Source organism: Diprion similis, chromosome 10, assembly GCF_021155765.1.
Source record: "Diprion similis isolate iyDipSimi1 chromosome 10, iyDipSimi1.1, whole genome shotgun sequence".
NCBI lineage: Eukaryota > Metazoa > Arthropoda > Insecta > Hymenoptera > Diprionidae > Diprion > Diprion similis.
In genome coordinates this window covers 11,994,401-12,223,336 of record NC_060114.1, presented here as the reverse complement: position 1 = coordinate 12,223,336, position 228,936 = coordinate 11,994,401, and the positions used below count along the sequence as shown (strand labels likewise).

Genomic DNA, 228,936 nt, shown 5'->3' with positions numbered 1-228,936 from the left:
TTTTTGGCAAAAATTTCGATGACTTTGAAAAGTGCTGCAATTAATTCGTGAGGACCCTATTCCGACGTAATTTTGCGAGAGAAATCGATTGAGCGCAGTCCCAATAGGCTCCGAGCAACGGATCAAAAGTTACAGCCGAAAAACTGCAGATTTTCATCGTCATTTCTCCGCTGTTGGTCCTACGCTTTTTTTAATGTGTTTTTCGAGTTCCTGGGGTCCCAATTAGCCTAGAAACGGTCATACAAACCACTTCGGAGACCAGAAATTTTCAGCTCCAAAAATCGCAAAAACAGTAAGGCTAACCCCTTCGGATTTTTGGCAAAAATTTCGATGACTTTGAAAAGTGCTGCAATTAATTTGTGAGGGCCCTATTCCGACGTAATTTTGCGAGAGAAATCGATTGAGCGCAGTCCCAATAGGCTCCGAGCAACGGATCAACAGTTACAGCCTAAAAACTGCAGATTTTCATCGTCATTTCTCCGCTGTTGGTCCTACGCTTTTTTTAATGTGTTTTTCGAGTTCCTGGGGTCCCAATGAGCCTAGAAACGGTCATACAAACCAATTCGGAGACCAGAAATTTTCAGCTCCAAAAATCGCAAAAAAAGTAAGGCTAACCCCTTTGGATTTTTGGCAAAAATTTCGATGACTTTGAAAAGTGCTGCAAATAATTCGTTAGGACCCTATTCCGACGTAATTTTGCGAGAGAAATCGATTGAGCGCAGTCCCAATAGGCTCCGAGCAACGGATCAAAAGTTACAGCCGAAAAACTGCAGATTTTCATCGTCATTTCTCCGCTGTTGGTCCTACGCTTTTTTTAATGTGTTTTTCGAGTTCCTGGGGTCCCAATTAGCCTAGAAACGGTCATACAAACCAGTTCGGAGACCAGAAATTTTCGGCTCCAAAAATCGCAAAAAAAGTAAGGCTAACCCCTTCGGATTTTTGGCAGAAATTTCGATGACTTTGAAAAGTGCTGCAATTATTTCGTTGGGGCCCTATTCCGACGTAATTTTGCGAGAGAAATCGATTGAGCGCAGTCCCAATAGGCTTCGAGCAACGGATCGAAAGTTACAGCGAAAAAACTGCAGATTTTCATCGTCATTTCTCCGCTGTTGGTCCTACGCTCTTTCAAATGTGTTTTTCGAGTTCCTGGGGTCCCAATTAGCCTAGGAACGGTCATACAAACCAATTCGGAGACCAGAAATTTTCAGCTCCAAAAATCGCAAAAACAGTAAGGCTAACCCCTTTGGATTTTTGGCAAAAATTTCGATGACTTTGAAAAGTGCTGCAATTAATTCGTGAGGACCCTATTCCGACGTAATTTTGCGAGAGAAATCGATTGAGCGCAGTCCCAATAGGCTCCGAGCAACGGATCAAAAGTTACAGCCAAAAAACTGCAGATTTTCATCGTCATTTCTCCGCTGTTGGTCCTACGCTTTTTTTAATGTGTTTTTCGAGTTCCTGGGGTCCCATTTAGCCTAGAAACGGTCATACAAACCACTTCGGAAACCAGAAATTTTCAGCTCCAAAAATCGCAAAAACAGTAAGGCTAACCCCTTCGGATTTTTGGCAAAAATTTCGATGACTTCGAAAAGTGCTGCAATTAATTTGTGAGGGCCCTATTCCGACGTAATTTTGCGAGAGAAATCGATTGAGCGCAGTCCCAATAGGCTCCGAGCAACGGATCAAAAGTTACAGCCTAAAAACTGCAGATTTTCATCGTCATTTCTCCGCTGTTGGTCCTACGCTTTTTTTAATGTGTTTTTCGAGTTCCTGGGGTCCCAATTAGCCTAGAAACGGTCATACAAACCAATTCGGAGACCAGAAATTTTCAGCTCCAAAAATCGCAAAAAAAGGAAGGCTAACCCCTTTGGATTTTTTGCAAAAATTTCGATTACTTTGGAAAGTGCTGCAAATAATTCGTTAGGACCCTATTCCGACGTAATTTTGCGAGAGAAATCGATTGAGCGCAGTCCCAATAGGCTCCGAGCAACGGATCAAAAGTTACAGCCGAAAAACTGCAGATTTTCATCGTCATTTCTCCGCTGTTGGTCCTACGCTTTTTTCAATGTGTTTTTCGAGTTCCTGGGGTCCCAATTAGCCTAGAAACGGTCATACAAACCAGTTCGGGGACCAGAAATTTTCGGCTTCAAAAATCGCAAAAAAAGTAAGGCTAACCCCTTTGGATTTTTGGCAGAAATTTCGATGACTTTGAAAAGTGCTGCAATTATTTCGTTGGGGCCCTATTCCGACGTAATTTTGCGAGAGAAATCGATCGAGCGCAGTCCCAATAGGCTTCGAGCAACGGATCAAAAGTTACAGCGAAAAAACTGCAGATTTTCATCGTCATTTCTCCGCTGTTGGTCCTACGCTTTTTGTAATGTGTTTTTCGAGTTCCTGGGGTCCCAATTAGCCTAGGAACGGTCATACAAACCACTTCGGAGACCAGAAATTTTCAGCTCCAAAAATCGCAAAAACAGTAAGGCTAACCCCTTTGGATTTTTGGCAAAAATTTCGATGACTTTGAAAAGTGCTGCAATAAATTCGTGAGGACCCTATTCCGACGTAATTTTGCGAGAGAAATCGATTGAGCGCAGTCCCAATAGGCTCCGAGCAACGGATCAAAAGTTACAGCCTAAAAACTGCAGATTTTCATCGTCATTTCTCCGCTGTTGGTCCTACGCTTTTTTTAATGTGTTTTTCGAGTTCCTGGGGTCCCAATTAGCCTAGGAACGGTCATACAAACCACTTCGGAGACCAGAAATTTTCAGCTCCAAAAATCGCAAAAACAGTAAGGCTAACCCCTTTGGATTTTTGGCAAAAATTTCGATGACTTTGAAAAGTGCTGCAATTAATTCGTTAGGGCCCTATTTCGACGTAATTTTGCGAGAGAAATCGATTGAGCGCAGTCCCAATAGGCTCCGAGCAACGGATCAAAAGTTACAGCCAAAAAACTGCAGATTTTCATCGTCATTTCTCCGCTGTTGGTCCTACGCTTTTTTTGATCTTTTTTTCGAGTTCCTGGGGTCCCAATTAGCCTAGAAACGGTCATACAAACCAATTCGGAGACCAGAAATTTTCGGCTCCAAAAATCGCAAAAAAAGTAAGGCTAACCCCTTTGGATTTTTGGCAAAAATTTCGATGACTTTGAAAAGTGCTGCAATTAATTTGTTAGGGCTCTATTCCGACGTAATTTTGCGAAAGAAATCGATTGAGCGCAGTCCCAATAGGCATCGAGCAACGGATCAACAGTTACAGCCAAAAAACTGCAGATTTTCATCGTCATTTCTCCGCTGTTGGTCCTACGCTTTTTTTAATGTGTTTTTCGAGTTCCTGGGGTCCCAATTAGCCAAGAAACGGTCATACAAACCAGTTCGGAGACCAGAAATTTTCGGCTCCAAAAATCGCAAAAAAAGTAAGGCTAACCCCTTCGGATTTTTGGCAGAAATTTCGATGACTTTGAAAAGTGCTGCAATTATTTCGTTGGGGCCCTATTCCGACGTAATTTTGCGAGAGAAATCGATTGAGCGCAGTCCCAATAGGCTCCGAGCAACGGATCAAAAGTTACAGCCGAAAAACTGCAGATTTTCATCGTCATTTCTCCGCTGTTGGTCCTACGCTTTTTTTAATGTGTTTTTCGAGTTCCTGGGGTCCCAATTAGCCTAGAAACGGTCATACAAACCAGTTCGGAGACCAGAAATTTTCGGCTCCAAAAATCGCAAAAAAAGTAAGGCTAACCCCTTCGGATTTTTGGCAGAAATTTCGATGACTTTGAAAAGTGCTGCAATTATTTCGTTGGGGCCCTATTCCGACGTAATTTTGCGAGAGAAATCGATTGAGCGCAGTCCCAATAGGCTTCGAGCAACGGATCGAAAGTTACAGCGAAAAAACTGCAGATTTTCATCGTCATTTCTCCGCTGTTGGTCCTACGCTCTTTCAAATGTGTTTTTCGAGTTCCTGGGGTCCCAATTAGCCTAGGAACGGTCATACAAACCAATTCGGAGACCAGAAATTTTCAGCTCCAAAAATCGCAAAAACAGTAAGGCTAACCCCTTTGGATTTTTGGCAAAAATTTCGATGACTTTGAAAAGTGCTGCAATTAATTCGTGAGGACCCTATTCCGACGTAATTTTGCGAGAGAAATCGATTGAGCGCAGTCCCAATAGGCTCCGAGCAACGGATCAAAAGTTACAGCCAAAAAACTGCAGATTTTCATCGTCATTTCTCCGCTGTTGGTCCTACGCTTTTTTTAATGTGTTTTTCGAGTTCCTGGGGTCCCATTTAGCCTAGAAACGGTCATACAAACCACTTCGGAAACCAGAAATTTTCAGCTCCAAAAATCGCAAAAACAGTAAGGCTAACCCCTTCGGATTTTTGGCAAAAATTTCGATGACTTCGAAAAGTGCTGCAATTAATTTGTGAGGGCCCTATTCCGACGTAATTTTGCGAGAGAAATCGATTGAGCGCAGTCCCAATAGGCTCCGAGCAACGGATCAAAAGTTACAGCCTAAAAACTGCAGATTTTCATCGTCATTTCTCCGCTGTTGGTCCTACGCTTTTTTTAATGTGTTTTTCGAGTTCCTGGGGTCCCAATTAGCCTAGAAACGGTCATACAAACCAATTCGGAGACCAGAAATTTTCAGCTCCAAAAATCGCAAAAAAAGGAAGGCTAACCCCTTTGGATTTTTTGCAAAAATTTCGATTACTTTGGAAAGTGCTGCAATTAATTCGTTAGGACCCTATTCCGACGTAATTTTGCGAGAGAAATCGATTGAGCGCAGTCCCAATAGGCTCCGAGCAACGGATCAAAAGTTACAGCCGAAAAACTGCAGATTTTCATCGTCATTTCTCCGCTGTTGGTCCTACGCTTTTTTTAATGTGTTTTTCGAGTTCCTGGGGTCCCAATTAGCCTAGAAACGGTCATACAAACCAGTTCGGGGACCAGAAATTTTCGGCTTCAAAAATCGCAAAAAAAGTAAGGCTAACCCCTTTGGATTTTTGGCAGAAATTTCGATGACTTTGAAAAGTGCTGCAATTATTTCGTTGGGGCCCTATTCCGACGTAATTTTGCGAGAGAAATCGATCGAGCGCAGTCCCAATAGGCTTCGAGCAACGGATCAAAAGTTACAGCGAAAAAACTGCAGATTTTCATCGTCATTTCTCCGCTGTTGGTCCTACGCTTTTTGTAATGTGTTTTTCGAGTTCCTGGGGTCCCAATTAGCCTAGGAACGGTCATACAAACCACTTCGGAGACCAGAAATTTTCAGCTCCAAAAATCGCAAAAACAGTAAGGCTAACCCCTTTGGATTTTTGGCAAAAATTTCGATGACTTTGAAAAGTGCTGCAATTAATTCGTGAGGACCCTATTCCGACGTAATTTTGCGAGAGAAATCGATTGAGCGCAGTCCCAATAGGCTCCGAGCAACGGATCAAAAGTTACAGCCTAAAAACTGCAGATTTTCATCGTCATTTCTCCGCTGTTGGTCCTACGCTTTTTTTAATGTGTTTTTCGAGTTCCTGGGGTCCCAATTAGCCTAGAAACGGTCATACAAACCACTTCGGAGACCAGAAATTTTCAGCTCCAAAAATCGCAAAAACAGTAAGGCTAACCCCTTCGGATTTTTGGCAAAAATTTCGATGACTTTGAAAAGTGCCGCAATTAATTTGTGAGGGCCCTATTCCGACGTAATTTTGCGAGAGAAATCGATTGAGCGCAGTCCCAATAGGCATCGAGCAACGGATCAAAAGTTACAGCCAAAAAACTGCAGATTTTCATCGTCATTTCTCCGCTGTTGGTCTTACGCTTTTTTTAATGTGTTTTCCGAGTTCCTGGGGTCCCAATTAGCCTAGAAACGGTCATACAAACCAATTCGGAGACCAGAAATTTTCGGCTCCAAAAATCGCAAAAAAAGTAAGGCTAACCCCTTTGGATTTTTGGCAAAAATTTCGATGACTTTGAAAAGTGCTGCAATTGATTCGTTAGGGCCCTATTCCGACGTAATTTTGCGAGAGAAATCGATTAAGCGCAGTCCCAATAGGCTCCGCGCAACGGATCAAAAGTTACAGCCAAAAAACTGCAGATTTTCATCGTCATTTCTCCGCTGTTGGTCCTACGCTTTTTTTAATGTGTTTTTCGAGTTCCTGGGGTCCCAATTAGCCTAGAAACGGTCATACAAACCAATTCGGAGACCAGAAATTTTCGGCTCCAAAAATCGCAACAAAAGTAAGGCTAACCCCTTTGGATTTTTGGCAAAAATTTCGATGACTTTGAAAAGTGCTGCAATTGATTCGTTAGGGCCCTATTCCGACGTAATTTTGCGAGAGAAATCGATTAAGCGCGGTCCCAACAGGCTCCGCGCAACGGATCAAAAGTTACAGCCAAAAAACTGCAGATTTTCATCGTCATTTCTCCGCTGTTGGTCCTACGCTTTTTTTAATGTGTTTTTCGAGTTCCTGGGGTCCCAATTAGCCTAGAAACGGTCATACAAACCAATTCGGAGACCAGAAATTTTCGGCTCCAAAAATCGCAAAAAAAGTAAGGCTAACCCCTTTGGATTTTTGGCAAAAATTTCGATTACTTTGAAAAGTGCTGCAATTAATTCGTTAGGGCCCTATTCCGACGTAATTTTGCGAGAGAAATCGATTGAGCGCAGTCCCAATAGGCTCCGAGCAACGGATCAGAAGTTACAGCCGAAAAACTGCAGATTTTCATCGTCATTTCTCCGCTGTTGGTCCTACGCTTTTTTTAATGTGTTTTCCGAGTTCCTGGGGTCCCAATCAGCCTAGAAACGGTCATACAAACCAGTTCGGAGACCAGAAATTTTCGGCTCCAAAAATCGCAAAAAAAGTAAGGCTAACCCCTTTGGATTTTTGGCAGAAATTTCGATGACTTTGAAAAGTGCTGCAATTATTTCGTTGGGGCCCTATTCCGACGTAATTTTGCGAGAGAAATCGATTGAGCGCAGTCCCAATAGGCTTCGAGCAACGGATCGAAAGTTACAGCGAAAAAACTGCAGATTTTCATCGTCATTTCTCCGCTGTTGGTCCTACGCTCTTTCAAATGTGTTTTTCGAGTTCCTGGGGTCCCAATTAGCCTAGGAACGGTCATACAAACCAATTCGGAGACCAGAAATTTTCAGCTCCAAAAATCGCAAAAACAGTAAGGCTAACCCCTTTGGATTTTTGGCAAAAATTTCGATGACTTTGAAAAGTGCTGCAATTAATTCGTGAGGACCCTATTCCGACGTAATTTTGCGAGAGAAATCGATTGAGCGCAGTCCCAATAGGCTCCGAGCAACGGATCAAAAGTTACAGCCGAAAAACTGCAGATTTTCATCGTCATTTCTCCGCTGTTGGTCCTACGCTTTTTTTAATGTGTTTTTCGAGTTCCTGGGGTCCCAATTAGCCTAGAAACGGTCATACAAACCAGTTCGGAGACCAGAAATTTTCGGCTTCAAAAATCGCAAAAAAAGTAAGGCTAACCCCTTTGGATTTTTGGCAGAAATTTCGATGACTTTGAAAAGTGCTGCAATTATTTCGTTGGGGCCCTATTCCGACGTAATTTTGCGAGAGAAATCGATTGAGCGCAGTCCCAATAGGCTTCGAGCAACGGATCAAAAGTTACAGCGAAAAAACTGCAGATTTTCATCGTCATTTCTCCGCTGTTGGTCCTACGCTTTTTTTAATGTGTTTTTCGAGTTCCTGGGGTCCCAATTAGCCTAGGAACGGTCATACAAACCAATTCGGAGACCAGAAATTTTCGGCTCCAAAAATCGCAAAAAAGTAAGGCTAACCCCTTTGGATTTTTGGCAGAAATTTCGATGACTTTGAAAAGTGCTGCAATTAATTCGTTAGGGCCCTATTCCGACAAAATTTTGCGAGAGAAATCGATTAAGCGCAGTCCCAATAGGCTCCGAGCAACGGATCAAAAGTTACAGCGAAAAAACTGCAGATTTTCATCGTCATTTCTCCGCTGTTGGTCCTACGCTTTTTTTAATGTGTTTTTCGAGTTCCTGAGGTCCCAATTAGCCTAGAAACGGTCATACAAACCATTCCGGAGACCAGAAATTTTCGGCTCCAAAAATCGCAAAAAAAGTAAGGCTAACCCCTTTGGATTTTTGGCAAAAATTTCGATGACTTTGAAAAGTGCTGCAATTAATTCGTTAGGGCCCTATTCCGACGTAATTTTGCGAGAGAAATCGATTGAGCGCAGTCCCAATAGGCTCCGAGCAACGGATCAAAAGTTACAGCCAAAAAACTGCAGATTTTCATCGTCATTCCTCCGCTGTTGGTCCTACGCTTTTTTTAATGTGTTTTTCGAGTTCCGGGGGTCCCAATTAGCCTAGAAACGGTCATACAAACCAATTTTGAGACCAGAAATTTTCGGCTCCAAAAATCGCAAAAAAAGTAAGGCTAACCCCTTTGGATTTTTGGCAAAAATTTCGATGACTTTGGAAAGTGCTGCAATTAATTCGTTAGGGCCCTATTCCGACGTAATTTTGCGAGAGAAATCGATTAAGCGCAGTCCCAATAGGCTCCGAGCAACGGATCAAAAGTTACAGCCTAAAAACTGCAGATTTTCATCGTCATTTCTCCGCTGTTGGTCCTACGCTTTTTTTAATGTGTTTTTCGAGTTCCTGGGGTCCCAATTAGCCTAGAAACGGTCATACAAACCTATTCGGAGACCAGAAATTTTTCGGCTCCAAAAATCGCAAAAACAGTAAGGCTAACCCCTTTGGATTTTTGGCAAAAATTTCGATGACTTCGAAAAGTGCTGCAATTAATTTGTGAGGGCCCTATTTCGACGGAATTTTGCGAGAGAAATCGATTGAGCGCAGTCCCAATAGGCTCCGAGCAACGGATCGAAAGTTACAGCTAAAAAACTGCAGATTTCCATCGCCGTTTCTCTGTTGATGGTCCTACGCTTTTTTTAATGTGTTTTTCGAGTTCCTGGGGTCCCAATTGGCCTAGAAACGGTCATACAAACCAATTCGGAGACCAGAAATTTTCCGCTCTAAAAATCGCAAAAAAAGTAAGGCTAACCCCTTTGGATGTTTGGCAAAAATTTCGATGACTTTGAAAAGTGCCGCAATTAATTCGTTACGGCCCTATTCCGACGTAATTTTGCGAGAGAAACTGATTGAGCGCAGTCCCGATAGGCTCCGAGAAACGGATCAAAAGTTATAGCCAATAAACTGCAGATTTTTATCGCAATTCCACTGCTGTTGGTCCTACGCTTTTTTTAATGTGTTTTTCGAGTCCCTGGGGTCCCAATTAGCCAAGAAACGGTCATACAAATCAATTCGGAGACTAGAAATTTTCGGCTCCAAAAATCGCAAAAAAAGTAATGCTAACCCCTTTGGATTTTTGGCAAAAATTTCGATGACTTTGAAAAGTGCTGCAATCAATTCGTTAGGGCCTTATTCCGACGTAATTTTGCGAGAGAAATCGATTGAGCGCAGTCCCAATAGGCTCCGAGCAACGGATCAAAAGTTACAGCCAAAAAACTGCAGATTTTCATCGTCATTCCTCCGCTGTTGGTCCTACGCTTTTTTTAATGTGTTTTTCGAGTTCCGGGGGTCCCAATTAGCCTAGAAACGGTCATACAAACCAATTTTGAGACCAGAAATTTTCGGCTCCAAAAATCGCAAAAAAAGTAAGGCTAACCCCTTTGGATTTTTGGCAAAAATTTCGATGACTTTGGAAAGTGCTGCAATTAATTCGTTAGGGCCCTATTCCGACGTAATTTTGCGAGAGAAATCGATTAAGCGCAGTCCCAATAGGCTCCGAGCAACGGATCAAAAGTTACAGCCTAAAAACTGCAGATTTTCATCGTCATTTCTCCGCTGTTGGTCCTACGCTTTTTTTAATGTGTTTTTCGAGTTCCTGGGGTCCCAATTAGCCTAGAAACGGTCATACAAACCTATTCGGAGACCAGAAATTTTTCGGCTCCAAAAATCGCAAAAACAGTAAGGCTAACCCCTTTGGATTTTTGGCAAAAATTTCGATGACTTTGAAAAGTGCTGCAATTAATTTGTGAGGGCCCTATTTCGACGGAATTTTGCGAGAGAAATCGATTGAGCGCAGTCCCAATAGGCTCCGAGCAACGGATCGAAAGTTACAGCTAAAAAACTGCAGATTTCCATCGCCGTTTCTCTGTTGATGGTCCTACGCTTTTTTTAATGTGTTTTTCGAGTTCCTGGGGTCCCAATTGGCCTAGAAACGGTCATACAAACCAATTCGGAGACCAGAAATTTTCCGCTCTAAAAATCGCAAAAAAAGTAAGGCTAACCCCTTTGGATGTTTGGCAAAAATTTCGATGACTTTGAAAAGTGCCGCAATTAATTCGTTACGGCCCTATTCCGACGTAATTTTGCGAGAGAAACTGATTGAGCGCAGTCCCGATAGGCTCCGAGAAACGGATCAAAAGTTATAGCCAATAAACTGCAGATTTTTATCGCAATTCCACTGCTGTTGGTCCTACGCTTTTTTTAATGTGTTTTTCGAGTCCCTGGGGTCCCAATTAGCCAAGAAACGGTCATACAAATCAATTCGGAGACTAGAAATTTTCGGCTCCAAAAATCGCAAAAAAAGTAATGCTAACCCCTTTGGATTTTTGGCAAAAATTTCGATGACTTTGAAAAGTGCTGCAATCAATTCGTTAGGGCCTTATTCCGACGTAATTTTGCGAGAGAAATCGATTGAGCGCAGTCCCAATAGGCCCCGAGCAACGGATCAAAAGTTATAGCCAAAAAACTGCAGATTTTCATCGCTATTTCTCTGCTGTTGGTCCTACGCATTTTTCAACGTGTTTTTTGATTTCTTGCGGTTCCAAGTAGCCAAGAAACGGTCATACAAATCAATTCGGAGAACATAAATTTTCGGCTTCAAAAATCGCAAAAAAACGTAAGGCTAACCCCTTTGGATTTTATGCGAAAATTTCGACTACTCTGAAAAGTGCTGCAAATAATTCTTGAAGGCACCACTCCTACGTAATTTTGCGAGAGAAATCAATTGAGCGCAGGCAGAATACGCTGCGAATAACGGATCAAAAGTGCATTATTCCGACGTAGTATTCCGAGAGGAATTGAATATGGATTGAGCAACTGATAAGAAGTAGGATGCAAAAAACCAAAAATTTCCTCCGCATATATCCAGCTATTGTTACAACGCTGTTCTTGATGATTATACTGCATTCTTTAGGGTCTATCTAGTCTAATCAGACTCGTTCGAATCCACTCTGAGAGGAAGATCCCGTGGTACGAAAAATCGTAGAAAGAGCACGGCCAGTCCCTTCGGATTTTCATTGTTTCATCTTTTCCGATTACCGACAACGCTTCAAGAAACTTTATCGGACAATCATTTCTTTTTAATTTCGAGATAGAAATAGATCGCACGCAGCCTAGAGTCGCTGCGATTCAAGCCTCAGAAGGCAGAACCGAAAAAGTAAAGAAAGCGAGGATATCTTGCTGGATTTTTATAGTTGTTTATTCCACGAAATATTGGATGGTTTTACTGCATTCTTTAGGGTGCAATGAGTCGAAAAAGGTTCCCATCTCATCACGAGATGAAGCGTTTCCGTGTAATTATCATTTGCATATGCATGATGTACGAATTCAGATATAGGTATGTAATCAATGAATAAGTAATGTGCAAAAATCAATAACGTTTTATTGGCTGAATATACATTTATGTTGCAGTTTCAGTACACCATGTTCTGTGGTACTTTCCATATTTCCAGATTCCCCTTACTTACGCCTATAGCTACTAAGTCTCTGCAATAGAAAACTCTAACATTACCCAAAGTTGTAAAACTTCCTCGATCAAAAGATTCCTCATTTATTTTACGCAATAGTACACCGTGGCTATTTTCTAGTCAAAATATTTATGGTATACCTTTTAGTGTTGAATTGCAGACAATTCGTCTCGCTGCCGTTCGTTTTCAATAACATTTCGGGCATGTTTTTCCCATTTTCCAAGTTGTAAAACATTATTATTTGACCAGCTCCATACGCTGCAAAAATATTCGAGTTCCCAACCACCCATGATAGACCTATCGCGGTATCTTCCACACCTATTACGTGCAGGGAATTGAACTGGAAGAATAGTGAAAGTCAATCAGGCATAGATCAATGATCTAGACTTTATTCTCTGACGACCAGTTTCAAATCTCATGTTATATTACTCATCAACTTCCTTCTCGAAATAATAATGTAAAGAAACGAATGGTAATTTTTTTAATATGCACCTGTGATAATCGATAAATACGTATTTCCTTATCGGTACCACTTGTCACAAAAGTATCGCAAGTTTTCGACGAAATTATGGATGTTATGCTACCTTCGTGTCTTTCAAACTGATCCACTACTGGGTCCATGGTATCTCTGCTACCTGTATAAAAATAATTAATCAGTCACTCTATTCGCCACGATCATTTTGTAAAGTCATGGGGTCTCAATTTGAATGTACACCAGAGTGTAAACATAAACCAAATATTTTGAGAACCTACTATACACTGTACCTTCTACTGGGGTACCGTGATCAATATTACACCTGTATAAGCCCCCACATAAAGTTCCAAGAACAAAGATAGTTTGATCAATTGTAGAGAAATTGAGAGCTGTTATACATAATCCAGGTTCTACTGCTCTTTCTTTTCTACCACTGGCGCTACGTGGCCTTGTTTTTTCTGAAGGATTATGTTCTTTACTGATCTTAAATCTGGAAAAGGGATGACGAAAGTCTCATAAACTTATCATAAATGCAACTTTGAGTATAACTTAATAAAAAATTCTATATTAAAATCTCTGTATATTATACAGCTTCGAATCTGAGTTTCTTTACCTCTTGTATAAATCAACATTGGTAAAATTGGCAGTCAGTTTGTGGACGAGTAAATATCCATCTCTACCGGCTGTGACCAGGGGAAATACACCATTAACTAATGTGGGTCGCCATTGAACCACAGACAAGGAGTCTCCGTGAGCAGATAACTGAAGCGGGGCTGAAGACTTATCATCTCTCAAATTCCAGACTAAGACATCTCCTGTGTGTTTACATTTTCGCCATACAATTGATTTTGTCAATACTACTTATCAATTAGTATTTCTTTGCACAACTCAACGATATTTACCATTAAATAAACCTGCTGCTAGAATGGAGGGTTCCACAGGGTGATATGATAATGCAGTGACACACGAGTTTACTTCCAAGCTTCTGTTTGGTGTTGATGGAAACTGATCTTCTTTCGTAAAATTGAAAATTCTGATACTTGATGTATGGTTACACCACGTGTCATGACATACTGCACTGTATGACAAAGCCAAAGTTCCACCACCGGCACTCCAAGTAACACAGCTTATTTTGGTCTGAAAACAAAATAAAAAGTATCAAGTTTTTTCAGAAGTTGTAAGACTTTCATATTGTTAATTCATCCCAGTTTCTGAATCATAGGCTTGATGATTGGTGTATATATATACAAAATTGCCGACCGAGATAAGTGATACAGAATAATTGAATAATTACAAGGAGCTGTGTAGTTTCTGAGAAATGAATTCTTATAATACACAAAGGAAACGGCACTGTACCTCGGCATCCGCTTCATTGAGGGTATTAAACTTTGTGAGCAACTTAATGCTGCTAGATGGTTCTCCACCAGTCGCAACATCATACCCATCAAAAGCAGTGCTGCCATAAATCTCGTCGAGTTCATCCAATACCGAAGGTGTGACGCGTTTCAGAAATGCTGACAGTTTCTGGTAATCGACATGTGGCGCATTCTTGTCTTGACGAACAGTTTGGGTCTGTTGATTATTCCAAGAAAATGATTACATTCGATAACTAGATATAGAAAATGAGAGAAAGTAAATTAATGACCAGAATAAATACTTGTACAATAAATCATTCCATAATTACCTAAGCTAGTTCACATGGTTGTATGAAGTTGCATATTTACCTCGACATCCTTCGACTCGAGAACTTGATTCTCGCGCTCCTGGAAACGAATTTCCTCTGTCTGAATATTGGCGGTACTTTGTGATCTGGGATAATAAAATTGCCCAGTTAGTGAGTCTGTTTAGTTGATCGTCGCACAGAAGACTCATGGTCATTCACAATTTCCAATGAGTGTTAACTGCAGATACAAGTCGCATTTTGGTGAAATACAGTATATCATACAAGGGAAGATGGTATACACTTTTTCTTTACAAGAGAATACCGTTCATGGAGATGTAATATTTGTGTACCTAACCTCAAACATAACTGTCATAAAACTCACTTATCAAGTGATGCTTGCGAGGAAAATCCAACTGGTGGAAATGACTGATCATTAAACATGGTTTTGTCGTTTCTAACGAATCTGACAGTTCTGGTTACAGGACCAATTTTAATTCCGTAGTATATATGCACAGCAGTAGCGTCAAACACCGAGCTGTCAAACTTAACACAAATTAGCAAGTTTGACACTGCCAAATAGAGAAAACGCCTGACCGCAGGCAATTCATTGGACTAGATGCAGTTTCAAAAAGCATCAATTAGGAGCACAAATGGTTCAATTGTGCCAGCGTTTGTGCGCATTTAAAATGGAAAACAGTGATGAATTTCACGGGATACATTGGCAATATATTGATCAATGTTTATAGGACAATGTGTTTGCAAAAAAAAATTATCAAAACAGAAAAATCTGGGATGGTGAATAAAACCGTGATTTGAAATCTGTGAACATGATTTCTTTCAAATGTTCGCCAACCCAATATCGGATGCAGGCAATTGGCACGAAAATAGCGCTGTCTAGTGAGCATGCCCTCAACTTGACTGCGGCGCACATTGATGTTATTTCATTTTTCAAGTATCAGTAGGCGGTCTTGATAAGTATTCTATATTCAGTGGAGTAGGGTCGACGTAACACGTGTTAGGTCGAGCCAGTGCGTTTATTTAAAGCCAGTAGTGAGGTACTGATTTCATCTAAAACCAGAGGGTCTCCGTCAGTTAACCGTAAGCCATATTACTAGAACCTCATTTAGCTTGTAATCGCGTTGCCGGGTTAAAAAAGGGCCGAAATTTCGAAGAAAATAGAAGAGAATCTAGGTAAATACGCAGTGTGTACTTTTCCATCCCATCCATTTAACGTCGAGCTCGCATAAAGAATCGAGCAAGGCACATCCTGGTACACATGTATTTCTACATACGCGTCTACTTGCGAGCTTTCTACGTAGTCATATGTATGTACAAGAATGAGCTGGCACAAATTCCACCGTCTCATTAGTTTTACAGATTTATAATCATCTTGACGAAATTCGATCCAATATTAAAAACAGCCGTTATCTCGGGTCATTTTATTGCGCGTATGTTATGCAAATACCGCGAGCTGCCTACGTGCAAATTACCTAACCTATGCCAATATGCCTACCATAACCTAATTACCATTGATTGATATAGAAAAAAAAGGTGCAAAAAAAGTTGGAATAAACAACAGCATATTGTTGTGCGTTACCACTTTACTGTAACTGTTAGGCACATCTTATATATAGAAATGATAATTTAGTCAATTATATTCACCAAATGTCATTCTGCATTTTGATAAATCAACAAATTTTATAGCTAAATATTAAATATGTTTTCAAACCATTGTTCAAGCGTCGTAATAATATCGCATTCACCTTATGGTAAACGGTAGTTCTCGCAATATTTCACAGATAATAACATACTCGACAATACTATTTAATAAAAAATTCTGATTGAAATCTTTCTATGACTACTCAGGAATACTTAACGAACCTGAATGAAATTGCTCATTGGTTTTCCGTCGAATCTTCAACTCCTATTTGTTTTTGTATGCTATCTTTTCCACTAAATTGACAAACAAAATCCAAATGAATGTACATTCGAAGGCTGCAGCAGCAAGTTTGCTTCTTTGTTCAGGCATAGATTAATTTGGAATATGTTGCATGATTGATCGATTTCACCTATTGCACCTGGACAGTGCGGCAGCCGTAGTTCTAGGAATGGCGCATCCGTATTATATTATATAGAAATACATATTTTGCACTGACTACTTCTTAGTGATATTTAGATGCTTTGACTTAAGAAGTAGACCAGCTGCTAGTGTTTTCATTTGACATATAAGTTTAGCAGGCTCTTCTATTTAAGGCAATTTTTTAAATGTTATTGTCAAGTTTTCTTCTGTTGCTTGTGTTCCGAACAGCATTGCCATTTGAACATTCAAACAAACAATCAACTGATGATTATGTGAAGTGTTCATGTGGAACTGATAATTAGAGATAACGCATGACTGATATGATTGCAACACTCAATTGTTGATTTCTCTATATCATGTTATCTGCTTGTATCCGGCGATCTTGAAAATTATGAATTTTCCAAGTTTTTTGTTGCTCATTTTTCTCGTTGAACGTTTCATTTTCCAAGTATTCTTTGTCAATAATATTTTCTATTTTCAATTATTTTAAAGACACCTTAAAATGCGAGATGAAAACAATCTATACTAAAATAATCTTCGGTTCATTGACCGAGCACCGTTCTATGGTTTTTTTTGTTTTTTAATTTTGATTTCATGAAAAATCACTAACTGTACTCATGGAGTTATTTCGACGTCAGTTTTTTTTTATGTAGCCCTGAAATTAAAGTCTGCATGGGAAATGATGATATCAATGTTTCAGCCTTTCTTCAAACGAAGCACATCCGTGATCAAAAAATAGCGAATTGATTCTGCGAGACATCATTACAACGATCGATTACTCTTGCGCAACGAACACCAAGAAACTAACATCAAAATCTGCTGATAAGGTGGAGGAGGAGAGCTCTATGTGCACCACATTGTCTTTTTCGAGCAACAATACACCTATTTTCGGAGATACTCTTGTTGGATACTCTAAGAGTTCCTTGTTTACGAGTTCCAGCTTGATTAGATACGTAAACAACGCACGATATGCACAACGAGATCACAGCGGCAGTTTTGTTCTTAGTAAAGCTGATAGAAAAAAGCGAAAAATTTAGTCCTGATCAGCTGAAATGCTTTCAAAGACGTCTGGTCGAGCTTCTGATAGAACGATTCAAGAACCATTGGTTTCCTGACAAGCCGTTCAAGGGTCAGGGCTACCGCTGCATCCGGGTCAATGGTCATAGTCGGAGGGACAAAACCCTCGAGAGTGCAGCTCGAGCTGCAGGTGTTAAGTATGAGGATTTGTCCCTGCCTGTTGAACTAACGCTTTGGGTTGATCCGAACGAAGTATGCTGTCGCTTTGGGGAAAGCAAAGGTTCCTATTGCACCCTCGCCTCTTTCGACGACAAGGAAAATGCTGTTCCTATGCTTCAGCTTGGTGGCCATAACGCGGAAAAGGAACCCAGGCACATCGAAGAGTCTACAAAAACACAGGTCATCATCAGCACATCTGGACAGAAATTGCTAACGGTAGTTTTTAAGGCGACTCTACATATTTGAATTGTACGAATGAAGAGTTCAGTGCCACAATAGCCTAACCCACATTGTCGATAAGGTTCATTTTACAATCCTAAGCAATTTAAAATTGCCCTATCGACAATGTGGTTTAGGCTACTCTGGCACTGAACCCTTCGAATAAAAGTCGTCAGGCGCTCTTCACCCCCTTTGAATACAAAGAAAAAAGAATATTTATCAGAAATTTACCTATCACAAAACAGCTAGGCTTTTTATGCAACTTTCTGTAGTATTCAAATCATTCAAATTACCATAAATTTATCATTGAATTCCTTTTGTAGAAGATTCTATGGCCTACAGTCACGTTACCAAACTCTAAGTTTTCATTTATTTTCAGAAGTCTCATGCGGTCCAAAGCGTCAGCGAACACCATAGCAAGTCAAAGCCTCTGAGCGCCGTAAATCAAAATCAGCAACATTCTAGCAGTAGTGCAGGTAGGAGACGTAATTTGCATAGCCCAAGGCCTCACGTCAATAGAAATCGTTCATGGTTCAACCACTCCTTCAGCATGGGTTATGGTCCGCACCCAATGAACCAGCCATGGTACAATGTGATGCCTCCACCCCCATTTATGGGGGGCCCATCCCCCCCACCCTTCATGGGTCACAGGGGCAACAAATGGGCGCATCCTTCCTCATATCCTGCCGGTCCTGCCAGATTCCATCACTGGTCTCCCAAAGCTGCCCTTAAAGTCTAAATTCCAACGATCATACGATACCCAGAACAGTTGAATCCGCTGCATACTTTGACAATATTTTTTTTCAGAGCACCATGTTGTCGCCGATTAATATAAACTAAACAATTTTATATGCAGCTCCTACTATTGATGCTTTTCTACTATTACATTGCATACTAATGCATAATAATTGACAAGCATGATTTAATTAATTTTAGTTTAAAACCTGATACTTATCTCCATTTTTCTTTAATTGTTTGCTCAATCAGATATTGCATAATATTTCTGTAATTAGTTACACTACCTTAATTCCAATTTTCAAAGCATAAAACAAACAATAATTTTCTGATGACTGCAAAATTTAAAAATAAACTATATAATTTAAAACAATAACAATATTGCAATTGGTAAAGTGAGTTTTCTTTCTTCTTATGTAACGCAGGATTACGTTTCCGCCGTTAATATCAAGTTATTATCAGTATGGGAAAAAGAATACTAAAAGTCTGCAACGGATTTCTCCTGTATATCCCTCTAGAAAATGACCAAACGCGCTATCAATATTTACCCTGTATAAACGAAACCCTCTCGAACTTCGATTAAGGTTAACGATTTTCAATAATGAGCTATATTATATGTGTATTATATGTTGCATTGTAGTATTCTATTTATGAAGATTAGATTTGCCTGACCAAATTAAGTCTCATCAACCTATTTATGCTAAAGGCAACTGTACAATACATTTAGTTTCGAGTTTCATTAATTAAGTTCATAACACTATTGCATAGAATGCCTTATTTTCTAAACAAGGTTTCGTATATTGCCATTCTGGGAAAAGATTAAAAATAGACGAAAGAAGAAATCAATAATGATGTAATCGAATTTTGAGCCACTTTCTACATCTGCCACATTTTAAGTAATTAACAAATGCTATTTTGGTTTGCTGGATCTATTCTTCATGGGTGTAATATTGCGAATGAATATTAGACGAAATTGAATATAATATAATAATACTTAGATGTGTTATTATTACTAATGATAATAACTTGAGCTGAAATGCAATGTTTCTTTGACGATTATACGACATCATAATATGTCGAAATCCGGGATTAGCGGTAGTCAAAGTAGAATAGTATCGGGCTACAAGATTCGTAAAATTGTAAAAGTATCACAAATGTAATAATACCACATGTGTATTTCAATTTAACTCTAACGTACTAGAACTGGATAATAGAGTCTGATAATAGATTGTTATAATAGACAAGTTTCGTCGATTTTTCATATATTGTATCTTTAGATCAATTTAGTATTATTATTTTTTCTACAGTAAACGATGTGTCTGCATTTTTTATTTTTTACCTCCTAAGAATACAATCGCGTGGTGCAATTATAGATCGACCAGTATACTTTTGTCGTAGGTAGATAATTTAATTGAATCTATTCTGTTGCCCTGTACCTACCGAGAATTCCTTCATTTTCCTTTCATTTTTTTTTCCTCCCTTTCTACTACACATCCTTACCTGAATACTTTGCATAATACTTAAACGTGCAATTGACCATTAATGACTGTTACCAATATCATGATTAGTTATAAATATTTATAATTTTTTATACACACATCTTTGTTCGAAGTGTTATATGTTGTGAATGGTCCTACGTTTGAAACGTTGCGAGTAATTTTTTTTCTGAACAATGTGCTTCGGTGAAAATGCAGCTGCACGAAAGTACACGATAAATACCAGAATGATAATGCTGATGATGATGATGATAATAATAATAATATAGACAATAGTAATGTTCATAATAATAATGACGAAGACAACAACGAGTATGATAATTAAAATTAATGATAATTAAGTTTAAATAAATTTTTTCTTTCTTTTTACATTTCTTGGTGGATAACAGCTCGCAACGTTCTAAACTGTGTCATTATTTTGGTGTGTATATATCGACGTGTATATACATAATATTATATACACGTAATTCTGTAGTCTGTTTTCAGTCAGATATGTTATTACAAAAGAGAAAAAGAAAATAATTGAACGAATGTAAAAAAAGATAACTTCTCATACATGAGGTTGCATTTTTAAAGCAAAGTAAGCAATATGTTTTGTTTTCTGTTTATCGTCGTAGTCGTGTTTTGGATATGATAAAAAAAATCATATCCGTAAATTGTAATTATAATATTATGTTACTTGTATAGATATAATCTTGCCAAAGAAGCATTGCAATCGAGCATGAAATAATGTTATAAATATATCTCTATTTTTTACTAACCGAAGAAAGACGTCATTATTTGGCAGAAAATAAGAAATATTTGCATACTTTATACAATCATTATGTATAACGTGTGCGTAAACAATCACTGAAGGGTTACAGAATAATTTAATTATGCATTTTTTACACAAAAGAAAAAAGAAAAAGGAAAAAATATCATATGTTTATCTATCAGAAGTTTTCTATTATCCAGATATATTAATTTATTATTATAATGGACAACAGTCAAGAACTGAAATCAATATAGGAGAGAAACGTATCTGTACATACATTTACGGAGAAATTATATAGTTCCCGGTTCATAATTGAATAAATTATTCACCTCAAGGACAAAAAGTAGAACAATTAGAAATCATAATAACTAAACGACATTGATTTGTCACGGATATTAGATGACACCGGGTAATTTTGGTAAAAAACGAAAAACATGTCGTAAAATATTTGAGGTATATATATTTATATGGAAAAAAAAAAAAAAAAAAAAAAATTGAAAAGACATACGTTCGAAAGACCGTTAATGATAAAATTGAAGAAATAAAGAAGTCAAGAAACGTAATTGTTATTACACATATATATATATGTATATATATATATATATATGTAATAGCAAAGACCATGAGCTTTTATAGTTAAGAACGGAAATACAAATAAATTTCTTTTATATAATTTTCCCGTGCAGTGTCTCTAAATAGGATATTATCCTGAGAGCTCAATGATGGAATAATAAAATGTTATACGTCTGTAATTTAAAAATAATATATTGAAAATGTTTGATACGTATTGAATTAGGGTTATTGTGGTAATGCAACGGATACGAAGCCAATTGTTTTTTCTTTTTCTTTAATATATGTATATGATATTTTTAGATATTCTGCTTCACCGGCGTTGGAAATGCTTTTGTCCTTTCAGTACGTTTTGTAACGTATCAGAAAGAAAAAATGAATAGTAAAATTCATCGTTATAATGATTACGTTTTGTTTCATGTACAGTTATAATAACAATAATAATCGAGGTAGTGCTAATAGAATTTTTTAATAACGTTACGAATACTGATAAATATTAATAATTGATAGAGGGGCACACGATGACTATTAATTAAATAAATGGATAAATTAATGATGAAATATTTGTATTACATAAGTATGTGAGGTGTGTACGTAAGTGGGTGAAGTACAAACTTACATATTTTATATTATACGCCGAAAAATTACGACGAAAAGTACGAAAAAAAACGGAAAAATATGAATAAATTACTGAACAATGAGACTTATCATTTTAATCACCAAGTTAGCTGATAACAGTTGTATACATTTATGCATATAATATATTGGAAAAGAAAAGAATTTATGCACTGTGTTACTGCCGATTATACCATGCGTGTACCTCTTGTTACTATCGCTCCTGTTATGATTATTGTTTCCCAAATAGAAACGAAAGTGAAAAATATTATGATTGTATGTTAGTTATTAATATTTTAATCATCAGTTGTATACCTATAATTTGTTCTGTATTCAATGTGTTAATCGTCATTAATGCGTTACTCTCAGATCAACCCCAGATCTGTGGTATTTATGATTATTTCTAATTGGAAATACATCATTCGTTAGAGGAATTGTACATTGCATTATTATACACTATGTAGTATGCATAATTACATTGATGACGAGAAACGAAAGTTCATTACTATTATTATATTATATTATGTTATATTAATATTAATATTAAATGAATCGCTGAATAATAATGAGACGAGAACGAATAGTGGAAAAAATCAAATAAATAGTTTTGCAAATTGAAAAAATAATCACATTTTTGTTGTAATTGAGACCGACTACCTACCTGTCCTCATCCAAATATGTGTTATACGTGCCAGTTTTTGTATATTCGACTTTCACACGTGTTTTTCCATTCATTGAGATTGCATTCGTTCTTCAAGTCCAAAGCTTTCAATTCTTCACGTAAATTTTGACATCGCTATAGCACTTTCGTATTGAAGTGATTTTATGCGATGTCTGATGATAATTTGTAGCTAGCTAGCTTTTTGTCTATGAAAAGATTCTACCGTGTCTGAGCAAATTTCATGGTGAGACTGCGATCATGTCGTAATAATAACTGTAAAACTAAAATGTCAAATTAATGAGTTGATTTTTTAACGAAACGCGGGAGTTAAAAATCACGTGTTATAATCAATTTTAATAATTATTATAGAAAAACAATTTACACAGGGTTCGTTATAATATTATATGTATAATTATATTGCTAGTCGACGAAATATAGGTAATATATATATACATGTATATGTCTGTATAATTGCATATATACATATACATATATCCTATAGAAAAAATGCAAACGTTGCGCAATGAAGAACATATTTTGTTTTCAAACACAAAAAATTTATACAAGGAGTGCTTATCTTAATAATATTTACCTATATATCTGTATAATGGTTAGTTTCTTTATTTACTACAATTATTGAATCATTTAATATCGTCATTAAATCTGGATAAACCATTTCGAGTGTCTTACACTCTATCAATATGAAAATTCTTAAACTTCCAGTAATTCTTCATTATTCTTTCACCATTCTTCCGTTTTTTCATTGTTGTTTGTGGTTTTTTTCTCGTTTTTTATTTTTTCCCCTTCATACTTTGGCTTTAAATTAAGGACTAGTATGTCGAGCTTCACCCTGTCGCCCTGCTTATCATCGCAATATTATTATTATTATTATTATTATTATTATTATTATCATTAATACATTAATATTTTATTTTTATTACTATCATCATCATAACGAGAACTATTACATAGGTTTCCTGATTTTTCATAAAAAACAGAATTCTTCATACCAATGCTTACAAAAGGCCTTATAAGTAAACAATTAACTCTATACATATGGTAATTGTACCAGTTATTGATACGTTTAGACCCAATTATTGAATCTCATATTGTCCAAAATTATAAATTGACGGCACAAATTGTGCATTTATGAATGACTAAAACCAATTGCTAGAGGGTTCGATGCTATAAATTTATTTTTTGTTAATTTGAAAACTAAGGATGAAACAGTTACAACCAAGGTCAGTAATTGGGACAGTGTCAATAACCGGGACACTCACCTTATATGCGTAATACGTTATACGTTCGCACAAAAATACTATGCGTTGTCTACATTTTCACACATCAACATATATCGAAAGTTGTAACGATCGTTCAATTTCGATGGGATAAGACGCAACTAGATGTGAGCCTCTTCGCTCTTTAGTTAAAATTGAAGTTACACAATCCAAGAATAAAAATGATGAATTACGATCAGTATTATGGGCAGTGTACGAATGTCAAAGAAAGAGGAAATTAAATTATGACGCGTTTATGTGAAGTTCACATCGTTTATACAAGACTGTATTTTTTCACTTGAAGTACTATGCAGATCATAACAATATTGGAAAGTCGCAATAGTAACAACGGTAAGTACACCTAATTACATATTCATTGAAAAATGAATTAGAGACTGGTGAGATTTAATTGTACATTTTTTTTTTTATATAATGATGCATGGTGACAGGGGAAGCGAGAACATGATGTACCATTCAGAATTGGAAATATAATTTAGAATGAGAATGTAAAAATACTATATGTTATTTACAATCATTAATTTAATATATGTCTACATCGCAATAGATATTTAATTATATTGCGCAGTTATTTATAGTCAAAGAGCTTTTTTTTAACAAAACTTTGTTTTCACAACTATTTACGTTATCGTAATATGTTATGTGTGTATTTACATGTATTCTTATACGAATAAGGTACCGCATCGACCACACTTCACATTCAACATATTATATTCATTTACTTATTAATTTATTTATATATTACCATCAATGTCTGCTCGCATGTACAACTTTACAATTTTGTCTAAATTCTGCATTCGTCGTTCGTTGGCAACAGTAATAATATTACTAGAAGATATCCAATAATTACTGATCAAAATTCAAAATCTCTAGTCTTTTAGAGTGACACAAGTAACGTGATTCATTTTCTTACCGGTTCGCAAAAAGTTGAAAGCAGCTGTAAGCACAACAGTAAACGCAGTTTACTTCGATTAGATTTGAAAATACGTGTCCCATTTCCATAATTTTATTCTACCAACTGCCCTCGGTCAAAGAAGTAATCTAACTTGATTTCAGGGCAGTATTGCAATGGTGAAAGTAGTGAGCTGGTGGATGCTTTAAAAACTTTCTCGACATAGATGTTCAGAAGTTTTCGAAGAGTGAACAAATAATTACGAATCGCAGTCGAACAACATGTGGAGATGTTGAAGGAATTTTTGATACAAGGTTTAAGAGATCTTGAGTACGATATGTGAACTAAAAATCCTCTTCAGCGCATGTGTCCGAAGGAAGATCTTTTGAATGTGCAAAACACATTTTAAAGGGTGTTTAACTGTAATACAAGTTCCAAAAAAGGTATTGCAATCACGTTGTGTATGGAAAATACGTTGTGAAATTACCATATTTCTAAACACAATTCCAGGTACAAAATTTACAGTGTCTATAATGTAACAGTATTAACAACGGAATACGTTTGAAAGAGATTTTGAACCAGACACGTGCGTGTTCTGTGAAAATCATTAATTTCATTCGATCAGCATGGAAAATCTTGTAGCTCTATTTTAAGTATTCAGTCAAGTTTTGGATTCTGGTACCTTCAGCGACAACGTAAAAAAGCAGTGCAATTAAAATGTGATCGATGTCAAAAGCTCTTGATCTTATTAATTCTGCGGTAGCATGGTATATTTCAATGTGTAATTTTTCTTTTGAGTGTATGCATTTATGTGCGCGTGTGTGTTCCTTTCTCGTGAATTTTAATATCTATCTAGATAATATTTACATTATGTACATTAAAAGTAATTAACTTATGACCGTACCTTAGTGATTGTATAATTAGGATTGACTATGATCTTATGATAATCAACGGAATAATGGATTATTAATATCATTATGAACTAGTACTATTAGCATTATTATTATGAATATTAGTATGATGGTTATTATTATCATTATTGTTATTTTCATCATCATTATTCATAATATTTATTATTATTCATAATATATATTATTATTATCATTATTATTAGTATTAGTAGTATTATTATTAAGTAAAATATGAAATATAGCGCAGACGGCTGTATGTCCATCTCCAAGGTACTATATTGGACGAATATCGGTCCGTTCTAATTTACTTAGCACTTGGATGAGCAAATACTTTGGAGATTACATAGTTTAATTATTTCAGGTAATATTATATTCAAGTATTATAGATGATTTTGTGGTTTATCCAGTTCGTTATTTTTTTGATTTTTTTTTTTTTTCTTTTTTTTTAAATACAAATATAAAACATGTATATATGTAAATAGAACTCTTAATTATGCGTGAACGGGTTTTCCTCTAATTGAGCATACGTGAATTTTTTTATCATCAGTCTAAGTTGACCTCTGCGGTTTTCATATATATTCATACAACGACGGTCAACGATAAAAGATTTAAGCCTGTTAGATACTAGCTGTATAAACGATCAATCGACACGATAATGAAACAACAATAGTGTACGCTAATTAAACATTATTCATAAAATCCAAACTTTCAATCATAATCCCTATAGCAGCTGTGACACATAAGAACAATTTCATTATTTTAAATTATCAAAAAAGTTGATTAGCTTTCCCAAGCTTTCACCGAAGTAGATCCAATATTTGCACAGTCAGATACGATGTTGTAATCCAGAGGGGAGAGAATTTCCCTCACAATTCAGTTGTCTATTAATTTACACACAAACTTCAGTAAAACTTATTGCGATAATGCATATACTCAGAAGTGACTGAATGCTTGAGTTTGAACTGCAGTTTACAGGTAGCAGCAGTACTTGTTTTGCACAATAATATTCGATCACGTGTACATTGTTTATTCTAGCTTAGCTCAATCAAAAATTTGAACGTTTCTTATTTTTGTTAGCGAGATAACTACCACAGGCTGAACATATACACTGTGTCACAATACCATATCTGTTTCAAAAGAGTATCTATTCCACGTGTAAACTATTTTTTTTTTTTCAGGTTTATTATTTTTCGAGAAAAAAGTGAATTTCAATAGATTGAAACGCATACTATATCTTTCTGTGCTGTATCGTTGGTGAAGTAAAATATAGTGCAATTTAGAGCTCAACTTTCTGTACGTTTCACATGCATCAACAGTATTAGCTGACAATAGGCCAATTAATTAATCAATTTATGATGAAATTCGTTCAAAAATATATATTATCAACTACTAATTAGGCTTTGACAAACATAAACGCGTCCTCTCATTTAACAACACGATTAATTTTCAAATATACATATAGCCTTAGTTATAGGTATGTATTTACTAAAGTAGCATGTTTATACTATGTATACTATACGTCATTGCATAGTATATCCTAAGTATAGTGAGACCCTCATGTAATCCATTTCAATTATTCGTGGAGCGTGAGAAACATTAAGACTTATTATTTACAATGATAATAACAATAATAACAATAATATATCAATAATAATATATGTACAATACTGAAACGTCTATATATGTATATCGATATCAATTCATAATTCATTTAAGTAAATGCAAGAAAAAAAACTATCGATAAAAACGAATATTAACTATAGTTATTATTTATGATCATTATCATTATTGTTATTCCTATTAATGTTATTTTATATCTTATAGAGTTGGCTCATTTCTACTTGTTTGTTTACTTATTTGTGTTTTTGTTCGCTTCTTCTTCTTCTTTTTGAAACTTTTATCTCAAGTGTAGCACCTAACTCAGATGTGTATATACGTATATATATATATTAGATAATATATATGTACATAAACACAGAGTCGATTAAAAAAAGAAAAGAAGAAAGAAAATAAACTAATTAATCGTGATAATTCAATTATAATCAAACTTACGTACTATTGTCTTTTCATTAAAATATCACTACCCCAAAGAAGCTCACTTTTATGCCATTTAGTTTTTACGCAGTCGATTATTCGCATACATTGTAGTTATTAGTTTTCATGACCACGAGCGTGCAGCAACCAAATTACATCAATTTTCATACAGTGAAAGTTCGTATTCACGCTTAACGTCAAGTTAATTGTCATTAATTAACCATGCACAGTGATCGACACATTTCGCAATTCCTTAACAGCAATGCTCGTTTACGAATTAGAGAAAAACAAAAAAATTTATAAACCAAATTACAAGAAGACCTACAAAATATAGAAATAAACAATTGCGAATGAGAAACAGAGAAGTTCTTTTTCGCAAATTATATCCTGAAATTTTTCTCTATACGATGTATTTGTGAAGAATACGAACTTGGGTGCGAAAACTATGTTCAATGTTGTTTTTTTTTTTCTTTTCGAGGCTTCGGAGGGGCGATTTATCGCGGATGTGCATGAAAGTGCAACACGTGACTTGCTACGTATTATAGAGTGGATGGTACAGACGTTTTTCATTCAGCAAGTTTTAGAAAATGTCCAACTTCCGATTTTGGCAAACTATTAAATACTGTCGACTAAGATCTATTTCACCTGAAACCTGAGTATCGCCCGCACAATGAAGAAACCTAGATATATCGTCCATCTGTAAGTTTCCTTCCCAATTCACCCCAACGTTGCATCGCTGGCCACTATCAAAACAGCAGGCTCGGTTAGAGGCGGGTACTCTCTTCGGAGTCTTCTTGATCATCCTCGTCGTCCAGGTATTGAATTTGGCGTATCGCGGCGGGACTCGAGGGTACTGCTAGGATTCCCATGGGGGTTGATTCTCAGACAAGATGTCCGTCAATGTCCGAATAGACTGGGGTTGAGGTGAAAGTAGACAGTGGGTGCCCGTGGGAATGTGCGGGGACGGGGGCCGCACGTGCAAACGTAGCTGGCGGGGGGGGGTACCGAGGGGGGTACTGGGGACTTTGCGCCTGCAGTCATAACAGTGACGTCTGGGGGGGGGACTGGGCGAGGGAGCGTCCTGTTCCGGGTCAGCGTTCCTCCCCCCGCCATGTGCGAAGGTGCATGATGCCCCATTGTTGCCATTGTAGGATAATAGCCGCTCAGGCCCGGGTCCCCGATAACTGGGGCCGGGCTGGGATTCCCTTCATACCCCAAATATCGGCCATTGTCCATCTCCACACTGTAGAAGCTCGCATCGGCCGGTGGGGCTGGACTCGGATTCCCGATGTAACTCGATTTTGAGACTGAAAATGTCAAAAGATATTTCGTACTTTTCCCCTTTTTTCGTTCCCTTTTCCTTTCATCTATTCCTCATAGGTATAATATAAAAATACAGATTTATTGTGCTGTACGTATATGATAATGACGGCAATAAATTGTTCAATTGTTTTAAATCATCCCACATTGCTATTATAATTGTATTTTTAGGCTGTGTATTTAGCCATAATTTTCAAGTCTGGATTAGATCTAGCAACGTTTATCGAAATTTTATCTGCAAACAAAAAAATTCATAAAAGTTTGTCACGAAAGTCTGAATTTCTAATTGAGATTTGAATATTCCTCTCGCAACGAAATTGTATAACGGTTAAATTTTTTCATGTAGATAATATCCCTAATGAAAATGTTTATTTGAAAAATTTTGAAAAGTGTTTGATTTTTCACAAATTTCTCGTCAAACTTACTACACTTTTGAAAGTTCTTAATACACTTTGAAAAAATTCGAATCAGCGGATAAATTTTGTCCCACAATGGTAGAATTAGCCGTTGACTTACGATTTTTTTTTAACTGATGTGAAAATCGCAAAATTTTGTGAGAGATTAAATCTAATGTTTGTAGAAGTTCATATGAAAAAGGAAAAGCTTTGCGATAAATATTTTGCATGAATATTTCCATCAGAGTAGTTCCCGTTGTGAAATACGATTTGCAGACAGGATTCAATCGATAATCGTTAACGGGACTTAAATGTCAGCATTGATTGCAGGTGAGCTTAAAACAATTACAAGAACATGCACAATCCTCGCAAGCATGAGAGCTCTCTGCAGCCATCTCGTTTACATCTATTTCTACGCCATGACTTTTACGATTGTATAATAATGTATAAGTATATTGAAAAAAGCAAGCTGCTTGATTGGTTTAAGCCAATATGTAATTGGATATAAGTGATTAAGTATAAGACGTGTGTTGATGTGCTTGTGTAGGTACGGTGTGTTGTAATGAGATTGCTTAAAAATCTTTGAAACATTAATCGACAATGCATTCGGGAGGGGGAACGGCGCAAAGAACTGGCCAGACTAGAATATATTGTAATAAAAAAGCCGATTCAAGTTATCACTGATCATGCAGCAAAAATAATGTGTATATCATACGCGTGTTAATATTCATGTATATACGCACAGGTATAATGTGTAAGTGTAATATAACTGAATGTGAATGTACAAAGCATGCGTTGCGAATGATCATATGCACTGAAAATTTATAACACGCAGTTTTGTCAAATGTATAGATATATAAGAAGGATTCTTCTCTTCATAAAACATCGGCATGTGTATATACATTGCAGAATATTGTGTACTCTATTATTCTTCTTCCAAATATGATTATTACCGACATGTTTTAATATTGATAACGGATATCCCAATCACACCGGTTAAATAGTGAAAGAAAGGACGAAAATGTGTCGAAAAGTTTTCTGTCGTTAATAAATTTCTTATGAATTGACGATGAGCGTGAGATGATGTAGTGAGTTGATAGTAGGTGAATAATTTACAGAGGTGATTAACGCAAGTTTCATGATGTTAGAATTCGTTTGAAAATTTTACACTTTTACCGCTAAGAATGTTTTTATATAAATGATTTTTTAGTCGACTTTTTGGCAAGTTTTGCTCCGTTTTGACATGTTAAACAAAAGTGTTCAGTGTAATTGACTGTGCTTTACTGATTATGAGTTCAATTGACTTGAGTCTGGCCAGTAAAACGAGAAGACACCAAGAGCGACAAACTTCAGAGGTATCGGCACCTATTGAGAGCCTCGAGTCGAGTAGCTGTTGAAGATGACGCACCCGAGAGAGTCCCACTAGCCGTTGTGCGCTGAGGAGGAGAGTCCATATCCAGCATGCCGCTGTGAGCGTGCAGATTGCTTCGCCTACCCAGAGTCCCTTGATTATGGTGATGCACCTGCATTTCCAGGCTGTTTTTCCCAAAGTCTTGTATAGTTTGATCTATTAGGTACGTACTCGCCGCCGTCTTTCGCCCCTCGTCCTGCTTTATCGCATTGTAATGCACAAACGTTATAAGTTCAATTTTTTTTGTGACTATATTACTTTATTTAGTTTTTTTCTCAATCTTTTGGGAAAATTAGATTAAAGTTTCACAGCCGTGATCTAAGCAATAAAAGTGTTTGCAGTTGATGATTGAAACGTATCTAAAAGATAAGTTAAATGCAATAATAATAACCCTGTACAACAAGTTGAAAGAAATATTTTTCCCAGCAACTTGCGTTCAGAATATTAGTCTCAACTTGCTACACAGATACATGATCACTGTCACTGTTAAAAAGTAATGCAAGAGGGCATGGATATTTACACGCTATACAGCGTTTAAAGTTTTCAACATACATCTTCAAACGGCAGAAAATGCAGTTTTCAAGTTTTATTAATACTAGCTCCAATTACTTTTTAATTCGACATACGTATAAGCAGGTAAGGAAGAAAACGTAAGGAGTTTCAAGAATTAAAGCACCCCACAACCTACCTGTTCGGCTTTTAAATCTTGAACAGAATTACTTTTTCCAAGAGAGAGTATAACCCAAGAGGTGAAAAATCAATAATAACTTTGATGTGTTTACAAGAAAAAAGGAATAAAGGTAGACTTGATTGATGTTATTGATAATAATGTAATTACGAATTATAATAAATATTGGACGGTTCGATTCAAAGGCAATGAATTGCTTTGAAAACTGAGATCACGTTAAGTGTAAAAAAAATTTGAGCTATCTAACGTGAGAACAGAATAGAAATAAATCGAATGTTAGGTAGACTAAAATTAGTTACGTTCATAATCGAAAGTATACAATAAAAGTAAAAGTGAAAAAAAAGTAAGTGGTTGAAGTATCCAGATCGTGCAAGCATACGTATGGAAAGAAAAATGTAGAAAGAAAAAGGGTTAAAAGAACTCAAACCTACCCTCTGCAATTACTTGTTACTAAGAACATACTGACTGATCGCACTGACCACGTAATCGTTTGCATCGAAGTTAACGTCACTCTTCTCATCCGAAACTGAACTCAACTCGCCAGTCATCGTGTCTCCATTGACAGTAGATGGGGCGTACATATCCGCAGTTTGAGATTTGTTTATGCCTGCACAAATGACAATACAAGTAAGTATTAATAAATGAATTTCAATCCTGTTCTTGGAATCAGTCATATTTCTTCGCCCATTATGTTCCTTGTAAATACTATCGATATTTAGTAGTGACTAGAATCTTGAAGAACAAACAAAATAGTCTCAATTCTTCGTAGCGATAATTGTCACTAACGACGAATAATTGACCATTGAGGCAAACGTGGTCTTGAATAGTAACTATAAAGTGAAAAATCAGGAAGTTGTATTCTTGAATTAACTGGTATCATGTAACCATTTTTTCCTCCGCTTTTGGATAATACCCACCCAAAAAAATATTCTCACGGTTTAAACGAGCCCTAAATTACATTCGATCTCACATGGAGTAAATTTATAAACTTACGATCCTTGTTTCGCTTTCGCACAATGTACCACAACATGATGAATAGATTAATAAGAAAAAAGACGACGAGTGTGGCTGCGATGGCATAGATATAATTCATCGGGATGTCTCCTTGCACCACAAGAACGTCTGGGAGACTCTCCACATTATTCGGTCCTACAGGAGAAAAAAAATTGAAGGATAACGTGAATAGTAATATTTACCAGAGCGATTCGCCTTCTTTTTTGATGCTAACGTAGCATAGACTATTGGCGTGACAATGAGTAGACAAGCACAGGCGGATACAGCGATGATAATGACGATGATGTAGGAAGAGCTAGACTCGCTCGCCGTCAACTCGGTTGGAGGTGCTTCCCCTGCAACCCAACCCATCCCCCGTCACCCAGACGTTACACATGCACAGCCTTACAATTACCCTACTAATTGTTAGTCTCTGATATTTCTGCAGCAATAGTCATTCTTTTCGTTCTTCAATTCGCGTCTTTGCATTTTATTTTTTATCGTATATTTTTATTACTTCCAACGGTACACTGATCAGGAGTTGACGTGCGGAGTATCAGTATTACACCGCTGGAGCAGAAATGTGTCTTTTCTTCTTTCGAATATTTTCACAATGAACAGAATTTAAAGGTTGCAGACAAGAGGTGGTTTTTCTAACTCTGTTTTAAGACGAAATGAGAAACTTATGGGTATGGATATTCGATGAAACTTCTATCAGTATCTACTTCTTGCAAAGGCTTTCTGTGCGGTATCACACTGTTACTCTGTGCACACTATCTAGTCTACTGACTCAGGTATACGTTCGAATTGTTCATTGAGCGGCACTATTTGATAGCGACAGACATAAATAGATACATTACACGAACGGATTGCAATTTGATATCATGCTACAGAGATGTTAGGACATAAAAGATCATGCATTCCGCAGGAGAATTTTGATACGATTAATGTTAAGTTTTCAGTTGGAACAAGTTTGATACTGTTGGTTATCCACATAAGCGTTTACGAAAGTATGTAATGATTTTTACTCATTTTGAAAATAGGTATAATATAATTTGGAAGCAGCGTTAAATATCATTTCTACATTATCACCAAGAGCCCTGGATGAGAATTCACGTGTACTAGTTCTTAGTGTAAAACTCAATGTCATTCTACGGAATGTTACTGTAATCTCTACTGGTATCTAGATACCTTTAACTAGAATTAGACAAAAGGAGAATTGTCCATCGAGTTGATGTGTTTTAATATTATTGTCAATTTTGTGACAAGTATGATGTGACTTACGCAACGTTTGCACTTTGACCAGGTCTGGGAGGAAGGCACTCTGCCCCTTGGCATTGATCGCCTTTATACTGAATACGTAGTAAGTGCCCAGGTTCAGCCCAGTTATTACGACGTGGTCCTGCCCAGGTGAAGCATCAATGTATTGATATCTGTCTTCGTAATCCAATGCTTGTCTCCACCTGACTTGGTGCGAAGTTGTAAGACCTCCGTCGAATCCCCTCCTCCATACAAGAACCACTGTATCGTGGGTAACGTTGTAGACTCGGAGATCCGAGGGTGGTTCTGGCGGTGATGTTACGTCCAAAAACACCTCCTCAATCACACTCCCTACCTTGTTACGTGCCTTGCACTCGTATTTACCATAGTCGCCCGAAGACACCTGGTATATTGTCATCACTGATTGAGCGGACAACTGAGTGAGCTGAAATATAGTGAAGTTTTACAGAAACCTTAAGAATTTTACTAAAACTCAATGGTTTTCTGAATATCTCTAGATGCTCAATAGATACAATTGTTCTGAAATAGTTTATGTTTACTCTGAAACTTGCTTTGCTACGTTCCAAATGTGAAAAGCAAAACCCAGTCAAAAAATTCTCTTTGAAACTTGACCAAAATTTTTGAAATCTGGTTTAAATTCTTATTAAATTTTGCAATCTACTTCGGAAAATAAATATTTCATTTATAATTTCAGAGCTTGGTTATGCTTCAAACAGCACTATCTCTGAAAAACTTACGTAGAGTCTGCGAACTGGGATTCAGTCTTACTAACCGAAAGTATGTGTTGCTTCTAACTCACCTCAGTTTGAACGATGTCATATTTATTATCAGTCCTATTGGGCATTAGTTGTCTCCCACTGAAGGTCCACGTGAATTTTGGCAGCGGTGAACCTCTTGCCTTGCAGGTCAATTGAACTTTGGCTCCCTTGTTGGCTGCAGCTTTCCTGGTCAATGGTGAGCTTTCTATTTCAGGTTTGACTGTAAAGACGAATCAGAATAAGTAAATGTATTGCAAAATTCCAAATCTATGAGACAGTATAAAGATACTCGTGCAACTCACAATTTGTGACGAACAGAATTGGTCTCGATGTCACATTGCTGATTCCGTTGTTTACGTTACACTGATATTCACCGATGTCTTCGCGACTTGGCTCCATGATGTGAAGGTACGAAGTTTTGTTTGTAAAAGAAGTGAGGAATCTTCTGCTGAGATCGGCGTTCGACCCGACTTTATACCATGTAATGTAGCTGTCACCAATTGGACTGCCGTCAACCTCGCACCATAGCTTTGCCTCAGAATCGGGAGGATACACGACCCCAGATTTAGAAGTTCGTATAATTTTGGCTGGAACTAAAGAGATATTCGGGGTTGATAGACGTCGAACGAGAATTTATATTCAAGAATAATCAGAGCCAAGGAGAAAGAAATATAATGATAAACGCTTTGGTTTGTCAGAGAGAAAGGTTAATTCTTACATTGTACAGTCAGATTTAGGTCGTATGTAGATGATCCCTCTGAGTTTATTGCCTCGCATCTGTAAGTTCCAGCATCGCGACGTTCCAGTTTAGTTATATTCAGAGTCGAACCACGAGCCGTAAATCTCTTGTTGCTTGTACTCAATGGCGAACCAGATCTGGTCCATGTGTAAGTTATCGCTGTAGGATTTCCAGTTGCTAACACAGATATGACAAAGGGTTCACCCTCCATTCCGACGAGTTCGTTCGGGTCCAGCGGTGAAAAGATTGGTTTATCTGTACGAGAAATAGGTGAATATATAATAATCTTGCAATCGAATGGAATAAAACTTCCAAGGTCAAACATGAAAACTGTGATTGTGAGCTGTGACATTGAAGTTCGAATAACACCCAGGAGAAGATATATCTTCTATACTTTACTCAACTTACATGCGATTGTAAGTGTCGTGGCATCGTGTACAGCTCTCTGCAGGGCAGCGTTCCTCGCCTGACAAGTGTATACCTCACCGTTCATTTTTTCGTTCAACTGCAGCGACAGTTCGACCGAGGAAAGGTATCCGCCGTGCAGTCCAGGTTTTGTATCGTTATGAGTTTCAGGAACAGGAATGCCCTGTTTCCACCATGACATTTCAGCGGGTGGATTACTGCTGCTCGACTCGCAAATAAGCTGCCCTAATTCACCGGCCCGAAATTCGTTTGGTACTCGAGTGATCTTGACTTGATCCGGAGGAACTGCACGAAGAGGTAAAAAAGAAAAATCGTAATTGCTGGTACATAAAAGAAAGTTTATTCTCCCCTTAAACATATTATTTAGAAATCTAAACGTGAACAAACAAATTTTTGCGAATTATTCACAAAAATTCATGATAAATTTACTGGAAAATTGAGTAAGTACAGAATTTTTTTGGAAAATCATCTATGAACATTTAAAAATTTTATAGATACCCAGGATTATTCTGTCTGCAGCTTATTTAAAAATGTCCTGTTTAAATTTTGGAACAGAATTGAAACTGTACCCGAAAAGGGGCAATATTATCCAAGGAAAGGTTGACCAGTTTAACGATGGACTGATGAAGTACATTGGGTGTATAAGTACAAAATTAAAGACTATTTTTGAAACTCACAGTTGACTTTGAGCTGTAACAGTCCAATAAGCGGTATTTCGACAGCTGAATTTGTGGCCTCGCATCTGATCCTCGCATTGTTATCGGAAGCGTTAACAAGCATTGTCAGCTCGCTGGAAACTGCGTGGTCGCGTGTCCGCATGTTCCCATTGACCTGAAAACGTGTTAGACGAAGGGATAAAGTCGATGGATCGCAAAAATTGTTGGTATGACATCAATACATACAAAAATGTATTTATTTGGTATCGAACATCGTTATTGGACAGACGCCAATCGAAGAAAGTCGTACTAATTATTGTTAAAATTGATTTCTTATCGTGTCTTTGGGTGTATATCAATTTAACGCGACCAAGTAAAAGCTCAACAACTTGCGTGAAATTTCTTTGCAACTTAATTTAATACACGTATAATTTAACCGTAAAAGATTAGCTGATTATAATCTACGAATCCCTAAGGCATCATGTTAATTGTAAGTCATTCTTCATCGATATAAGATTTTATCTGTGTCGAACCAGGGAAGTGAGCAAAAAAAATAAAAAGTCGTTTTTATAACATCTTTTCTTTACCTTTTTGTCATTCTTGTACCACGTTAAGGTAGCCGGAGGATTTCCGGCCGTTGCTGTGCATGACAGTTTCAGAACTGTGCCAGCATCGATACTCTCGCCGTCCTCGTAACCAGTGACGACGATATCGGAAGGAGGATCTGTTTCGTAATGGGTAAAAAGAAAAGAAAAAGTGAAACACCACTTGCGAGAGGAACTTTTGATTACGATCGATAAGAAATTCAATTATTGTTTTGATCACGTTTTCGCTAAAATATCACGTAACTGGAATTGAATACCTATGACTGGCTTGTACATTTATGAGACATATTTTTGTACTACTCGAAAAATTGGATGAGACGATTATGAAATTGCTGACGTTGATGAGTATCATTTTACAAGTTCCTTACAAATGACGTTGATGGTGTGCGTGCCAACGACATTTTCGGCCAATTTGTTGTTTAGCGCGTGACAAAGTACGACGATACTTCGAACTTCCGGGTTTATGTTGAACGTTATGTCCGACGTAGTTATCCAACCACCCTGGCTCGCAAGATTCGTTCTTGAAGTACTGTTGCGAAAGTTTCTGCCAGCCACGACCCACTTTATATCAGCTGGAGGATTTGAATTTTCCGTCGTACAAGTTATTTGCACCCTTTCACCTGCCTTCGCCTCCGTTGGGCCCGTGATTATCGCCCCGGTTGGAGCAACTGGTAACCATAAAGAAAGGAAACATTATCATCAAAAATTAGAGATACAGAGGGAAATGTAAAATAATGAACCCAAAGAGGAAAATTTTTTATCAGCGTAAACTAATGAGTCCTTCGAGTTTTTGGAGAATCACTTCGGCCTGTTAATTTTCGAAAAACGTCGTCACTACGGCTTTAAAATACTTTCACAGCGCCCTTCTCATAAGCTTTAATCAGCATCGTATCCAACTTTTCCGTCTCGAAGCTCTGCAGAGTGTTATTAATTAATTTCGCGTTTGAATTGTGCTGGACGTTTGAACCAGGGTATTTTTTTTTCACTTCCTTTCGGGTATAATTTATGATTATTATTATTTTTTATATTTGCAGTTCAATTTCCCTCTCTCTCTTCTTCGGTGAGAAATATCTCAGCTGAAATTCTAAAATTGCCAGGGAGAAAAATGTACATATAGACAAGGGAAAGGCGCGTGATACTCACAAAGAACAGCCAAGTCGACGTGGACTTTGAGCGGTGTGACGCTCATGATGTTTGATACTTCGCACGTGAATCGCGCCTTGTTATCTGTCGCCTTTGCCTCGAAAGAAAGAACGTTTTCGGAAAAGGAAGCCTCGGTACGGTAGGCCGTTGTAATTTGCTCGTCGTTTTTGAACCAAACAACCTGCGCCGGGGGATTTCCGCCTCGTGATCTGCAGACCAGATCAACCTGCTGTCCTCGTCTCACTGTTTCACCCTCCGTGTAGCCCTCGATGTAAGGCTGACCAGGAGGATCTGAGGATCGTCAAAAGGAGAAAAAGCATTCAGTGATTTTTTCCGCTCTCTTTACTTTACGTTTCTCCCATTGCAATTGTATTTCACCATCACTTTCAATCGCTGTCGACAAACCCTTGTTTACACTCCGAAGATAACGACTATTGTATACGTTTCTTCTTGTGTTCGCGTTTGCAAGTGTACCAATTATACTCCGTGATAAATATGCAAGTCGGGTTCTTTTTTCAATACTGTAATAGACATTATATATACCGTGTGTCCATGAGGAAAGTGCGCACTTTCCACATGGACACACGGTACATTGACTTGACGATTTCAATTAATTTATTTCATAGAAAAAGAAAAAAACAAATATGGAATTTCTTCATTGTTACGATGTACCGATACGAAGAGTCCATGATTTTACATTAACTCATGCTACAATCGTCAATGGAGAAAAAGTATTCTCAACTACGAAGAGAATTCAAGCTATGTAATCAGAGTACTGGGGAAAACACCTGTCATTAAGAATTATCGAAGGAAAGAACGTTTAAACCAGTTTGTACACGCTCTTCTTGGATACTGGGTGAAGAAAAATCCTCATCTCACTGCCTCTGTTGTACATCGCGTGAATACAGGATGTTTATTTACCAGGTATTAAAGGTGACAGGTCCTTTCGGAGTGTGAAAAAGGAGAGTGTATCGGCATGTTTCTTTATTTTGAAAAGACCTGGTATAATTCTCTCGTATTTGATTGAAATATAGGGTCTTTTGAAAAAGGAGACTCATTTTCAGGCTGTTAAACACGTTTTTTTTTTCTTCTTCTTCTACCCCACAACGTGGTATTTCTCGACTCGACCCCTTGTTACACGTATTTCCCAATTGGTTTTCATATTCAAGCATCCGGAATGATGAATGGGGTTAAATAAAAACGAGAGCAGAAATCTTTCGTGAATTTTTGACGGCAAAAAGTGCTAATTTGACACGCGACCTCGAGTTGCACGATTTGAAAAGGTTCTTCTCGTATTGTTTCGAACACACCAATATACTGCGGAGTATTGTTCGCTATTCGTAGTTAGCAACGTCAGCTGAGTCGGTGTCCGGGACTCGGAGCACCTAATGGGTTTGACACAACGTACTGTTTCCTATTATCATTGACACCATACAAAGGAAAGGAAAGCAGACAATACTCACAAAGGACAGACAGTTTTATTGTCGCTCGCATAGGCATGTCGACCGGGATGGCCGGGTGTCTGGCTTCGCAGGTGTAGTCGGTTTCATCGTCGTCGGCGGTCGGGACAATTGTAATTGAGCCGTGGGTGTCGTACTTCAACAGTTTCTTCCTCGATTCACCTGCCTTCGGCATTTCTTTGTCTGAAAAAGGTTGCCTCGTTTCATATCCGTCAGCAATATAAAATTGGCGAAACTGATGCATCGGAAGTAAGTAGTATGCCGGTGTCAGCTGAATACAGTCGTGTGTCAGCCACACTAACTGATACTCTCTGCTTCCAGGCATGATGGGAAAATCAGAAGCCCTTACAGTATACTTGGGGGAAAAAAAAAATTATCACGGTCTGATAATTGCGCGTGGTTTCATCTCGTTTAAGCGATTAAATAGCGGTTTACGCGCTCGTTTATCAATTAGGATTTCGGAATTACCACCCGAGAGAAGATAATCAGAGTCTTCCATAATTCCGGGGTCTTTGCTGGAAGCACGGGGTCGGTATGGTTGTATCACTCTTAGGGGCGGAAGTGTTCCTTCTTCCCTCTCCTGAGCTCCGTGTGCGTATGGTAATTGAGAATCAATGTTATTCCTTCCACTTCGACAGGGACTTAATACTTACCTGATACTTGCCAAGATCTACTCGAGAAGTAGTAGAGTAAGCGGCATGAGTGTCAGACTCGAGAAGGGGAGGAAAAAAAATTCATAATCCCAATCCCAGTGAAAATTTATCAAATAATCCCATCGTGCTTTCGATGTGTACCGTTACTACCTTCCGAAAAAAACCTGTCCATCGAATATACTCCAATATTAAAGTGACAAAGTCATACACGCGGGAGGTAATCAAGATCGATTTATTCTGCGTTTATACGAACGCGTGTAATCGACGTGTGACAGCGGTGAGGCGTGGAGATATTAAATTCAGAGTTAAGCGAATTTGCATGTTGGAAACGAATAATTTTCCCTCGTTTTTATGGAATTGAAATATATTTAAAAATATTACACACACTACAGTATCCGGAATTGTCAGTCTCCCGGCGATCCCTGCATAATTGCAAAATTTCCCTAATGATCCAACAATCTGTTTAATGACAAAAGATACAATAAAAATAAGGGGGTACACCGTAATTGAGTTCCGGGCAATTTTCTCACTCAATTTGTAGTCCGACGTCTAGTCTTAAGCAATCCAACTAGCATAGAACAAGACTTGCGGAAAGATAATTTTCCGGAATTTACAATTCCCAACGTTACCGTGATAACCAAGCGCGTTCAACACGATCTCTGAATACCTTGTCACATAGAATAATCACATTCCAGTCTAATTGCTAAACTAAAATGCGAAGAGAGAAAATTGAAATGAATCGTGAACATTGAGAGGACTTGTCACGTCGTCTCCGAGTTCTTCCCGGTTGCGAGAAATTCGCCTTAATATTTCCCGTCGCAAAATAAAGACGGTCATCGGTATGTATTCCACTCTTTTAAAAGCACTCACTCTTCACTCTTCGTCACTCGCAGATGGACATGAAAAGAGTGATCGTAATTATTGATGATACAGTACTGCAGGGGTGAGAGAGAGATAGCTGGCGACCCTTGACTCGAGAAGAATTAAAAGGTCAAAAAGTCGAAAGGCCAAGAGGCGAAGATCAGGGACTCTGACGGAACTCACCATCCTCGGTTGGTATCGACTCGATGTCGGACGCCCCGCCCTTGACTTCAACGTTTCCTCGGTACCAAACTATCGTTGCGGCAGGTTTAGCCAACCTCACGGAACAATGGAGCTGGTAGGACTGGCCAACCTTCGCCTCGATTTTTGCGTGTTCCTGGTAGTTGCTGATCTCGACCTTTATCGGCGGTGCTGAAACAATGACAAGAAAATATTGGTGCGAATGTATCGTTATGAAATTATCACTAGAGTTATTCGTACAGATCGAGTACCGCAGACTCCTGAATCACCACCGCGTATGGTATAAACATCAACAACTAAGTACGCTTGGAAACAATTTGCAAGGCAATTGGAGTTGTTGATATTTGTTGGGACATGCTTTGGCAACTATTGGACGGCTTATCAACGCCTCTATAGGTGGCCTCTATTCTATACCATAGCGTGTAGGGTATAACCGAACCAAACACCGGTGTGCTCGTAGAATAATGATGTTTTCGCTCGCGGTGGTAGTTTGCGCAACGAAATTGGATTCAATCTTCCTTCCCGGTGCGGTTAGGATCTGCCCCGGCGAAATATATTTCACTAAATTATTGAGTGTAATTATTAGTCAAGCTTCCGTTCATTGTGATACCGTATTTACTCCTTTTTCATCCCCTTCAATAACGAAACTATAACTATATAGGTACTGAAATTTAGGTTACACAATATCATAATACGATGCTGCTGACAATAAACCGTTATAGGTACTTCGAAGCAGACTTTACCCAGACACCTTAATTAGTCTCGAGCCCATGAGTTAAGGATTATGTAGACATCTTTCAGATGACTTTGGGAATTCTCATTCACCCGAGATGCCTCCGTATCCGGGGCACATAATCGCAAAACAAAGACAAGAAAAGACGAGGCGAGATGTGGGTAAATAATTAGACAGCGTAGGTAAAACAATAGTTGAGTGAAATTTTACGGGCGGAAATATCGGTTTGCGGAGGGTAGCGCAGCCCTTGTTTGTCCTGCAGGGTGCTGGCGTCTGAGACGAAGGATAAGAAAGGTAGGCACTGCATCTTTGATGAAACTTTTTAAACTCTTAACGACACTTTGCTGCTAATTTTCTTAATTAATCAACGCCAACATCTGGCCCAGCGCTGTATTAAGATGACAGCAAAGAATTCTGTTGCGAAAAACTCTCAACAATTTTTTTCCTACGCATACATATTATAATACAGAGCTAATTGAAATTTTCAGACTTTTTCTCTTCTAGTTGTTGAATTTCTTGTATATTTATCTTTATCGCTTGCAGCATCTCGTTAGTGGATTGAAAGACGTGGGCGCGGCTGAGCAATATGGCACCGAACACGGCAATCAGCTGATCGTTTTGCGTATATAATGCGAATATCAAAGGTGCCGGAAAGTTTATAAAACTTTTCTGAAGAGTTTTATTTCGTTGCAATGAGTTGATTTATATTAAAAAATATAAGACGAAAAAAACTTTTATAATTAGATACGGTTTTGTTTGAGTATTCATTAATTAGATTCACAGCCGCCAGATGGCGTATCCCCGATATGATGGATACTAATTTAAAAATCATCCTGTTATAATTTTCATACTTTTCTCAAGAATACGGTTTCAATTTATTATGAAAGGCTTAATTAATATACGTATTGGCTACGGGCCGTTTGACGAGCTTGTAAGCTAAAGGAACCGGAGAAAACGCGGAGGGTTTTAAGCTGATAAAATAATTTTACCCGCGTCGGTTTACAAAGTACCTCGGCTAATTAGTCCCCAATTTTTAAGCCCTCTAAATTAATCTTTGAGCGAATCAACAGAGACCGCAATGCGTCGACATTCGGTCAGAGTATTAGTTCATCCGTTTTTCAATCGATTATAATTATTTTGAGCAATCCTACAGGAGGCAGATATCAGGGCAAAAGTAACTCGAGTGATATGAATGGTGGTAGGTATGTACAATGTACATATAACGTTTCGAAGTCAAGCGCGTTATTTGATCGGGGCAAATAGCTCGAGGCGTGTATGGCGAGTACCAACGACATGTGATAATAGATGAACCTACTCGATATGCGTGTCGTTCAGCCACTAAGTGAGAGGGTTAATTAATCGAAGACCTTTTGATACCTAACGAGCTGAATCCACACTGTAGAGAAATACTTCCGGATTTTCCAACCGGCAAACGTCGATTATAGGTATAGACATTTAAGCGGGAGGACGATGAAGAGAGAAGGTAAGCAAAAGAGGAAGAGAAAAGGAGTGAAAAGTTTGCTCGTGCCACGGGGCTCCTTTGGGACTCAATGCATATTTGAAAACGGAGAAATGACACTGTTGGACTACGATTAAATATGCCGCGAATTAAAAGAATCCGGGAGAAGTAGAGGAGAGAAAAAAAGGAGAGAAAACGAAAAAGGAAGGACTGAACGACAGAGGCATTGGACATACACACACCATTAGGGCAGTTTGCTCAGCCTAATTATTCAGCCTGTAAAGTTAGGCGAACTATACATGGTATACCTACACATATATGGTGTACGAACAAATCCAATACTCGAGTTTGAAATTTCACTCTCTGGTTAACTGACAAAGAGTCAATATTACAACCCTGTCTAGAATCAAGTGAAAAAGAATTTCTTTCCGGGTAAAAAATTGGAATTACAATTTTTGATTACTCGTTTTACGCTACGGAAGAAACTGTCGTAAACATGTTTCGCCAGTTGATACATTTCCACTTCAGGATTGCGAAAGTTTCCAAAAATTCTCGTACTCTTTCGAAGTCTTGAGTATTACGGTTCGTATGACGAGCAAAAAAGACAAGGTAGATGGATCTTCACTTACTCTCCATTATATTATAACATATCAATAAACGATTTAACTTTGCCGAAAGTATATTTGTGAATAAAATATTTTTCAAAATGAAAAGAAAAAAAAAAAAACAAATTCTAAACAACACATACCTCAGTATATCTGTATAGCGTGCGTCATTCCCTGCGTTGGAGTTCAACGTGCAGAACTTTCAAGGATATAGCCATGCAGGTGGCTAATATTGAGTTCGAATCAAATTTTTGCTGGTGAGTTGAGTATAAGTACCTACCGTAAACCGTATAGAGGGTTGGAAAAGGAGCGGAGAAAGGGGCGTAGGATGAGGGGGGATGCGGAGCGGTGCGATGCGATGCGAGATTCGGATTAATTTAAAAATTCCCGACATCAAGCTGCGAGTTACACCCGAGAGAGGGGAACTTTTTAACCAGTCAGCGAAAATCCTGACGTCTGGTCGTATACCGCTTTTCATTTTTTTTTTTTTATCTTTTTATTTAGCGACTTTATTTTTTTCCCTTTTCTTTAGTTTTCTTGTCTGTTTTATTCGACCATGGCGGAGCAAAATGTAGATGCGAGGGCTTGTAGAGAAGGCGAGGAGCGCAGGCAAGGGCTTTCTGTCCATTTTCATCCCCGCAGACGGTATCGGACCAAAAAGAGAACGAAAGTAGCTCAATAAATATTCCTCAGGGGTGTAAGGCCGGGTGTCGGAGCTGAGAAGAAGAGAGGAGAGGAGAGAAGTCTAGTCTTTCTTCTACACTTATCGACGAACTGAAGTGGTATTCAGACGCTGACGAGGTCGGGAATTAATGCTGGACGGATTTCAAAAGTTTATAAGTCATAGGGATGGAGAATGGAGTGGGGGAAGGAGAGTACCAACTGCGGATATTAATTTAAAATTTAAACCGTCAATCGTGCGTCTGAATTCTTTTGATATATGTATATAAACTGTTTAGCAGTAAGTTTGATAAATTTTTGCCCATTTTTTTAAATTTTCATCACCTTTGGTGATATACGAAAAATCTTGCTTTCGTTCGAAAAACAGGTTTTTAGAAAAATATCGGTCTGTCGGTTTGTCGATCTGTTCGACAAACTCCCGCGATGATTGTGGAAACGGCTCGATAAAAAAGTGTGAAACTTACAAGATTTTTCAATGAAATGATGGGAACGATAAAAAACTGGCATGTCACGTTTAATTTGAACTTCAGGGTTTCACCGGAAATGAATCGATTCTCAAGTTTAACTGAAAACTTGTACTTTGTCTTCTTTATTATTTTTTCTAAATGAAGAATTGTGTTTCACTATTTTTAAGAAAACGTATAAATTTTTTAATTTTCAGAAATTGTTTTTTTCTAATTTTTCTTTCAAAACTTTTTCATATGGCTACTAAGTTCTGTTATGTCTTCCAGACCTTTACAGAATTAGCAGCCAAACGTTCTAACGATCATTCGAATAAGGTTGTGAAGTCCAAAAATCAAAATTTTGTGAAACAACTTAAACTCCCAATACTTTTATAGAATCATGAGAATAATACTAAACTGCATTTTTCTAATTCAAAAAAGTTAAAAAAGTTTAAAAAGTTTCGCTGCTAATTTTGACAGCTAACTTCAGTTTCATTTATTTTAGTAGTTTAGGGAAGAATAATTTTGTCTTTTTTTTTTATTGAAGCAGGAAGAGAGTAAAATTCTGTTGCATAATATACAATACCTGTGACAGTTATAGTTTGTGAAATAAATAAAAAGAATGCGACAAGATTGTTTGAAAATATATCCTACTATTTACGCGCGTATGAAAAATCTGAATTTGTTCCCCACTAAAATGGTTGATTTCTGTTTTTCGGTTCTCTCTAAAAAATTCCAAATTTCGAACAATCAAAAGCGAAGAAAGGCAACGCACCTAGCCACGATCTTTCGTAGAGTTTTGTGAAATGAAATAGAAATCTGAGAAGCGATTCCGCGTTGCGTATGGACGGCCATATAACCCGCGTAAGCATAAGAGGAATAGACGCCAGGGAGTAAAAGCGGGGGTTTGAAACCAAGAAGGAAATCCTCAACCTCCGTCTCTCTATCCGTCGTTCTATGAGTTAGGGGTAGGCAACTTCCTTGGCAATATTCACGGACCAACGACCGCGGGGCGACGAGCGCACTCATCCTTACGATAAATATCTCCTCCTCTCCTGGGCTGGAGGATGTGGGTATCCTGGCAAAGGCGCGGAAAGCGAAGCTTTCAGTCTAAAAAGCTCAAATTTCCTGACGGCAGCTACCGCTACTGCTTTTCGGAATTAGTTTTCGGGATAAAAAGAGCCGTGTGTGTACCTGAGTGGCGAGCCTGGTCTCTCTACTTTCACACTTTATACCTACGTAGAGGTTACAACGAATCTCACCTTAACTCACACTGCGCCGCCTTACTCTCAGGAAAAACAAAAAATGGCTGACATCGGTTGAAAAAAAACTAGCCCCTCTTCGGCGATTTTTTCCTTGGAAAGATTTAAAAACAATAAGAAAAATTGAAAAAAAAAAAAAAAAAAAGAAAAGTAGACGCATGAATAAATAAATTCACTATGGGTATCTAGGGTACGAAAATTTAAGCGAACGTCTCTGAAAGTTTTGTAAAAAAGCTTGCGGCAATTTTCTCCACCACGTTATAAATTTTCTACTACACACAAAATCTTGGAAAGAAGTTTCTTTATTTCAACGGGTTTTTCATTTCCCAGAAGGATCGTTCTAAAATTCATGCTCATTCAACACACGCGTTATATTACGATCGTAATATAAACGTCGAGTAACGAAATACGCCTCCACAAGAAAAAAATACCGCTACAAATCCAACGTACCCTGTGTTTGTCCGACGAGTTGTATCAACGTATCGATGGTGTATTGAAAAAAAATTAATCTTATTTAGATATAAGAATTAAAATTTCAAGTGAGAATTTAGGCGGAATTGTAATCGGAAAGGGTGCTGAAGACATTTATTACTTTCGATGAAGCAATTCGACGGCAGAAATTATTCTAACTAAAATGATTTCTAACTTTGTTTCTCTCGCGAGACTGGCTAGTATTCAGTGACATCTGGTGTCCACTCGTAGTTCAAGTCCGTGCTGTTTACACACTCATGAATCGCTTTCACCTGATATTCGAATTTCCCTAAGGTTAACCGTTTACCTAACGCTAAGCGCGTTAATTAAACATCGCGAAGAATCGTTAGTAGAGTAAAATTGCAAAATTAACTTCAATAGCTTGAATAACTTTGCTGCCGTACAGATCGTGGAGTCGAAATCCTTTTCGCGGAACGCCCTGTATTATACGTATACACTTAAATCGGGATTTCAGGATTTTACTTTCACTCACTCGAATGGGGCATTTCATCCCCATTTCCGTCCTACCTTTTCCACCCTGTTTTTTTCTCCTTCCATATACACCTACATATATACGCACATACAAACATTACATATAGGATATACATAGGTATGTATATGCCTGTATATATCGCGGAGAACAGTTACGCCTTAGCTAATTCCCGCACCCGGTGGCTGTAGTCTCGAAAACTTTTAATTATACTCGAGTAATTACACACAGGGTGCGGAAAAATAACAGGGAAACGACAACGACGACAAAACTAATAATGGCGCTCATATGCTCATATGGTGAGGATAACAGTGACATTGGCGATGATGATGATGATGATGATGATTAAAGAAACAACACATGGTAAGTTCCGAAAACAAAGGACGACCATGGCTGTGCTTGTTGTGATGGTAAACGGATCAAGGGTTAAACAACATTTACGACATTCTTAACAGCTATATTTCATCGTAGTCTTGTTTCCGTTCGGCATCGTTGATGATTAGCCCACACTGAGAGGGTTTTCTTTCCCCCTCGGTCATTACGAGTCACTTGACTACACTTATTATACAGAGTGCGGAGGTAACAATAGAAATCAGTGCTAGCTAACGGTCGAATGTTCTAAAGTACAAGGGCTAAATTTCTAGAGCAAATGCAGTCGTTATTGTCAGGTTGACCAACCGTCGTTAGGTCAGACGACAGTTCGCCGCGTTTATCTAACCTTAAAAATGTTGGTTGTCCGGACCTAGAATTTTAGCGCATGGGCTACTCACTCTGTATATATAGGGTGTCCCAGCTCTAACTGACCAAAATGATAGGGGTTATAGAGGAGGTCGAACTGAGTAAATTAACTCCTAGAACATGTGGTCTCCGAAGTTGTGTTCAAAAGATATGACCGGTTAAAAAGTGCTGCTAAGCGCCGGCATGTAGGCAACCGAGTACACGGTTCAACGTGGATAAATGATAAGGCTATTTCCATCAGACGTCCTCTATATTGGGTTTGGCGAAAATTAAATGTCGAGAATGTATTAGTTTCAAATTCGTGAATTTGGAAGAATTAATTTCGCATCAGTGGTCAAGCGCGCATCAACAAGACCGCTAATCGCTGCCTGCTGTCTGTCCGGTTGCCTACGTGCCGGCGTTTAGTGTGCTCAGTTGCCTATATGCTGGCGCTTAGTGTGCTCGATCTTTTCCCAAAAAAATTGAAAATTGCATTTTTTTCGAGGTTTTTAAACAAAAGAGCATTATTTATTGGCATTGTTTAAAAACTTATTTTCCAATAAAAAATGACTTCAAACAATAATATTACATCAAACTAAGGTTTGTACAGTGAAATACATGTCCTCGAAAGTAAATATGAAACCCAATTGATTTCAGATAAAAACTGTGGCCTCCAGAATGGACACAGTCTAATGATGACCTCCGATGGGTGGCGGTTGATATCTTCTATATTTTCCGAGGAAATGTTACAAATAAAATTACAATATTTATTTGAATACATGTATAAAATGTTCTCGAACTTTCGAGAAAAATTACATAAATTTCTTTCTTGACAAAAAAAATTCATCAAAATCCCTAAAAAGAAACGTAGTCCTAAAGATGTTTCCCCCCTTAAGTTGCCCGTGATCGTATTACCCAAGGAATATACCATATACTGCACACGTATCACTCCACTCGGCACGAAAGCCTGACCATCAGATAATGCCGAGGTAACCGTTGTGCCTACTTCACGTTGTACATATACGCGATACATGGAATACTCTTGAAACTGATAACTTCATCCCTTGCATACCTTACACTGACAGCTGAATGACACGAGGTCCATTATTATTATTGTTGTTGTTACCGTGATTATCGGTAACGCGCCAGGGATGTCGCAAATTTTCAGTCTTCAGTTTCGGACGGTGAGTCAGACCTAAGCTTGTTGTATTTGGAAAGCAAATTAATGACATCGAGTTTTCAGTAAAATAAGAAAAATCCTCTGATTTTCTTCAGTTTTACCGATCAAGTATTGCAACAACTATGTGACATAGATAAAAAAAAAAAAAAAAAAAAAAAATGCATTTCATCTTTGGTACAGATTTTTCGTTACCATGATTGCAGATATTTCTTATCTTTTTAATGTACTAAGAAAATAAAGGAGGGTATAAGTTACAGAAATATATATGTTAAGCTCGAAGACTTGATCCGGAGATTCTTGATTGCCAGTTATCTATTCTTTCGGCAAAACGGTCGGAAGAACAAAACGAATAAAGAAAAGAGCGAATCGAAAAGAACTGACGATGAATACACGCACGTAAGAGTGTGCATAATAAGTACATACATATTGCGTAAGCGAGAAGGGAAAATTCATAACTTTGGAAGGGAGGAAAAAAAGCGAGATAAAGAAAAAAAAAAAGATCGGTACTATACACCCACGTATTTCTTTTTCGAGAGGAATTTGAAAAGATCTCTGTACGACGCAGTGGTAGCTGTAATAAATATGCGCGTGGGGCAAGAACATATTGCGATTTTCCTCGGGGTTGTATTTGCTATGAGAAGGCCAAGGGGTTTATGTGTGTGTTTAGGTTGTTTCTCGGCATTCTTGGTTCGACTTTTTTTCCCCTCGTTTCCTTTTTTTTTTTTTACAATTACCACAGTGTATGAAATGTAAATTTCTTTATTTCGGTCTACTTTTTACCTGCGCGGGTTCGTGGATACGACTTTATCCTGCGACTACCGCTGCTACAAAACTACCCGTCGTTCTCATCGTCGACGAGGATGATACGCAACCAGAAAAGAATACGAGCCTTGGCTACTTGAAATTTGTGCGTTATGCCGCGCTAAGGAATCCTGGGATTTCGTTGAACCTAATCTCAACGTTTCGCAAACTGTTTCCACTTTTCATGGGAATTAATTGTCACCCTGTTCATTTTTTTCGTACCCACATTTTTTCGAGTTACTCCGGATGTTTTAGCTTTATTCATTTTTTCATTATTTTGTCCCTGTTACTTCTAACAAGCTGAATTTGATCGCATTGAAAAATCTTATCACGAGTCCTGTTAAGGTTTTATCAGGCGGAGAGTCTGGTGAATAAATCAATTGACGCGATTAAAAAGAATAATGTTACGTACAAAGGAGCTCGTATTATTATATAAAATAGAAATCGCTGAGGCTGTTGAAACGTCTGTCTCGTATGTGTGGAGAGTAAAAAAAAAAAAAAAATTCTTTTCAAGTACCTAGCAGTAGCAGCAGCCACGGTAGCAACGTAGGCGTTGATTGTGAGCTGAGTTGCAGCGAGTAAAAAGCTTTTGGCTAGAGAAAAAGTTGAAAAAAAAATATATATATATATATACGCATACAAAGAGAAATGTATCCTTTATCCCTGCACGTTTCTACGTAACACTTAAAGTATACGTACGTTATACTTTTATAGGTGCGGTTTTCCAGCAGGTTGTTGGAAAAGCAAGGCTCGAAATTTAAAACACTGTAATACACAGAGGAGAATTTTTTATATTTCTTTTTTTATTTTTTCATATAAGGTGTACGTATATCTATGCAAATTACGGAGAACTTTACACCCAGGGAATGTCGCATTGATGTGAAAACACATTTACTCAAGGATTTCATTAGGAAAATGGTTCGTCGACGAGTGTGCAGCGCATGCAGGGAAAATGACAAACGTATTTTGTTACACGAAAAGACGACGCCGTATATCTGAACGTATGTACCTTATGCCAGTGCAGCAGATGATTCTGCTCGAGGAATATGGTTCAGAGTATTACAGTTTGAAATCGTGGATGCAGTAGAGTTTTAAAAACAAACTGTCGTCAACTGTACTACATCCGCGAGTTTTACAATATGTATCACAAACCACTGCGTTCGTCACTTTTCTACTTTCACTTTTCACATTTTAACACGAAAGCCTGATATTTATCAGACTAGCGACAATTTTGCTGAAACAAAATTCCCCGACTATTCCCGTAAAAAAAATTCCAGAACACCCTAATCTTTTTCCACAAAACTTAGGTAACGTTAGGTGGCTTCCATGACGAAAGGTTCCATAAATTGTGCACCTTCGATGTATAAATTTGGATTCAAAAACACATAGTATTGTTTCGTTTCGCACGAATAATTGGAAATTGAACAATGCCATTTCCAAAAGTTAGCTTAACTGAATTTACGAAGCATAGTTGGAGTTTGAAAACAATTTATAAAAAAAAAGACGTTCTCTCCGTGGTCCATCATAATTACTTGACTTCTCCTCGACTTCCCTCGACAGACGAAATTCCCTGACTATTCTCGCTTTCCCCGGTCTGTTGCCAACCTGCTTATGTACCTGACGAAAACAGCTTCGACGAATATATTTGGCGAATCCAATTTAAAATCTATATCAGAGACGTTAATTTGGATAAATTACGGAATGAAGAAAACGAGTTGCTCAAAGAACGTATTTCAGTAGAACGTTTCTCACAGAAGACATTTCAAGACGAAGATAAATTTTCGACGCTCCCCCCCCCCCCCCCCCCCCCCACCACTCTGCCGGTGAAAAAAAATTATCCAACCTTTTTCTCTTCATTTAATATACTTTTCAGTATTTTCGGTTATATATATATATATATATATATATATATATATATATATATATATTATATATAAAACATATCAGCGAAGATAATCAATTTTCCCCAGGTTCAGAGCAGGTATATACATACATACACGCAATATCTTTCCGCATGAGGTATAAGAAATAAAAAGAAAGAAGAAAGAAGAAAGGAGAAAGAAGAAGGCTCGGCTCGGCTCGGTTTGGCTGAGAAAAGACGAGAAGAAAAGAGAAATAGGGGGGCACATACATATATTAATTAGGTTAGGCAAGGCTTGCCCCGTAACGATGCAGGATCGCTCGTGCGCGATATATTGGCGACTTGGGTGAGTTAGTATTGTGCGTGTTTCCCGCATGAGTGTTGCAGGCTGCCCCCAGGAGATTGGCAAGTAACAAAGCACATTCTAGCCAGCCACGCGAGCGTGCCCTGAGCTAAATTGAAAACACTGTTTTTATTTGATCCGCAAGGTATTACTATGGCTGAACCGTCGGTTAGGTAGGAGGTCTACATACCGGCCGAGCTGCAGAGGCTGCGCGCGTTCATCCCTTAAAATAGTGCCTCTGTGCGAACGTTGCGTTTGTTCTGCGTTATTACGTTTCTCTTTTCTTTCGCCTCTTTTTTCCTTTCTCTATTTTTCGCGTCTTTTTCGACACGCCCGACGTATATCTACGGTATATTCCCTCTGCGCGGTTGAAATCTGTATACCCAGCACGAATATCGTGTGATACCTACGTGGAGAATGAAGGGGGTAGAAAAAAAGAAAAACAAAAAAAGAAAAAGGGAAAAGGGAAAGAGAAAAAACATATACCGGACGACGGAGAAATCTGTAGGAAATATTCAGGCTCTTTGCGTCAACATTTTTTACACTTTCATATAGCAGAGATGCCTAGAATAGTTAGATCGTATTTTTCTTTTTTAATCGTCAATTGAAACAAAATTGCAGCTAACATGCCCGATTGAAAACCGCACTTGCCGATCAGGTTTATCCGTACGTTAAAAAATCAATTGAACTCAATTGCGTTTAGCATTCGTAATCATCTTTTTTTTTTTTTTTTTTACGGCATAACTGAGATACAATCTGATTAATTAAATCAGATTTCTCGACTTTATTATATCTAAACGTATAAAACTACAAAATCTGAAACTATAATTAGCAAAATTTCTTCAAACTCGGATTTCAAGTGATTTCTTTATAAAACCGAATAAAATTTAGTATTCAATCAGTGAGAACGAGAAGTGAAATTCATACTTGAATTTTCAACAAGAAGTACAAAGTTTTAGAAAGATTTTCAATTTGACGTAGACAAAAAAAAAAAAAAAAATAACTGAGGTACAATGTTGCGTGTTGAAAGAAGTTCATTTTCAAGAAGATCAAGAGAGCCAAACTGTTTCGGGTGGTCAAATATATTTCGTATAGATTTATTTCCACATTTGTGATCGAGTTAAGAGAGTGTATAATTCATCATTTTCTTCGCGTACGCAGCTCATCTAACAATTTTTAGTTATACATATACACAGACACATAGTTGCAAACGGCATAATGTACATACGTCACACCGAGCACCAGCGCAGCAATAATAATAATAATAATAATAATAATAATAATAATTCGAGACCGAAATTGAGGAGTTGTTTACTGACTAGTCAAATTGTGTTTGAAAAATTCGCGTCAATAAACAAGAACCGCGAGAAGGTTGTTGGTTTTGGAAACCGTTGGTCATACACACAGTGTAATTCATATGGCAGAACCTATAGAGAGAGAGAGAGAGAGATATCTAGAAACGCGAGTGCGGAGTCGTGATTCGCGAGTGGACAAGTGAGTATTGTATTATGCCAATGGTACACACAATGTGGGCATGTAGAACGTATGTCATGTATGTACATTGGCTCGGAGCCGGTGCAGGAGGGATCGAAATTTTCGTCGTCATCAACAATAATGTTGCGAGGAAAGTTGGTACTCGGTATGTCCGCGTGTTTGTCTGTAACTGTATAACACATGACGCAGGACTGGATGATGGTTAACAGCCTGAAATAGTCCCCGGCGTCGAATGGTTCGAGTGACACAATTGAAGGGTACAGTTAGGTGCACTTCCAATTCAACATCAGCGAGATTTTCCGTCAGAATCGTTCGTACCGGGTCACTACTACTACTACTACTATTGCTGCTGCTACTGTTGATGCTGATGCTGCGAGTGGTATTAGAGACAAAAGCTCCCGCACGTTTGTGTGTGACGAAGTGCTCGAAAAATTATACCCGTGTATGCAGGTCGCTGCATTCACCCGGCACGAGATATCATTCATCATTTCCATCTGTCACGGGAAAAATAAACAAGGATGAAAAAGAGTCGGTCAATGAATGAACAAACAGTGTGATACTTATCGCTAGCGTAACAGGTAAATTGTTTGGCAAGCAAATTTATTCGTCAATATGAATCGGTGATAATGAAACCCTGTACTTGAGAGTCCGTAGAGGGAAATGCGAGCTTCCAAACGTCACTGCAAGCTGACGCATATCAAAAAGTTTTCAATTACAGGTATACTGGTTTCTAGAGGTGTGGAAAGTGAGAAATTTTTTTAAGATTATACGCTTAGTTTTTCGTGGTTCGTTTCTTTTTCATCAAACCAGGCAATTACATAGGATCGGGAGATAAAGTATCACTTGTTATACGTTTCCATGAACTTGACTACACAAAGGCGTGCAGATCTCGTCGTTCACGCTCTCGAATAATTCAGTTTTTGATTATAGACGAGCCATTTCTTTAGCTTTGATCATTATTCATCGTTCGGATTCAACGATACGTGTGAAATGCCGGAGGTGAAACTGAAACGATGTCTGATGGACAATTTTCGTAGTGCATAACATCGTGGATAGAGATGGTGGTTTTAATATCGAAACGGAATGAGCGAAACGTGTCTCTGAGTACAACGAAGATGGCGTAAGAAGTGTTTGCGATTTCACGATTTCGCGACATGCACGATCGTCGAGTAGAGTAGTGCGACACTTCATCGAAGCGACACTTGCCCAATCAAAAGCCTTTGCGGGTGAAGCAAATTTCTCAATTACGGCTGCGGGAAGTTCTGCCTGCCTCCTTCGACGTTCACCACCAGAGTAGAAAGTACCTCATCCCGTAAGCTCAACGACCAGGAGGATGAGAGGGATCCTGAAGCAGGACTTGTTTGTGCTTCCCCTGACCTTCCCGGCAATATATACCAGCAGCAACGGCGTACAAACCAGCCAGGGTATCCTTTACTTGGCAAGTATCCCCCGCTCGCAAGGGTAAATAGTCTGTGAAGCAGACCGCGTTTGAAACCCAAGCCATGCCACGGCGCGGTGTCTTATGTACACACGAAACACCCAGCCGCCAATTCCGCGCGGTTCGCGTCCGCGAAATACCACCTCCATCTCCACCTCCACCACCATCTTCGTTTCCACCATCGTACCTAGAACTGGCTGCCCTGGCATTTCAACTACGGGGTATCTCGGCGAAAGAAGAGTTGAAGATGGCTCATGATATTTCCCGAGCAAGGCACGAGGCTTTATTGCCGCGGGACCTTTATTGCAGGCACGCGCCTCTTTCGTTTCAGAAATATCATGGATGTCAGGCTGCTTCGTTGTTGGCTTTCACCTTTTTTAGCACATTTTCCTTATCCCCAATTAAGAGTATTTATATACCACGATCCTTATCGAAGGCTGCTGCTTTTCATTTTAGGGTATACTTTTATATAATAAAATAAGAATTATATGAGCTGATATAATTCAAAGTATTCTCCCGGTGATGAAGAGGGAATATTAAAAAGCTGATGGAATAAGTTTTTCGGAATTACAGAAATGAGCCGTTGGGGAAAATAAACCTCGGACTCGAATATCGATCGGAACCAGCATTAGTTTAAAACTAGAAAACTTTGATTAGGCAATTCTAAGTATAAGCTTGTACATATACGATATATATATACCTATATGTATATATACGTCAAGGGTCCGGCAAGTCACTAAAAAAGCTTGAGTGTCGAGGCAGACAAGAAAAGAAAAAGAAAAAAAAAATGCCTAAATTTGATACGAGGATTCGCGTCACTGTCTGTATATTTGGATCCTCGTAGCAGATTTGATTATGTTCTTTCTTTACCCTTCTTTTCACCCTGCATCAAGAGTTGAGGAAAAAGAAAACTTGTTTTGCCGAAGGCAACCGACGCGCGAAGGAAGCTCGTATCGGGAAGTTCTTTCGATACACTGCGTACGAAATGCGACATCGTTCCGAGAAATTATGGGAAACAGTTTTGCGAGGGACTATTCACCATAAGGAAGTGATCCGAAGTCATTGAAAGTCACTGGAAGTTATTGAAAGTTACCGAAACTCTAAGAACTTCCTCAGAAATTAGTGGGTAGAAATGTCTCAAGGGTAGTTTCAACACGGAGGAAATTATTATGATATTCTACCAAGTTTGGGAGACGAGAATCAGGATTCAGAGGAAGTCGGTTGAGCCTATACAGATCGCCTAAGTGATTTGAAACCATTATAAACCTGTACAACAATTTTACTCCATCAGCTGTATATTCCAACTGTTAACGACTTGAAACTAACGTCCTGAATTATTACGCAATCCAATCCCTTCATGGATCATGTACGAATTGGAAGCAGTCAGTCAAAGTCGTTTTCAAAGTCAGAGGAATCACTTACTTGCTCTCCAAACAGATGTAAGCAGCTCTCCTCTCCAGTCAAGTGGAATCGTGCGGTGGTTGAAGACGTCTACTACGTCCGTTAGAAAGAATCCAATAACCCGTCGACTGCCGGAATACGAACTTTAAATTACACTCCACCGATCGATATGACGATGAAATCATTTCTCAATCAAAAGCACTGAACGTCACTTCACCCGACACTGAAAATTCTCTTAAACTGTGTCTAATGACGTAGGAAGTTGCCAACTGTTGTTAACGGGTTCGAATTCAGACAGCGACTAGATCTTATCGTGGTATCTCGGAGTATCCATTACACTGTTAGGTACATTCCCCTCCTCGTTAAAGAGCGACTCGCGATTCGGTCAGGGTAAACATAATGGCAGCAGAAAAGAGGGAAAGAGGGAGAGGAGCCCATCTAAAAGGGTCGATTGGGAGGGAAGAAGAAAAAAGAAAGAAGGAAGAAGAAAAAAAAACAAACAAATGGGCGAAGAGACGGGCAAACAAACAAATAGAGAAACTCGCACACGTTCGGTAGTTCTCGCGAGTTTATCGACACTATCTACGGTACACTTTGCCCATCCATTCTTTGGCGCGGAGAGGTTTGTACGCGCTAGTATGCCGCGTGTGTGTCTTTCCCTGTTGTTCCACCGGTCGATCCGAGGCTCAAATCCTGCTCTTTCGACCACTTTCGAATAAAGGGAAACACAAAAGAGGCCAAAAAGAGCGCGTAACTCGGACCCGTCCGGACCGAAATAAAAATTGGTGGAAAAATAAACAAGACTGTCAAATGTCCGTCTGACTTCTATACTTTTCGCCGACACAAAGATGTGTCCCTGCAGACGTATGGATGGATCCTTTATAGAGACACGTGTACATATTCAACTATTTATGGAAGTGGAAGAGCCCGGAGGAGAGTTGGACAGTTTTCAAGTGGCCTATATAACTTCCGAATCCCCGAGTGGATCGATGGATGGACTGACCGTTATCCGCCTCGTCTTGAAACCGAAGTTTTCACCGTCTTTCGAATACCGCTCGTCCCAAATCCGGAGAATTGTTGATTGGCGATAAACGTAATAAAACAACTGGTAATAAGGTGACCGAATCCGGTACATCTAACCTACAGTCTTCAAAAAGCATCCACGACCTTCCCAATGAGTACTTCTGACCACTCGGAATCACAGATACTTTAGAACATTATCATGTTTACAAAATGTATGAATTAGGTCGAAAAAATGAAAGGAATGAAGTATTCTTCAGTGAATCGTTGCTTGAGGAGGAAAGTTACACAGAGCATAAATTCAGTGCTGGTATAGCCAGCTTGAGAATTACTTCGACAGCTTCGATGAAGTTAGAGTCGTTAATATCATTCGAAGAGAATAGAACCGGAGAGAGATCGATTAGAATCACGTTTGAAACTGATAGATTTCCGTCTAACCACCGCAAGCCATCTGTCTATATCAGGTAAGTTATAAGACCACTTAAAAAGCGTCCAACTTTGTTTGCTCAGCTCGAAAAGTCCTCCTTGTGTGTACACTCTTAAATCTTTGAATCGTTTTCCCTTTCCCTTTCCCTTTCCATTTTCCTAACCCTCCTCCTCCTCCTCGTCCTTCTCCTTTACCCATGTTGGAGCAGTCAGTCACAGGACTTGCGTCTTTTCAGAGTCTCAATTTTCAGCACAGACACATACCCGCCAGCGTTTCGGTAAATGCTCAACACACGTATATCTACACGGCACGGAGGGTTGAAGGAGAAAAGCGACTTTGGCCTGTCCTTTATAGAGGAGGCAAGGCGAGGGTCACGTCGGGCACGGTACGCGATTCGCATGGTAACGCGCGGCTTCTCGGCCCCGTCGGTTAGCTTGACAACTTACTTAGGTACAATTCCTTGTTCCTCGAGGTGTCGGACCATTTTTTATCCCCGCCCAGGGTCAATTTCTCAAACGCGAATCCCCCACACGCGTTGCACCTATATATTTGTGCACATATATATGTCCATACATATGTACGAAACATCGGGCACATACCCGTCGTTGTGGGGTTCGCAACACGCTCGATAGGAAATTGAATTATGCCATTTCGCCCTTAAACGTACTTGAAACCTGCTCAATTCCTGCCAAAATATAGTGAATCAAGAATCCAGCCATTGCATAATCGAATTATAAACCAAAAGAATAATCAGAGACACAGAAAAGAGTTGTCCATTAACGCGCACACCCCACCCCACCCCACTGTCAGCACGTATCACTTTATTATTCACTCGATTTACCCGAGGTCCGCGTAACTCGGCATCCGTGATCAAACTGCTCGCTACGGCCCTGGCAAAATTTGGCCATAGGCCGCCCCCCTCCCCCCCCCCCCCTCGCCTCTGCTTCATGCATCATTCATCCGTGTTATAATCCGGTGTTGATCAACAGTGCTCACCGGTTTGGCAAACACTAGAGCCGTTGACGTACTATTACTTCCACACCCTTTGTCGTTTTCACCGTATGGGGGTAAAAAATTAATTAATCTCATATAACAGTTGATACTTCAACCGGGTTTATAGCTTCCGGTTAGGGCTTGTGTTCATACCGTAAACGTGCCTACCGTGTGTTCATGTATACACATATTATATGTTATGTAGCTCCGGCAATATTATAATGGCTCCAGGCTATCGATTCACACTGGATTTAATAATATCGGATGGATGGTTCCAATGCAGCGTTCTCCGTATTCTTCACATTATTACGTATATACATGAGTATGTCCAGGTGACTATGTACATAGAGAGATACATAATACGACAAGGTGCATTTTGTGGAAGTCTTATACTTCTCAAGCAGTCCTCCGAAGTGTTCGTTCTGCACGAGCTAGGCAGCTGTATCTCAGGGGCGTACATCACTGCAGCATAAAGAACGAGCCATTTTCGACATTGATGAAAATTTCAGCAGAAAAGGAAGGAACAAATAACGTATAAAACCAGAATTGAATAAAAGTGTTAGACCCTGTATCGTTAGCTCAAAGAATAAAATAAATCAAAACTTTAAATGAACTGTCTAGCAGTGATTTATCCTGATTATACCTGTTCACGTTCAGGGGTTTAAAATATATCATCAAACAGACCGTGCCAGGTGAAAATCCCATGAAGCAGCGTCCGCGAAACTGGATTGGGGTTGGGCTGTGTTTGGTATAAATTTTGTCCCTCCTATCAGATTTTGAATATACATATATACGCCTGTAGCATAAAGTATGAAGTTTCCTAATCATCGTAGTAGGTATATACGTTTACAAATTGTTAATAACATCGAGGGCCGTGAGGGGCTGGAGGAGGAGGGGGGGGGGGGGCTGATTGTGAGTTTGCGTCAGAGAAATTATGGTTAAAGTTATATGTTAGTACGGTACTGAACCCGAGGCATATTATACTCACTGAACAGAAGATAGGAAGAGTCTGGAACCATTAAGCAAACCGCTATCCTTCCTCGGAGGCTGGGAGGGTGATGCGCGGGGTATTCGCTCCACCGTGAAGATGTCGATACTGCACGAATTCTTTTCCAGCTTCTATATGCTCCTCTTTTTATACTCTCTACTTCTTTATCTTTCTATATTTCTACACGTATACATATATGGGCATTTCTTTCGTCGTTTCCTTACTCGTTTCTTCTTTATATACTATAGTATTATATACACGATGGTTCTTCCTCGAAAACATACCGGAGTATTCATCTATGTGGATCAGCCCTGGTAGGGGGCAGGCAGAGAATCGATTCAGCAGAGTGATAAAGTGACTTGAAAATCACTAATCTAAAGGAAGAAGCTTGGCTCTTTGGAGTGAAGACGGCAGTGAATTAATCTGGTTGACACAGTCCGAGTACAAGTAAATGTCATTTGCTAGCGCATTTTATGGCTGAATAAATGATTTCAATTCTCTACAGCCTATAGAAATGGAATGAAAAGTATTTCGAAGAAAGCCGTTCGTTCCTTCCGCCTTCTCTGCTCCGGCAGTGTGTTATTATTATCTTTCTATTCTACTTGTTTTGCGATATTTTCCATGGAGAATACCTTATACGTGCATATGTAAATTGCAACTTGCATAGCAGCAACGAGACTCTATAGGTGAGCAGAGAAAAAGAATGAGAGAGAAACCGGCTTTTGCTTAATTTCTCGCAAGGTTTGCAGTTTCCGAAACATAAATGATAAAAAATCCGCAAATAAACGATGAAATCTGGTATTAGAGAGCGAAATTTTAAAAATTCGCGGACGATATACCAGCATCACCGTCATCTTCACGTCGACCTCGAAATTCGTATCTACCATAAATCAACCCTAGCGCTTACGCCGTAATTCCCTGCAAGGAGGGCAAAGACGAGGAATCTGCACACGCACAAGAGAGCGGTAGGTGAGGAGGGATATCGGTGATCCGCCGACATTATATCATCCACGGTAGATCAATCAAGAGTGTGGTTATCGAAAATTCCGGAAGTTAATACCGGGGAGCAGTTAACGACGTCGCTAATAGTCGCTCGATTCGAGGGTAGACGACGACGTGCATGTACCTATAGGAGAGAATTTTCCAACGAGGCGTGAACGACGCTCTGCACATCAGCTCCCTTCGCCACCGCTCAGGAGGGCGTTGATAACCGAGCTTCGCTTTGTGTACCTCAACAAGTCCCTAAACGATTTGAGATTAAAATCGAACGGCGAATATGCCTCTCGTGACGACGTAACACCCTCGAAAGTGTAATGTGATACAAAAATTGGTTCGATCAGATACGAGGCGGCAATTATTGGCTCAACTATCAGACGGGGTGCGATAGGAAAGAGGAAATCCGTCATTTCGATGCGCAAACATGGCGTCGTCGCTGCCGAGACGAGATAAATTCCTTCGGATATAACGGTTGAGTGATTTGTTCAAAATCGACGGTAAACATTGTTCTCGATCATGCCACTATTGGGAAGCATAAAAATGCTTGAATCTTTGAAAATTTACATCCTGGTCAATGGGGCAAGTGCGTCAAAGTTGTGAGGTGGAGACCTCGGATAGAACTAAGGCGGCCATTACGTGACATTCGGTTTTCCGCTACGACCTGCGTGCTTGATTCATATCACTGTTTCTGTTACTTATTCGTCGATAACATGAATTGCGACGAGGAAGAATAGATAAATTGGAAAGATGCAGTATTATATATACACGGAACAGTTTATAAAGCGTTATCTCCAGCATCGTTGAGAAAATGCGATACAGAAAGGCACCGACGCGAATGAAATTGCGGAGTTGGTGACGCGTGGAAAATCCAGAAAGCCGTTGCATGTTGTGCTTATATAGACATATGTACATACACATTTATCAACGGCGGAAGATAATTGTTCGTTTTCGATTATCCCCGGTCGGACGATAGCGAGGGTATACGGAAGGGATTGGCGGGCGGTAATCCGGCTTAGGAATTGCGTAAAATATCATATAGCGGATATTCTGAAGGCACACATGTGCGTTTTGCGGTGAACAAGGATTTCCGCATGAATCAATAACGTCCGACTGGCCAATTCTTCGTTTCAAAACCGCGTGATCACGTGACAATAAACGGTCAGGGGTTGTTGCGGGTTGTTGTCCCTGTAGAGGCTTGCTGCTTTTCCTTCTCTTTCTAGCCAACAAATCCCACGTCGGTTTCATCTGGGTTTTGTTTATTTTTCGCGTGGCGATTGGGAGATAACAGAAATCTCTCCATCCGCTGCGCTTTGTACAGGTCCCGACGAGGATTGCGAGCATCCCCAAGGGTTACACCGTTCTGAGAATGGGAGTTTAAGTAATTGAAAGACCTGCAGCGGCGCGTAGTAGACCATCAAATTCTATGGTCTAAAACTGTAGCAGTTTAGGCTTAAGGAGGGTCGTTTTATTGAGCAGCTTCTCGAATTGATTCGGATGTAGGTTGGTCGATTGAAATCACTTCGGTTTGCCATTTTACCTGGAGATATCTCCAAGCTGCTTCGCGTCGTATCGATGCAGGAGCCGAAATAAGGAAAAACACTCCGAATCAAATAAGTGTGTATAATGGGATAAAAAGAATGGGGTTATAAACATTTACTCTGGCTTTACAAGACATTTCGTCTGCTACACAAGTCTTCGGATGTGCACAATATCCGCGAAAAATACTCGGAGTGTTTTTTTTTTTCAATCTTTAGAAGAAGTCTCCGGACTTTTTCAGAAAAGCCACGAATCTGACTCGTTATTTCATAAGTGAAAGAGAAGGAAATCTTTGTTCTTAGAATAACACTTGTCTGCGAGGAAGTTATCACTGCTTATTCAGGAAACATTTTAATTTATAACTACGTAGACGTTGTACACATATTTGCAAACGTACAATATTTGTGGTATAATTAGTTAATTACAATCGCAGTTGGACTTATTTCACTAATTACTATACGTATAAGGGGGATGAGAGAGCCTGAGCAAACGCTAACTTTCGAGGAAGAATAGGTATATACGTTTGCTTCGGTCGTATTGATGTTTGTCACTGCATTTCGTGTGGCTTCCTTCTTTTCTTTTTAAATATTTTTTTCTTCCAAGCATTTTGCAAAACTAACAACGAGAGACACTGAATAAGTAACGGAACACAAAACCTCCATTTTCAGTAATCACTAGGGGTTCATCTAAAAAGTGAGGTCATACTTATAAGACATTTAATTAATATTTCAGTTTAAACGTTTTATGTAGGTTGAAAAAAAGGAGGGGTTCATCAGAGCTTAATTGTCGAAACCTTTGCCATTATAGAAACTTATTGTTTTGTTTGAGAAAACGTAACCAATTTCCGATCAAAAGTTTGTGTCGTCTTCGGAGTACCTAATAACGTAATAATTTACGAAATGGATGATTATGTAACGGATGACTGTGTTACAGCACCAAGGAATAGGTACAGATCAATAACCCATACTTCGTCAAATACATGGAAACAATCCCAGACGCTGAGGTTTCCAAGGTAGACGAACATTCTGAGTGCCAATGAAAATATATATAGTAATTTGAATCACTGACGAGAACCAGCTGGAGGTTTATTTCGGAGGTCGGTGTGAGAACGAAGGGGACAAAATGAGTAGCAATTTTTATCATGGAAGCGGGCTGATACCCCTTCTGGTATCTGGTGGTCGTTCGTCCCTATATAGGGTCCGAGAAGAGAGCCGGAGTGCTTTTCATTGTTTACGAGATGCGCGGTTGGCGCAGGGTGATGAGGAGTAGAGGGAAGGAAGGGAAAGGAAGGGAAAGGAAGGGATGAAAAGGGAAGGGAAGGAAGGTGCGGCCAGGGCGAGCACCGAATTATCCAAAAGTCAAGTCTGCTCGTATTTCCAAGAGCTGGGCATTTGGCGTCGATCACACCGCAGCCCATGGTCTATTTATACGATCATGAGGCCATGACGGTATCAATGACGCGGTTATACGTATACAACCCGCAGCCCGAGTAACACTTAAGCCGTATAGAATTTCGGGTCCCCGAGCATAATGGCTTTATCGAATTTTCATACATCACGTGGAGGCCTCCTCGCTTTCTGTTTGCCTCCTTGGACCTCTCGAACTTGATGGATAACACGCGCCACTCCGAACTTGAGTATAAGGAAGGAAAGTCTCAAGGAGCTGCATGCAGCCACACTCTTCTCTCTCCTCTTTAAAAACTTTTTCAACACCTGCTTTCCCCCGGATACATACCTTGGCTTATAGTACTTTCATACACTGAATACATAGTGCTCTGCACAGCTGCGTGAGCAAATGGACGTCTGGGATGCCGTAACATACCGTTGGGAATAATAGCTTCGATGCTGCGCGATGTCGGGGTGACATTTTGAAAATGTTCTTCTTTTTTTCTTTTTTGTTCCCTCACCCATGGTGGGACTTTTTATTTGCCCAAACTTTTTACATCTCAGCCGATAACCAAGTCGAGATGTTAACTCGACGGAAATTTCCAAATAATCGAACATGAGTTTCGAGTGTTAGGCCGACACAAATTGGCCCAGTTTCCGAACAGCTTTACATCTAATTTGCGAAGCCAAGTAGGTGGGTATGAGGTGGGTGTGAGGTGGGTGTGGTATAACCGTTACGAAACGTCTCGGTCTCCTTCGAAAGGGAGAAACTGTCTGTGATTAAACGCTAATTAGTTTTATTTAATCAACCCCCGGTGGCACTTGTTCCTACAATGATTGTCGAAACACACTCTCGAAAAAGTTTCGAACTCTAACGTGCCTGCTGGGGGTTGAATTGTTTCGTAAATAAACGTCAACTTGTCGTTTACCTATAATGTAACCGATTTCTGTTGAATTTGATTTTCCATGTAGCGATTCAATACACAGGGGTGTTTTTTCCGTTTCATTTTTTTCTTCTCTTCACTTCTAAACAAAAAAGTAAATTAACCGAAACGAACAGCTTATGACATTTTTTGTTCATGATTTTTCCCCCCTTGTCTGATATTGGACACGTGCGCTTTCAGAGTGGAAAAACGTTTCCAATGAACTTCGAGTGTCAGGTGGTAAAAGTGGACGGACAATTCCAACGAAGAACCGAACACGAAATCTCAAAATATTCCGTTTTCTTTCTTTTCATCCCTTGTTTTTTCTTGTTACTTTTTTCCTCTCTCATCTTCAATACCTGATACATACATACATACATATCCACATCTCCCGTTTTCACCTCTCTCTCTCTTTCTCTCCCTCTGTTTTTACCCGCGAGATATTAGCATTAACCCAACAACCAACCGGTTGGCCGAGGAAATCTGAATCGTGGCAAAATGCGGGAGAGCGCAGCACATCGGGAGCAGCAGGAGTAGCAGGTGTGCGAAATAGGTTCGCGAACGAAGTTTGCCCCGAATAAATTCTAGCGCGTTCTCTTCTCCCCCGAAATTTTCCTCGACCCCTTTACTTTCCTCTCATCCCTTCACCTTCATCCTCTCGCCGCGTCACGTATCTTCTATAATTCTTCCGTTGATGATCCGTGGAGAATGCTGTACACAGGCTGCATGGTGTCGAAATAACGGTGGGCGCGTGCAAACCTTGTAAGGGTTTTCCTTTCGATCATGGTTCCACGTTGTCCTGCCGCTGCCGGTCGGTTCTCCTTCTACGTGGGATGATTTAACCTCCGGGATACATCCGGAATTCGAGGAGGTTCTTTGGCCAAAAATCCGTACCTTTCTATTCATTCTATAACGAGTCTGGTTCGTGTATATCTATGTTGAGTATTTGCCAAATTATTGTATAAAAAAGTTGTCGTTAGAAATTATGAAAGGTTATAGGACTGGAAAAAAAGTCATCGTAAAATGAAATTTTTGTATTTTTAAACAGATTTTCGCAGCTTTCGATTGTGATGGTTTAATAAATAGCAAATGCACTCAAATTTCTCGGAACAGAATTAATAAAAACCGTCCAATTTTGGTCAAACAGCATCCTTAATGTTAAACGCTGTGTATCGAAAAATTTGTTGGCCGATTTTCGAGAAAAAAAAAACGCAACAAACGGAATATGGAACTTTTTCATGCACAATGTGAAGTGTCGTGAATTTCATATTTTTTCGAAATTTGTCGGAACGCATGAACCAACATCTTTCTACAAAAAAACTGTTGGATAATAGAAGCCCGAAAACGGAGATTCGATGGAATCAAAAAAACATAATTTTCAACTAAATCCAATACATTCCTTGGAAAACGATGTATTTTTCGCATTCTGTAGATGGCTGAAACGTTGGCAGTCGTTTTCACCGTTATCTTCAGCCTTCGTGCGTTACGTCGACGATATTTAGAGATGACGATGATGAGGATAATGACAATAATGATAGGACGATCTTTTCAGGATAAGAATGTAATGCACTCACTTGTGCAAGTGTTTGAAAACTGTGTTTTCCCTGAGACAAACCGCATCCGCATCAGAGTGCATTTCAGGAGTGAAATTATACCCTCGACGTGTTTTCAAAATAAAAATTTACACTCTTGGAAAAATCCAGGCCAATCTGATCCAAACAGAAAGGCAATTGCCCAACTTTATACCAGAATGCTAAATTTCAAGCTAAAATGGTTCGCGTTTACCTCGAGTGGCTTTTCATTATTATACATACTGTCAAAATTAGATCCATTTAGAGAAAATCACCGTGTATATTATGCCTCCAACATTACAAATGCACTAAACCATAGCCACACGCGAAATTCCTCCGCATTGTTTGTGGATATTATATAAACTTTGCTTTTGACAGTTGCAATTTTCCTACCCAAATGACAAACACCCACCAATACTAACGCTGATCATTATTAAACAAGCAAATCCTGCGGTCTCCGACGGTTCACCCTTTGACCATTGACATCCATTCGACATACGTCCGTGTGTGCAGACTATAGTGCATGCAGATACCGGTACAAACGGAGGCGTGTTCACGGGGGCAGATATCGGCTCGCGATTAATTCACGACCCAGAATTATTGATCCCTGTGTATCTGGCTCGCCGCGTGCAAATTGAGCCGCTATTTTATTTTGTTTTATTTTCACATTTTTTATTCCTACAACTGCCGCGTGGATTTTTCACCGATTGCCTCATATCGGTTCAGAGTTTACGTTATATATATATATATATACCAATCTACGTACCTTGTACGTATTTCGTATATGATATCCCATTTTCTCGCTTTCCAAGAAAATTATTCATATTCGATGTATATAATTATTGATATTATTACTATTATTATTATCGATAGTATTATCATCACTATTTATTACGCTTTATATGAGACGAGCAAACTCTATCAAATTTAATGCTTTTCGTCTGTACGACCTGCTGTTTCTTTTCTTTTCTTTTCTTTCTCAAACGCGTCTTACAAAAGTAACTGCAATCCTCATATTAATGTGGAAAATATTTTTTTAATAATTTGTAATAACTAGAAAAAAAAAATTCAAGGAATTCAAGTCGACAATAAGGCCCCGATTTACTTTTACAAAGAATTACTCTCTAATTTGAAATCAGTTAAATTTCACTGATTCACTACGAATATAAAATACTACAATAATGAAGAATATAATATTTGACGGCGGTGATCCGGTGAAGAAGAAAAGAAAAACGAAATTAAAAATCAACGTTGAAAAAGTAATGACGAAAAAGAAAAGGAAAACAAAAAAAGCGAAGCCACTCTTCATGAACTGGTTTTATTCGGCCCCGGTTTTTCAGTCGGTGGGTGTATTCGGTGGAAATGAACTCGACTCGAGATTCGACTCAACGAAAAGTTTGGAGAGAGTCGGGTGGCTGTAGATGTCAGCTAATTAAACCCGTTCGGTCTGTATACCGCCGCTTTCCTCCCACACATCCGGAATATCTGCAGCTTACATGCCGATACGAGGATAGACGCGTGAAGGTATTAATACCTTTCTTTTTATACACCGCAGTTTACTTTTTATTCTAATTTGCGAGTTTCTGTCTATCGATTTTCTCAAGCAGAAAATAACGAAAAGCTGATCATTTTCAAAGAACTCGGACGTAAAGCTGTGAGAATTGAACTTTCGGAAAAAAATAAATAGATTGAAAAAAAAATTTACAGACTAATCTACTCGTGGCACAGAAGCATAAAAAAATAAATTTGAAAAAATATGTACGAATAAATATACACCACAAACGAAATTATTTATTGTGTCCTGAAACACGTGCCGCATTCATGAAGAAAAAAAAAAAAAAAAAAAAAAAAAAAAAAAAACTATACCTATTGTAATGAAATTTTAATATTAAGTGACTATACAGTGACAAAGGAAGAATAAAAAAAAAAAAAAAAAAAAAACGTCGGGAGTTTTACGACCTGTACAAACATTCGACTCTGTTATCTGTCGCACGTGTGTACGAGAGGAGGAAAAAAAATAAAAAATAATAATTATTTTCATACCGCCAATTTTCTGCACGAGCAACAAGTCGTATATTACATGTATAATATACATACACGTTAATAAATTGTGAAAAATTGTGGGATTTCACAAGAAAATTGATAAATTTTCAAGAAACATTTAAAAGTTTGGAGAAATAACTATTTTTTTTTCTTTTCTTTTTCTTCCCCGCGAGAAGATGCGAAGAATTTGAAAAAGAATTCTTAAGACTTTGAAAAGACGCGTGAAAAATTTTTGAAACTCGATTAAAAACTATGGTCGGAAGTATAGGTACATGCATATTATAATAATAATAATAATAATAATAATAATCTTGCAATAACAAAGTTTAGAAGCGGGCGAGGAAGCCTTCGGAGTATTTTGCAGACACTCGTGTATGTCTGGGCAAACAATTTCGTGGTGAATTTGACGATGAGCCGCGAGTTCTCTCTCTTCTCTTCGAATCTCATTGTCAACCTGCCGACTTATCTCCTTGGTTATCTTGAGAGAGAACCCGAACAGAACTGTTCAGCTGTCATGCCTCAAGCAATGCGAGGCGTAAATCCTTCACTGCTATGGACGAGTGACTTGTTCCCGACCGGGGCGAGTCAGGCGCTTTCGTACTTGCGGCCACCGAGTTTGAGGACGATAAGCTCATTCTAATTACGAGACGACGGTCCATCATCGCGTCGAGGAAGCAAACCGGAGCAACTTGCGTGTAGAAATAGTGGATTGTGCAACTAGTGCGCAAAATAGGTAATTTCCGCACGACTGTTGCGCGTAATATTTTCCCTTATTGAGTGCGTAAAATTCGATTTTGCGTATCCAAATTAGTGGGCACAGTGGTACATTCTCGCACTAGTGCGGAAATAGAATCGAAACATCTTTATTAGTGGACTAGCTGGATATTTCGATTTCATTGAATATGCAGAACGTTACTTTACAAGAAAAGATGTTTTGATTCAGTTTTTGGTCTAATGCGAGAATGTACTATTTTGCGCACTCAGAAAAAATTTATTACATTTTATAAATGTAACATTTGGCAACTTACGTTATTTAGGGGAAAACGAGAGCGGAATTTTTCCGTTAGTCTCTTTTTTTTTTAACATTCTCCGCTTCTCTTCAAAGCTTGCGGCTTGTTTTCGAAATTACGTTATAGTCTCTTCGACGGAATTCTCAATTCTTCGAAAGTTTTCCCTCTTGACAGAAAACTTTGCAACTACCCGACGTGTACGTGTTACTGAAACACATAAGTGTATGTGAAATACTCATTCTCTCTCACTCAATCTCTCTCTCTCTCTCTCATTCCCTAGGTAATATTGACTAGGTAACAGCTTACGTAGGCAGTTTGCAAGAGAGCAAGTAGCGAAAGCCACTTTCAACTTCTACGGAGAATTACATACTCCCGAGGGAGAATGGCCTCAAGTGGGAGATGCGGAATCAATTTCTTCACAATATTTTGCAGAAGCGAGAATACAAACTACGACAACAAACAGGAGAATCGGTTTGAAACGGAAATTTTACATTTATTAGGTATAAATAAGTACGGAAAGTACCAAAATATAACAGAAAAAAAAAAAAATTATAATCTCAGGCTTATTGTTAGGTTAGAGCCTTGCAATTGCATATCTCGAATTTGATTTTACACCGGCTCGAATCTGCAAAAAGGTGAAGTAAACAGATATATAAATATTTTTGGAAAATATGATAAACTAGCACGTTTATAATTTGAACTTACGACGATTATATCCTGGCAAATATTTACTTTCTTCTCTACTTTTCTCTTCCATATTCTTTGCTGGAGAGTAGAAAAAAAATTTTTCATTATCAGCACCGTAATTTAGGTTTATATTCGTACGCGTCGTATACAGAGAAATAATGTATACACGCACAAACTAAATAAGGTGAGCCCTTAACAAGCATTTAAAATTTATCACCACTGTGCCTGCAAACCATATATATATATATACATATAAACGTACGTGTAAGAGAGGTCGTGGATAATTAATGCGAGAGACAAAGTCGCGCAGAAAAGAGGTGGAAATAAGGATAAAAGCTTATCTCAGCTTAGCAAATGTACATCGAAATACACACGTGCATGGTGAACTGTACCTGTTTTTACTGTACGGTTTTTACTTTAGTCTCTTTATCTCTCCACTGGAAAAGTATGGGGGATATAAAATGCAGTTTGATGTGAAACTTTGTACGTTTGTATAGAGCGTTTGATTATAAATTAAAGTTCTTGTACTTCAAAGCCATATTGAATCTGTTTAATTAGTTTACTAACATCGATTTACTGTAACGACAATTTAAAATTATGGCAATAGTTGGGGGAAAACATACTGTACAAGTGGCCATGATAAAAATAAAAAATAACTAGATTTTTCGAGGAGCTTCTCACTCCAAGTTTAGGGTACAAGTGACTGCCATCTTCCAAAGACTTTCCAAGATATCAAAAGACTTCCGAAAATCTATGACGACTTCCAAAAATTTCCAAAGACTTCGCGTACCAACGTACAGAGATTCTCATGAAAAAAGTTAAGGACTGTACATACACGGTAACCTGCACCACTAAAAATTTCTCTTTCTGTGCAAATTGCAGTTCGCCCGTGTCCAGCCGATAGACAAAAAAAGGAAAAACCGATTCAGGCTCCGCGGAACGACCTGTATTTGGATATAAATAAGAAGTGGTTTGTGTTTCGGTGGTGTGACGTGACCGCGGTCCTTAATTTGTTACCTTTGACCTCTTCAGACCGGTCAATTCCCTGCCACGGTTATACGTGTCACACGCCACACACATGGATTCGTGGATGTATTCGTGCCTGCGCTGATGTCCCGAATCGCATGTTCGTCTATCCCTCGTCTATCCGTTCGTCCGTCGATCCGTCTGTCCAGCATCCGTCTCATCTTTGCCAGCCTCGGGAATAATAAAACAAGGCTTTTTGTGGCGGAGGCTTCCTTGCCGGATTGGTGGGATTTCAGTACGAAATGACACTCGACCAGAGGAGGAAAAACGTGACGCCCGAACCGATTCGAGTCTCGTCTATATATGTATGTACGCGCGTATATATATATATGTATCTATAATACCTATACGTACGTATGTGTACTATATCGATATGGCACATAACTCGGCGGGTCCATATACGCCGATGACGACTCATCTTACAGAAGATCCTCTCTTCGTGCAGACTGGAACACAACTGTACCAGAGCTACTGCGGAAATAATATATATATACATATATATATATATATATATGTATGTATGTGTATATACAACGTCATCGGGTCCTTTTACCGGATAAATAAAAAGACATATATAATAAATATAGATACGTCGATGGATACATTCTTTGGCTATTTTTTATTTTCTTTTTTTTTACTTTTTTCTCCTGCTTTTACGTCAACTCCACAAATAGGGCGCCTTGCTCGCGTTATTAAATCTGTTATGTAACCTTGTGGATAACTTTTGAATCATTAGTTTTGGATCTCTCATAGGGGAAAATATTTTTTCATCATGTTCCAAATTCGTAGTGTCTTATTATTGTTGTTCATTTTTCATCTCTTTCAGGTACTTCTCACTTTAATAATATAGTTCCGGTTATTCGACATTGCGTGCGATTGATAGAAGGGGAAGAAAAATCATATTAAATAAAACATAAACCGTCATTTCAAAGATTTGGCAATCATCAGAGATAACGAAAAACGTGAATAATTAATCACGACTGTAGGAATTCTCGAGATAAAGGAGCAGAAATAAAATAAAATTCCTAATCGATACATCGTACGGTTTTTCAATGATCACTTTTTTAACACAGAGTATTAACGAATTAAGATCATCAGTAAATGAATGAGCAATATCGAATGCCTGCCAAAACTAACCCACTGTCATAAAAATATAAATAAATAAAGAGTCAACATAATAATGCACAAATCCATAAATAAGGGGAAGAACCGTCAACAAAATTTTCTGCAGACCCTTTGAACACTGACGAATCGAGACACGTAGAAAACGTTACGCTCCGATTGGGTGTCTTGTGGTCTGTCACGCACGGATTATGCTTTTTTTTGTCACTTTTGGTTCGACAGTTTAAAACATGATGGTATCAGAATTCACGGATATCGCAGTGATAAAAAATATTGTTGCATTGACCAGTTTTGGGGTGTGACGCGTTTTTGTGGTTGACCTCACCATGATTTTTATTACAGCAAATTCTCCGAGTGACATGAAATTGGACCGTCGATTTAGTAACTTGAAGCAGTTCCTCGTTTCACACGCGTCGTAGTAAAGTAAACCAGAAACATTTAGTATACTGTAAAGAAATTTTAACTGTCAATTCAAATATTCCACGTGAGATAGTGATGGATTGATAAGAGATAGCGTTGAATTGACATCGCAAAGTGTCTGATTCACACGAGAATAAGAGGTTATAATGGAAGTCCATCCTCGTCGAACTTTTCTCAACCCAATGCAGAAAGTGAATCTGAATTTTGTTGAGTAATTGACATTGAATGCAAATATTGGCATCCAGTGAAAGAAGGCAATCTTTCGTGTAACGTTCATCTATTACGATGCAGCAGATGATGTCAATGACCTAGTGATAAATTATTGTGCAGGACGACAACTCGAGTAGTATTGTCAAAGCTTGCGTGTACATACAATGTAGGTACAGGGTGTATACATATAATTATAATAAACGAAGGGTGGGAATTAGCAATGTGAATATCGGAACTTGGTAGTCGGTGAAGAGGAGTAATTTTTTAATGAGAAAGACACTGGTAGTCTCTCCACTTCGCTCGTCAACTGTTTATACGTCGTTAGGGGTTTAACACTAACAACGAATGCACGACGCTGAGGGAAGTTGTAGAAGGGTTGTTGAGAGTGACACAAAGCAAACAGACCCTCGAGTTTCGAGTTCCGGAACAATGGAGGTAAGTGATCGCGTGTGCCTGGCAATTATTGTATACCTACACAAGTCCGCATGGCACATAACTCTTATACCGAGGAGGTTTTGATATGTATACGTACTGCCTGCTCAATCGGAACCTCGGATAACCGAGTGTGAGTGTGTGTGTGTGTGTGTGTGCGTGTGTGTTGGTATGAATTTCCAGCTATAGCTGTAGCTGTAGCTGTAACTGTAGGGCAAACGTGTTGCTTCGCGGCTTGTCTGATTTAGGCGTTACTCCGCCTCCTTTCCCGCAAGTTTCCGCTTTCAGTTATCGTGCATTATGGGTTTGTTTTGTTGCACGTCATTTTAAATCGTTGGGGAATTTATAGTGCGATGTAATTCTGACTAATGGGGGGGTGACGTTATACGGGCTCTGTTACCCTGCTGTATAATTACTATTTGTCAAGTAACGTAGCTTGCTTTTGTACGAAATATCGGCCGGAATTTATATGTATGTATACCCTGCATATAATACAGCATGACGTGGACCCTGGTAAAGGGTCATTGATAGTTGCAAAAATTGATGAACAGCGTTATGTATGACACACAGGTTTAGTACAACCGTGTATCTGATACTTTAACTCGCAGTATACACTCGGCGATGAGTGATTTGAAACCACTCTCGAAATCAGCTTTTTTTATTCAATGAGATTTTTAAACCCAAGCCAAGTATCGTGGGGTTATTCGATGTCAGTTGAATTTACTCAAAAATTCACTCGAGTTGTATGTGAAGTGAGGTTAACGGAAGTCACAGAATCGCTTCAATTCACGCCACGTTTCGAGGTCGGTAGGTTGAAGCCAAACCACAGAATGGTCAACCCCTTGATTCGAGGTGTGCGCAAAATTGTATCTTCACCCCAAACACGTGAAAGATAACGAATTGCCTTTGATCTGGTTTTAGGGTAGCTGCATGGTGCCGATGTGTATCTGTAGATAGACTTTGTAAACTAGATACATATATATGTAGATGTACAGCTACTATAGTAGCAGAGGTAGTAGCGAAATTTCCAAAAATCTATGTGTGCGTAAGTGCGGTATATATAATATGAACCCTGTGCCGATACGCAGGGTGAAAATTGTTTCGGATTATCTGATCCCGATTCTCAAGCCACCCCAGTTTCCGATACAAATTTCCGCCGCAGCCGCGTGGAGCAAGTCTGAAGTCGAGTTTACATTTATAAAATTGAAAGCCGAAGCCTGAAAGAGCTTCTTACAAAAGCAAGCATTCCCTAATCCGATGGTCGTGGCGGCGTAGAGAGATAGTGAAGAAATACGGTACGGAAATCGAAAATTATAAAAACAAGAAGAAGAAAAAAAAAAATAAAGAAGAAAAAGTTATAACGCTCAGCAAACTTTGTATCAAGATTTTGAATGACAAGGTGATATAGGTATAGTCAAGTTTTTTCGAAACACATTAAAATAATTATCTTAACGCTTCCCACAAAAAAATTTTCATCCCTATGGAATGTTATTACATTCTGCAGGGGGCTTGCTTTATGATTTGAATTTTAGGGTTTGGGGAATCCCGGGGTTGAAATAAATTTAATAATGTATGTATGTGTACGAGAGAAAGAGAGAGAGAGAGAGAGAGGAGAGAAAGATAAAGAGAGTAAGAAACAGAGTGGGAGGCAAGGGGGTATTATCGCGATTGCGATAAATCCGAAGTTAATAATTTGATCCCCGAAAAGATGGTGGGAGAGAGAGAAGAGAGAGAGAGAGAGAGAGATCGGGCGAGACAGTTACCTGGTTAACCCGTAGCGACTAAAAAGGAGCTCGTAAAATTCCCGGCTCGTAAAGTGATACGAAAAGTACTACTGTATACGTAGGAATGGCTGATAAGTACGACGCGGGTCACCGCGGAATAATAACGGCCTAGTAGCGGGTGCCCGAACCTGAACCCAAACCCAAGTTTCGAGCCTGCCACACGCCGCCCGGCAAAGGTAGCCGTGGTATGAGACAAAAACATACGCGACGGGACGATATTGCACCCACGGGAAACTCGCCGGACATTTTCCCCTGAAATATTAAAGAGCAGACGGACACGTTTCCGCCAATATATACACACACGCATACATACACATATGTATACACATGGAGATATGTCCCTGTACCTGTCGAGGTGTATAACTTTATCCGAAAAACGGACTTCTGGGAGTTTACACTTCGATACACTATTAAACGAGGATACGAGGTGGTAACAAGTGAATATATACGACTACGACTGACCCGGGAAAAAATTTACACTACAGCTACGCCATTGGGGAAAAGATTTGATTCGCATTTTACGGCTCTGTTGATACTTCGAGACCGAAAGTGTGGACGGATTTTTATCGTGCCAACGACGGGGAATATGTAAAAATTTGGTAAAATTCCGATCTCGATATTAGACGGTAGATTAGGGCCGACAAAGTCGCGAGGTGGACGCGGCGAAGCGGCCACATTGTTTTCGGTCTCCAGCTGTACCTCCGATATTCGTAACGTTGCGATAGACAAACCAACGCACTCTTCGCTGCGTTTGTCTTTTTTTTTCGTTGCTCTAGATGAATACGTTTCTGGCACTTGCTACGGTGCAAGTCTCTCTTCCGTATAATTCCACCACCTCCCGGTAGTGATTTTATTTCCACGTTCATACGTATGTATGCCACTGTGTATAGGCATACTGTCGCGCAGATCATAAATTACGAATATATAACATGCATGCATACTATACACGTATACGTGTGTTCAGAAATGTTGGGTGAAAAAACTCACATATAACGTTGAGATGGGCGTTGGCTCGGATCGCTTTTACGGTTCGCATGAAGGGGCCAACTTGGCACTGATATTCGCCATCGTCGGTTAGCGAGGCGTCGGTGATTCTCAGGTTATAAACACCCGCGTTCTGGTCCCCGACCATTCGGAATCGTGGATACCCAACGATCTGCCCATCTAGAGTTGTGAAAGTAAAAAAAATAAAATAAAAAATTATACATACATATATACATATAAAAAGCAATTTCTGAACTATCTCTGCACTCGTTTATGGAATATAAAAAGTCAGGGCCAATACGGGAACTTCGCAATATCGTCAAGATTTTTTTTGTTTTTATTCACGTTTTTTGTTATCTTTGTTTTTCAAAACATCTTATGCTCACTGTAATTCGAATGGAAAATGAATGAAAAAGAAAGCAATGTTTTCACCTCTAGACATACTTGTATCCCTGAGCGTAAAAAATATACATTCATTTTCCATTCGAATTACAGTGAGCATAAGATGTTTTGAAAACTTTGTGTTTGCATGTGCTTAAAATTTGAACGCAAGATATTAGGAGGTTTTTTAATCGAAATACATGGTGTACTTACCGGCCAAAATGACGTAGGCGAAGCCATCCTTGACCCATTGAACAATTCCGACTCTGTTTCCAACCTCGCAGGGTATAGTGACTTCGCCACCCTCGAGTACCGAACTGTTTCTTGGTGCGACCCTGAAGTACTGCTGTGCTTCTCCTGTAACAATTGAAGTAAGTCAAATTAAAAACTGGCGGATTTTTATTGTATATTAATATTTTCTTTTTCCTTTTCAAGCACTTTTTTACCTCTGGAAAAAAAATTCACAGCGAGTGGCAACCGCTGTGATAAATACTATAAATATTACAAAACGCAAGTTTAATTGTGTGTGCATGATTCGAAACAAGCACAAAATTCAGGCATACATCGCAAAATGTATACCACAGGTATAATAGTTAGGTACATGGTATAAATTATTTTCCGTGCGTACAGGCGATTAATTTTCAAAACTGAATTATTGTTGTATAAACAGGCGTATAGCGACAGGGGCGATTTATGAAATGTACTCTCTACTTATTAAGGGGGATATTATGGTGAAAACAGATGTTACAGTAATTGATTGTGTTTTTTTTTTTTTGATTGAGAATTTTTTGAAAAAAGCTGGACATTTCGATAATAAGACCGATTGAAAAAATGGCAACACCTTAACTTCGGCATCATAACACTGATAATCGACGGATCAAATGAACTATAACTGAAAAAATAGCATGAGAATTAACGTAGGTAGCCATGTTAGATATCATAAATTTTTGGATATATATAAATATATATATATATAATATATATGTGTATGTAGATACTTTGTACTTTTTTTTTATTCCCGTGACAGGCAAACTGTGAATAAAATTGACGAGAATCAGAGTCGGAGTTTCTGTCGCGATATGCGAAAACAACAACAGCAACAACAACATCGGGGGGTGAAGAACGAAGCCTGGGGATTTGTCCCATGGAAACACAAGGCTCGTTCCGTCATCGTGCTGCAATAATACGGGGTCGCTGCGGTTTGAAACAAGGGGAAATAACGCGATTCGAGATAGCGGGTGAAAGCACGCGTGTACAACGAGGGAGGAAGGGAGGGAAGGAGGGAGAAACTCTCGACCTTTTTCGACCCTCTTTCAACCCAGCCACACAAACTGTACCTTCTACATACTCCCATGACCCATCCGTTAATTATTATTTTGACGCAACGACACAAAACGCGTTGTTATCAACCTACGCCGAACGTTACGTATATATATATATATAAATGTGTGTGTGTATGTGTGCGGAAAAGTGAATAGTCGACATTTGATTAGCGAATATGTATCGCGTGCATAGTGTTTCTCGCTATTCAATTAAGGGGTTATTCTGGTCTAGAAATTTGAAAAAATCGTTTTTTTTTTTCTTCCATATTTTCAAAGTTTAGACCTTTAAGAATAAGACTCTATAAGGATTTTTGGAAATTTAACTTATTTTCGGAGTTACGGTTATTTTTGTGACGCGCTAACTGAACCGGTCCGACTGGAACGAATCTTTAAATGCGATTTTTTCGAAACTACTTTTTTCGATACGGTTGACATGATATCTCAAGTTCTGACGGATCGATTAACCTGAAGTTTGGTGGAAATGTTCTTGGAAGCACGAAATGAAAAAAAAAAAATTGTTATTATTTTTTAAAAATTCGGAAAGGTCAAAAAACAGGGGCAGAAGAAAAAAATTTTTTTTTTTTTAAATCGTCTACATTTCGTGGACAAATTTTTTTTTCTCTTTTCGTGCTCCGGACTATTGAGACATTTTTACTAATAAAGAACTTCTTTGGATTTTCTGTTTCAGAATACTACAGGAGTCAAAAACATGTCGACCAGGACGCGCCTTTTTTTCTGTACTCCCCACCTTACAACTCTGTAACTTTTTTTCGTTTCTGACGAATTTTTCTTGTATTCTTGAAACATCAATAAAGAACTTGTAAAAAGATGGATGGTAAAAATATGTTTTTTATTTCTTTTTTATCTCACTTAGAAAAATACCTAAAATTTAAACCTCAAGACCAGATTACCCCCTTAATCTGGGGTTACGGGGCGTAGCGGTGGAGGAGACAAACTTTTAAAAACTGAGAAAAATATGACCGGAATTTAAGCGAAGCCTATTTCCTTTTCCTTTCTTTTTCAGTGTGTATGTGTGTGTGTGTGTGTGTCTGTGTCTGTTTTTCCCTCTCTACTTTCGCGAGTAAAAAGGCGAAAACTGTTTCGCACCGAAGGCTGGAATTGGCATCTCCGAATCGTAAGCCCCCCCAGGGATTTGGAGTTGGTAGGTATAGCTTGCGTGGTACAAAGTGGAGTCGTCGCATCGTTCGTCGCTTTCTACAAGAGAAAAGCACGTCTCCTCCTCTCCGGGGTAACAACGTTTCCCGCGAATCGGGATCATCGCTTTTTGAACTTGATTTTCGGCGTTACAGTGACGATTTTGCAAACGTGATTTGAACGCGAAATATATGCTCTCCGATTCAGCAAGGGTTTTACACATATCGCCGTATGAGTTCAATTATTATCAACCGCATTCCACGTATCGCGGCATTCGCGATACGAGATGGGTTTCCTGCTCCACCACCACCCTTGCAGCGCATTTCATCGGCTTTTGATTCAATTATTATTATTAAAGAACGCAGCTTGAAAGCAACTTGAAAATTAAAATTGTGGCAAGGGAAATTAGAATAAGTTTGAACGAATGTATAACAGCATCCTTGCGATCGGAGTAAATTCGATATCAATTAACAATTCATTCTGTTCATCGTCAAGTTTATAACCGCAGATGATTGCAGGATACGTTTTAGATAAGATAAGATTATGAAAAATTGGAAAACAAGTCTGCGCCACTGATCGAAGGAGGTGAAAAAAAATCAAAGCATTGTAACGGGGGGGGGTAAAAATTTTTTCCAACGCTTGAAAATTTGATAAGTTTTAGCGGATAAAGAGTGAAATTAATATTTTTATCGACAACGTTGTCGTCGTGGTTGTTACTTAAGGCATCTAATTTTATTATTACTGGTAATTTTTTTCTTTAAAATAACAAAACCAGAGATAAAGAAGAATAAAAATATAGCCGTGTAATATCTTCACGGCAATGTAACAATTATATTACGCAGATATTTTGACACGTGTGGATACCTGTCACGAATCTGTCGAGGTTTTGTTCGCTGCGGGATGAAATTTTCTGCAGACGTGTGCGCAACTGAGTATGATTCACGATGGAATATATTACAGTCTCGTTCTGAACAATAGATTTTGGTAACAGAGAGTTTTGGACCGAGTTCAGCGACGCGGGAAGCTGGACGCGGGATGGCGAAAGAGAGAGAGAAAGAGAGAGAGAGAAAGAGAGAGAGTGAGGAGAGGAGAGGGATCGTTTAAAGCCTTGACGGTTTTAAAAAGCTTAAAATTTATCGCCATAACGCCACGGTGAACGCCGTATAATAAATTGCAATGAAACTTAGGTACAGCTTTACCGCGAGTTCTTTCTTTTATCACGTCCGTCTTTTGCTGATGCTGGTGTTGGTGTTGCGTACCCGGCATCGCCAGTACAGGGGCAGGAGGAATTCAGAGAAAGAATGCCGGAGGGATGAAGGAGAAGAAGACGTGACGGGGAGGAAATAAACGGGAAGACCAAAGAGATAAAGTGACCTGTAAGAAATCCTGATAGCGAAAAAGAAGAGAGGAAATGGAACAAAAATTAAACATTTAGATAACAAAATCCCAACGGTTCACCATTTATCCATTTTCACTGTAATACGTGTATTAATTGTTTATATATCTAACTTATATATATTTTATACGTTGCTCGAAATGTGGCGTCATTTAAACGTTAAAAGTATTTTTTTATTCTTTTTGTTCTCTTCTCATTGATTTCGCTCAAGATTGTATAATTGTTGAGAAATAAAATTGCAAAAAGTATTCAAGAAATTGTATCGGGACTGCAAATTTAATAACGATTTAAACTTTGACAGTAGATATATTTGTCGATCACTCGAAAGAATCGCTTCATTTATATTTTTTTTATAGAATAGTCGTTTATGTCCGTTATGACCGAAACACAATTTTCTCCTCCAACATTTTCGTCACACATGAAATGTGTGTCCTATACACAATACATATAATACATGCATATCTATAGAATATTCTGTATAATAATTTTTTACTCCGAACCTTTGGGTGAACGTTGAAAAAAAAAAAAAATTATATTCCGTTTTTTCTGTGGTATTGATCTTTTTCAGGTTTAGGTGTATTTCGCTGTCGCCTGTGTTTTGTATTACTTATTAAGAAGGGTCGTCGGATGGTTCGGGTGTATATTTTCCAAGTCGCTTAACATTTCTCGTCAAAATATTCCCGGTACTTTTCTCTCGACCGCGGTCTGCAAATATGCATCCATCCATCATATGGATTGCATAAATGCCTTAACCCATTACGACTAACTTGTTTTCGGTCCGAAATAAAAATTCGAGTTTAATTCTATACGAAATATGTAACAATGACCGGCGATGCATCCTGACGAGAGAAAATAGGATGCATACCTTAATTCGTATGGAATCGAAGTAACATTTTCTTTCGGACCGAAAACAAGTTAGCCGTAAGGTTAAGGCGCATTTATACATTTTACCGTAGACATACGGAAATTGCTTCAGCGACAGTTAATTTTTCTCCCTAGCAAGTTACGTTGGCAATGAATTGCAACTGCGATATTTTAGCCTGTAGTGCGTCGCCCGAACGGAAAGCGGCGAATCAATTTCCGTATGTTTACACATAATACAACCCGAGTGCAGGTAGTTTTTTTTTACCGACGGAGGTAAAGATACTACAGAAAAAAACTCTTCTCGATGCATTCGTGGCTTATAGAGAGCGGGTTTTAAATATCTTCCTTGAATGTACACATATATGTATAATATATATATATATATATATATGTAAATAAACATATTATAATAATCGCGCAGCGATTCTCCGGCCATTAAATCGGATTTCAGGATCCACCCTCAAAGCTCCGCGGAATCAAGAATAAGGTTGGAGCGAAGGAGACCAGGAGACGAATAAAAAAAAATAAAAAAGCAGAAAAGAAAAGGAGGAGATAAAAAACAACGATAAGAGGAAGAAGAGAAGAAAATGCCTCTCAGCCCGTGGACTGTGAGCCAATTCGTCTTTTTCTTCGGAAGCCCGCGTGAGCAGCTCGGAGTTGGAAGAAGGCTGAGCTTTTCCTTGCCACGAAGTAGATTAAGTAGGTATAGGCGGTTAGGTACACGGCCGTTTATACCGTTTAACGCGCATGTGGATATATAGACGTATGTATCATATATACGTATATATAATACATGATCCTTAATCCGGAATCCTCTTATCGCTTCGTTCATTCGGTTTTTATCCGTTTATCCCTGCGTATCGAAGTCTCGCTGTATATCTCCATTCAATTCACTTTTCGCGTCACCGTTTTGTCCGCAAGTTGAATTAGTACGTTAGACTGTTCTGAAGATTGAAAAAATAATATACACAAAATTTTTTAATTTTTTTTTGTCTTTGAATTAATTACTGTTTATAAAAATCAGTACCTACTTCGGTTTTTCCGAACTGAAAATCATTCTCTCAAGCTCTGGATTCTATTATATTTAAATAAAGTGTGAACAAATTATATTCGTTTTAGTTTATTTCCAGAATAATGAAAAAATTTCTATTTTGTAGAGCAAAGACTAATGTTTAGACATTGTTTTGTCGAAAGAAAGAAAAAAAGAGTACAAACAGAACCAACTCGGAGTTACGAAGAAGCTCGGCTTTTTTTCCACACGATTATACATCAGCGGTGATTTTTCAATTCTGAAATATTCATACAAGAACGTTTCGGATTTTAGAAGCAAGCAGGTTTCAGAAGTCACTTCGAATTTTTCAGACAGTGAATTTCGGAAAAATTCACGAGGACGGCGGTGGCGTAAATTGATGTGAAAAAGTTGCCTTCCAAATTCCGCGAAGTCTCATCGCGAATCGTTGAGATCATCAATTTTTCAGGAGTCTAAGTGGCCGCCATTTTGTTTCTAGAAATCGGATGGAAGCTCGTAAGTTTTTATCGAATAAATGTATCTCTTTTTTTCTCAAATCGGTGGAAAAATTTCATTTCGATTATTCGAATCGTTTTACACACGTCGAAATATTATTCATTGCTTTTATAGAGCGAAAGATGATTTCTTTATATTCGTAGTAATATTTTGAATGAAATTATTTCACAATACTAAACTCCAACCGTTTTCTATAATTTAATTAAATTTATTATAAGCACTTTCACGAGATAGAGCGAATAAAAATAATAATGATAATCGTTGAAACAGACGATCACGGTTTAATTAATATTTTATGTATATACAACTAATGTGCATTTGTATATGTATATATAATAAACCGAAAAAAAATTGAATAATTATAAACCCGTAAAAATAATTGATACGGGTAGGCGAATTTCAATTTCGGATCATTGTTCATCGACGTGTAACAGCAATAATCAGGAGGACAATAATAATGATAAACGACAGAGGGAAAAAATTCAGGCCGACAATACAAAACCGCGAGAGCGGTGCTCGGCTCGATCTGCAGGGAAATCAATCAACGACCATTACAAAAAGTGATTTAACGCACGAAATGAATTATACGTATAATATTGGCCTCTAAACAACGCGCAGCAATCGCATACACATTGGACCACCGATTATTAATTTGATGTGGAAAATTAATTTGATACAATGCGATGTTTCTTTCTTTCATTCTCTGATTTTTTTTTTTTTTTTTTTCTTTACCTTTATAAATTAAAATTTTCAAAGGTTGAAAGAGTTTGAAAAGAAGTTCAAACCTGCATCGAGTTGATCTCTATTATTTAAGTTTTATTCATATGAAATTTCAATTTTCATTTCAATTAATGCATCGGAATTGTACTACGTATAACGAAAAAGGATTATTTTCAATGAATTTCTTTATTTCCACTTTTCATTCCAACCGTTCTTTCCAATATTCAATTTTCAAATTTAGACGCTTTGAAATTGGAGCTAGCGTGGTAGTTTACTTTTCGCGGTATTCTATATCCCTATACATATACAAGCATGATATACGTACAAGCCAGATGTAATATTTCATGCAGACGCAGAAAAAAACCCGAGGATAGAACCTTCTGTACGTCAATCTCGAGGATTGATGACGAAGACATTGTGCAAAAAGAGGTGATCGATAAAATTTACGAAATATTCCACTGGCATCAACGTCCAGTTACAGCCATACTGTAATTTCAAATATAGCTACCTAAACAGTGAAAGAAAAGAAAAAGATCCGGTTTCTTTCCATCCTTTCTCTCTCGTTATTACATGTATTTCAATTCAATTTTTTATCTCTTCTATCGAAGTTATGCAGCGATAATGAAAATCGTATTTTTGAATAGATGTCGTTTTTTTTTTTTTTTTTTTTTTTTTTATAAAATACAGCTATTGAATAAAGGAAAATAAAATTCGTCTGGATAAGATTAGACGAAAAGAAAAACGATTCTCGTTTCAATTTTCCTTTCAAATTTGTTTTTTTTTCTTCTCCGTTTGTCTAAATTTATCTTCGCAACAAAATCAATAAACATGTGTATCAAATATGCGAAAAAAAAAGATAAGTTTTGTCAATTCAAATCAAATACATGGTTTCACTTGCTAACGAAAATAATTGTTTCAACCCCATTTTCGATTAATCAAATGCCACTTTTATTCAACTAAAAAATCAAAACAACACTTCTATCGCCATATCTGATAAACTCAACAAACACTTTCACCGTGTAAATAATAACACAAGTTTGTCCAATTAAAAGACAACGAAATTTCGATCAACAAAACCTACACGTAACATATCGCATTACGACCTATAATAATAATAATTAAAGTTTTGCTGCTGCAGCAGCAGCAGCAGGTTGCGCATAAAATAATTCTACAAAACTAAACTCTCAACGTGCTCAAGTCATCGCTGCTGTATAATTCATGTAGTGCACATACCTACGCCTTCCAGAGTAGGGTACTTACAATTAACTACTGCTGAGGGTTGCCTGTGGATGAAGGTACCCATAGGGTACCTAGTAGGTAATTAACAACTGCTCTGAAACGTTACAAACACGTCCTTGCATCGACGCCCGTGGGTGAGGAGGTAAAAGGAATAAAAAAAAAAAAAAAAAAAAAAAAAAAAAAAAAAAAAAAAAAAAAAAAACAGCAGCGACAACAACAAAAAAAAAATATAAAATAAAAAGAAACAACCTTATCCCCGAAAAAAGTGGCTTCTAACAACCCGGCGGACTTTATACTCCCTGAACATCCGAGAAAAGTAAGGACACGGTGATCAAGTGCACCACTAACGACATCCATTATACCTGATAGGTACGCCATGCCTGCATCATAAACTCCAGACACACATACATTACATATAGAAAGACCGGATGCAGTCCCGTTTTCATTCACGAGTTGACGAGATGCAATTCTATTCTCTTAATTACTTTGTTCGTTTTATCGACAGTTGTATTATTGACACAGAGTGTGGAAAGAAAACAGCGTGTCTTCAAAATTTGATCAAATGTATTTCGAGAACGATACGATTCACACTCTCATTGCTCTTCCAGTACACCTGTCGAGGGGTTTTCGGAGTCGTTTTAAGGATGCGAAAGACACCCGGTATTATGAGTCTTCCATCACGGTTTCATTTGTATCCATCCTCAGTGTAACACGAAAGCCACATCCGGTGTATCAATGGCAGAGCGGTAAGTTCGTTGAGAAGTGTTGAGGAGTTAGTACGAAGCCGCGTTAGTACGTCGGCATAACCGGTCACACAACTTTTTACTCTCATGCTTCTCTATAATGTGCTCTATACGTGAACATCCGTACATATATATATATATACCTATATATGTGTATATATAAAATATATAGTAGTCACGTACAGGTCCGTACGATTTCTTTGATAGTAATTTATAATTATAGGATTATAATTATACCTCGAATAAATTATAAATGAATAATGCACGCGGAGTCGAGGCGTGGAAACGCTTGTGTATAACTGGGATATTGTAGATACGCATACGTGAAGGACTGAGGTGAAAAATCATACGAGTAACGTGTATTTACGTACATTTCATCCCACCTCCGGCTCCTGTTTGCTGCTCCTATTACCTTCTGCGTCCCCAAAGCTTTGTGTATAGGTAAAACTGATTTTATAAGTATACGTGTGTATTTTATTATACAAATCAATAGCCAATTTTTTTTTTATTTTTATCTAAGTATGATAAATAAAAGAAACAATATGCAAGGAAATTGACTAGAATCGAATTTTGTATTTGGGTCGAAAATTTTTTTTTTTTTTTTTTTTTTTTTCCGGTTTGTTTTCTCTGTTCCTAATTTTTCCCGTCAATTGTTTCATTTGTATTGTTTGTTTCGTTGTTGCACGGAATTTCACCGTTTTTCTTCATCCTTTTTGTCAATCCCTCCGCGTTTATTCTTCCAAACATTTGTGCAATTTAACAAACACCGCAGGAAACTTTTCCAACCTTTAGTTAACAACGATTATTTTTCATTTTTACCTGTGATTTTTCATTGTTTATCTCGTTGGCAGTTGTTTACATTTCATTAATTTCAATATTTACGTGCATACAGATACGTGTTGTTCATTTCACCGCGATAAAAGTAAGGGATGAAACATTAAATACACCTTTTCCCGCTTCAATGATCATTGCTTGTAACATTTCTAATATCGATCATCAACAAATACATCGACATTATCGTATAGAATGTATAGACACAGTTAATCAGTATCGTTAATTTCGATCAAAGATCCTAATCTCGTATACTTCTACTCTCACCTTTAATTTTTCCGCTTCACCCGGCTTCGGGTTAGTTTCTTTTTTTTCTACTTTTCATTCATTTTACTAATCTTATTATTATTCAATCGACAACGTTTTTTTTTCTTCTGTTTTTCGTTTTTTACTATCGTATTCAGGTTTATTTTTTCCTCTTCCAACAGAGCTCCTCCCAAATCGTAAAGATCTAATGAAAGCGATAACCCCGGAGAACACGAGGTGCATTAGACATGGGCATAGACGGTGGCGTGTAAATCTACGTCCGCGCCTACATACACAAGCGCATGCCTATGCCGATCGGTAAATGTGTAACGAAGGTGAATACCTGGATTTACGCTTGTTAATGCCGGCGTTGTGGTGCAGGTCTTGTTGCTTTCACGGCCATCGCATCTCCTCTTCTCGGTCGTTTGGTAACTGGTAAGTTGCGGGACTAGTTTCTCTTCATTCATCTCGCAGGCTGCACATGCCTCGGATACTCTTCTAGGTACTAACCACGTGTACCATGGTTCAAGGTACTCATGATTCCCCCCCCCCCCCTCGCTCCTCTTATTTCTACACAGTTTTTTTTTTTTTTTTTTAACTCTTTTCACCGACGCCCGCAGGCGTGTCGCCGCGGACACGCGAGTCTCGATTTCACCGAGATTGATTGGCGGAATAAAAAGATGCTTGATTTAAGGTTAGTTTGGATTACCAGCGGATGGGTTGTTACGGTTGTACCAACGTAAAGACGCGCGGTTATGAAACTGTAATGGCTTTGTGCGTCCTACGTGGTAACGTCGTCATCTTTCATCTTTCATTTCATTCATCAATTTCAGTTGTGTTTTTTTTTTCCTGGCATTAAGTTGGTATTACCGTCTCACGTGATAAGGCTAGTCTTCTAGCGGTAGCAAAGGTGGTACTGAACGAAATCATGATAGGTATATGTTCTTGCGAATCGGATAGCTAATTCGGAACAATCGAAACGACGTTTGGTCCACTTGAATCACGGTGGAAATTTTTATCACAACGGAAGATTTTTCAAATTCAAATTTTTTTACCAGGGGGATGAAACTGCTAGAGGAATCAGTTGTTGAAATTCTCTCAACTAGATTAAATTATATACTCGTTTATAATTACAGCACAAGTGTTGTTTTATGCAATAGATATTATACGGTTGTAGCAGACACGTAATTGAATCTATTTATGAAAAATATTTCCCTTTTTACACCCGATGCCTGCATACCTCTCATATTTCCGTAATTGAAAACCAGTTGCGACTACTTTACTATCCATACATACATACAATTCGGATAAAAACAAAACTTGATCTGTGCCCAGCTTCACCATTCATTTAATCTCCAGGAAGTTATCTTCATTTCTAGTTACTTGAATGCTGCGATTCTATTCAAGCTGAATTCTGAAAAAGCGGTTCAAACTGTTTTCACGATCGTCACCATCAGCATATACAATGTACCTGCGGTACCGATATTTTCACAAAAAATCAAGTGTAAACAAGTTTATTCGATCCCATGTGTAAGGAAAAATGACAAGATAACCAAAATCGGGCACAGTGTCTACGTATTAATTTATGTTAGACAATAGACGGAAGAAAATGTTAGCAATAATAACTGTATCTATAATCTCTGAGAATGAAATTGCATTCTGTACATTTTATAGTAGCAACAATAAACAGCTTCATTTTTCTCTCTATTTCTTTTCTTTTCTTTCCACTTCCCTCTCCCTCTTCCCTCACTTCCACTCGTCTACATCGGAAGTTTTCCATGAAACTCGTCGTTCAGCGGCAGAAGATAGAAAATCTGTGCTAAACGTGTAGTCTCCATGCTAAGCGATCAGTTCAATACTGACATTTCTAAATTCATACAACGATTGACGGAGTTTGCATCAGCCGAAAATTGTCAAATATTTTTGGAAATGACAGTACAGACCTATAACCACGTGACACGTAGCTTCGGTTGCATATCTGCTGGCGGTGAACGGTGAGTTTCACGAAAAACTCCAGATATACGTGCAATTGTGATGAAATGACTGGGTCAAGAGTGTCAAGACCAAGCGTACAGGCATATTGAACCACCCGGTGAACAAATCGTACCCCAAAGAGAGTAATCTATCATCCCCGAAGCGCGTAAGGCGAACAGGCAGGCAGAGCTGTAAGTAGTTAGCCGACAATGCAGAGTCGCTCTACATCCGCCACTCCTCACATAACCTTGTTAACTTAGGAGTGAAACGACGTGACAATGTCATCGTGATAACGCCAGGCGCCCAGCTGCAGTCGAGTTGTGATCGCTGTACACGGCCATTATGCCCGTTATTAGGCAGGACGTGTGTGTGTGCAGCAGACGACATGTGTTTTACGCAGGCGCACACGCAACCGATAAACGACGGTAGGCCGGCGTAATATGCGGCGCTATCGCTATAAGTCGCGGGGCTAAATTCAGTCATTAGTCTATTGTCACGGCGGCGGGTGAAGAAGAAGAAGAAGAAGAAGAAGAAGAAGGTGGAGGAGGTGGAGGAGGTGGAGAAGAAGGAAACGCGGAGGTGGCGACGCGCGGCGGTTGTCGCCCGAAAGTTTCGCGATGAGGAGGAGGAAGTAAAGTTTGACGAATAGCCGTGGCTTCTTGGTCGAGCACGGCGACGCGGTTATACGTTATAACTTGTAACTCGCAATAAACGCCCCCCTTGGTTCGCCCTTTCCTCTATATATCAACGCCAAGTTTCGGAGGACTGGCTCAGGAATCAAGTTCTTGACTGGCTACTGTCCCTCGCTTAAATCGTCCCACTTAACTACCCCATGAATTATACCACCGTATTAACCATCGCCCCACTTCCCAGAGTTTCTTGATCAAACTGTACTTCTACCTATGAGGCTACGATGTCTACATACATATGCATACGAATGTATGTGTTTGCGCATTTAGGGTGCACTTGAGTCACTACGTGAATGCCTAAACCTTACGGCTAACTTGTTCTCGGTCTGTATCAAAATGCGAGTTCGATTCTATACGAATTATGTGACAATGACCGGCGATGCACCTGACGCGCGAAAATGGGATGCATCGTCATGTAATTCGAAGCAAATTGAAGTTCGTTTTGAAGTTTTCTCAAAAATGATAATATAGTCGTAAAATAATCTCGTTTAAGGGAATTACCACGTGAGATAGAAAGAAAAGTCGGACTTATTGAGGGATAAATGAAGAAATGTGAGTTGATTGAAACTGAAGTTAGAGTGGACTGGTGAATAATTGTGATTGTTCAGCGAAATGTTATACGTTTGAATGAAATTTCGAGAGATACTTGACGCTTTTCCGGCTGCATTCATTCAGCGAAACGAACAAATCCTTTCTCATTTTAAGTAGAAGTTGAATTTCGGGAGCACTTAACGAACGTACGTTGTAATACATTTACCTTTTATCATACGCCTACCTAACAATGTAAGTTCGTTCCGCGTATTATACCAATATAGATATATACGTCTCGATTCGCGATTGGATAAAATGTCTGTCGAGTGGTTGCGAACACGGATGATTATCTCTTCATTGAATAAAATGGAGGGAAGAAGAATTATTACCTATCTCTTCATTGAGTTAAAAGTTCTTCAGCGACAATGGTCGGCTTGGTGTAATTAAATCATCCCCCGTATTTTTCCCCCACCGCATATTTTTTTCTCCTCCTTTCTCTTTTCGTCCCTTCTTTTCATCGTCAAGGTACCGTAAAAATATCCGACGTGCCGTTATAAACGTATCGCTAATTGCCAATTCTGAATAGAATCCACTCCTTCGTATAGCAGGGAGTGATTAACCAATGGAATCAATCATGATACGATCAGATTTCTTTCGTTTTCAGGCTCGCTTTGAAAGAGGAGGGGAAAAAGCTGCGCCTAAGCTTCATTACGAGGTTTACAAAAATACTTCAATTATCCTGATACCTCCTCGATCAAAGCATTTATACGTTGAAAATACCGGATTTCGAATGAGAGAAAAATGCATAATAGCAGTGGCATTAAACCTTGACGATACCTTTGTACGTTTTAATTGCGTAGTTGTTATAACACAAACTACGTAGAGTGAAGCTTGAACATGTAAAAAGTCTCGTAACAATGTATACACACAATGTACTTGCAAGTGGATCTACGATCTGGACATAAAGAGACGGCAGGAGATGCGATGGTGTCGAGATTGCGGTGAATGCGTAGCAATAACTGGGCATGGACGTTGTGGTCAGTGGGCAGCTAAGTAGCATGAAATACGTCGTTACACCACGATCCACCTACCTATGATCGTTAGACACGCCACGCGTAATTACTCTAATCCATTTTTACACTGCGCATACTTTGCAAGGATTGGAGGAATCCCTGTACGAATCTGGACACGTTATGCACTTTACACACGCCAGTCACACGCGAATGAACCGAAAGTTTTTTTTTATTTTTTCTCTCTTTTTTGCGCCTTCACCGGTGAAAGCAGCACCTCGGTTGGTTCAACATGGTGTCCCATCCTACTGCGCTGTTGGAAAATTAAATTTTATCGATTCAAAAAATTTGCATTATCATACCTTCGCGAAGCTTATCGTTTTTTCTCTATCTTATATAATACTCCGCGTGCAGGTGGGAAAATTTAATAAAATTCTTCAATTTCGACATTCTCGGTAATGGCTTGAACCACCTATTATATACGTAGAGAAAAAATTCAATTCCTATCACACGACTGTGAGAAAGAAAAAAAAAAAAAAAATTAATTGGAAAGTGAATCATACAGTTTATCGGTTTTCTTTCTTTTTTTTTCTCCATTTCTTCACTTTCTACGATACTAGTCACGGGCCGTTTTCACTCGAAGAACAAATTATGTGCGAAAAGTTGTTTTTTGGAACACCATAATTTTTTTTTCGAACTCATTAAGCTTCCATTATCTGTTTTGAAAAATAATTTTTTCTATTTTCTGCATTTCATATAATTCGGGGTTAATGATAAACAGTTGATCTAAAAATTGTTATGAAACAACATATTCTTCGGTTGCTATTATATGCAACAACTTTCAAGCTGGATTAACCCGCAAACGATCTTTGCGAAATTCGTAAGTTTCCAACAAAAACTATCATTTAAAAATTTTGTAATAATTTCCATGAAAGGGGAAGGAGGCTAAGTCTAAATTATTAACTGAGGATGCTTAATGAATAACGACGAAAACATGGTTCTGAAAGAGTTGAATTAGTCATAGTTAGCAACACAATTGTAACGCGCAACATCACTTTACCAATCAAGAAGGATCTTACATTTGTCGAATCATAAAAGTTCGTGAAAAATATGAGATTGAAATTCGGTTCACAAGAGAAAAGAAGTCTTCTGAAGTTTATAAAAACAGTAGCAAATAACGAAGCTCCTCAGACTAAAATTAGTTGACTCAGCGTTATAACAAGCCTCGTCTTTATCGTCTCCAAATAGGATTCTCGCAATATTCAAATTTCAATTTTCTCCACGTCCAAAGATATCTATACATAATCGCAGTCATGCATAACCATGATGGCCACAAATTTTTGGAAAAAACATTTCACGACATGTCCAGATTTTTCCAGAACCTAAAACCTAGTCTTCCCTGACATTTACCCAGTTCTAGTAAGTTACTAAAACCTAAATTGTTCAGCTTACTTAACTCTATACTCGCTTAAAATTCAATTCAAATTGAAGAAAAATATAACATAAAAAAATCAGTTTAAACCAATTTCTTTTCTCGATAAAAAAAAGTAAACTTATTCCATGAAAAAATCATTTCTAATTCCCATAATAGAAAAGTAACATTATCAGTTTTTCCCATGACCAAATTAAAAATTCCCTGACATCTTCAATTTTTCCAGATTCACCAGGTGTGTGGCCACCCTGATAACGCACCGTGCGTACATGCCCAGACAGCAATGAGAAGGAGGAGGAGGAGGAAGGAGAAGCACCGCGCGTGGCACGGGCCGTTTTGAATTTCGATGAAATAAATTAAAGCGATCGTATACAAAGTTTTGAAAAGTTAAAGCCCCTCTCGCCACGACTAGATCGCAGGGGGGGGGGGGCACCCCCGTTCATCTTCAGGGTGCGACCCTCGTCTGATTGTTTGCTGTGAACGACGGGTACACGCCTCGCGCAAGAGCAACTTTAAACTTATAAGTCAACTTCGCGAGTACCGACACACACACACACACATACACGCATGTATTTTCGTATCCATGTATACGCAACATTGATACATATGTATGGGAAGAGGGATTTGCATAGAGTTGAAATTAAGGGAGGGGGTGGAGGAAAAAACTGCGCAGGAGACTCCCGCCGCAGTTGCTGCTCCTGATGCTTCCATGCGGTGTGGCAAAAAGACAGGAAAGGGGAGGGGGAGGGGGGCGGCAAAAACGTTATTAGAAACCCGCCAAGGCGGAGGCTTATTAGGAGTTAGAAGTTGGCTGACTCCTTCTTTTTCATTCCACCCTTCCTCCAACTCCTATGCACGACCTGTTTTCATCTATTTTATTTACTCCGTGACACACAAGCACAAACGCGACCGGATACCCAGTGGACGAAAGGAGCTGTCAGTTATTTTGGATTATTGATCTGAAACTGCTTATAAGCGTGTAAATGAAGTTGAACAGGTGCTTATATTCATATATATGTATTTATATATGATAACTACTAAACGAAACAGGAAGTCTCACGGTTATTTATATTATGGTATACTCAAGTGTTATACATATATGTATATATTATGCACACTCACGTGTGAGCGCGCATTTATAATATACATATATAATGTAAATCCGTAAGTAGCAAGACGGGTTTAAGTGTGGTATTATTATTATTATTATTATTATTATTATTATTATTATTATTATTATTATTATTATTATTATTATCAGGTAATCCAACGTAGCAGGACGCCACGTTGTCGAAAAATTTTTGGTCTTCCCTTTTTTTTTCCCCTTCATTTAAATCCTACTGATGAAATCTTCTTTGTTGAAACATTATTCAACAGTCATTAATAATTTGGATAAATTTTATAACACAACGTGTCAATTTTTTTTTTTTACTGTAATTTGATTCAATTTCCAATTTTGTGGTTATTATAAAATTCTTGACTACAATTTCCATTTTTTTTTTTTTTCACCCTGTTTGTTTCGTCTTATATATCGTATAACAGTATAAACACAATTTACTTACTCCGTATAGTGAAATGCGCACTGCTTACTCCCAAACAACTGTACATTCGTTGGTGTGTTAAAATTTAACGCGCACAAGTTTCAATTCAAGAGTGCAGGCTGTTCGTCAGGAGGATCAACCGTAATAAACGTAAGGTGAAAAATTTTGACAGTCGTAGCTGGCAGTTGTGATGAACTACGAAAGCTGCAGAACTAGCGCGTGAGGCGGAATACCGAAAGTTGTAAAAATTTTTGAGGTTAGATACATCGCGGTGAGTGTCGCGTCGTCTAAATTTATGACGGTTGTTCGCCCCGGCATGGCAAACAGCCGTTCTCGGATTATTGCGCGTGCGCATTAAATTCTAGCAGACGACGTACCATGCAGTAATTAAGAATTCATTCTAAATAATTGTCCAGTAACTCTAATAAATGAAATTCCTTTCCGTATGCAAATAATGCAAAAAATAAATCCGTATAAAAATAAAATGGTAAATTGGCAAGAGGCCGAGCCGTGATTTTCCACTTTCCTCCACTCTTCGACTCGAGAGTCTCTTTGTTCGTAGGTCGCACGGTAAATACACGTAGAGGAAGAAGTTGGGAAACTGTAAATGAAAGCAAGAAGGCGCGGGTTATTCGGTCCACGGTGCCGCTGAGCCCTGAGGATCAAGTCGTGCGGGGCCAACAGGAAGATTAACTTCTCAATTCGCGGAACCGCGCTCTCACTCATCAGTCAGCGGTGGTGGTAGGTACAGGCGCCACCACCACCACCATCTTCACCTCCACCTTCACCTCCACCTCCTTCGTCCTGTGACTAGACTATATGTATAACTTTGGCTTAACTTGACCCAGAATTCCGTAATAAACACTAGCCAGCTTTCCACTTTAATTTGAATCTCTTTTCCGCCTCACCTCCTTGTTTTTGTCTTCCTTGTACTTTTGCCAGCCTTAGCAGGATCGAGGAGGACAAGTGCGCCAGCTAAATATTAGTCGCGAAGTTTATACTCTCGACAATTACTCTTTTTCTTTTTCACCTTGGAAACCCGTGGAGATGGTGAAAGTAGACGAATTTACCAGAGAATCTGTACTCTCGGAATGTTTTAACGTTTTACAATAATGAACATATGACCGGGACATTATACAAGGTAGAAAATCTCCCGTCGGAACAGGATAGCAAAAAACTTCAGACATCCTGTCGATCGGGTATGAGAAAAAGTGTTGCGAGGTCTTCCAAAGGAGGTAGTTAGCTTCAACGAACCCTAATTACCATCAATAAAAGTCATGTGTGGCCAGACTCTGTGGAGTATCAATTAGCCAAAAAAAAAAAAAAATGCAGAAGAAATCATGCCAAGAATGATAAAATGATATGCTAGTAACGATAAAAAAAAATGAAGGTGTAATAATGTTTAATAAATTCACGTTATAACTCTGGATGACGTTTGTTATGGATGTAAATATGAAAATTACGAAGTAACATTGAATAAATTCGACCGAGAAATTATGGGAAAAGTTGTGCAGGAAATTAATAATAAACTCGCACGCAGGAATTGTGCTGTGAAAAAAAAAAGATTCCCACATAAATTCACATCTTATCGTGAAATTGGTAATAATCCAAGACTCGAAAGTATAAGAGAAGAAGAAAAAAAATAAAAAGAAGAAGGAAGTCAAATTGGCGAGAGTAAATACCTCTTCGTAAAATTTATTTGTATTAAGAGAGCAAAAGAGAAGGATAAAGGGGGCGAAAAGGGGATATCGAGGATAATTACAAATACGTAAGGAACGTGACGAGAGGGAGCAGGTGGATAAGGAAGGTGGCGTAGGTTCCAAGATACTGCAGAGAGCGTGTCAATTAGGTTAATTACAAACCACGGCAAATCCGCAGGGCATCTATAACTATATACACACGTACATACATACATACATACATACATACATACATACATACATACATACATGTAATCCCAGAGTGTATACTATAGGTAATTATTGTTTCTACATCAATGCGAGGGTACACATCGTGCATAGGAATTACAGAACCGCTCAGATTAGAGGAACACTCAGAACTAATTACGCCCAAATACACCGACATGCATAATACGTATTTGTCAGATTTGATCTTATCCTTGATATACGTTACGCTGCATGTATATTGTATAATCATAACGCTTGTGTACTATAGATCTGCACTTTGGAGGCGTAAATCACAATATATCAAAGCGTAAAGATGATGGCTAGCTAAGAATTTGAGATTCTAATTTACCCGCCGTTTGAGAATCGAGCGATCCAATGACTTCGGATGACGTCACGGATCTCTGACTAATCGGTGAACCCGAACAGCGTTCCGAACCTTTTATATTCTTTATAATCTCGGCGAGATATGTTACCAGATCGAACAACGGTTTTCAGGTTAGGTTAGAATTATGAGACCAAAGCGAGAAACGTCTCGAGGAGGGTGGAAATGGAGAAGTTCGATCCGATGTTGTAAGTCGAGAAAAATACAATTTCATTATTCAAATCTTTCGACCCCATTAATCCCGGTGCGGTTCCCGTGGGTAAAAAAAGAATGGGAATATGAGAATCTACCCCTCGGCATTATTCAAAATCGAAATTTTAGTCGACCGCAGTTATAGTATAAGGCTTGAATTTAAGGCGAGCGCGCGTCAAGAAGGAGGGAATAAATATATATATAATACGAAGTGACTTTATGCTTTCAACCTACCGCGCCACGCACGCATCTGGGCCAAAGAGACGAAACTCCAAGAGACCGCGAGGCGTCGTCGTCTAAGCGACTAGAGGAGTCGTCTAGACCCCAAAGTTGTTACACCTGTATAATATACTTCCGGCCTTGCAGCCGGAGTCTTTTAACTTTTCTAAAAGGGGAACAGTAGGGTGTTCCGGTGCCTGCCCAGTGTGGGATATTCCCACGGGATTCCCTCCCTCTCAAAAACCTGCAACCTCCTCTGCTCCCTCACCCTGCAGCAACTCCTTCGTCTCCCAAGGCGCACGACGACGCACACCATCTATTGTGCAACACAGGCTCACCCTATCTTTACGTCCATCAACAGCCTGCCAGCAACGCGGTCTTATTACGCGTTAATTTCTCCAACCGCTTCTAATTAGCAACGGACACTTACGACGTACAGACACTGCCAGAGATGATGGTGTACGGCGAGTCTAAATACAGATGTACAAATGATGATTTTTGCATATCGCATATGCTTACATTTCACACTAACGACGATGATACGCTCAAGAGGTACCCAAGCACCATTAGCAAACTGTATTTCACGGTTTCTTTATGTAAGAAACTAAAGCTGCTGGAGTTACCGTTCAAGGTATCAAGATATCAGTGATTACAACCATGAATTGGAGGTAAACTGAACGTCCTTTGAAGAGGAACTTTGTACTGTTAATTTTCGTAGTTTAAACCGACCTTGTTCCATCAATTGCATATGTTTACATTTCACACTGGCGACGATGATACGCTTAAGACGTACCCAAGCACTATTAGCAAACTGTACTTCACGGCTTCTTTATATAAAAAACTAAAGCTGCTGGAGTCACCGTTCAAGGTATCAAGATATGAATAATCACAACCACGAATTGGAGGTAAACTGAACGTCCTTTGAAGAGGAACTTTGTACTGTTAATTTTCGTAGTTTAAACCGACCTTGTTCCATCAATTGCATACACAAATGAAATGTATCTTTCATTTCCATTGTTCATCCAATGAATGAACGGACATTGATTCAAGTAACCATTGTACGCGTACTTCATTAACATGAATATTCTTAAATGGTTACAATTTCCCGTGAAACAATTCCACGGTATTTACATACATCGTTCAACTAAACAAGGTAGTAGCAAAATAGTTGCATCCTGTACTGTAGCACGAACGACCTTTTCTCTGGAGATGTATTTTCTCACTTTCTGCTTTTCTCTGTCTTTGATATGCAGAGTAAAACGGAGGTCTGGGTAGATGAGAGACGCTGTGCTGGTTGGTATGGGCGAGTCATTTATCACATAACGACACACGCCCTAGAGGGAGGGTGAACCGGGAACAGCAGCCCCATGTTTCGTTTGATTTATTAAAAATTCAATAACGTCGCACACTCTGGCGTATATCAATAGATACGAACAGATTTTTAAACGAAAGTGACGCGTTATCGAACCCCAGCTATACGCACACATATCAATACATAACAATAATTTGACCAGCGTGACAGGGACGAGAGGCAGGCAATGCGTAAAATTCTAATTCGATATCGCTCGTCGACTCGTCGACAGTCATAGCATACAGAATTCTGCACTCGTAGTGCATAGTAAACAAAACAACATTGTGTGAATACAGAACCGGTGATGATTTACTTTGGGGAAGATAAAAGGCGTCGAATGTCGAGCTTTCGTTAGCTTTTACGTTTTGATATACCTGCATCATGGGTCTGAGTAACGCAGTTAGGTGAGTAAATATCGAAAATAGAAAACCACTGACTCGCAAACTTGAAATGACTTTGAAGGTGGTTACTTTCCAGAATATTACTACGTTTTTTTACTACGATTTATTCAATCTCCGACAATCCCAAAGTTGCGGAATTACGATTTTTTCTAAAAATGAATCCTGACACCTACGTTACGAATTTCAAGCTCACGTTTTGTAAGGATTCAAAAAAAGCATCATTTTACTCGATGAACGAATCTTTTTTGCCAAAACTGATACTTTCGTCTTTAGATGATAACGAATCCTTACATTTTCACCCTCAAAGCCCAACCCATTGCCATTATGAGTAAAAATAGGCGTCTAAAACATTTTCGTCTGTTCAACGAGTACGCAAATTAGTTCGAAGAAAATCGTTGATTCCCCAAGTGCGATTTTCTGATTATTAGAACTCGGGGCGACGATGCAAAGAGAATGAAGCAACGAGGGTAGGTTTCGGGCCCGATAATTTCATCCTCGTATCGACAAAGAAGGAATGCCAATTTCGGGACGACGGCGTCGTCGCTCCGAGGTCCGTGAAAATCCAGGCCGTTGGGGTTGGCGCTGGTTCGTCGTCGTCAAAGGGTGGAATGGATTTGAATATCAATAATTATTTCCCCCTTTGACGACAAACGCTAATGGCCTTTGTTATCCACGATCCGAAGTTGAGCCCCTACTCGGTGGCAGCGGTGAATAGAAGGTATTAAGACGACGACGACGAGGGCGCTGCGGAGTCTGCAGAGGAAGGGAGAACCAAGCGACCGCACGCGGACAGAACTCTACTTCGGCAAAGACAAACTCCGGATAATGCCGCACGAGTTCCGGCTAATTAGCACCACCTACGTATACTTGGTCTTTCAATACCGCGCCGGGACCTCATTCAACAATTTTCCCGCCCCCCAAACTCACGACATTTGACGCTAGGGGTTAGTTTCGCCGGGGGTGCTAATGCGCGTTCCCGAAGAATGTCATCGCGCGTCTGCCTGCCTGTAGTCCTCGTCTTTCGAGAATTGTTCGCAACACCAGCTTATTCTGCAAAATTAACGACACGATTGTCGTTTGGCGAAGAAAAAAGTTTCTCCAAGGGTGCACAGCCCGTGGCGGGCTGGATATAATATATATTATATTGTATCATATATATATATATATATATATATATATATATATATATATGTATAGGTATACAGGGGAAAAGATGGTACCGAGACTTTGGCAGGCGGAATTCCGCCCTTTTATTTTCGTCCTGCACGTCCTGAATACGAATTCCTTCAGTCGTCGACCTCTATTGTCAACGTAACGAAACAGAACTCATTGAATTTTAAATCTTTGGTATAGACATAGTGTGTATAACCTCGTGGCCGGCAACGATGGAAGCTGCCCCGAGAGGAGAGAAAAAAAAGAAAAGAAAAGAAAAGAAAAGAGGAAAAAAAGACGGCGAAGCGGGAGGAAAAACTTAGTTATCTCCTGGGATTCCCCGGTCAGTATGGCGTGACGAAAAAATAAAGTAAGCACAGTCCGAGTATACAGGCGTATGCCTGTACGTGTATGTATCACATATGTACGTACCTGGGACTTTGTAAGATGGCGGAAGTGAAATAAAGTTTATAAATCTGTAAAAACCAATTATGATCCACATGTGTGTACATAATTACATATACATCCATATATATATATATATGTATGTATATATGTATATACAGATGTGTAAGTCATTACTGCGGTTCTACCAGACGAACAAGACGGGAGGGAGAAAAAAAGGAAAAACTAATTTAAATTTAATTAAACACCCAAAATTTACTGCCTTTATACGGTAGACGAAGAGGGAACCCTCTTTTCGAAAATCCTGTCAGTCTCCGGAAAGTAATATAGGAATAATTTAATGAAAACTTTTCCTTATGAAATGGGTTGACGATACAAAGAGGAGAGAAAGAGAGAGAGAGAGAGAGAAGTGAAAGAATGAAGAAAAAAGAAGAAATATTTAATAATAACAAAAGTGAAACATGGGATTCTTCGCAGTCAGTTTGTCTACTGGAAGTGGGGAAAAGAGAGAGAGGGAGAGAGAGAGAGAGAGAGAGAAGTGATTCTTAATTTTCATTTCAACGTTTGGAAAATGGCCAAGTTTTCCCACCCTGAAAGATTAAACCGTGCGTGGCGTTTGGGGTTTGATAAATAATTCCCCCAAGTCTTGCAGTGGCGACTGGAAAAGAAAAGAGAGAGAGCGAGAGAGAGGAAAGGAGAGAAAACAGAAGAAAAGAATTTACAAAGAAAGAAAGAAAAACACCATAATGCAACCTGATACATAGTAACGGTATTTTCAAATTTTGTCCCTTTCTCATCTTTCAACTCCCGACAAATAGGGATGAGAAATTTATTCCCTCTCGCATTTTCACCACCACGCCACGTTTTTTCACTATATAATATTTATCACGCGAGCATCTCGGCCCCAAGTAAGAAGAAGATATAGACGTGCGAATAAAAGTTTGGATATGAAATTTTCAACTTTTTATCTATCTTTCTTTTCTTCTCCTTTCTATTTTTTCCCCCCTTCTTTTTTCAAAGTGTAATTTCAACAAGACGAATCACAGCACAGCGGTAACTCGATCACAGTGAAAATTTGTTTACATTATTCATAATTTTGTTGAATAAACAATTTTTTTTTTTTTTGCAAAAACTAGTACAGCATTATAATCTTGTATGGGATAAATTTGAATCGGAAACAAGTGACTGTGCTAGATTGTCTAAGAGTAGGGATTCAAATATTCCGGGCAAAGATCTCTCCGTGCAGTGGGAATAAGGGAGGATATAGGTAGGGTCGTATTTCCGTTAAACAATTCGCGGAGTTCGTAATTAAAGATTTCTTTAGCAGAGAGCCGGTGAAGAGAGGCAGAAATGAGGGTAGCTACAGGGTGGAGGGGGAGACGGGACGCGGATTCTACCCAGTAATACTGAGCGAGTGGGGGAGAATACGGAGAGTGAAGGATCCTCGAATTAAATTTGCAAAGATATACAGAGATCCGCGTTAAAGAACCAACAGCTCGTAGGATTAGATTAATAACACAGCGTCTGCAAAACGCGCGCGACTTATGGCTGAAGGGACGAACGAGGTGGCAGGGGGAGGGTGTTTTGGTGTGAGAAAGAGGGGCGGAGGGGAGATTTTGAAGAGATATATTCACGCCAAAAGCGCGAGGAATTTCTCTGGATATTTGCCGAAGTGGAGAAGGATTTGCATTATTTTTTATCTCATTCTTTCTTCCTTCTCTCTCTCTCTCTCACACAAAGTTTTGGATTAGCATTTCTCTTGCTCGAGAAATCGATGGGTGTCGTCGTTTGACGGATCGACGGAATTTTTTTTTTCTTTATTTTTTACCCCCGCCATTTCTATTTGGCTCTAGTTTTTGCTCCCCCCCCCCCCTCCCCCCCTCCTCGCAAGCGTACTTTTTTCCGCTCGTGATCATGCTTGCGATAATTTATGGCTTACCTCGAACTGAAAGTTGAGAGTTTAACTTTTTTTTTTTTTTTTTTTCTTATTTTGCGCGCCGCTAATTACCTGCAACGTGGAAAAAAATTGGGTCACGTCAGTTTGATCAAACGCATCAATTTTATCGAACCTTTGCATCCCCGCGCATTCGCGAAATCAGGGCAACCGTGTCGATGGTGAAATGTGAAACGCAAAATGTGCACACGTGGTCGTTTGACATATAAATATTTTGTAGAAAAATGTAGAAGGTTGACGAGATTGTCAGGCAGTTTCAACAGGTGGTCATCGAGAGATGGGCGTGTAGAAAAAATTGTTCCCTTTCTCTTTGACAATTTGTGGAAAATTTTTTGCTCAACAAAACGCAACGAGAATCGAATTTTTCATTCAATTTCATCGGGCATATCGCGCAGCGGAGATTTTCACCGCCCGTTCCATAGGTAACAGAGCGTGAGTTTCTTCTGTTCGGCGAGCAGGAAATCCGTCAATTTTTAACGCTCGAATCACGATATCCTCTTTTCTCCCCCTCATTCGTTAAACCCGATCGATTGCTAAGGTGACACGATCCTCAGCGATACGGTTCGAATGCATCGAGAAAAGTTCAAAGATAGTTTGATGCATGGATTGGTCTTCAGGAAGAGCGACGATTATTTTTCGGATTCACGGTCATTTGTACAGGAGTTTCACTCCTTGATTTAATACCCACTGAGACGGTGAAGAAATCGTAAACAATCGAAAAGAAACAACACGTGAAAGAATTGTAGAATTCACGCAAGCATAAAACACTTTCCAAGTATTACCTTTCTCACCAATTAAAGCATATATATATACATAACAATATTCTCGAACAATATCCATAAGGTTGCAAATGTTTTCCATTCAATTACGTCTACCTTTTATTCTCTTTTTCATATCATCCCCGTATAATTATATCCAACCTGCAGCAAGCAACCATATTCTCAAAGTACACGGTATACGGATGCCTAGAATTTCATTCCACATATCTCGCGGCATTCCGATTTCCCCCCCTTTCTCCAGACAATGGAATAATGGCGTGGAATAGGAGAATAGTTAAACAGGTTAATCATATCATGCGTGCACATTTCACAGTCTTTAAGAAGATCGCGACGTCGTCTAGAGTTTTCTCAACGGTGTTGATGATGTCGGACAAAATCTGTCTATGTTAACGTGTGTATGTGTGTGAGTATGCATCGAATCTTAGCCTCGTCATTTCCTCGAAAGAACAATTGAAGAGGCTCCTCCTCCTCCTCCCAAGACGAGGATGTCGGAGTGGATCCATCCGTCCATCCATCCGCCATACTATGCACAGGTAATATCAAGTCGGAGGTAGAGTGGCTCACATCCTGCGATTCAACGCACTTCTCTCTGCCTTCCCCCCCCCCCCCCCCCCCCAGCCTACTCTGTCGTTCCATCCTCCTCTTTTTTCAGTTCTCTTCGTCTGGTTCCACAACCGTTCATCACCCTCTGCTGCCGCAGGTTTAATTGCTTTCATGCATGATGAGAAAGAGGAAAATATGATCATTGCACAGGCAGCCGCAATAAAGCAGAAATTGCCGGCGAAACAAGCTCCTCGAATTCACTGGCAACTTCACTACTCGGAAATCGTGAAGGTATAAAAACGGCGTTGCATTGCGAGTTTAGCCTCTGCGTTCGGATCACCTCCATCGATGAATGAATCGAGTATAATTTTCGTCCCAACTGCCGGTCTGGCGGTGAACGAGAAGGAGTTAATCACTGTTGTAATCTGGTTTACGCAGGTTACTGTAACCTCACTACTTTCGATTTTTGTAATTTTTTGTAATACCTGCAATCTCTGTAATCATTTGTGATATTTTTTAATCTCACAGCAATCCTTGTAATCTTTCCGTAATCTTTCTGTAATCTTTTGTAACATTTGCATTTTTTGTAATACTTGCAATATCTGTAATTATTTGTAATATTTTTTAATTTTTCTGCAATTCTTGTAATCCTCCCGTAATCTTTTGTAATAATTGAAATTTTTGTAATTTTTTATAATCCTTGCAATCTCTGTAATCGTTTACAATATTTCTGCAATCATTGTAATAAATTCTTAATCTTAACTATTGTAATCAGTGTACGTCATTTTTCGCACAGTGATTACCCGCTCGGCGGCTTATTCGAAATTAAAAATTTAAGAAAAGGGAAGAATCTCACCCCTGATATGGTTTTATCGGCAATATTGCTGAGCGCCGGTATTACATATAGTATACATATACAATTGAGTTATACGCAGTGCACGGTGCACAATCATTATATAATACCAAGGATGGCCGCCGCTGTATTCCCACACTTTGCCTGCTTTACCCCTTAGATATGTCGGCCGTAGCTGCAAAATCGCTTAGATTCATGGGGGATGATGCTGCAGTCGCAATATTACGCTAGACCGCTAGGTATAAACTTTCGTACTGCACGATCCAACGTACACCTAAGTGAATGAGTCTAGTAAATGTTCATGTAACTTCCTTCCACGTCCTTCGTATTTCATGGATTTTACTACCTCGTGTATTTCTCTCTACACACACACACACACACACACACACGGATGACATCGAGAAATTGGGGCAAACAGTGTGGATTTTGCATTACGTTTCCTAAACTCCCAGTTACCCTATCCTCCAGCTAAGCATCTTATCAAACATTAGCGCGCATTTATACCTGTTTCTTGTTTCTAGTCTACTATATTTATCATTATTTTTTTGAATTCGGATCACACGATTATGTAATGTACAGTCTACATCACTGGTGTCAAAGAATTTTGACTTCATTTTCTCTTTATTCGTCAGTTTTAGTCCGTTTCATGAACCAAATACATAGACGTTTCTGTTCTAGTTAGAAACATGATGTATACATGTTATACATGTTAAATATATCGTGCCGTTGTAAAGTGAATTTCGGTAAGCTCTTCAATTTGCCGTACCGAAAGAACACGTCGATAAAATCTACATATTCAATGTAGATACCGAGTTTTCGTATTTCAGTCAGGAAATGAAAATGATAAAAATAACGCGTCACAGAGTGAGAAATATTGCATGTAAAATAAATCTCAACAAGTACCGCAACCTCGTGATTCGTGGTTGATTCCGTGAGACACGAGGTGTTGGAACAGAAAGGTAATACAGAGTAGAATGAAAAGCAAAGGAGAGTGAAGAATAAAGACAGAATGAGAGAGGGGGGGGGGGGGGGGGGGAGGACGTCAGAGAGGAAATAAGGTCCCCAGGGTGTGCAGCCGCCGTTCTGACGTTAGTAGGTCTTGTCGACACGTCGAGAAAAGGAGCAGAGCAAGCAAAAAGGAAAAATTGCAGAAGGCAGCAAAAAGGCAAAGAGCGTAAGGCGAGGTAAAAGAGGAAAGAAGGAAGGAAGGAAGTAAGGAAGGAAGGATGGATGGATGTAGAGGAAATATAGTGGGGCAAGGAATGGAAATATCAAAAAATTAGATGATAAAAAACGAAAAAAGAAAAAAGAAAACGGGACAAAGGGTGGAACCCGACGGAAGAAGTGGAAGAAAATCTTGGCACGTATCTGTTATTTCACCCACATTCGTTCCCAGTCAGTCCAGTCCAATTTCCATATGTCACTGCACACGTCTTCCCATTTCTTCCCGCATGCGTAAACGACGACGCTGATGGATCTCATTACCCAGTATTCGTTTCGACCTCTTTTCCCAGATAAATCTTCGCATATATGATAAGCATTTATGAATAGGGTTTCAAAGTAAAACCAAAAAAATAAAATATGTTGTCAATTGCTTTTCACTGATATATCAGAGTTGTAAGTATGAAAGATGATTAACGCACAAGGTATTACGACGATTCGTTTCAGTAAAGTTTGGAAAGATCGACCTCGGTAGTCAAGAAATGACTATATAAGTACGTTCCATCGCTTTCCATCCGTGTTACTAGCTTCCTCTAACCGCTGCAGGTTTCCATAACCCGGAGAAGTTGTACGTTCAAGTTACATTTAGTAGGCCATAAGGGGTTCCGTAGATCGAAATGACGAAGAGCGGCAAAGGGGGTGGAGGGTGCAGTGGGGCGATATTTTGTGGGGCGATAAAGCGGAGCGGGTAAGGCAGGGCGACACGGTCATTGTGAATTATTAACGGACATGCAGCGTTAGAGGTAGAAACCTCTTAAGCTTTCTTGTTGCTTCGGTTCCTGTACAGAGAGAGAGCCCGAGCCCGAGTCGCACAGCAGATGGCTCGTATAAGGCCCGTGGCAATTTTAATGGCTTCCTCTTGAAACTTAAATGAAAGGATTATATTAAACAACGATTTGGCCGAGCCCTTTTAATCTCGCTTAAATAGCGGCTGTTGGACCGCTGCACACACGTATGCATCCATGGAAAAGGAACTTCGTTGCATCACCTCTCAGAGTTTTCTAGCCCCGGTGAACAATGCGCTTCTCGTTTGAACACAACACGCGACACATTATCGTCAGGTTAAAAGTGTTTCCGTACCCTTTGTGCCAGGATAACAAAAAAAAAAAAAAAAAAAAAAAAAAACACGAGTGAAATTAATGAAGAAACAAATTTAGGGTTCCATTAAACGATCCCTCGCTTCCTCACTGCAGCGCTGGTCAAGGTATTATCCCGAAAACCAATAGCTGCTGCAGCCCGATTAGAACTCAAAGGATAAAGTGAAGCTGCGACATATGCGACCCGGGCAGCAATTCTGCCTGTGGGATTTATTTATCGATACGATTTGCGCCGCCGGCGTCCTTTCACCTTTCGCCCACCCTTCGAAGACCCGGTTCGTTTCCGAAGACCCTCCGAGATCCGGTCCTAGGCGACAACTTCCGCTTCGACGTGAATCGGTTACCCCGAAACGAGAAATGCGAAGCAAAGCAGGGATATCAGACCGAAGAGACGAGAAGTACCTCCGTGTCAACAGCCATGGCTACACTAATATTTCACCATTCCTCCGTCTCGACTACGAACGAATTTTATTAGGTACACTCTTTGAATTGAACAAAACGGGAAGTCGGGTTTCGAGTGAACAAAATAAAACGAAGCGTTGGAATTTAAGCCGGAGATCATCTTCTTACTTTGTCTCGTTTTATCAATGGAAAACCAGAGAGAGAGAGAGAGAGAGAGAAATTGGTACAATTTCGAATCTCTGGTGAAGAATTTCTTTCGCTGCGGAAAAGTCAGACATTTATCTGCCCGAGCTGTTTGCTGTGCTGTATATCTGATATACGCTCGTATCTCTGTTTCGTAGAATATGAAAATATACATAAGATTCCTTGAAATTCAAATCGAAGCTGTGAAGCAGTTTCAATGAATTTCTTCATCCACTTGCGTCATAAGAAGCCATTGAATCTACGTTGAAAACAGTCAATCAATAACCGTGAACAAATACGATCAAACAGAGTTTCAGAAACTTCATCATCATCATCAACATCATCGATTCCAAAATCGTTGTTCATCAAAAGTATGACAAGTAAGCCTGAAATCTGTTTCTTTAAAGAAGCTAATGCTGATCTTCTTGGTGAATTTTTTCGGTCATAAGAAATTAAACCGCGAAGGTGGGGGGAGTAAAAAAGAAAATGACGGTGGTTAACAAAGCCCCAGAAGAAATCAGGGTGTACTTCCAAGCTGTGAAATGGTTTTCTGTCGAAACGTTGGAGGCGAGTTTTTTCAAGTTTGTTGGGTGCTCCCTGAACGAGACGTACCTACTGTAGGCACCAACCTACGTCAGCCCGACCTTCTTCCGTTCCTTTTAGCGGAGCTGGAAAGGAGGGAAATTGGTTTCGGTTGATCGACTAGCCGTGCGCGCTGCTGTACTTGATCGCTTTACTCTTTCAAGTCTCTGCAGTGGCCGAGCATACACCTCTGTGCCGGAAACACTGTCCAATCCAACACAAGAGTTCCCGGTTTTCTCCCTGTCGAACAATCTTCCCGACGGCGGGCACTTGAACCAACGGCTTCACTACTTCCTCCAGTCAAATTTTACCCGCTGGATTTCCTACTACGAAAATGCTCGAACGTCCAAAAGTCGAGTCTCGTCTACGCTGCAGTTTCCAAGGATCATGATGAGGACGGTCCATTTCGTGTAATGGAAACAGTTTTATCGACGATTGAAAAGAGAAGGAAGAAGGAGGAAAAAAAAAGAACACACCTGATATCCGTATTCCTTCTACCGGACGGTATTTGGCTTCTTTTGTTGTTACGTGATTGTCTCGATGACAATCAGGATGAAAAATTCTCTGAATGAAGCAAAGGCGATAATTCCTTTCGGTTGTAAAAATATCCGAGAAATGTTTTATTAGTATTAAAGAGACTTTTACGGCTACTTGAATCTTGTCCGAGAAATTCCTGCCGTTATTAACTCCCCTTCGAACGGTATTACAGTTTTTCCTCTCTTCTGTTCGCCCTCCACCTTCCTTCTCGACGGAAAGAAGGAAGACCGTGATTTAAACGGAAGTGCGGCGGTCTAGACTGCTTACGGAAATTCACTCACCTCTGTATATACATCCGGCTACCTAAGTAAAAATCGATCGAGACGCTGTCGCACCCTTCGACCTTCCGAGAGTTCAGTATATATACAGTGTATGTATATCGGTACCTGACCAGAGACTTTCTTTTTCCTTTTTCTTCTCTCTCTCTCTCTGTTTTCCCGATCTCTCTCGTACTCTCGTAACGCGATTCCTGCTTCAAAAGAGCTTCTGCCACGTCGCAGAAGCATAAAGGAACAATGTCACAGTCTTGACATGTACCTTGTACGTAGGACATATAGAAGGACACACATCCTCCGGCTCTGCGAATAATTATTTATCAACAAATTTACGGTATACATAGCGTCTCCTTTATAAAGCGAATGCACCCCTGAATATACATAATATATATATATATATATATCCATGAACGACAGCTGCCGGGCGAGTAAATGAGTTAATTAATCAATTAATAAGTAGCTCTCGACCTAGTTTCCCCGATTCTGCAAACAGCGTTATGCTGCACTGCGAAAATACGTGCAAAGAGGGTGTGCGTGTGTGTGTATATATTATACATAGTATACATATATGTATACATAAAGAAACCCCGATTAAGGGCGAGAGAAGTTGGAAGAAAAAAAAAAAAAAAAAATACTCACGTCTATGATAAACGGGATTTCAATGTGTGAGGTGAAGGTATAATAATAATAATAATAATAATAATAAGGGTTAGACATTTAAGCGGAAGAATAAACACAGCGACCCCAACTCAATTCATATTTAAAAATTGTCCGGATGTGCCTTGACACATCTTACAGCCTGTGTACTCCGCATTCTTACGTTCAAGATATCTGGATAAAGTGGGTAATTAAAGAGATTAAGATATCTGGGAGGTATAGTTTTCTTGCTCATCCCTCGCGCGTTTCCCGTTTCCACCGTCGTTGAACTTTGCCACCACCGAAGTTCCGTATCCCAGTGGAAGTTAGAGCAATTAGGAGAAAAGGTACTTGGTGGATTAGGCCAGACACAGAGATGATGATGGCGAGGTAAGAGAGAAAGAGAGAGAGAGAGAGAGAGAGGGTGGAGAATAGAAAGAGGGGGTTGGAAGGGGTAGAAAACGACAGGGAACTCAAGATCTAGTGTAGTTATAACCCTTATACTGGGCAGACGCCGGGGAGGATTTCAGCTATCGTCAGCATTCTAAATCACTCTTGAAAGGTTAGACTGGATTTACACATACATATATACATAACATACTTAGGTATATAGAAACTTTCATGGGTATACATACATACATATATGTAGAATACGTGAACCTATACGTAAATCTGGTATTGGCTGGCACTAAGAATAAGGATTCCCTTGCGAAGAAGAAAGAGCGCTTCATTTTTGTCTCCGCAACAATCAACTTCGTGACTATACCATCTCCATTATGGGTATGCTTACGCGTGTGTGTGTGTGTGTATGCATATATACATGTATACATATACGTAAATCGAACCAACTGCTCCTATACACTGACGTAACTAACGCGGGGGATTCGACGGACGCGTTGGCCACGGTAATTTATCGCTCATGGGATCGGCAATTTGCCTTGTTGTGTAGAAAAACCAGGCAAACAAAAGAGATGATGAAAAAAGAGGGAATGAAAAAAAAAAGGCGAACAAAAACCGATCACCGATTCTCGGGATAACATGCAATCTGGCAATCACCCTAATAGATGTTGAAAAAAAGAAACAAAAAAACGATCGATTCCGAGCGTCCGTTTGGATGTGCATAATTAGGCAGGTATGTATGTACAAGTTATTTGTAGTACCTGTGTAGCCAAAAAGGAGAGAGAGAAAAAAAAAAATTTGCTGCTTGAATTAGAAATAATGAAATCGGGGAGACAGAGAGAAGTGAATAAATGATTTCCAATTCATCCGGAGGCGGTCCCGCGGGCTGCCAAATAAATATTAGCTCGTTTTGACAACGAAACGGTGTGTATAAAGTGAGTTGAAATTATGAACGAAGAAATTGGAAATGTAATGAATGCATATCGCCTGTTCGCGTGTATGGATGATACAAATTCATCTGTATATTGAGAGACGATGCTAGTCTGAGCGTTGATTTTTTTACCTCATTTTCTAAAAAAATTTTCATAAAATCTACAAGGAATTTTCGGATTTGAGTATTTGTAGTCAATAGCATAGAATTTGGATTATCTTTCGAAAATTTTTTATTTGACAATATCGCAAAAAATGGTGGCGTAGGCGATTGATAGCGTAAGAAGTGTATTTTTTTTCTTTTTCTTTTTGCTGTTTGACGTGGTTTTAGAAGTTCCAATTGTCGCAAGGAAAAAATTCAAACAGATTGGAAAAATATATGAATATCTCTATCGTACGAATTATATTGATGCTAATATTTGCAAATGATGGTAGTTCGGAAAATTGCCGTAAACTTATATTTTAATAGTCATTTTGAGTTTTCAAAAAAGGAAGAAAAAAAAAAAAAAAAAACATCACGTTGAACCCTGCAAAAAAACACACTTTTTACCCTACTATGCCTACAGTTGCCATTTTTCAATATCTCGCAATGTAAAAATTTCGACATATATAGTTCGAATTCTATATCATTGACCACAAAAACCCGAATCCCAAAGTTCTTTACAGATTATCAGAAAGAAAAATCTGAAAAATGAGGTGCAAAAACAAGCGTCCACACTGTATAAGTCACCCCCTTAAAACCACCGTCGTTCTGTATAATCAATTTCACATTGTATCGAAATGTTGAAAAAAGTTTCTTTCTTCAGTTTCTAAAATCGTGTTTACCCCCCAAAGATGTGAAAACAACGAATATTCCGAATGTTTTCAAAATTCAGGGTTACGTTCAAGCTACGAGAAGCTCGGTTATGGCGAGTGAGAGAGACAGAGAGACGTGCTCATCACGGTTGGCGGCCATTTCTAGCTGCTCTGCGGGCTTTCGTCAAACAGCCCAACTCCAAATCCCCATTTGACTCCTAGGCTCGCGGGTAATTCGCGGCCCAGAGAGTTCACCCTCTGCTCTATGTGTATACAGGACGCTAGTTACCATAATGAGGCGATTGAAATTTGTCAAGCCTGTATACATTCAGAACGAGAGACCGTCTCGTCTGGTGGCCATTTTCAACCCCGCTGAACGCCGTCGGTCTTGATATGAACGCTGATCATTCCGGCTGAACGAAGATTATTTGTTCAGGTATACCGAAACAGGGCCAATTGTTTAACTTCAGAATCGATGCCCGGTATCCAGATGAACTGATGCAGATGGATGGATCAATCTGATTGAAACCTCTCGAATTTACTGAATTCGATCCTGGTTCTAATTGAAAGTATACGTATATATCTGATTTCAATTCGATTTATATCGAATTTATTCATTTGTGTTCATTTTTTATGAGACTTCGATAATTCTTTTTTTTTTCTGTCTAGACGCCTGCGTATCCGGTCAATTCAATAACAGAGATCCTATTTCCGGAAGGGTAAATCTCGTTTGTACGTACATCTACGTTATACATGTATTATAAACATTGAAAAGACAAGGCAAAATCCATCAGTTCTTCTGTCTCTTCAACTTCTCTACGTACCTGTATTTAAAAAAATAAAACAAGGCAATTGAGCGAAGGTTAAAATGAATCGTTTTCCTCGGTACATCCTTGTGGCGTTCATCAACCCCCGGAGATGAAGATAAGGATTATGAAAGAGTAACCGACAGCTCGTCGCAACTGAAAGCCGCGTAATTGGTTCGAGATTAACCTTACATAAACAAGTTTATTATATAGTGTTTAAACGGGCGGTTGTTCGGGCAAGTGGCAACGAGACACCGACTTAACGTATTCAGCGTGACGTAAGGGGGCGGGGAAGAAGGAGGAGGAGGGTCAATGCAAATGAAAATGTTTCACTTCAGAGCATTGAAAATTTATTTGCAAGCGGATTTGTTCGCATCTCGACGAGCACCCGATCGCCTGGGAGGCAAACGGTGAGGAAGGAAAGAGAAAAAGAGAGAGGTAAGAGGGTGCAGATGATGCCTCCAGTCTCAAGACGAACCTGTAAAATCCCTCCATATTCGTGGCTTTCAACGGTAGAAAATTTTCGCCCTCTCGCTTTTTCTCCTTTCCACCCCGCACTCTTTAGACCTGATTGCGAATTCCGTCTTTGCAACGCACTGGTGCAAAACTCACTCCCGTCGTCATCGTCGTGGCAACATCTACCGGGATAAGCTCTTTCCCCGAATTTCTATTTCCCCGATTTCCATCCCGCATGCCCATTCCGTTTTGCTAAACGCAAAAGTGCAAAATGCTCGAGATTCGGAGAAGTCCGATGGTAAAAGAGGAACGCCAGGACCATTATGCGAAATGTTGTTTTTCTTTTTTTCTTCTTCTTCCTCTTCTTCCATTTTCACTCCATTTCAGGATTCCTCCTCGCGGAGTATCGCAAGTAAAACAGTCCATCCATATAAGTGCGCGACAGAGAACAATGGAGGATCGAAAACGTTTGAAGGGTACCGTTTCAGGAGCACTCTTACTCACATCCTGTGCACGCGTCAAGATATAGAATCGCGTCGCGTCGCGTGATAAATTGTTCCCCGTAATGGCGGCGGTTGCGGTTTTCCGTACAGTACACACACCCATAGGAACGTGTTCGAAAGTCTGAATATTTCATTCTCATTCCGGGAATACCGTGATGCGCGCGAAAAAAGAAGTTGAATAAAAAATGATACGAGTGGCTGGTGTACGTCGTAATAAGGTCTCAAGTGGGTGTATATACGTTATACATACGCACCACGTGACGTGGATAGAGGGCGCTGGAGAAGCCCCGCCCCCGAATCCTGCTAGGTTCGTCGTACGGACGGTAAATTTTCACGACGACCCAATTTCAACCGTCAATTCCCCGAATTGCCGAGTGAAATACGTTACAATGTCAAGTAAACTGAAGCGACATCGGGACGTGGCTCGATAGACGGGAATCTACCCCCGCTCGAGTATTATAGGTATAGAAAGTGAGAGGACGAATAGTGGGAAGAATTCCTCCAGCTTCGCCCCCTTTTTTTCTTCTTCTTCTTCTTCTGCTTATTCTTATTCGTCTCATTCTTCCTACCCGGCTGGTATATATACAATATATATATATACACGCGAGGTTGGTATAGTAATTCATTCGCGCGTCGGTCTGCGAGAGAGAGAAAGAGAGAGAGAGAGAGAGAGAGAGAGCGGCGAGAAGTCTTAATATTTATACTTTGACTTAGAATCAGCGAATCGGAATATTCATCGCAATGCAAAGATTGTCCTGGCGAGAAATGGCATTACACCTTCCGTCCCTTCGGCCCGTTGGCGCATTGGAAGGTAGAAATTAAATATCCATGGATAATGCGTGGGGTGCGTCAGGTCTGGGTAAATGAAAAACGGGGGAGGGTAGAGGACAGCTTTATGGACAGGGAGGGAACGCGAGACGGTAGGGAACGGCGGTGATTAAGGCTAATCCCGAATCACAATCAAAAGTTATTTACGCAAATTGTAGCCCCGCAAACTATGGGGGCTGTGTATAGGGCCGCCAATGAAAGGGGAATTAGGGGATGGCGCGAGAGAGCCAAGGAGTTTGAGGGGCAGGAAATTCGGCAAAGGTCAGCCTCGCGAACAATATAATATATCCCACCCTGGGAGAGCCGGGATCTACCTACGCTTTGCCTCGTTTTGCTCCGCTTTTGTGTCAAACCATAAGTTACTCCAGTAGGGAGGAGTAGGGTGGTGGGGGGGAAGAAGGCTGGAGGTCCGTAATCCTAATTTTGTTCAACGAATTATCGGGTCAACGGACACTGGGCCGATGTTGACCACGGGCTGAACCCCCTTCCAAACTTTTGACGTGCCAAACAAAGGAAACAACCCTCTATCGCTCGCCTGTTATAGCCAAGGTATTTCCGAAAGCATAGCTTTCAAAACAGCTTTGCGTCTGGTCATTAAAGTTCAGAGGTGAGAGATGACAGGTTTTTTCCACGATTCCACCGTTTAAACAATCATGCAAGAGACCCGGGTAGGAGAATCGGCGAGATTAGAAGAGAAGGGGATGAAGAGCAGGGGTTAAATTTTGCGGACATAGTTTAGGCCGTAAAGCGAGCGGATGTACACAAGTGGTATTTTGGCTGACCCGAGGACTGGCGCACTGTTTCAAAGATAACAGACCACCGCCGGTTGTCACATTTGGAGTGTCGAAAAAGCTGCGGTTAAAATCCCCCGCGAGATTCTTGATAAACCACGCGTTTTAATCCGAATAACAAAGTTACGAAAGTTGCAAGGCTTAATCCATCACCCCGTCGCCCACATCTGTTTCACAACGCTTTCACACACATACATGTTTATGCTTTGTACTTTGTTAGTATTTTGTACAATTTATCCATAGAAACGCGAGCACGCTCGGAGTGCCTGACATTTCTTGTCAGAATACCAGGAGCTGCAAGCGTTTTTTTTTTTTTTTATTATTTCACCATCCATACGACCAGACGGATATAGGTACGTACCTGCGTCAGGTGTAGTTCAACCGAGATGGAAGAAGAAAAACGTGCATTCGAGATTGCTTTTTCATATGTACAACGACGCGTTTACACACGTGGGTACGTCACAGTTCAGTTTTCTCCTTTTGTGAAACTGATTTTTCCTCGTAGTCTTGAACCACGTTCTGCATCTTGTAGATATCAACTTCAAAGCCTCTCCAATCCGTACACACACAATGCTGGTCAACGAACTGCGATGTTCAAGAAGATAAAAAAAAAAAAAAAAATAAGAATTTTTAAAAATCGAACAATCTTCATTGTATCAAAATCATTGAATCAGTTTTAGAATCTTGAACATCCGAACGCGTCAAGTGAAACAAATAACTTTTTCAACGTGATTCGTCATCATCTCTCAGGGTGTGACAAGGTGCAAGCTTTCAATTCCCCAGCCGTATAATATCAGATCCATCGTATTCGCGCCGATACTTTCCCTGTCGTGACTCGGGTTCCATTTCGTTGTATAAACCACATAATGGTACGTATTTTTCGAAGACGGTGTCTAATCCCTTCTCAATATTCACCAGAGAGGGTAGAGTATGTGTTCTTATCATTTCATTCCTCCTCTTCCACCCCCTTACCTGATACTCCGCAGATGAAATTCTAATGTTTTGCAAGACCGTTCCGAGAGCAGGACTTGTTTCCTGGATACCTCGCGAGATCTTGTTTATCCATAGGAAAAATACACCCATACGTGTATGCGTACACAAATATCTACTCGAAGACACGAATTCGAATACATATATATAGAAGAGCAGGCTGGCTCTTCGTTGGATACGTTCAACGGTGTCACCAGTCACATCGGCGAGGATACATCAAGTATGCCGGGTTGTGTCGCGGAAATCCCTCGCCATCCTCTCCCCCTTTCTTCTCTTTCTCTCCCTTGTTGGCTTTTCGCATGTCTATCCGGCGGCCCGTCTATCCGTCTGGCTGTCTATCCGGTCCCGCCGCCTATCACTTCGGGGATGCGAGTGCGGCTTGAGAAGCTCTCGAGCGTTGAATACGTATATATGTGTAGCTGTATCTACGTGGAAACATGTGGATACGTAGGTATCTGGTATATAATACGGTGCGGATGTGGCGGCGTAAGGAGCGCCATAGAAGGATGGAAAAATAAGGCTACGGAGCATGCCTGCGGGAGAAAGACTCATCCTAATCCTCGACCCCTCGACATTTTGACGTGTGCAGCAGCATCAGCTGCGTCAGCGTGTGTGTGTGTGTGTGTGTGTGTGTGCGCGTGCGTGTCAATCTATATATATGTTCTTGCCCGCGTTATAAATCTTTCCGCGAAATCAAGATAGATAAAGAAAACTCCATCTGCACTCGAAGGAAACTTGTCGAAAACTTACTTCCACGCTCCGTACATCAGGGGTATTTCGTTCCGCAATCTCTCTATAAATAGGAGCCAAGCTTTGATTGACTTTGGGTAACGGCTATACCTATACGTAATCCATATAAGACAACCAAGCCGAGGTTGAACGGAATTCAAGCACCTTTCAGAGGATATTACGAACGAAAAAGATTAACGTTGAACGGTGCTTGAAAAGTCAATAAATAACCGCAAAAGACACGTTATAGACACGATCGAGTGTCGATCCAGGATTTTTTCTCTCTCTATCTTCGCTGTCTCTAATGTAATCCACGATTTAAAGATCTTTGGTCAACTGTCTCGAGGTGCCCTAACTCCAAATGAAGGTTTTGGTTTTTGGTCTTTTCTTTTTCTTCTTTCTCTTTTGGACTAACACTCAATTCTGACGTATGAACAATACGTGACACCGATCAAGGGACGTCATTTGTCGACCGAGGGTAACCGTGACCGTAACCCGACAACGCACTTTAGCAGATGAGGACATTGAATGGTCCGTGGATAACGACGGGCTAGTGGCTTTGGGAGTCGGACGGTGTCATTCGCAGGTGGGTGCATTATAACGGCGATGTTTGTTTACCTGTTTATTGTATCCAGAGCCGGGTCCTAATTCCATTAGCCTCGTCAGGACGCATAGAGGGAGAGAACTGAGGTGACAGGGTCACGTTGTAGGCGCAAAGGTTTAGTAAAGCAAACAAACGAAAAGAGAGCTAAAGAGAGTAAACGAAACAGCACATAACCCACCGGCCTATATACCTATACCTATACATCTAAACTGTGTCGGGTTGGAGGAAAAACAGAAGCATAAGAAGAAAAAGGGGCGACGTTTAGTCGAGGGTGGTTATTAGGACCAGAACGAAAGAGTCGAGGACCTCTACCGGTATTCCCAGGTTGGTATTTAAGGGATGATTCTGTTTCCCTTCAAACGAATTAGCTCGTATTAAACAAGACGAAACGTGAGTCGTCGGCGGTGGGAGGCAGTCGCGACGTTTCATTCCCTTCCGTTCCATTTCATCCCGTCCCGTTTCATTTCGTCTCATTTCATTTCATCCCATTCCTCGGGTCGCGCTTCACCAGCTGAAGTGGCTGCCCGTAGCTGTCCCGGCTTATTTCGTAGTTTCAACACGAGGCGACTGTAGGCCCGACGAAGAAGAGCTCGACGACACTCCGCACTGGCGTGTTTGAAAAATTGCCCGAGAGAATAGCGCCGTCCTACCCCGACGATTTAGTAGTTGTCAGTTCGGGAACGGACAGCGCCTAGACGGAAGTGAAGAAGTCCTTGGGGCTCCGACTTTACTTGCGGTGATGCGGCGGAGCCGCTGAGCAATATCACGGGACAAATACTGACGAGATCAGAAAGCCCCAAAGCCCCTTTTCTTATTTAACTTTACTACCAGGCGGTGTCTGTTACATTATATTAAAATATCGGCTTGCCTCTCGCCCCGACGACACATTCTACGACGCTAACGCAGCCATCTTCCTTCTCGTCTTCACTGTTTCATAGTGTGCAACCCCCCCTCCGATATTATGCAAATTATTCAGAAGATGAGATGTTGTAAGTGCATGGAAACAAAAACCATTTACTTGTTCATGACACAAATTTATGTGCATGTTTCAAATCGACAATATCCGTAAGATTTTTGTTCAGGACTACGAATCATCGGCTGATAGACAGTTGTGTTGATTTTTAATGTGAACAAATTTCAACAAAAAACGCGGAACAGGTTGTTATTTTTGTAAAAATTCTTTCCACCCCTCTTCAACGAGGCATAAAGGAATTTTTTGTAATTGAGTTGGAATTCAAATTGAATTCAAGGTTGACCAATGCGTTCCCACTTCTCCTGTGACAGGTCTGTGAAAATGTGAGAGGGTTGAACCTTCTTCGAACTGTACGTAACGTACGCGCGTGTTTATTAGAGGCGAAATTTCACGAATTCAAAATTACGCATGCCAAAATTCCTGTCTTTTCCCAGCATCCAGGTTACGGTATGCGTTTCATTGCGGCACCGAGAGAACAAATAGCGAGTTCCTTCCGCTATAAGCTTTAGGTATGTACCTACGTCGAATATCAAGGGACATATTTCGCCTCCTACTTTCACTAAACCATATCAGAGAGACGTTAATTAATGCCGGATTTGAACAACCGCAAAAAGCAAGTATATTACTCGCCATTTTATTGCTGTCACTTAATCAACGATTATAATCACTTCCAAAAGGATACGTCAAACGAGCAGCTGATGGTGGTATTCCGAATGGGAATATTTCCACTTTGTACGACGAATGACTGACGATTGTGCCTTGATATTCGAACCATTCTGCACGTTTGAATATAACGGTGTACACGCGATTCATTCACGTATACCTACTTGCTCGCGGGTAGCGTAAATTCAAAGGTGAAACTTAAAAGGTACCAAGTGATTTGATTCCAGTACTTCACTCTGATATCACTTTGCGCGCTCGATGCGCACTGCACTTTCATCTCCTTTATTTTTCCTCCTTGCTCTCTTTCCACTCCCTACTTTTCCTCAACCGACGCTTTGTGCGATAGAGTTCACAGTGCGGTTTACGAGATAGAAAAATCGTTGGCGAGAAATAGAAAAATTGAATTAATTGTGACCGCGCTTATTCGCGAATAATACGAACACATCCGTTACACACGTTGTAACAAACTTTACGATTTGAATTATTACAGTAACGAAGAGGAAAAAGATAAAAATAAAATGTCGACGGATACCTACTCAGGCTCGTGTTCATCGTTACATCAACTAGGAAAAAAATAAAAAAAAAAAAAAAAAAAAACCTCCGCTACTCCATTCTCGAAACGTGTGACGAGAGTAAGAATTTTTTGTCAAAGTGTCTGGTAGAAATTGTCTGGATGCTGAAGGATTTGGAATATTTTCGTTGGCCGAGGGCTTTTGGCGCGAGATGAAACGGAATGAAATTTTGCGAGGAGGTGTAGGTACACAGGCGTGAGTGGGAATGAGATAACGGTATAGTAGGACACAGGCCGCCTTGGATCCTTCGACAATAACCTAGCCACTCTACCTCCCCGAGATTGGTGAATTTGAAAGCCAGGCATCTCCGCTCTGCCGGAACATATCGTTTCGCTGATCGATCCAGAACGACGTAGGTCCTCCTCCTCCTCCTCGGGTTCAAAGGTCCAAGGACACCCGGGCGCGAGGGACTCGAGATAGGTACAATTCGAGAGCATCGCAGGACACTTACCTTAAACATAAAAGGAGAACGGCGTTAGTTTCTCATCTGAATACGTATATTATACGCGTATACATGAAGGCATAATAATACATGCGTAGGAGCAGAGTCCTTCGGATGGTTATGCCTGGAGGGATTAGACCCTACATCTCCGCGAATAGTGTAGTAATAATACGTATAGGTATGGATAATGGTGTCGTCGTATCTCCCTCGTCCTCCCCCTCTCCCTCCCCCTTCCCCTTCTTCCCTCTCTACTCGTTGATGTTGGTATAGGAAAAACTCTTTTCAGGATATCCAATATCAAACTGCCCAGTGAAGAAAATGGCGCCGACGTGACTCCAAACTTCCTTACTTACTTACTTCCCTTTGTCTCTTTTTCGCCGATCGATTCCGCGAGCTTATGAAAAACTCCAAGGAAATTTCACCGGAATGAAGAAGCGAAACGTCGTCGTGGGTATCGTGTAATGATCTGCAGATAACCGGCGTATGAATGCAGGCGTGGGTATTCGAAAAACAGGAAACGAAATTGGGGAAATGGAAGAAGACGAGTTCTAAGTCACGAAAAGTAAAAGGGGATGTACGTGTGTACGGGGAATTCCATGCGATTTCGCTCAACTTCCGACAGTCGCAATTCCCAAATACAGCTATCCGTTATTATTTTTTTATTTTTTTTTTTTGGTTCTCAATGTCAATCACAGTTCGATAGTTAAAAACCGTCTACCTCAAGTCAGAATTTACGGGAAATTTTGCAAGTCTGACGAAAAATCACCGAAAATTCACGGTGAAAATTACGAAAATTTCAAGACTTTGAAGAAACTGGTATTTTCATTGGTTTCGAAGTTGTGAATTATTCACTACCGTTAGGACTCTGCTAATTATTGCTTTAAATTTTCCGGGGCACTCCGAAAAGTGAGAAGCAAAATTACTGCAGGAACTTCTGCGAGAAAATTATAAAAAATTTTAAAACGATTTTAAACCACTTTTGGTAGGATCTTGAAATCTCTGTAATTTGTCCGACATTTATTAAACGGTTTCTAATTTTGGAACGGTCAGTCATATCGAGAAAGTACAAGATGAGGAGTGGTTGTAGCTGATATAACAACCATATACTAAAGTTACAACAAAATTACGAATGGTCATGGTCCTACATCGTGATGTAAAACCGTACATGGAATTTACCATACATTGCATGTATATATACATTAGGATGGCGCAAAAAACCGTCCATTTTTTTTTTTAAGTCTCGTGTGACAAAATGTTAGTTTTTGATGTTTCAAGAGCCCACCCCAAAGGACAGCTCAAAGAAAAAATCTTAAGCGGTCGCTCCAAATTTTTAAAAATGTCAAAAATAGTCAGAAAATTAAATTAAAAAAATTATATTTTCAGTATTTTGTTTGATTTTTAATTCATGTCGTGGCGTATTGTTATCGATTCTTTCTTACTAAATTAAAGAAAAAAAATTTATGAAATTTTAATATGAATATCAAAAGGTCGCTCGAAAAGATCTAAAGAAATGCAGCAAAAAATTGGAAAAAAATTATGAGCGACCTTTGAAAATAAAAATTTTGAACTGAAATTTTCGGAAACTAATTTTTCTTTTGCCTATAAAATTTTTTTTAGAACTGTCCTTTGAAGTGGGCTCTTAAAACATTAAAAACAAACATTTTGTCACACGAGACTCGCAAAAAAAAATAGTCAGTTTTTTGCGCCACCCTAATGTATATATACATATATATCGTAGGATAATCGTATACCGAGCTCATTTATACCTGTCGCCTTATTGAATGGGAAGTTTGAATGATGATTGATAAAAAGTTTGTCAAAGGGGATTTCAGGATCAGTATGGGTCACATGGTGAGGGGGAGAGAGGGTGTGTGGAGAATGCGGTGGTGGAGGGCGATATTTTTTGCGGTCGAACGACGATGAGTCGATAGCGTTTGTTTTATCCGCGACGTCGTCGACGCCCGGCGTCGTTTATCAACGTCCAATCAGCGTCGTGAACCGGCGAAGACGGAGGGGGGATAGGAGAGGGGCGAGAAATAGAGGAATGAAAAAAGAAAAACCGAAGGAGACGCACGCCGGGCTTTTTCCAGAGTTGCTGCTTTAAAGGATAGGTTTTTGCACGCGGTGGCCCCAATTTGTCTTGGGGCGATAGCGAGGCCGCAGGGGCGGAATGCTAATGTCTCGATGACGACGCGCCTAGGCGCACCACCTCCTCAGCCCAGCTGACGTTCTGCAACCACCCGAAAATCTCATCCTAATCCAACCCGTTTCCTTTATTTGTCACTATAAAATCACCCATCCACCCTCCTCCCCCTCACCATCTCCCCCTCTCCCTTCTTCTTCTTATTCTCCTTATCGTCGTCTTGTCCCCGGATTCCTTTGCGTGCAGCACTTGAAAATTCCTTACCAAGTATAAAAGGTATAATATAGATATAATATGCGACGAATATATATATATATATATAAAGAATTCGTTCCAAATTGCCTCGTATTTTAATATCCCTCCCTTCCGATTCGAATTAAACTTCTTATTGAGACTAATGTCTTCCATAAATTTCAACATTTATTCCATTTCACAAATTTCCTCGGGGTTAGAATTTCATCGGGACAAATATAGACGGTATACAAATTCCACGGAGAACTTCGGAAAACCTTTGATTACTAAAATTCCGTCCCGTTTATAGCGATACATATATATCCCTAAATTTTCATTGATTTTGAAACATGGTGGTACAAATTCTTACCCAATCTAAACAAATATCAATATCTAAGCTTTCTAATTTCATTAATACTCCGTTAATGAGAATACCTATAATGATTTTTTTTAGGATAAAAAACCTTTCAATAAGAAAAATCCTCCTTCTGCAGTTGCAAGATTTGCAAAGAGAAGACTTTCTCATCACTTGTTAATCCGATCAGATTATCTCTGACCTCCGAGCTAAACACGCTGGCTGGCATCGCACTCCCGTTGACGATCATAAACAGGCAATATTAGCGATAAATTTTATCACTCGGAAGCAGCCGTTTCGCCGTATTTTAAAACACTTAATTATATGATATCAGCGGGGACAGTGAGTGTGCGTTTAATTTATGGAGATTACCGTTCCGCCCGATCCGAGACACAACGGAACGGAGACGTCAGGCTGAACAAAAGAGACAAACAAAGGTCCCGCGGGACAATCCGATCCGTATAACCAGCCCAGCTAGCTCCCAGCTCCCAGGGTGTTCGGACGTCTCGACGCGATCAGAGAGTCACCGTTGGCAGTAGATGTACCCTTCCGCATCCGCCCTTCGAATGAGGGAAAGCGGACGGGAAACTCGTCCTTTATTTTACATTTACAGAGAAAATAATACGCCGGCCTAAACCCCCGGGATGGGTTTAAGCTTGCAATTAAATAAATTGGAATCGTCGAGTTTCGCTCTGTGCGGGTCTCCCGAGGGTAGAAATGTAGATTCTTCGGTCTTCGTTTCTTCCTTGTTATTATTATCATTGTCATTACCGTCATGACTGTCATTATGATCATAATAATTATCATTTATTTATATACCACTATATTTCACTAACTAACAGAACCAATTTTTTATAAAATTTTTACCCCTCCTCTTCTCATCCCCAAAAACTGGGATAAAATAAGGGTTTTTTTTTTTTTTTTTTTTTTTTTTATATATAGCTGGACGGAATTCCAAGTAAAATCGAGCAGCAGCATCTCTCGCAATATTTTACTCCTTCCGGCTTCTTTAACGTATTATAAGTCAGAGACGGCCTCCTTAGCAGTAGCAGCAGCAGCAGCAGCAGCAGCAGCCAATAAACTTATCCGAATCACGTCCCGTAGAGAACAAATAAAGAATACCGTCTCTCCTTAGCTCCCCCTTTCTAGGCCGAGGATCCATCCAATCTATTACATCGTATTAATTATTCATTAATCATTTTCACCCCCTTCCTGAAGTTGGAACGTGATTTTTAGCCGAGCCACGTTGCAGTTAAAAAAGAAAAAAACAAATTCAACAAAGCAACTATAGAAAGAAAGAAAACAGAATTTCGCCGAGTAACGAAGTTCGGAAAGGGGCAACCACCTATAATAAGCCTGTTAATTCTCAAAGGTGAGATGAAATTACTTGAATTAATTATTTAAAAAATTTGCAACAATTTTTTTTTTTTTCTCTTTCTTTCACAGGACAAATATTTTCGCAGTTATATTATTATAACTATGACAGATAGGTATAGACAGCAGAAAACTTTTGACAGGTAATGTCGCATTCTGTCATATCAGTATACTTATATAACCACCGTCATTATTATTATTAAATAACAACGACGTTGGTTATACAAGTATATTGATATGACATACTCGTGAAACTAGAAGTCTTTCGAAAACATTATTCACCGTGTGCCAAGAAATGAGATATTTCCCCGATGACGTTGACGGTGTACGACAAAACACAATAATGATAGTAATTGATCAGTAAAGGGGTCCTCGAATATTGGAATGTCGTCAAGGAACATCGACGCGATCTGGGAAATGCACGACAGTAACCTGCAGGCACGTATAATTCCGTATAACCGTAGGGTGGGTGGACGATCGGGGGTAGGTAAGCGGGGGTGGTTAATAAGCGAGGACGAGAAGGAAAATAACGGGGTAGAGTAGCACGGTCAAGTTGGCATATTGAAATTCAGTTGGTGGTAGTTGGCGGCGGTGGTAGATTCTAACCAATTGGTCATTCCTTCGTCGGCTTTGTACTCGATGGCCTATTCACCGGCGGCAACGTAGAAGCCCGCGGAAGGGTGGAGGCTGGAGGCTGAACGTTGGGGTGGAGGAAAGTGGATGAAAGAGGGAACTGGCAAGGAAGGGCTCCCTCCGCTCGCTCCCTTTTCGGGAACCAGGGGATAGATAGCCGGCCAGATAGCATTGTGAATTTGCTCGAACGTCGGTCAGGCCGTTTTCGCTGCCGCTGCTCCAGGAGGCGACTCTCTCTCTCTCTCTCTCTCTCTCTCTCTCTCTCGTTTCATCCTCCGGTAGAGTAAACCGTGCGGCTGTACATACACAGGGAGGTATAGGAATAGAGAGAAAGAGAGAGAGACAGAGAGAGAGAGAGAGAGGTCCTGGGGTGGCGTAAGAGCGGCGGCAGGTTTCGGTCTCTGTGGTAGGTAACCGGTGGTGGTTGGCCTCTCTGTGAGAGTGTATTGATCGAGCTCTGGAAAGCGGGTGGGGCTCTGGCTCGCAGTTGTTCGTTCGTTCGCTCTTCCAAAGCTCTCACTCTGGCGGCATGGCAGCCAGAAGAGTTTCATGGGGTCTCTGTCACCCCGTCGCAGCAGCATCTTCTTCGTGTTCGCCGTTTACCGGTCTGTCACCTCGTTTGGTCACCGCTTAACGCCCACTGCGAGAGAGAGCCAAAGGTGTCAACTCCCATTATCGCCATAAGCAGAGAGAGAGAATGAGGGAAATTGAGAGACGGAGTTACTGAACGCATTACGCTTCGATAAATAATTAGAACGACAGACACCCGTCCAAAGCGGGGACATACTATGCCTGCCGAGTCAAGTATCTCGCTGTCGTTTAAAAGGAGGAAACACAATGACACGTTAAAACCAAGGGGAAGAATTGGACGACGAAGAGAAAATTAAAGGGGAAAATCGTGTATCATTTTTTATACGTATAAATAAGGCCGCTTAAAATTAGTACGTTATTCTTCGTCGTTTGGCCAAAGAAAGTGAACCGAGACACACGACATACGTGTTTATTCACGAGAAGATGGAATAGCTTGTGTAACACGTATGGTAATATGCCCAGTGTCCAGGCTAAGAAACTTTGGTCGACTCTCACTGATTTCGAGAAAAATTCAAATTAATCTTGGTTGGTCTCTGGACTGATACTGGGTTCTCATTCAACGATGGTATGTTTTCACGTTAATCGTTAATGCGACAACAATGGTATCGCTAACTCGTTTCCCATAAAAAAAAAACTTGAACTCAAAGTAAAATATTTTGCTGCTTTCAAGATATTACTGCGAAACTCTGCAATAAATTGCACAAGATGTTCTATGCAAGTCTTCTAGGATAATAGCGATGATTCGATTCATCGTTCCAGACAACAAGGATCATGACGGTCTGAATTTCGACCGATTACGACAAATGTACAACCCCGATAGCGGTTTATTCGGCGAACGAGTTAATCCAGAGTTCAGTTAACCTGGTTGAGTGCGGCAAGAGATTCCGGCAACTCGAATCAACCCACGGCTACGTGTAATTGAAAGGTGTCTGGAGTTTGTTTCCTAATTTCCTTCTTGCGTTAGACGTGCATTTCTAAAAGACTCGCAGACTCGTTCACAATTCTTTGCATCCCCCATTCCGCACCCTAATTAACAATCAGGCCTTGGTGTTCCTACGCTTAATGCGTAGTTCATATTATTATCCCAACGGCAGAACCACAAAGTGCCTGCCCACACTTGCAGGAACACTTTCGTCGACGATTCACTGATGTGGGCAGTCCATTTTCGTACTTTGATGTTCAATTTTGCAAGTAGAAATTTCGTTTAGATGGATAAAGAAGAGAATTGATGCTTCAGAGAGGAGAGAAAAAGAGGCAGAGACTTCAGCGGCTTGATTTTATTTTGTCCTATCCTGGATGGTGATCATAAACCTAAACCACCAGGGTCTCGCATCGCATGTGCGTTACCGGTCACGTTGAAAATTTTATTGAGTCCCTTCGAGCTTATAGAAAGCTTTGATACCTATTCGATTTCTGTTCCTGAGTTGCGGGGGGCGGATCAACCAGCCGCGAAATTTCAGTTCCTCCATTATATATATATACACAAAGAGGTAAGAAAGATACCATAAAACGGAGGGGCGAGGGAGGCAGGTTTCTCACTCGGGACTATCGAGAGTCGTTCCAAGTATGAAATGGGAAATCCGGAAGTGATATTATCCTTGAGCAATTTCCGACGTTCTAATTTAAAAAAATGCGTTTATCTTCTTCAGCCGACATGGAAAACTTTTTTGGCACAGTTTCGTTGGGTGGATTTTGATCAGGCAACATAATAATAATCTCACACAGCTTAGCACTCCAGTTTCATAATTAATTAAATGTTTGCTCGAAGCACTGACGAAGTTGTTGCCAACGGTAACTGAAATTTCGTAAAACCGCCTCGGCCAGAGCTTCTCATCACTTTAAACCCCCCCAGTGTGCCGTATACATATATCGTTTTATTTTTTAATTCTTTTTATTTGTTCACCGCGGCCCGATATCAAGCCTCTGTATTTTTGTACAACCGGCGTTGAAAAATTCAAAGAAAAACCTCGTACTATCGACTAACCGAACTCGACGATTCACTACGCGCCGGTCTTAAAAGATGCTCTCCGAGTTGTTTCACAGATGAGAATATCATCTCACCGTATATATCTAAATACTAATATATCTTGAGAACGATCATCGTCGTGATTTGGTTCAAACTACTCTCGGCTCATAGGTACAATCCATGCAGCAGCGTGTTAGACGTGAATGAAGCAGCGACAAATCACCTCAGCAAGTCTGCACGAACCTCTCTTCAGCACACACACACATACACACACACACACGCACGATATGCTGCAATAATTATCACGCGGATATCGTGCAACAAGGCGTACCTCTCGCGCTATACAAGCTCTTCTCTACCTCTCGGGTAAAATGCGATAATTTTGAATAATTCACGCTGCTTCAACCAAGGCGAAACGAAGCGAAGCAACGCGGTGCGGATCATGCTCGGAGATAGACAGACGGACAGACAGACAGAGAAACAGAGAGACGTAGAGACGGTGAAAGAGGAAGTTGTAGAGAGCGGAATAAAGACAGAGATGGAAGATGTAAGCGGTGTAGGTGTTGAGCGCAGATGCCGCAAATCATTGGGACAAAACAGCCCTATCGTTGTACTTCGCGAAGTTTACCATCACCGAGTCCTTATACCACTGGTGCTCGTGTACCTGGGCCGTTTATACACAGGTTCTTCCGTAAGTGTTGGTCTGCGTATGACATTCCTCGCGTGCTGCATTTTCTCTTCTCGTTCATGCCGCACTGTGTTCTACGTCTGGCTTTTCGCCTATATGTATACCACCAGCTCTCTCTCCTGTGTGATGTTTAGTCGTCTGTTTAGCTATCAACTACACTACTGCCTGGATAGCCCCGGGAGCACTGGCTTTACGTTGTTATACCTGCTGCACTGCACTGCCCCATAGATTAGCACTACTGTCAACAACTCGCAAATCGGACTTGTTGGATATCAAGGAAACAAAAAGAAAAAAAACAACAACGTTCTGTTGTCACGGTGTTCACGACGACGGCTGTAAGATTGAGCACCGAAATGTATTCCCCTTTACAAAGCGAAAAATCCCGACGTTTCGGTAATAGTGTCGGAATGATGGACACTTCTCAAAGAAATAACGTTAGAAAACAACCCGAAGCGACCCTTTTCACTTATACCTTGAGTATAAGGCTCGATGGTGAAGATTCGTAAAAGCAATCGATGTAGGTCAGAACAAAGTTCAATGCAATGAAGACTGAATTATTATTTTCTTACCTTCTTCCTTTTTTTTTTTCTTTTTTTTTTTTTTTTTTATAACAAAGTTACAGCCCGATACACTTTGTTTGTATCTTCATCCTGAGGGTATTTTTATTTTGTCTATATTTGAGCCAAAAAATACGCGACACGAAGGACAAATCTTTGGCCTTCCCTCGGTTTCCTCGAGATAGATGTTACGACGTGTAGAGAAGGGCATGAATGAAACGAGAGGGAGGCAGGGAGGCATGGGCGACAGGGTAGAGAAGGGACGGTTTTAGCGGTGAAGCGAACGAGAATTGAGAAGAGGGCAAACAGGGGGTGGGTGGCCGCTATGGGGAAAAGCGATTTGATGAGACGAGGGTATATTAAGTGTTACCCAAACTAACAGGGAAAATAGAGACAACCTCTATTCGCCTTACACTTACCGCGCCGCCGTGAGGGTGAGAACAAACAAATTACACACCGCAGGAATAACGGCATACATACGTGTACACTTGCAACAGCTACGCAATCATACGTCTAATTGTCGCCTCTAGAATCCTTCGTGATTTTTTACCGATTGCAAAATCTCGGAGGAAAACATCGTCTGGACGAGAACGGTGTGTATACGTGCACCTACGACATAACGAGCTTTCGAAAATGTTTGTCTTTCAAAAAATTTCCTTGCGCTCAAAAGCCAAGGATCATAAATGAATATATCTTAATCACAACAGTAAAGAACGGAATGAAACGTGACAGAGTAACGCGCGTGTTCGAAAACGATTCCGCGATCGAATCGTTTTTGTTTTTTTGTTTATTCTTTCACTTTAATTCTTCTCTTGACTCATAAAAATTGCAGACGTCGAGTGTCTGGTACGTGATGGTGTTAGACAAAAAAAACCATGCCCAGTACCTCTGATATCCAATTTAGTAATTGGTATTTTCTCAACCTGCTCGAAGTAGTCGTGCGAGTGACACAGGTTGGCGGATTGGGGATGGGAGGTTTTCTCGTCCTCCCTCCTCCCCCCCTGTCGTTTTTTTTTTTTTTTATTATCCACCTTTTTTGCGGCTCCTTCCTACCTGCAGTGTGAGAGAAGTATTAGTTACAGAAGAGTGGTCTTGATTGGGTAGCAATCAGCGTCTGTGGGGTAAAATATTGTTTGTTATAGATTTTGGGTATCGGGGAAGGGCTGCGGCGTCGGAGCGACGGAGCGTCGAGGCGTCGGGGCAACGTAGCTCGGCTCTAGATCTTTGCTACTTGCTGTGCTCGACAGGGAATGTCGTGATTCGATTACCTCCGCCGAGACGGCGAAACAAGGCCGCGTCTGTCTCCCTCTTTTTCTTCTTCCTTCTTTCTTTCTTCTTCTCGCCATATTTTTTCCTCTACCTTACCGGTCCCCTTCCGTCGATGATTCTTATTTCGATAGTTTTACACACGCAGGTTACTATTCGTCCACACGTCGTTTTAACACTCTTGAATTACCCTCGTTTACGTATTCCATTTACCCTAAACGTCGAAGGTTGGCGTTCCGAAATTGTCGAAGGGATCCCTCTTCTGGTTTCCATCGCCTTTTTCTCACCCGTCCAGACTGTTCAAAATTCTGAATCTCATGTCCTTGCAGTTTAAAAGGTTGTACGTGAAACTGCGCGAGACGATGTCGATCTTAAAGAAAGTTTGAAACCCTGAACCGAGACTATTGCCTTGGGTATATTCTCTGAATCATGTCATCGAGACACCCTTGACTTTTTACAACTCAAAGTCTCGTTGGGAACAACTTTAATCGTGTAAGGTTTCTCCTACGATTCAATCAGTCATTCAGGCCACATCACCTCTCGTACATGCATACCGTCGCTTACCGTTTACATACCGGGACCATCTCTAGAAACTAAACAGGAACTGCGCATGCGCGAATTTAAATCCGCCGTCCGTGCAGTCTGGCCACCCCGAGACCCTGCTGTCAAACTCTGTTTCTGTCGGCGATGTAGTTCACATGCATTTTTGAGGTTAGAATCTCAAGTCATTCAGATAGTCACTCGGAAAGGCTTGGGAAGCATTTGTTATTGAAAATTGATTGTTCAAAGAACTGTCGGAATTTAATGCTGATGCTCTCTGTTCAAATGTTGGGTGCTTGGAAGAACCGAAGCAGGTAGGTGGGGACAATTTATTCAATCATTTTCATTACTTCATACATCAAGAATAACAATGAAATTTTTTTCTTTCAACAGAAAATACAGCCAAAATAATAGCATCTCTGCTGTTCGCTGATGTCTTCTCTTCCCATTCAATTCATGACACATGCAGAGATCATCGGCCACTTTTGTTGGTTGGAAAAGGAAGTTGTAGATCTTACGGTTTCTTTCAATTTCAAATCTAATCTAAAAAAATCTAATCCGAAGAGTAAAACTTAGAAACATTCTGTGACACAAGTTAAAAATCAACATTTTCAAAATGTGCCTCAGTGTCACAATTAACTTTATGGATAATCATGTTTTAGAGTAATGTTCAGAACATTCATATGAAAATATTGACTTATCGGGTTCAACATTGTACCCCTTGTTCCTTTGAAACAAATGAATATCTAATTTTCACTGAAGTTCATGAAAATATTTACTTAAACCTAAATCCAATACAATATCTTGTTCATAGTGCTCCGAACATCATCCAGTAACATGAATATCCGAAAGTAATCCCTCTGTCGCAGAAACCGTTATAAGGTTCTTTGTTTTCAACTTGTGCCACTAGATAACTTTTGCATTGCAGATTCCATTTCCAATCTTAGGATGAGATTTTTTGTTTCGAACAGTGTTAACATGGGATGCAGAATTAATTGTAATAAATGGAGATTCACAAACTCTCAGTTTCAATGAAGGACCATTGTTGAAGTATAAAATTGAATCTGGTTTCAAGCTTTCAATAAGTTACCGAAAAACTCCCTGATAAAGATTCATCATCAAAAAGTTAGCCAGCAAGTAAGTCCTATTGTAAACAAAGTGATCATTTGTAACGTGTACTAGTAAGTGAATGCATTCCTTAGACCTTGCTGGGGTTGAACGAGGCTCAAGCACGGATGATAGCTGCAACTAGCTAGTCAGATGATACTGTCGATTAATATTGACTTTAAAAACATTTTCAACTGAAGTTATCCAACATTTTTAGATTGAGATTGATTCAGTTTACACATCAAAATTCATCCTTGGAATCTGATTTAACACTTGAAACACTATTCATCTGAATTGAATACCAAGAGAGTGAAAAATAAAATATCAAAACTGCTGATAATAAAATTTGAAAAATAATGCGGGCCAATAATACTGCTTGGATTACAATGGTGCACGGAATGATTGCTCTGTAAAATTAATTAGCAGCAATTGTTGAATAACAAACTTATTACTATTGGCTCGATAGATCTAAAATAATGGAATATTCAAACACTATGATCTGTAGCGTGTCGTGCTCTTCAATTTTGCCACGACTGATGTTCAGAAGGTGGCGATGACCAGAAGAAATTCCTTCGGATACCTGTTGTCTAATGGAACAACGGAACAACCAGGTTCGATGGTTGGAACGGTGGCACCAATCGAGAAACTAGGGTCCTATCCACCAAAACGTTTTGACCATCAGGCAAGGTATGATTTTCATCCTATTATCCAAACTTGAAACTTTAAGTCTGTCAGAACAAACGAATTTTATCATTAAATACATGTGAAAATATTGTAGTATGCAAATATCATAGCATCAGAAATTTACTTACACGCTTTAACGCCTGACAACTTTAGTCTCGCTTCGATGATGGTTGTTTCCCACCTGAAAATATTAAAAGATATTATCATCAGACAAGAGCTTCTAATTGATTTGGATACCACTAATTTTCAATAAATTGCGACAGAAAAACGAATTGCTACTTTTTGTACTCCTAAGCTTTGTGTTTCAAGATACACTATTTCTTTTATTCCTTGTTACTGATTTTATTTTAATATTTCATGTTCATCGGCACTAATTACTGACTTCCGGAGCACTGCATTGTAACAAATCTACTCTGGAGCAACCTTCTACTGGGTTTGGACAATCCATTTATTTTTAATTTTATGTAAATAAAAAATCTGTTTAAAATAAACAATATTTTTACTTACCTGCCTCAGTTTGTCTAGACTCCCACTCGTTGATGACGTTCCACATTTAATTTCAGATTTCTTCTTTCAATAAATGTAGGGTCTTGAGGAATGTGAGGCAAACCAACAACACACGAGACGAGTGGTATGAGGAATTAAAATTGACAAAGAAACTTTATTCAAACATACAGAAAAGAATAGATACTGGATTAACGCATGTCTGTCTTCCACGGTGGCTCGGCGTCGATTGCCGTGAACCGGCTCCCTACTCGTCCTCGTCCCCACTCTCGGGCGACCGCTCAGTCTCGTCTATGCTGGGCCGCGGGCCCCGTCCCACATAAATAACTGATCCAATTTCTGTAGCTTTTGATATTTGTTTCTCCATTGACGCCTTTATTGTGTCGATTAAATATCTTCTAATATCAACTGCGGTATTGCTGAATGACACTTTTCTGAGAAAATTCACGATAAGTAGGAATAAATATCAACATAACCTCAATACGATACTTTACGCGCGAGATATTCAGAGCCTTGTCACATTTCGTGTACGTTGGTCGCCTTGGTTAGCTGACGAAAATTACTCCGCGGGGCAATTTCGCTGACCAATGAAATTGAATCATTTGGCGCATGCGCAGTTCCTGTTTAGTTTCTAGAGATGGTCCCGGTATATCAATAAGACGAATGGACAACCAATCGCGAATATGCAGAATGGGTCAGTCAAACTCGGGGGTGGCGATGGTTCGCCGAGGGGTTGCCACCCCCAATTTTCTCGTCGTTAAACAATTCAACGTTTAATTTCAGTCGAGCTGGTCGAAGAAACCAGGGGACAAAACACCGGGTGCCACCAGTCGACCCAACCTGTTTAAGATGTAGATTGCGTGGTACGGAGGTAGGCAGGTACTCCCACTATACGTACTCAGCCACGGGCTCCTGCACTGCAAACACTCGTCACCCCCTTTCACCCCCTCCGTTTCACCACCCCCGGCAGGCACACTCGACCTACGACCTACGCCGAGCTTTCCCCAACCTCTTGCCCCTCGTCGACCAAGATCCCTTTCTCACTCTCTCGCTTTGTTCCGCTGGTTCTCCTTCCTTGCTGCAACCCTTAGCTACGTCGGGGGAAAACCTTTACATAAAGAAGGAAGAAACACGTAAATGCTTATACCTATTTACCTATACCATATACGCATGGAAGGTATACACACGTGTGAGTAAACAGTTTGCAAGGGTGTGTGGGTTATCTGTAAATATAAATATATATTAGGGTGGCGCAAAAAAACCGAATATTCTTTTTTTTTTTTTTTTTGAGTCTCGTGTGACAAAATGTTAGTTTTTGATGTTTTAAAAGCCCACTCCAAAGGACAGTTCAATAAAAAAATTTTAAGAGGTCGCTGCAAATTTTTTAAAATGTCAAATATCGTCAAGAAATTAAATTAAAAAAATTATGTTTTCAGTATTTTGTTTGATTTTTAATTCATATCGTGGTGTATTGTTATCGATTCTTTCTTACTAAATCAAGGACAAAAAATGTATGAAATTTTAATATGAATATTAAAAGGTCGCTCAAAAAGATCCAAAGAAATGCACCAAAAAATTGAAAAAAAATTATGAGCGACCTTTCAAAATTCAAATTATGAACTGAAACTTTCGGAATTTTTTTTTTTTTTGTCTATAAAATCATACAGTAACGAGAAAACATCTTAAAACATCAAAAACTAACATTTTGTCACACGGGTAAATACGATGCAATCCTAGGACGGTAAGGTTCTTGTGAGTATATTTGTTGGATCCTTGATATTACTTTTAACAGTTACGGAAAGAGGGTAGAAAAAACCTCTTTACAAGCCTGTTAAATCCAACCATTAGCAGTTTTAACACGGAATTTCAAAATCACATCCTGCCTGGGAAAATTATAATAATTACTATACAATTATGGTTATTGGGTTTCTGCTAATGGATTGTAATATGGTAATACCAACGAAATAATACTTGAAATTAAACTTTGTTTTCGAGAGAAATTTCATATTTGGCGAACATCCAAGACTGAGTAAGAGAATTTGAAGCACGGTTTGGATTTTCTTACGCTCTCCCATTCTTTTGCAGACCTTTTCTTTATTACATCGGCATTTAATAATTGAAAAAATATTTGTTCTGATCACAGGGTAGGTACTGCAGATGGGTTCAAGCTTAAGCTTGGCGATCGGAGCAAGCTGGCGGAAATCTCGTCGTAGTATACACATATGGGAAGACCGTCTATCTCCATAAAATGGGTAAGTCTGTTGTGCGAAACGAAGCGAGACGATGGACGCTATTTTGTGGATCGGATTTGCTGGAAGGGGTTTAGGATGTTCCGCAGCGAACATATTGACTGCCACCTCCTACCGTCTGGGACAAAAATAAATGCGAGAAGAAACAGGCCAGGGGTAGAAACAGTGAGGACTAATCGAGTGTGATATCACACGTGCCCATCGATGGCAACCGGTTGCGTCCAATATTGCGCCAATATGCGAAAATATGGTTTATAAACTTATAATAGACTATCTAAACTTGTTAAACTAGTTACTCAACGCATCCCTCGAATCCACCAAAATTTCTCCCTGGCTTTAAGCAATAACAGGCTCGAATCGAAAGCGGAAAAATTATATTCTATCGCTGCCGATGACCGTCATGGATTATCGACAAACAAAAAAAAAAAAGCAATAAAAAAGCGAACACTTCGTGTCAAACATCGACGAGAACTATCGGTGACACTAAGTCACGACCCGACGATAAAATGAGCTCCTCATCGCGAGTTGTAACACCTTCCAATGGTCCATTCATCGACAATGATCAATCATCGTTGATCACGTGTTGCCTACCTGTTTTGCTTGGGCCGCAGTCGAGAACTCCGATCACCGTGACCGTTGGATTGCTCAAACAATTTCCCCCGGAGGTTTTGCCCACTTATTGCCACAAGTAAGCTGTGACAAAGGCGTGATGTGATGGCTGTTATAAATTTCGAACCCAACGGGGCACTTCCCGCGCGTTTGTCGAGTGCTGCTCTGCCTACGCACACCCATAAAACGCATCTTTACTCCTCTCACCGACTGATATATATATCTATGTATACATATATACTTTTTCTATGTCTCAAGCTTTATCAGCGGTATGAAGTTATAAACTGTCAAGTCTAAAGAGGCGTTGCTGCCTGCGTCTCGACTGGCGTCGGTCGCTCGTACCACTTAACAAGTGTTTCGTGTCTGCGAACGTAACGTCCTCGCATTTCCTTATCTAATTCGTTTCGTCTCTTGTTTCTTCGCACGCCTTTTTCTCTCTCCCTCTCTCTCCCTCTCTCCTTTTGTTCCAAGGAATCAGACTAAAAATATAATTGCACATCTTTCAAACATCATCGGTTGATCTTTCTTTCTTCCTACATTGAAAGAGATAAAGAAAGTTTCGTTTCGATTCTTCGACATTCGAGTCGTCGAATGAGAAGTTACACACGCTCGCGAGATTAATTGAAAAAGTATCAAGTCCTAATCGTTTAGTCGAGCAGCGTTCATTCCCTTGTTATATATTTTACCCATCAGCTACCATCGCGTCGCATAGCGAGAGCGAGTTCCGGCGTGGAAATTGTGTTGAAAAAATGTTTTCGTCAGGTTGGGTTAGTCGGGCGAATGGGTAGGTGAGTGAGCTGTACCTTGATACGAAAAACTTTTTTGCCCCTTATTGCCACGACGAGGACTTTTTCTAATCAAATCTCGCGTAGCAGCCTCGAAAACTAGCTTTTTGCAAGGACCTTAAGGGACGTCCGGTCGACGCTGGTTGGGGTGTCGTCCTCGTTTAACCGTCACGAGCTGAAAAGGGGAACGTCTGTTTTCCCCCCCTTTAATCCTCCCCCTCCTCCCCCCTCTGGTCCCACCCTCGACCCTCCTCCTTTTCACTCAGCAATTATCGTTACGAAAATATTATTGTTCACCTTTTCGCACTATCCGCATCTCTCTCAACTCTCTTCCTTCCTGCCCATCCGTCCTTTTCAAAATCCTCTAGCTCGTTTAGTCCTCGTCCATTATCTCACAACGACACATTCTACGAAGTAGAGTTGTTAAAACAAAAGGGATAATGTAAAAAGTAAACGGACTTTTGTTTTTCCATCGGGGAAGTCGACTGCCTGCAATTCCTTTCCCTCGCGTCCCCTTAACAGCGCAGTTGTTTTTTTTTTTTTTTTTCCTCTTTTCTTTTTATCGATATATACTTGAAAAATTATCCGAACGTCGAAAATAAATAAAAAGGCAAATCGTTAATTTCATCCCCGTTCTTACAAGCACGTCATGATGTGGATTGATGCAGCTGCGTCATGAAAATGCGGAAACATGTGAGCTTGTGTGTGTGTACCGATGTTCCGGCACACCGTTTTTCAACGTTTTATCCTCCTTCGGGTGGGGTTTTTGTTACATTTTCAGTGAATCCAGCCTCGTATCCTCGGGGTGTTTTATAATTTTTTCATTTTTGTTACTCGCAGTAATATTACTCGCCATGCTGCCGAGTATAAGCGTTTGAAAAATAGCGGTCAGCAAGAGCGTCGGAATCCCTAGGGCAGAGGTACGAGCAGCCTTGTCTTGCCTCTCCAGTTTCATGTCCATATGGCATTCTACGTATAACCCACATACCTGCGAGTATAGTTACGTACGGATTTGTAAAAACAAAGTCATGCAAGTTGACAAAATGTAGGCAAACCGGACCAGAGAGGGAATTAATGAATGAATGAATGCTTGAATATAATGAACCAATTTTATAAATCAATTCAAATGGTGAACTAACCTCGTAACTAGGTTATGGTTACAGGTATATTGCAGGTAATTAAAGCTCTGTTATGAATAATGTTACGAAAAAAAAAATGGAGTATCGTTAAATAGTTCCTTCGATAATATGTATTATAGCTGAAAGAATGAGAGCTGATCGTGAGCAAAGCACGTTCCTATGGAAACGGATCGAGATGAGAGACCGTGAAGTATCTGAAGAAAGATCGATAACGTGTAAGTTAGACGCTCATAACTGTTAACAAGCTGTAAGTCGAGTGACTGCCAATAAGGCGCGATCGAAAAATCGCGTTTCAACTTGTTTGTAAAAGTTTTATAACTTCCCCCAAGACTTACTGATTGGTAATAAAAAGAAGTATATATATACCATTTTTCTATTCTTAATCTCAAGTGAACTTTCGCTAAAAGTTCCATGGAAATCGATTTGAGAGTGATTCGATTTCTTACCTGTTCATAAGTTGTAATAAAAATAGTTTAACGAGAGAAAAAAAGTGGTTCGCAACGTTGCCCGATAAATTTTATCGACAAAGAGATCAATAAAAATAAAAATGATATAAAAAAAAAAAAATGCGACGATTCGTAGAGATAAAAATTTCATCATTCACACCGTGTCAAGAGTTTTTAGTATACGTGAAAAAAAGAAAAAAGAAAATAAAGAAATGACGGTTTCCCCACTTCTCTCACGACCTCAAATTAGTTTGAGCCAAGTTATACAGCCGATGGGATTAAAACAGGTTCGATTTACAACATCCGGTCGGGCTGACCAGCAGCATGAGGAGATTCCCGTGCTGGTCCATGGACCGCGTGAAGATAGTCGTCGTACTGCACGCACGTCAATGTCTACCTGGGATGCAGCGGCGTTTCTGCAGAAGAGTTACGGAAAGCCGGAGAGACCAACTTCGCAAGTCGACCAGAGCCGTGGAAGTCAAGTTGTATGATTTCTCCGGGTGTAACGTGAAGTGTGAATCTTGCTTGCACGGATCATAAGTATCTATACACAGACACGAAGGCAGCGGCGCACAACCAACGACAGAGAACAACGCGTGAGAAACGGATTCAGGGTGGATGCGCAAAAAAAAAAAAAAAAAGAGCATATATGCAAGAAGGAAGAAAAGAAGGATTGCAGAAGAAGCGCAGCGTACTTTGCGGTCCGCAGTTTTTTGCTCTCCCTCTCTCTCTCTCTCTCTCTCTAAAAGTCGGCAAAGATATATTTTGTCTGCAACCAGTTACACGTACAACGTCTATAATTCAATGTCTGATATTACGAGGAACAAAGCTGACAAAGCAAAGGACCAAGTTACGCTTGACTGCCACGGTGCAGGATATTCGTCGCCGTTCTCTCCGAGTCATTGGGATTGGCGTACGATGAGAACCCGGTCCGGTTACGCCCATGTGACACACTGTGGGAAAGATCTGAATATAGTATATATATATATATATATATACATACATATATATACATATATATATACGGTGAATGGAAAGGTGAACCTGACGGCCGATGCGGACAGGTTGTGTAATTATAAGGAGGCGGAATAATTGGGCAACATTGATAAAGCTTTGAATATAAAAATCTCGTTTGTCCACTTGTATGATCTTCCCGATTGCTACCACCAACTCCTCTCTCGACTGCCGATTTTACGCTGCGAGAGATATCGAGGTTGGAGAGATGAATGTACGAAAATGTGACTGGGAATCGAGCTACTTGTACATTTATATTTAAATTGGATTTTAACGATTGGATATGTACACCTATATACATATACGCGCATAAAAGGAAGGGAAAGAAAAGGTGTTTTCAGCTTTGATACACGTTTTATACACTCATATGTATATACGCGGCATTGGAAGCACTTCTTCTTTCTTGGACACTGTCAATGTATTCGGGGAAAAGATATCAAACAGATCCGAAGAGTTAGATAAGATGCAAATGATTGCCCCTACGGTATCAGCAGCGCTGGCAACATGTGCACCTCATTCAACGTAATTCCCATGAACATCACAGCATTGCTACCATCTTAACGGAGTCTTTATTCAAACACGTTTGATGGTAATCACTTAATCAATGTAACCCAAGAGGAAACCAACGGCCGTGAAAGAGTTTTATATTCTCACCATTATATATACACATCTACTGACTTCAGATACACATCGAGCTTAATTTTTCTATAAGTCCCTTTGTCTAAGTCCCCATCGCGAAATTACGCGGTTGATTCAAAAGCTACAGACCTATAGACGCGAACCTCTTCCGAATCATTTGGAAATATTCATGTTCCTTTGTGCGCTTGGTAAACGAAAGATCAATTGTACCAACTTGAAGAAGCTTTTAATGAAAAAACAAGTTGCAGTGTGTCGTGTTAATTTAGATTCTACTTTGGAAACGAATAAGAGAATGTTCGAACAATAGAAACGAAGTTCAAACAGTGACAGATTTTTAATAAGTGAAGATAGTTAATAAATGAAGTACCGCCAAGTCAGAGCGAGTGTTCCGTGCTTTGTCTAAAGCGATTTCAATCGTAATCTGTTCTAGAGACAGGCATGTATAAACTGCACAAAGAAGATCGTAAAACGATAGGCGATTACCCTTAACGCCTCTTGACAAGCCGCAAAATTGTAGCCGAAAAACTTTAGGTTTTAAATTTTTCAGGTGGGTACAACAAAATCGCGAACTTCAAGGCCTGAGAACCGAAGTTGAACAAAACCGACGGACGTGCTTTGGATGCTGCTATGGTGTGTTATCCTGTTTTGAATTGATCATTTTGTATTCTCAGGTTAAGAAGACAAAGTAGAAGAATAAGTAAAAGAAGAGTAGTAGAAGCAAGTCGAATGGTTGCAGCACATGGAGACCAGGCTCTTGGACGAATGTTGTTTTTCCTTTCTTTGCCGCTTCTTTTTTCCACCTCTGCAATATTTTTCTTTTCTTTTCGTTTGCATTTTATTTATTTTACTTTTGGTTTGTCTTTTTTTCTCACCCCCCTCCCTCCAACTCGTCCACAGTGTTTTAAATGGTCCGATATAATCCGGGGCGATTTTCTGCCCGGTATATTTGCGTACGAGAAGTTTTTATCTCCGATATTAACCGACCGGCAGTCTCGATATATCGAACCGTATTCTCGTCGAAGCTCGGCAAAGCTGGAGGCTGGAGGTAGATAATAACAATTCTGTATTCGAAGTACGTGGTTATATATTGTATATGTATATATACGTATAACATACACACACGTAGTTGCTGAAAAAAATCCGCATACAGACAAGCGACGCGTCGTCCGTGTAACCTTTTCAAAACAACGCGTTCGGCCGCGATAAAGGTTGGTAAATAAAATCCTGCAGGTTACTTTTTGAGAGCAATAAATTCGCGTTTAAACAACAATCTCGCTTATAGGTACCGTACGTTCGGTCGGTTATGCATACATGCGTATTGCAAGCACAGAATTGGGTAGGTATATGGTCGTCAATATTGAGGCAACGTTAAATTTCAAATTATTGCAGTAGGTCAAACGGCAATTAATACTCTCTTTCACAGGCTCCTGTATAATCTGCTAGAGTACACTCGACCGTCGAGTATATCGTACGAGGCGATAGGCAAATCGTTCAACAATTATTAAATGCCGCCCAGAATCACAGTTTTTTAGAATTATTACGCATATTCCTTAGCAATTAGATATTTAAAAAAATGACGCTAGCGAGTTACGTGATTTCAAACTAGGAACGTGACGAGTATTCACACCGCTATTTATACACGTCTATATAATTATGAATTACAATTTTTATATTCGATCTTTCAATCAGCTGGTCAAATCCGAACATTACATTACATGGTCTAACCAAGCATAAGGTACCGAGACTGCAGTGACTCCGGAACCGTCATTACAAACTACACGAATCCGTTTTCACACGTTAAAGAAAAATGTCTCGTGACACGAACCGCATAACTGTATTAGAAACAATATCTCCACACATGTAATAGTTGAATAAAAGAATCGCACCGAGAGAGTTGATATAGCTGCAATTAGCCTTTATTCAAAGAAATAATTTCACCGCCCCGCGTTTCGTATCATTATTCGAAATGAATACGTCACAACGACGTTGACGCAGGTTATACCAGAGGTTAGGTCTACACCTGCCAACTGAGCCAGAGACTCTGGTTTGTGAAATGGCGTCGGCCGACAGCCCGTAGAAACTCCTCGCAACTCGTACGTGGAGACGTTCAATTTAAACTCGCTAGAAGGGGGGGGGGGGGGGGAGGGGGGGGGGTTAACACATACCACATCCCATGCTTTGTTATATCCATTGTTGTCCCGCAGCGGCATAATCCCGATTAAAGTAGGTATGCCCGGTGGTTACCCTCTCTAGACGTGTGTTACGGCGTTACGATTGCCTGGGAAACTAAAAGACAGAAAAAAGGGCTCGAGAGGAAGAGAAGGAGAAAGAGAAGAGAGCCCATAAAATTTCATACAATGAGTGTACGTACAACGTAACACCATGTTGCGTAGGTGCAGCAGCTACTCGAGGACGTGCAGGTACAAGACATGAATCACGCTTCCACCTCTTGAGGTCAGGGGATGAGTAGAAGGTTAGGATGAGGGACAAAATAGCGCGTCGCTGGGTTAAACTGAGATGGAATTATTCCACTGGCGTAAGATTGGCTTCTGTGAATGATAGCCAGCGGCGTTCCCAACCTCACCTGCTGCCTCACCTCCCCGTGCGGCCTCCTTCTTAATGGACTCGGGTAAAAGTAGCTGGAGAACCGGAGGGCGATGACGAGGGGAAGGAAGCGTGAGAGGGAAGGACGCGGGACTGCAGGTGCACAGCACCGTCCTGGCATCGAGGCACTCGACGTCGCGTGGCGTGGCGCGAGGACGACGGAGAGTCTTAGTCGTGGGGATGCTGGAGAGCGAACGGGACGCTGATACCTATCCTCGAGAGTTAAGGAGAGAGATGGAAATTGAGAGAGAACGAGAGTTCGAGAGACTGCTTGGAGAACCGGTTTTTCCGACAACGGCAGCCAGCCAGCCAACCAGCCAGCCAACCGGTGGTGCTCCGCGTGTTCGACGTGATGCGGGTCACCGACTGTGCAGCGCTACCAAGGAGTAACGTCTTTCGGGACTTATGCTCGATGGTGTTCTCTCGAATCTAAAGATCCGCTTTTATATTCACTGCCATGCCGTGAGGTATAAGGTGCGAAATTGGAAACTGCCAATGGAAGCAGAATTCACCTTTTTTCTTCTAACTATAGATACTCCTCTCAAAGACCATGTCGTATTTTTGGGGGTTAAAGGTCGCACGTGTGTTGTACCAGACGTGGAGAGCAAAGACTTGTTTCGTGCTATGGGAACGACCTTTTTATATCCATTACGGATACAAATCGTTTGTTCAACTTGTAGACGTTGATCTAATAATGAAGCTGAAGCTATAAGCCAGAGTTAGGAGACAAACGCGTTGAAGATTTTGGAAATAGGAGAATAAAAGTATCGGGGATTCAAGGTATTTCACAAAATTTTTATTCTAGTACTTGACTACCTTATTCGAATGAACATTAGAACGTTTGGCCGCTAATTCTGACTGCTAGCTTCAGCCTCGTTGGTCTAATATAGTACCGGAATATCGTGATAACGTATGGGGCAATGTCGGTGATCTGATTACAGAACAATGGCGTATACAAACTCTATTTCAGGGCGATTCTAGGAGAGGAAAGACGATCGCCAAGCTTCGGGCCTCAGCCGTTCGTGGAAGGAGACACTGTAGACGTAACAACCTTGTCCATAGATATCTAAGAGGTCTTTCCTTACCTGAAAAAGAGAAGAAAGGAAAAGAAATTAGCAGGTGAAATCTGTCTCTTAAAAGTAAGTATTGAAATGAAAATCGTCGATCGATTCCGTTAACGTTAAAGTTATACGGAAGTTTTTGTCTAACGGTTAATACGATCCTCCTCCACCACCACGTAGGAGGTGGCTGGTTATGTGACAGTGAGAATGAAAGTGGAAAGGCTTCTCACAGCGATCGATTGTAGCATTTGAGTTGGCGGTCATATCGTGTTCACAAAGCCACATACCTGCATAACGCGATGCGTTCCGATGCACCGTGTCGCATCGTGGTGCGAAATGCATGAAATAAGGGCACCGCGGTCGACTGCAGGTGTATCAATGTCAAGCGTTGGGTTCGTATTCGCGTCGTGAAACCAGTTTCGAACTATCTACGGTACACCGCTAGTATATGTAGGTATAATATCCAGTATATTTCCCAGAGTAACTGGAGAAGACACGTTTTGCGATTCGCCATTCACCGTGAGAGAAGATCACGATATATTGTGGATGTAGATCAGACCGTGTTACTAATTGGCTTCCATCCCTGGCGCCAACCTCGAGAACGATATCAATTACTGGCAATGCACGGATCGTTACCAATAGCGAAAATAGCGAAATTGTGTAATAGGAAAAGAGAATAAAGTAAAAGAAAAATCTATCCGATCCAAAATTGATTTTTCTCAAATCGTTCGGTCTACCATCATGATGGGGTGTAATTATTAACCGCGAGGTGATTGAGTGTATCGACTCTCGATCTCGCTGGCCAGGACAAGACGCTTAAACGTGCTGTGTGCTTGACCGCGTGTAAAAATGGCAATTTCGCGGAAGATAAAGATGGGAAAATATTGCCTCCTGGCTGGCTGGTCAGCCGAAGGCAGCGATGATTTTACACCGTTACGAAATGGATAAAAATAAATCAGAAACCGCTCGATAATAAACTTGGAATTTATCGAAAAAATATTTGCGGATATGTGACCGTGATTTTTTCGTCCCATTATTTTTTATTTATTTTTTTTTTTTTCGGCAAACAGCTTATACAATTCCAACAATCTGTTACTAGCTCGTTCGGACTGTAAAAATTGTGAAAGTTTTTTGTTACACACATATTTGATTTTATTTAAAGTTTAATACCGATTCATAATTTCCAGATGTTATCCGTGATAAAAAAAAAAAAAATTTGGCATTTCGAAGTGTTCATTCGACGTAAAACGATTCTCTTGGGTAAACCTCGAAGCACGGCAGCATTAAACTGCCATCAGAAAGTGATACACGGAGGGTGCCGCTAAGTTTCAGCACCGTTGGCTGTGATCCATCGTTGAAAATTTCACGGTTTGGTTATCAATCAGTAGCAAGTAGTCATGAATTGACATAAAAATCTGGCAAACATGGATACCGGCCAAATTTCAAATACCTAAATCCTACCACCAATAGCGTCGAATCACTGCCGTGAATTCACATTGATAAAATATAAATCACGTATCCAGAAACGGCTTTGATATATCGTAGACTATGCATGTACGTACACGTCGTATTCTTGGATGAAAATTAGAGCAATTTAAATCGGTGAACAAGATACGTAGAAAACGCAGACTTTGAGAGGACGGGAAAATAAGAAGCTGCATATTGGACGATGGTGTATGTGTTTTAGCCCGCAAGATAGAATTCGCCGAAGTGCCGAGGAAACTGGCACGTGACTTGGCACCCCGACAAACGAACGAACGAACGAACGAACGAACGAACGAACGAACGAAGTAAAAACTACTCGTAGCTTTCCTCTATCTATGTATGTATGTGAAGTCAATTTGGCAAGATTGTCCCTCTATTCACGACGAGCAAACTTGACACAACGAAGGTATTCCGTATGAGTTTTGTTTGCACAGTTCCATAGTCTGACAAACTATAGAGAAAAAACTTACCTGCGCCGAAGTCTTTTCGTCGTACCTACGTACGTATGAACACAGGATATAGAGATTTGTACGGTACTGAGTTCCACGGTTTCTGACTACACGTACACACAGGTGTGGACTACTTATAGCTAAATTTATGTACACAAGCTCGTACGTGTCAACAGAAGAGCGACGCTGAACGACTGCAGTATAGTATGCACCAATATTCCGGAGGCAGGGAAGCATCTTTATCCCACGCTGTGTTATATTCCTGTAGAAATACATGTAGAGCGTGTAAATCGGTAGCGAGGCACTGACGCGGCACTCCATGGAAAGCAAAGTTCGCTCATCCCAGATTATAAGCTTAGCAGTTTGTCCGATAATTAAAAGCCACCGATATAACGCCGAAACTTCTCCTCCGCCTGTAATACTTGCATGTATGTATGTAGTGAGTCGATGGTGCGATGAATCGATACGATCGATCTTGAAGAATTGAAATGGTCAGGATGAAACTTTGATCTTTGAATTTTTATGCAAGTTATTATTAACCGAGTGGAATAGGATTTCTTTTTCCGAAATTAATATTCCCGATTCGTAATGAGAGTGAAAAGAATTCTTCCTAGATTTCGAATAATTAGAGTAATTATGGTAATCATTGGTATTTTATACGTTGTTACTTTTATTACCGTCATTATACAAGAAGGCACCACGTGACCGAGTCTCGCCGAGTTGGCCAACCACGACGATGTGTCAAAGGTCGAGGTAAAAGGATAAAGGAAAAAGAGAGGTAAAAAAAGGAAATGAGAAAAAGGCGTATTTATTGCACGTAGGTTATGGGAAAGAGTGGCATAGGCTTGCTGTATGAACCAAGAGAAGAGAGCGGCGGCGGAGGCGGCGGAGGCGGAAGTGCCGCGAAGAGCTTGGGAAAAGAGCGTGTAAAAGAAATAATAAACCGAGGCATATGGCTAGCCGTAAAAAAAGCACATACATCAATAGCGTGTAAATATACCAAAACAATAAAACACCCCTGCACCGGGTGCAAACAAAATATGATATCGAAACTGTAAATCGGAATTATAAGAGAACAGAATTGCACATATTTGTACATACATACATCCGCCAATAACGTAAGTCGTAACGCCTTTCGGAGTTGGTGTGAAAAACAGCGATGGATATAAGAGACATGGATAAAGAAAAGAAAAAAGGAAAAGAAAAATTCATACTTGCAGTCAGCCGAGCGATATTGCGGAGCATGAAATTTGATGGTTCGTAACACGGCCTTTGCTCACTACTACGGCATCAACTTCACTCAATTCAACATCCTTCTTTCGAGTGAATAATGAAGAGGAAAGCGGCGCCGAGGAGGAGGAGGATGGAGAAGATAAGGTCAGTGGGTGCCGGAATGGGCCCCTTAAGGGCGTTAAAAATGTTGCTTTAAAAAGCCGGCTTGTGAAGACGGGAGAAATTTTCTCGATTCGTTGGCACGCTGCGGATGAGGCGAAGAGGAGGAGGAGGAGGAGGAGGAGGAGGAGGAGGAGGTGGAGGCCTCATTCGCAACGAGTCTCAGAATAAGAGAGAAGAAGGCGGAGGCTGAGAGAGTGGCGAAGTGCCGACGCGGGTCAAACGGTAACTAACACAAACGGCAGGGTTAACTCGCTGTGTCAATTGGAGCTGGTGCAGCCCCACCGAGTGGCAAATGCCATGCCGCCTAGAATTGATTCACTTCAAGGGTCGCTCTCAATTTGTCAGGACATTATTAACGCAACGAGCAGGCAGGCAGGCAGGCAGGCAGGCAAGCGAGCAAACCAGCCATCCAGCCTCGTCTCCGGGAGGAGAAGCGTAGCGCTAATCGAATTTCGTCTAATCGTGTTAAATCGCGCTACCGCGCATACTTTAATACACAAATGAACATAATATCGTATTACAGGCCCAGCCGACTTTGAAAACCGCAAAACCTTGCCCAGCTACCAATTTCCTTCTTCTCCTTCTTCTCCTTCTTCTTCTTCCTCTCTCCACTCCGCGGCAGCTTCTTTCTTTCTTTCTTTCTTTCTTTCTTTCTCTTCAAAGTCCATCGAACCGAATTCTTATCTCTTTATTTTTTTCTCCTCTACAACCTTGTTCATACGGTTCGAACTTTCGACAAAGATAACGATTTGGGAATAGAGGGTGAAAGTGAACGTTGCGGGTGATAATGCCCTTGTTGAATATCGAACAATTTTCATTATTCAGATTTCCGATAACATTGTGTCGGAGAACAAAAAGCACCGTCCTTGCTGCTGCTGCTGCTGCTGTGCATGGCTGGAAGAATTTACGACATCGTCGTTATTGTAATTAACTTGTCCGCTTTCCTTATTGTTTCCGTTTATTGTCTTTACTGCCTGGCACATTGTCTCCGGTTGATCGTTCGGATTTAAGAGCCGCTTAACACCGGCACTTAAATTCTCCGTTGTGACAACGAGGCAGATCCTTTCGAGAAGGGTAATTCGACCCCCTCCTCCCCCACCCCCCACGCGTTGTTTCGCGAAAACGAAACTTAACCGCCAAGTTCAGGAAAGAGGGAGAGAGAGGAAGAGAGAGGAAGAGAGTTTCGTCGCATAGCGCCAATTAGCGAATTGCCAAGATTAGAGACACGACCGATTAGATATCCGTCACCTTTTCAAACTCCCTATAATTTTCGACTGGCAGTTATTCACCCGCCCAGCGTCTCGCGACACAAGAAGAATAAGAGTTCAATGATATATCGCAAGTGTAGCCTTGGGCACAGATGTGTCTCTGCGGGAGTCTGACAAAGCAGCGCGGAGTGTGCTGCTGCGGTGAGAAAAAGAAAAGGACGAAGAATAAGAAGAAGAATAAGAAGAAGAGAGGAGAAAAGGTCGGAGCAGAGGAGACGAAGGAGAGCCGTTCACGTGTGGGAGTAGAAAACGCGTGGGGAATCGACAAAAATATCTTTCTATCAATATGTAAAAAATTTAACGGTCCTGCGCCTACTACTAGCCTACTCCATACATATGGTGCGTCGTTGTTGAATTTCGTGGTTAGCCTTCCATGCCTTAAATGCACATCCTGACGTTTCACCTCACCTTTCCTTTTACAGATTTCAAAAAGGGGTACAAAAAGTCTCTCGAGTTAATGGAAACTGAGAATTTCGTTTGCTGAAGTATAATTCACGCGTCATTGCAGATTTACTGCAACCTGTCTAGACCGAGATCGGTGATTTTAGTTGAACGAACAATTTTCACCGTAGTAAGTATAGTTATATATACATATATAGGTATACATGAAAGGCATTATCCAGAAATTTAGGATTCTGTTTTCGAATGCGTGGAAAGGGGAAGATTCAAACAAAGAATGATAAATCTGGATCCCCTATCCCGTTCATTCGGATAAAAATAAAAGTCGAGAGAATAGGGGATGAAAAGTAAGAAGGAAAAAATATGTCTGCCTAGCAACTAATTCGTGGCTTTGATGATAAAAAAAAAAAGGATGAAATATCCGCGTTTATTCACGGTATTTATCCACCCGGAAGCCGGTTTGCGGTTCAAATAAAATACAACCCCAGTTATAGGGATATGGAGGTAGTAGAGGTACAGGTGCAGAGGGTTGATATAATAGCGGAGGAGGATAAATGGAGGAGGGTAAGAGAAGACGCCGGCGAACGGGAATGAGAGAAGAGAAGAGAAGAGAAGTAAAGAAGGAAAGAAATAAAAAAGAATCGCGCTCGACTGCGATAGGAAAGCGAGGAGAAGAAGAAGAGACATCGCCTCGTCGAAAAAGCATACCTACGCAACTTGGGCGAGGTTGTTGGAATAATATTTATAAACGGCAAAAAGTGGGCAGATAAATTAAGGAGTGACGGATGCAAATCTTTTATCCAACGTAGCAGCGGCACCGAATGCTCAAATGACGGTAAGGAGATGAGATGAGGAGATGGAGGTGGAGGAGGAGGAAGTAAAGAGGAAGTTTTGGATGGTCTGCAGACGCGACTACCGAGCGACAAGTTTATCGATCAGTCTGCCACCCGCCCTCCTCGTTTACGCACCTATTCGTGCGAAAGCGTTCAAGCACAGGTGATTTCTGTCGAGTTACAAACTTTGCTGGAGTCTCCGCCTACGTACGCTGAGAGAAATTTCTATTTTTTATGTTTCATTTTTATAGCTTCACTAGAGAAATTTTTTTTAATGAAATGGGTAAATCGGTAGTACATTATCGGTTTCAAAAGTTATTGGACTTGTGTATGCTACGGTAAATATGCAAGTACTATTAAATTAACTGCATTTTTAGTTGTAAATAGTAGATTTTCTTCTCGTTATCGCAACGCTACGTTTGTATAGTTTTCTACATTTCGTTTTTCAGTTAAATAAAGAATTGATATCAATTTACTCTTCAATCCACATCAAATTTGTATAAAAAAATATAACACGAGCAAGGGTAATCGAAAAGAATATAATGGTAACGCGTGATTGATTCTTTTTTTTTTTTTTTTTTTTTTCATTTACACTCGTTAACACTCGTTTTTATTTTCAACACTGCAGAACTGTATTTTTCGGTTACATTAAGAAATGAAAACAATTTAAGGACTGTGTACAACATAATAACCACGATTGAAAATTTTCTCTCGGAAATATTCATAACTCAGCAGTATTTCTCATTCCCTTCTTTTATTTAAATTTTCTTTTTCTTTTTTTTTCTATTACATCAACTGTTGAACTAACTTTTTTTGTCGGAAATTGAGAGTGGGCGGTGTAGCTTTGAGGAAAAGGTTTGCACAAAGTTTCTTCAACAAGAAAGTTCATATATATATACATATATTTACATACATACATATATATATATATATATATATATATATATATATATATATATATAATTATAGAGGCAAGCAGTGGCAACTTTCCTGCATTTACCTAATTATCGCAGGGCATTAGTTGATTTTTCGCTCGAAAAAGTTTCCCGCTCAGAAATGGTTGTATAGTTTACTAAAGGAGCCCGGTGCACGGCGTCCAATTTTTTGCCGGACAAAACTTTTCAGCCGGAAATCAACTAGTCCCGGTGAAAACGGGGTGCCAAAAGTTATCGCACGAAAACGTTTACACAAGAATTCGTCCTCTGAAGAAACTTTCTCTCTCTCTTTTACTCTTTATCTCTCTTCTTTGAATTTCCCTAACCGTCTCGCAGCGCAGCAGCATGACGTACGTAGTTTGACCCCGCTTATATGGAAGAAGAAAAGTTTGCTTGCCGAGATAGAAACTGTAGCACTTGAGAAGCGCGCCGACGACGGTTATATTTTTCGCGTATAAAAACTTTGCCCCCCTCATCCCTCCCCCACCCCCACCCCCACCCCCTTTTCCCGCACGACGAGGAGAAGTTCAACTTGCTAAGAACGACTTGCTACAAGAGAAAAACTATTTCGTGTACCGGGTGGATGGGTTATGGGTATGACGACACCGTACACTATGTCGTATAACACGCATACTTACGCGAAGCAAAAGTAGTCGCTGGTAAAACAAAGATGAGAAAAGAATGATGATGATAATAATAATAATAATAATAATAATAATAATAATAATAACAACAACAACAACGAGGGGCAGAAGCATGAAAAAGAAAAAGAAAAAGAAAAGGAGTGGGGTGGGGGAGGGGGAAGACCTTCTAATTAACGCAAGTGTGTATAAAAGAATTCTTACCCGCGTTGGTTAAAAATTCTCGACTCATCTGGACGAGCAGCCACGACGACGTCGTTTATACACCAAGCAAGTAAAACATTCGAGCATGGTTAAAATTTTTATCACTGTTGGTGACACGAGTGCTCTATAAACAACGTACTACGTCCTACTTGTTAGTAGTGACTATACATATATCGACATTCCAGAAGCCAAGCAAGTTTTGTGAGGGAAAAATTCTACACACCCGGATGATGCGCGCGAGTAATTTCCTATGTTTTACGATAAGTGGATATATACCGAGTTACGATTTCGCCGACTAATAGGTGTACTAAAATAGTGAAATAATCCCGATCCCTCGATCGCAATCGCAGTCATTCTATTCTAATAAAGAAGCTCGTAAGCAGAGCCACGTTTGGTTGGCCAGAACACAAACATCCACGATACCAGACTGTAATTAATCAAGTGTCGATGAGCTTTACACCGCCACTCCGGAAGCAGATCCTGCAGTATTCAAGTCCCCTTCGAAAGCGTTACGGTCTTTTGGACTGCTTTGCACTTCTTGTTCCCGATCACTACTGAATTATTCTCAATCGACCGTATGGGTACATACATTGGTTGTTACCAATGGACTCCAATCGCTGCGAGACACTTGTTCCTCCTCTCCGGTTTTCAATCATTCTACTTTTCCCCCCTGGTGTGGTTCCTAATCCTCGTCGTTACCATTCGTTCGAACGAACGAACAACTCACTCGTTTCCCAGCGATACGCAATCTCCTTTAATGGTTTCCACTAAGACCATTCTCTTCACGTTCCTGTTTCCTGATCATTCCCCTAATCGTACCAACTTGTTTGTGCCGCACTCTCTCGCCACATTATTCGCGATCCCCGCAAGACTTTTTGTCACGTGTTTCGTTTTTTTTCCGCAACAGTTTACAACGATCCCAAATAGCTTCCGTTTCTCCCTTGTCACGTTTCATCGCTGCTTGTCGTTCCTCGTTGTTGTTGTCGCCCCTGCAATCCATTCCTCATCGCGAATGCAAGCAAGCCACTTCACTTCACTCTCATCTCCTAGTCGCTCGTACCGATCGTCGATCGTTTCTCCCCGATCGCGTGTTTTATTCTCAATCATTCGGACGACTGTGTTCAAGATCGATTTCACCTCATGCGCTTCTATCCAACCAGATTGAGCGTTCATTATTTAGCAACCTTTCCGCGAAGACTGCTGCGGTACTTTCACGTACATAGACACAACGCTTTAAACGAAGCGTAACACCAGAGGTTCAAAATCATATTGTTCACGTATCCCCTAGCTCAAGTGCCTTATAGCATATATTTACGATCGATAAATATCACCGCCTCCTTCACCTCTCCAGCGATCGAGGGATAAGGAATGACGACGCAAGAAAAAACAAAAAAAAAAAAAAACAAAAAAAACAACAAAAGGAACAAAGAAATGACTGAAAATAAAAAATCAACCCCTTTCCATCTTGTTTACACTCCAATAATCTCCCTTCGACCACTGCAGCCAGACGGTGGCCAGGCTTCTCGCAGCTCTTATCGAACGAACGGGAGTCGAACGGGAGTCGAGAATCGAGCTGGCTAGTTCACCGGCACAAAGAAGTCTCTCTCACCCTCCTCGCCTCTCCGTTCCATCCTTTAATTCTCTCTCTCGCTCCTCTTGCTCGGACAAGTCGCGTGGCTCTCGTACGGGTCCGTCTGATTGGCTCGAGGCTCGTGTCCGGCGTTCGCCTGGCCTTGTGCTTCTCTCAAACGACGCCGAGGGCATCTCTTTCTTCGTCTCTTCCGCTCTCAACCGGACAAACCAGTCGAGCGAGTCACTCTCCAGCACCTTCGATCCTCTTTTACCATATCTGCTTCAGTTACATCCAGAACTCCGGTGTAACCATGGATGGCCTTTCACTCCTCCACGGGCATCACGTCCATGACCGTATATACCCGTCACCCCCCGACAATTTCCTCAGCATGGCTATTTCGATGCTTCGCAATATTCTAGATGAAGTTAAGCATAGACGGTGTGAATAAGATTTTATTCGATGTTCAATATCGATGAAATTTGGATAAACTTGAGTCTGATACTCAGACGTCGCTGATCCTAGATTTAAGGTCATATTCAGCTAGGTTAATTGGATGACCGTCGGCAATGTCAATACAGTTTTTGTCAGCCATCTATGATCGCGTTATATTTTTCTCCGTGATGAAATATTTTTCACTTTACTCCATTTTCAACTTTTTATCCTAATAGAGATACATCGATTCATGCGATTGCCGTAAGCGGCTTACGATGGGATCCGACTGATGGGGATCAAAAACTGTGCAATAGTAGAATTATAAATAACGCAAAACGAATAAGCTTCTTTCCCTCTCTCTCTCTCTCTCTCTCTCTCTCGCCCTCAAGTGTCTTCTTAACATTTGTCCAATTTAGCAAATTCATCTGACGAAGGAGAAAACATTGCGGGAAAATAATTGTGATCACAAAAAAAGAAAGAAAAAAGAAATGAGTAAATGAAAAAAGCAGACAGAAAGAAACGAAGGAGAAGGAGAAGAAAAGTTATTTTAAAGAACTTTACTCTGAACGTGACAACAAGTGAAATTTGAATGATCAAACACAACTGTTCAGTAAATACGCCGATCTTTTTTGCTCAAAAAAATTCTTCTGAATATCAAGAAAATTCTCATATCTTTTATCAAAAACGAAAATAAAAAGCTTCAATCGTACAAAACAGGTTCCACATTATCCCGACGAGCGTCGAAAGACTATAATCTCAAATACCTAACAGGAATACCCAACAAAAAAAAAATTTGTACAAAAACTGAATAGAATAAAAGTAAGGCTTGAGAAAAAATCATGTAAAAAAAAGAAAAAAAAAATTCATATTAGTCAATGAAATGTAATCGTCAAATAGACGGGTAAATATAACAGTATAAAAGAAGAGAAGCGGAACTTCCAATATACATACATACACACAGTTAACCGAGGGCTTGATTAAAGAGATCGGGAAAAAAAACAAAGATGAACAAAGAGAAAAAATGGGCGAATAAAAGATGAAACGGATAAATTGAAAAGTAGAAACGAATGAGTGATGGAATCGCACGTGCCCTATATAGGTAATTCTGCGTGTATATATATATGATAGGAAGCACCACAGACACAGAGAGGATATCCTCGGGCAACAGGTGGAAGAGAGTGCGTAGATACACCGGGGGTGGCGGAGCCACCGCCCTGATCAATACTTAATTATATCTTCTCTCTGTCGCCGTTGGCCCCCTGCGCCCGCGCGGGCCAATTTTTCCCGATGTGCATAAACAGCGAAAACCCACGGGCCAGGTCACGTGGCTATCGGGTCAGGGTTGAACCATTTCCGGTGTAGGGAGAGTCGCAGTAAAGCGGATGGACCGCAAGAAGTACGACGCGTGTCGTAGTCGACTCTCGGGGTGGTGGGAGGGGGGGGGGGGGGGGGGTGAATGGGGGTTTGTTTCATTCGACAAGATGACCCTTGGCTGTTCCTTGATAAAACGTCGTCGATGTCCCAAGTGACATCGGCACTTCCGGCGGCACCTTGAACGCCGTGATCCGGTCGATTTCACGTATCTTCGAGGACACGAAGACCTCGACCATGAAGCGATACTTTATTCATGTTAAGGGTCGAGACTTGGCCCGCGCCACGAGTCGAAAGCGAATAAATTTGTTCACGGTCCAGTAACGATTCACAGCGAATTACTAAACTATCGGCAAACGAAGAGGAATTCCTTACTTTGACGTCTAGGCTGAAGTGTCGGACCGTCGAAAGACGTGCTTTTAACTCGTAGTAGTAATTCATTTCCACTACTATGGCCGCGAGATTCGAGTTTCGAGATAAGGTTCGACGCGCTATGTCGATCCGCCAAACTTAATATCCTTTCTCTTATTCCCACCGCACGCGATACCCCCGCGTCCTTCGAAGACAATGACAGACACTCCTCTTTTCCCGGATATCTCTGAAAGCTCGTGGATCTGAGGTCGATTCAACGTACAGCTCAACGCTGATGGCGCCAGAGGGAATATTATAACGATTTCGAGTCGCCTCGTTGAATTGTAACGCGAGGTAAACCGAGGCGTTACGTATTGGGGTACGGTACTCCGGTACGTGTACAAGAGGACATGAGCTGATGCCACGCAAGCTGGGGGTGTGTATAAGGGTATAACGAGATCACGAGCCGAGTATAGAAGCGTCGCAGAGTTCCAGCTAACTAATTCTAACTGTATAATACAAGTCCCGTCGCTTGTGTACCTATATACCTATATACCTATACCTATACCTATACCTATACGTATATACCTACAACCACCGCCGAGCAATGTCAAACCTCAGATCGGGGATTTGCTGAGAGCCAACTTGGTCCCTTGTCTCTCTCTCTCTCTATCTCTGTTATTCTCTTTGCCTTCTAATTCAACAATAAAAGCTCATCGCCGGTTATTGTATACACACGAGAGTAGCTTCACAATAGGGGACCATTTCGTCTCTCATGTTATTCCACAAAGCTGTTACGCGAGAGCAAACGATTAGTCGAAGTAACACAAAGAACGAGTTCCAATTGCTGACTTCCTACCTCTGTCGCGGTGTTGATGAACGCGCGTTTTCATCCCCTGATGATGATGATGATGATGATGATGACGATGCTGCTGCTGCTGCATCAGCTCGTCATTTCAGAGATCCAACTTCTGCCTAAAATTCAGTGCGGTTCAGCGAAGCGGACAACGAATGGTCGGCTGAACGAGATAGAGCTGTGCAGCGCACTGAGTGGCTGGTAGAAACGGGTGTAATTTTCATCCTTATACGTTATGATGTACTATAGATACTACTGACCGACGTACCGCGTGTGAATGACAGACAACCGAGTGTATAATTCAGACGGACACTTGGCACTCCGCGACAATGGAGTGCTAACGAGAAGCCGAAGCTAGTAGATAGTGAGATCAGCTCCATATCAAATCCTGACAGAGAACGAACGCTCGGCGACTCACGTTGTGTTGAAAAAAAAAAGGAAACGAAATTCATGCCATACAGATGTAGCTTGGACGTTATATGAATGAACAAATGAACGAGTCGAACGATGATGAAAAGTAAAAGTGGTTCGAGTGGTTCGTAGGTCGGACGTCTGACGAAATAAGCTGAGGTCATTTCCTCCGTAGGAAGTTAGTAGAGATTGTTCTCTTAATCTTCTCGTTAAGCTCAACCTCTGCAAATGATATACCGTAACTTGTACTAACGGATAACACCGTCTAAATTTCAATCGCAAGATCGTCTATCCCCAAAGGAATTGAGAAGCGACTGCCGGAGAAAGAATTAAGCAATCAACACGGATTGATCGAATTAGGATAAAAAGATAAAAGCGTCATTCTGAATCGGAGAGTAATTCACTTTCCGCAGATACCCGTCGAGCTTCCTCTTTTCTCCGAATCTGAGGCCAAAATTACAGGATTTACCATACATACATATACCGGAGCCGAAATGTCGGATGTCCGAGTAAAATTTCATTAAACTCGAGGGAAATTTGATTCTGGACTGTACACTTGACGCACTTCTATTTCGACTCTGACGTCAAAATTACAGGGTGCAATATTACGAGAAAGGAAATATGGTGCCACCGTTGAAGGAATTTCCATCAGATTTGCAGGAAACTTGATCCTCGGTACGTCTCTTGGTTTCTCATTTTCAAATCTAACGTCAGTCTTCTCTTTTTTTTTTTTTAATTTAATTCTACTCAGAGAATCAACTTTTTACGTTTTTTGATAATTTGGTAAAATATAAAAAATCAAGAACGACGAGTAAGTATAATTTATACCGATCCCATAAAAGCACGAATGAAAAATAGTCGTCATCTTAAAAGGATAACGATTCTGCTATTGCGCACCTATAAGTAATAATCCTCAAAAAGTATCATGACGCTGAATTTCTATTTCCAAGCTTAAAAAACGTTAGTATTATCAGGCTACCGTAACATCTGACTAGAAACTATAGCTTTACATCGATTGTACCAACATCGTGAAACGAATGAGACAAACAAGCTTGAATGATGATTACTGGCTCTCTTCCAGTTCCGTATAACCAAGCAAACGATGATCAAGGATTCAAGGAATTCCGAGCGAGAAGACCTGAGAAAAGATCGAAGTGATCTTTTCGAGGAAGTTATGTAGTACAGGAAATCGAGTCGATTCCGGTGTTGATCGTCTCTGGCCATGGATGGATTTGAGGGATATAGTTGGTACGAGTCTATAAACGTAGAAGGATCAGGATGGGAATCCACGATCTCTTCGTACGCGAAGAGAAGAAGCAGGCCAGGAGCAGGTTTTGTAACGAGGTAAGGCAGCAGCGGCGAACAGGTTATTCGGGTGACTGGACGATCTCTCGAAGCTAGGCAGCAGCGGGGGAATCCATCCTACACCACCTGTCTTTCCAGAATGGTGCAAGTATTTTCATGGCGCTAAGCTGTGACGAGGAGTAAAGAAGAGTAGCGACTCGTCTCGAGTAGTCTCGAGGTATAACCGACTGGCCGAGGAAAGAGGGGAAGAGGGGAAGAGGGGAAGAGGGGAAGAGAGAAGCCAACTTCCGTCGTGCAGCACCCTAATGTCGACGACGAAGACCCAGGGTATTTGAGAAAATTAGAGGAAATCGTGGTCGCCGGCAACTTAGTCAACCCTCAAGGACCGGGGACACCGGACACTTCCTGTTGGACACGCCATGCTTCCACCTCCGAGAATCAATCTGACTGAGCTAAAGTAAAAAACTCTCAATTATTTGGAGATCATTTTCACGCTCCTTTTTCTGTCTAATCGTCATTCGGTCTTTTTTTTTACAGAAGCCACTGACAAGGAATATGAGTTTGACGTCACGCTCGGATTTCGTTGCGACGAAACGTGCTTTTGACGAGGCACGTATTTCTTTTATTGTCGGAAAAGGGGTTTAAAGTGGTGAAAACAACTCTTAGAAATAGGGGTGCTATAGGGTGTTGTCCAAGTTTCGGATAGAAATGCATGATTCATTTGAATGGAACTAATTACGCTGGCATCTTTCGTTCGTGAATAGAAACACGAAAGCTGGCGTTGCTTTCGTTCAAAAGCATCAAGCGAATCAAGAAATCACCCCGTGGGTATCCATATTTGGATCTAGTTTTCACCTTTTAAACCTTTTTTCACCGATAGAAAAAAATCCTGATCTATCAATGATCAATATTCTACAACACACACACACGAGTTGCAACGAATTGAAAATTAGAACACCAAATTGATATTCGTTGCAAGTTCCTCGAATTTCATTAAATCTGACTTTCTGTTTTTCTTCCACCTAAGGGTTCAAATTAACGAATCGAATACCCAGTGAAAAAGCATCGTCGAAGAATCTTTGAAGTTATATTTATAAACCATGATCACTAACCGACTCGTAATGCGATCCAATTATTTCTGAACAAACAAATTCGTAGCTTGTACATCGATTCCCTAAATCCAATCAAACCCAGCCGTGCGTTAGGAGATTTTTCACTTCAAAGTAAAAGATTTTCCATATACCTAGTCTACATACTACACTGACCCGATGACGGAATCTCTTTGTTTTCATAATGAGTAAGCGGGCATGAATCACTTTGACTTTCGTACAGGTGCAGACTCCGTATGAGTTTGTCTTGTGTCGAGTACACCCGGAGGTTCTGGTACCCCGGTATACCCATCCTCGTGACCTAAGGTGCGGCGGAAGTTCACACGATTCGCTTCCTTTTGATGGCCATGACGATTGCGCTATCCTGTATACATACATATACTCGAGAAGCTTATCTCAATAGTCAAGACGGCGTTTACATGAGCGTACGTATAATTTACCAACCGACCTGTGCCGCAGAGGTTGATCAAGAAACTACGTTCGCGTGTACGTTGGTACGTATAATATATACGAGACAGACGCACTAGACGCTGTTCGGCGTGTGAATGAACGAGGCATACTTAAGAGTGTAGAGGTGATATCCTCTCCTATATACAGGGCATTCCGTTGTACATGGACAGGTGTAGCCGAGCGCGGGATAAGAGGAACTCGTTAAAGTTGGAAGTGAAGGAAAAGAAAGAAGGAAAACGTTGGCCGGTGAAGGGAGGGGGGAGGATAGGAAAATGAGAAATTCAACAATTAAGGCTATGTAACAGCCGTAATATCTAATGAATAATAGATTACACGAACAATTAACTTCTGTTGGTAATTAATTGGGTTCTCGTATTATACACATATATGTGTAATACCATCGGCGTGTCTTCATTAAGGGGATACACTGTGTAACTTGGAAATCTACCAGCTTACATACACGCTGTAAATTCGTACGGAAGTTGAGGGGAAATGAAAGGAAAAAGATATATGTATATACGGATTAAGGAGAATAACCGTTACTGAAATAAACAAGATGTAAAAACGAAGACGAAAGATAATTCTAAGAAAAGTGATGCGAGATTAATGTGAATTGTTAAAAAAAAATAGAAAACTCAATACAAGCCGCGTGTTGAAAAGCAGATCAATTTTCAATTTGGAAGTTGATAAAACTGTGAGAGTATTCTACAAACTCGTCTATTAGCACATCAAAGAGAGTCCACGCAAGGTAGTTAGAAGGTAAATTTATTCTTGGCAAGAGCCGGGAGGTTAACCACGCTTGTAATTTAGTTTACATCCGAGGTATACATGTAATGAAATCTTATGAAATCACCTTCCGAGATCCGAAATTCGTACTTCAAATTGTGGAATATGTTTTCTACCGTCGCGTCGCGTCGGAAAGTACCATTTACAACAAAGTTCAGAAGTTTGCTACAAGCAAAACTCTGAACAAACGAAATCAGCATCAACCACGACACATTCGACAAGTTTATTATATATGAGCTCAAAGATGTTGAATTTGCAAAAAAAAAAAAAAAAAAAAAAATTAAATTCGATCGTTCTATACGGAATAAACTACTTGCCCTATACTTTCCCATAAAACGGTCCAATTTAAGGAAGTGGAAGGACAGAGTCCTGTAGGTCGAATTTAAGGTCGGCCCGCGTCAATGCAAGTCATAAAAATTGTTCACAATTTTATTTCAAACACCTGTATAAAAATCACTGTATTTATGGAGCCTGACAGTTTTCCAAAAAAACAAAAAATTACAAGTAAAATAATTTCCGTGGTCACTGATCGCGAGAATGAATTCGAAATTTCAAAATCCATCATTGCGGATGCAGCATCGTTGCGTATAGTAACTTTTTTGATTTTTGTCCGGCATATTGAATCCGTTATCTTGAATTTCGAAAGTAATCTAATTCCAGATTCGTTATCAGCGACCCCAAAAACCCGACGTCCAGGTTTTATACAAAACCGCAACTTTGGAATTTTTTCTTACCATTAACGACCGGAAATCCTAAATATAGACTCTACGTGTGATCGGAACTTTGTATAGATTATATTCAAGATATATGCAGAATATTTGAAAACTTTCTAAGGGGATTAAAGCTCATCAAATCCCAACAGTCTAAAAGTTAATAACTATCGATTCCGTGCACCCTAGTTTTCCATTTTTTTTTTTTTTTTTTTTCACGGTTCACCGTATAGCAGAAAATCTGTAAAATTGGCAAGGAAATAACGATTTTTCATAAAATTCCATCGTTACGTTACGCGTTTCGATCTGACGATGATTGACGACACGGGGGACTGAGGGCAGACACGTTTTGTGGTACGAAATAAGGGGGCGTCACACGGGCGTTCCTGTTATCAGCGCAGCTCTCCGCGGGCACAAATCTGTTCCTTCTAAAATTACACGCACCCGATATTATAATGCCGGAGGTTACGTCACGCCCTTCTCGTTCTATCGGTTCTGTGCATGTACGCATGTTGGTTATTAATCTACTTAGATACTAGGAAGCAGATACCTTCTGCCTATAGCGTCGTCGAGTTTTCGTCAAGTGCGTAGATCAGATCGATTCTCCTTCGCTCTCGTATATATTCCGAGTCTCGTTAACCCACCAATTTTCAAATCCTGCCGTATCTTGACGAATTCAACCCCGAAAATCACACGAAATTATCTCACTTTCGATTTCGATTATTTTAAAACATCGTTTTCGCCAATTTCGAGAGCAAAATTTTACCCTCGTCAATTTTTTTCAGTAAAGTCTGTTTTATTATTAACTATGTTAACGTGGAATATACAATCAAAGAAAAAAAATCAAAAGAGAGATTTGATGATCGGGAAACTGTGTAAATAGAATTGAAAAGTTAGAAATTATTAAAAAAAAAAAATTTTGCCGAGTATAAATTGTAAAAATAGAAGAAAAGTAATCGTATCGTTGGAAAAATTTATACCGTTCAGCATATAAATTCCGTTATCCTGTTATTCCACCTGTAAACAGGAAGTACCTCCAACTTTCGTTCTAAACTTGTTATAAATCGCTCTAACCGTATAGATGTTTAGCCAAGGCAATCACCCAAAAGCATTTTGCACATCAAAGCGTGTATGAAGAAGGTACAGAGTGTGTAAAAGAGGCATGATGTACTCGTAATATGCACACCTCTTTCATCCCTCTGAGATTTAAACATCGAGCTACTGCACTCGACTTCAAGACCTGGAACTTCAAAAGAAATCCCTGTCGACTCTCTCTCTCTCTCTCTCTCTCTCTCTCTCTCTCTCCCTCCCTCTCTCTTCTTCGAGCGTTAATTTATCGAACGAAGTATGAGGAGCGAGTGTATACATAAAATGATGCACATAACAGGGTGAGGGGGTCGTTAACCCATCGATAAAATACACGTTATAACCGTCGATGTATAAAAAGCAGCCTTTCGGATCAGCTTTCGGGACTGATCGTGAAACACGAAACGCCGTATATCCGTACGGTATGGGAAACGATTTTATCCCCCTGAATATTTTTATTGACACTCATTCGCGCTCGGTCATTGAATTTTTTTTTTTTCCTTTTTTTTTTTTTTTACATTTTTACATTTTCTCTCGCCATGTTTTTATCTCCATCCGACTATATGTATACGAACAAAGTATAAGAACGATCCTTTTCTACCTTGAATTATAAAACTGCAATGAACATCAACGAAAGCCTTACCGTAATTGGTTTTTTTTTTTTTACATCCCCCCCCCCCCCCTGTGTTTGTTTCTTATTCTATGTGCTTCGATTTTATAATGATAAATTTAATATTTTGTTCTTTAGTTTTATATTTATTCCATTTTCTTTTCTAATCTTCTTTAGAAACGTATGATTCATTTTTACATCCGCAATAGTCTAGAGAAATTTTTTGTAAATGAAATTGTGGGAACGACGCATTCGATACGATTGATGTAAAGTAGATTATATTTCTTTTTTTTTTTTCATCTTTCAATAACTCGACCGACGTGAAATTTTCTTTGATCATTATTAATTGTCGAAATAAGCGGCGAAGTCAGAATGAAATTAAATTCCCGGGACAGTTGCAGTAATTCTGTTACGTTTCTGATTTTAGAAATCACAACATTGCAGAGGAGCGGGCGGGTGCCTACAACTTGCTAATTTGTCCCAGTCGGGAGGATCGGAATCAAAAAGGGGAAAAGAGAAGAGGAAGAGGAAGAAATAAGGAGGCGAAGGAGAAGATGCGGAAGAAAACGGAAAGCATTGTAATCACAATAATTAAGATTATCTCCCATCGAGGGGAGGTTAACTCACGGCAGAGAGATCGTCTCTCCTTTTTTCCCTTCTCACTTTTCTCTCGCGATAAAGAAAAAGAGAAACGAAACGCTGATGCGGAAGGAAGGGAAAAACGGAAAATACAGATCCGCCACTGTGTTAATTATTCATACTATAATCTCGACGAAGTGAAATTAGATCTCATACTTTATGTAGGTAGATATATATATATATATATATATAATATAAATATATTAGGGTGGCGCAAAAAAACAGACTATTTTTTTTTTAGTTTATACCTTCAAAAGGTCCTTTTTGAATTTTGACTGTCTCAATACTCCCAACCAGGTACGAGTAATTCGAAAATATTTCCCTAATTTTTTGCAGATTTTTATCACAACTCTAACCTGTGCCGCCATGGGGTTGATTTCCCCGTTTAACCCTTCTCAAGGGAACGATAAATCTAGCAGACGGATTTCGATAAAAAATTAATATAGGGGTGTTTTTTGGGTCACTGATCACGAATCTGAACTCGAAATTTCAAAACTCAAAACGTCGGATAGAATAAGGGAATACCAAATGACTTTTGGAATGTTTGTCTGCGATATAGATCATTAAAGTTGAAATAAAAATTTGAAAAAATCATAAGAAATTGATTTCGAATTATTTCAAGGCAATTTGGGGGGGTGAGACAATCGAAATTCAAAAAAGGCCTTTTCAAGGACCACCTTAATATGTACATGCTAATCATCGTCTAAACTTGCAAATAAAATCTTTCCTTTGACATTCATATTTCTTTAATATACGAAGTACTTACTTAATCCTTGTAAGACGCCGATAAATCAGTATACAATACGAGAAAAAAAATTGATTACAAGACGGCAGGAAGGGATTTAGACTCCGGTTCAAACTTCATAAAATATTTCACAGAATTTATTCAATCGAACATCTTCCGTCTTTCGTACACCCACATTAATAAATCTTATTTAGTGTATTTCGTTTATCTCTTAATTTTTTTTTATTTATTGTTTTTTTTTTTTTCTCAAAAAGAAGACAAAAGCCTTTTTATTTCTTGTTTCCCTCAAGATTTACGACACAACTTTCCAGGTAATTACGTACAATATTAACAATCTTCTTTTTTTCTGTCCCCATCCCCCGAGCGGTGGAAAGCAAAAAAAAAAAAAAAAAAAAAAAGAATAAATGAGCGGAAATGCCGGAAAAACGGAAATGGTGAAGGTAAATGAGAACAAAAAAAAAAAAAAGAAAAGAAAGAAAAAGAAATAATAAAAAACAAGTCAGACTGACACAGAAACGAGGAAAACGGAGAACCGCGATTTTCCTCGCTGGGTGGATATTTTATTCCCACCACTTTGCATTAGGCAGACGCAGACGACCGTCATGGAGATGATCGTGAATCAGGTTGGAAAATAAGCCCGTTCTACCGACTTAATCGTTCGAAAGTCACCTGACGCAGAACAACGCGACGTGCAGGAACGCGTGTACGCGTGAAATTTCGTAATTCTGTGATAATTCGCTAAAGGGTAAAGATAAAAAAAAAAAAAAAAAAAAAAAAAATCACCACAGATTCGTATTATACCTATGTAGGTATATATATATCATACACATGTAACATCGTCCTAGTGATTTACTGCTAAAAATATGCGAAAAGGAAAAAAATCTGATACCTAATGTGAAACAAATTTTTTTTTTTCATTTTTTTTTTTTTATTGTATACCTCTTATGAGGAAAAATAACGTATAATATACGTTCTACGTATGTATAATTATTAATTATATAAGTATATATAATGTACTATGAATAATAATAGGATGCATTAATATTTTAGAAGTTTTTGTTCAAGAGCCACTGTTAATTAAACCCCGCGGACGACTAACCTGATTAATTCAAATAAATTAACGTGTTAAAATGAATTCATCATAAAGTCACTTTGAGAACGCAGGCGGTAATATTAGATTTACAAATCAGGAGTGCCGGAATTCAACCCTTATTTCGAGTTAATTCGGGACTTTGGCGACCTTACAACAAACCCCCCCGTTGAAATTTAGGTAATTAGTAGAAACAAATAAAAAGGTAAACCCCCCCAGAAAAAAAAAAAAAAACGAATTATACAAAATGTCGTTGCTGTGTGAATATTTTTTGTCGAATATAGGTGTCAAAAAGAGAGAAAACAAAAATTAAAACTCGATACAAAATATCGATAAACAAAGATCTTCCAAATAACATAGATCGCTCGTCTCTTTTTACAGAATTTTTCTTTAAACCTTGTCAAAGTTTTCAGGAGATGCCAGAGTTAAAGATGGTAAATTTATAATTTCAAAAACACTCAAATGTTTAACGCGAGTGCTGATTTTGTTTGAAATTATCCATAGATTAATGAAGGTAACGTGACAACGTCGAGGTGTACAAACGTTGTGGAGTAATAGGGTTATTCGTAATCGGGCAAAGGCGATAATTGGGTTGGCAGTGGGTCAAGGCTTTTATCGGTAAATCGCTGACCAGTTAACACGCGTATGTACACCACCCCCGCCCCGTTTCCTTTTCACCCCCGCCGCCTGCCTCCCCCCATCCGCCTCAGCGTTCCAATTTCACTTCCCTTTTGCGGCACCCTCCGCGCCTTGTTCAAATCCGGTACTTTGCCAATATAAATTAGGATAGGGTAAACGGTAATCTCCGATTCCTGATCTCGAGTCGAGTTTTTCAAGCCTTTATTCCTTCCTTTTTTTTCTTTTTCACCTTTCTGGGCGGTCGGTAATGTTGCGAAAAATTTTTTTTTTTAACTCAACGTCCCTAAAAATTTTGAATCAAAGTATTTGAAAGGGATTAAAGGAAAATGGTAAAAAAAAAAATTCAATCGATAATAAATAATCATTCGCCTAAACGTAGCTCGAATTTTTTATAAAAAAAAAAAAAAGAAAATATCGCATCGCAAACGTGTCTGACAATGAGATGCGATAAAAGGAAATCGAAGAAAAAACAAGCCGTTACTTTGCATCGCCGTGAGAAGTAAAGAGTCTGTCGGTGATGAAAAGTAAAAAGTTAATGGTACGAATTCACCCTCAAGTTGAGGGTTTTGAGGTTTATCATCCGTAAGGGCGTAAATAAGCATATACATATATATATCTAATTGTATTAACGATGAGATTAATTTGCCATTTCTCTTCACGTTCGTCTGGCGTTATATGTATATTATGACTAACGAAAAAACATAGTCATTTTTTTTCAGCCCACCCTAATATATAGTTGAGTGGGGGTTGCAAAACGGGGTACTTAAGAAAATAATTATTTTTCGAAGACTCAAATACGTGGAATCTTTCTTTTTTTTTCTTCTTCTTCTTCTTCTAATTGTAACCAAAGAAAATAAAAATGATTTCTATACATCATGGCAAGGCAAAAGAAAATTTTTTCGAAATTTTTAATAATTTAAAACAATGTTCATTTTTTACTGTTTAAAAAAACGTTTGGAAAACCAACATTTTTTTATAACACTTCAATGGTTCCCGGTTTTGTCCGCCCCTCTCGTATATATATATATATATAAGGGCGGGTGGAGCAATGTTCTGTATTGAATTTCGAAGAGATAATATTTTAAGACGACGGGTGATGGACGGATAATTGAGTGGCTCCACCGGCGATGGAGGGAGCGAAAAAATATGGTAGATATAGGTACATACCAGCAGCGGTGAGATCAAAGAAAAATAATTACTTCCGTTATTGAAAATCGAACATCCGAGTTCTCTCTCTTTCTCTCTCTCTCTCCTCTCTCTCTCTTATCCACTGCGGCTGATACGAACTGCGAGAAATTCTCGTCACACCGCATCGAGTCCCTTCCTCCCTTTCACCCCCCCGCCCCTTTCTCTTCTTCCTTTCTCCCTTACCACACCCTAGTTATTTCCGCCTTTCTCTTCCTCCCTCGAGCTCTTCTAGCTCTTTTTCTAGACCCCCTAGAGAGACGACAAGTGCTACTCGAGAGCAACATGCTTATCCAAGTACGCAAGCACGACACCAAGTTACAAGCGCAATTCATTAGATCCTTGACTTTTCTTGTACATATGTTACGTACACAGTGTACATATTACGTACAAAACTCGAAGGAAGCTTTCAATTTTATTCATCAACTATTAATAACTTGGAGAGTAATTAGTATATTCTCTCTATATATATATATATTATACTGGATTAATTATTCAAGACATGGTAAATGGAAAAAAAAAAAGAAAATATAGATTTTACTTCGTATACTTGCAATCGTGATTTTTGTAATATATATCAATTTTATTCTATTTCAGATTTCTTTCAATAGTCTCAATGTATTTATAAATGAACATTACGTTCAAACACTTATTTTTTACACCTTTTGTTTATACGATTTTTTAACAAATCGTTCCGAACTTTAAAAAAATCAGTAAATCTCTGATTTTACCCAAAATTTGGTAGACTGAAAAGTTATAAAAAAATCTTCGGTAAAAATTGATATTCATAAACCGACTGTTTCCTAAAACACCCGAATCTGAATTAAGATTAATATCAATGAATTATGAATTAAGACAAATACAATAGATATAAAATAAGTGGTAAATATAATTACCACTAAGTATGACTGAAAGGTTTAAAATCATATCGCGATACAGAAAATGACGTGACGATGAAAGAGGGCTGGAAAAACGAAATTGAGTGTATGATATAAAATAATATTCAACGCTCTTGGCTTTCTTAATTCGTAATAATCCTCGCCTCTCGCACTTGGCACATGTGCCTCTGAAAATGAGGAGGCTCGTATAAATTATAAAAGGACTCGAGGGTTGGCCAGGTGCCGAGCAGGTGACTAGATTCACCTGCCTGCCTGCAAGCTGTCTTTCCAGAGATCAGCCTTTGCTCGTTTAACTTTGGCCCGTGCTTCGCAACGATCATCGCGACGACCGGTGCAGTGAAACGCTGGAGGACAGATGGAAAATACAACAAGCTGCAAGCTTTGATCAGAGAGAGAAAGAGAGAGAGAGAGACAGAGAGAGAGAGTGAATGGGACCACAGAAGCGATTCTCTGAAATTGCAAATTTTATCCGAAAACTCGAGGAAATCAGAATTATGCGGGTTAGCAGACGATATATTGTAAAAGGCATTTGTGTGTATGTGTATGTATATATACGATGTATAAAGTAGATTCCGACTTCTACATGTATATAGATCATAGATAGTTATATGCTTATCTAGCTGGATAGTTTGCCTCGAGTTCGTCTTCGCGACATTCCAACATTGTCATCATCCAGTGAAGGAGGACAAACAAGAAAGTAATTCACGAACAATAAAACGATAACTTTCTCTCTCTCTCTCTCTCTCTCTCTCTCTCTCTCTCTCTTTCTGGTTGATACATTATAATATAGCCTCGATTTGTGTTGAAAGGGGTTAACTTTTGTGGGCGGAATACTTGGAAGAGAAGAAGTAAGTTTTCCGTCTTTCCAAACAAATCGCTTTACGTTGTACGTCGACTTTTTTTCTGGGATGAAAAAAAGGAAAAAAAATATAAAAAGTGGAAAAGAGCGAAAAGAGATGAATAAGTTATTATTAATTCATGATAGTTTTATGGTAGAGATGTTCGAGCGTTAGAATGAGATTCGATCTAATTGGATTGACTTGAAACGATATCTCTTCAGATCGGTGAAAAAAATTGTCGAAAAAGAAAAATTAATAGATATGTATTAAGCTTTTCGATATTATCTGAATTATACCGTAGAAATAAAAGAAAATCGAGATTCTTGTAGGATTTCAATTAAATCAGAAGCGATTAGCTTCAATTTTTTTACTTTATCCATAGGTTTCGTACGCTTTTTGGAATCCGAAATTCCCTAACTGTTCCAGGTATTCCAGTCTCAAGCTATCATTTTTCCAATAACCTTTCAAGAAATATAACTCTAATTAATGCCAATCTTTTAACTCATTAATAAAAGTACCTTTAATATTAGGTACTTAAAATTAGTAACTATCTTACGTTAAGTTTTGGTATCAAGTAATACATATAGATAGAATGTACGAAGTAGTTCGACGAAACAAAACTTTCAGTCCGATCCTTATTTTTTCTCAATATCAAAATTCCAATATCATTTCAAAAATTCCCTGACATTTCCCTGCTGTAAGAAATTCTCCGTAAGTTTTCCAGTTTTTCCCTCTGCGCGTAGGAAGCCTGTTTATCACACTTCTCGACATCCTAATTTTCCTCGTGCATTCTCAATTTGTCCACAAGTACTATATCGATCTAATAAAATGCAACGTATGTCAAAAATGCAGAATTCATTAGACGTGTGCAGCAGCCGCTTTCTCGACGCAAGTCTCAGGTCGAATAGCCTAATCCCACGCAGCCGTTACACCAAGTTTAAACCCTGTAAACTAACCCTAAGATCCCTTAAGCCGCCATATCGTCTATGTGTGTGTGTGTGTGTATATATATATATATACATGGATGTAAGGTGAAGAAGCAGCAGCAGCAGCAGCAGCAGCAGCAGCAGCCTAACGTCTCTTATTCGAGGTACACGTGCTCGACATATGACTAACCAACTCGTAACCCAACTCTGCTCCTTGTAGGTACCTAAAAGTATAATAAACACAACTCTCCTGGAGCATGTCAAGAACGTCGGACCATTTAACACGTTCAATTATATTTCATTATACAGTGAGAAAATTCAACAACGACGATAACGCGGAGAGTTTGAAAATAAAAATAATCACTCGTACCTTTCGTTTCACAGAATCCAATGAGTTTAATTCAATTTACAATTCAATCTATTTTTCTAGATTTTGTTAAAATTTTCATCAAGTTTTCACTTTTCACTCAAAAATCACTTTTTTCTTTTTGTTTTCTTGTTCACGTTTTCGAACCTCCAAAATGCGAGAAAAAGATTGAAAAAAAAAAAAAAAAAAATCGGTCTATCAGACTGTCCACCGCGATAATCTGGGAAACGAATCGATTTGATGAAAAAATTTGAAAACTTACAGTATTTGACAATCAACTTGAAAGAAACTTATTTAGAAAAAAAAAAAATTATACACTTTTTTCATATCCAGATATTCTTTTCTCTAATATATATATCAAAACTTTTTCAATTATCTGTCAATTCCTATCAGTTTCATAGTTTTCTCTTTCATCGCGATAGTTTTATCGTATACAGACCATCACACTCTCGTCCCTTTTCACGCTGATAAAAATTATCGCAAAGAAAACTATTTTTTCCAGCTTGATTTCGCTTTGATTTTTATTTTTCGAATAACTTAAATCGTATTAAATTAAAACATAAAATAGCAAATAGTGAAAAAGACCAAGACGAGAAGCGCACGGTTCTTTGGCTCAAGAAAAACGTCCAGTTGGTTGAGAAGAGACGACGTCGGCGTCGGCGTCGGCGTCGGCGACGGCGACGGCAGAGATGAAGGCGGGAAAAAGGGAAAAAGGAGCATGCAAGCAACTTCAGCTTAGTGTTACAAGCGTGCATACAACTATATGTATGTACATACCTATATATATATATATATATACATATACGTACGTATAGGTGTAACGTCGTCACTTGTCCTCACGAAGTAAAAAACATCTTCTTTCATTTCACGCTGGCATGCAACCGAGAGTATTATCTAAAAGATATATACTAAAGCAGCAACAGCAGTAGCATCTGCGAGAACTGGCTCGTTAAAAACGTTACCATAAGAACAAAATAAACTCCGACATAGTTTGAAAAATGTAGCAGCGAACTAAAAAAAAATTACCATCGAGAAATTCGCATTATCACAGCTAGTTTCTTTTCGATTCAGCTCTGATCTAAATTGATAATTGAACGAATTGTATCGGTCTCGGCAAATTTTCGATGAATAAGAAATGAAATTTGAATGAAAAAAAAAAAAAAAGAATCACCCTAACTATTTCCCCACCGAATTTGGCGTGACGAGTATTTACGAACTTTGGGGCAAGCGGTGAACTACAAAGCTACTTGGAAACCACTGAAAAATCACCCCGAATACTTACATTCCTCCTTTTTTCTTCCCTGATTTCGCCTGGTTCGGGAGCAACGAACCGCGTCTCCCGACCGTTCGCGTTCGTCGTTCCCCTAATTCACTACCATCTTCTTCTCTCGTCAGCTTATATAAATTACGAATTTATTGCCCTGGCACGTCTGTATCGATTCACTTTTTACATCCCCTACAGACCAATTTCATTTTCTTCCACTTCTGTACTGTGTATATAGGTATACTCATCGCCCATTATTCTCGCAATTTTTTCTACTTGTTTTCATTGAGAAAAGAAAAATGAGTATATATGAAATATGGAAGCGAGATGCAATGAAATTCAATTTCTTACTCTCGATCGTTACAACAAAATTCGTCTGTTCCTTCGTAAATCTTGAAAAAAATTAGAAATCATTTTTACGTATTTAGATCTATAAATCGTTAAGAATCCTTTCCAAGCTTCTTTTCTCGTTGATCCCTGACTAACCGACCGAGCAAGCAAGCAACCCGTGTGCGTGACTCCCGATGCAGAAGAATTTTAAAACGTATTCAATTAAACGATATTCGATATCGTCAACGACATTAATTCTTCTTCTGTATAATTAGGGTATCGAGTCTCGAAGCTCTCTAGCCCTTCGAGTCACACGTACGTATAATTCTGCTGAGTCAACTTTTATAACAAGACAGTATTTCAGAATTTTTAGTATCGCTGATCACGAGTCTGAAATCAGATTTAAAAAAATCAAGATGGCGCATCGAATATGGCGAATAAAAATTTACAATTTAATCGAATACGTTCAAATCATACGGCTAATAAGCGCCATCTCGAAATTTTTAAACCTGATCAAAAACTTTGTTTTTGGGGTCGCTGATTAAGGGTATGAATTGACCGTATTCGATACATACAACGATTTTTCAAATCTTTTACTTGTCATCACTGCCGTCTTTCCGCTGGGGAAAGGGGGGTGAAGGGGATGATTCAAAACGAAGATAAAGAATAAGAAGAAGAATAAGATGATTCAACAACCAATACCGTCTTACATTTTCGCTTACGAATACTGCACGTACGCATATAATGCCGAATCAGATTATCCACATTGTACCAATATAGAATGCCCAGCCGGTGCTGGGAAGACACTGATTTGCGGAATGTACGCAGGAGGGAAAAGGATGGGAGAAGGAAATGGGCAGCAAGTGGCTCGTCAGAAAATATCATCAGACAATCCTCCCTCTCCTCTCCCCCCGAGTTATTTATGCTCGAGGTTATCATCCCTCAAGGCGTGTATCCGCTCAGGAAATACGCTACCATCGGCATCCAATAATCCGAGCCTCCCTCTTCGTTCTACAGCCAAGAAAATAGGTGCCGGATATGTACGTGTGTGTATATGTATTATAATTTGTTGCCTCTTGTGTCGTTATTGTGTCGCAGACGAACAGCGGAAATTTGCGACATTCCATATTGATTAGACATATATATATGTGTATATATATATGGTTCGTCGTGAAAAGAAATATTGAAGAAAAGAAAGAGGGAAGAGGTAAACGCGTGAAGCGAAGCATGAAGATAGGAAGCCCGGGGTATAATTATATTGATAGTAAAAAAAAAAGGGAGGGAGAGAGAAAGAGAGAAACGGATGAAAATAAATTATATTTATGAAAAAAAGAACAAAAAAAAAAAAGCAAAGTTGTACCGATTTCATCGAAAAAGAAGAAATAGCTGGTTTTCAAATGACTTTGATGCGTGTTCTAATGATGATAACTATGCTTTGTTACAGAGGTTTGGAAAGTTTAAAGAATTAACTTCAAGGATCTGTGCTATGAGATTGACAGATATTGAATAGTTTAGGAATATTTTTCAACTTGGAACGAAAAGTAAAATTTTCCCGTCTTAAATGAATAGGGAATAAAAATTTGAAATAAGATCTGCTAGACTTGAGATAAAGAGCTCATCGTTCGGGAAGATCGTTTTTTTTTTTTTTTTTTATCAAACGGTAACATCTTTAAGGGGGTAAAAGCGAGAAAATAATTTAAACCACTTTAATAAACATATATAGATCTGTAAGTAAAGGTTGTAATTATAAATAAAATAATATAATATCCGAATTGTTAGGTATTATATGACGTAAAAATAAAATCGTCGAATTTATAGATTCGAGAAAAGAAAAACTACCACTACTACTACTACTACTACTAATAACAACCATGTACATATACTATATACTTATGAAAAGTAAATACGCGATCAAATATAACGCATGTATTATAGATTCGATAAATATAGGCAGATGAACTAAAACGAGATTGACGAAATAACTTGGCGATGACCCCGTGGCGACCTTTCGCTCACTACTTAGGAACTTCGAAGCTGAGTTTTATCCCGTAGGATGGATATGAAGAGAAGAGAAGAGAAGAGAAGAGAAGAGAAGAAGAAGAAGAAGAGAAGAGAAGAAGAAGAAGAAGAGAAGAGAAGAGAAGAGAAGAGGGCATCCTGCCAGCCGGCAACCCTCCATCTCCCCCCTCCCCTTCTGCCACCGGTACTTGAGTCCCAAGATGCCAGTCATCCTGGCTAGATCAATATGCAGATTACCTGCCTCCTTATCCATAGCGAGTGAGTTGGTATGGGCGCGATTCGCGCCAATATAGGTGCTTCCATATACACACACACACACACACAGACACGGGAATGCGCATATATACATGTGTGTGTATGTGTGTATATATATATATATACATACATATGGTATGCATGTTCCAGGGTAATACATATATGCCGGAATTGAGAGTTGAGAACCGTTCCAAAGTTGGCGTTTATCGTACCAGGGAGCTGGAATTTGTGCATGCTGATTCGCCGCGTCGCGTCGCGTCGCAGCGGTAGACTAAAGGGCGGAACGACGACCCTTATACGAACGAGGATCCGGAAACCGAGGTGGAGGCGGAGGCGGAGTATTTGAGTGGCTTGAAATCAAACCCCGCACGCCCTCCCCCTCCCCCTCCCCCTCCCCCTCCCCCTCCCCCTCCCCCTCCCCCTCCACCACTCCGTGCACCGTCACCCTTTCGACGACTCTGAAATTGACAATTTTCATCCCTCTCTCCCACGAGCGCTCCACTTTCCACCTTCCACCTTCCACCTTACACCTTCCACCTTCTTCGCCCCGTGCCTTTTGACTCGCGAGGTTCTCCCTTCAGGGCGTATCTCTGACGCGTACGAAGGGTGTGGGTATGAGTATTTAGACCTGCGACCATGAAGACAAACGACTCCTATACGCACGATAACTAATGAACGAACGTTAATTAACAACTCACCCTCCACTTTTCACTCGCTCGAATTGCGCAGAACTCATATTACATCATCTACGTATGGGGAATTCCACGCGAGATCAACCAACGCGTGTCTGACCCTCATTGTCTTTGATTTTGTTTGAAAAATTTCCTGCAATTGTCCCGATTGTGAGACAGTAGGTAGCTTGAATTTTGTTTTTTTTTTTTTTTAATTTTTTATTCAACTGGTTAATTATTTGTAAATATTTAAAGTGATATTGAAAAGGAACTTTTCTTTAAAATTGTCAAGTCTGTCCTTTCTGTTACAAAGATTTTAATAGGTTTTAGTTTGATTTTTTTCGATAAATTAAAACGTTGTTTCAACGGTCCGAGAATGACCGAGAAATTCTCCAAACTTCTGTTTTTCACTTGAAAGATTTCTAGACCAGTTTCATTACGCAGCGAATTTTCTCTCTCTTTTTGCTTTCAATGTTTAGAATAGGAAATACAGTTTCTACAAATTTTTTGAGAATCTTAAAGAAGATGTTTTTCAAAACGACTTGAAATATTTCTAAATAATTAACCAGTTAAAAAATTTTTAAACAAAATCTGAAACATTGATAGAGTTCGCATGGAATTCCCCATATACCTACATGTATATACGGTTTTGGTTGTTGGGTGGTATGTTTGCTTTTCGACACCCCCCGCGGAGTGTTTTGATTTCCGCGCCGATAACGTCAGACGATGCATGATCGATAGAGGGTTGAAAAAGCTAGCACGTTTCATAGTCGATTATCGTAAATATTCAAGGGTGAATAAGTCAACAATTATAGATGGAATGATAAAATGCATATCCAAGTCAGACCGATTGATGACACGATGACCCCAAGTCATTGCAGCCCCAAATTTAACGATTTGCTCAGCAAGAGAATTCCGTCAGATTTGATTGGAACAGAATTTTTTCCACATTTCTCGTTCGATTATAGAATTCATTTCTATCCAATGAATTTTGGTTTCTATCGAACCAAGGGTTGTTTTACTCAAGGGACGATGGTCTCAATACCATTTAAAATGATTTTGTATTATCCGAAATCGTATTGAAATCAGTAATATTCAAATAAAATTCTACGTCATAAGAAATTATTTTACAAATAATAGAACATCTGTACTGAAAAGAAAAAAAACAAAAAAAAAAAAAAAACTAGAAACAATATTATTTTCATCAAACTAAAGGATAGCTTAATATAAATTCTCATTTATTCCAATAAATATTATGTAAAATTAAATAAGCTTTTCTTGCGTCGAGTAAATAAAGCTTAATCCAATTAGGTACGCGATATATAAATTTACTTGCTTATACAATCAAGATAATCGTTAACTTGGATTATGTAAATTTTTTTTTTTCCAGGGCATCAAATTATCCCCGAGATATATTGCCGAGTTTTGCAAAATTGGAAGAAAAATAAAAGAGAAAGGAAGAAAAAAAAAAGATAGTATGGATTTGAAAAACAAAAATTACAGTACGTTAACCCAATGCACCGACAACGAATTAAATAAAGTAATCTTTAAAAATGAAAACTGAATCAATATATACATATATAATACTGCCGATCAATTACGCGAAGAAGGAAAACGAACAAAAAAAAAATAAAATAAAATGAAAATTCGTCAACTCTTCGTAAAAATCCTTGAATTTTTTGTTACCGTAACAAATGTCGCCAGTTTTTTTAATTTTTTTTCATAGCAGTGCAAAAGGCAGCTTGAACAGTGCATTAAATTGAAATTTTCATTTCGACCAATTCTTTTTTTTTTTTTTTTGTGTGTGTGTGTGTGTGTTTTGGCAACACTTTCGATTTGCTATATTTTTTAACACGTATACGATACGTCGAGGCGTCTTTTATCGCATAGAAATCTTCAGACAGCTGTTCGAACTCACCCCTCCGTGATTTTGTGCAACCCCCGTTCTTTTTCCATCGTATCCCCCCCCCCCCACACTCTCTCCCTCTCTCTCTCCTCTCTCCTTCTTATCGCAGGTCACCCTTCTTAACGGCGGCATGGCGTAGCCACCGCCCACCCCCAACCCCCAGAAAATATCCTCCCCTGCGCCATCGCAACCACCTTCTCCACCACCTCGCCGCCACGATCCCCGGGAGATGAATTTTAATTCGGACATTAAAATAAACGTTCTGCTTGAATCGTATTATAAGGGTGGTAGAGAAGGGTGGATGGATGTGCGAGGGCGGCGGGGTGGCGGGGGGGGGGGGGGGGGGGAGAGAGGAATCGAAGGCGAGGCGCGACAATTACGGGGAACCTTTATCTTCCACCCCCGCCAGATCGTTTCGACCGTGGGTTGCAGCAGCAGGGGAGGAGGTTGGTATCTTCTTCTCCGTCAGAGTCTCGATAATAAGGGAGAGAAGAGAGCCAACTTTTCTCGATAAGAATAAGATATTGATTCGACTTTACACTCCTCGGTTACACATCTATTAAACCAATACCATTCCACTAGCGTTCCAGTATATACCAAATATACTCACGCAACAGACGTCGCCAAGTACAGAAAAATACCAAAAAAGGACAAAAAAAAAACCAAAAAAAAAAAAACAGGGTGGTGCCATCTTTTCGCGCTTACGTCGCGCGATGTGAATCGACGCTCTTTTTCTCTCCTCCTCCTCCTCCATCTTCTTCTTTTTCTTCTTATACTTTTTACATGCGAAACGTATTTTAGGGTGGTGCAAGGCCACCCCCTACCCCTCGGGCAGCATTATACCTTGTAATACATACATGTAGATATAATGGGACGAGGCGTAGAGATTTTTGGATTTTTACCGATCAACGAAGCTGAAATATGGCGGGCGAGAGCGAGGGGAGGATGAGAAATAGAGGCGAGGTTGACGGGGATATAGGAAAGCTCTGTTTTACTACGGGGATGAGAAGAGGAGGAGCCCCGGGTTATGGGGAGTTGCGAACGGTATAAATCACGGGCATCCCCGGGATTAAAATATCCAGAGACTCGCATTTGTTCAACAGCCAAAACGCCGACGAGACAAAGTGCCGTGTTTAAACAAAAGATTTTCTAGTCCTTGCGCAAAAATCGTCCCACACCGTCGCACCGTCGTCGTACTGCTATCGCTAAACTCGCCGCTTCATCCTTCGTCACCTTCTTTACTTTACCCGGTATGAGCAGAACTTGGAAGAATATGGGTAAACGTTACCGTACGGTGTTGAATTTGAATATATATGTATACATATATGTATTAGGGTGGGCCAAAAAAGAATTTTTTTTTTTTCTCTTCTTTTTTGACGATGAAAAACAAATTCTGTGAAAGTTTGAGCTATTAATATTAATATTAACGTTGACTGAAGGGGAAAAAAAATTTTTTTTTTGTCAAATATATATACATAACCTCTTGGTATTAAGGATAAAAATAAGGAAAAGTATCCCCCGAACCTCCCAAGAAAAAAAAAAAAACTAGAAAAATCAATGACAACCGCGTTACGATCAAACGAAAAGAGACGTCAGCATGGACCAAATTTTTCTTCAAAATCAAAAATGAAAAATAAAAAAAAAACACCCTGCGCTTGTTTTTCCTGCACCCCGTCATCTTCGCGAATTGTCTGGACAATTTTGAATACCGTCTGTAAACCGGTATCAACCTCGATCATCCAGCTTGGATTAATAATGATCGACAGGTGGTTAGATGATCCGAAACGGCCAATCATTCGGCGAGGCTCAAGTCAAGGGATGTCCTTGTGCGTCGACCAACCAGCGCTGCCAACCCCCCCCCCCCCCCTCCCCCCCCCCCCCAACGCTGTGCGGTATTTTATATATTCGCAGAAATATTAACCCCTTTACCCAAGAGCTATCAATTTCAAAAAACTCTCTCACCCTTACTACGCCCGTCAAATATCTGTCTTCCCGAGTGCGCATGCGCATGCGCATATATGTATAACGTATGTGTACGTACATTACCTATACATATTCCCCATTATTGGTGAACGTATGTACGAATAAGGTAAGCATGTGTATAATAAATCTCTGTATATAGATGCGAAAATGGACGGTGGAGGGGATGGGAAAAGTAGCGAAGGAAATATCGGCGTAGAATTTTGTTCCCCCTTTCTTCGCTTCTATACGTATCAACATGCAGGTTTTTCTTTCTTTCTATTTTTTTTTTCCTCTCACTCTATTCGTTTTTCTCTAATTTTTGTTCGTGTGCTCGCAGTTTTTACTGTCTTTCTATACAACACTTTTTAACCACAAGGCGTCGTTCTTTCTCCTTCCTGAAATGGGCCGAAACAAATGGGAACTCGTGCAAGCTGTACTTGATTTGATAAATTGTCAACACGGAAAAAGCATTTCCTTATGCAATATAGGTTTACTGCTACGTTTTGCCGGTATACTTCGAGCCGTTTTTGTATGACCAAAACTTGTAGGACGCCATTTGTTAAATAACTACTGCCGCTTTCTTTATCAACGCACTTACAACTTTCGTGTTCAATATGTTGTCACGAATTTTCAAATCTCCGAATATTAAGTTCAAGGTATGAAGTAATATTTTTTTCTCGCATTTTTTCTTTCATTTCTATAAGCCGAACCGAGTGTGGAAAATAATAGATTCCCGCACTAGTGCGGGAATCTACTATTTTGCGCACTCTATTCGGGAAATAAAAAATTTAACACTCCGCACTGAGTTAGAAAAAATAGTACGCGCAACACGTGCGTGAATCACTTATTTTGCACACTAGTTGCACAATCTACCATTTGATAAGCTTCAAATTATTTTTTATACAAACGGTACGATTATCGTAATACTCTTTCCGAGTTAATGAGTCAATTTTTTCACACCATTAAAAATATTTCTAACCAAAACTGAAAAATACCAAGCGCAAAACCCACACTGCGCAAAATGAACAGAAAACAGTAGTGTAATTACCAGATTTTTCCCAACCAAAGTCCACGTGTCTGCGTGTGAGTTTGGGGCGTGCCCGAGAAAGAGGGGTGGCTACCATTTTGTCTCTGAAAGTGACAAATTTTTTTTATAAAACAGTTCGGATTCTCTCTCCGTCAGGCTGTCCAGGTCACCGAATGCGATTCAGTTTCACACGGAAGATGGACACCCCGGGCGAATGACGACGGGTGGTAACTCCGGAGGCGCGAGACGTTGAAGAATACAACTTGCAGCCAAAGCAAAGTCAACAAATTTTCAGAACAATTTGGAAAACTATTACGTTAAGCCCCGGGGGTCGCAGGGCGGACACGCGTGTGTCAGACATTATCTAGACGACCCCCGGGGGTCTATCTGGATGAAAATCAGAGCCGAAAGTCAGTCGCAAAGGTCGGCTGCTTCCCCCTCGGCGCCTTGGCATTCAAATGCGAGAAGTTCGTATCGGCGAAAACTTATTCAGACATGTATGAATATAACTTCCAGCCATGGCTGAATGTTCCGTTGTAACCGTGATAATTGATACTTACAATTAATCGCTTTGGTAAACTCCGAGAAACAGGAAACGTCGCGCGGAACAGGAGCGTAAAGTTTTTGATCTTCCTGAGGGTGATTCGGATTGAATTGAAAAAAAGTTTTTAAATGACCGAGAGACGTCGGGATAGGGGGGGGGGGGTCAAAAAAATCATTAACAATGTTATCGATTGCGTATAACTGATGGTAATTACGAATGATGAAAAATAAAAACATCCCCAAGTATGATACGGATACCGGAAATAATTCGAAGTAAACACAATTGCTAGGATTTTGTATCAAGTATTCGTGAAAAGGTTTTATATTGTATATATAAAATTATATAACGTTAAAAATACTTCATCTCGACTGTTTTTTATTCGATTTTAAAAGAGATTGGTTTTTCCTCCATCGCGTCTGGAGGTGCATTGATTCGATGCGTGATTTCTTAAAACCCTAACAAATAGGACTCGTTCAAAAGTTGTACCAAATAATCGATCTCTCATTGTCAAGAAAAAGAAGAGAAATAAGTAAGTGGAAGAATTATGAGAAAAGTCTCACCCCTGATTCTATACTTTACAAAAATCTACAAGAATATAACAAGTGCGAAACGCTTGTCGATCTTATACATCTCTTATACGAAGAACAAATATTTCTAAAGCACGATTACGACGAAGCTGCTTTCATCCCTTAGAAAAGCAGACTGACTAAAGTGTTAGGGAATCAAATTATTCATGAAGTAAAAGCTGAGTGTCGATCGAGTATCGAGTTTATCATCATCATTATTATTATTCTTATCATTATCATTATTAGTATTTATTATTATTTATTATTATTTATTATTATTATTATTATTATTATTATTTATTATTATTATTATTTTTGTTGTTTTTGTTGTTGCCGTTGTTATCGCGTTTTCGCTACGCCGCTCAATCACTCTGATTTATACTTCAGCCGGGACTAACTTTTCACCGAAAAGTGGTGAAAAAAAACCGAGCCTTCTCTCGTTCCAAAGCACAAGAAACTCTTCTCGTTTCAATTCATTTCTCAGAGACACTCCTGAAGCTCTATAACTGGAGTGAAGATAAAGCAGCTTCGTCAAGTCTTGTATTTATGTTAAAACAAAAAAAACGTAGGATTATAACGAGCACCGCGAATACTTGTCGATCCCACAATGATATAAAAAAAAATATATATATTTCAAAGCCAGGAATTCCAGACGCCCAACGCATAAACGATACCTAATTATCCTTATAAACATTCTAGATACAAATGGTGGTAAAATGTTCGGAATAAATTTCATTCAAACTTGTAGAGTATCGCGTGTAATAAATTCAGGTAAATTGTTGATCGCAGAACGTGTGGGGGGGGGGGGGGGGGGGGTAAGCAGCAGCCTCATACAGTGGCGCAAAAAAGGGAACGAAATAGAAAATGCGTTCAAGTGCGTTATCATAAATAAGGAGAGGCAGCCGAGTCCCTGAACGGGATAATTTGCTGCAGGATAAGGAGGAAACTTGTAAGAGTTTACCCTGAAAAAGGTTATACGAGATGGTGGTTTTTTTTTTCTTCTCCTTCTTCTTCTTCCTCTTCTTCTTCTTCTTCTTCTATTCCGAAGTAAAATACGAAATAGTCTGTTTGCCCCGCGAGGCGAAAGGAAATACCCGACACCATAAATAATCGTGACCATCTCCTGGAAATCTAGATTCCAAGGAAAAGCCCTGCACGTTCCTACGGAACGTCCTTCGCCTATCTAGAGGAAGAAGAGCCCTGCAGGACCTCGCCGAAGGGACGCAGGATTTTCTCCGGAGGAACTGAAGAGGTGGAGGAGGAGGAGGAGGAGGAGGAGGAGGAGGAGGACGCTCGGCCTAGAGCCCCGGGGCTCAACGTCTTTGCTCCTGATTTACAAATTGCTATAGTCCGCGCAAAATATGCCGCAGAGGATCGCTTAATGCGACTTAAATTATGACCACCCTCCCGTAGAAATTGTCCCGTCCCTAAAAGCGCGTAACCCCTAAACGTGGAAAAAAGATTCCGACGGAGGTTTGGTGGGCGGGAGAATGTAGCAGAAGACTGAAGACTGAGATGAGAGAGAAGAAGAGAGATTGAGTAAAGAGAAAACAAAAACAAAGTAAAAATTAAAAGATTAAAAACAAAACGGTGTAAAAGTAAAACAGGCAAACGAGAAAGAAAAGTACGGGGCGTGACGGAGTTAAAGAGTAGAAGAGGGATGTACAGGAGGGTTTGGGGATGAGAAAGAGATAGGAAATGCCTGCCTGCCTGCCTGCCGTCGTGCAAATACGAGTATAAACACGAACTTATTGATCTTCACCGCCTGCATTTCTCTGCGCGCGCTCGTTTGGAAACTCTGTGTTTCAATATTGGTTGTGTATTTTTTTTTTTTTTTTTTTCTTTCTTTCTTCTTCTTCTTTCTCTTCTCTTGCTTTCTATATAGCTTTTTTCATTTTGCCTTTTTGTTTTCTTCTCATTTCTTACTTGACGAACAAAAAGTGGAGTCATAAAAGTAAAGCACTCTTTAAGGAGTTAGACACCCGTTGTTTAGCCGAATGGGATCTGTAGACGGATGGTTTTTTACTTGTTTTCTTGTTGTTGTTGTTTTTTTTTTTTTTTTTTTTTTTTTTATCTTCCTACTTCTCACAAACGATAACTACCTTCCAACGAAATGGAACGTCGAATCTTCGGTTTTCCTTTTACAAAACACACGACGCGCGAAGATCGTGAGAACTTCGATTATTAATGAACTGTCGATAGTAATTACCCAACACCCGAGGGGTTAACCACTGCGTCGATTGATCGTACACCTGACTTCATGACTCCAAGACTTCAAAAGACTTCGCGAAGTTAATTCAAGTCAAATGAGTTCAAGTGACTTCAATAACTTCGAGTGATTCGAAATGACTTCAAATAACTTCATTGAGTTTACTGCCTTCGGGTGACTTGAAGTGACTTCAAGTGACTTCGAGCAACGTGTACACAGAACTTGAAAAATGATTAACCCCTCGCTATTACCTCAGTTGTAGAGATTCGAATTAGTAAATATTGAAACCATCATACGTTCCTCGGAATTTGCACTCCGCATACAGATTCTAACGAAGAGAGCCGAATTTTTTCTTTTTTTCTTCTTGTTACATTATCAAATCACGTATCATCGACAATCTTTAACAAAAAAAACCTCAAACATACAAAATAAAATAATGATTTTATTAAACAGTAAACTAAAAAACTGACTATAAAAAGAAACCAGCAATTATCGCGTTGTTATAAAAATGTGTCTCAATTATAATTAATACGACCAAAGAAATGCTTTTGCAGTATATATTATTCAACAATTTTTCATTCGCAAAGCCATACCTTCTATAGTACATTACATATAGAAATTATATCTCTTACACGTATGCATAACTCCTATGTATTACCACTAGAAGATCGTTTTAGTCTCTGTATAAAGTATAAGTATATATACATATGTCTGTATATATATAATACATCACGTATACCAAAAAATACGTAGATCTGATCGCGAGGCGGTTCCTGAAATGAGAATTTATGCGGTGTCGAGAAGGATTTGGTAGATATCGCTTTTTCCGGGGGTACAAGTTGATATTGGTAAACCGCTTTCAGCGTCGGGTATACGGAAATAATTCTTCGATTACGCGCGCCCCAAAGTCGCCGGCTACTATTCGACGTAGCCTTCTTGCGGCATAGATCCCCTCAACCTATTCGGTTTCCTTCCCTTTCTCTTCTTATTCTTGTTTTCTTCTTCTTCTTTTTCTTCTTCTTCTTTATCCCCCCCCCCTCCCCCCCCCCCCCCGCCATCACCCTTCTTCATCCCTTTACGGATGCTTCACGAAAGCAATCCATGGAACGACTAGAAGCCCACGTTTCACGTATTACTCCCTACTTTCTCCGAATTTCGTTACTCATCCTTCCGCTTCCGCGCTCATCTTTCTTGAATCTCAGCCCCTCCTCATCGGCAAAATCCCCTCCGGAAATTCCAAACGCATATTGTTGATAAATTCAAACTATTCATCGTTCATTCGATCCCTGAACGATCTCACCTGTTCGCTAATTTACTCTCGATTTCATGCAATGCAAAGAAAAGAAAAGAAAGGACAGAAAGAAAAATTAGAAGAAAACAATTGACCGAATCGATCAATATTCACGGTTAACCCTTCGTGTCTGCTACGACCCGTTGACTGCGTATGGGGTCAATCTGACCCCAGACCATATTCAGCTTTGAATATCTCGGCAATTGTTGACTTGTGAAAAAAAAATTTTGAGATACATATTGTAGTAAATTGATTAAATTTTAATCCTGTGCAGTCAGATTTGCAAAAATAAAAAATGTAGCCGCCGGAAAACGTGCTTGAAGTTGACCGTAATTCTTGGCGCTATGTTAAGTACAGAGAAAAATGTCGGTTCAAAATGACCGCTTGAATGCAGACGAAGAGTTTAATTGCACAATAGATGAATCGAACGTGATTAAATTCAAAAGTCAACTTATCAGCGATAATGATTGTCAAGGCGTTAATGTGTTATATCGAAACTCGATGAATAAATTTTATAAACTGTAAATTCAATTAATTCACGAAGGTCTCATTCCTACAGTATACACAAACAACGCTCGGTCTTTATCGCCAGCTGTTGCCTCGCTTAATTGATTGCATTTATTGTTTCTCCTGAACATAAAAACCGAAAGATATGAATAAATAAAATTTCTTCAAATATAGTAGACACTCAAAAAGTTGATATCGTCAATGTTTGCAAACATATGAAAAAAGGTGATAAACGATGATAAATCATACAGTTATTCGAGCAAAGCTTCATTATTCGTACGATTTTTTTAAACTGTTCCAACAGAAAAGAAAAAATGAAACAAAACTGTAACGCGATACAGCTACCTACTTGCAAAAAAATTCTATCCAGTCACCCACGCGGGGGCTGATTCTTCCTATACAATAAATATAGTCGCAAAAGTATCGATAGGGGTGTAGGGTAGAATAGGAAGAAGAGGTTCCCTGAAACCGGAAACGGCAGCCCTCGTACACAAGGGTCTCTCTTCTCGTGCTTAGACACGGCACACTTGACCTTTTGGTAATAGGGTCACTTGTAAAACGAGCTTATACACTGACTCTCTCCCTCCCTCCCTCTCTCCCTTTAATCTCATCTCATCTCATCTCGTCTTCATACTAGGTGTAGGTATAGTATGTATAAGGGAAACTTGTATGCGAAACAGACACCGCAGAATGGATGAACGCGGATAGTCGAAGGAAGAGGAAGAGGAAGAGGAAGAGGAAGACGACGGAGAGGAGGAAAGGTCATCCCTCGGATGGTCAGCGTGCCGTTAGTTAGGGGATGGGGTTGGTTGTTGCAGGGGATGGAGGGCAAAGCCGATGGTTGAACTCCTCGACGCGCGCAGATATTAGTCGCTCAATAATGAACTTAGGCCGCATACTAAGCACTAGGTATACCGGAAAACCTTCCCCCTCCGCCTACTGCCTAGGCTCTTTATCTATCCATCCATCCATCCGTCCATCCATTTATCCATCCATACACACATGAACGATGGTTTGTGCTGCACCTTTCCCTCCTCTACAGCTCCTCGATTCCATTATGAAGCCCCAAGGTTCTCCGGTTAGGAACACCGCACCGTTTCCCACTACCAGCCTAACCTTCGCTTCGGCAGTAACTGGCATTAGGCACAATAACGTTATTAGAAATACGATTGAGCCCAAGATATGTAGAGATAGAGAGAAAGTTATAAGAGGAAGAGAGAAGATGATAAATCACCAATAGTCTCCACCAAGCTTTGATCAGATTGTGTGAATAACCTGTAACATACTGCGACATTTCTAATAAAACTCTGACTAGCCTAGGATTCAAGAGACTAAATAACAACAGAGAAGTGTTTGTTTTTCGTCGTTAATTTTATGGAACTTTTGCACGCGATCTTATTATTCATGAACTCTAGTCCAAGGTGCGTATAATTGAAACCCTTCCAGTACTAACAAGAAAAACATGTTATATGTTGTTATATCGTTTTGGATTTACGCTTTTATACGATAAGATACGTGGGTTTATGCTGTATCTCGAAATTGATCGTTGAACAATTGGCGAGGAAGAAAAACCGCAAGAATTCATAAATAAACGAAGAAGAGCTGGAACTGGCGTGCTGAATCGAGAAATGATAAACATTCGCAACATTCCTCGGATGTGCCGAGCGGAACTGAACAAGTAACAAATGAATAAATATTGAATACTGCAGTGAAGTGATTGGACGAATGATTATCCGCTGCATTCAGAGGTTCGAATGGTAGTATATTGTACATACAACCGGTACTTGCACCGTCCATAAAGTGATACTACATACCTGACTGGCAGAGAGCGTATAATTTATAATGAAATTATACATTCCGGATGGGGTTGAAAGATGTGAAATAAATAAAAAGTCTATTAATGTATAACAGAGTGACAATTTCGTCGATATTATGACTGAAATCCAATTCAAATTGACAACCGATGTGTAATTATGAACTCCAACATTGGAAGTGCTGTGACTGCTGCTGAAGTACAATTAACAAGATGATTCAAATTTTAAACGGTAAAATATCTGCAACTATATATTGCATGTCGCAATATTACAGTTGCAATACGCATGAGACGACGATTTGTGAGAATATTAAAGTATTTCAAAGTCGTTAAACGGATTTAACGAACATACGTTCCAGCATTTATAAATCGGCAGATCAATCATTTTCCAAAATTAATAGGCTACGTGCCCTGAAGTATAATCGATGATGCATCAACTTGTAAAAGAATAAGTGCGGCGGTTTGGTTTAAGAATTAACTGATACAGTGCGAGGAGCATCACCTCCGCGTCGAGATTCCCAAGCTTTTGTAATACCTGGAGGAGGAAAGCGGGAACAGCAAGAGCAGCAGGTCGAGCAGTGCATTATAAAATATAAAGTATACATCCACTACCGTCTTCCACGTTCCAGTCTGAGCGTTCCATGCGCTGGCGATTTAATTACAGTCGAGTTGCCTGAATAAGCTGAACGCTTGGCAGTGAGCTGCACCCACCAACGTCGAGAGTTATAAAAGCAGTTCACCTGCACAGTATAGCCTGTGGATTCTCGTCGTCGACGACGAGGCAAGGTGTCGTTGATGAAGACAAAAAAACACCAACGTCACATTGCCGCATTCCATTTAAATACGTACACTGTATACATGTATTATTGATGTTTTCGTTCGAAATATTTACACAATTTTCCGCAAACCTTGATGAAATAATACTTTCAGGTTGATTGAAAGCACACGGTATACAATAAAGAAATATTACCGACATTGAAACAAGTTCAGAACGTGCAGAAGAAACTGCGGAGAATAAAAAAGATGCACGAAGTAATAGCAGACTGGTGCTGCAGTAACCCACCACCCCTCCTCCTCCTCCTCCTCCTCCTCCTCCTCCTCCTCCTCCTCGTCCTCTTACTTCTCTCGTCGTCGAGGTTGACGAAGGTTGGAAGCACTCTTAATTTTGCGACAGTGCGCCGGGCACCGTCTGTCTCTAATTGGAAGTCTGCTCGACGACGACGCACACTAGCAAAAGTATATCCAGAGTGTAACCGCATATCCTTAAAAAGCAACCCACGACTTTGGGGGGGAATTTTAAACGGTACGACATGAAGAAAAAACTGTTCGCCTCGTTGCTGCACAACAGCATAGACATCGTAGTGATCGAGCGTTACGGTTCAGGGTTGGTAAATTGCGTTCGAAGATCAGCCAACGACGACTACCTACACCACGTCGTGAGTTGGGCTGCGCAATAATGAAGGGGACCAACTTGCGGGCAACCAGCGACACGCGAAGAAAGCTCTTCCTTTATCCGCCGATGAGTAGAACACGTACATTTCTGCCAGTGTAGGTAGATACAACCCTGTATTGTTACGGGCCTATAACCGCATCTTCCCCCTACGGCTTAGACCCGGTCACTATAAGAGAATGAAGAAACGATCCCTCGTCCCTAGGGAGAAAAAAAGCTAAAGAAAAGGTAAGAGGAAAGAAAATGAAGATTAGTGGAATTGCCAAGCCTGTGAGTGAGACCACATGATTGAATAGCGTTGTGGTAACGATTGGTAGCATGTGGTTGAGGGCGGCATCGTTACTGCAGTAAGATTTTGGGACACTTTATGGAATATGTATGCACGAGTTTCACTGGCCACAGTATCGGGGTTCACCCAAGAATCGTTATACGAGGGTCAGTCCGTCGGTCAGTCAGTGAATTCGACCAACAGGTCATCGTCGGGTGTCTCGTCGTGAATTTTGAAGCAACAGACCATGTGATCCCTGAGATAATTTGGTTATAACGATACCTTCCTCTGCAGAGGTTTCAAATTCAGCTTCTAGACTATGAAAAACCCGTCTCGCTGCTTTGCCCTGAGGCAAAAAGTTAAATGACAAGTCCTGCACGTGTCGACGAAGACGACGACGACGACGACGACTACGACTACGACTACGATGAAGAAGAAGAAAGCTGCGGTACAAGGGCTAGGAAAAATCGGGGATGCGATAAAGAGTATGATAAAGTAGATAAGGGGCGCCGAAACATGGTGATCAAAAATAAAATGAGAATGGTAATATCAACGTAAAAAAAAGCAGACAATGACGTCGTCGAGGAAGATGAAGAAGATGAACAAAGATTGGATCGAAGACAGAAGACCACAGACCTGCGCACCAAAGTACCTAAAGAGTGAGAATGAGAAGAATAAAACACATGTAACGCATAAAGTGGTCATCGTGAATAAAAAGAAAAAAAAAAAAAAAAAAAAAGTGAAAAGTAAATATGACATCGAAAGATTTGGCGGACACGGTATGTACAAAAAAAGAAAACATTTGATGAATAATAGATGAAAACGAAAAAGAGAACTAGGTGAAGGTAGAAGAAAACAATCAACAACGTGAAGAAAAGGAGTAGCAAAGAAATAAAAAAAAAAAAGAGTACGAAGGGGAGGAGAAAAATCAGGAAATAGAGCTGCGCTTCTGGGAGAACGTGACAAGGAAAAACACATCCAATAGAAACGGTGAAGAATGTATAGGAAAGGCAGACAAGGAGAAGAGGTTTCAAAAGAGTGGGACTTCCCCGCCGGCTAGGAGAGCCAGGCAGGCAGGCAGGCAGGCAGCATCCAGACCGCATCCCTCGTCGTGGTCCACGGATCGATCCCCCGCGTCCATGACGTCACAAAACCTTCTCGCCCCCCCACCGGCAGCCTGGTTCACTCGACCCGCGACGGGTTTACCGAGGTAGGTGGTGGTTGCAAGAGGGAATGAAGGAGAAGACGAAGAGGAAGGCTGGGAGGCTGGGAGGCGGAAGAGCGAAGTACTATAACTCCGTTATAGTAACAGTAGCAAACGCGCGGTAGCTGTGTTTTCTAGACCATCCCTCGCTGCCCCGCACTTGCACAAACGTTACCCTCATCCCCTCATCCTCTCGTCCCTTCACCCCATCGTCCGTCGTTTCCTACACGCCAACAACCGCCTGACCCCATAAGACAAGTGCGGTGTAGGTCCTGTAGGTAGGTAGGTAGGTAAGGTAGGTAGGTAGGTACTCCTCTACCTGTAGACTGCATGCGATGCGCTGCATTTTAGAGTAAACGGCATTTGCCGGTGTACCCGTGTGCATGTGAAGATCTACAATCTGATGATCGATTTTTGATTGTACAATTGGTACAATTTCTCACATCCCCTTCTAAAATTCGAGTATGCTAAATAACAAATCTGTAACACATGTGCAGGAAAGTTTGATTGAATCTCGATTCAACTTTATCGAATTGAAATGGTGAACAACGATCATAGAGTAATGGTTGGAGCGGAAACAGTAACAGCAGAGGCTGCTGTATTGATATCGGGAGTATTCAATTTCATATTCCATTGGATGTTATTTTTTGTTTTTTATTCTATTTTTTTCATATGTTCACGCTTGTTCACCAGCGGAAGAAGACGCGACGGATAGCGGAATGGCGAGAGTCAGGAGAAAGATATGAATAGCGTGTCCAAGTCTTTGGTAAAACATTTGAGAAGGAGGGTGTCGGGTAATATCGTTATCATGGCAATCGTTGTGTTGAAAGAAAAGTAAGTTGGGAGAAACGAAGAAAAGCGACGATGGGAATGGCCTCGACGACGACAAACTTTCGTTGGAACACTTTAGTCGTACACCAAGGGTTGGACCTAGTTACTGTAGGTATGTATATACGCAATGAAATATCTGTCTCCCTGGCTAACCGAGAAGGGAAAGAAATAAAGGACCAACGGTCACGCAGTGTAGGGTTTGCCTCTCTTAAGCCCTGACCAAAACAGATGAGGGTATCAATGGTGTGTGGATAATTACGAGTAGCCAATATACCTGCGCGAGGTCCATTTTCAAGCCGATTGCATGGAACTTTATGGTAAGTAAGTCCCTTCTTGATGTGATCAGAAAGTATATTATCCTTAGGCTATTTATTCGATCGATTTTCACTTCCGATTTGGAGGAACCGGAGGGTCTTTGGAGGAATGAAATGTTCGATTTGACAAGCCAAGGAGGAGGAGGAGGAGAAGAAGAAGAAAATGGCTTCGAAGAGAGAATCAAGTTCGGATACCCTAAGACAATAAAAATATCTATTCGAAAAAGTTTTTACAACCTCATTAAACTTTCTCATTTACCTGTCAAACAGTCCAAATAGCTGGCGGATAGTTGGCAACAGTTGGTGGAAAGATGTGTGTTGCCTAAGAAGGTGGGATGATAAAAGAGAATTAGAAAAACGTGAGTAGAAGTTCGCGACGACGGCCACGGCCACAACGGGCACCGAGCCAAGGCGTCCTCTCCTCTCACGTATCACTCCATACGCGTCACTTCCATATCTTATTCCTAATGGCTAAAGCCCGCGTACCGGTTGTTAAGTGATCCTTTCATACTCCCCGGTGATATATATTTGGAAGACACATTTAAAACTACTCTCAACTGATTATCCGTTCGACGTGACATTAAACCGCAGCACGTGTTCAGTGTCTTGTTCTCTGTCCGCAGAAGGCTTCTCTTCTTCCATTGCTCCGTTAAGCGTAGAAGCTGGCAATGGCGCCACCGATTATCACTGGTTACATTATTACTCATTTTCCGTTATAAAAGAAAAAAATAAAAAATATAAAACAACGGTTTAATCTCCACGTGCGCATAATTGCCGCAATACGTCTCCGTATCTGGTTTACATCTTCCAAATGTATTCCGTCGAGCAGCTTTCTTCAAAAAATTAGCATACATAGATAAAAATTTATACATATTATGATTACACGAGTTGTTAAGCCAATAATTTTTAGTCCAATGTATATTCCCCTCGAAAATTTCCAATGAAAGAAAAAAAATAAAATAAATAATTAATTTAAAAAAATTGGTGACAGCGGTGGAATGAATCAAGTTGAATACCGAATGCCCATCTCTGAGCGCGTGGACTGGGAATACAGACTTGACTGAACCAGGGTGAAAAATCAATCGCTCAACCGTTCGACGTTTGCTTGTTGAAATTAATTGATTACGGGGGCGCGGAATCGGACTTGATGGCACGAGTAGACTGTACACATGTGAAAAGGTGAACGATCGAGTCTATGTTCATCACGGGAAGAAGAGGCGGAAATAATTCGGCTGGCTAAGAGAAGAATGGAATGGTAATTCGGCGGACTGCGACTGACCATACCCAACGCGATTTGCAAATCCTTTCCTCCCAGACGGAACCCGACGAAGTCGAACTATGTCAGGATATACGTAACAGTTGTAAACTTACCCGGCGAAGGACCTGCAGCCACCGCATGCGGTTGCCTGAATACACACACCCAGCCATATAGGAGACTATGCATGTGAATATAGACATAAGGTGTGTGTTTAAAGGTGCAACTTTCCTCATAATAACCTTAATAACGATGACGAACGGTAATTGTAACGATGAATAAAGATTACGATCGTCCTGCGATAGTTATCCGACTAACGTAACGCCGTTACGTTATCACCGACGTACATACATACCGAGAGAACGATTATTATTATTTTCATGGTTATTGTGCAAATTTTTCACATCAATATCGAAGCGTTGACGAGAATTTCGAGAAAAGAGTCAAAGCGCGTCACTGAATAAATATTAGTTCATCTAAATGAACAATTGTTTACGATTAATCAACGGTAGAGGTTTCCCTCCATCTTTGGACTGGAACTTTACCAACATTTCTACGCTCCATAAATGAATGAAAATCAAGATTGCTTTATATATTGAAAGCTGTACAATTTCTCACGATCTTGAGCGAAAGATATCGTTAAAAGGAAAGTGAGCAGCCGCAGAGTGTCTAATAAGAAAAGCAACGTTTTCACATTTCGCGTATACGTCTAGAAAGAAGTATATGGCCACGTGAAAATGTATATCACATCGCTTGGAGCTTAAACCGTGGGGTTTCAATTATAAACGCGCATCGATGATGAACACGAATATATATGAATGAGGGAGGGGGGGAAATTAATACCAAACGAAACGTGTGTTGGTACTCTTCCGCAAATATTTCCGGAAAATTTTTTATGCTTTATTTCATTCCGCGTTCCCCCCTTTGCCGTGGCTTCTGGCTTTTTTTTTTTTTTTTGTTCTGTTTTTTAAATTTTATTTCGTTTTTTCTCTCTCTCCCTCTTGTGTTGGGTACATGAATCGAAGGGCGATGCGTAACACGCGAGATTCGCGTCTGGCCTGACGGCGGTTTGAACACGTATGACCTGCACGTTTAATTAACCGCACGCATATAATGGTATACAAAGCAATAATAAACCTGAATCACGTTGGACTCTTGTATGGAATAAGCTGGTAACATGTACACCGCGTTGTGTTCAAGTGGGTGAACAAAGAACACATAAATAAATTAAATATAGGTATATAAATAATTAATCACGTTCGGATAATTCGATTTCTGACTTTATTCCTCTCTCGTCGTTACGTCGGAACTCTCTCGAAAAATCTCGACACTTGACACGTTACGTGCGTGGGCTTTTCGAATGAAAAACAAGGTAAGAAGGAAAAAAAAATAAATAAATAACTGACAACGAATTATTATTATAATACGACGGAGGAGGATAATGAGATAAAAAAAACATGGAACGAAATAATAAAAAAGAGAAGAAATTTCCGTCAATCAAAAAGAAAAAAAAAAAAAAAAAAGAAAAAAAAAAAGGCCCCAACTTGTTGGCCATTATATCGTACCGCTCGGCATGGACGACGATGTAACGATCAGCGAGATAGATTTTCTTCAACCTTTTTCTTTTTTTCAATATATATATACACCTAATAGAGGCTAGGAAATATAAAGCAGAGGATCATTGCCACTGCCGCCTATTTCGCACAAATACATATAACACACAGACACAGACACACACACACATAGACATACAGACAGACAGACAGGGATAATGCATCCGCATCTCTAGGTATGTATGGCAAATTTCTTTCCGGTGATTTTACGCGGCTCACGGCCATTGCGCACCGATAGCAAAACTTTATCGAGAGAACTCGGGGAAAAATAAACCCAACCGGAGGCTGTTTAACACGCGACGTTCCTCTCTTTTCGTGTTCCACTACCACCTATATATATATATATATATATATATATATTATATAATATCCTCCACACTTATCGTCGTGCATTATACATATATATATTATATTTCTCTTTTCCTCGCGTATTATAATATATATCATTATATTCTTTCGTTTAACTTGTCCTCTCTCTTTCTGAGATCTCGCGTATTTTTTTTTTTTTTTTTTTTTTTTGTTTTTTTGTACCCCTGCGCAAGTGGCGAATGCGGGTTGAGTTTAGTGATGCGAATTTGTAAGAATTTACTAGCAAAAACAAATTTTTTTTCTAAATCAGGACTTGGTTCATGAGCATTGCCTGATAATTGGAAGAAAATTATTTTTCTCTCACCAAATAGATAAATTTTTCATGAACCTAGGATGAAAATTTTAATATTCCAGATACGACATGAAATTCCCTAAGAATTCCACCTTTTTTCCAGGGTATATCAAATTCCCTGAGAATTCCGAGACTCCATAATTTCCACGAATACTGGACACCCTGCTTATGGGATGTTAATGCGCGGGTACAGATTTTGATTCATTATCTTTAACCTCCTCTCTCCCTCTCTCTCTCTCTCTCTGTTCCTTCCTTCTTTATCCCTCACCCCCTCTCCGTATTTCACGTGTATAATACATCCTCCTCCTCCGCCTAACCGCAACGAACCCGTACACAGCAGTGGTTATTGATGAAGAGCGAACCTCCGGGGATGTCTTACATGTACATCCTGTACATCCTGTAGGTGGTGCACACACGAACGAAAAGGAACATCGTGCCGGTGGGTGATCCGTTCAGGTGAATAAAAGAAATCGAAGGTAAACGCTGAACAGGCGAATCCACCATGCCGCATCGTTCTTCGTTGAATATTAAAATAAGAGGGTATAGGTGGAAGGGTGGTATTCTTATAACCACCCCTCGAAAATGGAAGGTATTTTTATCATCCCGCGTAGCAATAATCGATCCTGGATCGAATCGACGGATTACATTTATGGAAAAATTTTAAACAAAAACAAACATATTTTAAACATATATATAATCGCAATCTGCCAACTTTTGATAATGATCGCTGTGAAGGAGCATAAGAATTTGGAAAACATACGAGTTTCTTGTGTTTGATTTTGCATGTATATGGTGTATTTCACGCCAACTCTGAATTTGATAAAATTCAAGTCTTTAACGTTGATAATTTTTAGGTAAACCCTTATTTTACGCTTACGATTTGATCCTGTGTTAATATTGGGTTAAAAAATTTCACACTTCCGAATTACGTGATAAAGAAGTAGAAAAAAAAATCAGCCCACGTTTTCCTTAACGGGAGGGTGTTTTGTGTCATTTGCTAGATTTTCGACAATTTATTCAGATTTTTAAAAATGGGTATTCGCAATCGACTTCAAATATGTATAAAAAAATAAACGGTTAAATGAAAAAATTTGAAAAAAAAATTGTTTTTTTTCTTCTCCTTCTTCTTTTATTATTTTAACTATGACACAGAGTCGTTTCGATGTGCAATTGCACTTTGTGATCGTTCAACGTGTTTTTCTTGTTTTTTCTTTTCATCTCCCTCGCATTTCACCCTTTGACCGTTAATCTTTGTCTTCGTCGTTGTCGTCGTCTTAATCGCGAGCAGAGCAATTAGAGATGAAATAACAAATGACCATGGCATTCACTCAGTCAGAATAAGAGTGAGAAAAGAGGCGACGGAAGACTATGCTGTATGACTGATACCACGAAAATGTACAGGAGAGAGAGAGAGAAAGAGAAAGAGAGAGATTAAGTGAAAGAGTCGATTATCTTCGTATGAGGTGGAGTATAAAACAATCATAAAAAATCACTAGCGAATGATTCCAACGTCTCGTGTATATCACAACTCGCAAATTACTTTGAGCCTGCTTTAGAATATTAAGAAAATTGTGACATTATTTTCCATTTTTTTTTTCTCGACAACAATCAAACAAATCGTTCTTGAAACTTCTGAGATGTTTTATTACAAATTTCGGTATTACAAAATAATTTTCTTGGTACGTTGACGTTTTTCATACGAAATATTTTGGAAAAACAAAGATCTTCTGAAATTTCATCAAATTACCATTTATGTAAAGTTAAAAAAAATTTCTTCAAATGTCAAAAATTGAACGGATTCTTACACGTCAAAAAAATTTCAATTTAATTGTTTGAAAAAAGTTGTTGGATTCGATTTTTTTTTTTTTTTTTTTTTTTTTTTCCACGAATATTTCAGATTCACACGGGATGTAATTTAATTACAGAAAAAAATTTCACACACTGGGTGACGCGCCTCTGTTTATCTCGAGGGTGAGAAAATGAGGATAAAGTTCGTAACGTTAATGCAATGATATAATTTTCGGAAAACCGATTATTTTGCAATTTCAAGATTATCTTAAATCCCATAAGTCCGTGAAATATATTAAAGCGGAAGATATTCATGTTTTCCAAACTAAACTGAACCCTCCTTCGAAGTATATATATATATACCTGACATTTCCGAAGTTACAAAAAAAAAGCTATTTTTTATTTTTTGTTCAATGTTTCGTTACCTTAACGATACTTTAAAACTCCTTCAAATTTTACTAGAATATATCACCTCTTTTTCTTAACACCTTTATCTTTCTCCAATTCAACCGTCCTTTTTTTTTCTCTACAAACAAACCATTTTTTCCATCACACCTTAAGCCAGTAGTATATTACATATTACACGTATTACACACTAAAGAAGGAAAATCGCATCTTTACATACCAGATATACATTCCATTCATACCGATACTACAACAGCTGTGAATGTATCACTCACATCATATACTCGTACAGACGGTATTAGGCACATTGCGAGCGATACGAGACGTGTGTGTATATATGTATATCCATATATAGATATGTATATATAAAAGATAAAACGTGAGGAGAGTATTTCACTCGGTAGGATACATACAGGAGGTTTTGTCCTGGATATCCGATTAATCATTCGCAAGTTGACGCAGACATTTTCGGGGCGCTGCACCACCGGTGACTCCGACCTCGTATATATATATATATATATATATATATACTTTGACGAGACTGCGAGGACGAGGACGAGGACGAAGTAGACGTCAGAGGTTGGGTGAATCTCATATGTATATGACATATAAAAGAAGATGGAGCCAAAGAATAAAAAAAATGAGAACCCAAAGACGCGGCGTAGAAACGATGGGAGAAAGGTTGAGGAGAAAGAGTGAGCGAAGGTCTATTGCAAAAGAAAATTTTTACGAAGGAAGATACAGAGGGAGGATTAAGGAGGAGGAGAAAAAAAATCGTCGTCTAATACCATCATGTCAGGTTACATACGAGGATGCTGCGAAGGTATGTATGTACATAGGTATATACGTCTATCTATGTGCCGGAAGACATGTGAAAATGCTTGTACCCGTGGCGTATAATACGAGTAGGTATGGAAGGATTTGAAAGGATCGCAAGGATCAAGGGTGTCATCGCGTCGTGTAACGTTAAAACGATAGGTGAACAATTCATTTTAATCCCTTCATTTTCCGCAGCCAGTGATACATTTCGTTTAATAATTAATTATGTTTCAACGAAGTTTAATTGCCGTAAATTAGTATCTAATTGTACGTACGATTTGGTTTTTCATCAGACTTTAAATCGTGTCAACAACAACTCTGAGCGCATGAAAAAGCAAAGAAAATTTTTTCTTTCTTCGAATAATTAAAATAACGTTTGTTGAAAGAAAAAAAAAAAAAATGAAAAAAAAAAATGAAAAAAAAATGAAAAATCTTCATCCGTATGAAAAATTTTTCACCTCAAAAATTATATATATGATATTAAACCGGGCCGTTGAAGATACACAATTACGTGGTACAGCGAAATGTGTCGACAGGTGAAACGATGTTATAACGAGATGATAAAATCGGGTTGAAGTAACTGACTAAATAGTTGAGGTATAGAAGCGAAGTGGAAAAGTAACGTGCAACAGCAACAGCAACAGCAGCAGCAGCAACAGCAGCAGCAGCAGCAGCAGCTTTGGAAGGGGAAGAAGAATATTTAAGCAGGAAAATTTATTCGACTCGCAATTAGTAAATGCGTTAGCGGGTAGGTGGATGTTCTTCCCCTTAATAAGGCATTTCAGATGCACGCTTCGCTCAGTCTAATAGATTCGCCTTGGCTTACTTCCAAATTTACGTCTCTCCTCATCCTCCTCCACCTCCTAGATGCAGTTTCAAACACCGTCACTATACTGACTGACTGTCCTAGCTGTGACTACCAGCCGAACATGCATGTACTTACCTAACCGAAGTCGAAAGAAATGGGAGAGAGAGAGAGAGAGAGAGAGAAAGAAAACAATAAACCGTTAACAAAATTAAAACTAAAATTAGAAAGTTCAATAAATAAATAAGTAAAAATAGAACAAAAAGAAAAATAAAAATACTAGTAATAATAGATAAATAGGAAAATGGATAAGCTGGAAAGCAGCAAATAAATAGATGAATGAAAAAAAAAATATGTTAAAACAGAAGAAAATTGATAACAATTGGTACAGGAGTAAAAATAAGACCGACGTTCACTGGGGGGGGGGGGGGGGGGGGGGGCTAGTTTTACATCGCGTTACTTTGTTAAAATATACTTGGTAAAATGCATAATTGAGTTAGAAAAAAAGAAAAAACGTGAAAAACCATTATGAGCAGAGTAGTGCTGTGCCATTGATCGATTAATTGAATTTTTCGATTGATCGACAGTTTCGATTATACATATATACCGATTGATCTGCAGTCCTATTGTTGTAAGGCAAATTCGAAGCTTTGAAAGAACGATTCTAAAATCGTCAATTATTCGATTAATTGTAAAAACAAAAAAAAACCGAAAACGTCGGGATAAATCGATTAATCGGTAAAACTGAATAAATCTAAAGAAAGATTAATCAAAAGTAACGATAAGTCCATCAATCGCGCGGCACTATTGCAGAGTAAAGTCTCTGGTAAATTTTATAGTAAAAAATAGAGTTGACTTGGGTATTTCGCATCAAAATACCTTGACGTGTCTCTCTTATCCTTATCCTTATCCTAATCCTTATCCAGTTTTGAGTAAAAAATTTTCTCGTTTTTTCTCTCCGCGTAAGGCGAAGCAGAGAAACGCGATAGTAGGTACGAGGTAGGTACGAGGTAGGTACGAGGTAGGTACGAAGGGAAGAGAAACACTCGCCGGCAATCACCCAACACCTTCAACTCTCTTCACCTACATCCTCGTTCCTCGCTCGGCATACCGTTCGACATTAGCAGCAGCTACTGCGCCGGCACTTTTACACTAATTGCTGGCGTTCTCTCTCGTTCGCAGGCGGCGATGGCGACCGACAGTAACGGCGATATTTTCTTATTTCTTTTTCACTCATATTTTCACTCGGAATTACACTTCACCCAAACGCATTTAAGGCAAAGGTGGAAAGGATCTCCCAAACGAGGAGATTACGTCGACTGGGAAAGAAAATTAGTGAAACCAGTAAGGCAGGTGATTGAATCGCGATTAAGGAGTTACGTACGGTTAAAATTTTCAAAAAATAATTTTTTTTTTTTTCTAGTACTTCCATTTTCGTAATTATATTCAAGTACACGCACAGAAAATTTCTTGTAAATCCAGCAAATATTGACAAACTGGATGTAAGTTGAAAAAAATACTTTTTTTTAATATATGTAAAATACTTTTGAAACTTTGATCGCGTGTATGTCAAAACTATGTTTTTAAACTCGGTGAGCAAGATTTCACGGAAACGGCTGAACCGATGGTTCTCAAATTTTAACGCAAGCTTTTTAAGTATATTTTTCAATTCGATATCTACGTTTCTACGCAATGATTTTTAGTATGGGGTCCCAGCGACCCCGTTATGACGCCATTGTTAGACACAAAAGGTATACAGCGCAAGGGTTAAATATTCACTTTTATAAAATTTTACCGATGTTGATTATGACTAAAAAATTTCAATATTGAATTGACTATATACATAGAAACTAACAGTCTTTGAATAAATTGAATAACTAATAATCGTATATTCTAATCGAAGGAATATAAAAAATCTTCGAAAACCCGCATTTTATAGTAATTTCACAAACAATGCATCGACATCCGAACTTAACGTCGTAACAATAAATTCTAGTATTTTTAATTAACGCAACGTTGACAGGATATTCCTTCTATTACGAATATATAATAATTCAATGAATACTCGGTAAAATTAATTGAAACAAAAAACAAGAAAACGAAAAAAAAAAACCTGCAGAGATGAGTTATGCGCTGAATAAAAAAAAAAACAGAAAAAAAAAAGGTCGCGCAACTCCTACGGGATAACCGCAGGATATCTATTGCAGGATCATGATATACAGTCCGAGCTTTTGCTAGGAACGTAGTTTAAATTTTGAACGAGTAAGAGTGAGTTAAAACCCGTCTAAATTAGGCGGGTGGATTAAACGGTGCATGCGGTGATGAACGGACGAGATGAGACGAGATTAAAATCCAAGCCCATCGCCCCTCGTCACCCTAATCCTGGAGCGTTTCATATATATATATATATATATATTTATATATTATATAGTATACATACATATATGTTTATATGTTATATACTATATATGAGAATATATATGCACATATATATATATATATGTACCTACTTGGATAACTTTCTACCCACCTCTCCTATTTTTTTGTTTTTTAATAAACCGGCGTAGGTTCAAAGACTAGCCGATAATCCGCGTATTTGGCAGAGAATTTAATTGGAATCAAGTAACTTTGAAACGGTTGCAAAAAAAAAAATTCACGTACCTTTGTATGAATACCCCCCCCCCCCCCGCCGAATATATAATCCGGACGCTTCGTATATTTAAAACATTTTTTTGTCGTTGTTTTTGTTTTTGTTTTTTGTCGTCCTTCTTTCTCATATTCGCTCATTATTTTTTTGCATAATTATTAATTCAACGCGTATAATAATAATAATACGATGCGTTGTATAATATATATATACATAATATAATGCGAGCTGAAAACTTGATTAATTTGTGTGAAATTGTCCGTTGCAACGAATTCATTAATAAAAAGTTGCTTCGGTTAGCATATGAATAACAATTTACAATTATTATTTTTTATTTTTTTTTTTTCCATAATTTCTATCGCCAAGTACGCAGTGTTTTCAAATTTATATTACTAAGTCCGTTCGGAGTAAAATATACGTATTAAATCTAAAATCAAGTCGTAATATTCCCGTAAACTGGGTACACGTGTAATATTATAAACCTGATAAAAGTATATAAAAACCCTCTGTATTATGCCCCTTCGGACACAATTAAATAAAATTCCACTACACGCACGACGATGCTGCGAAAAGCATTTACGCTCGAAATACCACGCAATTCACCTAACGAATAAAATATACTCGGCAAAAATCCTCATATTTGTTTCTTATTGCCCCCCACCCCCACCCTCTACTATATGTATGTATTTTCTCAAAGTGTTACATGTAATTCTATATACCATAAAATAAATGCTATAACGACTCAAAGAAAAACGAGATGAGAAGTTTTTCCTCGAATGAGGGAATTCCAATCGCGCTTTATCTCTCTTTTTCTCTCTATCTCTATCTCTATCTCTGTATGATCTCTTTCACTTCCCCTTTGTCTTCATCTCTTTGTGGATTTGTTTGTAACGCAGTTGCAAACGTACCGTATAAGATCGTTTATGATTTTGGGTTTGCCCTGTGCTTATTTTTTCGATTTCGGTTTTGCCACTTGACTGATAGAGGATGAAAGCAACGTTGTGGGAGTTGCGGCGACTCTGTGCTTGGAAAGAGAGAGAGAGAGAGAGAGAGAGAGAGAGAGAGAGAGAGAGCGAGAGAGGGAGACACAAAGGGGCGGAAAGAGGAAAGAGGAAGGGCGGGGGGTAGAAATCTCCCCGTGAAATTGCGTTCGAAGGAATCTTTCGCGAAGCGGAGTGGAAGAAAAAAGTGCTCTTATTTCCCCCAGTCCCTGTTCGCTGGACCGGAAATACAGCGTCGAGTCAGAGCTTCTCTAGTATAGATAAAGAGAGAAAAAGTGTTATAAGGAGAGAAGAAATATAAGATTGACTCGGAATTAACGTTAAAATCACGCACAGATTTTCAACTGCTGTATATCACGGTTAGAAAAATTTAACTAAACGTAATGCCCCTTAACAGATTCACTTTACATTTTTATTATTTCCTACATTTTTATTTTAACTTCGATATTTAAATTGTCATATCAACATGTGATTTGTAATAATTGTAATTTATCTTTCGATGAATAATACCTACATAAAAAAAAAATGGTTTAATCAACCTAAAAATATTATTGCATCTACTGGGACATTTTTTTTTTTCATTCTTTTTTTTTTTTTTCTTCTTCCTACGCCGTGTAGAAAACGGCCACGATTGTTCATAACTACGATCTAAATCGCGCCTGTATAGGTATATGAATATTATTACAGATATTCACATCATACGGAAAATTATTATAAACATAATAATCGTGATCATGCATCAACGTGAAAGTCCAACATTATAATTATTTTCTATACACATGATACACACCTATAAGGTTTATATATAGTATAACAGAAATTTTCCAATACAATAGAGAAAAAAAAAAATTCAGATTTTCCTAGCGTGATGTTTTCGCCTTACTCAATCAACTTTTTCTCTCTTGGTTCTCTCTCTTTTTTTCTTCGATTTTCGGTTATAGGATACATGCATACGTACATCGTCGTGACCCGAGATAGCAATCTTGAGTAATGAAGAACAAAATGGAAAACAAAAGAAAAAAAAACCCAATGAACGAATAAAGACCTTTGGGCGCGACACACGTGTGAACAATACAAACGCCCTCGCACATGTGAAGGCATGTGAAGAAACAATTAGTAAATAAACAGTAAGAGCGGTATGAATGTGTGAGTTCATAGCGTGCGCGTAGAACGGACGAATGTGAAGAGAGCTTAACGCGCAGCGGAAGAGGAAGCGGGAAGACAACGAGGCGTGCATAGGGAGGCAAGCCCATGTGCCTCTCTCTACACCGGCTGCATACGTTAGAAATTTCCGCAGCAGCAGGTAACATCGACCCTGCGCGAAGCCGTTGGAGAGGACAGGAGGCGTCGCGCGTCGGGCGAGGTTCGCGAGGCTCGCCTGCGGGAAGCAAACTTCGACTCTATGAATACTTGAAGATGTCCCGACGTGCCTGCGAGCTATATGCGTATACCCTGCGCCCACCTGAACCACGCGCTCGTGTATGCTCTGGGTACATAAGCAGTTACACACTCCGTACTAGCCCCCCCCCCCCCCCCCCCCGAATGCAAGCGCCGCCGCTGTTGGCTGCACGATACCCTGGCGTGTAATAATGCATTGGACAGCGGGACGTCAGGACGAAAAAAAAGTTGTACTCGAAACATTACTCGCCCGATATAGGAAAACTGTTATTTTATTGGTAAGGAATATTGCCGGAGTTTTGTAATAATCTGCTATAAATGATGGATTTTATGTGACAGATTGTGGCGGAGCTCGAGAGGAATCGAATGAGCCGTAGATCGACGATTTCGGATGAACCAATCGCGAGATAACTCAATTCGAAGTGCAACGCTAGCGCGAACGCCCGCGACTAGCTAGCGAGTCGCACGTATCGTATATACTCGGAGCGTTTATTCAAAGCACAATATCTCGCGATCTATTCAACCGAAATGAACGAACAAGGGCTCGTTGGATTCGTCGTGACGTCAGGTACAAAATGAACAATAAAAAACGTTAAATTCTATTTTGAAAATGAAAAAAAATCCACACGAATCGATTGGTACAATCTAAATGATGATTATTCTCACCGCGCATTAAGAACATCGACCTATTATATCGACGACGCGACAGATAGAGAGGATTAGAATCAAAGGTTCAGGAGTCCACTCGACGAAGTCCGACCGAGGTGTATCAACTACTACCTATTCGTAATAATATAGCTGGTAGAAATGCGACAAGGGCTCAAAGTGTACGAAGGTATCTCCCATGGCATACGCGGTTTCGAACTAAGGAACGCGTAGGTAAGGGTAGAGTAGGGTAAGCTGAAGAGTGGCAGCGGTGTACTAAAGGGGGTGCGGGTGGTGTCGAGGAGTGAGTACAGAGGAGGGGTTTCCCTCGCAATCTGTCCTCTTGGCCTGGGCGTATTACTCCGGGGAACAAAGACATTTGGCTCACACGACGGCGCGACACAAGTGGAAAAGGGGGTTGAGGTGGAGAATGGAGGGCCACGAGACTCCTCTATTCTATGTCACGGAGTTTCACCGTCTGTGCAGCAGCAGATCCTGCGCGCTTTTACTTCTGCGAATCGTGGCTCGGGGGTCGAAGGATTGGGGGTTGGGGTGGGAGGCAACGAGAACAGCTACCATACGACGTCGACGTGGTGCGATGAAAGGAAAACAAAAGAGAAAGAGATCGAGATCGAGGGATGGAGGGAGACGAATGAAAGAAGGAAAGAAAAAAATAAAATTAAGAGAAATAAGAAGGGTGGGAGGGAGACTAATATAAGAAGAAGGAGAAGAAAGACTCTGGGTATATCAGTACGGCGTATCTTCCTCTTCTTCTTCTTCTTCTTCTTCTTCTCCCTCGTCACAGCCACACCCGCTCCCTTTTACATTACCTATATATCATACTTATTATACAGGACCGTCTTTATGTATGCACTATACAGGTAGTATTATATTATACGTATGTACCTACGTAACTACATGTATGTATAAATGAATGCGCAAGGAGGAGGTATTCGAAGATGCTGGGCAACCACTTTCATAACCTCTACTGCAGCCTCCGGAGTACAAGAAGAGCGGGTAGGATGCTTATGCTATACGTGTAGCCTCCCCGCGTATTACAACCAACCCACCTTTTGCGCGTGGTTACCGTTCCCTGACACATACGTGCGCCTATATTCATACATAAGCACGGGCTACCTGTACCATTTCCATATATATACCTATACGGATGGCAGATAAAGGTGGAGAGGTACCAACCGGGATAACAACCGTCTCCTCGTACAGCAACCCAGCTTTTCTTCTTCTTCTTCTTCGTCTGCTTCTTCGCTGCTTCTTTTCAGCTCGCACACACGCGCAGGTAAATATGCCTTTTTTATACGTCTCGCTTACTCAGAAAACGAGAAGTAAAATTGTCGAATGAGAATGGACAAGAAAAACGCTGTATCGATATTATACTGCGTATAACGGCAGAGTTTCGTTGTATCAGAACGAACCCTTGTTAAATATCCTCACGTCAAGCATGCGATCGAAGAAAGATCGTTCTTCTTCTTCTTCTTCTTCTTCACATTCTTCTTTTTCGTCGGAAAATTTAATGGAATGATTTTATCTCAGGAGGGGGGGGTATTTTCTCAGATGAAATAAAAGTTTCAATTTTAAAACATTTCCTCTTGCAATATCATATCCCTGACTGATAATTCGCTAATTGTACGCAATATAATATCATCAGACATCAAAAGACGATTTTCACAGTACTCAAAATTCCACCAAAAATTCTCGAAGAAACAAAAAATATACATATATACGTATATATGTAATATAGTGTATTATAACATTGAGACATCAACCAAAGTCGCGTGAGAAGATTAATAATCTTGAGAAAAAAGTTCATCTTAAAAGAGAGCAGAAGAACAGACTGAGCGCAAACTGTAAGTGGAGAAGATATCCTTGAACGACTTATTAAAGCTCGACGTTGCAGATAAGCTCGAAAAGCTTGCACCGAAGATATGGAAGTTATCATCCCCGTGTCTAGACCCGGTTATGAAAACCGTTTTTGCATCATTTTAGGGTAAGAAGAAAAGAAACCTTTCGAATTACCCCTGAGCGTTATATATTATTATTGTTACTATTATTATTATACTTTGAGCACAGCGTGAAATTGCGAATAAATTTTTTCAAGACAATAAAAAAAAAGTATGGATAAATTACCAAAGCGTATCACTATACAGGCACTACGTTTCAAGGGGATGAAAAGTGACAAAATCGATTCTTTAAATACCTTATACCAGAGAATTGATCGGTTAATCCGCATTTCAGACTTAGGCATTGAAATTCAAACAACTGAATTTACTCTCTTCATGCACGTGATAATTAGCATTGTGATGATGATTACGATAATACCTGCCAATTAGCCGGATTGACAAAGGAAAGATTGAAATAGATTAAAACAAGTGAAGCAAAACGAAAAAATTAAATCCTCTGTGCGTCGAAATTTTTTTTTTTTTTTTTTTTTTTTTTTTTCCACCTTCGTATACTTTAATCGAAATTCTGTTGTACGAATGTTTTGCGCTCACGTGAACAGGCCGAATATGAGAACGAAAGAACAAAGCGATATAGTGATTGAAGGGATGGGAGGAAAAAAGAAACGAGAGATGTGATCAAAATAACATATAGCAAAAAAAAAAAAGAAGAACACAACAAGAGAAAAAAAAAAAGAAAACAAATAAAATTCCTACGGTCACGACAAGTGTTTTTCTTTTTATACTTATCAGCATTCCGCAGAGCTCGAGGCTTGATAATTCGATCAATACGCGATACTCCCTGCAAGGAAATCGAATGAAAAAAAAAAGCGAAAAAAAAATAACCCGAACAAGCTTAAACCGGTTCGATATCATCGGCGAAAATTTTCTCACCCTCATCTCTGGCTATACGAAGAAGAAAAAACCTAACGTTCTAAAAGTGATAGGAAAAATAAAACATAAAAATTAATAACAAACACTAAGATCCCCTAACAAGGAAGACGAAAAAGAGGTTCAGTTTTTCCACAAAAATATCACGCATGTAACCCAAGAAATGTAGGCATACGTACATACATACGGATGTATAAAATGTACAAATATATATATATATATATATATATATATATATATATATATTAGAGTGGCGCAAAAAAACCGACTATTTTTTTTTTTTTTGAGTCTCGTGTGACAAAACGTTAGTTTTTGATGTTTTAAGAGTCCACTCCAAAGGACAGCTGAAAAAAAAAATTTTAAGAGGTCGCTCCAAATTTATTAAAATGTCAAAAATCGTCAAAAAATGAAATTAAAAAAATTATATTTTCAGTATTTTGTTTGATTTTTAATTCATGTCGTGGTGTATTGTTATCGATTCTTTCTTACTAAATTAAAGAAAAAAATCTTATGAAATTTTAATATGAATATTAAAAGGTCGCTCGAAAAGATCTAAAGAAATGCACCAAAAAATTGAAAAAAAATTATGAGCGACCTTTCAAAATTCAAATTTTCAACTGAAACTTTCGGAAACTTATTTTTTTTTTTTTTTTGTCTATAAAATTATACCGTAACGAGAAAAAAAATTAGAAAAAAACAATCGATTTTTGACGATTTCTGACATTTTAAAAAATGTGGAGCGACCACTTAAAATTTTTTTTTTTTTTGAACTGTCCTTTGGAGTGGGCTCTCAAAACATCAAAAACTAACATTTTGTCACACGAGACTCAAGGAAAAAAAAATTAGTCGGTTTTTTTGCGCCACCCTAATATATATATATATACATACATACATATATACTACCGGTATAGCAACAAAGCGATTACGGAACCCTGTGTCCAAAGGTATCCAATTACGACTCCGGACACATTCTGACCTGAAACAAGGGTAAAAAGACAAGGGAGGGGAAAGGGTGAAGGCGTACGAGGTAGGGTGCGGAAGGGGCAGACGCCGCAACCCCAAAAGGCGCCCTCTGACCTCCATAGTGTCCATTGTGGTCCGCCAAATAGCTTAATATCAGATCATAGTTGGCGGTATTATAATAACATTGCCCGCGTGTATTACACGCTGTAAACTAAACGTTGCATGTATACGGGTAATTCCCTGCGAATCCAACGGACGTCTGACCCTCACCATTTATAATTTTGTTCAAAATTTTTTCCACAATTGTCCCAAAACACTGAAGCAGTGCCCTGAATTTATTTCAGAGTTTTTATTGTACTGGTTAATTACGCATAAATATTGAGGGTGATTGATGAAAAAGGATCTTTTTTCAATTAACATTCTCAAAAGTTGTATTTCCTGTTTGTCCAAACACTTCAATACCGAATCCATGAAGTTTAGATACTTTTTCTATATTTTTGTTTTCTTTTTCTTTACCAGTTTTTCAATTATTTTCATCAACTAAAACATTGTTTAAACGATCTACGAATTAGCAAAAAAATTCTCAAAACTCCTACGTTTCACTTGGAACACTTTTAGACCGGTTTCATTGTGAAGTTGACTTGGAAAAAAAAATAGTTGAATGTGCCCAAAACACAGACAAAAATCGCTCCATAAATAACGTAAAAATCTTACGAACAAATTGTATAAATCTGTATAAGAAAATCAATGTTAATATACATTTTGATATATTCATCGAATGCTTACTCAAGACCGTGTCCATTCAATTTCGCAATCATATTAAATACATCATGCAGGACATACGGAGCCTGCAGTGACGTCACTGTACGTAAGTCTGATAAATCAGGATACGGATACGCGCGTGTAACGCACCTGAATTAACACGGATGTAAGGATACCCTACAGTGAACGTAAGAGTTTACGTATTACGCACGCGAGTGTTTTTTATCGTTCGACGAGTGTATCAGCGGCATTTAATATATTATATCCATGTAAAGTATAGTATTGCCTACAAGAATATGTGCTGCATGGATATTGGATTATAAAGGTGCAGCCGGAAGTGCACAAACGGCGTGCAAGAATGACAAGCGGCTTTAGACTGGGCGTGAGCCGGCCTTCGAATTTCCAGTTTTCACACTACAGGTTCTAAGTTCATGGAGAAAAAAGGAATGATATTCAATTCGAGTTTCGAACTACGAATTCAAGTTCGTGATTAACGATCTTGAAGATCTCGAGTGCCATTACACGAAGATGTGAGGGTTGTTTTTTATTTTGAACCACTACAGTGGATCCACTAATAACAAATTTTGGAAGTCCCAATTTCTACCAAAATCGGAAAATTTTTAGATTTTTGTGCAGCATAATGGATCGCGATTTTGGATATCTCAAATCTGAACTCACAGATTTGTGATCAACCACCCAAGAAACCGACGATTACCAATTTTCATCAAAATCCAAATATTTTTAGTTATTTTTGAATTTATTGAATACGCTAAATTTAAATTTCGCAAATCTGACCTTAGCTTCGTGATTAGAGACCCAAAAAACCGGCAAACAATTTTCATTCGGATTCATTCATCCATTCTCAAGATATCATCATTATTACTTTATTTTTTGGAATATTGTTATATAAATAACATAAAAATTATTGAACCAATCAAAGGCAAAAACTAATCAGTTCTAAGTTTCGAAAAACCGCGTCGATAGAGACTAAAATCATTGAAATCCGGTAACTCGTTTAAACTCGACTTTTCGTTTTCGAGGTGATTATAATAACTTCCTTTTCTTCTCTGAAAACAGAGAAACGGGAAGTTAGAAATTGCCAAAAACAAAAAAACTTTACATTTTCTCTCTTTCTCGTTATTCCTTTCTTCATTTAGTTTTCTTAACTCACAAACGTTCGACCTGTAATTTGTGTTCAGGGGGTATAAGTAAACGTACACGAGGTTATCGTCGACTTAAACCAGGACGAACCTATTAAAAAAACACTCTAATATTACACGCTGATGAGAGATAAGCAATTTGAAATCAAATACAACTACTCTTGGTAATCTAGAGACGCTTGATTTTTTTCTCAATTTATATTTATTTTTTAATTTTACTTCTTTTACTAACGATGTTTAAGCCAGTCGTTATATAACCATGCAGCGTATTTCACGATCAGCATCCTCGGATTTCGTTACTAATTGTAAGTAAATATAATATAATACGGTTACAAACCGACCGACGACAACGAGATAAAAATGATACAACAATCGCGTTGTTCTTACCGGATAACAAAGAGGGACGTAATAACGTACTATTTGTAAAACAAACTTCTAATACCAAGAAATATGCAGGGGGGCGGGGAGGGGGGGGGGGGGGGGGGGCAAAACGGGATACTTAAGGAAATACTTAATTTTCGAGGACTCAAATTCGCTAATCTTTTTTTTTTCGTTTTCGAATGTAACTAAAGAAAATTAAAATGATTTTCAGATGTCTGGAGAATTTAAAAAAATTCAAAATAATGCTAAAAAATGTTTATAGAAGTCATTTTTCACTGTTTAAAAAACATTTTGGAGTAAAAAAAAAAAAAAAAAAAAAATTGTACCCCCTTCGATATATATTTAAGTAATATTATAACGGGATTCGCAAGGCATAAATAGTCCAGTAAAGCCTAAACCTGAAAAATTAGAAAGTCGTTGTAAACTTGACTTTTACGTTCGTTTCATACCCAGGAATACCACCGTACGCAAATTTTCAGAATCGAAAATTCCCGGTAAATCGTGAAAATTAATGTAAAAGAAACGATAATAATTTTCGTTTTTCGCGATTATCTCGTTAACGGTAAGGAATTTCGAAAAGTCAGAAAAACTGATTGTCACTCCGTAAATACTGGACGAAAATAAACTCTTCAAGTCATTACTCTGCGCAAAATTTTCAACCCTAAAACTTGTGTCTCAAAATTCGCTACCGTTCCCGATATATATAATCGCAAAAAATGAAAATTATTATCATCTTTTAACATTAACTTTCACAATTTTTCAGGAATTTTTGATCTTGCAAATTTGCATACCCTCCAATATTCTTGTCTATAAAACAAAGATAAAAATCGATTTTGCAGTCAATTCCAAATATTTCAGATTCCAACCTTGGTTTATTGGACTAGAAGAAAGGAAGAGGTTAAAAAAAATGTATTCATACATTCAAAGCACATAATATAATGCCTGTGTGTGATGTGTGTGTATGTGTGTTTAATAGTACATACACGACCGTCCCCCTTGAGAAAAGTGATATCCCAGTGCGTAGAGCCAAAGCATTCGTACGCATCAAGTTTCACCAATATCCGTTGTCCCTGGAGCCGCTGCTTTCATATGCAAGATCGCCTTGCAAACATGCAGCAGCAGCAGCAGCAGCAGCAGCAAGACGGACCAACCAAGAAGATGATACGACGGACTTCCGGGCTGCTGATGCTGCTGCACTTCCACGTTTGCTATGTGTGTGTGTGTGTGTGTGTGTGTGTGTGTGAGAGAGAGAGAAAGAGAGAGGAGAAAATAGAGGGAAAAGAAGGCGCGTGAAAAGACCGAAAAAATGTCGACAGTATTCCCATATCTCGTAAATTTTTCTTACTTTTTTTGGAAATGCAGCATTAAATAATAAAAATTCTTCCACCACGGCAGTTTGTCTTCTTGTACATTCATTCTTTATTATTTTTTGGGTTATATACGCTACACTTGAGAATATTGCGTGTGTACATAATGCATGCCACAAGAAAGAAACTTGAGAATATTATTAAAAAAAAAAAAAAGACATCTATGTACGACACTTTAGTCGAGATGTAAACGTTTTTCAAATTTTCCACAAAATTTCTTCAAAACTGTATGGTGTTCGTGACGAAATCAAAAAATAATAATAATAATTTCTTTATCCTCTTCAAGAATGGATTTGTCCCTTAAATTCCTTTGTTAATGAAAAAAAAAAAAAAATTTAGACTTTCATTGTCAGCCAAGCGACCGACCACCTGACAGTTAAAAAAAATTCTCAATAATCATAAGAATATAGATATATATGTATATGTATATGTATGTATAAAATAAAAAAAGGTATAATACGAAAGAAAAGACACAGTGTATAGGTATAATACATAATGTAAGTAGAGAAGAAGGTATAAGGAATTTGAGGGATGAAAAGGTAGAGAAATAATGAGACGAGAAGTCGGGGGAGGATTGAAGAGCTTGCAAAGGTTGACGTCGTTTTTATACACATTTTTCTCTATTTTCCTTCCTCGTTTGCTACCCGAGCTTTGTCTTTTTCCTGGCCTAGGTAAGTATATAAGTATATATATATATATATATACGTTCTTTGGACGTGAAGAAAAAACGCCGAGGAGATGCTGTTAGGTTTTTATATATATATATATATATATATTTAATACATGTATATATACATATATATCTAATATGAGATCCAAGGAGAATTGTTCTGTTCGCATAATTGCAGTGCCAAAGGCTGTTTACAACGATGAAACAAAATAATAATATTTCCCTCTGCCGCAAAAGTTGCCTTCCTCGTGGCTTCTTCTTCAACTCTATATAATATACATATATATGTATACAAGAGAGCTACAGTATACATATATCATGGTAAATAGTTTTGAGTCGTTTAAAGCTTGTGCAACAGAAGAGAAGACGAGCGGAGTCGCAACGAAGTCTCCAAGGCGTATTGAAAATACGCGATTACTTAGACGTCGAGACTGACGCGATGGAACGGAGAAAATAAAATCTTTCAAAGGATTCTTATACTCCCAAAACCGAGTGCGCGAAATTCGACTTTTGTAACACGTGCGTGAAAAGTTCATCTTTCGATGTCTGTGAACCGTGTGAGAAATGGCGCATTTCAGAAAAATATACGCTGCGCATCGTGCAGATAGATTATAACCTTTTTTTATACCAGCTGCCTTACTTTTTGCACGCAATTTCAAGAGTCTGGTTACTTTTTCGCACGCTATTTCAACATTCTAGTTACTTTTTCGCACGCTATTCCGACAGTCTAGTTATTTTCAATTGTGAGGGACGTTTTATGCACTCTTTACAAAAATTAGTACGTAAGACTCGTGCGGAGAAGCGAACTCTTGACGAAAGTTGAATTGAATTTTCCGCACTCAGTTAGAGAAAGTAATATCAACTAGTGCGCAATCTTATATATATATATATATACTATTGCGTCACGCTAAGATCTTGGAAAATTACTCGGTTTGCCCGTTTTATGAATAAAACTGTTGAAATATGTGAAAATATGCAAGATTTTAAAACGCAGAAACTGGAAATGTAGAAAATTCAAAACGAAGACAGTCGAGGTTCATTAAAAAACCAATCGGAATTCTAACGATTCTACAAAATCAATATAAACGGCAACAACGCATTGCAATTTCTTTATTAAGTTGTATTCAATTTTCAATTCTAATTTTACTTCTACGTATTTTTATTTATTCTTTCTCTGTCTGTTAACGGTCCGTATCACGCAGACAGGACGAAATCATCTCATTCGAAATTCAAACGATGAGAGAGAGATGCGCGATCCTGGGTACATACATGCATCCAAACGTATCGAGTCGCTTCCTGCGACCGAAAGGCGAGAGAAAGAGAGAGAGAAAGAGATAGATAGGCTTTACTGGCCGGCTAACGTTTTGCCACTCCCACCAGCCTCCGGATGAGCTGCTTTTATCCCCGTTGTTATTTGGTCTACCGGGTTGATTTCGCGGAGCGTGTAATCTTTCTCACTCTCTCTCTCCATCTCTCTCTCTCTCTTTCACTCTTTAATCGCGTGCGCTCTTGAGCCTCGCCAAAGCCCCGCGAGTCGTTTGTATAGTAGGTAGACGGCTAATTAATGGTTAATCGGATAACGCGTAATTAATTAACGAACGACATGAAAGAAAGGGGGGGGGGGGGGGGATACACAAAGAGGAAAAAAGCTTGTAAGAAAAGAAAAAGGAAACGAAAGATATTCGAGAAGAAAACGGATGGAGGAAACGGCGCTGATCATGTAACATGAGAAATAGTCAATTTCATTCCTACACTTTTAACTTCACTCTTTTTTTATCTGCTATTTTTAAGGGGTTGCTCTGGCCGATTTCGACGGTTACGTACATTTATTCAAATATCGAACTCGACGTATGTTAAATCCACAGAAAGGCTCAACAGCCTGATTCTATACACAATTCTGTACAGAAAACACCACAATGCATAAGTATTTGACTCAGAAATAAAGAAATGACACAAAAACTTTGAAATCGCAACAGTAAATTCGTAGTTTTCGTGCAGTTTCTTCAATTCTGAGTTAATAAAAAATTAATAGTAGTGTTTTTACTTCAGAATTGTGTATAGAATGGGGCTTATCGAGCCTTTTTATGGATTTAACATACGTGGACTTGGATGTTTGATGAAATATACGTAAACGTCGAAATCGACGAGGGCACCAACTTAACGAACACGGCGAACTAATAGTTATAAACATGAAAGCGGGGGGGAAAAGCGAGAAGCAAAAAACCGAAAAAAAAACAAGAAAAAAAATTCAATCAGCTCTCCAGCATATACATACCTATATATATATAGATATAAGAAAGGAAATTGTGCATGCACCATACCTCGGCGAATAAGCGAGATTATTTATAATATAATTCGGAGGTAATTCGAAGTTGAGGGGGCAAGAGACAGGGAGAGAAATGAGTATCGCGGGGATTGCAGCAACACGGTACGTCTCTGAAGAGGAGAATAAAATCGGGAAAAATGAGGAGGAATAAGGAGAGAGAAAGAGAGAGAGAGAGAGAGACTGAACTATACATATATAAGGAGGCGTGGCGGATGAGAAGAGATGAGAAACAGAGAGGAGAGAAGAGAAGAGAAGAGGAGAAGCTGGGGTGATTTTCTCTGGATAAAATGGTAGAGATAAAGGACAGCGGATAGATGGATTTCGATGATAGAAAAACAAGAGAGCATTTTCCGCACGGGGAGAATCTATTATTGATAAAAGCATTTCCCAGGGAGTAGTAGATATTCCTGCGCGGCAAACAACCACCACCACCACCACCTTCCCCTATACTTCTTTCTACATGTACAACGAATTCCGACCTCATCCTCCTCCCCCTCCTCCTCGTCGTCATTGTCGTCGTTGTCGTTTTCGCCTCACTCAATCGATCGATATACACACATGTGCGATGTATATACATATATATATATATATATATATATATATACACACACTATAACGACGTGTTTGCGTAAACTGTGACCAAAGAAGAAGGAGCAGGGAGGGAGAGTCTATAAGTCCTCGTGTTTCCCGTTGCGGGCCGGAGAAGGTGTATAAACAACCGATTCGCTTTTTATCAATTTCTTGCACTACGAATATTACGAATATTAATGTGGCTGAAGTTAGTAACGTTATTATTGTAACGATTAACTTCAGGAAAGAATCGTTGTTTCACTACTGCGGGGATGTAGAATGAAAATAAGTAAATCATAACAAGGCAAAACTTATTCATATTTTGAATACTTGACTATATCAAGGTCACCGTAAGCTTAGAAAACAGTAATTTTTTTCATTTTTGCTAACGGGAGAAAGAGAGAAAGCGTACTCGCATGCAAATCCATTATAAAATACTAAAAGAGTCGCGTATTTAACCGAAGGAGAAAAATTCGTTCGATCAACTAAAAGTTTACTTCACTATGGACACAAGTATACGCATATATATATATATATATATGAAGAAAAAATTCAATTTGCTAAAATGAACGTTTTGGCAAAGGATTCAGCTCGGCGATTAAATTATCTAATAGATTCCACATTGTGATGAAAGTTTATTTTCAATTTCAAACAAGTCGCATGAGAGTGTGAAAATTTTTCTAAACGTAACGAGAAACCGCGGGATTAATTGTTCCCGTAATTTTAACAAAACGGCGCATACCGATCTATGGAGATGATTTTACATCACCGTCGATCTGCAATAACAAACCATAAAGCATTTCCGGAATCATGATTTTGATACCGGAGGGTAGTGAAATACAGTTTATACACGTATGAGGTAAACGTCCTTCTGCAAGTGCTTGCAGTTACAATACATATATGTATATATATAGTATCTACAATGCCATTCTCTGTACAAACAGGAATAGAAATTCCCGGCAAATAATTCTACGAGCAAACCAAAATGTAATCCCAACATTGCATAAACCGGATTCGCTATATATACGTATGTTTTATATATATATAATATATGTATGTAGATGTAGATGTACATGTATGCGACCAAAGGCAAACTGCAATATATTTCTTCAATATCTGCAGGCTATATACCGTGAGCAAACTACATAAATAGAATAAGTTTGCGCTGATGGCGGTTTCCCGATGCGAATCAGAAAAAGAAACTTCGTTTACTCTGGAACCGAATCATTAGGTAGAGATCCTGAATGGTGCAGGGTACGGTGTATACATATATAAAACTGATACAGTGGATAAATAATCGTTAATGAAAAGAACGAACGAGACGTGGCAAGTATAATTTATATACAGTCGATTCGAAGAAATCACTCTTACTTCTCTCACACACACCTATATTCCATGCATACATATGCGTAATTTATAATTTGAAAATCCTGACGCTTTTCTTTTCGCTTTTCAATTCGTTTCAATCGTCTGTAATAAGCTTGGTGAAATGTGGTTTATCCGATCGCCAACGTTTGAATGTTTGTAAATATACTGCATAATCGAAGATTGAAATTAATTAGAAAATCAACGACGTCTTTGTCGAACGGCAGTGATTAAAGATTCCCAAGACTCGTTATCGTCTACCTATTGCTCCGGGATTATTAGACACAGTATAAAACACACAGCCAGCTGCGAGGTAAAATAATAATGTACTTTCAATAATTGTCCGCGGCTGTCGATCATTCCTTATTAGCAATACATCAACGAGCAAGAAGGATGATAGCTGCTTGATAAATGAGCCAAAACTCCTCCGGGGATATAACGATATTGTATTACGTATTTTGTGCGGGAGCTTGTCGTCTGTATTAATAATCTGCAGGTTCCCCCGCCGCCGATTCACATCATGCATCGTTATGTATAACCACGTGTAACACCATTATTAATTACGTTCAAATAAATTCAACGCCATAACAGATGTATGGTGGCTTTTTTCCGCTTGCTTTCCCTTTTTTTTTTTTTTTTTTTTTTATTATCGTATTGAAGTTAATGACGTTACCGTAACGATTGATCCTGAGGAAAAACCGTTATTTCGCGATTTTTGAATTCGTTTGAATTTTCAGTGAACCGTTAGAAAACAAAACACAATCATATTTTGAAATCTTAGTTTCTTAAAAATCGTTGTGAAAATAAGAAAGTAATGGTTTTCCCTATTCGTACAACGGGGATAAAGAAGATAGAAAGAGTAAAATGAGAAAAATTATCACAAGGAATTGTACGGACGGTTTTATATTCTGTAATAATGTGTTTTTTCTTACCTGATACAAAAGCAGCCACGTAGAGAGCGACGAGTAGGGGAAGGAAGAACTTCATTTCCATCGATGCATCCATTTCGGCGATTCGATAGTATCAATCGATATGCACAAATTGTGTTTATAAACTTTTGACGGAATTATTTTTCCAACTTTTAATATCACCAACTTTTTGTTTAAATATAGAAAAAGAAACGATTGTACATTCACAAAGAAAACTGTACAGCTTACGGTGTTTAAGATTTCTTCTTCGATGATTCACAGTTAGAATTACACACGATACTAAATACCTGTTATACGCACGTAAATTATTTATAATTATTCGATTTGAGAAAGCGATTCTTTCGAGAAGAGACCCGGAGCAATCCTCGTATCGTTATTGTCCAAAATTTATTCACTTTCTTTATCTATTCGTTCACGACAGGATATACATGGAACACTATGATTCGAATATAACCGACGATTCACTCTCCTCGCATTTATTACCGGTAGCACACGAATTATCCGCGAAACATTTGGCACAGGATTGAGCGCAGGGCATTATTCTTTTTTGTCTTTTGTTTTCAGCGTCGTGAAGTTCGCCGCAGAATTTGAAAAAAAAACTGGCGCAAATCACGCAGCGCGCATCACATTAACTCACTTGTTACAGTATTTACAGTCTGAACGCAGCCGCGGTCAACCGACAACTCCTCGAGGTGATGAAACAAAAGAAACACACACTCACAATCCTTCGATATATCTCGTTGCACACAAGGATGATCGTTCACAATTTGGCACCGATCGGACGATATGATTTCTGTTTCGTTGCTCGAATCACGAGTTACGTGAGATAGGCAGTAATATCTTCACTATTGGCACGAATTTTATTTCTATCGATATTATATCTTCCTAGGCTGTCATTTCGATGCTCTTTACTCTCAATTCAGATTCCCGTTCATCGAACACTGTGGATTATGGGTTACGAATTAGACGTCGAACTGTTGTAGGCGATTCATCCTGTTGGCCAGCTACCAAAACAAACCACTGCCGCCGGTTTAATCCCAGACGCACGTGCGTTACTCCCGTAAATTGTTACGTACACCTGTAACAACGCGCCGGGCATCCGTTCAAATTCTTGACGACGAAATCGCGAGGAGTTTACGCCCAAGAGAAGGATCTTGGCAAAAAAATCGTGAGAAGGAAGGGCGGGGGAGGGGGAGAGATAGAGGCGAACGCAACCTGAGAAAGAATAAACAAACGAACGTCGACACTCGAGATATCGTAAGAGTCAGCTTGCACTTGAAGTCGGCGCCGGTCCGCACTCGGTCTCGCCTTGATTAAACAAAACAACAACGCGGCAAAGACGCGAGGCCGAAACCCCAAACTCGAGTCGTTTATTCCGTGGTATCTTGAGTTCGGAGAGACGAAGACACCGTCCGTTCATCCCTGCGCATAGCAGCAGCAGTCTATCGCTGTTGTCATTAACTCTTTACGGAGGAGGAAAACCGAATCGAGAAACCACCGCACGTTGATGAACCGGCGCCAGTAACGGCCGACATCTAGAACTGATCTAGATCGGCTCAATCTTCCCCGTGAATCGTGTCTCAAGCCTCGCGGTAAACACAACAACAACAACAACAACAACGACAACAACGACACAAATTAACGCGCTGCGATTTCTTGGATCAATGAATTTCTCATATTTAACTGAAGCACGTTCACCCGTTCACCTTGTGACCCTCTATGTTTTCAGCTCTCCGACTCTCGGCGTACTTCTCACTGCACTTTTCGATACCTGTGTGATGGATGACGACGGATGCCGATTCACTCTCGGGACACTCACGCCGTTGACGCGATCGCTCGGACCTCTCGGAGAGGAGTAACCCGGTGCCCTGAGCGGCGAGAGGGAGCCGGGGATACCAGAGTAGAAGCCTCTGGCTTTGCCCCCGCAGAGATCGACGGGAAAAGCCGAACCCTAACGGAGGCTATCGAGAGAGTCGTGCGCGCGCGCCGACGTGCGCCTCTCCCCCCTCCAGGTCCTGTTCCCCCACCTCCTCCCCCCTCACAACCTCCCGCCGATTCCCTACCCTTTGAGCCTTCGCGCTCCGGGAGTAACCGGGAGCAACCCGCTCGGCGGACTCTACTCTCTCTCTCGCTTGCCTCCTTCGCGCTCTCTTTCTCTCTCTCTTTCTATTCTCCTTTCTTTCTCTCCCTCTCACTTCGCTCGGGAGCCCCGAAACTTCTCTTCTCGCAAGATCAGATGAGATGAGATGAGATCCCTACGCACGCCTACCAAAAGACCGTGAACGATGCTGTCGGACTGATTGTGACTTGATTCTTATTCACGTATACCGATTTTTTGGATAAATATTGCAACGAAAATGTGATGGAACTGATAGTTGGAAAGTTTCGATGAAAGTAATCTAATTACCTACATGTAAAAAATTTTTAATACTGATAATGAGTCCCGATATAATTATATCAACAATGTCAGAGAAATCACGTTTTTCTATTATTTTTTTACCTTAAAATCTACTTATAAGATTCATGCTCGTCTGATTCTATTCAGAGGATTGCGGATAACAATTAAATGTATTTCTTGCCGAATTATAAATTTTTCAGCTCTAAAATATGCCGATTATACATACATACGTATCCGATTGTTTTTACCAATTGACGAGATCAAGAAAATAATCTATCTTGTTGTCAAACGATTTGTAAGAAGTTCTAACCATAAAGTAAGCTATTATTCATTAGAATCATATACACCGGTATGTATGAGTATGTTTTTAGTAGTGAATAACAAAATAATGCAACATCTTTGACGCTCTTAATCACGAGGTGTTTCAGAATATTTTCTCTTTATAAATCACAGAGATTTTTTTAATCAGACTTCACTTGATTAGCTTAAACTGCATTTTTGAAACTCTGTTTTGTCATGTTCCTGTTTCAATAAATTTTTTACCTGATTGTACGTCCTATACATATTCTATACATTCATATCATGCTCTTGTATACGGTGTGTTATTTAATCTAAGTAATTAGTATACTATCTGTCGGACCTTGATCACGCCTCCGGCGTGATCTCCGTAGTTTCCACTATCTATCCGCCAACCTATTTTAGTTTACTTCGTCGATATTCCTTCCAGCTTACTCTGGCACCACGAAGTATCGCATGCACTACTTTTCTGTCTCCTCTGTGTATATTATGCACGCCTTACAGATCATCCATAAGTCCTAGACGTAGTAAAAGTACGTCTCGCTCTCTCTCTCCCTCTCTCTCCATTTCTACCTCCTACGAATGTACATTCGAGAATTACAGCTGCTGGCGATGCTGACGTTGGTGTTTGATGTATAAGGTACAAAGTGGGCTGGATAAAAAACGAAGGAAACGAACTAAAAAAAGTAGGTATACTTGGACGGCTTTCAAATGGATAACTTATAGGTATGTATTATAACTCACGAATGGAACTAGATAGATGCACATGTACTCTCATGCATGTGAATACGCATACCTGCATACCTGTATACCAGGTATAAAAGGATCGGAGTTTCTTGTACCCTGCATATACTTGCCGAAGTGAATGCGTCTCGTCCCATCTTCAGACCACTTACTGCACTATACATATACATGATACACCGATCGATCGCGTCGATTTCAAATTCATTCTAAAGAATTTATACCTTTACGATAATCAAATCTTGGCACGCAAGCAAATTACATTTTCCAAGCCAGCGAACATCATTCCATCGAATCGTTCAAGATCTACCTGTGCATCGAATTGCTTGAAAAACATCTCGAAATTTTTGTTTACACCGATACAACGAAGCATACTTCTCAGCTGATTGCGAGCTAAAAATGTAAGTAAATTTTTTTTCATACTTGTACGATCAGCACGTGTATAAGCTGCAGCACACAAGTCCAACGCAGTCTGTATGTCACGTGTGCTACGGAAAAAGGTCATCACTGTACACGAGCTAAGTGAGAGAGAGTTAGAGAGAGAGAAATGGAGGTCTAAGGTTAACGTCTGTCGTATCGCCCTCCCAAGGGTAAAATGCCACGTATATATTTATATATATATGTATGTGTACACGCACACCAGTATGCACATGTCGCCTGTTCGGATCTGGGAGAAATGTTTCAGGATTATATGTTTACGTATATGATACTGAGCAGGTTGATAAGTGCGAGGAAAAGAAGTCCTTGAAAATTTTCAATGAGCAAGGTTTAAAAGATTCACGTATACAAACATACATACATGTATTCTGCGTGCACTCTTGAAAGTTTTCCACATATATTTCTTCACCCCCATGTCCCAATCTGGTGTTTATTTCATAAAACATTTTATCCCTCTCCGGTGTTTTACTTCGTTTTACTGGAAAATGTCCTCGTGACGTCGGAATCTGGATGTCAGCGCCATTTTATCACTACATAACCTAAATTTTTCATTTTAATGGAGGCAAATCGTCATTTTTCAGGTTTTAAATTACTCAAGTCGTATGAAGTAATAAAACATAATCAATAACATGCCTGTTCTACAATCCACATGCGAAAAAACACGATCAAGGCTCGGCTGGTTGCGTTAGTTTCGTTTTTTGCCACCAGATGATGCATTGCAAAGTGATAATCCCAATACGTGCATAAGTATATTTTTATGTAAAAAATGAAAGCATCCATAGCTTTATCACAGTTTCAATAATAATCTGCAAATTGTAATATCACTTTTAATTACGAAAATACTTGCACAACAATTTCCTCCATTTTTCATTACAAGGTACATATTATAAGTACAAATTGTAATACAGATTGTTATGACTGTGATCACGTTTTATTTTTGTTCTTCTTTCACAGCTTCGAGTTGTTCTCCACTTCGGTGGGGCCTCGCCTCGCTCCAGCCGAGTTTCTGCTCCTGCAGCTGCCGCTCTATAAGCGTCGTAAGAAAGTAGGTTTTGGGGTATTGGACACATTTTCCACTTGCCCTGATAAAAAATTTGGTCGTCATCGTGAGCCGGAGTAGACGTCTGCCAATAGCTATCAGTTTGATAATAATAATAAAGAATATATAACTTTATACCTAAAATGTCATGTATGTATGTATAACTATGCATATAACAACGAACCTCACGTGTACCTACTGTGAAATTTACAAAATATTTATTACACGAAATAGAAATATTATAAAACACGAAAATAAGAAAAAGCTTTCTGTTTAATGTACCAATTTCTGCCCTCCTTCGATCCTTTGCCGACTTTATTATACCCCTGAACGCAATTAACGTGCATACATATAAATTATATCTTGACCCAGCTTGTACCTTGTTAGTGACACTATTAAGGTGCACCATGCATGCGAAGATGCAGTAAATGTAGAGAAAATGAAAATAGCGGTAACGATTGCAGTTAATAGTAGCTAGTTAGTAATATGGTGTTATGATTTCAAAGTAGACTCGAATTCTCGATACGCGGGTGATATACGATCCTGCAATGCAGCTACTTAAGTGCTGCAGCTTTATTGAGATTGTCTGTTAACTATTTCGATATCCTTCACGGTATAAAACTTTTCCGAGAATTAAAAGAGCAAGGAGGAAGATGAAGAAGGAGAAGAATTCCATTTATACATCTAACTTTCTACATACCTATATACCACGTGCAGGAATTGACTTCCGGCGTACAGAGTGTGAACTTAATTATCGGTATCCGATATCTCGCCTAGTCTGTCCCGATACACATACACACACGCAGACCAGTTTTTTCGACAGCCTTCGCGATATAACTGGCTTTAAAATACGTCGAACACGAATCGAATGCCATAACTTCCCTCGCAGGTGTAGAATCTTCTATATCATTCCATTGAAATTATTGACCTGCTCCCTGCGTTGAACTAGAAACCGGTGGTTGCAAAAGAAAATAAAGAAAGATTAGAATACCAGAAAAAAGTAACGATTACAGATTCGCGAGATATTCTCCAGAAAGATTTCACGCCGTAGTAGATTGAACTAATTGAATTTGAAAAAAATGCAAAAGAAGATCAGGGAGCAGTGATGAAGCTTTTTGAACAGTAAATTGCCATTATACAAGAGGTATTGAAATGTAAATTACTATCACTCGGATCGAAATTTATTCTAAACTCGATAAAAACGCGTTGTAAAAAATGGTAGTAAAACCATTTCGTTTAATCGAGATGCTGCAGATGTTCGCAGACGATTACTTAGCCCCTGTAGTCTCCTCTACCTCACCCCGGTTGTCTACTCGCTGTTGCTTATTCTGAGACTTCGCTTCGATAAACTGTTAAGAAAAAAATATTACTCGATTTTTCCTGCATGGGGCGAATAAAAAGTTGTGTATCAGGTTGAGCGGCGCGAGGAAAAAAGAAACCAAAAAAATCTGTGCAACACAGTTGCGTGTATCGAAATCGTGCTTCGAAGTCCGATAAAAATTTTTTACAATTCGCTGTCAGCGTGTCCGGTGTTAAACGGGGATAATCGAATGTTGAATTCGAAACATTCGAACGTATAGAACAAGATGGACGTTGCAGGAATTCCGTGAGAGTCAGGTAACCTGAAATTAGGCGCCGGCCCCATCTGCGAACGCACAGACCGTATCTAATTATTCGTGATTCAGGTTAGAAGCGCACGTTGCCACGATAACAAAATTCGAGCCCTGTTATACACGTGCCGTGCGTATGTACGTTCATTATAGATACACGCAGAGCGGGGATGCACCTCGTGATGTAAACGCAATTTAACCACACCGCGTCAAACGTCCTCTGTATCGCCTCTCTCTCTCTCTCTCTCCCTCTCTCTCTTTCTCTCCCTCCAGCCGTGACGGCATCGGACTCGATTAATTAACCCCGAGTGGGACAGGTGCCATGCCGTGGCAGAACCTGATCGCTGCAGTTAGGGACTGACGGATCACTCTTTATCGTGAGGTCCTCTAAGCTCCGGCTTATATATACCTAACCAGTTAGGGTGACGAAAAGCGGGCGGCACTGGCGGATGAAACTGGGTCGTTGCCTGCATTGCGGGGGAAAGAAATTTTCCCATTTTTCTTTTCCTTCTTAGTTTTCTTTGTTTTCCCTTTTTTCTTAACGCTTTCATTTTTTCTTTTTCGCGATATTCAAGTCCTCCAGGTCTCGCGTTACCGATTGCGGATAAAAAAATCTCACCCTCACCGCTTTTACCCTCGAATATGAAGGAGCTGAAGGTTGAAATATATTCGCACAATATTTCCCGCCAGAACCGATGACGTCACAAGACTTCAGCCAATAGACCCGCGGCGCAGCTGCTTCGAAACTCCAGGAACATTATACCTAGTAAGATTTAAAAAATCATGATCACACCTAGACCTAGCGGACTTGGGAATGGATATCGGAGCCCAACGTGTATGTAATACGAATAAGTGAGGCAAGACAGTACGGGTCGGACACTGAACCGCGTTTACCCCTGAATTAAACGGATCATTCGAGCCATATTACTGCACCCCAGGGCAACCTTATGAATATTTCATAATCAACACATAGCTGGAGCGTAAGGAGGGCAGGTTGGTAGGCAGATAGGAACCGTGCGGAGCTGCAGGCGGTTCCAACCATCCTCGAAACTTTCATCATATTAATTATTTCGAAATATGTGGATTAAATACGGTTCGAGTTGAACAGTCGACCCGCCGCCTCGCATTCTCGCCCCGATCCTCATCCCTCGCTCATTCTCTTTCCGCACGCTCTTACTCCCTGCACATTCACCCTTGTACGTACGTATAACGCGGCGTAATAGAGTTTGCTGAAAACGTCGAGTTTGACTACCGCGCAGCGTGAAAGTTATCTCCTAATTTTCAGGTGGCGAATTAACCGGTGTATAGGTACCGGCTATTTCATACTTTGGTTATAATTTGGGAAGAACCCGCGGACACCGAGACACAAGCAAAACTGATCTATAATATCACGAAATGTTAAATTGAGAGGATCGATATAATTTGTAAGTTAACAGGTTTTTGAAGATAAATATCACAGATCAGTATTAGAAATAGGGTATCGTTTATACATAGAAATTCACAGACCGCTGTGTTTGATCGAAATGATTGACTGGTCGTACGATTGCAGCTTGATTCTTGATCCAAGTTCAATTCCTAGCCTCTGTTGCACATTATACGAGAAACAAGGATTAAAATGAAATTTCATTCGACACATAGGATATGGATGTTACAGGTACATACATCCAATTTCCGTCAACGTTTTCAACTTCAAAAATGGACAATATTCTTCCCGCCATGCTTATATCACACGTTGAATCTACACAAATCACATCACTCAATTATTAACTCGTGATGGAGTATGAAAAGAAAAATACGAGGAATAACGCGGGCTGGGATCAGCGGGAAGAAAACGTTGGTTTTCGTCGGAGCGATGTGAATGATGCCGATAATCTGGATCCGTGGTAAGGAAATAATCCGGCCGAGCATGAGTGTTGATTCCATACAGAGGCTGGAGCTGATCATCCGACCAGCCTCGGTGGCCGAGGTAACCCGTCAGAGAAACTTGGTGGCTGCCGCTGCAGCACGTCGGGCTGACGACGTCGTACCTCGTCAATGAAACGAGCCTTAAATCGGAGACGTCGGACGTATCGGACGGAACCTGCGGTGCACCCGGCTGGAAGTGATCCTCTTCGTCACTTGTCACGTACAATCTAGAACGAAACGAGAAAAGATATTGTCTTTTTTTCTTATTTTCCTTGCGCCCCCTTTTCTCTTCTTCTTATTCGTATAATATATGTACTAAAAGAATATTCTCTGCATTGGCGATGAATAATTTTGAAGAATTTACCTTAAACCGTGCAGCTGTAATTATGAAAAAAAATTACTGAAAAGAGTAACGGGAGAAGACGATCATCTTCTTTATCTCTACAAACCTGTGTACGTAAAACTAAACGTCTAGCTCTCTTAGAAAAAATAATGTTTATGTCTAATAGTTTTCGCACAAGCAGCTTTTAGTTTCTTATACAAATCTGCAACCGTCTGCTTGGGAGGATCTTTTGATCCGCGCGAATACAGCTTTAGTGTTCCCCTATTTCCGTCTGTTTCGGTTAGAGGTATCGCGATGTGTAACGCAATGGCTGAGTTTATTTTCCAGACATCCAAAAAACTGTCCCGACCAATTCCCACATTGCGTTTACCAATCCATATCCTCCCCGGGTTTTCCGTAAGCCTCTCACTCGTGTTCCCTCCAATATCATCCCCTCGACGTTTCCTTACGACTCTGTATAGGTATATAGTTATTTTTAAGAGTGACATTCGTATATAACGATATATAGAACCCGACCGGCGCTTTCCTCATTCTCGACGATGATACGTCACGTCTTTTTATCCTTTTTCTCCTAGCACACGGCGGATCCTAAACGATATTAAATTTTTAATGGACGGTTAGATCGTCCGGCTGATTCCACGTTTAACTAGCACACTCTTTGCCTTTATACTCTTCGCGGAGACATAATGAAACGCGATATACAAGGTATATACGGTGTAGGTATAATGGTATAATACATATGTATCTTAGTACTGTTACCCAACCGCCTCGCGCGAAATTAAACGCCGTCGATAAATTTTAAACAAAAGGATCTTCGCGTGTACGTTTCCTTATTAATTACCCTTGGCTAAGGTTGTCGTTTGTATCCCGAAGGGCCGCGGATTCTACGTTGAAGGAAGATTGTTGAACGCTTGCGAAATTAAGCTTCTCCTCGAAAAGCAGCTTCCCCTGCAGGAATAGCCCGGCATCCTTGACAGTTGGCAGTTTCCTCCTCGTTCCATCTCCGTCTTCATCTCTGTAATATCCAATGGCGAGTTTCTCCACACCAATTTCGCCTCCCTTCTGATTACCCTGTACGGCACTCCCGATGATTCCGTATCCACCCACATTTTCGGCCACGTGCCGCTCGTTTATCTCCAACGGAAACTCGAAGGCGCCATTGTACGGATCGTTTGAAGTAACCTGACGAAACGGGAATAAAATGATTAGAATTACACGTAATTTCACGTACGTACATCGTTTAATTTCATAATTAAATAACTAATTTGAAATATTTTGACAAATCGTCATTCTCAATGCTCCAAGTTTAATTTATTCTAATAATCATCAATAGTAATATCAATAGCTTAAAAGAAAATGAAGCGCGTATTTACACTACAGGCTTTACTTTTCATCAGTAGACCTCTAATTTTTTATTTACCTACGCAATAAAATTGGTGAAATATGAAATTTGTACAAATTTTAAATGCAATTAATTACCGGTTGCCGTTTTTCCCCGTTGATAAGCCCGAGGAAATCACGAGCGAAATTGGCGAGGCTGGTAATCGAAGCGACACGGTCGCTGTCCCGAGTTTTCGAACGGTTTTGAACGTGTCTCGAACGCTTTGACGCGACAGCCGCGTAAGGGTGATCGAAATTAGAGAGAATGGTCGTTCCCATCGCTGCCGACACGTAGGGGTGCGGGTTAAAATTCCTCGGCGTCAGGCCGCGTTCCGGAACGATTGATTCCAGGGGATGAACGCCGGGACAAACCAGTACCGATGCTAACAGACCCAGAAAACCCTGAAACAATTAATTCCCTTTTAATTCTGCGCCTCTGCCGCTAATATTAATCGCCAGTACGTGTAACTTTTCCTCTCTTTTCTTTCTTTTTCAAAGAATCTTATGCTCTAAAACAGTTTCGAATAGATATAGATACTGTACCGGTTCCGGATACAGATTCCGTCACCTACACTTTACACGAACATTCTAGAAAAAGGTTTGCGTCTTGACTAATTGCAAGTGAAATGTCGGTAACGGAATCTGTATCCAGAACCTGGACTGTCTATTTACTGTTTCAATTATAAATTATTATTTTCGAATTATCAATAAAATAATGTAACTTCAGAGATTGAAGAACAAAAATCAGGATTATATGTATTATAAATTGTACAATATCGTGATGACGTGAAATATCTCTTTAGCTCAAATTTATATAGAATATCTGTCACATCGTACAAAAATGGGATGAAACTTCATCAAAGACCTGGACATGGTGGGGTTGGCCTGATAAATATTTTAACTTGGTTATATCGAATGAATACGGAAACAATCGATAGTATACAATATTCACTGAAAACATGAAACACGGAGAACTTGTGAAATAGAAACACAGTTTTAAAACTCGGTTAATCACAAACTAGTTTGTCGATAGACATTCAAATTGATATCGTGCGATTTTTTCCTGCACCATTTCCAAACACTGAATCGAAAAAATGTACAATTGTGACGGATTCAAAGGATGAACGATTGTCGGATGACAATCGCAATACACGCGAGGTATAAGGTACCTAACAATAAGTGATAAACGCTAAGTCTGTCAGAGAGCCGAGAGTATACGACGGGATGGCAATGTGCCGAGTTTTTATACACCTGTGAAAGAGCAGGATCTTCTCCCGCCCGCACCATTTTTAGCACCGCGGGAATATTTCGCGCACGTGAGAACGAAGGAGGGCTGCAGAGGCGCCTTACAGTCCGAGCAACTTGCGCCGTCTGTATTATACCGGTTAATTTCACAACAATTTATTATACACACGAGTATCGCATCATGTGAAGTGAATAATTTCTCGGTATCATAGACGTAATACATATACCTATACCTATTGCGATATAACCGCTTGACTCCCACCCACCACTTCACGCTCGAATTGTATTCTTAATTGTATCATCCAAGGACAAACGCTAAGAGCAAAACAAGCGAATATCTGCAGGAGCTATTAATTTAATATATATACGTATATAATGGGGAAAATTTGTAATTGAAAACTAATTTTATTATGATAAAAGTGATTTCTTCTACACACAGGTGTGCGGATTTTGTTTACCATAATTCTAATATCTTTGCAGAAAAAAAATTCAAGAAAATAATATCCGCCGTCTGTGGTTGTGGATAGTATAACTAAAATCAGGCTAATCATCAGTCGTCTTCGGATTTTTTTTTACGTTAAAGTCCGTTTTATGAAATATCTTGGCAACTAAGCCTGAGCCTTCATTCGTTATTATATTACCGAGTTTTTGTCGGTTGATGACGGAAATTGAGTGTATCAAAAATAGTTACAACAGCTGTTACTGACTAAATCTATATTTTCCTTATCTGTCAAAATCAACTCATTATATATACATACTGGTTTCTCAAAACTTTTTGAAACTCAATTTACTTTTTTTTCTCAACAAATACAGTTGAACATTTTATCCCTCCGGTTTCCCCGACGGTGAAAACTTAAACCTGGAATTTGTAACAAGTTGTAAATTACAAGAAGAAAAAAAAAAAAAAAAAAAAAAAAAACAGAAGAAAACCCAAACATTTCGTGTTTCAAGCGTAGGATTTTAGTCTCAGTGATTGTCGGTCAAAGTTTGAAAGTGGCTGGGATGGCGAATAAAAAAAGAGATACGAAATGGAAGTGGGTTGGTTGGTATGTATTCTGGATGGGAGGTGAAAAGGAAGACTTACCCTGTACAGTCGTACATGAAAAGGTAAAAAGCGGGTTGGGGAAAGCGGAATGCAAAACGAGTCGAGGTTTAAAACGAGAAATCTGGTTTCGCTACAGTGTCAAAGGAAATCTTGCGATTCAAGCTTAGAGTTTCGAGCTAGGGTTTGGGGCGGTTTCTCAGGAAACGGTCAATAATTAAACCCAACACCACCTGCCCCTCTCCTTGTTCATCCTCGCCTTGGCTTATAACAATGCAGCCACGAATACTTCTCATGCATGAATTACGGTATTTATAGGTTGAACAGAGCTCAAAATATATGCGATATTTCTTCGCACGAGAGTCTGGAAAAGATAACTAGGGGGTGAAGAGAGTCTTAATTTTACGCCTGCAAAGCTTTCACAATACAACTAACAAAAGACCAGTCAAATTCGTCAATTTGTCAATGAATTTCTGCTGATCCCATCCATTCATACGAATATTTTCTCATTTTCATTTTTACTCTACTTTCCATTTCGAGTTTCTCTTTTTTTCGCTAAAATAAGCTTTTGGTTCCGCAAAACATTATGCGGCTTATATTTACCACATATTTTGCTAGAACGCAATTGATTACGCGAAACAAATTGACCTAAATTATAAACGAGGAATTAATCCCTGCACTCGGCATCATAAATCCCCGCACAAGGATTTTCCACGTTTTTGATCCTCAAAGCAGCTTAACGCCAAAAAGAAAAATCGCACGAAATAGTACAAAGTTTCGATTTGTCAATGTATTTTTTTCATTCCCAATCAGTTCCATTTCATCGGACGTTACACCTACAACTAGTAATATATTCCAAGTAAGGTATTGCACCACAAGATTATAAAATTTATAATACTAAATTAATCTATAAAATTAGAGTGATTTCATCAAAAGGAAAACTCGTTTTCCACGCAGTAGACACTCGTAAATTTATAATACTACGAAATGATTTTGAAATTTTTGTGTATCAACGAATCACTCAGTCGTCCCGATGCATCTATACACATGTATCAGCGAATCATTAGTCAGTTGTGTTTTCTTTTATGAGAGTTGAATAGTAAAAATGGGAACAACAAAGGTATGCAGCTCAATAAAGAGCGTTCGAGAAGAAGTTAGTGTGCTTTATGGGAGTTCAGTGGCGGTCCAACTTATACGCCGAGTCGTGGGAAGGACTGTGTGCTTGAAACAAACCTTTGTATAGCCTGCGGTAAGATTTGAAGGAGCTGACAATGAACGGGAAGAGATCGCACGGGCATAAATAAACGTAGCCATATGGTAGTAGGTATACATATAGGCAGTATGTAATACATAACGCTCTGCTTGATCCGGTGTATGCAGGATCGTTTGCGCAACGGCGTCATATTTTATGTTTAATTATTTGAAAGATAAAAAAAAACAAATTTAAAAATTA

The 228,936-nt window shown here is 39.5% G+C and overlaps 4 protein-coding genes across 9 annotated transcripts; 1 reads left to right on the top strand and 3 right to left on the bottom strand.

Annotated features, from left to right (window-relative positions):
* Positions 1–11,642: 11,642 nt before the first annotated feature.
* On the bottom strand, positions 11,643–14,431 carry LOC124411305 (cytoplasmic dynein 2 intermediate chain 2-like). Of its 5 annotated transcripts, none has more exons than XM_046890369.1 (9): positions 14,273–14,431; positions 13,952–14,036; positions 13,584–13,799; positions 13,130–13,364; positions 12,841–13,042; positions 12,506–12,717; positions 12,245–12,387; positions 11,893–12,092; positions 11,643–11,771 (listed from the first exon to the last, which is right to left on the bottom strand). In XM_046890369.1, exons 1-9 carry the CDS (start codon positions 14,329–14,331, stop codon positions 11,699–11,701), a joined length of 1,425 nt encoding a protein of 474 aa, XP_046746325.1. In that variant the 5' UTR covers positions 14,332–14,431; the 3' UTR covers positions 11,643–11,698. The 5 variants fall into 5 exon arrangements, with proteins under 5 accessions (XP_046746325.1, XP_046746327.1, XP_046746328.1 ...); XM_046890371.1 differs by having other exon boundaries at positions 12,518–12,717; XM_046890372.1 differs by having other exon boundaries at positions 12,841–12,910.
* A 2,241-nt stretch (positions 14,432–16,672) lies between these two features.
* Positions 16,673–18,859, top strand: LOC124411923 (protein BTG1-like). 2 transcript variants are annotated; one of them, XM_046891466.1, is made up of 2 exons: positions 16,673–17,386; positions 17,805–18,859. In XM_046891466.1, exons 1-2 carry the CDS (start codon positions 16,940–16,942, stop codon positions 18,162–18,164), a joined length of 807 nt encoding a protein of 268 aa, XP_046747422.1. In that variant the 5' UTR covers positions 16,673–16,939; the 3' UTR covers positions 18,165–18,859. The 2 variants fall into 2 exon arrangements, with proteins under 2 accessions (XP_046747422.1, XP_046747421.1); XM_046891465.1 differs by having other exon boundaries at positions 16,673–17,422.
* Positions 18,860–27,828: 8,969 nt separating this feature from the next.
* On the bottom strand, positions 27,829–215,931 carry LOC124411922 (nephrin-like). The gene is given in 19 exon segments (XM_046891464.1): positions 27,829–28,389; positions 28,391–28,695; positions 30,512–30,710; positions 31,682–31,809; positions 32,196–32,351; positions 33,480–33,900; positions 34,276–34,454; positions 34,537–34,827; positions 34,953–35,228; positions 35,382–35,684; positions 36,077–36,230; positions 36,643–36,779; positions 37,029–37,328; positions 37,804–38,094; positions 39,267–39,446; positions 40,961–41,149; positions 75,918–76,094; positions 76,509–76,652; positions 215,049–215,931. Coding segments are annotated over 19 exon segments (4,023 nt in total). The 5' UTR covers positions 215,122–215,931; the 3' UTR covers positions 27,829–28,269.
* Positions 215,932–222,993: 7,062 nt separating this feature from the next.
* On the bottom strand, positions 222,994–226,082 carry LOC124411494. Its single transcript, XM_046890631.1, has 4 exons — positions 226,034–226,082; positions 225,296–225,598; positions 224,658–224,998; positions 222,994–223,700 (listed from the first exon to the last, which is right to left on the bottom strand). The coding sequence occupies exons 1-4, from the start codon at positions 226,067–226,069 to the stop codon at positions 223,325–223,327; spliced, it is 1,056 nt and encodes a 351-aa protein (XP_046746587.1). The 5' UTR covers positions 226,070–226,082; the 3' UTR covers positions 222,994–223,324.
* Positions 226,083–228,936: the final 2,854 nt, after the last annotated feature.

What these genes read in the sequence shown, in the direction of transcription:
- LOC124411305 (XM_046890369.1), bottom strand. Translation starts at nt 14,331, where the DNA reads ATGTTTAATGATCAGTCATTTCCACCAGTTGGATTTTCCTCGCAAGCA. An exon ending in TCGCAAGCATCACTTGATAA is followed by an intron (nt 14,037 to 14,272) that starts GTGAGTTTTATG and finishes TTATTATCCCAG; the next exon opens with ATCACAAAGTACCGCCAATA. An exon ending in AGTAGAAGGTACAGTGTATA is followed by an intron (nt 12,388 to 12,505) that starts GTAGGTTCTCAA and finishes ATTTTTATACAG; the next exon opens with GTAGCAGAGATACCATGGAC.
- LOC124411494 (XM_046890631.1), bottom strand. Translation starts at nt 226,069, where the DNA reads ATGTCCAGGTCTTTGATGAAGTTTCATCCCATTTTT. An exon ending in ACGGGGAAAAACGGCAACCG is followed by an intron (nt 224,999 to 225,295) that starts GTAATTAATTGC and finishes CCGTTTCGTCAG; the next exon opens with GTTACTTCAAACGATCCGTA. An exon ending in AACGACAACCTTAGCCAAGG is followed by an intron (nt 223,701 to 224,657) that starts GTAATTAATAAG and finishes GTTTCGTTCTAG; the next exon opens with ATTGTACGTGACAAGTGACG.
- LOC124411923 (XM_046891465.1), top strand. Translation starts at nt 16,940, where the DNA reads ATGCACAACGAGATCACAGCGGCAGTTTTGTTCTTAGTAAAGCTGATA. An exon ending in CTGGACAGAAATTGCTAACG is followed by an intron (nt 17,423 to 17,804) that starts GTAGTTTTTAAG and finishes ATTTATTTTCAG; the next exon opens with AAGTCTCATGCGGTCCAAAG.